This window comes from Labrus mixtus, chromosome 15, assembly GCF_963584025.1.
Source record: "Labrus mixtus chromosome 15, fLabMix1.1, whole genome shotgun sequence".
Taxonomy (NCBI): domain Eukaryota; kingdom Metazoa; phylum Chordata; class Actinopteri; order Labriformes; family Labridae; genus Labrus; species Labrus mixtus.
This window is the reverse complement of record NC_083626.1, coordinates 18,993,135-19,236,608: the sequence shown is the minus strand read 5'-3', so window position 1 is coordinate 19,236,608 and position 243,474 is coordinate 18,993,135. Positions and strand designations below refer to the sequence as shown.

General features: G+C 42.0%; 6 protein-coding genes across 12 annotated transcripts; 3 read left to right on the top strand and 3 right to left on the bottom strand.

Annotated features, from left to right (window-relative positions):
• Positions 1–5,417: 5,417 nt before the first annotated feature.
• zbtb46 (zinc finger and BTB domain containing 46) lies at positions 5,418–66,377 on the top strand. Of its 4 annotated transcripts, XM_061057151.1 has the most exons (9): positions 5,418–5,811; positions 26,362–26,585; positions 26,747–27,674; positions 49,779–50,060; positions 54,576–54,907; positions 56,650–56,692; positions 56,801–56,926; positions 60,919–61,094; positions 61,969–66,377. In XM_061057151.1, exons 2-9 carry the CDS (start codon positions 26,400–26,402, stop codon positions 62,419–62,421), a joined length of 2,526 nt encoding a protein of 841 aa, XP_060913134.1. In that variant the 5' UTR covers positions 5,418–5,811; positions 26,362–26,399; the 3' UTR covers positions 62,422–66,377. The 4 variants fall into 4 exon arrangements, with proteins under 4 accessions (XP_060913134.1, XP_060913132.1, XP_060913131.1 ...); XM_061057149.1 differs by lacking the exons at positions 60,919–61,094; positions 61,969–66,377 and having other exon boundaries at positions 26,365–26,585; positions 56,801–58,581; XM_061057148.1 differs by lacking the exons at positions 60,919–61,094; positions 61,969–66,377 and having other exon boundaries at positions 5,419–5,811; positions 56,801–58,581.
• A 246-nt stretch (positions 66,378–66,623) lies between these two features.
• On the bottom strand, positions 66,624–103,874 carry slc2a4rg (SLC2A4 regulator). Its single transcript, XM_061057153.1, has 8 exons — positions 103,387–103,874; positions 101,794–102,029; positions 81,846–81,946; positions 79,996–80,234; positions 77,482–77,582; positions 75,720–75,993; positions 73,419–73,546; positions 66,624–72,266 (listed from the first exon to the last, which is right to left on the bottom strand). The coding sequence occupies exons 1-8, from the start codon at positions 103,654–103,656 to the stop codon at positions 72,155–72,157; spliced, it is 1,461 nt and encodes a 486-aa protein (XP_060913136.1). The 5' UTR covers positions 103,657–103,874; the 3' UTR covers positions 66,624–72,154.
• Positions 103,875–104,941: 1,067 nt separating this feature from the next.
• Positions 104,942–146,542, bottom strand: LOC132989479 (WAS/WASL-interacting protein family member 1). 2 transcript variants are annotated; one of them, XM_061057142.1, is made up of 9 exons: positions 146,195–146,542; positions 118,316–118,524; positions 116,574–116,628; positions 116,342–116,432; positions 115,795–116,228; positions 115,265–115,429; positions 114,249–114,410; positions 111,894–112,028; positions 104,942–108,763 (listed from the first exon to the last, which is right to left on the bottom strand). In XM_061057142.1, the coding sequence occupies exons 2-9, from the start codon at positions 118,441–118,443 to the stop codon at positions 108,215–108,217; spliced, it is 1,719 nt and encodes a 572-aa protein (XP_060913125.1). In that variant the 5' UTR covers positions 118,444–118,524; positions 146,195–146,542; the 3' UTR covers positions 104,942–108,214. The 2 variants fall into 2 exon arrangements, with proteins under 2 accessions (XP_060913125.1, XP_060913126.1); XM_061057143.1 differs by having other exon boundaries at positions 116,342–116,429; positions 146,195–146,541.
• Positions 146,543–151,034: 4,492 nt separating this feature from the next.
• Positions 151,035–192,254, top strand: nkain4 (sodium/potassium transporting ATPase interacting 4). Of its 2 annotated transcripts, XM_061057225.1 has the most exons (7): positions 151,036–151,298; positions 167,145–167,282; positions 168,515–168,595; positions 173,442–173,642; positions 182,421–182,481; positions 190,096–190,180; positions 191,479–192,254. In XM_061057225.1, exons 1-7 carry the CDS (start codon positions 151,245–151,247, stop codon positions 191,486–191,488), a joined length of 630 nt encoding a protein of 209 aa, XP_060913208.1. In that variant the 5' UTR covers positions 151,036–151,244; the 3' UTR covers positions 191,489–192,254. The 2 variants fall into 2 exon arrangements, with proteins under 2 accessions (XP_060913209.1, XP_060913208.1); XM_061057226.1 differs by lacking the exon at positions 190,096–190,180 and having other exon boundaries at positions 151,035–151,298.
• A 1,578-nt stretch (positions 192,255–193,832) lies between these two features.
• On the bottom strand, positions 193,833–197,820 carry birc7 (baculoviral IAP repeat containing 7). Of its 2 annotated transcripts, XM_061057222.1 has the most exons (7): positions 196,832–197,801; positions 196,008–196,107; positions 195,774–195,855; positions 195,584–195,629; positions 194,712–194,921; positions 194,554–194,619; positions 193,833–194,418 (listed from the first exon to the last, which is right to left on the bottom strand). In XM_061057222.1, exons 1-7 carry the CDS (start codon positions 197,370–197,372, stop codon positions 194,219–194,221), a joined length of 1,245 nt encoding a protein of 414 aa, XP_060913205.1. In that variant the 5' UTR covers positions 197,373–197,801; the 3' UTR covers positions 193,833–194,218. The 2 variants fall into 2 exon arrangements, with proteins under 2 accessions (XP_060913205.1, XP_060913206.1); XM_061057223.1 differs by lacking the exon at positions 194,712–194,921 and having other exon boundaries at positions 196,832–197,820.
• Positions 197,821–200,345: 2,525 nt separating this feature from the next.
• Positions 200,346–206,573, top strand: LOC132989472 (YTH domain-containing family protein 1-like). The gene is made up of 6 exons (XM_061057130.1): positions 200,346–200,724; positions 201,503–201,527; positions 202,668–202,747; positions 203,040–204,686; positions 204,847–204,891; positions 205,153–206,573. Exons 1-6 carry the CDS (start codon positions 200,698–200,700, stop codon positions 205,177–205,179), a joined length of 1,851 nt encoding a protein of 616 aa, XP_060913113.1. The 5' UTR covers positions 200,346–200,697; the 3' UTR covers positions 205,180–206,573.
• The last annotated feature ends 36,901 nt before the right edge of the window (positions 206,574–243,474 follow it).

The following is a 243,474-nucleotide window of genomic DNA, read 5'->3' as shown; positions in this document are numbered from 1 at the left end:
TTCCAGATTAAACAATGACTGCTGATTTGGTTGAAAAGGAGGGAAGAGAGAGTGAACTCAAGCAGTAACATTGAAGTTCAGACACCTAGCTAACCATTAGCTTAAACTCAGAATGAAGCTCCAAAAGCTGAGTGGAGCAAGGAAATGTGTTAATAATAAAATAAAAACCTCCCGGTTGATCAATTTGTTCATGAATTATAGTTTGATACATTTAACTGTATGAAACTGTTATTTTTGAATAGGTCTAATTTTGGTGGGTGTTGGATGATGGATGGATGGATGGATGGATGGATGGATAGATAGATAGATAGATGGATGGATGGATGGATGGATGGATGGATAGATAGATAGATAAATAGATAGATAGATAGATAAATAGATAGATAAATAGATAGATAGATAGATAGATAGATAGATAGATAGATAGATAAATAGATAGATAAATAGATAGATAGATAAATAGATAAATAGATAGCTAGATAGATAGATAGATAGATAGATAGATAGATAGATAAATAGATAAATAGATAGATAGATAAATAGATAGATAGATAGATAGATAAATAGATAGATAAATAGATAGATAGATAGATAGATAGATAGATAAATAGATAAATAGATAGATAGATAGATAGATAGATAAATAGATAGATAGATAGATAGATAGACAGATAGATAGATAAATAGATAGATAGATAGATAGATAGATAGATAGATAGATAGATAGATAGATAGATAAATAGATAGATAGATAGATAGATAGATAGATAGATAGATAGATAGATAAATAGATAGATAGATAGATAGATAGATAGATAAATAGATAGATAGATAGATAGATAGATAGATAGATAGATAGATAGATAGACAGATAGATAGATAAATAGATAGATAAATAGATAGATAGATAGATAGATAGATAGATAGATAGATAGATAGATAGATAGACAGATAGATAGATAAATAGATAGATAGATAGATAGATAGACAGACAGATAGATAGCATACATAATAATTACACACAAATGGTTACTATAAAAATACGATCCGAACCCATCCATAAGGGTCAAACATAATTTGTTGTATTGTGGAATGGGGTCATGACCCCTCACGGTCAGGGGGGTCAAATCAAACACCGAGCACAAAAAGGTCATTAAAGACACAGAGAGTCCTGATGTTGGGGGAGCTGAACGGGGAGCGCTGTTAACCCCTTCCCCTGCCTCTGTGCACAAAATGAGAGGAAGCAATGAGAGAGGAAATGTAGTGGAGGAGAAGAGATGAGAGGTCATATTATTGTAGCATAGCAACCCAGGTTTCAGTGTGGGTTGAGGCGAGCAATAATATATAATATTGCTGAGAGGTTAGACAGCTTAGAAGAACCTTTCAAGATGGATGTGGAAAGAGAGGTGCACTTTCTGCACAAGAGAGGGGGAGGGACGGCATGAGAGGGGGTGGGGGTGAACAGAGTCGTAGAAAAAAAAAATAGCCCAATCCTCCCATCTCCATCCACTCCCTTCTTCTCTCTCTCTCTCTTTCTTTCCCTCCCTCTCTCTCTCCGCTCTGTGCATCATTAAAACAAGCAGAGTAGTGTTCAGAGTGTGGGGCTGCGCTGAGACGGTGACCTCCACAATAAGAAGATGTTCTTGCTTCAGGGAAGAGAAGGTTGTTTTGTACTCCTCTCTCTCTCTCTCTCTCTCTCCCTCTCTCTTTCTCCTACTACTACCAATGGAGTAAATGAGATTTGGAGGGGATGGGGATGGGGGGGGGGGGCTCAGGAAAGAAGAGGAAGGGATCAAGAGGGCAGACATGCAGGAAAAGAGACGGAGATAGCGAGAGAGGGCAGTTTAATGTAGGATTCATAACACAGGGAGCTCAGATATGATAAACAGGGGAAGATCTGAATTGCCCTAAAGTAAAGTAGCTTGAAGGGTCAGAGTGAGGCAGACGAGGGCTGAAACCTCACAAAATCCAGGCCACGAAAAGCCTGAATAAGAGGCTGCCTATTTTTCCATGGCAAGGACGATTCCATGTGCCCTGAACTTGGGGGAAATACATGTGTTTTCTCATCGCACATAGACGGACACAGCGAGGTCAGCCAGACGTCGTCCTTATCAAGAAAAACCATAACTTGAGGGACAGCGAGTGCGCTATCTGCATCCTTGTCCAGACGCATCGCTCCATCATATACATACAATAGGCACACAAAGGCCTGCCTCTGTGGAGAGCACAGGAAGTCCTATGGGTGACACAAGGACACACAGCGGTGTGAATACCCTGAGCACCCCCATGTACACGGGAATAAAAATGTGTGGGCAGCGAGCACAAACACATCCTCTGTATCCTCCAGATGATTTTACATCCTCTAAATCCAATCACCCCGATTCATTCTGCTTCTCCTGGTGTCATTCTTCATTGGAATTCATTCATTAACACTTTCTTTGAGAAATCCGCTCACTCTATGGCTTCCTTTACTCCTGTCTTACTTCTTTCCCTCCCTTCTTTCCTCTTTGCCCTCAAACCTTTCCATCCTCCATCATACTTTCCCCATACTCTTTATTTGCTATTTCTCTCCGAGGGAGGACTGTTTTTAAAAAGGTCTTGTCGGTTCCCAATACTGATTTGAGTATCACTAAGCTGCACCTTCACACATATTGTTGCCTCACACCTTGTGCCAAATATTCCTTTGTATATCCTTCCCCCATCCCCTGCCTGCACCTGGTAGAGATAGTGTTCTTTCAGCTACAGGCGCTGCTTTCTATACAAGCCGGGCTAGGATGGCACAGGCAGCACACAGCTGTTCCCCTTGGTAAATTGATAGTGAAGGGTAGTGGATGGGGCTTTGAAAGCACCTTGTGCTATTTTTATGACAGTTGTAGATTTTTCTTTTTTTTTTTTTTTTTGCTGTTTAATTCAATGTGACCAATTACGCCGCTGCGTTCCTCGGCAGGGGGGAGGCTCTGGGAGAGCAAATTATTCTTTGACTTGAAGAAGTTTTCCTAAAGTGCGGTAACATATCATGTTCTTTTGTTATGGTTCAAACGCAAGCTGTCACAAACAGAATCCTGGTCTCACTCTCTGTACTGAGCAAAATGTCTCTCTTTTTTCCCCTGGTTTTTTTTTGTTGTTGTTGTTGTTGTTGTGATTTCTCCCCGGCCTCGGTGACAAACTTTAAAGTGAAAACAGCATTCCTACATTCATTTTCCAAAAGTTAAATAGGAGGGGCAAAAGCAGAATAGAGAAGAAGAGTGAGTGTCCCAATGGGTAAGCAGCAATTCACTCTCATGCACTGACCCCCTCCTCAATGCAAACACACAACACACTCATCACCTTGTGTTTCAAGGACTCTTTAGGAACACAAGTGCCACACACAAACACACACACAGAGGCACAAAACCACCGTCACACAGAATCCTCGATTTCCCCCTCACAGAGCTAGCCTCCCTCCTGAGTGAATTGCTGTGATGAGTGTTCCTGGGGCTGAATACATGTGTAAGTGGCCTAATGATGCCTAAACCTATCCATGACCAAAACCGAGGAGGAGAGGGAGAGGGGGAGAAGAGGGGAGAGGTGGTGTGAGGAGGTGGCGGGAGGAGAGGGGGGCCCTGGGTCATGCTTGTCGTGTCAGGCGGATTGGAAGGCCACATTGGCGTGTGGGAGCACAGCTTTGAGTAAAGCAGCTTGTTTCAGGCAGGGATTGTGTTTGCGGTCTCTACTCTGAGAGAGGCAGTGTGAGAGAGCGTGTGTGTGCGGCAGAGAGAGAGAGGGAGAGGGAGAGAGACAGAGAGAAAGATAGAGAGAGAGCGAGGAGAGATTCTGCGCCTGGGCATTACAGACATACAGCCTTAATCCACATGGCCTGACATTCTCTGTTATCCGGCCCTCAGCAGCCAACTACCCAGACTGATGGAGGCACAGAGCTCCCCCCCCCCCCACTGTGTCAGGCCACACAGCGCCCTCCCTTCATACACATACAATCACACATACTACATGTTTCACTGTGCCTTACAGCTCTCTTCCCCATAAACTTCTCCCACTTCCTCAAACCTGCAACAATTCCTGTTCACCGGATTGATACTTTCATTTCCTAAGAAACGTTCACACACGGAGCAGGACTACATCAGCTAACACATTTACGCAATAACATTTTGTGTCACTTTAGAAATTGATGCTCATAATTGTACATTGCATGAACAAATTATTGGTTTACACAGGCCTACAGTTCTAGACTGGGAGAAAATTAATTATCTAATAATGCACGTATAAGAGAGGTTTTTAGTACTTTCTCTGCTAAATGTCACAAGGAAAACATTTACTTATTTACTTATTACACTTATAGAGACTGAAAAAAATGTTTTTGAAATATTTTTGTTGAATGTTAAAAAAGAACGTTTTTTTTCTTTCTTGCCCTATAATATTGTCACAACCCTTCAGAATCATCATCTGACCATGTAGAGCAGCCTAACACTGGCATATATTGAAAACTAGCCTGAACAATGTTGGAAAAAATAATTAGAAACGAGCTACAAAACTGTCGTTAAAACATCTGCAAAAAAAGCAAGTCAACATACTAATGGTGTCATATACAAACGGAGACCCCTTTCCCCTTAAGAAGAAGAAGACTTTAAAAGAAGGATCTTAAAGTATATGCTGCTGATTATACTTTAAATGATGGCTGCAGGGCTTTTATTTGTACATTTTAAAAGTTGAAAATAATGTTATGCAAGAGTACTTCTTCTAACTGAGAATTCAGCTAAAAATGTTGATCCTGGTTCTTATTCTAAACCGGAATACATTAACTCCAGAAAGCTGCATTGTACCATTATCTATATGACACACCACTTCCCACTTTTTTTCTTACCTTTTGTCCCTCGTGGGCATTTAAAGTTTCTCATTCTTATTATAAAAAAAACCCTCCCTGATATGAGAAAGGGAGAGGTCAGGCTTTGGTGGAATTACCCCAGAATTTTTGACAAAAAAAACTGCCCTGCATTCTGCAACATCACATGGATGTCAAGGGTGTTTTCCAGCCACAGAGTGTCAAACTGTGAATGTCAGACTTCTTTTACGTGTGTGTCACTGTTTGGTGTTTTCCTGATGTTGCCACAAGAGGGGGTAAGTTACAGTAAACCCCTGGTCCTTACTGGGCCCTATGGCAACAGACGCACAATCCAGAAGCCCCATAAACCACACAGAGCCCCCATGGCCCTCCAGCTTAAATCAGGACAGTAGTCATTATTTCATATTCCCATATCTTATAAATATAATTATTATACCAACTATTATAAATTGTTCCATGCAAAATTTTCCAGAGTGTTTCTGATAAGGGCTGGACTCGTCCATATGAGATGGATACGCACGGTGTGTGCGTTCACGTTGTCTCATTTCCTGACTCTGCCCGTAGAGAGTGAGTGAGAGAGAGAGAGAGAGAGAGAGAGAGAGAGGAGATACGGGGACACGGAGCGAGAGAGTGTGTAGGGGGAGAGTGAGATAGAGAGAGACGAAGAGAGAGAGAGACATAGACATGCACAGTGGAGGAGGAGGACGAGGAGGAGGGGGAGGCTCCTGATACCAAGACACGGAAAAGCAGGGGAGGGAAAGAGAGAAAGAAAAAAGGGGCTGTTGGAGGAAGAAGAGGAGCGGGGAGTGGGAGAAAACAGGGGGAAAAAACACTTAAAGAAAGCATAGAGAAGAGAAGAAGGACAGTACCTGGTGCTTTGGACATCCCCCTCCTTTCTTCACTTGGGCTGTCACAAGCAGATTGGACTCCGAAGGACCGACACCGCGTCCACCCCAGACCCCATGGGGTAACAGGTAGGCTATGTCTGACTTCCTTGTGTTATCAGCGTTTAGCCCCGCTTCCACGCGAACAGGGTTTCATTCAGGAGCGGCGGTGTATCGCACGGTTTCCACGCGTTTATATCATGACAACAATTAGTTTGGATGCCTCGCGGAGCCATTAGTTGGTGTTCGCACAGGTTGGGAGACATATCACAAAGCAACTCGTGCCACTATTATTTATGTCCATTGGTAAAGCTACTGTATACAGGCCTGTCTGTCTGTTTAATTTGTAAATCCTGGTCTATTGGCATCATGTTAGCCACGGCGTGACTGTATTTTGACAGCTAAATAGCCGAGCGAGTGAGCAGGCGACAGTCTCAAAGTCCGCCTACCTGTTCCATACGTGACAGCCAGCTGTCTGTTGCGCGTGCTGATCTTGGGAGAAGCTGTCATTCGCACGTTGTATATTTCACACATTATAGAGCACAGACACTTGTCTTATAATGAAGAAAATGCTACTTTCTACTATGTGTCAGTGCATGTGTTTAAAAACACGCAACCAAAGTGCCCTAAAATTGAAATAATTTCACATTTATGGGACTAAATACTTTTTAAATTTGCCGTGAACAGCGCCGAAGTCTGCAGACTACTAATAAAAAAAAATGTCTCTTCACAATTTTAGAAATTGCCCATCTATTAAAATAAGCCACGGTATTAAGACAATTAAGGTTTCACTCAAGTGACACAGTTGAAAGAAAACAAGTTCATCCTAGTAAATTCTGCAAAGTTTTGAACAGCATGACAACCTTATTGCCACATCTGCTGCTGTGTGTGTGTGTGTGTGTGTGGGGGGGGGGGAATCATGCACAGACAGATATCGTGCCACTTAAAACACGAGTAATGCTCTTCCGTGCAGCCGTCTGGAGGGGATTCAAAATGAAAGCGCTCACAGCCTTCAAGACCAGTGCTTAAACCCCCACCTCCTCCTCCTTCTCCCCTCGATTAACCTCAAAAAGGGGGATTTCTCCAGCTGGAAAATTCTGCTGCGTCAACACCCAACCCTAGAGTACCACCACCAGAGAAGAAGACAAGAGCTGGGGGGTGTGGGGTGGGGGGTGGGGGTGGGGGGGAGGTTTGGTTTACAGATGGGGCTCTAGGGTGATTTTTGTCGCCGCTGATCATCATTGAGAGTTAACAAGTGTGGCGTCAAGTGTTCGCTGTTTATTGGCGACTGAAGCTGGAAGCGTCTACTCTTCTTCGCCTTCTCTGTCTATCTCCTGTAGAGCTGCTTGTGTCTGTGTGTGCGTGTGTGTGTGTGTGTGCGCGTGTGTGTGTCTACTGTCTGTGTCTGCCCTCTGAAACCGGTCAGTTCCGTCTTCCTCCATTTTCTACCCACTTCATACCCTATAGGCTATCTGTATGGAGACATCAGCTTTGTGTCGCCTGCAGCCAGGTGTGTAAGCAGAGATGTTAAAGTGACAGAGATTTGACTGGTGTCAGACTGAATCTTGATGATGTTTACCCACATCCTTCCAAACTTTTAGATATGAGACAAACTTTTTTTGTTTGTTTTTAAAGCTTATTAAGAGACACACTCTGCCACATGATGCTGATCATTTATTTAGCTGCCAAAATGTTTAAGCTTACAGTTGATATTCTGTCAAAGTAAGTTTGTGTGTAAGAATTTTAGTTTTAATTTGAGATAACCTACTTAACAACACCAACAAGCCATGTTTGCCTCTGCTTCAAAGCACCCTCTTGGTTTTTGTATAGTTACATCCAATTAGGTCACAGTATTTCCCTGTGTTTGACAATGGCTAACTGGATCTCTAGGATTAAGAGCCCATACTGATTTTTCCAAATTGTCTTAGGCCTCCCTGGATTTGTGTAGTTCTTTTGACCTTGCTAGTAGCAATGGAGTTAAGGGTTGGCTCTTGATGATAAGCCCTCCAAAGTCTTTTATTCAGTTATTCAATTACTGCAGATCGGTGTGCATGTGGATCCTTCTGTACACATTATGTCATCCCGGGCATAAGATAGCATTTCTTTTTTTTTTCTTTTTTTTTTAGCTTTAAAACTATAATTAACTTTCTTTCAACACCTTGACGTCATGGTGTGGTTTATTTCCCAGAATTCTTTGTGTCTGAGCTGAGGGATGCTTATTGCCTGATTGGGGTTGCTTATAGGGGCTATGTAGGTAAAACCATTACTGTAGAGAAGCAGTGGACATTAGTGTGTTTGTGTGTGTGTGTGTGTGTGTGTGTGTGTGTGTGTGTGTGTGTGTGTGTGTGTGTGTGTGTGTGTGTGTGTGTGTGTGCGTGCGCGCATGTGCATCTTCTCCATCTGTGTGTTCCACGGGGAAAATAAAATACAGACCAAGACAACAGCTACGAGGATGAGTGGAGGAGTAGTGTAGGCGAAGATGTCCGATAGTTGGAAAAATATTAGTAGCATGTGTGCTTGTGAGGATTTAAAGCCCTTGTGCACTTGTGTTCCCTCTCATGAATGGACTTTGATTAAACACAAACAGAGAGTTTAATTCATCTTTCTGTTTTGAAGCTAAGTTGTGTTTTTGTTAAAGGAGGTCACTAAAAATTAACCACAGGCAGTTGCAGGGTTTAAAGATGTCATACTAAAGGTGTGTCAGGGTATGAATAGAGGGGGAGAAAACAAGACTTAGAGGTTTGGTTTGGTCAGTAGTCAGGTTTGAAGCTTGTGACACTTGCGTTTTAGCTTTGTGTGTGTGTGTGTGTGTGTGTGTGTGTGGGTGTGTACGTGTGTGTTAGCCTGCTGGTATGTAGGTGGCGATCGGTGCGCCCATGCAGGTTGTGGGCTGAACTGTGTGGTCGAAGTTTAGTCTGTTTCAGCTGAGCACACCCAGGAGAAGTAGCACACAACCCCCTCAAAAACATATACGTGTTTGTTTGTGTTTTTAAGACAACATAATCAATGAAAAAAGGCAAGCCTGCGCGCTTACTCCATGCCGCAGAAAAATATCAATTCAGCTTGGATCTTTGTCAGATGATTGTTTCAAAAGTTGAGATGGATAAACTTTGTTATAGAAGCTAGAGACACGATCTCGGTACATAAATGTATATTCTTCCTCTTTCTGTCCTTTTTGCTCTGTTTGAGGTGATGAAGATTGCTAGATGCATTTTTATACAATGTCTTAACTTATAGTGTCGATGAATGGCTTTTGTGATGCTGTTCACATTGATGGGTTTAAATCAGGGTTCAGGGTATTAAAAACCTCAAGCCAGCTCTTCAGTCATTTATAATAAATTACAAATACATAGGTAAAAATGAAATACTTAACTTAAACAAACATTTTCCTTACAAATATAGCACAGACATGCCTTTTTTTTTTTTTTTTTTAGGTCAGGCTCTTTAAGCAGCGACCTTAAGTTCATACAGGAGAGTAAAACTGAATGAAAAAAAATATTTTATACGCAACATTGTGTTTATTACAACACATACCTTGTCTTTTAGGATTAAAAGGCACATATTTCACTTATTTAATCCTTCGCCTGATAGGACATAAATGGAAAACCCCTTGGCACCTCTATTTTTTATATCCCAACAGGTATGGTGTTTGTGCGCAACATGTTCAAAAATTGGTGTACTTTCCCTTTTTTCCAAAACTTTATATGGAGAGGATTCAAAATTATTTAAAAAACAAACACATATATTATTCCCCTCGGCCGGTACTGATGAGATGTGCAAATAATAACTCTACTTAAAAAATGGAGACAACCTTACAATAAACTGTACTCTACCCTCACCTAATCTTGTGTACTTTCCAGAAATGGATAAAAGAGGTTGCTAGTGGCCTTGTACTCCATTCATCTCTGTGTGTGTGTCTCTCTCTCTCCCTGCCAGTTTCCTCGTTCTGATCCCCCCTCAGAGCTCACTTGTTAATGGGAACACCTGTTTGGCTAACACGCTGCAAAATGAACCATTTACACTCACATGTACACATCTCACATGACATCTCTCTCCGGAGTTTTCTGACAACTCTGTCTTCACATCTTGAATATTATCATTCTCACGTCTGACTCTATGACAACACACTTTATCATCCACACACATTAACCCCCCGCATCTAAAACCGCCCCCATCCCCCCATCGTCTCCCATCCCCTAATAACTCCCAAGGCCTTTAAGCCTAACTGCTTCTATAGCTCATTGTGCAGCGCTGAATACAGGTGTTCTTAATCCTCATGGGGTTACACGGATGCTGTGGGGGATGTGTGTGTGTGTTGGTGTGTTTGTGTGTAACAGCTGTCTTCCCTATCCACCTATCTGCTCATCCTTCCCCCAGCACAGAGAACAGGTGAGCTAAGGCCATCCCAACTCTACAAAAACACACACAGCCCCGCTTGTCTTTTCACATAGGTGTTAATATTTGATAGTGTTGTGTATTTGTGTGTGTGGGAGTGTGTGCGCTATATAGGATGCCAATGAAAGCAATGAGCTCTCCTGTTCTCTTCTTTTGTTCCTTACTCCCTGAATTCAAAATTCAGGAGTCAGTTTGCAGCTTTATCTCTAATTTTTGTAAACAAGGAGTAAAAAACTGAAAGACCAGATGCTAAAAATTATCTTTGTATTGCTGCTAAAAATAAATGTGAAAAAAAAGGGGGGCTGGGGGGGGGGGGGCTTGCGCACCAAAAATAGCAATATGTCAGAGTTTTTCTTTGGAGTTGTTGTTATTGCAAAACACCTTTTGGATCACACATTCCTGAGCAAACAGATGAGGGATCTCAGTTTGTGTGTTCTCATCAGGGTGTGTTTTTCCTTTTATTTAGGAATGCGAAGCAGATCGGCTCCTTCCAAGCAAAGCCTCATGACCACACAATGCTTATCAGCATCGTGAGATATTTGCAGGAATATTTGTCATTCTCTGACATCATTTATCAATTTCATCAATGTCACCAAAGTCAGGGCCGGTTAGAATAAATCCTCCTTCCCTTCTTCTTTTATTCAGTCGTAACTGTTGGCTTCGTGCGCTGAATGTTTTCACCAGTTGTCAAAACAAACAGTGCAACAAGTGAATTCATGATGGAAGTTTTTGTTTTAGGTCACGTAACACGCCAGATATAAAAACATGCACATGTGATATATCTAATAATATTTTTTTTCTGTCTGGTGTGGAAAAAAACAAAGAAAGAGATAGAAATAATATTGTTTGACTAATCAAATGCCAACTCCAAACCATAAATCACCTTAGAGTCTAGGATATTCTGAGTGAACCTTTTATATATGTAAACTAAATATAACGAAGAATTCACATTGTTAAAGTTGTTAAAAAAATCTTGTTGTCAGTTTGTCTAATCAATTATAAGCTAATGATTCACACACAAACATCAACCACCGATATCTTCTCTCCCTCATAATCCGCTGACAGAAGACTGATTGTTGTTCACATGATTTGCATCCTTTTACCAGACGCTGACTAAATACTGTGTCTTCCCGAACTCTCTGACTTATTCTGAAATTATTCACTGTTTTCTAAATCTTAAGCAAATTGTTTTTCTTGTCTTTAAAGGACAGTTTACTTTTTTTTTTTTAGGCTTTGTGATGGAGCTGTGCAGTTCTGGCATCCTTAATGCAACATAATTACCTAGCAGAGCAGGACGGCTGAACCAGTGGTAGAGAACTGTTTACATAAACACACACACTCCAAGTGTTCTATTGACAAGTGAGTGTCCTCACCTCTCCACTTGGCACAATGTCACCATCTTTTTTGGCACATTTTTATAAGCTGTTAAGAACTTAGAGGTTTGGTTGTAGAAAAAAAAAAACCTCTTTGTTGAATTTTGGTGTTTGCAGACTCCTGAAAGCCTGGTACAAGTACGCAGTTGTTAGTTGTTATTTTCCCAGTGAAAGAGTTTGTCTTTCATACACACAGTGTGAGTATTTGATGAGAAATTGAGCGGCTTTGAGCAAATACATCTTTAGAAACAGCCCAGTAGCCTCGGGCTGTGGCTGGTGAGAGATTTCCATATCAAAGCTCAGGTGAGAGAGGGAGAGAGAGAGAGAGAGAACGTGAAGGAGCGAGAGAACAGGGAGGAGGAGAAGGGGGTGATGAAACAGACATCCACTCCGAAAGAGTTCTAGCCCTTGTTATTCTGTCGCCTTCTTTTTGTGTGTGCAGCACAGTTTAGTCTGTGTGTGTCAGTGCTGGCTGTCTCAATCTAAACTCTCTGTAAAAAAAAAAAACACACACTCACACAGAGGGAAGGTCGGAAAGACTCGAATACAAAGCGACACCTTTTCTTTTCTCAAAACCACACAGTGTCTGTCTCTCCAAAACCTTATGCTGACTAGTGCTGACCGCAGGAACAGAAAAATGTTTTTTCTCCCACCAATACTGCATAACATCTGACCTGTGAGCCTCTGCCAATATTTGGATCCCTGTTTAATATTATTACTGAGGCATAAAACCATCATTTTCCCTGGAAATATTTCTCTTCTTTAGCTATAAGTATCACACCTGACCCTGTGGAATTGATGGCGACACTCTAATTAATGGATAGAGTTTTCGTTGGCCACTTTCAAAGTTGTGTGCGCGCGGCTCTTTTAGTGTGTGTGTTGTGCGAAAAAAAATGATCCCTCTTTGTGGAGTTTTGTAATCCAGCCATGGACTCTGGCTAGAGTGCTAAAGTGCTGCTAACAAGGCCTGTTTAACATTCTCTCCCCTGCTCAACATACAATTATTCCACTTCGCTGCCATTAACATGTACAGTAGGACTGGGCTTTTAATTGGCCTGATATGACTAATGCCAGATCAACTTGGATTTGCTAATTAGTTTTTGCTTTAAAAGTGCCATCAGGACATGAAATATTCATTGATGTGAGGTGGAGCGCGGACTGTGGGTGGTATTAGTGGGATATTAGTGCTATAGGCAGGCTGTGGAGAAGAGATTGAACCTACATTGGCCTGTTGTGGTCGCTTATTCATACTTTGGGTTGAGGTGTTAGTTTTTCGTCATAATTTTAGACACCCACACGCACAGAAAGAAACACACACGTACATTCATACACCACCTCCATTCTCAGCATCACAAGGCCACCTCTTCTTCTCAAGCCCCCACCTCCTCTTTCTCTCTCTCTCTCTCTCCCTCTCTTCCGCTCTTACCTCCCCCTCTGCCCTCCTCCCATTCCCATTATTACATCTCTTTTTTTTTTTTCTTCCTCACTCCTTGTCTCACTTCCCTTTTTCCCGTTCTTTCACCCTGTCCTCCCCGTGCCCTCTGCTCTGTCCCAGCTGCCATCTCTCCCTTTTTTTGCCTCCTCCACCAACTCCTTTTCTTTTCCCCTCCCACTCCTTAATCTTCCACCTCTCCTCCTCCTCCTCCTCTTCCTCCTCCACCACCCCCTCCTCTGCTGTAAGTGGGCCAGGTGCCTCCTGTGGCCTCCCCTACTCCATTTCTCATTTTTACCCTTCCTCTACTCCCTTTCTCCTTTTTTTAACCCTCTCCTTGTTCTCTTTCTCATTTTTATCCTTCCCCCTGACCCTCGCTCATATTTAAACACTCCTTTAATTCAACAGTTACTTTCAACGAATACCAGGTCCAGTTTTCAACTGCAACACAAACAAACTGCAAACGTGAGCCAAACAAGTTAGAATAACTTCTCTCTTTAGGTTAGAAGATGACGTCTTAAGGAGGAACTGGGGTCCAGTATTGATTTATAATGTTATCAGCAGCAGAAAACAGAAGCTTTTTGTATCATTATGGTAACTCTTTGAGGAAAGTGGACATTTTATGAGCTCTCCTGTGTCAGTACACTTCCCTTTTTATACAAACAAGGTGAACAGAAGTGAGTAGGTTCACATCCCCTTTTCAGTGGCGAGGGGCTAACCCCCCCAACGGCCCTCTGACATCATTTTCCAACATTGCATTCACCCAAGCCAAAACATGTGTTTACGTGGAAGTCTCATTGTTGGGGTCTTTTTGTTTCTTACTCTGTGAATGCCCACGGTACGCTCACAGTGCTCGTCTCATCCTCTCTATTTGCTCATTGTTGTTCTCTCTGCCTTTGTCTCTCCTGGCTCTTTCTCTTTCCCTCTCCTTTTTTTTTTCTTTTTTTTTTTACTCTCACTTTCTCACCCCCACACCCATCCCTCTGTCCTGTCTTCTATCTCACCTCCCCTCCTCCCGCGCGGTTGTTTTGGTGTGTGTGCGCTGGGTTGTCACGAAGAGGAGGGGTGGTGGTTGATTGGTGGGTTGTTGGTTTGGACAGGACACCTGATACTGGCACTGCCTCACAAAGTGGGAATGTGTAACTTATTCAAAATTAGGTGGGTGTTGTCCTTAGCGATGATCATAAGAGTTTACACAGTGATCCTTTTGTCTCCCCCTCTCTCTCTCTATCTGTTTGTCTCTTGTGTCTGGCTATGACTCTTATGTACATGCATTGGCATCCCTTTGCGTCGCTGTCTTGTAGGAGAACAAAGCAGCAATACCTCCAAAAGCCTGCAAGCCACACCGGTCGTTCATGTTAGGCAACAGGTGACAGTCAAACGTCAAACCCAATCGGAGTAAACACGCGGTGAGTGAAAAGACAGACAGATCAGGAGGGAGGGGGGTGAGGGTGGGGAGGGTGACAGAAGCAGAAAGGACAGGAGGATCCAGGTGAGGCATTTGTCTGGTCAAACTTCGCTCTTCGTCAATCATGGTGGACATCGTGGCCTCAAGCGACTTCACATCTATTCAAAACTCCATAAGAAAACTTTCTGTTTGTAATTTCATTACATTTCAGGTGAAGAAAGTTGTTTTTTTTTTGTAGGGAGGGGTTGTCAGATGCTTTGGGACATGCAACAATGAACAGCCAATCAGGAAACATCACAGAGTAAAAAAAGGGAAAAAAAAACATGTGAATAATTTTGGTATTTATACTTGTAACTTTAAGAATTTACTCAGCAGACGGCTGCAGCCTGCCTGTGTAGAAAAAATAGATCGCTGAAGGGGCAGAGCCTCTGCATCGACACATCGTATTGACAAATGTCTGTAGTGATACACTGAGAGGTGTATTGAGCTCTCAAGTCTCACAGGCAAAATTGAGTGTCCTCAAAGTCCAGTTCTCCTGGAGTCCACTCCAAGCAACCCTACAGTAGATGAGACACATAGTAGCCCTGTAGGGTGAGCTTCTGCAAACATCGACTGAGCCACACTGATGCTCTTTATCCTCAACTCTACTTTTCCACTATCTCTACCCCTTTCTTATTTTCTCCCCATCTTTTGCTTCTCCTCCCTTTTTTTTCCTTCCTTTTGCATTGCCTGTCTCCCTCCCCTTTCCCTTCCCTTCACTGTCTCTTTTCTGACTCCAAAATGTGAGTCTCTCTATATTTAGCCGGTCCTCTCCTCTCCCCTTGATTCCTCTCCCTTTATCTCACCTCCTTTTTTCCTTCGACTGTTGAAGGACAGATTTGCAAAGGCGCTCCGAGATACATCAGTGTTGTATAGTAGCTGCCTTTTGATCAGCTTGATGAGTGTCAACGCAGCCTCGGGCTATTATACACAAATGTGTTTTTATAAACACTTCTCTATCTAAATGTAAATCACTGGGCTGCTCAGTTCTTGTACGGGGCGGCTATGGGAACGTTGGCTAGAAATTTCTAAGTGAATGTTGCATGTTGAGGGCTAAGTTAATATAGTAAAATGATGTGTTTTCCTTGTTTGCGTGTGCTCTGGAGTGTTTGTGAATTAGATTAGCCGGGAGTGAAGTCTCTTTTAATATTTGCTCAGGGGGGATGGAGGGCGTGCCTGTTGTCCTTGTGAGTACACACTTAATCTGCAGCCTTTTTTGCTCCCTTCTTTGCATGAGCTCATTGTAAGCTGCGGCCCAGTGTGGATTTAAGAAAGATGCCTCTGTTTGCATTCTGACAGAGCGACAGTAGCACCAAGTTACCCATCCACACACACACACACACACACACACACACACACACACACACACACACACACACACACACACACACACACACACACACACACACACACACACACACACACACACACACTCTTTCTCTGGACACCCGCCTCGGCACCAGATACTGACTGGCCACCAGCAATGAGTCACCAGCATTCAGTCATTCAAAAACCACACATTTTAACAAACAACAATTAGATTTCAGTCCTCAGACATTTCAGAAATGTATTCCTTTAGGCATGTTATTATTGTACCATATGTTCATTTTTTACATTTTCTTCCTCCAAGTAACACTTTGTTTTGTCTCACCATACTGTTCACTTATATATATATATGTGTGTGTGTGTGTGTGTGTGTGTGTGTGTGTGTGTGTGTGTGTTCTTGTCTGAGACCTTTGTAGCTGGTGGCTGTGGTGACTCTTTTAACAGCTCGGGAACAGACTGCCTGCGTTCTGTGTGGTACACTCATGTACAGTCGTGTCTAGCTGAGTCGTGACAGGTTTTTTTTTTTTTTATTTGTTCTGCGACAGGTTTTTGTGTTAAGACCTATGGAAGGGTCTGGACCACGACACGCCATTACACAAACACAGACACGCTCTGGGAAAATCACTGGCAGAGTGGCAGATCAGGGTGGGTGTTAAATGGGACTTTTGAGATGCTTCATAGTCTTTCATTGTCATCATCACTATTTTCCACAAAGCCATTCCGTGCTTTTCAAAACAGAAGGGGTTGCCAAATAACTACAATGTTTGCACTCTAGAGGAGAAGAAAGAAAGAAATTTAAAAGTCAGAATTAGAAGACAATTTAATTTCATGGTGTCCATCCGTCTATTATTTGTACTGCTTATCCCAGGCGTTGTTGCAGGGGTCTGGAACTGATCCCAGCTATCAATGGGCGAGAAGCAGGGTTCACCCTGAACTGTGCGCCAGTCAGTCAAAGGGCTGACACAGAAGAGTCAACAAACATTCAAGCCCACATGGCATCCATGGGCTGTTCAGAATCATCAATTAACCTAACGAGCATGGCTTTGGACTTTTGGTAGCCAGAGAGAACCCACACATGCATGCAGAGAATATGCCAACTCTGTACAGAAAGTCTCTGTCCGACAGGGGATTCAAACCAGGAGCCTTCTTGCTGTGGGGCAACAACGCTAACCACTGCACCACCGCGCCGTGCTCTTTTTTGTGTTGTGTCTTAGTGAAACAAATGAACAAACAGTAGATCTCGCAGGTTGGAGGGAAAACATGGTGCACCTAGAATTTCACAGGACTGTAAGTGAAGATCCCTTAGGGCATACAAAAATGGATTGACTCAGTTTCCCAATATGGCCAAAGGAAGTGGACAGCAGCCCTGTATCCATATTTTAGGCTGTAATTGTACATATGTCTATGGGATATCATGGTAAGGTCTCTTTAGTCCAGTTTTCTCAAAGGAAAAGTGAGCGACTATGTGGAAACAATATTAAACATTAAAGATGTGTCTTTTGTTGTTCTTAAAGACATAGAAAATACGTTGGTGCGGCAGAACTTGATTGGCCTTCACAGAGGCCTCAGTCAACTCAATCGAAGACATTAGGGATGAACTGAAACAGTGGCTGCCAGATATTGTGTTGTTAAGTTTTGTGAAAACTTTCCACTGAAGAACAGACTGTTTTAGCAGCGTAATAGTGACCCTGGCTTTGGAATGAGATGTTCACCGTTACAGAGGCATGTAATGTTTAGGGTTCCTTACACTTTGTTTGGGTGTCTGTCCACATACTTGGGTGTTTGTAGCGTTAGTTAAAAAATGAAAACCAGAAGGTCGGTCTGGCATATTGACTTGATGTTTACAGTTCAAATAAGTTGAGTTCGGTAATATTTTGTGGCTTTTTCCCCCCCCCCAACCTGTGTGATCATCTGATCTCTTTTGTTTGTTTCCCTCTGGAATGACTAGAATTTCATTTTTGAAAAACGTATACTCAAATTCCATTTTAATAAAAATGTACAGGGTAAGTACAGTTTTTATTTCACTAACCCTGGTTCAAAAAGCAAAAGGACAAATGTATGATGCATCAGTGACAAGTTATGGCCCACCTTAAAGCTCCACCTTCCGTTAGTTCCCTCATGATATCAGGGGTTTGTAAATCAGCAGATGAGTTTTTCAAGTGTATCTGTGAAGAAATAACACCAGGAGTCCATACAAGGTAATTTTTTCATTGTCATGTGACACTCCTACACTAACTTCTTCTTCCATCAATCTCCACACATCTGCAATCCCAGAGAAAGCTTCCCGTTTTCACTTCCCTCTACCACACCAGAATTGTTTTTTTACAAAGAAGTAGACCATTTCCCGTCCTGAAATCATACTTTTCGCTTAGTTATCATGGGAAAGTACAGTGAATTTTTCTCTAGCCAGTGTAGGTCTGATGTGATTACGGACAATATGCCTTCATTAGGCATAATACATGATGCTCACATACAATGACAACATGCTCCTGTTTTCCTAATTTTTTAAGCTTCTACATTACTTGTGTTTGCCTTGCAGCTTCAGAGGTAATCTGCTGACTGATAGTTTGTTTTGATATTAATCTTTAGTATGGCGTACATAAGTGGAAGATTCCAGCACTAGTTGTTTGACATTTGAATGACAAACGCTAACTCACTTCTCAGCTAATCAGCGCTCCACCTCTGTTTGCATAGGTTGCCAAACCTTCCTATGCTCCATGTTAGCGGCAACACATGTCAAACAAAAGACTTACTGTGTGGCTATCTTTCCCATCCCTTCACTTCTCCTCCCCCCTATCTCCCTGACTTTCACATCCTCCCTTTCCCTTTCTCTTCTCTTCTCCTATCGCCTCTTCCTCTCGCTCTACTCCTTTATTTCCGACTCACCTTTCCTCCTCTTCCTCCCTCATGAACAGCCCTCTTTCTCCTGGCCTCCTCATCTGCCCCCTCTCTCCTCTCCCCCCTCCTGTCACTTTGGGTTCTCCGACAGTGGTAATGAGATGTTTCATTATTTGCATTTCACAGCTTTTAATAGAGAGAGAATTTAGGCTAAGCCCCGGGTCGTCAGTCAGGGAGTTACCACGGGAGACGTAGCAGGCTTAGGGGCCTAGAGAGAAAGATAGCCCAGAAACTACACACACATGAGCACACCAACAAAGGACGTAGAAACAGAAAAAAGAGACAAACATATTTCGATAGATGGTGCAAATATAGCAAATGTCCACCCCTTTTCTGAGGTCTTGATGCTTCGAATAGTGTCAGTGACACTTTGTAGGCCATCGGACAAACTTGAGGTGATACTCTGCCAAAAATGTCACATTTGTTTTCGGGTTACTCCTGGATGATCCTCATCCATCCTTACTTTGGCTGGATTTCCATAAGATCACTCTGGGCTTAACACCTGTTTGGCTAGGTGTGAGGACAAGATGGCCGAGAAGGTCGAAGGTGTTGAACTGTGCTCATTTGAGTGCTATAAGCTGGATGTGAGGCTTATAGCGAAGGGCGAACATTTTGGCAGGTTTACTGGATGTAAACAAACAGCATGATGTGCAGCATGTGGGCGTCCGGGTGTCGATGTGGAGGGTCCAGGTATTGTTTTCAGGTGTTATGTGTCGGAGGAGACAAAGAAAGGGGGGAGCAAAGGGACAAAGGGAGTAATGCTAAGTCTCCCTAAGCCTCCTGGATCCTCTTTGGTCCCTCTCCACATGACATGGCTATCCTTCTTTGAGTCAATCTCTTCCTCCACCTTGACTCCTTGGATGCCCGCCAAAGAAACAGAGAGCGTCCAGAGAAAGGGAGAGCGAGGTGGAGGTGCAAAATGTGGCATAGTCTGAGCTGGTGGGGAAGGTGGAAAAAAATAAAGGTGGACAGATGGAGGGTATGTGATAAAAGAAAGGAGGGAAATGGCAACAGGAACACACGCAGAGAGATATAAAGAAGACAGAGACGGAAAGAAAACAAGAGAAAAAAGGGATGAAGAATTGTGTTGGATTTTATTTGTAATTGTAGCTTGCATGCACGTCCCTGTCATGTCCATGTGTGTGTGTGTGTTATTTTTGTCCATGCCTGTCTTGTTGATGGGCTGCCACCCTGGCTTGTCCCGGAAGGCTGCCAGCTCCGTAGGATTGGGGATTAACCCCAGGATAATGGCCTTGATGCCCAGTTGAGTGGAAGCAAAGCTGTTTAAAAAATATTGGCTGCCTGAGTCACTCTGCCCTCTCTTCCTGTCTCCCCCTCTCTCTATCTTCCATCGCTGTCTTTCTAGCCCCGCTGTCTCAAAGAGATGGATTTCTTCAGTGACTTCATTGTTCAACAAAATATCATTGTAATTCCACTTATGTATGCTCTAATTTCCCCCAATTTTCTCTTATTGTTTGAAAAAAGAAAAGTCCACATCCAAGCACACAAGTACCTTTTGAGCATATCATACAAATATAATTATAAAGTTGGAGATTCTCTAAATATCCTTGAGGCTTAAATTGTTTATTGCAAATAGTTTCGATAATATGTAATCTCGTGCAGACCTGCCAAGTGATTTGCCTTTTCCAGAGGACCTTCCTGCTCTGGAATGGTAGGCTATATTGTGTTGCAAGTCGCTATAATAGAAAATATGCAAAAAGGGAACGAGTTGTTGTTTTAACTTAGCTGATATCATTTTGTGGCCGAGGCGTGAGGCAGGGTTGGTTGGATCAATGCAAACTCTTGCCTACTGAATTCTATCTTCGTATCTCCTCCTTCTGCTTAATTGCATTTACTTCTTCAGCCCAGTTTCGACTGCATCCTCCCTGCTGATTTTCAAAGACAGAGCCCATATAAAAGTGGAAATGTGGAAAGGAAGGACTTAACTGCTAATAGAGGGTCCTTAAAGGCAGAAATAAAACTAACCCATAATATGTTGGAACATAAGATAAAGAGATTTAGAGTCTCTGTGCTTGGATGAGTCATTCTTTGCACAACAGTATCTTCACATATCAACATATACTGTAGAGTAAAAATGTGTCGTGTGTATTGAGCCCTTTGTGTTGGCCTTATAATTCCACAAATCATACACAATCATCAAGTTGACAGTGCAAATGTTGTCCCTCTTTTACACATCAAGCCAATATTGAACATTTGCATTCACATGGAGTCATTTTTGATGACCAAACGATGCATGTAATACTTTATTAACTCACCTTGTTGCTCTCTCTTTTGGTCTCTTTTGAGGAAAGTCATCTGCCGTTTTCCCTGTTAATCCTTATTTATCCTCCCTTATTTACAGTTGGCTAGTCTCAGAATGTGCCTGTCTGCGGTTGATGCCGAGCAGCTCAGATTCTCCTTTTTTTCGCAGTGAAACAGCAGCACAGCAGAAAACCAAAACAACTTATGAGCCAGAGCCTATACGAAAAACAATGAGCTGAAAAATGCTCAAACATCAATTACACTATAGAACATAGAAAAGGTAATAATAACCTGTGATTTGTTAGATTAAAGTTGATCAATTTATCTAACTAGGGGCTGCCAAGGGCTCAGTAATCTTAGATTTTTCACAAAAACACGTATGCATTGGTATTGGCCATTGCAAATGAGTATGAGCAGAAACCATTTTAATCCGTTTTTAAAAAAAAATTGATTTCATTCATATATTTATTTAATTAACTACCCACATCAGTGGCTCTGTGTTCACTCAGTTTGTCACGCTCATCCAACCAAAGTCACTTTATCAAATAATGAGCTGGACTGTTACATTTGTTAAGCAGAGGGCCACAATTTGAATGAAGAGCGATTAGCTGAGGGTGGCAATTTTGTAAGCAGCACACGATAATTTACCCTGACCAACTCTAAGTCCCTTACTTCAAAATAAAAGTATATATTTTTAAACATATCTTCATATTTATGAAACTGCCTGGATGGTTTCAAATACAAGGAAGGTACCTGCAGCTAGTACCTGCAGGGTTGACAGGTTTTATAGATCAAATGTGGTTGAGATGGTTCTATTCCCCAAAATATGTAGTGTACTCTGCATGATGTCTGAATTCAGCATTAGCACTCTGCGAAAGCTCTCTCTATTAAACCTCCACAGAACATAAAGTGTGGCTCTGTCTTTGATCCAGAAGGACCTTGCGCTCTGTCTCCCCACGGTCCTGTGCGGTCAAGGAGGCAGAGAAGTGGCTCGGAGGGACAGGCTGCATTAGGAGAAACACAAGAAGGAGGAAGCCCCATTCTCTCACTCCATCACACGTCTCATCTCTTTAGTCGTCTGGCTGGGGCCTAAAGTGACTTTGCTTTGATGTGACCAGGACAAACCAGCTGTGACGCCATGACGGCTCTGCTAAGTGTGTGAACGTGTGTGTTTTTAGTTCTCGCGTGTGTTTGTGTATTTAGGGGCAGGGGGCTGAATAAATGTGTGTGGAGGGGGGCGTTATGGAGGACATTCACTTTAGATTTGGGCTCAGAAGGGTGACAGGGACTTGGAGCTCTGGTGGCATGCTTTACTGAAACAATCCTCTCTGACCACATATAAGCGATCACAGTCTGTCAGCCTGCCTCCCGACGACTTTTTTCCATGCTTTCATTTTTTTTTCTGTGAATTTTTCATTGAGGGATGAAAAGCTTTTTTCTGCTCGGTGACATCCTGAAAGCAAGCTTTAGTTTATGTAGCCTTGGTGAGACTGCTAATGCTTTGGATGACACACAAAAGTCTCTGCCTCTCTCTCTCTTCACTTGATTGTCTGACAAGTTCATTTAATCGTACTTTCCCATCTTGTGTCAAGTGTATATTTGGAAAAAAAAAGTGCACTATAAATCAAGGCCGTTCTCTCACAGCTATTGCGAGATTTTGGTCCTGTTGATGGTCTAGAGATGGAGTAGCTCTCTAAGGAAATGAAAAGCTAGAATGAACACTGAAGAGGTTTTTGTGGGTGTTTATATGCTGTTAGGGGGGTACGTTTGGATTGGCTCCACTGGAGAAAAGGGGTCTTTGACTGGAGGGATTTGGACATGCTGAAATTAAACAAGCCAATTAGGCGAGCAGAGAGTTTAGAGGTCAAAGCGCTCTCCATTAAAGTTCCTCTTCTCGGCCGATATACTAACTCAGTCTGTCTCCGAGTCTATTGAAGCAATAAATCTGATTAGACTTCTCCCTCTCTCTCTCTCTCTCTCTCTTTCAGTCCGTCGCCGTTGTTTTACCCTTCACTGATCATTGTTTTTGTTAAATTTGAGGCACCATTTAACACGACTTTGGGTAACATGCTGGCCGCACATACACACAAACTTACTCTCGAGCGTTTGCCGAAAATGTCCCTTGGAAACATGGCGTCCTGTGTCAGAGTGCAGCACCGCACTGCCATTAAAAGTAGCTCTTTGGACATGCTTTACCACAGTGCATGTTACTCTACCCACACTCACTGGGTTGCTAAGTAGATCTTTTAAAATCACCAACATTTTCAAGGTTTGTGCTTCACTGAGTGAATACAAAAAAATAAATTAATGGAATAATGTTTTTCTGACTAACCTGACCTCAAGTGCTATCCTGCCTCGCAGACAATTTTAGTTTCATTCATTCACATTTTAACCTCCAACAGAACACAATACAGGTCAATAGCATTTAGTTTGGATCTACTTTTTAGCCCAAAAAGTTTATGTGCTTCTCCTGATTAGAGGTGCAGCGCTTTCATTTTTCAAAATACGTTTTCATTGACTTGATCAACCAAAGTAAATCACACTTACCTCGTATTTATCAAAGTTCATGCAGATACCTAATAGACAATTTGAGTGAACATACTCTATAATTATACCTGTGTTGTGCTAAGCAGAGTGGCTGTGGCTATCATTGGCATGTTGTCTCCGGAAGTGCTTGCCGTTGAAGTTCTTTAATTATTTGGACTTTAAGAAATTATGAGGGACATTACAGTTAAGATGTGGAGGACCCTGCTTCTCTCTTATTCCAGCTGTGGAATTGGTAAAGTTGCTTTTCTTTCCACTGCACCCTGAGAGGAACCAATAGAAATGTGTTTTGTCTTGCACAATGACCTTGTAGATCATCGTCCATTGAAGGGATGTGACACAGAAAAAACAGTGTATTGAGGTGCTTCTCTGTGGATAAATGCCTTCTTCTGTGTTGCATGTGGCTCTGCGCAGCATTCTTACTTATAGATGGCTCTATATAGCTGAATGTCTGAGTGTCCCTGAGAGAAGAAGAGGGAGGAGGAGGAGAGGGGGAGCTGCTGTGTCTTTATAGCCGTTCATTTTGTCTGCTAAGGTGAGAGGTGAAGACTCTCCATACTTCCATCAGGGCACTGCAGAAAGGAAAGAATATTTCAAGGTTAGAACGCCATTAGATTTTTCAAAGAAGTGTGTGAGCCGGAGGATAAAAACAGTGTCGTCAAAAGTTGCTTTTTGAGCCTCTGAGGCTCACTGTTATTCTCCATTCATTTCCAAGTTTCTTCCTCCTCACCATTCTGTCTTTGTCTGACTTACAGAAACACAAGTCAGTGTGAAAGATTGTGAGCCAGGCATTGATCAGACCAAGAAAGAGAGGCTGTCACCATCACTCCATCTGCCCGTCCACCTCTGTTCATAGGAGGTGTGTTTGTCCGAGTGGACGTGGGAGACACTGGGGATTTATCTGATCTTACAAGCCATCAGGTTGAGCAGAGCTTTGCTAAACATGACCTGAAGTGTGCCGGCCCCCGAGCAAACGCTGCTGTCACCTCGGCCAACCCGAGCTGTCATCTCTCAGGATGGCCCACGAGAGCTGACAGCTGTGGCGTTCCCAAAACAAATCACTGCTGCGTTTGGTAACACTCTGCGTCCTGGCGATTTAGCCCTCACCAAGACAAGAGCGGGAGCGGCGGCTGCTAATGCTCCAGCTAATGCACTGCCTGGCTGTGTGTGTGTGTGTGTGTGTGTGTGTGTGTGTGTGTGTGTGTGTGTGTGTGTGTGTGTGTGTGTGTGTGTGTGTGTGTGTGTGCGCGCGCGTGTGTGTGCGTGTTCTTCTTCTTTTTCCTGTTTTTGTTACTCTTTTTAAAGACACCTTGTTGAATGGTTCAACATCTTAACGCACACACATTCCTTTGTCTCCTGCTTTCCTCTCTCTCTGTGGTCTTCCCTGAATGTGTGAGTGATCAAAATGCCTCTTGTATTTAATTGAAAACAAAGAAGATACGATAGAGCAGAACACCTTGGATCATTATTTGTAAAAATCAAAATGTAGAAGTTGAGTTTTGGGTTAATATAATGTAAACTTTTGGAAGACACATAATAAAGTATGCTTGTATCTCTGTCGAGAAGCCGTGAATCCTGTCAATTAGTACTGAAAAGCTGAAATTTCATTCACTGACAGCTGAGCAGCTCCACAAATTGTCATTAAGGGTCTTTTCTCTGTAGTTTTTCAGAACAACTTTACGCTCACAACCTAGACTGAACCGTGGAAGATCAGAAACACTGAGGTCAAGGTTCAAGAGTGAGTTTTCGTCTTAACTAGACAGTTGATTGAATATTCACGGTCGCAGGGGAGATGTGAAAAAACCAACAAAGGAAATGAAGACGTGTTTATTGATAAATTTAATGGTAAAGTAGTTTGTACTAAATGAGGTGGTTTTTTTTTTTCTCCCTCTCACTATTTTGTGACAGTGTTCCGCTTTTTAACTGACATTTTTAATGAGCTTTAAAACACACACTCTCTCTCACACACATACACACAAATGAACCTGTCAGACACGGTTTAAGCAGAGATTTTTGACTATTTGTAACTGGGCTGTTTTTAGACATCAAACTACAGCAGTTGAGATGTGGTTTCTATTGATGTCATTGTTTTTATGTCACAGTCATTACTGAGATATCCTTACCTTGGCTCATCTTTAAAGTAGTGGTACGGTTAAATTTGCTTCTTATCCCCCCCCCCCCCCCCCCCCCCCCCCCCCCTTAGATGAAAATGAAACCATCATTCTGTGGAAAGGGTTTGAATTTAGCCAAAGCTATCAACCTCATATATTTGGACTTAGAGGAGAAATACCTGAACGTGTTGCCTTCACACCTTTTGTTCTTGAAATGTACGAAAATGGCTTGGATTTGATCACTTTAGTGCTGTAAAATGATGCTGCTGGATTGTATTCCTGCACAATATGAGAAAAATACACAATGTGCTGTGGTGTTGTTTAAGATGGCAATAACGAGCTTTAACTCACAGTCTTTCATCCCTCTCTTTTATGTTTTATACACTATACCTATTTTAACAACATGTTTCTCCTGAATCCAAAATAAATCCAAGTGGCAGTTCCTTTTTTTCTGAGGTAAAGTTTTATATCTAGCCTTAACTTCATAATACTCAAGCCTCAATTTAAAATATTTTATCATCAAAAAAAAAATCGGATTTATTGGGTGATGATGGCCAAGTGGTTACGCCCCGGGGTTGAAATCCAGCCTGCAGCTCCTTTCCTAAATGTCATTTTTAAAACTCCTATTCAAATAAAGGCAAAAGACAAAAAAAAAAAAAAAAAAACTTTACTTGATTACTGACTTTTGCGATGCGATTATTCCAAATACTCGTGCACTTATTTGTTCAGCCCTACTGGACAGTCAAATTTCTATACTGTAAAATTAACAGTACAACATACTGTCTCCTTAATCCTTTATATTTTGCTGCATTTCAATTTTTTTCTTCTTCTGTGTCTTTCCTCGTTTCCCAGCAGACGTTTGGAGGAGAGGCTTTTGTTCAGCTACACAGATGAACAACAGGAAGGAGGACATGGAGATCTCCTCTCACTATCGTCAGCTCCTCAGAGAGCTCAACGAGCAGAGGCAACACGGCATCCTCTGCGACGCCTGTGTCATTGTGGACGGAAAGATCTTCAAAGCCCATAAGAATGTCCTCCTGGGCTCCTCGCGCTACTTCAAGACTCTTTACTGCCAGGTAAGAGACTGATACACTTGGGAAAGAAGGGTCTTTGGTTTTTCCTCTCTGGTCATTGTCGTTTTGTTTCGTTGTTTTCCTACAAGTAAAAAAAATGTCAAATGTCATAAACAAAACAAAAAAAAACAAAAAGAAATTGAACACTTCTTCTCACTCTTCAGGTAAAAAAAGGTTCAGAGCCTCACCACCAGACTACTGTCACTCACCTCGACATCGTCACAGCAACAGGCTTCAAAGCGATCCTGGACTTTATGTACTCGGCACACCTCGCCCTCACCAGTAAGAACGTAATTGAGGTGATGTCAGCCGCTAGCTACCTGCAGATGACCGACATCGTTCAGGCGTGCCACAGCTTCATCAAGGCTGCGTTGGACATCAGCATCCGCTCCGAGATGGCGGACGAACTGGCCGACTTTGAGATGGGAGCTGTTGCCGCAGCCAGTATAGGTGGAGGTGGAGGAAGTGCAGGGGGTCCGGTTTTAGCAGGAGCTGGAGGGGTTGTGGGGGCAGGTTTAGGAGGAGGAGGTGGGATAGTGGGAATGGCGTCCGAAGCTCTGGCCTCCATCATGTCCGGTCGCAGCACCTCTCCTTGGCTGGCTCGTCGCACCAGCCCAGCCAACTCCTCCGGGGACTCGGCCATCGCCAGCTGCCACGAGGGAGGTAGCACGTACGGCAAGGAGGACCAAGAGCCCCCCAAGAGCCACGAGAGCCAGGAGGAAGCCTGCCATGACTCCCAGCCCGCCTGGCCGCACGACTACAGACCGGTCACCGTCAAAGAGGAACAGGTGTCCCCTGCCTCTTCTTCCCATCCCAGGGACACTCCCAGGGGGGCAGCACAGAGCCAGGGGGAGCAAGGTGCTGGAGGGGCTGCTGGAGGAGGAGTAGATGGGTCCTGGCAACCACTGTCAGGCTCAGGTCGGAGGAAGAACCGAAAGAACAAGGACACGGTCAGACATATTACCCAGCAGTCTGAGAGGAACTGGGACAGAGAGCGGGACAGGGAGAGAGAGCGGGACAGTAGGCCTGGCTCACCTTTGCCCTCCATGCTGGCTGTGGCTGGATGGAACTACAACGGGCAGGAAATCACAGGTAAGGCAGACACTCCTGCTTCATTAAATGAACTATCTACGTTCTTTGCAACATGCAAAACTGACTGCAGAATTGGGTCATCACTTGGCAATGGGGAAAGCAATCCGTGTGTTTTCAAGATTGAAGTCCTATTTCTATAGTGGATTTGTGGGTTTGATAATGAGTTTAGCGGCAAAACAACAGGTGGATTTAACTTGGACAGGCTCTTAGGTTAGCATGCTGGACACGGGCCAATAAGAATCAGACCTGCACTATATGGGAGGGCAGTCCACAGGGCTGATTTGATGACTTTAAGGCTTTAGAGTTTCCTGGAGTTGCTGTTGTTTCATAAGACTGGGACCTACTTAGAGAGTTTTCTTGTCTAGTCATTAGCGAATGACTGGTGAGATAATAAGATTAGATTAGATTAGATATTAGGTGAGACTATGGTCTCATCATTCGATGACAGTACAGTCTAGTTTATCTGTGCTTAAAAAAACAACTCTTTGTTGACTTTTGTGAACTCAAGTTCAACTTCTGTACGAGTGTGATGCTTCAGAGGACATGAGCACAAACAACTTTGAATATCTGCGTGGATATTTTAATGCATGTCAGCCATCCGCACAGTTCACTGTTTTAAACTGACCTAGTTTTCACCCCCAGGGTTGAGATTAGCGAGCTTCTACACTAACGTGTGAGGCCTAAGATGATTATCTCAAATCTTGTGTGAGGTGATGCCTGGGTAAATGGATAATACAATCCTCATATTACTTCACAGTTTGTACCACTAACTCCTACATAAACAAGAAAATAGAAACTCACAGGCACGCGTACTTGTTCAGAGAAAGTGTCTCTTGATCCTCAGCCCTGCAGAATAGTTTAGTGAATTCCTTTACACTAAAAAGTAATCTAGAAAACACTTAGCACTCTGTGTGTGTGTGTGTGTGTGTGTGGTTGTGTGTGGTTGTGTGTGTGTGTGTGTGTGTGTGCGCGCGCGGGCCCAAGGCGTCGATAGGTAGATCATTAAAAGTAAGAGAAGCTAATCCTGGGTGCATTAAGGGAGTTGGCTGTGAAATGGGCACACACGTCGCACAGCGAAAGAAAACAGGATAATTGAATTGACCTGGGTCACTGCACGGATTACCAGCACGTCCTCACCAACCCAGGCTCCTCCCCCTCTCTCTGGGGTTTAGGGAAGGACCTTCTGGAAAGGGCAAGAGGAGGGAAATGGTAGAGAAAGAGAGAGAGGGGTAATGAGAGTAAGAGAGAGAGAGAAGAGAAGCAGAGACAGAAAACGAAAGGCATGGGAGACCATCCGTACGAGCTTAGGTGGGTTTGTCCGCTTAGCCTTAAGTGTCCTTAGTCCCAGATTTTCTAACCTGCAGTCCGGCCTTTTTAAGCTGCATAAGTACATCTTGTCTTCAGCTTCAGAGTCAGAGAGTATTTCCATAAACACTCACAAAGCATATGGCTCCATTAAGCGCACCCATAAGTTTTGTGGATCTGTACTTTAGTAGAAGGTATAGTTTAAGTCTGGATGTGGTGAAGTAGCCATTATTGGGAGAGTTGTTTACTCACCTAAAGGTGACAGGAAGTCGTGTAGACTCAACTGGTGTAAGCCAAAAAACAACCATTCACCAGGCTTGTAATTGGGTTTGGAAACTGGGATCAAGGAGGATACAAGAGCTTTGGTATCACAAACGTATCAACTATTGGGTTCCTCCTTCAGAGTGCCGACCTCGCCATTAGCAGTGAAATATTGTGTTCCAAGTGAGGAAACATGACGTTGAACAGGGGTTGTGTTTGACAGTCAGGTTGTGTTTCATATTGTGTGTTCAGTCAGTTTGCAGGAGGTGGTTTCTGTGTGCTTAGCAAAGGTTTGGGGGATTGCCAAACAGGTTTAGTGAGGTCATTATTAGACCCTGAGAGTGGGGCAGTGTGATATTTCGCTTGCTGGGGAGCTCTTCCTCTACCATTATGACGCCCTTAATATAAAAACCTTTGAAGTAGGTGAGTTTTCTTTTGCCAAGTCAGAGTCAAAAATACACAGGATCTGGATTGGCTTTTGAGAGTTTGTCGACTTAAGTCTTAAGTCTCCTTAAGTCCCGATTTTCTCACCTGTGGTAGAAGATCCGAATCAGATGTACAAGCATATGGGAAGAATTAGAAAGTGATGTACAATTCTATTTAAAGTTTCTGGTAATAACTCAGTCCTTTACAGACGTTAAGAATGAAAGACAACAAAAAGACATGTCACACTCTGGATTATTGGCAAATGATGCAGGACCTTTTGTCTAGTGACTGAACACTACAAACACTAATTAACCCATTAAATAATGAATTTACCAATTATGTTCTTAACATTTTTGATAATTACACCATATGTTTTAAAATGATACAATTTCTGTTATTTTAGCAATCAACAGTATTGAATAGAATAGGAGCTGTAAAAAAAAAAAAAAAAACGGTTGCATTTTTAACAGAGCCAAAGACTGAATAAGCGCTGTCTAACTTAGACTTAGTGTGCAGTAGTTTGTGTGGTATTGAAACAGATATCAATATCATTTGAGTTTTTTTAAGAATCTTACAAGAGTTTAAAATCTGGTGTCACGACAACCCTCATTTCTAATAAATAAAAAAATATTTTTTATTTTCTCAGAATTTGTGCTGTTAAATAAACTATTTCAGATAAAAACAACGAATATATTGCCCTGCTTATAGTATCACAACATATTGAACTGTATCCCCCAATACGTATCTTATGAGCAGATTCTCAATTTAATGTCCTGCAAACAAAAATCACTAAATAGAGAGGTTTTTTAAGAGGGCATGATTTTTATTTTTTTTGGTAAGGGGGGTTGAGTTATGCTGTGAAGTGTAGAGTCAATTTGGGAGCAGGATTATAATAAATAATAAATAATGAGTATTTTCTTCAGTTTCTGAAGGGTTAGGGAGCAAACATGTTTTACTCAGAGTGTGTGTGTGTTTGTGTGGTAGGGCAGAGTCCATGAAGTCCAGTTGTTGGTTTTCAAACAGGGATATGATATAAAGTAGAAAGGGCACCGTCAGTCTGAGATTAGCTTAATTGCTTCATTCTTTATTGATGAGAAGTGCCTTCACACGCACACGCACACACACACACTCTCTCTTTCTCATTCATATGTGATCTGTGTCCGTGCTTTACTATTAGAATTGCTTCTATTACACACGGCGTTGGGGCTGCTTGACTGAGGATTTGCCTGGATTACTGTGTAATATAAGGATAATATATGGCTGTGTAAAGGCTCAGTGTATTAGCGCGCAGCCGTTTGAAAATATATTTTTTATGAAAATGCCGTGTGCCCATGTTGACATAAACAGCTGCAGGAATTAGGATTTGTTTTCTTTAGATCCCCTTCCCCTGCAAACATCTGCTGTGTTTTTGAGGCCACTAACCGCTCAACTTCCTCCCCCCTCTCTCTCTAACGCTAACGCTTGATCTCACTCTTTCTTCCGCTCACCTTGTCTGCTGACACAAATATTTGAAATCGTATACATGAATTGGAAAGTAGAGAAATCCAGCAATGCCTGCTTTCCAGTGATCTGATGGTGTGCGTGGAGTTTTCTGCACAATACTATATTAAAGATGACATTCTGGAGGAGGGGGAGTTTTAAATAGTCTCAGCTTCTCCTGTCTGCTTATGCCTTTAAATAATTACCTGAAATTATTTTTAGTTTGGCCCCCGCTGCTTCTTCCAGACCCGGATTATAAAGCAACTGCAAATCAGAGACAGAGTGCTTTTTGAAAATCAAGCGTCAGGCTTGTTTTAACATTTCAGTATATTCTTCTTTGAAGCCTCATATCAGCCTCTGCTCCTGTAATTCATTAGTTCATCAACAGAGAAAAGGTGATTATGATCGGGTATCAAGCAAATACGTGAAACATTTGTTGTTTGTAGCTTTTCTAAAACGAACACATGCTGCTCTCTTTCTTTTGACTTGGAATGGAATATTCTGAGCTTTCATGCAGTTGAACACTAGTTTAGGAAAAACACTTTTTTTTTTACACTTTAAGCAAAGAATTGGTTGTATAGAAAAAATTACTTAAGATTAATAGTTAAACAAAATAAGGCAAGTTGCTCTCCTCATTGATGGCTTTCTGTTGTATTATGTGTTGTACCTAAAATAAACTACACCCATTTAACACTCCAGACAGGTTTCAAGACTTAAAACTGACATGCGCTAAATTTTCATGCGTCTTTTTTCTAAGTGCACCTCTCTACGACTCCAGAATAGGAAGGTCTCACATACAATTCATGGTTAAGTGTTTCTATTATACACAAAGTTTAGTCTGTAAATGCATCATTTTGTCACCTTAACCGTCTTCCTTTAAAATGTATTTAGTATTTTCATTACATTCAGGGCTGTTAAGTATTTAGAGTAGGTGCCACCTTTGTCATTTTTAGAGGTAGAGCTTGTTTACGTGTTGGCAGTTCAAGTGCAACGTAAAACAAAAAAAGAAGAAGTGAAAGCAGGAGTAAACGATTGATTTCTTTCTATATTCCTGTACACTTGGGGCAAACACCAGCTTGATCTCCATCCCACGTTATAACAGCCCTCGAAATACTTTTCATTTTTTTGTTGTCTTTTTTTCCCTGGTATTAAAATCTATCACACACACAGACACGCGCACACTCTCACACACACACACACACACACACACACACACAGACACGCGCACACTCTCACACACACACACACACACACACACACACACACACACACACACACACACACACACACACACACACACACACACACACACACACACACACATTGTGACCTTTAGTGGCAGCTTGGGGGATTTTGGCAATCCGGTACATGGCCGGTGTGATGTTCTCTCCCTCTCTCTCTAACACACACACACACACACACACACGCACACACACACACACACACACACACACAGCTTAGAGCATGTGATTATGTAGACATGAACGGTTCAATCACACGTGGGCTGTTCTTTCCATTTCCCTCTAGCTGTTGCACATTGATTACATCGAGAATCTTTGTAGAAATCCAACATCTTTATCTGCGTCTCTGCCTCCTCTCTCTGCAACCTCAGAGTTCCCCTTCTCAACTGCTAAGACACACAGACACACACACACACACACACGGTGACACACACTGACACACATATGGACGCACAGTTAAATTGAAATCATCTTTCCATAGAACCCTTTCCTGTTTATCCTGCGAGCGTTGGAGTGCTACAGTTTGAGCTGCATGTTTGGTCTTGTTCTAGCTCAGACCACCATCCTCTGGAGCTCTGCCCCCCTCCCCACCCCCCTCTCTTGGACTCACCTGTGTCCCAAAGACACACAGTCCTAAAGCTGCCCTCTAGTTTTCACTTCAGCACAAACTTTTTCTCTCGTTTTTTTTTTTTTCACTCTCTCCCTGTGCTCCTCTCCCCAAGTCTCTGCAGTCTAAAGGTGAACACTTGAAATAATGAATCGGATCCCCCTTTCGCCCCCTTCCTCTCTGTATTCCAGTTAAGACTCTCCCCATAGTATTTGCACTTCATTAAACTTGAAATAGGTTTAATATTTAAAACACCTGAACACATTTCAACCCCCCTCACCCCTTTGCACATCTCTCTCTACTTTTCTCTCCCTCTTTTCCTCGCCTCACAGTTTAATAATCTTCTCTCATTTTTCCTCCCTAATTCACTCCTCCTTCATTAAAAACCAAAATAGATTTAATATTTCAGACTGTGTGGACTTAATGTTTAACCCCTTACTCCCTGGCATGCTGCTTGACATGCTACAGCTTAAATAACTACATCATGTGTAGGCCTCTTTCTCTGTATTTTTTCCACTCTCACCAATGTCTTCTCCCTTTTTTTTTGCTACTCCTGGTTCATCTTTCTCACTTTTTCCAGAGTCAGTCTATTATCTCTTCTGTCTCTTACTGTCTTTGTGCTCGAGGCCTCTCTCTGTGTCTCTCCCACCCCCTATTTGCTCTCCCTCTTTGTCCTCTTTGACTGCGCAGATGATTTCAGTCCTTTCCTCCCACCCCATTGACTTTTGTGGCCTGCTCACCCCCCCTCCCTCAGTTTCCCCTTCTCCCTCCCTCCATCCTCTCCTTCCTCTTTTTTGTGCCCAGCCACACACGCACACAATCATTTGTCCCTTGAAATATGTCTTACAGGGTTTAGTTCTTTATTTTTTGTTCTTTTTGGGGCTAAATATCACTCTTTCAACCTCTCTCCATCTTTCCTGGAAGCCTTCTGGAGACCCCACTAAATTAAAGGAAAAGAAGTTTCCATTATCAAAGTGGTAACCAATCATTTCTCACTGCCCACCAGCCATCTTTGTCATATGACCTCACATCCTGCCGGACATTATGGGCAGTCCACCAGCTAAAAGCCCCTTCTTCTCCTACTCTTCATCACGCCATCACACCACACACACATTCACACAATTTTTCACACTCTTGCTGTCCGTCTTTTTCTCTCGCAGCGCTCTCCATCCTTCTCTCTCAGTTCTTGATACTGACACCTGCTCTATTTATAATTCTTTGGCTTTAAAAGAGCCATTTTGGACAGGAAACTGCCCCCTCCCAACTCCTCTGACCATGGCTTTTTTCCAAACCCCCCACTTCTCCACCTCCTGCCCCTGGAACAGGCTGGAGAAGAATTGTTGGGCGGAGAGGAGGAGAAGAAGGTGTGTGCGTGTTCATGTTTGTGTGTGTGTGTGTGTGTGTGAACGTGTGTGAGTCGAGGGGGGGTTAAAGATTAACCATCCCACCCTGAGTGCACCTGGGTTGGGTCCATGTGTGAACCTTTTTTCCCGTCATGGCCCCACACATACTGATCACAAATAAGCTTGCGCACAAGTACACACACAGACTCCTTCATAACACCTGAAAACATTCGGTAAAAAAGTGTCTGGGTTCTTTAAAACTTTAGCACATCTCCTGGCATTGATTGCTCAGGTTAAAGAATAAAACTACCCAGAATGCATCCTAACAGGATATCCTGTTGGCACGGTTCAGAGCTGGGTGGGTCAGGAGGTTTCTGTGGTTGAACATTCACAGCAGAAGTACCCCCTCCAGTGTTTCCCCTAGGTTTACAGCATTGGGGGGGGGGGGGGGGGGGGGGGACGGGACACACCGACACAAACACTTGAAGGAATCTTGGCGGGCCGCCCCCCTAACATAATGGTAGGGGAAACACAAGTCCCCACACTCTCTCATCAACACTCTCTCACACACACACACACAGACACACGTACACAAACCACACATGCGTAAAAAACTCAAATCATAACCCAAAATGTCTTTACATGAATTAATCAGTGGATGTGGTTAAAGTTAAAGTGAAAGCACACATACACACACACCCACGCACGCACACACAGACACAAACTTATCGCTTTTGCTTCAAGCCTAGCTGTTTATTCTGATGCTCAAAACAATCTTTAAAAGAACTCCTGAGAGGCTTTTGATTATTTCCCATCCATTATCTATACTGCTTGTCCTCTTCAGGGTGTCGAGAGGAGGGGTACACCTTGGACAAGTCACCAGTCTGACCTGTCCATTCAATCACAGGGCTGACATACTGTGTAGACACAAACAACCAGACACACACACACACACACACACACACACACTCGGCTTATCAGCAATTTAGACTCATCAATTTGACCTGAACTACCAACACTGTACTCAAAACAATATAAGTCAGATAAAAACAAGCCAGCAGTAAATGGATGAGATGCGAAAATGTGATCTCAAGTTGTCACACGAGTGTCCTGTTCACGTGTTAAATGAGTATCCTCTTGCCGTCTGATTTTGACGATGAGGCCTTAAACCCATTGAGGGGTGTTTCAAACAGATTTGATTCTATTTCTCATGAAAAATCTGTGCCTTCCAAGCGAGCCAGGCTTCCTCTTCGATGAGAGATCCGCGATGATGCTCCTCTCTTGGAGATGTGAGATAGAGATGTGATGTGATGTGAGCTGGGATGCCTCTCTCCTCTCCTGCAGTGATCTGATAGCCAGTAATGGGCCCTGTAGCTCTGAGCCTGGCAGCACTGCTCCACTGTGGCTTATGTGTCACACTGTCCCCGGCATTAAACGAGAGTCAACCAAACACGAGCAGTAGGAATACGATGACGGAAAAGGTGTGTGAGTGTGTGTGAGAAATAGAGGCAGGTAAACACACAGACTGACTGACAGGAAGAATCGGAAAAGTGTAACTTTCATGAAGAGTTTAACCTTTAAAAGAGCTTTACTGTAAGCCGCTGGCTGGATCTCTCTCTCATTTTCAGTCAACCTGAAGTTCCTCTTTCCCACTCTGTTTATTTTAGAAAGGTGGCTTTGTTCTATTTACCGTACCCACTCCCTCGGCGGCCTCTACCCTCGTCAGACCAGTTAGAAAAAGGGGAGAGACGAAGAGGAGGAGGGGGTGGAGGGGGTGCATGATGTTTGGACAAACGGACAACCCGAACAGGATATAGAGGTCTACAGCCTGTGGGTGTGTCGGTTTGGCCGAGGCTCAGCTCGACACACACACACACTCACACATACACACGTACACACATGTACACACAATCGTGGGAGTGTTCCTGCTGGAGGGCAAAGTCTCCCTTCCTCTTACACATTCATTCTCTCCTTCCATTCCCCCTTTCCGCCGTCACACCCCTCCACACCCCCTTCCTTTAGTCGTCTCTTTCTCCTTTCTCCTTCATCCCTTGTTCCTTCTCTTGTGACAACCTCTCCCCCCCCTCCTCTTCCTCCTCCTTTAGAAAAAAGAAAGTGTTAAAGATACAGAAGAGTTGGCCAACAGCAATGAGAATCTAGGAGGGAGAGGCCAAAATCACCACAGGGGACAATTATGGCTTGGGCTGTGTACATACAAGTGTGTGTGTGTGTGTGTGTGTGTGTGTGTGTGTGTGTGTGTGTGTGTGTGTGTGTGTGTGTGTGTGTGTGTGTGTGTGTGTGTGTGTGTGTGTGTGTGTGTGTGTGTGTGTGTGTGTGTGTGTGTGTGTGTGTGTGTGTGTGTGTGTGTGTGTGTGTGTGTGTGTTGTTGGATTTGATAGTTATAGAGGCGTTGAAAACAGTCCTGGAAGCCTCTATGTGTCCTTCACAACTCTCTGTCCCCTCCTTCTCTCCTCTATCCCTCCTTCCCTCTGTCTGTTTAAACCTTCCTTTCCATCCTGTAAAATTCACACTGTCACTTCTGTTTAAACTCACATTGTACACTGGAGCTACGGCTGCCGCCTGAGTACAGTGTGTGTGTGTGTGAGTGTGTTTGGTTTTTATTATTGAGTCCAGGGGCTTCAAATAGAGGCGGCCTGTGGGTAACATCCTCCTCATTATTAGGATCTGAGAGTTTCTGTATCTGTTGGCGTGTTTAACCAAAACTTCCAGGTTCTGTTAGCTGTGTGTAATAGGACAAAGTCAGAGAGAAACATCACTTAACTCTGCAGTGCTCCTCAGCTCCACAGAGTCGTTTTAGCATCTTTCAGCTTGTTGTGATGGTTTCTTGCCTGCGACACTTACTGTTAAGGTTTATACAATATCAAATCAGCTATTTGGAGAAAGGAAACGTAAAATCCCACATAACAATACCCACGTATCACTTAACCACTTAATTAAAGACAAATGTAGCATCTGGCCCCAGGTGAACAAAGCATGTCATTTTAGTATGTAATTTAATTTCTTAGGAGTTGTTAGAGACCGAAAATGGGGCTTAAATAAAAAAAAAATGCCAGGTTGCTGTATCTACTTGAAATAAAAACTAACAACATATTAACTCAACATATTAACTTCAACCCTATGGTCCGCATGGTGATGTTTGTCCTGCTTAAAAATGTACACTATAACAATATCAATAACTTTTTTAGTTTGTTGCCTCAAGGCAGCATTGTACCATAACCGAGTTGAAAGATTTTATATTTTCATGCAGGACAAAGAAATATATTTATTTAAAACATGAATTTCCTTAACCAAACACTTGTTGTATTACACATTTTCCTTACAAATAAGATATGCTTGTATTGCAACCTAGTGTAGCTGGTATCATTGCATATGGCTGTATGCAATTCCATTACAATACAATGTTGCCTTTGTAATTTCCCAAGATACATTTGATGATATGTCATTTCAATGTCTTTGAAAATAGTTCTGTAATTACCAGTGGAGGTGGTTTAGATTTGTTTGTGATTATCTGGATAAAAATGATTGAAAATGCACTTCTGAGAATAGAGTCAGAATTCTGACTTTAATCTCAGAATTCTGAGAAATTAGTCAGAACTGAAAAAAAAAAAAAAGTTCACCAGCCCTAATCCTCTTCTGAATCAAACAAACACTTTTTGGTGCTTGAATCGAGTAAAAGGAGTTTGTGGAAGAAGAGATAGCCATGAAGCTATCCCAGGACTTTTCGCCCTCTGCTCTTTGTCATTAGCCATGATGTAAGTTTTCACAAAACGAGGCCACACTCTCCATTGTTTCCCTCCATTCTCTCCCCCAAACCCTTTGCCCCCGGATCACCTGCATGTCTGCTTGTACTTCCTCATTGTTTCCACCACTCTTTCTCTCTTCGCGACTCTTTCCTCTCACTACCCTCATACACCATCAGCAGTGTGCAATGAATATCTCCATCTGCTCTATTTGATCTCCTCTCCACTTTGTCTATCCCTCTCTTTTCTGCCCCTATGATTCTACCTCAAAGTCAATATCTGTGTGTGAATCTAAAAAGGGGCTTGTTTCGGGGGGGGGGTATCATTTTAAACATACATTTCCCAGTTGAAATCACTTCTGACCTGAGTGTAAACACTTTGTAAAGTCTTGACTTAAAAAGAAAAAAGATACTTCAGGGTTGCAAGGTGACAACCATTGAGAGATAGAGGCAGAGACACAAAGTTTTTGTTTGCATATGTGACCCTGACAGATTTTTTTTTTTTTTTTCCATTTTGTGGTTGGACTGTTTGTCCTTCCCATGGCTCCTTCAGCTCCAATGCTGAGTGTGTGATTTTTTGTGTACAGGGCTGTTTGTGTGTGTTGTGTGTGTGTGTGTGTGTGTGTGTGTGTGTGTGTGTGTGCGTGCATGCGTGTGTGTGTGTGTGTGTGTGTGTGTGTGTTGTACAGGTGGGGATGAGAGGTGTATATGATAACGGGGGACACCCAGACCCCTTTTTCCCTCTCTCTCCCCCCCCCCCCCTCACCCTCAGTAACCCTTGCTTCATGCCTTGATAAGTGGAGCCGGAGGAGTCTGTCAGGGTTAGGGATTCCTGTCTGGTACAAACACACACATACACATAAGAAAAGCACACGGCACACACTGGGATCCGCCCGCTCTGCATTCCTGTGTCCGACTAAGGAAGCAGCCTAGCCGTCTTCCCCTCCACTCCCAAATTATCCCCTTCTCCTAAAGTCACTGCATACTTATCATACGCCTCTCTACCTCCCTCTACCAATCTGACTCATGCATACCTCCTCTATCTAAGTGTTTGTCGTCTTTGTTCTTCCACTGCAACTTCTGATCACCTTGGAGTGAATAGTTAATGTTCCGTTAGAGCAAGTGAAGAACATGAAGACATGATGTCGACTTGATGGGTACTATGTGGTGTTTTATGGCAATCTGATGATTGTCTGCATTGGATACGTTATTGATTGCTGCAATGTCATAGCAAAATATTCCTAAATAATTCAGGAAGATCAAAAACCCAAAAATATAACGTCAGATATGGTTGCTGCTTATCTTCCCCTTTATCCCTGAGTGGTTTACATTTTTTCATCTTACCATATTCCCTTCATTAAAAAATACCCCCCATTTCTCTTTCTGTTCCCTCTTTTATCTGCCTCTCCTTTCTCTTTCTGACTCTGTTTATTTATTTTACCATATCCCCTGCTTCCCTCCCTCCATCCTTTCTCTTCCCACTGTCCCGCCCTCGCTTTCAGGGGTGTGTTGTAGGGGTTAGAACGGGGTCATGTGGTCCTGCGCTGCCCTTTTCTCTAATGGCTTCTTAATGAGAGAGTGAGAAAGGGAGAGAGGAGCAGTTTTGAGATAACAGTAGTGCTGCTTGAGACTCAGTAGGGCACTGAGTCTCTCTGAGTGTGTGTGTGTGTGTGCGTGTGTGCGTGTGTGTGTGCGTGTGCATGCGTGTATGTGTGCATGCATGTGTGTCCAGAGTTTGCCTGACCCTTTGCTCCATTTTGGGCCCTCTCTGTGCTCCCTGCTCTTCTCCAGGGAAAGAGGAAATGACACGTTTGTAGGCTCGAATAAGCGCTGGGGCTTGTCACAGGCACTGTCCACTGGCTTGGGGGGTTGGTGGGTGGGTGAGTGGGAGACATTGTGGAGGTGAGGGAGGAGAGGAGGGGATGGGGGTGGGGACCGCTCTCTAATTTGCACAGCTTCTGCTGATTTGATCATAAGCAATTAATCTCAATGGCTTGGCTCGGCTGCAGTGGGGGAAGAGAAGATGAACACAGTCCTCTGTATGCATGCGTCCCTAACTCTGGTTTTCCCCTCTGTCCGCATAGTGTGATTTCTACTGCTCTTATTCTTACACAAAGAGGAAGCATGCTGTGGTCGTGTTGTCTCCCTTGTTCCCCTGCAGAAAAGCATGGTTTCTTAAGTTAGTTTTGTTTTTTGACACCTTCAAAGTCTCCACCTTTTAATACGCATATTTCAGTGTTAGAAATGTTTTAAAGAGTGCTGAGGTCATAAAACATATCAATCACACATTTAGGCTTTGGAAAGTTTAGGATTTAAAACAAAACTTGAAAAAGCAAACTTGGATTGACACAATCCTTGTGCCTTATCAGCTCGGTGTTGGCGGCGGATCAGGAACTCTGATTAGGGAATTAGATTTGCGTCAAACAGGGTGGCATCTTCACAGGCTTTGGACAGCTGAGAGGCGTGAGGTTCAGGGTCCAGATCTTTCCTGCTGTGGTCTTGAGATACATCCAACTTTTATCAGCTTAAGACTGACACAGATCTCCCAATGATCCACTAACACTAAGCCCGCAGCCTGCGCAGGTTTGGCTCCCTCATCCACGTCTCATCTGTCTCACTTCCTTCCCTCGATTTAACCCTGCGTGCTCTGTTTCCTTGTTGTGACCGGAAACTGGTCTCTGCCCCACAAAACGCCACTGCCTGTTCCTTCACTCCCTCTCTCTCTTTCTCTCTCTCTCTCTCTCTCTCTCTCTCTCTCTCTCTCTTCCTTGCCTTGCCTGCCAGTTTTCCATCTCCCACTATCTCCCTCGCCCTTTCTTTTTCCTCTCCATGGCACCACACTCCTCCCATGCTGAGGCCAGAGCTCTCTCCATTGTTGGAGGCAGGTTGCCAAGGATACAAGCACAGAGAGGCACAGTCTTAATGTTATAAGATGGGAGAGATGAGCAGAGAGAGAGAGAGGGGAGAGGGGCAATAGCTCTTGTACTCTGTGTTCACTGGGCGACCTGTCGGCACACTATAATGCTCCACAGAGGACACGCAACAGCCCCATAACCCCCCCACCTTCTGTGGATGGAGCACAGTGACACTGACTCTTTATGGAGGAACCTCTTATACAGCTCCTCTGCTCTTTGTTTGCCTGTTGTGGCTGTAGAGGTTTTGTACATTTGACAGGCAGTCACTTGAAGGGGGCTCTTGATGTCTACACAGAATTTTCTTCATTATCAAAAGTCTCAAAAGGTCAGACATTAAACAAGAAACAATCTCTGAGTCCACTAGTGTAATTAGAGATCTTGTTTTTTTGCTGCAGAGAAAAGTTTCTTGATTCTGTTATCTGATTCACAGTGAAATCTAGACATGTTGAATTTTAGCATGGCCCGTCATGGTGTTCTCTGAAGGCATACACAGCAGAGCCGTTGTTTTTCCAGGCATGAGCAGGTGGTTAAACTTAAGCTAGGAAAAGCGTTAAGATGAAGACAATCATTCCTCACCAGTGTCCAATTTAAATTTCGTATAAGGCACAATTTAAGTGCCTTATAAAGCACTATAAATGAGAACAGGAAAGTAAATGTTATAACATTTATTTCCCTGTTCTCATTAATAGTTATGCCATCCATTCCAGAATTTTCATCTGGAAATATATTGACCCTGCCAACTTTTTTTGGGTTGTCAAACTCTTGTATTTCCAGGCAGCAGTAAAGAAGTCATTATGACTAGTTAGTCGCCCCGAGCGTCTGAGCTGGTCAGAGAGTATTAACCCACACACCAATAACCCACAGGCTCTGTGCAGCATCCGCACCCAGAATCTTTTGTTGTTCTCCCTCCTCCACTTTCCATTATCTCCCTTCTCAACCTTTACCCCTCTCAGTCTCTCCCACCTCACCCTTCAAACACAACCCTGGACCAGGCTGGACGGGGCTTTTGGGCACAAGCCCGCTCACCAGTTCCTCCCCTGAGCGTGCATAAAGCCAAGACATAACCTCTCTTTTCTCAATCTCTCCATCTCCCTCTCTTTGCTTTTAGCACAAAGCCCTGCGTGTCTGCCTCCCTTCCCCACCCAGCATTCTTTCCCCATGCAGACCTCTCCCCCGCTCTCCCTCTCTCTCTCTCTCTCTCTCTCTGACTACTTCCCTCCTACCCGCCAACTCGCTCAGCCTCACCCTACCTTTCATTAGACCACTCTTTATCTCTCACACTCACTCGGCTTGCTCTCTCCCCTTCCACTCTGCTATCTGGCCAGCTTTTACACTCCCTCTACTCTTTCTTTTTTCCTCTCCCCCCCCCCCCCCCCCCCCCCCCCCCCAGTTGCTTCGGCTTTTGTTTCTGCTACATCTTCATTTGTTCCTCTCTCCTTCCCTTTCCCTGCTGACCCTATTATTTTATATTCTCTCTCCCTCTGCCATCACTCCTTCTCCCCCTTACTCTCTCTCTCTCTCTGTGTCTCTCTCTCTCTACCTCTCTACCTCCCTCCCACTCCTCTCAGTCCCTCTAAGCTGCATTAACTCCCCAGATTACCTTGAGCCCTGCAATCCTCCATCCCCCACGCACTCACTGCTACGTTGTTCCCTCTCTTCCTTCACTCGTTCACTTGCTCACTCAAACTATGTCCACACCGAGGCGGCTAATTTAAAAAAAACTGATTTACATTTTTTTTTCAAGGACTTTATGACCACTTGATCATTTTAGTGTTATGTTTGTAGATGTCTGTAGAGATCTCCATCCCCCCTCTTAATACTTCAATATTTTAGCTGTGCGTCACTGCCAACATCTGACGAGCAGTAGGACAGACAGCGACATTAAGCCCAGTCTGTCACATCCTACTCTCCATGATCACCTGTACTGTGTTTTAGTCGCCTACATTAGAACTACCTGTTTCTTTTGTCAGAAAACTGAATGAGCTTAAGATGACAATTTGATTACAAATCACCAAAGCCAACCTCATTTACTTCACTTTGGTGTCTGCGCTGAGATGTCATGGGATATCGCTAAAAATAATGATCAAAGAAGGGAAGAAGTCCAATTTTTTTCACCCTCCCTGTCAACTCTGCAGCAGTTTGCAGAGTTAAACAGAGTGGAGAGAGACAGGAGTCATTGGTAGCTCAAAAACTCATCTGAAGCATAGACTGTATAAACAGAAGGAAAATGTCCCTATATATAATATTAAAATGAAATAAAAATGATTCTAAAAAGACAGTGCTTGTTTAATCTTGGACATGGCTTGAATTAGAGCATGCCAACACTGATGCTATCCACCTTTATATCTGTTTTGTCTTTAATTTGTAATATCTGCTTATGTTGTTGAACTATATGTTGTGTTTTGTTCTAGTATTTAATGTATTAAGTAATGATACTTTTTTTTAAATTTGTTTGTTGGATTGAAGGCTGTGTAATCAGGCTTCACATAAGAAACAGGGACGGGTGCAGTAATGAAACTATCCTTTATATTAGCTAGTTCGGTTGTATCATTCAATGTCAAAAAATAAAGTTTCTTTAAAAAAATAAAAAAAAAGCTCTCAACAGTAAGTTTGCCACCCCAACTAGAACAAACCTGTCTTAACAGTTAGCTTAACAGTTACCCAATCTACTGCTACTTATTATTGAAAGAAAAGGAAATGGCAAAGTACAGACAAGAAAACAGCCAAGTTGATTATTAATACCGACTTGTGCTTTCAAGGTTCGCTAGCAGTTAACTTACTAGCACCAGTAGCAACAGTCTGCCTATATCCTGTGTGTTAATGGTTGCCACTTTAGCTGGAGTCTATGGGGACTTTCTACAATGGTCTGGCCTTTTAAAAAATGACATCAAAATAGGCATGAACTGAGGACCAGGATTTAAAACTAGCAAAACATACGAACAGGTTACGTTATTGTAAAGAGCTAACATTGGTTAAATAAGGCAGTAACATAAACACTTTACAGTATGTGCTGATTCTATGCCCCTAGTTTTTTTTTTTTTATCTTTCAGATGATACAGAACAATGATACAACCATTTCTTTTGAGCAAGCGTTTTAGGGTGGAATGTAAAAAAGTCACTCATATTGTGGACATTCAGGGCCAGAATGTAGACAGTGAATCTGCCAAATGCATTTTCTCAAATTTAGCTGCCTTACTCTAGATTCACGTTCATACACTTGCTTGCTCACCCCCACCGTCACGACCCACCCTCCCTCCTACACCCTCTGTAACCTCCCCCTCACCTCTCCTCACTCCCCCTTCACTCACCCACCTACCCACCCACACTCCATCACCCCACCTTCCACCTCTCACCCCACCACTCTTACAATCGCTGTGCTCCTCATCTCTTCTCTCCTCCCCTCCTCCCACACTCTCTCTTTTTCTCTGAGCCCCCAGCAGTACCACCATCACCACCAGCACCATCATCTCTCTCTGTCTCTCTCTCTCTTCCCTGTCTTTTACCACCCTCTTCCCTCTGTCCCTCCCTCCTCTAAAGCCTTCAGGCTGTGCTTGATTTATGCCTGCCCTGCCTTTCCACATACACCCCACCACCACCACCACCCAACACCCACCACCCACCCTTCCCTATCTTTCCTGGAGGTTGTGGCCCGGCTAGTCCCTAAAAACAACAGAGAGAGAGAGAGAGAGAGAGAGAGAGAGAGAGAGAGAATAACAACCTCTTTTGCTTTCCATCCTCCCTCCTTTTTAACCCAGCATTTTTTTCATTCCCCTCTCCCACACTGCTTTTTAAATTGCCTCTGAATTCTTGAGCTGTTTTAGTGCCTCACTCCCCCTTCTTGGCTGAAATTACTTTTTTACCCTCTCAAACTCTGGCATGCTGAGGAAGCAGGTTCCACCTTCCCCTCCCTGCTCTTTGTCCACTCGAGGACAAACACACGCTAATCACATGTACAGTCCGCCAAGCGAGCTTTTTGTTAGAGGAGGGTGAAAGAGAGGCTGGCGTTTTCTTTCTGTAATGTCATCCATAGACAAAACGGCGTGCGTTGGAGTCTTGTGACAACACGGCTCTTGTCCTTTTCAACCTCAGGCCGGCCGGGCCATTAACCAGGCCAACTTTGGGCAACTTTGGGCCTCTTTCTACTTTACACACACACACACACACACACACACACAAGGATTTACACAGTGTACGAGTCTTTCTCTTTTGTTTGCACTCCCATACTCAAACATGCACACAAGCTCTACTTTCTTCTCTGACAGCTCTCTTGTGGTCGACAAGCCTCAGTAACTCGTTGCTTAACCACCCTAGACTTTTTTCTCTCCATTGTGCTTGGCTACTGTCTGTGTTGAGTTGAAGGCGTGGTGTGTTTGTGTGTGTGTGTGTGTGTGTGTGTGTGTGAAGGAGGAGGTGTTAAAGGAGTGTGTCCATCAACATTCAGGCTGTATGATTTAACACAAGTAGCAGTTGTGTATCATTTTACGTTTAAGCGATCAATTTATCAAAAAATGTATTTTCAAAAAACTCAATCCGAGAAGAATTTGGCTTGGTTTAGAGGAGACGGAGGATCTTGTTGAGACACACACTTATACACACACCGACACACTCCCTGAGCACAATCAGAACACAAGCTCAGAGGTCAAATCAGGTCACATGACCCTTTCCTCCCTTTTCAGGCCTTCTCTCCCCTCTTCTTTACAGTGTTGAAGCATGCTTTCTACTAACAAAACTCCCCTTCTTAAACACACACACACACACACACACACAAATATGATATATACAGAACTTCACTCATATCTATAGTGCAGCCTCCAACCCCAGCACACAAGACTGTATCTTCTTTCCATTAGCTGTAACTCTTTCAATGGATGATAAATGCAGTATCCTTCACAACACATTTGAGGTATAGTTCAACACACACATCTTTTATTCCGAGGCAAGTCTTATTCCGCCTTTGCTTTTTCCCACTCAAGCCCCCACATAGCTTGCAGCATCGTCCACGCACACATACACACACACACATTGACACAAAGAGAACCACCATTTCCACATATTTGTCTCTCCTTTTAAAAGGGGGTTTTATTTAGCATAAATGTTGAAGCCAAGGGTGCCCGGCTACCATGGCAACCAAATTAAACGGAGGATCTCTTCAGAAAGCAGAAATCTAAATTATTCGGACTCTTTTATGAAGGGGAAAATGAAAATTCCCTTCACTGTACGGAGACCGCTGCACTGTAAAATCAGAAGAAAAGGAGGGGGACAAAAAAAGAGAAGATAATGCTATTGTTTTTTTGGATCTGACCATGCACTTCAAAGCCATATCCTATGCGATTGAAATTCATAGGTTGTCCTATGACAGCCAGCATGTTAACACTCAGCATATGTGCACAAAGGAATGATGTAACCACAGTGTCTCTGAAACTCCACATAAACCTATTGCCTCTGAAAAGACGCCACAATATGTGTGTCTGCAAATCCTCAGCAAAAGCCACCGCACGTATGATGAAATCCATAAGCTGCATGCACGGGATTAGGTGCAACTGTTTCTGGTGTGGTAAATGATTTTATCTGTCAGAACAGGATGAGGTTTAAGTAACACACCACCATCTACGCATGCAGCGCTTGATAAAGCTTACATAAGTGAAGGAGGATTAAGTGGTATATTCCGATTATTTGGCGCGGAAGCCTGTTTGTGGTCAGCTGAATACTAATTTCTAATATGTCAAGATAAGACCCGGAATTGTGGATAAATCCTCAGAAAGCAGGATGCTTTATGTTGTGGCGAAGTGTCTTAGCAGCACAGAGGGAGGCCTTTGCTAAAGTGTAAAACAGAGATATTATTTTCACACGTTTACAGAATTTTGACTGTCTCATGCGAGGAAATCAGGAAGCAAATGCCTCTCCATAACTCTGCCATCAAATCCTCTTTGTGTGACTGAAGGATTGTTACTGTATGACCAGGAGGAGAGCAGACATGTTCCATCTGTACATGCACACGTCCAGGGGATGCTGGGAAAAGTGGTCAGGGGTCATTCACTCGCCCAATGAACAGATGAGTGGAGGAAGATGGGGGTCAGAGGTGACCCTCTTTTCGCTCTCTCCCCTTTTGCTTCCCCTTCTTCGTTTGTCTGCCTCTCCTTTTTTCTCCATATATGTGTGTGTGTGTGTGTGTGTGTGTTTGTTGTTGGCCCACAGCAGATCTATGTTATTGATTGACTCCTGTGGCTGCTGGGCTGCCCACTGAAGGAGGGGGCAGAGCTCTAATGAATTCCTGCACCTCGTGCCCCCTTGCGCCAACCCCTACACCCCCTCCTTAATTAACTTTGTGTGTGCTTGTGGGGCGGGGGTGTGCGTGGATGTGTGTTTTGTGTGCATCTTCTGTGCTTCTTCCTCCACAGCTCTACACCCCCGCTTCTACACTCCCCTGCCTTTTCTTTCTTTCTTTCTCTCTCTCCATGTCCATGCCTCCTCTCCTCTGTCTTCATTCCTCCTACTTTATCTCCTTTTTTTTTTACATCTTCCTCTGCGTCTGCAAGGAGTTTGATGGCCGCTGATTACTTTGTATGTGTGTCACTCTTATCTGTCGCACCCCATCTCTTCCCCCCCCCCGCCCGTTCTGTATATCTCTCTCGTATCGCTACACCTTTCAGATCTATGCCTGTTTGTGCAACCGTGCATACCGAGCTTGTTTCCATCAATCTGATCGGGGATCATTTATCTATCCTTACAAGAAAAATTACGTGTGTGTGGGTGTCTGTGTGTGTGTGTGTGTGTGTGTGTGATATAGTGGTCAACATTGACCCAATAGGCTGTGAAGAGGCTGCAAACCCATCGGTATTCCAGACGTGGAGGCAAACTACTGTCTCTGTCACCTTGACTCCCCCTGCAGCAGATGAGCACTGGGCTGCACAGGAAACACTTAGCACTACCTGACTGTAGTTAAAATGGACAATAGAGCTATTCTGTTCTATCACTCACATTTCTTATTCTGCTGCACTCTTGTATCACCCTGTTTCTTTTAGCAGAGGAAACAATCCCCAAAAAAGGCTTAAGGTTGTGAGATTTCCCAAAAAGAACCATGTTTTTTTTCTTGAACTTAACATGTTACTTTATAAATTAGCATCTTTTTATCACAAGTATCTCTGGATATTAAGATCAGAATGTCCCCAAATCAGGAAGGATTCTTATAGTTGGTTATAATTATAGTTATTCACTCCAATGTAGAACAGATGTGATTCATTTATTTGTCCCTTTTTTAAAAGGTGCACACTTAACCACAGGAAACTTAATATTTTTTAAAGGGCAATGTATTAAAGTCAATCATTTTTAAAGTAGGGATACCTATCATGGAAGGATGTTGGTGATTTCTGCCAAATATTGTTTATTGTCTTAAAAGTGTGTTTTTAATTTTTAATTTTCACCACCTGATGTCACTTACCAGCACCAAACACGAATCTAGTAGAGCCTGCTTTTCAAATTGAAACATACAATCAAGCTATCTTTTATTATTTGTACATCGTCAAATCACAACAGAAGTTATCTCAGGACACTTCATTTAGAAAGAGCAGGTCTGAAATACTCCTTTAAATAGACCCAACTTATATCTATCATGAACAACAATAGTGGCAAACAAATCCTTTTGGCAGGCAAACAATTTGGGCTGAACCGGAGTCATTGTTTGATTCGCCAAATAAGATAAGGTCCTATTGGTGCAAATGTGTTTATTCTCCATGAAGGGTTAATTCACTGCAGGGGTTTTGTGGAATGTTAAACCAATACATGAGGATGTAAGACGTTTTCTGTCCAAAATAATCACAAGTAATTATGCACACACACTCGCTTGGAGTTCACTTGTGAGTCTGCATTAGCATTAAGAGGTCCGTGTGTGTGTGTGTGTGTGTGTGTGTGTGTGTGTGTGTGTGTGTGTGTGTGTGTGTGTGTGTGTTTGTTTTTAAAGTGTAGACAAGCAGTTCTTTCAAAGTCTGTGATGTGCGTGATGTGTATTTTTGTACAAGTCTTTGTTGAAGAAAGAAACCTGTCATCAGTTAAATGTCAATTAGGAGGCAATGAAAGTGTGTTTTCTTGTCTGAATTTGCCTGTGTGCGTATATGTGTGTGCGTTGAGAGGAGCTGTCGTCAGCAGTGTGGTCTGACAGTCTTGTAGATCTACAGTGGAACCTCCAGCGACATGTCTGCTGCTGACAGCTTCTCTACACACTCTGCTTTCAACGACACTGACGGCTAAGCAGACTCAAGCACACACACACACACACACACACACACACACTCTCAGTCAAACACACAAACACACACACACACACACACACCACGTCTCTCTCTCTCTCTCTCTCTCTCTCTCTCTCTCTCTCTGGCTGTCTCGGTATGATCTCCCTGTATTTTTGTTGACTGGTGATGATGAGGTATGTTAGGGAGTTGAGGAGAGTAAGAGATGATTCAGAGAGTGACGTGTTGGTAGCTGCTACTGAAAACACAGGGTGTAAGCGATGACTGGGCTGAGAGGTTTGAAAGGATTGGTTTAATATTGTGTATTTTTGTGTTGTGAAAAAGAGTTATATCTAGTAATCATGTCAGGGATTTTTTTTGTTTGATGAACTCCATTCATCCTCCTAAACAAAATCAGGCATGAAGTGGTGTCAAATGTTTCGAGTCCTATTCCTTTACAACCCATTTAAATATCCATGCTTTAGTTTGCCTTATTGATGTCAGTCTGAATCTCACACACCTCCTCTTACTTCATCTCTTTTCAGGTGCAGACGTGACCGAACCCAACAGCTCAGACAGCCGCGGTGAACGCCTCGACTTCTTCCTCAAACAGGAGGAGGCTCTGACCACGGAGCCCAGCTACCTTGGTCCCAACGAATCGGAGGAGGCCGGGGGAGGAGCAGGGGGTGGGACCATCTCATCCGTAGCCAATCTGAAGGCAGCGCTGCTGAGTAAGAACAGCCTGCTGTCGCTACGGGCTGAAATGATGGGAGATGATAACCCCTTACTGTACGAGTACCTGCCCAAAGGAGGACACTCCCTGTCTTGTAAGTCCACTATTTACTAAAACCAAGCTCTCACACACACACACAACCACACACACACACACAAGCCCACACACAACCACACACACACACACACACACACACACACACACACACACACAACCACACACACACACAACCACACACACACACAGACACACACACACACACACAACGACACACACACACACAAACACACAAACACACAACGACACACACACACACACAAACAAACAGACACACAACGACACACACACACACACACACACACACACACACACACACACACACACACTCAAGATAACGTGCAAACTGATTTTGAATCAACTAAAGCACCTGCTCATGTGGTCACCTGTGAGACATAAAGACATACAGACATGTCCACTTTGACATAAGTATCCTCTTCCTCAGCAACTATTTTAAGATAAATCTGATGCATAGGTGTGTGGAAGTGTGTGTATGCGTGAGTGTATGCGGTACCACTCCAGAAGTGTGTGACGAGTTTGTGTGGCAATGCAAATGATGACTAGTCAGCGGTGACTCAGTGAGAGAACATTTTGCTGAGATCGCTCTCGCTGTCGTGAGAAAATTTGTTTGGTTTTTATGTGACAGTTTTTTTGTGCATATCAGTGGGTCCACAACTGTGTTTCACAGCAGCAAAATAACACAACAGAAGAGTAGCAACTGTTGCCACATTACTTACTTTACTATTATTTCAGCAAAAAAAAAAACTCAACTGCAGCAGAAACCTCTACATCCTATGAAACAAAACTTAAATACAGACTATTAATTATAACTTATTTATTCCTAAAAGTAAGAACATTTGAAATTAAAAAAAAATCAAGATAGCTTTAATAAGTTATGATTGACAAATGTGAGGAGAATTGATACCAAAAAATCACAACAGAACTCAATGATAGTTTGTTAAAGTATTTTTTTTTTGTTTTTGTGAAAAGGTAACTGATGGTTATTGTTAGCTTGCAACATTTATATAAGTTTCTGAATTTCACTGTAATATGAGGTAGCGTTATTCACTTAACGCCTTCCCTTACTTAGGAAAAAACTCTTTCTAAAATCACATCAATATACGATCGATAAACAGCCTTATTCGTGTTCGATGAGCCCACACTAACCAGAGATTTTTTTTCTTCCTAGTTTTCTTTCCCTCCAGCGAGGGTGTTAAACTGTCAGTGTGTCTGTGTGTGTGTGTGTGTGTATCAGCACGAGTGTATATTTGTTGAGTCTATGTCCGCGTGGGCACATTCTGTGTGTTAGTGTGTGTGTGTGTGTGTGTGTGTGTGTACACAACTCTTGTGTTTGTGTTTCTTTTTGCTTCTACTGGCTAGTAATTGGATCTTTTGTCCTGAGTTCTGCTGGCTTTGTGAGCAGAAGAAAAGCAAAGGAAGGGTACAACTCAGAGCATAGCCATGCCTGTTTGAGCTGAGCCCCACTCACCTTCAAAATAAAAGTCAGGGCTGTGACTGAATAGGCCAAGACGCACGTTTGCAGTCTCACATTTGCACTCGCAACGCGCACGCACATCACATCACATCACCCCTTTTGTGCGAGAGTTAAGTGTGTGGGATTGAGATGTTTCTGTTGGCTTAAAGAGCAGAATCAGATGCTGTCACATCATAGATAGACAGCCTCCAGAAAAGGGAAGAAGAAGAGGTTTTTGTAGACACACTTACTCTCTACAGATACACCCAGCCTTGACTTAATGAATAGGAGATTCAGAGAATTTAGAGAATGTTAATCATTTGCTCCCTGCATTGGAAATAAAAACATGTTAAAGAGTCTTAAAGCTGTATTTCATTTGTCACCAAAGAACCCTCGGGGAGGTTTTTGGTTAGCCGAACCCTATTTTGAATTCCCAACACAATAGCTGTTGGGGAAATGGGCTTGTCGAGGTGGCCAACAACCTCCCCTCCCTCCCTCCCCGAGTCTGTCCCTGTGTCTAAATGAGGACAGAAAATAAACAAACACTGTACCTCAGATTACTGGGCGGAGGAGAAGTCTGCCTGCTTTGACAGATTGCTGCTCCCTGCCTCCCTCCTTCCATTCAACCTCATTTCCCCCCCCTCCTGTTCTCCTCCCTGTTTCTCCTTCACCCCTGCTTAACATCCTTCCTGTCCTTTTCTCCCTCCTATACCCCCCCCTCCCTCCCTCCCTCCCTCCCTCCCTCCCTCCTTTCCTCCCATCTATTTCTCCTTCACCCCTCCTTAACACCCAGTCCTCACTTTCTCCCTCCCCTCTCCGGCCGGCCCCTGCAGTTCCTCCGTATTTGTCTCACTCCTGCATCTTTCCCCCACTTTTACTTCAGCCGTGGAGCATCAAAGTATGTCAGTTTGAAATCCTGGGAAAGTATTGATCTTCGCAGTGAGGAGGTAGAGCAAGGTCACTTGGTCTGATTCGAGTGAGACCTGTGAATATGAGCAAAAAGGCCCTGACTTAGATTCTGTCTCCCCCTCTCCCGTCTTCCTCTTACTCTCATTCTCTCTTCTGACTCCTCAAGAAAACATGTTCCGACTAAAGATTCTAACATCCAAAAACACTGAATCAATGTTGAGTTTCAACACTAGAAACGTGTCTGTTAAATGTAACATTTTAAAAGATCTGACCACCAACCCTCCTTGAGATTTAAATGCACGTCTCCTGTCTTTGCAGTCTTTTGCATGGGTCACGGACTATTTCCTCCCACCAGTCAGAATGCTAAAATCCTTTTGTAACCCGTCTGTTTGTCAATCAGCTGTCTGAATCCAATTAAGATCATTAGGATTTTGCCCCCGTCATACCTTTTTGTGTGTTAAACAGTCAGTGCCAGACATTGGATTTTGCTGGACTATCCCTGTGCTCCTGTCCACAGTGCCACTGTGTACCGGCGAAGGAGAACATCCAATTAACCAAAGGGATCATACTGACATTATCGAACTTTTCTCTCTTACACTTCACAACTACTTTTGAAAATGGACTCACACTGTACAGTAGCTCCCAGTGGCTGTAGCTGCTCCAATGGAGACTTTATAATTTTCTTATAAATGATTTGAACACTATATTTGATCTCCATAAGGAAGGGCTCTAAGGGTGGGTTTTTCCACTAAAGGTAAACTACTAATATGGCAGTGATCTACTGTAGGGCTGCGCATTTAATTGCAATTTAACCGATTCATATCGCACGTCATTTCATTATCACAAATAATGTTACTACGCATTGCATATTTTTCTCATATCGTGCAGACCTATTATACAGTCATCCTTGTCCGGTCTTTAAGTAATTCAGTTACTCTGCATTCTCAGATTTTTCCTCGTTGTGTACTTTTTTTATTCTCTTGTCACTGCGCAGTGAGTCAACCTGCTGTTATTTGTATTCTTTACAGCATGCCAGACACGACTGCAATATTAAACTCAGTGAGACAAGATTGCAAAATGTACAGTCGTATGTTCAAATTCTGCAAGAGCTTCGAACCAGGACTGCTCAGTTTATCTTGCATATTTATTCCGTGGTATTCTAGTCCTTTCCTTAGAAACATACACCATTTGTTAATGAGCCGCTACCTCTCACCTGTAGATCATCCCTCTCTATTTTCTCCTTAATGTTCTTCCTCCCTCACGTCTCTTTAGGGGGGGGGTGGGAAAGAACAGGAGATAGGGAGTTGGACATTTGTGTGTGTTTTCAGTAAGTGGGAGTGGGGAGTGTCGGGCGCGGTAGTTTAACATTCCAGGAATCCGTCCATGGTCGAGTCTCATGGTTGTGTGATTCTGTCCGTTGTGCAGAGGAGGGCGATGAATGGCTAACCCACTGCATAACTCTGGAGACATTCCCCAAAACACTGCCCACACATGCACATACTCATACGCACACACATTATCCAGAATAACCTGCACTGTATACTTTGATTCATTAAAAGAGAAACGGATGCTGCTAATGGTGATATTAATGTAGCAGAAAAAGCTCTGAGTGAATAGTTACGGAGTGCTAAAGGGTCTGTAAGAAATTTAAAATTCCTCATCCAGCGGGCCTTAACTTGTTGCTGGTAAACATCTTGCACGGTCCGTGTAGCCGTCCTTTTACCCTGCGTGTACAAAAAGTCTTCACTTGAGCTGCAAGATGGCTTCTTTCCAAAACAGTCTCCCTCTATGCTACACAGGATCCTCAAGCCCTCTTCCTTATATGCATTTCTCTCGCTCACACAACAACATGCACACACTCACACAAAACACACATGCTGCCATCCTCTGCGCACGCATGTGGGTGGAAGGAGATGGAGAGCAGAGGAGCAAAAGAAAAAGAGAGAGAAAGAGAGAAGAGAAGCCCTAACCCTTTCCCCTCGGCTGGTGGAAAGTGAAACTTCAGAGTTTTTCTTCCTCCCCCTCTCCGTAGTGTTTGATAGCGTAGCACTGGCAGCCTCTGTGTGCCCCCCTGCCCACTCTCTCCCGCTGTGTTCTGGTGGCCAGCTGCTAGCAGACTTGCAGTTGTACGTGAGTGGGTGGGTGAGACTCGTTTCCTGTGCTCCTCAGGGCTTCGCTCCAACAACTGCAGCACACTCCGGCCAGGGGCCACGGGGGCCACTATTCATAACAAACAGGGGGCTGGCTCCTCTCCTCCTCCTCTTCCTCTTCTTCCTCCTCATCTTCCACCATCACCACCACCACCACCACTACTGCCATCATCTTCATCTTCAACATCAGCATACTGCCCGCCCACTCCACCCACGCCACTGCACCCCTCTGAGCCTCGGCCCCTGGAGGCCCCCGGTCTGCGGGCTGGGGCGACCCCGCTGCGTTCAGAAGAATTGGACATGGAAGTGGAAGAGGACCCCGAGGGCTCGGAGCCCTCCACCTTGCCTGAGGTAAGCGCACACAGAACCTGGCTCTTCTCCAGGGTGCAGGCTGTTCTCTGGTTATTGCTCCGCCAGTCAGATAAAAGTTTGTGAGTGGAGTTAGCATCCAGGGGCAGCTTCACCCTATTTCTGCACCCACACACACACACACACACACCAAGAGGGGGGTTGAGCTGATGGAGAACAGGAAGTTACTGACAACATAGTGGGACTATGGGTTTACATCAGCAGGGACATCTCCAGGATGTGACCTCTGTCGGGGTAGGCCCCAAAAATTTGTTGGCCACTATAAGATTTAGTCAAATCAGAGGCAGGAAGTAAGTTTTTGTTTGTACTTTTTGTAGCAAAATCCTTTTTAACCTGGAAAGAATTTAGCATGCAAGGTTCATGTTGGCACTGTATTTTGTTTTGTTATTAAATTAAAACCTCTACACAGGATTTTACCAACTATATGATACCTTTATGGTGTCAGAAAGTGAATGTAGATGTAATAAATAGAGACTGATATGGTTAATAAATGATATTAGGACATGTGTGGGCTCAGCTCTGTCAAACAATTAAGACACTTGCCCCAGCTCATGAAGAGCAGTGAAGGTCTAAGAGGTTATTTTCACCGTTAAAGAAGAATAATTTCTCAACCCCTGTCTGTATCTCACTCTCTGTGTGGAATCTAACATATTTTCTTCCAGAAGAAACGCTGTTGTGTGTCTTTCTTTTCTCTGTGTTTTGTTTGCTTTCTCTTTCTTTCAGATTTTCCAATTCTTCGCGCTTGTCTCCTTTTTTTTTTTTTTTTCCATGTAATCTCCTTTAATATTGCTAGACCCGCTCTCACCGTCAGAGCCAGGAGTCTTTGCTCAGCATTAGCGTTGATGTAGTTCATAGCGGTTACATTAGAGATGACACATCCAGTCACAATGGCGGCGTGTGCTCAGAGATGGCAGATAACGGGCAAGGTGGTGAGATGAGACTGAGTAGAATCAATACAAGTAGACAATGAGAGGTTTGCTCTCGCAGCCCAGGAAATTGTTTGTTCTGTTGTGTGTCTGTGTTCATGTGTGTGTGTGTGTGTGTGTGTGTGTGTGTGTGTGAGAGAGAAAGAGAGAGAGTGTGTGGGCGTGTGTGTGAGCATGGCAGGATGAGCATGAATTTGTGCCAGTCTGTGTGTACGTGTGTGTTTGTGAGTGTTTGTTTGTGTGTGCGCGTGTGAGCATTTAGGAGCAGCATTTGATTTCAGCAGACCTGCCTCCCAACAAGCCTTCCTATCTCTGCGGACAAGCCATCTGTTTGCCCAGTGCATGGTGTTCTGTTCTTAGAGAGGAGGTGGAGGAGGAGGAGGAGGAGGAGGTGGTGGTGGTGGTGGAGTGTAGGGACGGAAGGATATGGGTAAGGGTGAAGGAATGGCAGGGACATGGAGTAGATGGGATGTAGATGAGAGAAACGGGAGGGGACAGGTGTTCGGTGCACCTTTCTGACGGAGTCTATGCTTTTCATTTAATCGTTTCTTTGTTTCTTAATCATTCAGAAAAATGTCTGTGTCTATAAATCATTCTGATCTGTGCTTTTTCTGTTTTTCTCCTTCTTTTTTTTTTCATGATTCCATGTGTTTGTTTTTTTTTTCTGTTTTCCCCACATGTGCTAATAAAGGTTGTCTTTATAGCTTGTGTCACCTGCCTGCCACCTGCATGCCCAGACAATTTCATACAGTTTGTGTAAATGTGCGAGTGTGTGACATGATGTTTTGTTGCTTACAGGAAGGTGTGAAAGACAAGGAAAACATGAAAGAAAACAGCACAGGTATGGCTTAAAAGGTTTGGATTCATGAGTATGTCATCTCTATATAAGTTAAGAGATTTTTCTTATGCACTTGTTGAGTATTCATTTCTTTCCTTTTCGCTCTCTCAGCCTCGGAGGGTAACCAGTATCCTATCGGGAATGGTCAGATGGGCGAGGAGAGCTGCACTGGGGGCTCCACAGTTCCTGAGTCAGTGTTGATGGCTGGCAGAAGGTCTAAAGGGCTGATGGTGCTGGGCGAAGAGAAAAGAATCCTGCCAGAGTCCAGTGCCTGGCCCTCTCAGGGGTTCCCTTGCTCCCTGTGCAAACGGCTGTTCAGCAGCCTGCAGCATCTCAGGGAACATGAGTACCGCCACACCATGTCCCTCATGGCCTTGTCCCTAGACTGGCAGAGCATGCAGGTTCCGCACCACCAACCCACCCAGTCCCTCCACCAGCCGCAGTCCCAGCCCCTTCACCTGCACCAGTCTCTCTACCGCCCATCAGCTACCGAGCCCGCGCCCGCCCGCTACCTCTGCTCACAGTGTCCGGCCAGCTTCACACTCAAATCCAACGCGGACCGGCATGAGAAGACGATCCACTTCAAGAAGAAACTGATGCAGTGTGTGTACTGTATGAAGCACTTCAGAGACCGCACAGACCTGCACAGGCACCTGTCCTCTGTGCACTCCAAAGAGAGGGGACACACCTGCCCGGCATGCGCCAAGGCTTTTAGCACCCAGAAGAACCTGGCCACACATGTTAAAGTGTGCTGCCAGATGGGGTCAGGGTCAGGAGGCATGCTGGGAGGAAGCGGCGGGATGGAAATGTATCAGGGTGGGGGGGTTATTGATTCACTGTGGAGGCTTTCTCAAGAGATGAAAGTTGATAATCTCAGTATTAATGTGGAAAATTGAGACTTCATTCAGAGTCTGCAGGCTTGTGTACACACTTGAAAACCAAGTGGCAACCTCCAGTATTGAAAAAAGAAGCCGATGCGGAAGTGCAAATTCCCGCTGTTCATCAAGTGTCCACCTAGGCTGGCTGAAGAAGCACCAGAGGTCACATACATACCCATTAAAAAAAAGCCCATGTTTACAGCCTGTTTCCTAATACGAAACAGGTCTGATTAGCCCATGTCTTGTTCGGCACACATTGTACGAAGGGTGAATTTTGAGAGTTTTGATTTGATGAAGGATAAGCTGATAGCTGACCTGATTGACAGGTGGGCGCCATAGAACGGTTTGTCAAGAGGCTTTAAACTGTCCTCAGCTCCACGTCTTAGTCAGCTCGAGACAGTGTTTTCAGCATGGCGACCGCCATCGATGAGCTTCCAAAGCCCCCTGAAGTAACAAACGACTGACGTCACTCAGGCAACACCCATTAATATTCACAGTCTATGATTAAAACCCATTAACCAGCAGCGTATCCTCATGTGTTATACGCTTGCTCATGCCAAAAAAATGCTCTGTGGTGTCATTGCACTGAAAAAGAAAGAAATGCTCTTAAAATTAAGTGACTCTTGGCATAATTCTAAATATTTATAGAGTCTTTTTGTCAAACCCATTGTCAAATTTGACTTCATATTATTTTCTAACAGGTGATTTAACACCGATTGACAGCTAAATGTCAACAATGCACAACTGCTATGCAAAGCTGCTCTTTTTGAAGAACTTGAATTGTATGTAGGTCTGTTTTTAAGATAATCTGTAATCGTGTGTATAGTTTGAGTGTGCACTGTTTTACCACTAACAGGTGAATTACTTAATGTTTTGGTGCTGGCTGAGTGGTGAGACAAAGAGGACATCTTTCTGCCTCCCAGACCTAAACCACTCATCATGTTCTCTGTCGCCACTCACCAGCCTGACTAAACTCTCCTCTCCTTTTTTAGGCAGAGAGATCTTTATCTTTGTGTGCAGCCCTGTATTACCACATGCACAAAGACTCTTAGAAACAATTCCTATCTGCCAGGCTTTACACACACAACCACACCCCCTGCAGGATATCGGTAGAACTGCAGGATGAGAGCAGCGTAAAGACCAAAATCAGAATATTTCTACTGCAAGTTTTAGAGCAAAAAAAAAAAAAAAAGAAAAACACAACTCACTTTTCTTTAAATTGTTCCTCAAATGAAATAAAAGGGCAGTTCTTTGACCTTCACTCAAGCATAGAAAGCGTGTCCTCAGTATTTTTACCTTTGGTCAGTTCTGTCAGATCAGTGCAGATGGAGGGGATGCACCGAACAAAACAAAGCCTGCAAAAACAATACAGCAGTAGCAGCTCAGATGGGGGTTGGGTGGTGTCATTTTCTCTCTCCCTCTTTCTGTGTCTATCTCCTCCGTCCCAGATATGTAAGTCTTGGAGTGGCTGGAGCTGGACAGTAATTGGTCCTTCATGGCTCCTGCCCTTCTTAACCCCTGACCTTTCCTCAGAAGAGGAAGTCGGGGCTGGGGGGGGGGGAGGGGGGGGGGTGTTTTAAACTAGATGAGCTTAGTGATGTCACTGCTGCAAGCAGATAATAATATGGATGTAAACGGGGGATCAAGTGGGAGAATGCAGGAGAGGAATAAGGGTAATGGTGGAGACAGAATTACATGGAGGGTGTGTTAGAGCTGGAATTTTATTGAATCAGGGTAACACTGGCCTCAAAATCATAACTAACGTAAATTCACACCATTTTCTGCCTAAAGAGTTACCTTTTGAGTTTACAGCAGGTCTTTACCCTGCAGCTATAAAACCCAAGATATGTGCTTGATAAAGCTCAGCTATCAATGTTTATCGTGTATACCCATACTGTGAAACATCCACATGTGTTTCTCTCTATTATGCCACACTTAATCTAAGATATGGAACTCAAATTTGTAGGTGCTCCTTAAAAGCAGAACTGGTGTCTTTTGGTAACATTTCCCCTCGCTGTCGTGTATATACCCAGGGAACTCCCAAATGCCAAATCCTTTTCTGATATAGAATCCCATGTCTCAGGTAGCAGTCTGAGTCCTGCCCAGCAGCTGAAACGGAGACTGGCAGGCTCAGAGAAGTCAGGAACTCATACGTAAGGAACTCTGCAGCGTCAACCATGGCGAGGGGTTGAACGTACCCCTCTGTGTGGCTTTTGAGGGTATTTTTGAGTTTGACTACGTGTTGTTGTAAATATTAAACAATGTGTCAGCCTAGGTTATACTTTTTCTCATTGAAAAAAAGCATGTACTTTACACAGATACGTATGCGCTTTTACTTAACAGAATGATATTCTGCTTGTAGTTTTTATGCTGGAATTAAAATGTGATTGACATTACGAACATTTCTCTGCCGTGTCTGTGGTTATTTATAGACACCCATCTTCACCAAATCACATGTTTGTTTGTTTTTTTGCACATGACAGATATGAATAAGATGTTAAAGTCTGTTTTGCATTATACACCTACTTGCATGTTTTTGTGAGTGTGTATTCAGATCAGAAGCCGATGTGCAGATCGAGGTAATTATCTTGTATCACTTACAGATTTGAACCCTTAAATGTGTTTTGGACCCTTTTCTCCATGAACACTAGATGTGTGTTTGTACCGTAGTGTGTGCTGTTTTTGTGTCCTTACAAATCCATCCCTGATCTCTCATGGTCTTATACTGTATGCCCTTACTGTTTAGATTCTCACACACACACACACACACACACACACACACACAGACACAAACATCACGCACACACAATCTGTTTACTTGGATGCCCTTCACCTGGCTTAACAACCATTTAAGTCCAGACCTTCAGATAATTGGCTTAAGGGACCTCTACACAAGATTGGGACATGGTATTTAAATTATTTGTTTATGGGTTTTTTTGTACTGAAGCCTACCTTTGTGTGTGTGATTTTATTCCCCGGCCCTCAGTCTCCTTGCTGTCTGTGTTTGTCTCTCTGTCTGTGTTTTTGCGGTTCATAGCAGAGACCTTCAAGAGTAAACCAAGGCAGACTGACTGTTGTGTTGTGTTTATAGTATCTCTTTGCCTTTATTGCTTTAGTATGTAGGAAGAGCTGTTGCCAGGGCAACTGGCGCTTTGACTGGGATTGGGGTGGCCATGGGAATTGATGGTACATTTCTAGACCATGCTGCTAATTAAATGTAATAACTGAAAAGTGACGTCTCGGTTTACTTAAACAAGACTCATTCAACACTCTTCTTTTTTCCCTTCCCTCTCTCTCTTTCTTATTTTCTCTCTCTCTCTCTCTCTCTCTCTCTCCTTTCTGTCTCTACAGTGAATGACTTCACGGTGATCCGGAAAAAGTTCAAGTGCCCCTACTGCAGTTTCTCTGCTATGCACCAGTGCATCCTAAAGAGGCACATGCGCTCCCACACTGGTGAGAGGCCCTACCCCTGTGAAATCTGCGGCAAGAAGTTCACCAGGAGGGAGCACATGAAGAGGCACACACTGGTAAGTGCCGCTCTTTCACCAATAGAGGGCAGTGAGTGGCTCTGTGAATCACTGAGCGTTTTAACGAGAGGACGTAGCCGCCGCCACCACCACCATCACCCATTGCTTTGTCAAGCTTCTTTTATTAAAGCCTTGTAATTCTGCATTTGGCCAACCATGCTAAAAAAATCTCTTAAATGCACCAAAAAAAAAAACACGAACATGTCACAGGATCAGTAACCAATCAGCTGAGGTGACATAGCTGTAAGCTAGCAGCACTTGACTGATTTTTCTCAGCTTTAAAGATTGATATGGAGTTGGAGTTTTATTAAAAATTCGACTTTGTACAGTTCACATTCATAGAAAAGTTATCCTCAAAGACCCAAACTGTTTTTTGAACCAGGAAGTAAACAAGTGGAGCTTTTTAATAATGGCTTAATGAGGAATGGCTCACTCTAGAAGCCAGCTTCAAGTGGCCACTTAAGGAACTGCAGTTTTGGCACTTCTATTTTTTAGTTTTTTTATTTAACCAGGAAAGAAACTCGTTGAGATTAAAAATCTGTGTCCTGGCCAAGACAGGCAGCAGCACAGTTCATAGAGTTTGACACAAACAAGCGATCAGCCAAGCATATACAAAAAAAAACACATTTAAAGACGCATTTAAACAGCAAATGTTTGTCAAGATCATCCACAAACACACCAAGGAGAACATTTACAGCCAGATGTGTACCCCTCCAAGTCTTTTAACATCCTCTTAAAATCATCCAACGAGAGCAGCTCTTTAAATCTCAGCTCTTTTTGTAACTCCTTCCAGGTAAAGGGAGCAGTATTGGCTTTGTTTCTGAGCCCTGGTGGTTTGCAGCTGTGTTTAATTTTGAAATAACTTCTCCAACAGGTCCACAGCAAGGACAAGAAGTACGTGTGTAAAGTGTGCAGCCGTGTCTTCATGTCAGCCGCCAGCGTGGGAATCAAACATGGCTCGAGGCGCCACGGCGTTTGCGCCGATTGCTCCGGCCGGGGCATGGCTGCGCTGCTGGACCACAACGGGGAAGTGGGAGGAGACATCTCCCCGGAGGAGGAGCTGTATCCTGGCGACCGTTTCCACGATGACCAAGCAGAGTGCGATGGCGACGGAGAGGGGGAGGAGGAGATGATGGTGGAGGGGGACGGGGAGATGATGGGTGAGGGAGAGGAGGATGGAGGAGGAGGGGGGGGGAAGTGGAAGGACTCAGGGATGAGCACTGAGGCACACAGAGCACTGGACAATGAGAAGGAGGAGAGTGACTCCTCGGCACAGGAGGGGGAGCAGCAGAATGGGAGTGAGAGGGACTTCACTTGGATCTCCTAGAATCAACCCCGCTCCTGTTAGCGGCTCCTTCGACCAATCTCTAAAGATCTCTTGCGATCTTTTGGGCAGAATCCTCTGCTCCTTTTACCCATTCGTCCCAGCGTGGGCAGGCCTTCCTTTGTATGGAAAGCTGGAGGGTGATGCGCGACAATGATCTCAAACACACTCATACACACACAAACACACACACCAGACATACACACACACACACAAACACACACACACACACACACACTTAGGCCATTCTCTGCCATAGTCGAAGAAGAAGTGGTGATGAGATGGTTCCAGTGTAAGGCTTTTTCCGCTTACCTCCTTTACTTCTGATGCAGTGTTTTTGTGTTTCTTTTTCTCGAGAGTTCAGGCCAGAGTCCAGTAGTTTTCTACTCTGTCACAACAGGAATCAACGAGGACGCTGCCAAGGACGCTAAGGCTGCAACTTTGTATGTTTGCCATCACAATCACCATGGAAACCAAGGATCACTAACTGACTGTGTAGGGAAATAGCCAGAAAGGGAAGTGAAGGCTGTAAAAGTCTCTCTGCAAGTAAAGGGAGAGAGAGTCTAAAATCTATTGCAATGCTACATGTGTCAGAGGAGCGGGCAGCCCCACGGCACACTGTTGATGCAGAGTCCTACTGCCACAGACTTGCACTTTATCGACAACTGACTTGTATCAAAGCCCTGAACCCGTGGTTTACATTTTTGATCTGATCTTTGCTTACCTAAAACAACTCGGTGACCGCACCTACCTTTAAGGATATACTCTATGTCCTCTTGACTGTTATCACGATATAGAAATCACTGAATCTTTGTGCAGATTGCTGTTTATAGAGCCTATGCCTTTCAGTGGGGTCCTTAATCTTTTCTTCGTTTACCACACAGTTTCTATAAATCCATTCCAACAAGATGAGACTAATGTACATACAGTTTTTGGGATTCTGGGGCGAGAGGTGTGTGTGAGGCCGAGAGAGACAGAAAGAGACTTTGACAGTGTATGGACGAGTTTTTAATCTCTTTATACACAAAGTGGACTTACATTTTTGTTCCTGTTTGGAAAATTAACTCAAGCACACATTAAATCCACATGACCTACTGTACACGATTAACTCTTTCTGTCCCTCTGGGCGTCTCTGGTGCAGTTTGTCTCACAGCAGAGGTTGTGATGATTGGACCTAAGGATGATCAGCCTTTGTCAAATTAAAAAAAAAAAAAAACATTTTTCTTTTTTCTGTTTCTTTTCTTCTTGGTCAGTCATGTAACTCCAGTTTCTCAGTACAGAATATGCAGACTCTTTCTATGGTTTCTCTTTCTTTGGGTGGTATATTTTCTCTGGCTTTGTAAGGTTCAAAGAAGAGGATCAAAAATTGTGCTTGAACTTCGTAGAGTGTAATATTTGTTTTGTTTTTAACAGCTATTTATTATTAAAAAAAACCTGTTTGTGGATGCCTACAATTTTTTTTGGAGAAGTAATTCTCTCTCTTTCTTTCTTGTGTGTCTTGTGTGTGTGTGTGTGTGTGTGTGTGTGTGTGTGTGTGTGTGTGTGTGTGTGTGTGTGTGTGTGTGTGTGTGTGTGTGTGTGTGTGTGTGTGTGTGTGTGTGTGTGTGTGTGTGTTCGAAGGGACAAGATGGATGTTTGTATGCAAGAATGTGTGAGTGTCCAGTGTCCAAAAAAAGAGTCTATCTTGATTTCTTATGATTTTTTTCCTTGTTTTCTGGGATGTGATTGACAATTCAAGTGAGGCAGATGACATGTCTTATTATTATTATTATTATGAGTATCAGAACTTTGGTTATTGTTGTTGATGTTCCTATTATTATTAATTATTATTATTATTAAGTGCTGGATGCTAAGCTTTATTGTGTGCTCTTTTTTGATATTTTATATCTTGTATAAGAAAAAAAAAGCTTTTATACTTTGCCTTGTTGTGGACAGCAAGCCATGGGGCTTTTATTGACCTTTTATTGTGCCAGTTTACGCTTTTTCTGTCGTATTTGCTTTTTTTACAAAGTGGAAAAACAACTTCACTGTCAAACCTCTCTGTTAGATATTGATTGAAACATATATTCCGCACACGCTTTTTTTTTTTTTTTTGCATCACCAATGTACACTAATTGATGAATATGGAACCAAAAACAATCTCGTACCTTGTATACATGAAGTGCTTTTGTTTCACGGTCTGTGTGCAGGTGATTTTTTGGATTTCTTGCTGTGGTTAACCAGTTTTGTTGTTGAGTTGTTTTTATTTTTTGAACCTGTCACTACTTGTCAGTTATTAAAAAGTGCACATGTTATGGTGTCGTAAATATGACGGGCTATGTAAAAGAAACTGCGAGATTAAGAAGACAGTTTCTTTAATTTTATTTTCTACTGTCTCACGCCTTGCATGAAACACAATCAAGCAGAAAGGCAGCATGCAGATAAAACACTGGTGTGTGGAGTCTACATGCTGTATTTCTATCCGCTGGTCATTTACTGGCTTGACTCTCGATCATTTCCACAGCGGGAATGTGAGCTCTGCAGCAGTTAACTCTGGGAAACATTTTGTTACCAGTTCTGGTTGCACACATCAGCTGCCATGGACTGCACTTCCCATCATGCCCCACTCGGAAACTCTCAGTACAATCTGATTTCTTCATCTCGAGCAACTGTCTTTATTTTATTTGTATTATTTACTCAGTTTTGTTTGACCCATTAATCAAATAGGTGTAATTTTTAGGGTAAAAAAAGACAGTGGGGTTGGATTTTTTATTGAATGTCAATGTTAGGTGTGGAAGGAGCCCATGATCGGTGACAAATCTCTGTCCTGTGGTGCTGTTACAGTCACTGAGAGACATGTGGATGAATGTGTGACTCCCCGACCCTGCGCTCTTCTTAAGACCTGTACTGTACGTCTTCTTCCTCATACTGGGTTGTAACTTCAGGAAAAAAACATCCGCCATCGAACCCTCAATATGTGCCTCAATAACATTTCACCTTGCGTGCTTGTGGGTGTGTGTTTGTTCCTGACTGGTGTGTTTGTGCCAATGGATAGAGATTTTACTTTTTGAAAAAAAAAGAGAGCAACTGATCAGATTAGAGGTGCAAAAAGTTTTTTGAGGATAAAACTTCAACGAGACAAATCATGATGGGCGACTCCATTCTCCTTCCCACCGTGTGTTTGATGACCTTTTGTGCCCCGATTCTGTGGTCTTAACTGCATGCCTGTGCTCATTTTGTCATACCAAAGCGATGTCATCTGCACACAACTGTCTCATTCCACATGATGCAAAACTGGAACTGGTTTTTATCTCCTGCAGATGATTATGGGTATTCTTATACGTGTACAAATTGCAATCCTCATTTAGCCTGTATAGCTTGATTCACACGTGCAAATCATGAAGCCATAGATATGGGTATATCTATATTATACTATATTTCAAAATTGGCGCTTTTTACTTTAGATTTTGTTCTTCTACTAAGAGTGATGTGTGTATACCTTCATATATATGAATTTATATTACTATTATATATTATTTATTTCTCTCAAGTTTCAGAGGGACTTTGATTTGTAAAAGGTCACACTTGAAGCTTGAGGTTTGTTTATTTTCATTGGGAATATTGTTCAATATGATACTGACTTTATATTGATGATTATCATAAACCTGTGTTTGTAACAAAATGTGTTAAATAATCAAAAGAACCCTGTCCTGTTTCTACACCTGTTTTGTTTTTGGGCAGATTTAAGTGCTCTTGTGCAGATTTTTTTTTTTCTTTTTTTTTTCTTTTCAGTTGATAGTACTGATCACAAAAACATTTTACAGCCAACCATGAGCCTCCTGTTTTTGATGTTTGGGCCTGCCCGGCGGCCGTGCAAGCCTCTTTCTAACTTCATGTTCAATGGAAGAATTAGCTTGACTATTATTTGCAAAAACCAATCAGTCTCAATAAATTTTGAAATTGCTGCTGTAAAGAAGTGACCAACATGTGTGCTGTGCGTTCTTTTTTTTTTTTTTCTTTCTGATGCCTTTCACTACCCGCTGCTGTCCACAAGGGGGCAGAATAGACATGTCAATGAAAGTAGACACAAAGGAGGGAATCCTGTCTGGGGATCGCTCACTTCCTTCTTTGAATGATTGGCCATTACAAACATCCTGCTCTCATTTAGCCACAAAGATTTTACTTGATGAATTTATGGAAGGTAAATGAACAACCTGATGTCAGTCTTCTTCTTCCATTCAGGTTTATTTTCTTTCCATCACATTACATCACATAGATCACATTGTCAGCATCAAACATGGTCATCCTTTTCGTGCACTAGCTATAGGCTTGACATTCACACAAATACTCCTTGAGTGCACCACTCCTCACAAAGTGCTTTCTCCGTGTGTGTGGGACTGCAGATGAAGAGCGGAGGCAGAGCCCACACACGGGAGAAAATCTTGCCCTCCAGTGAAGACCCAAGGCTGACGTCACGTTACCTTCCAACACGCCTTTCGCTCTGTGTGTTTTTTTTAAGGCTGCGATGAGCATTTTCTTTAACAATTAAAGAGGACTACAAACATCAGCCTTGAGTTATCAGATACTGAAGAGGGAAATCTAATACACAAAACCCTTCAGTGTTTATCTCCTATTACAAAAAAAAAAAAGAACAGGGGGAAAAATGAGCGATGATAGACACGCAAAACAACCTCAAATTCAATCAATCAATCAATCAATCAATCAACCAATGAGAAAACAAGAAGAAAAACAAGCAAAAGTCAGTTTTCACACCAGCCAGTGTAAGGCTCAGTAAAATCACAACACGGAGGAAAAATGGTCATCAAATAGGAGATATGACAGCCTGGGCTAACATAAAGCACAGAAGAAGAAGCGGAGGATTGAGTGGAGCTGCCATTGCAATGCATTACATTACATTTGATTTGGAAGGAGATCTATTGGCTTTGCTGCGGCTGGTTTACACACTAAAGAAAACTGACATTCAAGAAAGCAATACGAACATTTTGACATGTGGAGAAAAAAAATATATATGAAGGCTTTTTTTTTATGCACATTTCAAGGGTTAAGTTTAGCTTAATATACTGAGTAAAGGCTTAGGTGGGACAACGGTAAAGCTGGAGAGCACAAGAAGAGGAAACGGGAAAGGACAAAGTGATCAGAGAAGAATCCCTGTAATGAGAAAGGGAAACAGGAAGGACAGGTCTATTAGGAAACAAGCGGAAGCCACTAGAAAGTGTGCTGTCTGTTGGAATGTGCAGGGCAGGATAAAGAATTCCCCACAAAGTGAATATTTCATCATGGTTATCCTGCCAAATAAGAACTAAACATCACAACCACAAACGACAACCACACATATTCAGAAAAAACAACAACAGACTATTTGGCAGAGAGAAAGACAAACATCGAGAGTGTGAGCAAGAAGCCCGGATGTAACCGAAAGCTCATGTTAGTTCTTGTTCCACTATAGAGCATCTCATTGCACAAAGTCAAAGTAAAGCAATACTGCATGGTTGTGTTATTTGATATGACTTAGCAGTGTGGCGACAGATGTCTGTGGGTTGGATACCGAAATCATTACGCGCTACAGGTTCACTACAAACAAGCCAGAAACCAAAACAACAACAAAAAACTATAAAAAATTGTTTCTTTTACATTCAACAGGTTTTGTTTTTCTCCCCTTTGCCTCAAAGCTACAATATACAATGAATCTTTACATGTTATGTTCACTATAGCTTCTCAATTGACTTGTTTTTAAAGAAAGAAATATTCTGAGCAACTATACTGTAAAAAAAAACTTTTCATATAACAAGAGAACAACAACAAAGTAAAACAATATATGAAAAAAAAAAGCCGCACGGTTTTCTTTATGTTGCATATGTACAAGAAAGCCCTGAATCCTCAAATCCATCGTCACTGCGTGTCTCGTCTCTGCGTGTCTCGTCTCTGCGTGTCTCGTCTCTGCTGTAAATATCCACAGATTTCCCCAAACAGCCGTTCAAACTCAGCTTCATTTTCCATCTGTAATTTGTCTAGGTGAAAGTTGTTCACTTTCAGAAATTCCCCTATTAAGGTCTCTTAGCTGAGATCTGTGCGCAAGACTTCCTCTGTACCCACAGTTCCTTCTGGCCATGACGACCAACATACCAGCTGCACTCACTTAGTCAAGCTTTTGGTGATACGACTTGAGCCTTGATAGTGACAGGCCAGTTTTAGTGCAACATTAAAAAAAGGGTGGAAAACACAGGAACCTGTAAGCAGAATGTGTTACCATCATATAGCATTGTCCTCTGAGCCTGCAGGTAAAAATCTAAGTGCTTAAAGTGAGGATGGAGAGACCTGATGGGCTGCAAGTGACACTCAATCAATGACCAAAAGCAGAATGAAAAGTGGTATCCAGCACTAATACAGTTACTACCTCAGCTCAGTCAAATGTAAAAAAAGCAGGAACCTGTTTTTGTGTAAGAAAAAGAAGCGCAAAGATGAGATTTATGAGTAAAAAAACGTGTGTGTCCAGATAATAATCGGTGTAAAAGCATGTGAAACGCATGGCCACTAGCTGAGACTGGTGTTTTTCCATCACTGACACGAGGCAGGTTCCTCCAAGGAAAGGCAAAGTGACTGACTACTTAAGTACCACACTGTACTTCTCAGTACCACACCTCTGAAACAGCCAGCACCACAATGTTTATAGTAAAAATCAATCTGACCGAGAGCGAGTCATTATCTGTCAAGATCACTTGCTAACAATGGGGGGGGGGGGGGGGGGGGACCCCAAAGGTACAGAACCTCCATCCCTGACACCCCCTTGATTCCAATCAGGCAGTGACGACACCCTGGGAAAGAACAGGAAACCCTCTCTCTCTAAAAGTGTGTGTATATAAAACATCCACGTATAAAAAAAAAACATCTTTGTGCAGTGCATCGTAGTGCAATTTCATCAGGTCAGTACGACTTTTCCTTTTTATGTTCTTTTCATTGGCACTTTGTGAAGTTTCTGACCGGAAGCGGCCCGCCGAGAGACCTAGCTTATCTGGAATAAAACGATTTACAGGCAGGATCAATCTTTTTTAACAAGATCTGAGTGACAACCCCTCACCACATAACAGCTAACATGTGTGCTTAACATTTTTCATCCATTAACTTGAAGCCACCAATTAACACTAAAAGAGTGTGTTCCCCACCTTCATGGAGAAGTGATAACTGGGCGCCTATCAGCCGCCAGCAGACAGCATAAGTGACCCTGTGGCGACTGAGGACAGCACAGGTGTTTCTATGGCGACAGAGGTCTGAAGGCGCACTGTACGTCATTCAAGGAGTCTGCTCAAATGCTTCACAGCCTGCTTATGTAGGAGAGGAAAGGCACTGTGTGTGTCTGAGTGTTAGTGTGTGTGTGTGTATGGCGGTTAAGTTCAGGTCAGTGTCAGGAGAACTTCAGAGAGCAGAGGACAAACAGCAAAACTTACATGAAAGAGCTGAAAAAAAAAAAGAAACGCACAGGATGAAACTTGTAAAAAAAAAAAATGTACATCTACTTTCATGCCTCACCTCTGAGAACAGAATAAAATACCCGTCTTTTTTTTTTTCTTATATGTTTGGATTTTCTATGATCCAAATCAAGGATCTTAGGATAGAAGGCTTCACATGCTGTGATACAGACTGTGAAAACCTTTGGGGGGGGGGGGGGGGAATTTGTGACTTTGGGCAACATATCAATAAATGGACTTGTCTATAGTTAATGTGAAGCAGGTCATCGTGTAGAAAAAAATCTGTATTCTCTAAGTGAAAGTAATTTGGATCTAAACATTAACAGAGTGAACTAAGAGCAAGAGAAGTTCAACTCTTCTGGGTTCACTGAATGCAGGAAATTAACCTAATAAATGTCTCTTTTTGAGGCTATTTGTAGTTTTGATTTCTAGTTTTCTATTTCTACTTCACCATGAAGGACTCAATAATAAGTTGTCCCTCCATGTCATTATGTCCCATATGTGAATGTATATTATTAAAACTTCACCCTGCAGGTTCAAGATTTAAGACTGGTCAATACTGTATATATATAATTTTTTTTAAACTTTTTCTTTAATGTTTGTGAGGTTATCTCTGTGTATGCTTGTTTTTCTTTTCTCGTCATATCTTGAGAAGAAATTCAAACTAAGGGACCAAATGGACTTTAAAATTTAAAGGAGGGCTATTTTCTTTATGCCAAGGGATGAAAGGTATGTTTCTAAAAGTACAGTTTCTAACTCTCTAAAAATGGACCACCTATGTTTCATGTAAAGCTTCGTAAAGCAGGCCTGTCATTTGGTATAACAGGTCTTTACAAAATCTAAACTCCACTTTGGTTGAATATTTTTAAACTTTTGTTCATGCACGTTCGCACGACACGAGTGGATTCACTTTTTTTCTCTCTATTTTCATGATCAATGTTGAATCCTTCATAAAAGACGAGTCTTCTGTCAAGTCAGATCTGGTCTCTATCATTATCTGTGCTCATGCTGGTTTGTGATTTGTTTGTTTTTTTAAGACTAAAGATTGTGTAACCTCTCCATTTTGAAATGCCTGAATTATAATCAGGTAATGTTTGTTGGGTTAAAATCTCCGTTAATTAGCTTCAAAATGCCAATGACATAAATCAGAGTGTGAGTTCAGGTTTCAAAGGGCTGTATCAGTCATCGTGGTAAACAATCTCTTGAAGCACATCAGCTGTCAAAGAGAAAAACGGAGCCTGGACTCACCTTAATACAATGACAACCACAAAGCAAGAAATACAAAATCAAATGCTGTAGTTCTGCTGATTGCACAGTGCAACTGCTAGTTGCCTCAGCATGTAGCTGCTGAAATAAAGTCTATATAAGAATTACAGATCCACTCTCTCTGACATACGCTGTGGTTACAGTGATTCTCTAAAGGAACGGTTCTCTTCAAGGTGCATATCTTTAGGGTACAAGTATAGAGAAGAAGAGAGGGAGAGATATATGTCGCGTATATTTGGGGAAACTTTTTGTACCACGTTTTGTGCATCTTTGCAATATACTTGAAGAGTAACTGGCTGTGGTGAGTTGGCTTCATGAACAGGTAGAAGACACAGTGCAGTATGTCCTCAGACATACTGTCCATATCCAGGAAGGCTGCAGAACAAAGTGATGCTAACTGTAGGATTCTTATACTGTTGGTTGTAAGTGAACAGGCTCTGAACCTTAAGGACGGGAGGTTTCAAGTCCCTTAAACAGTGACAATTAAAAACGGATATGCTACAGAGGTCTTACCAAGCAAATCTGGTGTTAACCCTTGAACTTCCAAAAAGAGTCATGATCCAGCCAATAAACAGCAGATTACACGATGATCCTATAATGAAGAGAGTATACCAAAAGCTTATCTGTAGTCTTTCTTTAAACAAAGCCTCGAGTTGAGGCTGTGAAAAATGGCAAGTGAAGAACAAAATAATCAGTATCCAAATTCTTTAGTTGTTCCAGTCTTAGAAAAAGTCTCCAAACCTGCACAAAAGTTCCTTTTTCTTGCTGATTTTCTTTTTGTGTTTTTTTTTTTTTTTTTTTTTTTTTACCAACCGGTTTTATTTTCTCTTTGTGTTTGAAAAAGGAAAATAGAGAAGGCAAAAACCCCCCTCACTGGGTTGTAGGAAGCAGCAGTGAGAGCTCCATTACGATGAAAACTCTCCTTGGTTTCCTGGGTGGAAGAGTCCACCTGGCTGTTGCTCCCGGTGAGGAAAAGCTCATCTTAAGGTCGCTGGAAAGGGACTGGATTAGTCGGTGAATCTCTGACAGGCTTTTTTCCAGCGACAGGCTGTGCACCACATGTCTCTCTTCTCCATGCCGTACACCTTTCGGCACTTCTTTGCCTCCCCACGGGGTTTCCTTGGTAACAGCAGATGTGACAGCATAAGGACATGCACACACAGACATCCAGACGCCCACATGGGTATTAAAACACATATATGTGGAGTGGCGCTCAAAGGCAGATAAATGTGTTTATGGTCTTGTAGAGACAAGATAAGGTCACAGGAACACGCTGACTCTTTCCTCATAACGAATCATTATCAATGTAATGTGAAGCCATCTTAAAGGCTGGGTTGGTAATTTTCTCCAGATCCACTTTTAAAGATTTTGGTTGAAAATGTCTTTAGGTTCTGACAGAAATTAATCATTCACGTGCTCTGAAAAAGGAACTAAGAAAATCCGTCATCTGTAGCAGTTGTAAGCCTGTAAAAACTTTGACCAATGTCTGCACGAGGTGCAATTTTTATGAACCAATCATGCCTCCCTGTCTACCATGCTCGTTCTCTACCCCATGCATGCACGAGCCCACACTCAAAGCAATGAGCTGAAGTCCGCTTCTGGACCAATGGTGCTCGTGCATCTAAGTGAGGGGCGTGGCTTTTGAGGGAGCACAGAGGGAGGAGGACTTTTGCGTCACTTTCTTTGACGCAATTATAAGAACTAAATCCGTGTATGTTTTATATCAGACATGATCTAAAGCACCATGAAGAGTCTGTCAGGGTTTTAAAAATGCATAGCATCCTTGTTGTGACTCCTTCCTGCTGATATTAATCAAACTTCAATTTTAGCAAGAGAGAAGGTCTTCATGTCTTCATTTTACATTCCATAGTAAAAGATTGCCCTCAACAGTTTCTCTGAACCCTATGTCTACATGAGCAATGAAACGTTTAGTCTAGATAAATTATAGTGATAAATTATTGTCTTACTGAAGAAAGAAATGCAGTGAATCTTCAGTTCTGAAGTTAAAAAAAGTGATGTACATCGTCAAAATAGTTACTGGAGAATTTTGTGTTGGTCAATCAGTTAGTGAATAGTTTGAGTCCTAGAGGGCTAGAGTTTCATTGCAATTAAATGTCTGTAATTCATCATGAACTCCACAACAACAACACAACAGTCACAAAGGGAAGAGGAGAATTAAGATAATCATTCTTTATCTTAAACCAGTCCTATAATTGTGAATCAGTGGGCATCATTGAAGCACACACAGGCATATTGCATGCTGCAGCATACCTGGTTCCTGGTGCCGCTTTAGGAGCCTGTGTTGTTACCGCATGGTTCTTGTTGACAGTGGTGTGTGTGACAGGTGCCGGCTGTCTCTTCTCACCGATACTGACTGTCCGCACATGAGTCACAGGACCCTAAGAGGTGGGAAAACATCTTAATGGTTTCGATATCATACTGACACTCAACTCTACAACATAGTCAAACAACAGCTGACATACAGGACACAACTTGAACTCTGTCTCTGTCTTAATAAAGTGCAATTTTTTACTTACCAAAATTGGCACACCAAAAACTTGGCTCAATAATTAAACACATGAATATACATAAATGTGCAGCTGATTTTCTTTTACTGTTATACACGATCAATGTTGTGTATTTGGATAAATACATATCACAAAGCCTGTCTCAACCCAAAAATAGTTACAGAAATGCTGCTTCCCGCCCGGCTAGGCCCAATGCAGAGGGATCAGTCTGAACCTTCAACACTATGTTGCTACACTAATTGATGAAATAATTTCTCTTCTGCCAAAACAAACAAAGCCAAAGTTCAAAATCCCTTCCCTTTAAATTCATCCGTACATGTTTTTCAACAACAACTAGAGCTCTTGTTTTTGTGTCCCTGCATTGGTTGGCTGCCAGTTTTATTATTGATTTGAAGATCCTTTTATTGGTTTGTAAATCTTTAAACAGTTCTGTGCCTACAGACGTTTGTTGTGCTATTAAGATCCAATATGGGCCTCTTGGATCCCTTACGTCCTCTGACTGTCTCCTGGTCGTCCCATGAGCCCACACTAACTCTCAACAAAACGCTCCCTCCAGCCGTTGAAGCCTCTTCCTTTTTTTAAACCTGTGTTTTTGTTACAGCTTTTTTTTGTTTAGTTTGGATCCTGATTCTTTACTTCAGGTTTTATTTATTTTTTGTTGCATAAAAATTACGTAACAGTAAAGAGAAACTTACATAACCACATTTTAATGTCGTCTACATTTTTAATGTTGCACCTGCCTGCACATTAGGTTTTATTTGTTTTTACCCAGACCATATAGCACAAACTTTCAGTAGCATCTTTGTACACATTTTGCTAAATAAAGAAACGTTAGTGCCTGTCGATAAAAAAAGATGATTAAGCAGGGGAGTGAAAACCACAGAGAAAGAAGCTGAGAAAAAAGGGACAAGGAGAAACAGCAGGATTAAAGAGTGGATTAAGAAAAGAGGGGTGAGACAAAGCCTCACTCACCAGAGCGCCTTTGAAAATGACAGGAGGGGACTGCCACGACACACTGATGCCATTCCCAATCCCAATTCCAGGCCCGGTCCCATTACCATTGCCTAAATCAGCCAATTCAGGACCCACTGGGATACTCACTGGAGCAGTGGCCTGGAATATGGACAAGCACCCCGCAGAAGCCAGGAGAGAACGAGACAGAGAGGAGGAGGGAGAGAAAAGGAGCCGATAGAAAAGGAGAGGAGAAAAGATGAAAATAAAAATATTATGTTCTGAGTGGGGAAATCAGTTCAGTCCTTCAACACGAGAAATAGTCCTTAATATCAGCTCTGATCAAGTTAAGAAGAGTATGCTTTAAAGAGAAGGGTTTTGTATACAAAGAAAATGTCAATCAGAGACTTTGGATCAAAAGAGTTTACAGAACAACAGGGAGAGCATAAAGAAAGTACTGAATCACCGAGGAACACTGAGAAAATAAATCAAAAGCAGTTATTGCTGTTTCAACCTATATGAATACTAAAAGTCTGTTTTATTATTTAAGTTTATTATTAAATCAAATGTGTTGAAAATGAGGTTGAAAAATACTTTTTTATTATTATTTCCAAGTGAGGACCGGCATGAATTTGTGCAGTTAGGTGAAGAAAACGGAGAAAGCGGACAAGGGAAAATGAGGGAGGAGGCATGGGTATTCAAAGCTGCTACAAAGACGTTTCAATAAAAAGCTGCAAGCAGGAATTTAAGAATGATTAAATCTGAAGTTGAACTTGTTTGACTAAAAAAAAATATATTAAGACTTCATTCTTCATGTGACCTTGTGTTAGTACTTTGAAGAAAGTTTGGTTTTCTTTCCCTCCCTCACATAAACTCCCACACTGGTGTAGGAGTTAAGTAATGCAGCCTGACCTCCGAGCTTTTTTCCCACAGTGATCTCACCAACTGCCTCTGAAAACTCAACATGATCGAAAAATCTGAAACCTTGCGGCTTGGCAACACACCAACTAATGTTCGGCTTGTTTTTGTTATTGAAGAGGCATCAGTTTTTTTGGAAATGTTTGTGTGTCTTGTGGCGAGGTGTGTGTGTTACCTGGTAGGCGTGGTCAGTGCGGATGTGGCAGAGCGTGGAGGGAGCTGACTGGCTGAGCAGTGATGGGGCGTGGCTCTGTGAGCCGTTCATGTTGATGTGTTCTGAGTGAGGGAGATCGGTGAGCGGTGGAGGGAAGACGGGCGGAGGACCACACGTGGTGGGGGAGGTGGGTGTGAGGCTGGACAAGCCCTCTGTCAGGCTGTCCATGTTGACCTCGATCTCTGAGTAATAGAAGTCCTCCTCTCCATCACTGTAGTCTGAGTCGCTGTTTCGCCTGCAGGAGAGGAAAACCAGTCAAGTCAAGGGAAACTTTATGAATGGACATTATTACTCTTTGCCATACATGCTCTTATAATAAGTATTTACTGTCCTATTTCAAACTAGGACTTCTTCTGGTGTACTCTAAAGTGTAATTAAGGGGTGCCAGAAATGCTTTTGACACGTTTTGAAATAGATTTTGATCACTTGTCGCTCATCCCTAACCTGTTTTAACATACACTACTATAGGTAAGATTTTGTTTAGGTAAATATTATCATACTATCAATTCTGAGAAAAGTGACAATAAAATCTACCAAGTTTCTTTTTACAGAAGTATGTAGACATTAAACAGCTGTTTGTCAGCTGAAAAAAACGTAATATTATACAGGGTGCTGTTCCTCTTCTCAGCAGCAGGGGGCAGTAAAAGCCAGTGTGCCGCAGAGGTCCTCAAACAGACAAGCTGTTGATGAAATGTCAATAACTGTGAGGACACAGTTTAGAGGATGAGTCTTCACTCCAAACTGAGATTAAACATATGCACAGTGTAAAAGTTGAGCCAGCTCTCTCTCTCCCTCCCTCCCTCTCTCTTTCTCTCTTTCTGAATGAAGATAACTACATGTTATCATAATTATAGTATCTTTTTAATCTGTCGGACTACAAATCTGCTTTGTATTACAAAGGTGTCAAGCATAATATTCAGAACTATTTAATAATAAGTGTTCATGCTGAATTGGGTAAATAATAATAATTTTTCGTAAATTATTTTTTTTCACAAACACATTAGACTAATTTTTCCTTACATTTTGTGTTGTAGGAATGATTGAAGAAATCTAACTAGTTGAGTTTTCTTCATTGACATTATCTCTATATCCACGGATGCAAATGTGCTTAGAAGCAATAAATCACAGTTTCTGTAAGTGGGATGTAAAAGCAGGCATGTAGACAGCATCCAGGTTTGTCTTACCACATTATTCAAATCAAAGTTTAACGCTACTACTCTGAAGATGGAGATGAAGATTACTTCAGAGACTCCTACACAGTGAAAGTCTTCTTAGAGTGTAAAACAAAGCCTGCAGTTTTATAAAACAAATGCATGTCATCGGTATCGACGTCTGTATTAACAGAAAGCAACAATATGAAAACAAATAGAGACAAACTTACAACAAGCTAAACTACATCACTCTCACAATGAAGATCATCAGTGTGACTAGCCCTGGCAGTATGATGATCTGTTAGTAACAGATCATCATACTGCCTTACGGCAACTTGTGTGGGTGTGTGTAGTGGTTCAGTAAAGATGTCTAGATGCGTAATGAACAACCAGGCAATAAGAAGGACGTTATGGAAAAGAAAAATCTGAGAACTAAGGATGAAAACTTTTAATGTCCTGACTTCAAAATATTTCTTGAACATTTTACAGCACATCAGCAAGAGATGAGAGGATAGCAAATAGTTGTTCATTATACCCAGAAGACAGTCCTCCTCTAATGATCAGAAACTCACCCCAGGTGGACAGTGCGGACGTGTCGCTGGATCCCTGAGGAAGTGCTGAGGACCTTTTCACAGTTCTTCCACAAGCACTTGAACATCACCTTCATGGAGTTCTGAAAAAAAACACATTCACCACAAAAGCAGTGTGGATTAGACAACAGCTGATTTGCTCAACCTGACTGTCCCAATAAATATAACGTGTCACAGAAATGGTAACATCAGACATATTAAATTGCAAGGTGATGGATGTATGAGGTGACTTTTGATATCTGTGTATTGAAGTCTTTTGCTACAAGGAAGAAAATAAGAGCTGTCGGCGATGATAAACCAAACATAATCTGAGTATTTCATGGGAAATAAAGGTTAATGTTCCCCTTTTTAAATCTCATTGGCAGCCTAAATAGAAAAGCCTTCATGGGGGATTGAGTGCCACTCTACAAGGGGCCAAACTCTACACCTCATTAGAGCGCTATTAGAGCACCAAGCATATAAAAATAGAAACTAGATATGTGACATGTTCAGACACAGATGAGGTAAAAGAAAAAGAGGGAAACAGAAAGGATAAAGATGAAATTGCACGATGTCCTGTCAGTGCTTTTGTTATCAATGACAGATTGATGAGCGGAGTAGATATTTTATTTGAATCTCTACCTCCTGTCTGTTCAGGCTGTGAGCTGAAGCAATAATCTTTCTAACCGGAAATAGGTTATGTAATGCTGCAGCCTGGGGGTGCCCCTAATGCTTAACGCAACATTCTGTCAGTCTGTCAAAAATGTATCCGTACATGTCAACCAGTCTGACCTCCTTTTCACCTCCCATCTAAAAAGTAGTATCTGAAATGCATATTTTCTCTGATCCTACTCAAATCTGATTTCACATTAAGCCCAAGTTAACTCTATGATATTTATTTAAGCAAGCTGCGAGGAGATGGAGAGATAGGTGGAGTGGGTGTTCAAAGTTATCATTTATGTTTTTTCATCACAGGGGCTGGCAGCTGTCCATTGAGCAGGCAGGAACCTGCATCAGCAATAATCAGTTGAGACAGTTGGTGTGTACTCCCATAACCTGCCAATAGTGTCTGGAGAAAGAAGGGCAAGAAAAGAGAGGGAGGGACCAGGAGAGACCTTAAGAGGGAACCCGTGCCAAAGACATCAGTGCAGAAAATGTTTTTATCAATGGTTAACTCTACCTCTCTTTGACTGTCCCTCACTTCAAAAGCCACATGCTGTTAAACAGCTCCACTTATGCTGGGTTTAGGCTTGCTCCTCCCTGCCATGCTGTTGAAAACAACCCTCCGAATAAAATGATACAGCAAAGCTAGTCATTAATCCCACAAACAATCACTTAATTCCCTAAGCGTTTTTCTTACATCTTAACACTGTTACAGTAAGGCTGGTGACTGCCATGTTTTAATAATCCTCTTAACCCACTGCCTGCAGAAAAATCAAACAGCCGTCAATCCAAGGGGCAGCTACTCATAGATGGCTTAGACCTCTGGGGTTTGCATCAGCTATATTGCAACACAAAGTTAGCTCACATTTGAGCACTCTTCCACACAACTTGTGTGTGTGTGTCTGTGAGTGTTCCCCCAAGCGTCATCCTCCTTAATTTCCTGTCTGCTTATCTATGGTATGGCATTGGTCTCTGGCAGCATCGTCCTTAGAGTCTTTCTAGTTTTATATATTTGGCAGCTCAATAGTCTTCACTGCAGCCCCACTCAAGGGAGATTGAATAGCAAATGCCCACATATTTTAAACTCCTCTGTCCCTGCATGAAATATCGATATGCACTTGCTGTTTTGTGTCAATTCCCCGTTCCTACTCTACACCCCAGAGCGTTACTGTCCTAATTTGTATGCATCCTTTGAACCTTTTGATACCTCCTACTGTTCCCTTTTCTCTCTTCATTCTTATTAAATCTCCCCACCTCTCCCATGAATAAAGAGGGAAGAGGGAAGGAAAATAATCTTTACAAGTAAAGCATTTTACATGCTAGACTGTTTCTATATAGGAAGAAGAGGAATAAAAGAAGAAACATAATCCATCACCCACATAAGCTTAAAAGGACAGACCTTATATCAGAGCATTTTTACTGCATGGTGCTTACACTTTCTGAATTACTCTGGTGGGTTTCAGAGGTCTCTCCCTTCAGTGATAACAAAAGCACCTCAGAGATATTTATCTACGTAAAGTATGCCCCTGAAGTATAACTCAGTCTGAGCTCAGTTTTCGGTTTAAGTTAAAAGTGTAGTGGGCAGTGTGTGTGGCTACTGAGAAATCCACAAAAACACAGCTGTGTCAAGCATTGACAAGAGTCACAAAGGGTGTAATGTTTGTCTTATTGCAAAGTTGATAATGTGTCTTAAAGTTATAGATTAAATATTGTTTTCTTCATTTGACCAATAGCATGTTGAATGTACAATAAAAAGGAGCTAACCCAAATTAGCTTTCTTATATGACAATCTGTCAGTTAAATATACAACTGACCTCATTATGTTAAGCACATGAACTCTTATCGCTTCTCTACCTTTCGCTTCCGAGGTATGGGGTCCTCAAACATGAAATGCGTGCTCTCTGTCACATCCTCACTGACATCATCACACTGGGACGAAAGAAGGAAGTTCTTGTTGGCATCGTTGGAAAGAGGTGGGGACGGCGTGGAGGGCACTGACTGGTCGCTGGCATCCCAGCTCCAGTTGCCACTAGTTGAACTGCTGTAGCTGGCTGACAGCATCTCCTTCCAGGCCCTGCTGGCTGGCTCTGGAACTGCAGATACAAGAATTCACAGTAAAAGAAAGAGTAAAAAGGTATGAAATGCTATTGTTTTCATCAAAATTTTAACTTCTGATTTATAGCAAGACATAATAGAATGGCAAAAAAGAATGCTAAGACGAGTGATATTGTGTACTACTGTACAAGGCAAGAGATACAAACAAAATTGGCAACATAACGTGGGGACAGTATGAATAACAATCCTGACCCAAATCCTCACTCTGTTAGGAAAATGAAAATGTAAAACCTTTCAAAAGCCCTAAACCATGACAGCCTGTTTGTTACATTAACTTTTTCTAATATCTTTAATATCATATCTGGAGTAGATACTTTACTGTCCTAACATTTTCATTTGGTTATACTGAGGGCTGAGCCTTAAGCCAAACACAACTTTAATTTCCTGAACAAGGTACTATATTTTTTCTCTCCAAGTCTTAGCCGTCAAACCCCTTCTCTACATTTCGGCCTTTTGACCAATCCAATGATGCTTAACCTATAAGACTCAATAATCGCAACGGCTTGATCGGACCTTTAATGTGGCAAAACATAGTAAGAAATAAAAATGAAACCCTAACATGGAGCAAAGCCTAATATCATGTATGTTAGAGATTATAGTATACCAACCTATAACTGTCTCCTATAGGGTGAGGGTTAGAGAAATGTCAGAGGGTGAATCCCAGGTCATATGACATTTAGCATGGATCAATTTGTTAGGATTACTGTGCTATTTTACAGAATTACTTCAGCTCTGCAGTGGGCCATGCTTCACCCATAAAAGAGAAAAACAAAGTATGGTCAGCCCTGTTTCATCTTCTAAAAGATACAATATAGGAAATTGTGTACCATCACAAAAAATATTGAAAATCAAGCTACATTAATCATACAAAATAATTGATGATTTTAATCTTAAAGCAAGCAGAGTAAGGGGTTTAGGGGGAGGTGAGCTGGACTCCATCATCTAACAAAAACTCCCTACTTTATTCAGGTAGAGACATTTTTATGAGCTTTGACCAAACTGTGATGAATAAAATATAAATCAAAATCCCTTTTCTTGTAACACTGTGTGTAGAGTATACTCTTTATCAAGCTAAGCTCCTCCCAAACCCACAGCGTCCTCCGTCAAGATCTAAAGACTTCTGACTGCTGATCTAAGATCTAAATAAAATGTGTGTTGCTATAGATTTCTTTCTACTATGCCATTATGTAAGATGAGTGTCAAACAGGGTGATAGTGGTGATAGTGGATTCTTGTTATCATTACTGAGAGCAACAATAGTAGCCTTGGTTTGGGAAAAAAATTAATAAGTGGGACTTTGACCGTCTGGCAGTGTTGGCATGGTGATGGCTAGAGTAGTGAAAACAGGGAATGTAGCTGTGATGACAGGGTCAAGGCTGAGCTGTTAGCAGTTGGGTAGGGCTTGGGTAAGCATGTATACAAAGATATGGGAATAGAGCGAAGTAAAACTTTTAGACTCTTCTGTTCGATGCATAGATGTTGATCTAGTATATTCAGAGGGGCTTTGATTGTTCAGATCAATGGATGAGTCTGTATTTGATCCAATTGCAGGTATATTAAAAGGTAGAATGCAGCTGGCAGTGGTGGTACCTGTGGGTGCAGAAGAAGGGTTGAGCACCAAAGGGGATGTGGACAGTGAGGTTAGGACGGTGGCAGCCATCACCTCCTTATCAGCATGACCTGAGGGCTTCCTGCAAAACACAGAAGTTTATATTTACCAGCCTGCGTAAAGCAAATCAAACGTGACCGTCAGACATTCTTGGTAAAAGAAACATTTTCTGAAATAAAAAACTTGTCCCCAGAAAAAGAAAACGATAAATCACTGTAGCAACCAAAAATATGTACTTTGCAGTTTAGATGATGCAACAATGTAGCCAACAAAAGAAGTGGCTCGGGAACAAAATAATACATCATCATATGCACAATACATTGTTGGTAACTTGCTGTTGGTGTGTGTCTATGCTTATGTGCATGTGTGTGTTCATGAAGATGTAATGGAACTTCTAGAGTGAAAGGGTTTTGCGGTGTGTTTTTGCACAGCTTGTGCAACCTTGCTAAGAGGGGGAAGAGAGAGAGATGCTTGTTCTTCCCTTCCTGCTCTGTGCACCCCATGCTGAGCAGTCCACCCTCAGCTTAAACTTTATTAATACTGCCCACAGGAACTAGAAGCAAATACATACACGCAAACACGTTCATAGTGAGCCCAGTGAGTGCTTTGGCATCCGGCATTCTAATAAACAGGTGACCAAGCAGCAACAATTAAAAAGCAACAACATTTGTCAACCAAGCACACACCTCTGTACTTCATACTTATTCTGTTGCCTTTGCACTCTTCACCTCTGTTCTTGCTGCCCTTAAAAACAAAATGCAAGGAAAATGATTCAAGGCCAACATTCGCCCACACACTTTTGCACACTTGCAAACACACATTGATGCACACATAATGTAAAATCCTGGAAAAGTTGTCTGTCAGAGCCTATGCCATGAGGTGATCCAAATGTTGTATAATATTCATATATGAGCACATACACTGACAAAGATGGACTAACTCAAAACAGACAGAGACTCAGAGATACACAGAGGCACATATCCACATGGTCTGCCGCTTTAAGAGATCTGTGTCCCGCCCCCAGACTTCTCCACTACACAACCAGAGTAAACTGGTTTGAGTTGTTCTCTCAGCCAAGCCCTAAGCTCTGGCAGAGATCCACTGGGTCTCAGTACACTTACTCAAACTCAACGCAAAAACTTCTCTCTTCACTCTGAAGCACATACAAAGGAAAATCGAAAAGTAAATATAAATCTGCAAGGATAAGTGCATCTGCATCACGTAAACTAAAACAAAGGTTCAAATTGGCAAGATTTAAAAAAAACAAAACAACAACAACATTTTTCTTATGGCAGAAAAAAAAGCAAGAAACTGTCTAAGCTCCTACACTGAAGAGAATGTGTAGAGGAATGTAATAGATATATATAGAAAACTATAGATGACAGTCTGAACCCTTCACAGTGATCGTCTTACAAAAGTCAGTTTATTTTTCTCAAAACCTTCTGGATCTGTGTTTGAATGTTTTTGCATAAAAACAAAGCAGGCATTTGGCAAAACAGTTTTTTACAATTAAAGAAAACTGCATGGAGCGATTCACTGTATGCAAAAAACAATAATATAAACACCACAGCTGAAACAGAATACATAGCCAGAGGATCGGCAGATAATATACATGTCCACAACATACACATACATATGAATACACACAAAAAAACACAGTCTGGACGAGAGATAAAGAGATAACAAGATAACAAGATTAGTCGTGTCCTGTTTCAGTCATTTTCAGCGCTAAACAGGGCCAACAAGGGACACGCTCATGATTTATGGGCCTCTTTCTCTTCCTTAAAAACATTTCTGCACTGTTTTTGCCAATGTGGACGACTTATTTTCAGTATGACTGTGGAGTTCAAGAAACGGTGCATTCAGTTTTATAAAATGTGAGTTTTGAGACCTGGTAGAATCTTAGTGGGCTTGCCTAAAGTGGTATACTTAAGGCACACCACTGAAAGTCATGCATGTCTGCTTTGCGTTGTTGTGTGTCTGTGTGTGTGTGAGTGTGTGTGTGTGTGTGTGTGTGTGTGTGTGTGTGTGTGTGTGTGTGTGTGTGTGTGTGTGTAGGTGTGTTTATAGTCTTTGTATAGTCTGTGGTTGTGTCTTAACAGATTAGAAAAACACAAACAGCAACTGACAGCTAGTTGATTCCAGAGCTAATTCAAACATTGATATCCTTTTTACTCTCTCTCTCTCTCTCTCGCTCTCTCTCCAAACACACACACACACACACACACACCATGGAATACCAAGACACACCAGACCCCATTATTATTAACTCTCCACCCCCAACCCACTGTGATTTCCTGACATTGAGATTTTTCCTTCCTCCACTTCCCGGCAGAACCAAGATACCCCACAGCAGTTTCATTACATCTGGTGCAAGTGTTTGCGTGTGTGTCTCTGTGTGTGTGTGTGTGTGTGTGTGTGTGTGTGTGTGTGTCACCCAATAAACAACACAAATGACATGATTTAGTCGCCTTTTTTGTGTCACCACTGCAGAAAAAACTATTTTGCATGCTGCCCATGGTGCTGCTAGTTAGTCAGACTGTCTTGGATATGACTGCCACATACTACCATCATAAAAGGAACTGCTACAGATAGCAGCCACACCATTCCTTTTCATTGCTTACTCTGTTGAACAATATTAAATTACACATTTAAGTTCTCTTTCTGTAACTTTCTCGCCTGTCTGTGAAAATACTACGGAGTTGTTAAACTCCCGTACACAAGAGGACAGGACTTAAGAGCGACTGCTCTGACGCAACAGTAAATCTGTCTGCATCGTCCCGTGAGAGGCTTTATTTTGGAATGAGTTAAATAGGGGAAATCTTTATTTAGTGCCCAGAAGACGTTGATTGGAGAGCAGAGATTGCTGTCAACAATATGGGCTGTGTGTGGTGTAGCTATATGCGTATTCGTGTGTTTGGAGGAGTGGGTGTTTTTGGTGTTTGTGGTTTTTATAAGTATCCAAATCTGGATGTTTACAGGAACCTCTCAGTCCATGCGGTACATATATGGTGATGGCTGTAAATTTAATGATGACATGATAAACATAAAATTCCTCCCCCGTACGCTGATGAACATGTGTAGGCACATCCACACACTTTGTGGTAACAGAGGTATTTTAATGTTGTGTAACGACACTTCAAAGAGTGAGCTGTCAATTTTCATGCGTCTTAATGGGGAGGTCTGAACCCCTTTTACTGTACCTTTATCCATACCTATGGTGGGAGCATTTGGCACACTTTAACTCATGCAAAAACACAACAATACACGCACTCTCTCACAACCGCACACAAAACTCTCAAACTACACAAACTCTTCCCCTCTTTCCCTCCCTGTATTGGCTTTGGCTGGGCCAAGAACCACCCCCTCTGGCAGCAGCACAACGCATAGACCGGCTAGAGTCAACAAGCCAGGCAGTGAAACACACAGATATAGAGTAAGAAAAAGAAAGAGAGAGAGTCTACCACTTTAAGCACAGGCATAAGAAGCAACAACAAGTTTGAGGTGCAAAAGGGGGAGAATAACATGTCTCCTTGCATGTTATATCTGTGTCACTTACCACTAACAAATAGAGATTCTGTTTTGTTTATAATCAAACATTATAATGCAAGCATGCTGAACATTGTGCCAGTCTGGTTCTCAAGATTAACTTTTTATCAGTTGGCTAAAGATGGCAGAACACTCAAAACAGTAAATTTCCACACTAACTCATACCAGGGGTGTTTGGACTTTGATACTGCAAATAGTGAAAGAGCCATGTTGGAACCACCCCACCCCAACCTAACCCACCCTGATCCTCCACTACAGTGGGTTTCTCTGCTGTTGTTGGGGAGACGACTGGGCCTTCCCTCTATATTTATCACAGCACTTTTACTCCAGTTATCAGTTACAATCTGCCTATGTTTAAAGCACACATTGGACTTGGAAAAATACAATTTAAAAGACTAGTAAGTCAGATTTAAAGGAAGGATCTTTTGCTATAATCACTTTAAAAAAATGTCCCCATTACCTTAAAACTTAGAAGGAGTACTAAATCCACTGACGGGGATCTTTCTCCCATTAATTTTGCCATGTTTCAATGCCATGTTGCTGCTTTATAAAATGGTTAGCCAACACTAGCTGTAGTCGCTAAGGTGGCCCAGAATGGACAAACTCTAAATAAGGCTATACCAAGTTTTGTAACTATGGTAGGGACTCCAACACAATTGGAAAGGGTTGGGGGGAAATGCTGTTGGTGGTGGTGGTGGTGGTGTGTGTGTGTGTGTGTGTGTGTGTGTGTGTGTGTGTGTGTGTGTGTGTGTGTGTGTGTGTGTGTGTGTGTGTGTGTGTGTGTGTGTGTGTGTGTGTGTGTGTGTGTGTCTGTATGTGGAAGGGGGAGGTTGGTTTGACTCACAGCTAGATGCCACTTTATCCTACACACCACTCGTTTGAGGGCCAATCCATTTGCCAAAATGCACACAACAACCGGTAGAAAACACATCAGCATCCCCCAAACCCCACATCAATTTGTTGTGTTTATCTGCGCTGTATAGACCTTCTTGAGTGGAATTTTTCTGCACAAGCTAATCTGATCTCTCCCCCACCCTGCATGTGTTTCGCACCTGTTTGGCAAAGCAATGTCTCAGTTTAGCAGAACACAAGTATTACACAGCGTTTTCTGACTGTGAACGAACAAACTATGAACATTTTATAGCAATCTTCGAAGTCTACAACACACAGGGCTCATCACTGTATCATTCTCAAAAAACTCAATAGCAAGTTAAGCCATTGACAACCCACAAACATTCTATCTCGTTTACGAGGAAAAATACAGCGTTTTACAGAGTACTTGGAAGAAACCAGCTTTTAAAGGTCAAGAGGAAGACAGAGTGGAAGGGGCTGGCTGGGCAGTATCAGTGGATTTCATTGTTTTTGAGTTGGCTGACCACAAAGCTTATCAAATTTTTATCCGGATGACTCAAAATAGAGTTTGGTATGGTACAGTAGGTCTAGTTTTGTCTGTTGTTGTACACCGCCAACAAAACTCTCTGATCTCCCTTTCAGGCCCAATGCTAGTTGCTTTAAATAGTACATGATCTTCATTATCACCAAAAAAGGCATCCGGATGTGTTTGTGTGTCTGTATGTACTGTATGCAGTGTTTCCCCTACCATTATATTGGGGGGGCAGCCCAATTTTTTTTTTTTTTTTTAAAGATTTATTTTTGGGCTTTTTGTGCCTTTATTGTAGAGATGGGATAGTGGATAGAGTCGGATATCAGGGAAAGAAGTCATTTAAGGATACCTTTCCGATAGAAAAGGACAGCTGTCATTAAAAGTAACGCATGAACACCAAGATTCCTTCAAGTGTTTGTGTCGTCGTCTCGGCATGTCGGCTTGTCCACACCCCCCCAATGCTGTAAACGTAGGGGAAACACTGGTATGTGTATGCATACAGCCTCCGATTGGCCTGACTGGTGTGTGAACTTGGCAATTAAGAGTTTTTAAAAAAGCCGTCACCCAAACACATGTAAAAAAATGTAATTTTCAAACACTACTTCGGCTCAAGTTCGGAACACATTAAGTACACACTGATGTTGTTATTATATTGCTTTTTTTCCTGGCTGTTCTTCTCTTTATTTCTCTCACACATAAACAGATGCAAATTTGCACCGCAGTAAAGATATGCACGCCAAAAATAAGAGTGATGTTTTTTTCCCTGAGGCAAAGCTTTTCAGTTATTCATCTCCAAAACATATGTTTGAAACACTCCTCCTTACAGAGGGAGCGAGTGTGAAGGAGGCTGACAGAGAAACTGATGGAAACCACAAAACCACAAGAGCATTGTCAACCATAGTGTATGGTGTTCTGATAAGCATCCATCTCTCCTTACTCTTCAAGCTTGTTTGAAGCTCAAGGGATCCTGATCTGGCTCTGAAGGGAATTTAGACTATGCACTGTTTGTCTAGATTAACCTGTGTGTTATCCTTAAGCATAAGAAATCATCCATGTAGATGTAGATGAAGAATTTTGAAAAAGTGACTTAATACTGCACAAATATAAAGAAACGGTATGTTGTAGTTAAACTGGTATATCATGTCTAATGAGATAGCAAAGTGACAACTGAGGCTGTTTACAGACCAGGCTGGTGTTGATGATGTATTCCCCGCTGTGCAACCCCCACAGCTGCCCCATCCATATACACTCTATTAATAGAACACCCACCACTGCTCTCCATCCTGCAATCCCTCCATCCTATCATCCTGCCTTGACTCGACTGGATTACGTAATGCCTGTCGTCTCACTCTCAGTCATGATTGGCAGTAAACAGTCATTTCTGTAATTTCTTTATGGCAGCATGTTCTCTAAATAGACCAAAAAACAACATATATATTTCTATAAATGTGGCTAAGCGTCTTCTTTATTCAGCCATGATAGCGCAGTCTGTACACATGTTGCCCCTTACGTAAATCCCCAGGCTCTGAACCCCCTGTAGAGGGAGAGGCTGTTAGGCAGGAGCTGTGTCTCTTTAATGTGGGATGTGAATGTAATGGCTATTCAGTGCAGGGACAAAAAGCCCTCTCTCTCTGTCTCTTGATCCTCAAATGCAATCTGTAGCCTTAGGCCAACGCAAAAAACAATGGATAGCTTTGTCCTGACAAAATAATAGAGGACAGACATGAAGCAAAAGGTATGATTCCCTCTGTAGTATCTGACTTCTTGTATGAGCCCTTATATTAAACTACAAAAACAGGATCATACACACACACACACACACACAACACTTTAAAGAGCAAAGGGGTTGATTCATGTGTAGCAACCTGTGTGGATATCCTCCCTGAAGATCAGAGTCTTGTTAGAAACACACAATCCTCAGAGAGAAAATGTTGACACAGCACAAGCAATTAACTACCTGATGACAGAGTTGATCTTGACGCACAACCTTGCTTGCATTCCATGCCAGCCTCTTGTGGAAACAGCATGATTGAAATATTGTGGCACATTACTTTTGCAAAATGAGGCTCACACAAGTATGGAGTGACGTCGAAACCCAATCTTAACATATTAGAAAGGTGAAGGTAAAATCCTTCAGCAAGTCCTTAACAAGTTGAATAGAGTAAGGCCTTATTTTACTTTTTCTACTCACTCTACCCCACTGTGGTTCTTAATTTCTTCATTCCATATTAACAGGTATACTTCACCCATTTGCATTAAGCTTTGTATCATTAGAAACTTGATAGTATTTTTGAATGGTCGTGCGTCCCGCCCTCATTTTCCCCTGAGATGGGAAATCTTCGTATTTCTAAATCTGAAAAGGAGCTTCCGATGATGCAAAAATCGTCATTTTGCGTCACTGGAAGCTGTTGGTTAGTGAGGTGAAACTACAACGCTAGTTCGTCATATTTTCGACCACTGAAGCTACAGACCAATCACAGATCAGTGGGTGGGAACTCACTCCCAGAATCGAAACTTAACGTCCGCCATATTGCTTGGAAGCTAAGAGGCTCTATGGACTGGTAGTGTCGGTGCTCTCACTGTTTGCCTGTGGACACAGACGTAGAGTCTGTTTTCTGCCAGGAATTTCCAAGATACCAATTCCTTTTGGAAGAAATCTCGGAATCAGTTGAGGAAACGGCCTTATGTGTTGAAGTAAATATGTCTGTAAACCTGACCTTAATGGGAGTGGCCTGTGGTGCTGTGCATTCTGGGATTTGGTGTCTTTCATCCACATAAGCCAAAAAGACACTTTCTGCCTTTTCTCGGCCAAGAAGGCACCAACTTCAAAATTTATTTCACATTTCTACTACATATATGACCCAATGTCAATACAGATTCATGTTTCAACGGGGGAAGTATCCCTTTAAACAAGACTGTATGACAATATGGGTAATCTGTAAATGGAGAAATCTCCATATGTTATGCTAATATACAACAACTCTAATGTTCATGTCTCAGAGAAAAAGTTGCAAACCACCAGCTGAACCACACGTTATTGCCCCACTGTTGCTTCAGGCCACACAACAAGATTAACTTGTAGCTATAGCAACGTCCCTCAACTTCTGTCAGTCCCCTCCAATAACAATCTTGTTGCTAGGGGAATGCGGTGCAGTCTCTCCTGAATACTGGTGGCCTTTTTTTACCCTCTTCTGCAAGAGGAAGCAAACAAGATAGACTCCTCTGCCTGAAACACTGCTTATCAAAATGCTTGTCGTTTTTCATTTGAGTCACGAGTTGAAGTAGTGTGCCAGCGGAGACAACCCCAAAGTTACTTGTTTGTTTTTTCATTCTCTCTGAAAAAGCACTTTTATTCCTGTCCGACATCCGTTCAAACTCTATTTTCATAGACCTCAATAATCCAAATCACTCTGGGCTAGACTGAACTTTTGCTTCTCCGAAATCACAAAGACAAGTCATCTCCTGAGCCTCGACAACAATCTGGCTGCCTCGCTGTTTGTTCTGTGGATGTAAAAGGAAACCAGAGCAAATTAAGTAAGAGGAGTTCAGTCTTTGTGTAACCAAGTCTGCCTCCCTCTGACTTGACTAAGAGAAGGGAGGAGAAGCTGGGGACCAAGTCAAAGAATAGCAACGAATAGACCTTGATTTGCAATGTAAAACATATCAAGAAAATAAAAGAAAGGAGTCAAAGAAATCACAGAAATCTCTCAAATCAAAATGGCGTAGAACGTGTAAATAGCAGTCAGTCCTCTTTCTGCAGTGATCATACTCTTATTTTGTTCCTCATTCTTCACTCCCCACTCCCTCTCACTCCAGTTCTCAAGATTTGCCCTTCTGCCATCACAAGCCAGAGCAGGCCTTTGCCTAGTTTCCTGTGTTTTGCGAAAGCAAACCAATGCTGTTCATACACCACTCTGCTGTACTTATTCCCATGAAGCCAAATATCTGCCGGGCAGCTGCTGACAAAGACTTCAGTCAGTAAAACAAACTGATCAGTATCCTTTTTTCTAGAAAGAGAAAGTGAGAGAGCTGGATCTCGTAACATAAAAGAGCCTCTAACAGAAAAACTTAGAGAGAGGAGGCTGCAGATTTTGGGGGAGTGTGATGAGACATGTCACAGTGACATGTCGGTATGAAGTTAAAGTAAATATTTATAATGCCTTTACTTGTGTTTTAATTGTGAAGGAGTATGAGAGAGAGACAAAACCTTTAGTCCTTATGTGTCTTTTTATGTAGTAAAAAAGCTGAAAAGAGTTGTGTTAGCCTAGCGCAGAGGCTATAGTCCTCGTCACAGCAGCTGTGGGTTCGAATCTGACCTCTGCCCTTTGCTGCATGCCCTCACGCTCTCATCCCAACATTTCCTGTCTCTCTTCAGCTCTCCTGTCCAATAAAGTCAAAAAGGCCCAAAAAGAAAAGGCATTCAGTGGATCTTTCAAACCCTTAAATTGTTTTATCTGTGTTTCCCTGTCTACAAAAGGGAGTAGAAATAAAAGGGTACAAGCATGTTTTTAACCATAGCTTGGTGTGACTGACTCTAGCAGTAAGTCAAAAATAAATAATAATAAAATATTGAAAGCATAAATGTATTTTTGTGTAATATAATAATAATAATACACAGATACTAAACATTTTTACAACAGGTTCTTTTTTGTGTTTTACAATTTCTTGGTTGGTGTCAGTTTGCCTTCATGATTTTTCATTTCATGAACTAGCTCTGTCCCTTAGTTGCTGAATAGTCGTGGTGAATCACCCCATCCTTGGCCCCCACTGGCCTCTTCAGACTTAATTCTGACTAATACAGCAAAAAATGTAGATCTCTCAGTGGATACTCTGTGCCTGTTAAAGTCCGTCACTTTACTCATATTATCAGTGTTTCCACATCCTACAGGAGGAGGCTCTGACACACTTGGGGATAAAAAAGGAAAATGGCCCCATTATCAACCATGCAATGGCAGACATGGGATAATTTATGAGATGAATAGAGGCAGTTAAAGCACATCATGGAAACTCTAAAGAGATCATGAGGATAAAACTGAACGTTTACCTAAAGACAGCTGTGGTGAGGAGGAGAGCTGCTCATCCATGAGACGTCTGAGAGGATATTAAACCCTGAACCTGTTCCAGACTGCTAGTTCTTTAGAGTTTACAAACATGTTGAAATATGGTGGCTATGTTTCACAAAAATGGAAGAGAATACATGCCAGTTGGATGCAACTGGTTGAACTCCCTGTGTGAGTTGTGCACGTCTTTTTTTATCAGGGCAAAACCCAGGCAATGGTCAAATTAGGGCAGACTCTCTCTGCACAGACAGACAGACAGACAGACAGACAGAGAGACAGCCCTGGCCCGTTGAAAGTCATGCCTTGTGAGACTCAAGTGTTTTTCTGTAACAGTCAGGCCTCTCCACAGCCAAGACTCTTCACTCTCAGAGCTAGGACACACACAACCACACAGACGGATTTACTTATTATTACAGAATCTTAAAACTGTTGACTTAGGAAGGTTACATAAATGCAGATAGTGTTTGGGTATTAATGGCAGAAATTGCAGCATTTTAGCATGAGTGAAACACATTTACAGCTCCATCTGCATGCATTTGAGGAAATTCCATTTTGCTGTTAGGGTCATGTGATCTAGTCAAAAATCTTGCTTCCTACTCGCCTGTTCCAAAAGTCTTCAATAACTATCTAATGAAGTTTCTAAATGTTATGCAATACATTTTCAGATAATGTAGGATCTAGATCTTTATTAATCATTGATTAAGAACAGCTTGAGTAATACTGACAGGAGCACCATGCTAAGCTGATGAGGCATCAGAGGCTTACAACTCATCAAGCTTCAGAAATACAAACATATGACAGCATACCTTGCATTCACTCACAAAACACTCGCATCCTCAAGTCCCCGTTGGTCTACATTTTCTTGTAAATCTGGTCAAATGTGAGGGAGCAGACCTAAGGAGGGCTGAAGTGAAACCGTAGACAGAAACAGCTGCTCAGCAGGCCTATCAAGCTATAAAATGTGTAACACTCCCTAGCCTCCCTCCCTACACTCACATAGGTGCAGAGATCCCCGTTTAACTCCCCCCTTGTTCTCTGACTTAATCTGACAGCTTTAGTGGACAATATTGTTTTCACTCAATTAAAGCCCCTTCACTCAAACCAACATCTCGTGTACATTTCCTGCAATTCTATAATGCATACCATATGTGTACAGAAAAAAAGACATCCGTTTTTAAATTAAATCTTAAAGTAAAAATGTTTAAAAGGGAATTTGCTCTAGTTTCTGGTTTCAAAGTGATGAATTGATGGAAAAACACTGAACTGAAGATATAAACATTATTTCTGATTAATCCAGATTAATTTGCATGTTTTTAGTCACGGACTTTCTACTTTAATTTTTTTTTAATTGTACAAGGTAAAAGAAGACTCTTCATGAAGTAGTAACTTGTAACTTGAAGTAGTAACTTGATATGCTTTTTCTATTCTCATTCTCTCTGTCCCCTCTGTCCCATCTTTCCACATTTTCCACATGTTGTAATTATTAAACAAAACACAGTGTAAAAACAAGCAAGTGTGGTAAGGCAAAAGACTGGCGATCCGCCTTGCCTTCTGAATAAATCACAAACACAAACCTTGCAAAATATGTCTAACTTGAAGGGATAAAAATACACCAATATGTATTTTATATCAGCCAAACAACACTTACAATTAGCAAATGTTCATCTTTGGATGTGGGTGAAAATGCAGCTGATCAGAGAAGAGTAATACTTCTTTGTTGAATGTACGCCGTAGTGACCAATGTCGTTGTTAGCAGTACATGTGTGTTTGTGTGTCTGCTTAGCTCTGCATTACTCTGCCTAAATACGTTAGATGGCAGTCCGATTCGGTCACATTTTCTGATTGTTTATGAACAGGAAGTCATGGCAACTGAAACAGAGCATCTTATATTGAAGTTGGAGCTGATAAACACTGAGCAGAAATGTATTAAAACGACAAATCTACATGTGCCCAACGCAAAATGTGTTTTACTAATAGTCCGCTGCACAATCTCAACACGGACATGAAGAATGACATAAATATAAACAAACATAACATTAACATTATTTTAATGCAACATAAATTATATCAATATAAACGATATTGTCTTTCCCTATATTTTGTTTGAAAATATATCGATATATCTTAAAAACTCGATATATCTCCCAGCCCTACTTACACCACAATCCACCATCTTGCTTCTTAAACTTTCACTCAGAAGCAAAAATCAGCATACATTTGAAAGAAACAATGAGTTGACATTTATGTGATATCGACATAGACTGATATGAAATTTGTTATCGTGCTAACATTTTTAGTCATGTTGCCAAGCCCTACATCTAGCATTCTTCCTTTTGCAGAATTTTAAAAAGGGTGGCCATACCAGAAATGTTGTAAATTCAGGAAATAAAATCCAACCCAGCAGTCCAATCACAGCACCTGCATAGTAACAGTGCACATCAGGATCTTATCCATAGGTACAGGCCAGGGCTACGCAATCCTATGGCATATGCTATGGCATAGATTAGACGCAGAAGTATAAATAAGGCTTAAGAATAACTCCACTGTGATAATCTCTCAGTGTCCACATGGCCAGGAGAGGCCAAGAGAGTTTCTGGTGCAGCGATCAGTGTTACTGGACAGCCTCATACACTCAATGCTTTGTGCAGTCGGATGTTGGTGCTGGAAGTCGCCACCACTAACATTAAGCTGGGATACTTTCTAACTTCCCTCTAGGCCGGAAATCTCCACGTTATCTTGGCAGCTGTCAAAAGAGTCCAGGGGTGTGTTACTGCTCCTGTTTAAAGAGACTTTTAGGCTCAAAATTCTCAAGCCTGAAATAAAGTTAAGTAACTTTTACAGACGTCCTATTACATAATTTAACTTACTCCTTAGCCTTTTGAGGACCAGTAGATACTCTGGTAGATGTTAGACAACAGGATTTTTTAGGTTTAGAATGTCGTAAGATAGACGCTATGTTGAAAATCTAGCTTTATCTTTTAAAACAAGTTTATAGCTGCAGGGAGACCACAGACCCAAAGCTAATGTTTGGAAAAACAAACATTGTGCACATAAAGCAAGAAGCTGTCAACCTCTTCCCTCTCCTCTCCTCTGTGCTTATCCACAATATACTGTATATGTACATTATATGAAGCCATGCATATGAGAAGTCGGAAAATGGAGATGCAAAGACATTTTTGTGAACATGTGCTAAATATTGATAGCTGAATCTGTGGGCATAGCATAAACTCCAATGCAAGTGACAGGATAACAGCATTATTAGATGTTTCTTGTTCAATGAAGCCTGACTATAACACTACGGATACAGAATTAAAAGTGTGAGAGTTTTAATGTGAGGAGGTGAGAGAGAAAAGGGAATTTGGGCATTAAATACACACACACATGGGCTCAGTTGCAGAGCTACTTGATCAAATGTATTGTCTAACAACACAAGACTTTTTTAGGCACAAGGATAAATCATTACACTAGCACAGTGAGCCCACACAGCTGTATTGTTAAGGACACACATGTTGACATTGTTAAGGACACACACTCCAAAGGGGGTTACTAGGAGCTTATGAGGAACTGGGAACACTGGATTTTACAAGCCTGGGTGTGTCATGCTATTTTTAAGTTGGACTGTACCATATTCAAGGTAGATTTTGAAATGTATTAAAGTTGTTGCTAGCTGTATATTGGCTATTTAATCTATATAGTGCTCTGGGCTTTTAATTCAGGCTTTGATTCACTAAATCCCTCACAGGCGCAGACATTTTGGAAGGTCAATGGTTATATTACTTAACCGTGTGAACACAAAATCAATTGAAGTGTCAGAAATTCAGTACATCTCTCCTCAACAACTTAAACTACGGGCACACTTACATACCGTGCTAAAGCATGATTGTCCCCCCCCCCCTCACCAGTCCCCGGTGGTAACTGTCAATAGTGGCCATAGACTAGCGGTCCGGTGAAATTTCTCTGTTCTAACAACAGAGAACAACATAGAGAAACATGACTGCAACTTTACTGACTTTACTGAGTCTTTGCAGTCAGATCTAGCCCTTACACTCCTGGATCTTTTGATTATGTATCTGATCGACTCGACGTCATGCTCACATGCTTGTGCATGAGCGTCCATACCATGCAGAATCCCACCTCTTCCAAATGGGCCAGGGCCAAGGAAGTGTACCATGCTTAAGCACTAGACAAACTAACTGGACTTTGAGGGGTCAAACATGCTTGGGCACGTTACAGATTGCCAAGTATGCCATTTGACAGGACAGCCTTAAAGAGACAGGCAATGTGGGGAGAGAGAGTGGGTGGTGACATGCACTAAATAGTGTCAGTATTGGGAATCAATCCTGCGGTCAGTGAGTCATGGACTATAGCATATACCGGAGCTGGACACTTGCTCTACCAACTGAGCTAAAACCGGTGCCCAGAAGGTTTTTACATACGGTAATGGAAAATGTAAAACAAGTTAACAGCAGAATTCCAATAAACTGATAATATAAGTATAATCTTCAGAAGAAAAAAAGTTTCCACACTGAGTAAAAGAAGAGAAAACTTTCCACTACATGCATGGCGCTAATTAAAAAACAAAAACAATCAAACAGCTGTAAGCCATTCAACTCTGCACAGTACAAAGTGTTAGGCTTCTCAGACTCGTCTCTGTTTGCAGTCTGGACTGAATTTCACTGCTTGTCATCAGCGGCCTGGGATGACTTATGAAAGGGTTACGCAAGACTGTGTGTGTGTGTGTGTGTGTGTGTGTGTGTGTGTGTGTGTGTGTGTGTCTGTGTGTGTCTGTGTCGTGTGTGTGAGGATATTTGAGAGTAGGAGAAAGCAAACCAAGGAAACTACGAGCTTACAGAACATTTTGAAAACGGTTACTGCTGACTTAAATAGGATTATTCTCAGGATCAGGTTTCACAGGAGCATTAGAGAATACATTAAAATTTTCCCCCCAAGTTGTTATGTTGAATTAACCTGCCTTATTGAGACATAATGAAACTGGAAATATTTTATTTTATTTTCATAATCTACAGTTCAATGTATTATAACACAATCAGACTGTGTTAAATTGAAGCTTTGAACTCGCTAAACAGTGGAGATTTGAGAGACTTTCAAAGCTAAAAACCAAACCCTGGATTGTGAGATTAAATCAAACATAAATAAATCTTATTAAATAAACATTATTGATATCACAGTTATCAATTTGCTCTTATTCATCTTCCTGATAAATGAGTACAGACACCAAGAAACCTGACTGCTACTGACATGTGTTTAAGAAAAAAACAACATGAGGGATGGATTACAACTGAAAGTATATTAAGAAGTGCAGAATAATCTTTCTTGGCACCAGAGAGACTGCATTGTCCAGAGTGCTTCATCTTCCTCTGGATCTGAATAGGATTTAGCCAGTCATCCCTCAAACAAAGGGCAAGAGGGCAAAGGGCCAAGAGAAACGGAAAAAAGGATGTGTGGAATAAATAAAACAGATTAAATAGGGGGGCAGAGATATTAAACAAAGCAGAAAAAGGTGGCAATTTATCACGAAGAAATCTTCTAACCATGGAGCAACCTTTGTCTTATACTCTACATACTATTGTACCAATGTTCATGCTGAAAGTAATATGTGTATATGAGTACAGTGTTACTACAGAGACTGCTTTATACATTTGGCTGCAAAGTCAACTCTGAGTTCACCAAGAGGAATTGTTTGGCACTTCAATGCGTCTATCAATGACTTAAAGACAGAGTACAAATGTATCAAGGGCGTAATAAAAGTTCTCTCAAAGATCAAGAAACGTGGGAGGGATCTGATGAAAGACGAGAAAGGTGGACAGAAGGGAGCGCCTTAGAGCAGCTGCTGGCTGGTATGAAGACTGTGGTAGAGAGACATAAGGACTGGTTGAAGAAGGGAGAGGGAAGACAGTTGACTGTGCCATCTCTAAATGCTACAGAGGCAGAACAGGAGGCCTTATGTAAGTGCCTATTGGTGTGGGTGAGCAAGCAATAAAGCATTTTACTGCAGCGGTGCCAGAGCTGTGCAACAAGTTTCCTTTCCTCCCGATAACAGTTTCTTTCTCTCCTCAAGGCATCCTGCCAGAGGACAGCTGTACAGTATACAACTAATATATACACTACTAGAGGCAAAAAAAAATATTTCTAATTGAATGCATAATTGGCAAATAATACTTTGGAGCCACTTGAAACTTTGCCTTTGTAATGTTTATTTTGCAACAGAGCAGACTGTTTGCACAAAAACATTTCTTCATGCCTCCTACTCTCCTCCTAGTTATGCAATTGATTTTTTCTCCTTTTCACTGCAGAACAGGACATAATTAATGTCTCATTAGGGCACTGTGCACGTATACACAAACGCATACACACACGCACATATTTCGCCCATTAGCCAGAGTGTCTTCCAGAGGCCCTCATTAGCGTTAAAAAAATGAATGATTCAGTGCCAGCAGTGCTGCACCCTAAAAAAACAGATAAGATGTACTTTTTTTCCCTTGCTTCTTCAATTTTGCTCCTCCACACACCCCTTTGTCAGAAGACGGTAAAGCTAAGAAGTGAGCTGTCTGCTACATTCTTTAGTGGAAATCGTCTATGCAGCACATAACTCAGATCCTGAAGCTGAACAAGCGGACATGCCAGATGCCTGCTTCTGTCCTGATATGACTCGCTCTTCTCCCATGACTCCATTCATTGAGGCTGACCTTTCAACCCTGCCGGTGTCAGTGTGAGAGCTTTAACCTCTTGTGGTCTGAAGGGGGGAAGGGGGCTACAAATTCAGAAGGAATTTTACAACGTATGATCATGCTAACATAATGAATGCAAAATGAAGACAAATATGGTTCATATGGAAATATATAACACCTGAGGAGGGGCACGGTTCTCCTCTCGGCATGCCATGTCAGCAGTCTGGATGTGGGTAAGACATCCCAGACTAGAGCGGGGGCGGGTAACGGTTCCTCTGACTCTGACCTTCAACAACCAGCTGTAATGTCTTCTTTGGGAGCAGGGGATTGGACGTGGGTTCGTCTTAGGGGGATGGAAAGGTGGAGGACCCACCTCTAGTCTGCCTACATGCCTAGCCTAAACCTTTCTGGTGAGTCTAAGTAGATTGAGTCAAAGGCCGGTCAGTAATTATATTACACCCTCCCCAACAGCAGTTGGTTGCTCTGGTGTCTCGGTTATGTGTACTTGGTGTTTTCTATTCATGTAAACCTACTGTGGTGACAGTGTACCTGGCCAAGGACAGATAAGAAAAAAAGCTTTTCAAATGAAAACAAATTCCCCCCTACCCTCTTCATGTTGTAAGACCTCTTTTTTGGTTCATTCAAACTGCTCTTTGTTCTGTTATCAGTGTGCTGGATCCAAGGCTGATGAGTATTGACAGGTAAAACAAGCTCTGCTTTAGGGAGTGAGAGACTAATCAAAGTCAGCACAAGGATAAGAGAGAAAATATTATAGATTACATATAAGCAAAATAGACTGTTTGGAGTATAAAAGCGTAGGTTTGACAACGTTTTGTTTAATATTAACATGTGTGAGCAAGTGAACGCATCGGTTCCTCCTCTTTCTTCCCACAAAATCTTTGCCCAGGCTTGTCTAAAGCGCTGTGACCTACTTTGCAGCATTTGCAAACTGACAAGGCAAGGTGTGAAAAGCACTACATTGTATATGAGAAACAATACACAATAGATACAACAGTCAATGTAAAACACATAGTTCCCCAGCTTTATAGCTAAAGTATCTTTAAACATGTAATCCTGCAACACAACAGAAGATTACCTGAACTTGTTGGGAACAGATAAACTAAAATGGTTTGTAGATTAAATCCAAAGTATCCAAAGTAGCGGCAAATGCCGTATGGGTCAAATCCATGTTCCACCAAATAGTAGTAACACACTAAGATGTCAAGTATTAACTTTTCACTGTGACCATCACCTGGAGAAAACCTGCCTCACAATGTAGTCCAAAACTAGTTGTTGTTAATTCCAAATGACCATAAGCATGTCTAAATGTCAACTACAGTCCATTTTTAAAATGCTCAGAGAAAATTGAGATGAATGCACATTCCTTATGCTAACAAGTGGAGCTAGAGTGATCTAAATGTAATGTTTTATATGGATACTTCAAACAGGCATAGAATGACAGCTAGTAAAGCATGGTGTTTAATGGTCAGAGAGGAGACCCTCCCGTCACAGACTGCAGAACAAAAGCCAATTCAAGCAAGGTAAAGACTGGGATTATTCTGTAAGGTCAATAGAACAAACCACAAGCCTGACTAATAGTACCACACCGTTATATAATACTGTGTACTCTTTAAGAGGCTGTGTAGTGTGTGTTGTCAAATCAGATGGGTTTTTTATGGTAACATTGCTGGGGAAAAAAGCAAGGTTTCGAGTCTTTTTGAGAAGGCCAGGATGGAAAAGTGAGAGCAGAAGCTTTGTTGTCTGTAGTGGGCATACACACTTCAACAAATACTCAAAAAGAGGCAGGCAAAAAAACCTCACTCTGGTTTAAAACATGTTCAGTCTTGCATGCTCCCTGTAGACACACCCTCATATTAATACATGACCAGCAGCATGTGAAATTCACGTGATGATGACAGAAGGAAGGAAAGAAGAAAGTGTGGTTTAAACCCCCCCAACACATTCCTGTCATGTCACTCTCAGCAGCTGAAACCATGAAACCTTAAAAGTTTCTAATCTGTTTAAATTTTGAATATCCTAACCTTGCCTACATTTTTTAACAGCAGCTCGAAAACACGGCATGATTCCATGAATATTTAATTAAGAGCTGCTCAGTGTAAGAATGTACTATACTGTACTGCCAGCAGGCATGTTGTTAATGTGTAAATGCTGTCTGATAGTCAGACATTGTCTTGACACAGGCAGTAACCAATCAGCTGTGTTGTGATGATGAAAAAAATGCTTAGGCACAGCCTACAGCCTCTCCCAGTCTTTGTGTTACATAATCATTTATCAGTGCACTACCCTTGTCCCTGGATGCATTTTCTGCTTCTTCTGTGGGAAACGGTCTGTTTGTGCAAGCAGATTGTCTAAGGACTATCAAAGAATGCCATGGGATAAATGTGCATGTGTCCATGTTTGAAAACAGGTGTAACAATGTGAGTTTAAGTTCACTGAACTGCAAATGTGACAGAAAAAGAAAATACTTCATACAACGATACACTAGCATGGCCTTTCACAGGGATAGTATTAAACTTAGCATTCAAGCAAAACATTAAGGCCCTCTTTAAAAAAAAAATAGTTTGTTATTGAACAAAAAGTTCGAACACACTGTAACTGGTTCACTCCTTCACCCTCTTCTCCTTCTGTTAAGTGATTGAGTAATGCCGGCCTCATCTTTGGCTATCTTAGTGCAGATTTCAAAACTATGCTGGATGGAACACTAAACATGTAGTCGGTTGACCAGTACGCCTCCACATCATTCATGCCCAAACCACTGTACAGTTGTAGCCAGAGGGAAAATTCTTCTTCTTGTTATTCATTTGTTTATTTTGACAGTGCACAACTGCTTAGCTCTATCAGAGTTACCTGTGAGCTAATTTACATCTGTAGTCCCTGGGCTGGAGACAGAGACAACGTCTCAGTTCTAGTTAAGATTCTGTTTGGAGAGGGATAAGAGAACTGCCTATGTTGATTATTTTTATCAACAAAAATTCAGAATTTAATGAGCTGTACAGAAAAAAAGGAGCCATGCAAACAAAGTAGGTCAAACAGTTAGCTTTGTACTCCAGAATAGTCTGGGGATGATTATGTATCTGCCTAAAGTCATTTTTTAGATGTCATACCACAGTTTTAATCACGTTGAATGACGCCATTTCTTTGAGGCAATGCTTTGTACTTCTATGAAACACAAAAAATGAAGATACCGCAGGGGTTGTGACAGTGGAGTTCATCAGCTTCTCCATACCTGTTTCTGGGCACGGGGATGTGGTTGGAGGAGAGTGGTTGTCTCTCTGTCAGCGATACGCTCCGCCCCTGTGTTGCCCTGAAGTTGTTGGCCAGCTCTGCCTGTATCCCAGGGTTCCTGATGTCCGAGTAAGTGCAGCCACCTGGCAGCTGCCCGTTTGTGCCTGGGCAGTGAGTAGGACTGGCCCTCTTCAGAATCCCAGTAGAACCAGTGTCTCTTTGGTCCCCCATGTCAGTCTAGAGACACATTGAAATAAATGCATGATTTTTAAGCAAATAATTAGCTTGCTTGTATCTTAAGTACTGTGTGCTCTCCTTTACAAGTGTAAAAGATGACGTTGCATATGATTGATAAGACAAACCCTTATGGGCAGTCTTCACATGACAAAAAAATCACATTTTTCTTTTTTTTTTATCCCAGTTTAAAGCTTGTTTCTTATTCTGCTATATAAAACAACTAATATATACACTATATATATATATATACGTATGGCGTATATATAAAAATATATATACCATAAGGGATAGAGGTAGGGGAGCTCACTGTTATTTTAATCTGAATGAAAGAAAGACTCGCTTGGTATCTAAAACTCTTTAATATCCCAAAATGGAAAAACACCTTTTAAAAAAAGGGGAAGAAATTCGACGAGAAATTCTTTTTTTATTTTTTTTTATTTATATATAATTGATTTGGAAGTTATTTAGATAATAATTGGTTACATTGTGTCAAATAAAACATTTCAATTGATGAAGAAGGGATTTACAACAAATTTTCTTGTTTTTTCTAGTTTGCAAATTTATTTTAATTTACTGTCAAATGAAGAAAAAGTGGACTTATCCCTATCTTGACTAGTTAGGCTATTTGAGAAAAAACAACACTTTAAAAAGGGTTCAGGTGTAGGGTTAGGGTATGCTCATTATATAAAGAAGTGACAACTTGTTATCAATGCATATTTGATGTTGCAAGGTCAATTTAATAACTGTGACATGAAATGCAGAAACACATGCAGGGCAATACACGATGTGTGGTGTGCTGAAAAAACCCCAACAAATATTTAGCACTTCGACACAAACTAATGTGACTGTTTAAGTGTGTGTGAAGCCGGGTCGTGCAGCCCAGGAAGCCCTCTCAATAGCTCCACCCTGAAGTAATGGGGGGGGGGGGGGGGTCTGGCTAGTAGTTTGAAGTCCCTGCCCCACTTTTCTGTAAACTTTGCACACAAAATCAGCCGCCATTAAATTCGGTTTTGATACGACGTTATTACCGTCGAACAAGCGCGTGGCAGCAGCTGGTTAAATAACTGGCACTTTAAAAAAAATGAGGTAAAGAGTTGAAAGGCGGTCACGCTGTCCGACACACAGAAACTGTTACAGTTGTTGCGTTCGTGTGTAAACGTCACAGTCGCATTTTTTTTTACAACCCTTTAACTTCACCAGTTATCGTAAATAACAGCTTATTATAGTGGTGTAAGCTGCCAGAGGACTTATCACGCAGTCTAATGACAGGTTATCGTTGTATTGTTGCTCTATGTTGGCTTTTAAGTTGAGTGTACAGACGCTTAACCGGCTAATTACTGCACTTAACGGCACTTACTTTTTCCACTTCGTGCAATATTCGTCCACCTGGAGAAAGTCCGCTCGCATTAGAAGAGATTCCCTCGCTTTTGACCTCCGCTGCCGAGCCGCCGTCCATTACAAATTTGTAGAGGACGGGCCCGTTTGTGTACGCCGGCATGGGACTGTTTTTCTCAACCGGAGGGACTCGTATGTTGCGGAGCACAGAGAGTCCTGCCCGGTAGTTGAAATCCGAACCACCGACCCTTGTTCCGACCGACGACTTTTCCATAATATATCTTGAATCCATATTTAGACAGGGCGAGTGGAGACTAAAGAAAGAAACCCAGCTTTCTATAGGTTTTAGTGCAAATTGCCGGACTTAGATACATTTATCAAGATTGTCGCGAATGATAGGTGTCTGTCTGTGTGTTAACTTCTATCTAATCTACATGTAAGTTTTCCTCTACCCCCGCCGCCGCTACCACCACTACCCAGTATATCCAAAAAGCCGCCCGGTCAGAGGGATAAAAGATTGTTTTGCCTCTTTCCTCCAAAAGAACGACACGCCCCCTCCACTTCATCCCTATTGGTCAGATACGTACATAAACATTACACTTTGGCACGCGTCCATTCTACGGCGGTCTCTGATTGGCTAGTTTTACTGTGTCACTCTTTTTTTTTTTCGCGATCCAAGTAATGTGGGTGGAAGATGGTAGGGGTGTGTCCTACAGTTTACCGGCCGGTGTCTGTCGAGGACGAAGAGCCGGCGAGGCAGAGCAGAGGAAAAACAGCCTGCAGGCCTCAGCCACACACTACGCATTTAGATTTTTGTGTGGTGCACGAATCTTACTTAACGAGGGGCTTTAATCGAGGAAATGAACTTCTTTAGTTAAATCATTTCCTCCCTTTAAGTTATGAATGCCAGTATTTGCTATTTTTATGTAGTAGTTGTTTACATGCAATAGTTGTTTTATTATATAATAGATTTAAAAATGAACATAATAGCATAAGCCATGCAAGGTGTAGTTTCACAACACTTAACAGAGTACTGTTGATTTAAATGTCTGATAGTGTAATGTTTTGGTCAATTATTATGGTTACTTTTTTTGCATAACAGAATGGACACAATAGAGACTCATTGCTTTTTTTTTTTACTTGAATTGCACCACAAGATCCACAGTGGGTTTTTTTTGCCAGTAGCCAGTTAATAAAATATCCTAAAGGTTTAAGGCATAGTGTTAAATATTTTAGTAACCAAACCATATATTGTTTACTAAGCATCAGAGTGCTTTTTGGTAATGTGGACTTTGTACACGCGATCAAAAAGCTGCTATAAATAAGTGATATATTTACTTTTGTTTTCTGTTTATTTTAGGATACTTTAGATACTGGAATGTCTCTTTATCCAACTTGTTTTAAAATGCCTGCAGGCCCCAGAAAGTGTGGTCTTCTGTTTAATTCGACACAGCCTTATTGTTTTATTAGAAGCTGCATTTATTGCAAGCTACTTATTACAGTTATTACCCCGAGGCTTCTGTGATACCTAGTTTGATACTCTGAACAAAACAATAAGACTGCAGGCAAATGACAAACACGTTATAATGTGCCACTTTATTAGAAAAGTAAAAACTCACTTTAATATTTTATGAAGGTTAATATAAAACATTACAATCTTTTGCATATCTGCACTGTCACACTATATGTATATATATATTTTTTTAACTAAACCCTGTGCTTTAGAACATACAACATTGGCTACAGCTGTCACAGCAATTGGCCCATGGTTATATCTGAAGACAATTAACAAACAGCATCTGTATCTGCATGGAAAGCATGGAACAATTTGCATCCACAAAGTACAATGTGTCTGTGATAACCATCTTTTTTTCAACAAATATACTGTATACTGTATGTTACATTGGAACAACATCAGAACAGCAACAGATTATTTTACACATTTACATTGCCATACCGTATTCGTTTGTGCAATGAACATCTGTCTCAATCAGTGTATGACAGTGTTCAAAAAATATATATATCAGATCAGTGCTTTCTCTCAGGATAAACAAAATGTGACACGTGATGTGACAGCCAGAGAAAAAGGATTAAGTTTGATAGCGATTTGCAGCCAGCATTGTCTAAGGCAAGCTTCAACAGAGCTTGTTAAGCGTCTCAGCTGTTCACCATTTCTCATATCAGGCAGTTGTTGAGCCGTTGGTGCATTGTTGATATCAGACAGGGGCTGGTCTTACCCACAGCTTCTGCCCCTCCCCAACCACCCCTCAACCCTCATATAACTCCCTGAGTCCCTCAGACTGGACATCAAAGTCCCCTCCCCTGCACAGTGAGGGAGAGAGGGGAGGCAGAGAAAAGAGAGAGAGGTCTGTGTCTGTTATTGGGGGATGAACACAGCTGGGGGGGGGGGAGAATCTGCAAGATCTGACTGAGTGAAATGTGTTCCCCTTCCTCAACTGGCTGGAAACACACATAGCTCATTTTGCAGTGTGTGCATGTGCGAGCCAGTGTGTGTGTGTGCATTTGTGCATGTGGGCAAGCACGCAAACATGTATTGGAAGGAGGAGGGTCCTTGGAGTCTTTGACCATTTGCAGTGATCTTCATCCAGCTTTATTCTAGCTGTTCTTCTTCCCCCTCCTCACCTCTATCCCTCCTTTTTACTCCCCCCAGAGCGGAGGATAAACAAAGCTCTGTCCTAAACTCCCAGTGGCTTCCCTCAAAATGTTCTATTCTCCCACTTCCTTCTCCAAGTTGTAGCTCTGAAAACAAAACTGAATGCTGCTTTTTGCATCACATGTAAAAAAAAGAAAAAGAAAAAAGCAAGACTGAAAATATTAACAGACAAGAGATCAATTAAGTACCACAATATCTGTTTTCATCTCCATATATCAAAGCATGCACTTTTTTGATCAAGCAAGAAAAGATTGCACCAACAACAGAAACATATTGTTTTCATGGCAGTGGCATGAGCTATTCAACCAATGGTATTGTCAGTAGGTAAGAAAAAAAATAAACAGTGCATTAAAATACAGAGTGCATTTTGTTTTTACATACTTCATGACACAGTAGCATTTATTGATTTATTTTTCTTACTTTTCTAAACCCGTCTTCTCCTTGCATGGTTGTCTCACAGTGAGATCATTATGATGCATCTCTTAGCCTATGAGCAGTGTGCATCCCTCTCCCCCTCTTTTCTTTATACCCATTTACCAAACCTCTAATTATTTGTTTCCTTCCTCTGTTCTTTTTTTATGTTTCCATAAGCTAAACGGGATAGCCATTGTTTATTATGGAAGAGAATTCAGTGCAGAGGCTGGAGATGAGGATGGGGAAAGGCGAGGGGCAAACTTCCAAAGGACACTGGCTTGTAATTTACATGTCCGACTCTTTATTTTCTTTGGAGCCAAAACCTTGTGCTGCTATTTCAACCACCAGACTTAAGTCTGGTGAGCTACAGGGAGCTCTGGCTTTTACTTAGACCAGAGAGCAAATTTGAAGTGTGCTGGGGAATGCCCTCTATAGCATATTAATGCACAATTAAACAGGTCCTACAGCTGTACAGTGCAAATTCTAATGGTCATTACACCAGATGTTTGCAGCACCCATCGGACATGGAATATTAAAAACACAGGATGACGCCTCCAGATGCTCTTTCACTTCCTTAATTTTTTAAATATTGTTCTCTCATTTCTATATTTATATTAATATTCTTATATCGTAATAAACTAAAGGTCTCACATTGTGAAATCTCTCACCGGCATCACTCTGTGATATTCTTGCACAACCCACTCACTGCCCCTGACCTGGTCGCTTTTCCCTGCATGACTCTTCTAAGTATGTGTGTGTGTGTGTGTGTGTGTGTGTGTGTGTGTGTGTGTGTGTGTGTGTGTGTGGGAGTGCTGGGGTGTGTCATCATGCCTCTGGCTACAGATGTTCGTCAAATCTGAACAAGGATTGTTAACTAATCTCATAATTTATGAGAAGTTTAGAACATTGATCTAACCTCGGTCTTCATTGGGGCTGTTATTGATGACTGCTAATAAGTTTGGTGCACATTGATGATTATTTCTGAAATAGGAACTTTAGCCTCTGATTACTTCTGAGTTTAAGCAGACCTACATATTCTCGGCCCAATGTTTGAACAAAGCACCACAATGCAGTCTGCCAGGCAACAGGCGAGTGCGCACAGAGAACCTGTTTCAGATGTTTGCCTAGGGAAAGCTAAGCACCGCAAATCTCTGTGACATCCATCTGCTTATATTACATAAGTACCCCAAAGATGAGGCATATATGTGTGAGTGTGTGTGCAAATGTGTGTGCGAATGTGTGTGTGTGTGTATATGGGTGACAAAAGCTGTGTGCCTCATACTCTTCACATACCCAGGATCCTTGCTACTTCAGTTTTTTTTTTTCAGGTGTATGTTAGCACAATGCATGCACATTTCATCTTTTAAATATATATGAAAGATTGTGAGTTACACCACATACTCTACAAAGAGTACAGTGTTCATATAAAAATAAAGATATTGTGGAAAATGATGCACAAACAGGTGAGTATTGTCAGTGACACAGTAGGTTGCACTGCTTATTCCAGTTTTCTTCTTTTTTTAATTTCAAAGATACTTGGTCCAAATTTGGGCTGGACTAGACTTAGGCTGGTTCTGAAGTACAGACCAATGAAGGGAAGTCTGAACCTGGATTAAGACCCTGTTAGTACCTGATGTCATCACAAAGTGGATCCCCATGTTGTTTGTCTATGGAGGGTCTGGTAATTATGTACAGCACCCTGTTGGCTTGTTAACAGGAGGGTCCCTTTCATGACTCTGTACCAGTTGGCCCTCTGAGCCAGCTACAGGCCAGTGACGTACATCTCCATCCCGTCATTGAAGGTGAATATGGTGGTGGTGCTGGAGCTGTTGGCCCCTTGTTTCATGTCGCTGATGGTCTCATAGAAGTTTTCCCCACCGGGCAGGCCTTTCACAGGCGGGGCTGGGGGTCCTGAGCCCTGAGGTGCCGCTGGTGCCGCCTGCTGCTGCTGCTGCTGCTGCTGCTGCGGCAGTGGCGGTGGCTGCGGTGGCTGCGGTGGTGTCTGCTTCTTCCTCTTCAGTGTGGCATTACCCCCAGTCGTGCTGTTATTGGTTCCCGCCTGCTCACGTTTCCGGTGGGGGTCGATTGTTGAGTATGCAGGGTCAGACTCAGCCATCGCACACGTGGACCAGGACCTGTCTCCTACGGGCTCATAGCAGGGCTCCTCCTGGGACCGCGCCTGGCTCTGGACTCCTCGGCCTCGGCCGCGGGAACCTCCACCAAAGGAGCGGGGGAGGGTCTTTGCTCCATTGTTTTCCATTGGAGGTTTTTTCTTCTGCGATTTACACACGATGGAGTAGGTGTCTGCAATCTGAGAACACACAGGAGGAGAGTTGGTGTTAAAGTTAATGACACTGAACTATAGTCAAACTCTATCCAACAGTCTATGGATGACAGCCACTAAAAAGGCACAACTGATTTATAACATACACACACTGCACTGCACACACTCACTAAACAGTCCCTGTATCACTCGTTTCCTACTTCTACAGTGACTCCAAAATTAGCTACAATTTATACACAGACTTCCTTGATTTGTATGTATATTTATCTTCCGTATATATGTACCTGGCATTAAGGTACATTATAATTTTGTGTTTGCAAACAAATATATGTGAGCTGGGATCGTGTGGGTGTGTGCACCATACTTTGCAAGCGTGTTGACAGAGCGTGCTCTGTGCTGTAACCTGACCTATTTCGACGAGGTAGGATAAGACAGAGTAAACTGTGTTATCAGTCTGTTGAGGTCTACGCAGAGTGACAGAGTTAGTGCTGCAGGGGATGGACCTGTTAAAATTTCACCACAACTGCTTTGGCAACAGAACAGTGGGGTATGGAGTGAAAGATCTGGACGACAGCCAACTGGCTTTACAGAAAGAAAAAAAAAACTGCTAAGTGGAGTTCATGGACTTTGCTCTCATATTTGTTTTTGCTTTGAATAAGGCGTGTTTACATGTTTCTTTATGATAGCATTAACTGAAAGTGCATTCATGTGTCTAAATTTAAAACATTTACATGCTTACTGTATTTGTGTTCCTGCAATGAATCATGAAGGACATGATATCACCGCTGAAAGGTATGTGTGAGGTCTTATGGGGAATTTGGACGAACCGGTGCTGTGACCTTTGGCATTTCTGTGTCAAAATTCCTGAAGAGGAGTGCAAGAGAAGAGGATTGTGGGACATGGTCATGTTTACCTTCCGTGTTCACACCCAGAACAGCAGCTCTGCTCCAGTGGCCCTGAGAAACACTGGCTGTGCAAACTTTCTCTCTCTCTCTCTCTCTCTCCTGCACACACACTCACAGCTTAGCCATGTTGTTCTTCTGCTTTCAAAAAACTGAAACCTGAGAGCACAGAGGCAACCGGCCATACCGTTTTTTTGGTTTGTGCAGCTACTCCGCTTTTTTTTTTTTTTTTTTTTACGTTAACTTCACCGAATAAATATAACATTCCTTCAAAACGGGGAAACATAAATCAAGCAAAAGAAACACCATGACTTTTTTTTATTTTTTCAGTCCTTGACAAACTATATATATCCTGCCCCCACAAATATCTAGTGTGACCTTTTTGGAGAAGACCCCAGCCTATGCTACAAGTGTGTGCACACATAGTGCACATTTTGTGAGTGTGCATTTGTGCACACAGAGACTCTGCAGCTCTGTGCAGCAGAGGAAGGAAGTCACAAGATGATGGGGATTTCAAAACTGGGCTGCAGCTGTTGAGGAAGCTTGTGTATTGTACGTTTTCTTTTCCCCTCCCCTCTGCCTGTACTCCACTCTGTTATGTCTCCTCTGATTCGGCTTTAGCGCTCTGCCCAGGCCGAGCCTTTGTGGAGTCACTTTTATTTTCAGCACCTACTGATAATTCATGGAAAAAAACAACAGTATGCATGACTGATGCATCTGTGTGTGATCAACTTTATGAATAGCCAATATGGCACAGATTTCCAAGCGGTCTGCTACAAGTCAATATTCATCTGGTAAGAAAATGCTTTGTGCAACGTGATTGGTTGGAGAAGGCAGCGCCTCTTTAAAGCCACAAAGGGAGTGGAGCTGAAGGAGAGAGCGCCAGAGGAGAGGAGGAAATTTAGGTGGGTGGGGGAACTCAACACCTCCTGATGGCTGGCTGCAACTGACAAACTCCAGAGGATACAAAGTATAGGGGCATGTCAGGGCAACAACAAACTCTCGAATGGAAAAACACAGCAGTTAGGGGAGAGAAAAAGTTTGGAAAAACAGGACAGAAAGTTTGAAGAAAGAAAAAGAAATTGACAGGGAGAGATTGCAGGAGACATTCAAGGCCAGTTGAGCCGTGTGCCAGTTTGATTTGCAGAGGAGGAGTTTAACTCATGAGCCAAACAGCAGAGACTTAACCCTTTAATCCCTGCATACAACATCCAAACTCTTGGCTCAACACTGGTTTATACAAGGATCTTACCAGTGGATTAAACCTTGTCAAGGCTGCTAGTTCACTCTCTTACATGTCTCCCAGAATAAAAAAGCCTTTCATTCAATTGTCTCCTCATCTGGGTTATAGTCAAATTATTCCTGTGAACTAAATGTTTATCCTCCAAGCTACTCCCCACAAGCTGCATGAACATTTATGTTTCTGTTTCTAAATCCAGAATTACTTTTCAGTCAGAAACAAGATCTGTGGACTTGATAGAGAATAAGAGAAGCCTGACACGTTTCCAAACTGCTTGTAGCTCTCTGCATCCAGTGGAGAAAAGGGGGAATGAAAGGGGGGGGAGAACTGGGGGAGGAGAGGGAAGAGATTTGGTGTGGAGTTGCTGCATGTGGACGCTCCTGTGGTGGGGTGTGTGACGTGACTCATGAGAGCAAGAACAGACATACTCTACCATATAAACACAAATGTATTTATACATGTAAATAAATGGGTGTGTTTATTTTTGCGTGCACATGTGTATGTGTTTACTCGTATATATAGGTCAGTTTGTAGCCACGATCCAAGTCAGAGCTTCTCATCTTCTCTCCATGTCAGCTGATTGAACACAACAGTTAACCTTTAACAAACATCTCTTTGAATGCAAAGTGATACTTAATTACTCTGCAGCAGGTGATACTGGTGTCCAGTGGTGTCTGCTGATATGAGCGTTGGCGACAGACTCCGGGAGCAGGGAGGCAGGGGCATTTGGGTCAGGGTTCAGGTAAGGGGGTTGGGGGTGCTGCGTCCATGTAACGTAACCTCTGGCTGTAAGCAGAAACCTGGTATGACAGGCAGGTCACAGGGCAGCGTTGTTATGACGGTGCACCCAATCAAATGGGCGCCCCGATGAGTAAACACAGCAGTCACAAATCAGTGACATGTCCGTCTGTCTGCCCGTCCCCTTTGGAGAGATTCTCCTCCTCCCAACCATCACACACACACACACACACGCACACACAGAAACACACACACACAAATATATAAATGTGTTTACCTCCTTTGCAGTTGGGGGTGAAGGGTGCCCCTGTCCGTTCTCTCCCCGAAGCGGAGGTGGGTGCAGGGTGATGATGTCATCTTCCTCTGGAGGCTTCCAGATATACTGCTCCCCGTTGCCCATGAACACTGCCTCCTGATAAAAAATACAATCAATTGAGCAGGTCAAACAATGTATTTCAAAATGATCCAGAAGTTTTGGGAAAATGTAACCACATAATGTAAAGCAACATTTTTACATTAGTGGAAAACGGCTTTGTGCTGTTCCAGGCTGTGACGTGTGTGTGTGTGTGTGTGTGTGTGTGTGTGTGTGTGTGTGTGTGCGTGTGCGTGTTGGTCCATGTTTGTCCTGAGATTGGGCCATTTTCACTAGGTAAACAGTTACCATGCTCCTCAGTGTGGGCAAAAGTGTTTGTGTGCCCATGAAGGTCATGGGTGTATGACACACTTGCAGTGTGGATCAATGCGGACAGCTTTTCTCAAATGTGGTCAGTCCTGTGGTCATGAAAATCATCCTGCAAAGAGGGTTATGGCCGTAAAAAAAAAAATTATCTCCCCAAGCTTTTCCAGAAATATGTTTCTTTTCTAAAATATCCACTCATGTTACATCAGGTTATCCACTTCCCTTCATGAATCAAACACACAAATCAGCTAGTGATTCTATAAAAAAGTGAGTGTTGGACATGATCCCTGAGTTGGAATCTTTTAAACACAACTATACTGCAAAAAAGCCAAACGTACAACACTACCTCAAAGTAATGCTCGCTCAGTTTTTTTTAATTTTCAGCAGCAGTTAATCAGTTCCAACTGCGCACTGTAACCAACAGTTCCACAAGGTTTTATGCAAATCTATTTGGTTAAAAATACCCATATGACAGACCGAGAGACTGCACCAGTGACACACAGAGAAGGCTGCTCAGCACAACATGCATCTTATTGTATCAAAGTTCTAGTTGAGAAAATATGTTTCTCTGTTTCTGTCGCCTGCTCAGACTAGAATTGGTTTGTTTGAAAAATACTTCATGGATGATTACAATTTACTCTATAATGTATTTGCATTGTATATCTTCTAAGTAGCAGATACTGTATGTGGAAAATAAGGGCAGTCTAAAACAGAAACTGACTTCATATTAAAAAATTACCAAAGAAGTTACTGATCTAAATATTTATCACCCCTGTAGATCTAAAGCAATTAGACACTATTTAGAAACCAATTAAAAAGAAACTATGTTGTGGTGTGTGCACATGCGACCGAGGATGATTAAACTTTTATGTTCTCCTCCTGTGCAGTGAGAGAGAGTAATAGAAGCCGGGGCAGAGTAAATGGCTTCACTATGGGAACATTATTTATCCCCACTCTGGCTGCTGGCTACCTGTTAGCCATTTCTACCTAGACTTGATAACAGATTACACACACACACACACACACACACACATACATACACACACACACACACACACACACTACACACACACACACACACTACACACACAGGCAGCCAGCCAAACTCTTACATAATCCAATCCTTCCACTCTTCACCCTGGCCACTCTAATGCTGCACAGTGCAAAGGGTGGAAAGAACGCACACACACACACGCACACGCACACACGCACACGCACACGCACACACACACACACACACACACACACACACACACACACACACACGCACACGCACACACACACACACACACACACACACACACACACACATAACCAAGGATTTAGCAGCAAAGATTAAAAGTGCAAGCCAACAACCGGGCAGACATCCACAGCTAATACAAAACTGTTAATACAACATTATCAATCTTCTTAAATCACAAACACAAAGTCACCTGTTTTATGCACAGCCAAAGACCCACCCACCCACACACACGCACACACACACACACACACAAATACAGCAAACCCATGGGAAAGGCTGATCACCATCCGATCATTGTCGGTCTGCTTCCCTCTCAGGACTGCCCTGATCTGTGGCCTTGACTGTTTAAAACACTTCCTGGCCAACAAATACGCCTCGATCATGAGTTAAAAACACTCCTATACAAGACAAACTCTTGAAAACACAACGATGGTAAGGCCCTACATTTGTGAATCAATCATTTCTATGTTTAAATATTGCTTCAAACACACAAACAAAAAGCTCACACGTACTGTATGCTGACAATAACTAATTATTACAAAGTACAAGTGTGCTGTAATATCTAAAAGAAGAAATTGAATAAAATCAATCCTGGCATTTGAGAGTCTTCAAAGCTGTTTGTTTGTGGACAGTGCCCTCTGGTGGTAAACATACAGAGTTACAGCCTGCTGGGATTAATCAAGAGCATATTGATCCAATGATTCTTGTACCTTCGGGAAGGAGTGAAGGTGAAACGGCTCCAGAGGTTTCCGTGGAAACTCCTGACTGCGGTGCAGCGGAGGAGGACCAGCAGAGGGTGAATCACTCACGCTCGATTGGCTGTCTGACTGGCTGTCGGCCCCGTTATTCTCCTTCCTGTTTGTCTTCTCAACCTTGAGGCATCGAGTCAGACGTGAAAACATTACACACAACGTATTCAGTCAAGAACAAAGGGAAAAGTCTGAATATTTATGTTTACCTGCACTTCTCATGCATGGCAGAGAAGTTTGTTACGGATGTTATGAGTTGATATTTATTTCATATTCAATACATTTTTCAAGAATTCACCTAACAGTAAATATCAAACAATTCGTGGTGCAATTTCTTTGTGAATTTCTAAAAGCCAGAGAAAAATAATGTTTTTTCATGTCTCTTTGAAGGTTTTATAAAAACTAAACAGATCTACCTAAATGTAAAACATTCCCCTTCTCTTAATCGACCTTCCTAAGATATAATTAATCTAAAAAATAAGAAAGTCCGAACAGATACATATCCTTTAAACTTAATTACACCATCATTTTTTTACTTTATTACTTTATTTTGTTATATCTGCTTGCTTTTAAATGACCTTTGAAAAATGGTGTTGCAATATTTTCCATTTTAACCACAGCTCATTTTCAGATTGATATAAAGCACAGCACCTGCTTTACTGTAAGCACCATGGAAACTGTCACATGACATGAGAGATAACCATCGCCAGTCACCTTAGCCCAAGCTCTGGCAATTTAATCTGTCATTTTCTGTTTAATTATGTCATGTGACAGCATACCTGTGGAGGACATTCACTTTTCTTTTTTTTGTAATAACGCACATAAACACTTGGCTTGACAACAGTCACATGAAGTCTTGGAATTGGTCCAAGGCTGGCTTAGTAAGAAACCCAAACACTCACTCAGGTGAATCAGAAAGAGGAGCATCACTGGGCTTTGATACATTTCATTTGATACATTTGTCTGTGCACTTTTACCTTTCTGAACTTCCGTATGGAGGCGTACTCAGCTGCAGTCGGCTCGTGGCTGGTCAGAGAGTTCACCGAAGACATAGGGGACCTGTTGACCCCGCTCACGCCGTTGCTTCTTCCCGTCATCGGTCCATTTATGGTTCCATTGCCTCTGCCGTTCCCTCTGCCACCCTTTAAGGAGAATAAACAAAGTAAAGCACATCTGTACATACCGCCTGAGATGCGAGCTACAAAATAAAGAGTTATAATCCAGAATCATTTTGATGCAAAGCCACTCATCAAAACACAATCAAAGAAATAACTTTTCAATAACTTCTTGCAGAGTGTTAAAATGTTTGTATTATTTACACTTCTTTATCGGCCCATCTTAAATGCTGTACATTTATTTTCTTTGGTCAGCGCTGTTTAGCATCGGTAGGACTTATGTGACCCATTCAGAACACGTCTGTTTGAAAACACTTATCTCCGGGTGGCAAGTCAATCCATGTGTGTGCTCTACTTTCACCAAATCAAAATCTGTGTTTGCATGCACTTACATTCCCATGCCCATTCCCATTGCGAGCGCCGTTGGCCTGAGCTGGGGGGCTTTGGGCAGCTCTGACTGAAGCCGGGGTGCTGTTGCAGGATGTGGATGGCGGGGCAGAGGGAACCTTAGGGCCTGTGTCACCTTCCCGGACCCCTACACTTTCATACAGGCCGTCATCCAGGAGGTGGGTGGGTGTAGGGTTGTTCCGTATGCCCACCTCAGTGTAGGTGTGGTCTCTAGCCTCCCCTCCTCCTCCTCCACCTCCTCCTCCTCCTCCTCCCCCCCCATCGCCTGCTGACTCCCCTCCTCCCCCCTGGCCAGACCCCTGGGGACTGGTTGGGATCTGGGGAAGCTGGCGCCCATGGGAGGGCCTCAGGTCTGTCTGGGAGCGTCGACTGTGGAGAAGCAGGAGGTCCATGCTGGCTGGGCGGCTTTTGCTAACAGCTGTACATAGAGAAGGGGAGGGCAGCAGTGGGGGTGAGAACTGACATAGTGCGGCAGCTCAGCGTTGTGTAACATCAAACGTCACCTACAAACAAACGTCACTCATCACTTACAGTTTCCATTGCAGGGAAAGCGATTGATCTCATGCAGCCTGGTGTCAGATTTGCTCATGGAGTTCAGTTTTGGATGTCGAAGGGTGCCCTGCTGTCACAGAAGGAGAGGTTAGTATGAGCAGTAAACATGCAAAGACATGTACCTGCATCTGTGTATGGAATTATGGAGTTCCGGGGGGACATGAGCAGATAAGATGGAGACGGGAGGGAGTAAAATGGAAGCATGTCTCACCATATTTACAGATGTCCCTTTCTCTCCGGCTGGGGGGTGCTTGCTCTTGCTTTTTCTGACACAACATCAAAGAGAGGAAGGTCAACATGAGCCGGTGGATACAGAGAAAAAACGTACACACACACACTCAGTGCAGAGAGATGCTATCAGCGTCCAACTCTTGCTAGGGCATAAAAGTCCTTGGTTAGTAACAACAGCACAGTCAAACAGTGAGTGCAGCGTGACTCAGGTTTTATGCCAAAGCGCAGGCTGTCCTTCAATGAGAAACATTTCTTTTGCTGGTTCTTTTTCCCAACAAAACCAAGTATTTTTCTTTTCTTAAAGCCAATTCCCGTTGCCATCTAACTTCACCACCCTCTGGTATTAATCTTGTGCAACAAATGTATACAGAGTAGTGTTACGCTTCCATCGTGGATCCCTGGAGATGGTAGCTATAGGAAACTGTTGACACGGTAAAAGGAGAGAGAGCGAGGAGATGAAATAAGAAGACAAAAGCTCCTGGGTGCAGGTGTGAATGCGAGAACTCTTCTACCCCCATCCCTTTTTTTTTTTTCTCACCTCCTAGGATGAGGATCTGCATCTAATTTGATGTGAGATCTTACTGCTGCATTGCAAAACACAAAGAGTGCAAAAAATAGCATTTTCTAGCTGGCAAAGTGGTGCAGGAATCCTTTCTGTATCATCTAATTTGACAAAGTGCTAGCAGTATGGCTAAACATAAAAAGGTACCACAGTCAGTCCTGTCAGAGCCATGTTACTGGAGCAACGTATTGCATCCCCCAGTAAGCTACAACTCAATCCTGTTCCTACAAACATATGGCCAGCGTAACCCAAAGGGACTAAGAGAAGGTGACGATATCTCCCCTTGGAGTTGACGTAATAACATGGAACAAGAAGGCTTTAGTGTAGAAATGTCATGAAGGCTTAAAGACGTAAAAAGAATGACTTATTATTTGGCAAGTTTCAGATTAAGATTTTATAATCTACTACCGTAAACCTTAGAATACAAAAGAGGCAGAGCAGGATTGATTTATCTTCAGGTCAATAAAAAGAAAAAATCAATATTGCTAGGTCTCTCTTTTCCAGGGTGCCTTGTATTTGTACATGACAAAGTGAATTAGAACAACTGAACCCTGAGGAGCATATATTTCATCTCTAGATCTTAACAAAGCGACGTTGTATGAGCTGCTGTGACATTTCTCTACATCCTTATCTGTGTGTCCCATGGCAACAAAAGCCACAGTGCAGCCTCTGATTGGTCCCTGAGGATTTTGAAAGAAAAAAAAAAGAAAAAAAAAAGAATGCTGCTCCATTGCTCTCGCCTGGCTCAGAGTCTGATCCTCTTTAAACCGCAGGGTGCTCGGTTGCTTTTGCCTTTTCCCGAGGAAGTCCGCTACAGAGGGGGAATGACGTGAGGCTGCTCTGACTCTGGCCTGTCTCCTCTATGTCCCGTGAACATCATTTCATCTGATCTGACACTCAAAGCCATTAACATTCATTACTGCCACTCTACTCGGGGCAGGGGATAAAAGAGACGGAGAGGACGGGACAGAGGGACGGAGGGATGTAAGGAAGGAGGAGAAGAGTTCAGAGGAAGTAGGGGCACATAAAAGGAGGAGTTGATGATGAGAGTGATCTGAGAGGGCATGAAAGTCTGCTTAATTTGGTTGTCTCTTTCTTTTTTTTTGTAGCCCCCCCCCCCTTTTTCCCCCCACAATCAAGTCATGTGACCGTCCTCTTACCTTTGGCAGCCAACACAGACGAGGACGATCAGGATGGTGACCACGAAGGCGGATGCTGCCGCGATGGCGCCCAAGAGCAGCAGGTTTTGGTAGGTAGGGTCGACATCTGTCCCTTGACCGAGATCCATGACACCCGCTCCCTCTCGCTCACTCACTCACTGCCACACGAGCTCAAACTCCGCCACACAGACCGTCTCGCACAGAAAAACCTGCAGAGACACAAGAGGAGGTAAAATGAAAACAACAAAAAAAGACACATGAGTGACATGAGATATAAGAAGAAACCAACCAAAATGCTGCAGAAAGTGGGATGAGTTTTAGTGTGTGTTTGTGTGCGTAGTTAGTTTGCCTCTGGCTTTTTGTCAGCTTCTCGTTCTGACATATCGGTTTCTATTTTTGACTCATTAGAAGCAGAATAATGCACGGAAAATAGAACACCTTGCAAGGCAGCCGGTACGAGCGTGCCAAAAGAGAAGGTTTCATCACGCTCGTTCTTTTTGTTGTTAAAAAAAGATCAAATGATACCGGAACATTCACATTGACTAGCCAGAGAGACTCTTGTGTTAGTGTAACTGGAAGAACCAACTGAGCTCCCCAGAGTAGTGTCTGACTGACGGAGAGACCAGATCATCCACTGTCACACTTCATTTCCTGGCAGAGCACGTTCGTTTTTCTCTGATCAGCAGGGGCTCAAACACTCTCAACAAGGTTTTCAAGTTTTTTTAAACAGTGGTGTATATTATCGTTGGTGTTTTTTTTTTTTTTAACCTTTTTCCAGTCTTAAGTTCTGCTACAGTCTCTCTCACATATCTCTGATACATGGAGGCTTACTAACCCTCAACAACCACCCACTGCATACACATGCACACGCTGAGTCCATGCCAGACCAAAATCATCTCTGAGGAGAAAGTATCTACACTGCTGGATTAGTTTAGACGGAATCATTTAAAGTTTTTTCTTTCTTTGGCTCAGTTTGAAATCATTGTGATAACAAAAATTGCGCAAGGTTCTGCGAAAACCCTGTAGGCTGTTATGATGAGTCGGTGCCAGGGGTGTAAGAATAACTGAGTATATAAAACATGAAACTGTTCCTTAATACAACTTGAGAGTATTGTGTGTTTTTCACTGAGTACTTTTCTCTCCCCTACATACCAGACAGGGGGGAAAAAGTACGTACACACTCAAGTACAATGAGGAAAATAAGGTTTATTGTGCAACATATTCTTTGATTTTTCTAAATTTAGTTTGACTTTCTTTCACAAAGTAAAATGAGTTTCTTTTTCATTGTTTGAACTGTGTACCTCATTGGCTTCTTTATGTGTACTATTGTTTTGGCTGGCTCAAACCCAATGACAAATAACAGGAGGAAACACGGAGTTACAGCCAAAATATAACCCCCCCCTTTTTTTTTTTACATTAAAACATAAATAATTGTGACAAGTATTAAAGGTCACATATTATACTCCCTTTTCAACACGTTTTCACAAGTCTCAGAGCTCCCAAAAACATGTGTGTGAAGTTTCCTGCTCAGAATCCACTCCGGTCCTGTATTTGATCATGCCTATAAACACCTCTATTTCAGCCCTGTTCAGAACAGGCTGTTTCTGTGTCTGTACCTTTAAATGCAAATGAGCTGTTTGGCCACGCCCCTCTCTGGAGGGGGACGTGGCTCGGGCTTTCTTGCACCGTGCCCGATTGTTTATGGTGGAAAGGCAGATTCAGAGGGCAGAACAAACATCTAGCTGTGGGAGTGTCACCCACCTGGGGGGAGGGGTTACTGCCCTTGACTGTGATGTCACAAAGGGAAAATCTCCAATCTGCCTGTTTGAGCACACGTCTTCTGAAAAGTGGAGCAGGCAAAAGACGGAGAGAATTAACTTGAGAAAACTAGGGACACATTAGTGTTTGACAAACATTTCAAAGTGTATTTTGCATAACATGTGACCGTTTAGAGGTGTGAAAGTCAGTAAGTTAGTTGTGGAGGGGGAGTTATGTAATTAAAAAACACAAATCCTTTATATATGAAGCCCTGATTTTGTTATATTTCTATAGGCATAGAAAGGAGCAGAATGAGTGTTACACATGCGGTTGATATAAATGATGAGAAATATATGATTCAACTAACTAACCCATGCTTGTCAGATGAGCTCACACACTACTGTTTGTATATTTTTTTCTTCAGCTCATTTGTGATCAGATACTTTGTGCCAAGGTCCTTGTTGAGTTCAATCTAAACCGACTGTATGTGTTTTATAAAGGTGGTATTATTCAAGTCAGTTAACCTAGTTTAGCAAGCTGGAGTTTGACCTGGGTGAACATATTTAGTAACAATGACTCTCCATATAAGAACTAGCTGTGTGGTGCAACCTCTTTTAATTTACTGATGCAAAAATCTCATCATACAGTATTCATATGAAGACACCCACATTTTCTGTAGGCTGTGAGACTGAACTTACCAAAAAGCTGGTGCAACTGACTCCTGAGACTGGCCTCAGGGGAAACGTTGCTTAATCGAACAATAGGTTCAGTTTAAGGTTAAAACATTTCCAACTGTAATTGTGTTATCATCGCGAGACATTCTGGAGCATCGGTGAATGCCTTCGCGCACCGCCCTGCACATTCCCCTGGCACACAGCAACAAGCACACTAATGCAGACTCTACATATGCCGTACATTCCTCTATAAGCAGAGACAATGTGGATAAAGTATTCAAAAAGACGGGAAGCTGAAAATCGCAGATCCAAATGACAAAGCGAGCACTGAGCAGAAGGAGGTCATGGCAAGCGCCTGTGTATGTTGTGTGTGCGTGAGAGTGAGAGATTGTGGAATACACCACCACAGGATCTGGCTCTGGCTTTCTGTTTCTTGGAGATAAAACAGCATCTTTCTTTTTTTTTTTCTTTCTTCTATGTCCTCTTTTTTTCTAGGTCCCTCTCCCTCTCTCTTCCTCCAGATCTCCCCTGCTCCTCCTCCTCTCTCCTCCTCTCTTTCCTTCCTCGCTCTCACTCTTTCTTGCTGTCTGTCTGCCTGACCCTGCAGATATGTGAGGCAATGCACAGCGAATGAATTAGCAGAGCAGAGGCCTCAGACAGCAGGCAGCGAGGCAGGCGGGAAAAAAAGCGCGAGAGAGAGTGAGAGAGAGGATGAATGAAAGGGTGAGGTAAGAGAAAGGTGATGAGACACGGGAGCAAATGAGTGGGATAAAAGGACAGACAGGTGGGTGGAAGATGCAAGGAACTCGGGGTGGGAGGGGGGACAAAAGAGGGGGTGCACACGTATAATATGAAGTAGGAACGTGAAGGAGAGGGTGTTATAAACAGTGGGGGAAGGAAGGAAGAGAGAGGAGAGTGATGAGACGGGGAAGATGAAGACAGTGAGAGAAATAGCGGGGAAGCCTGGCAGAATTTGCGATGAGCAGAGAAAGAGCGAGAGAAAGAGGAAGGAAAAAGAGGAGGCGATGAGAAGGAGGTCATCAGCAGTCTGTTTCTGCCTGCATTTTGTCAGCCCTCTTCTGAAATATTCAGAGGAGAAACACATACAAGGGGGTGCGTTTGTGGACGCAACACAATGGCAGGATGCGAGCACATGTCTCGCAGTGTATTTAACAGTAATGTGAAGCGCACAAGTGGCAGACGAGACCCGGGAGGAGGAGAGGCAGTTTCTGTGCGACGCCCCTGCAGCAGGCTCGCTCAACGGCGCACAAAAGAAGAAGTACTCCTGCATCTGTCTTCATTCCATGAGTAAAAATGATGACAGAGATAATAATAACCGCGTACTGAGAACGATAACGATGGTTGTGATAGCCCCATTCATGGACGCTGCTGGTGATGACTGTCTTGAAGACGTAGGCGGTGATGATGATGACGAAGGGTGCAGAGGCTAATATGGATGGTAATGATGGTGGTAATGAGGTCAAACTGAGAGCTGCAAAGACGCGTCGAGGGGCGGATGCAAAGAGCCGAGCTGGCAGAGGCAGCGAGCAGGATGCAGCGGTGCAGCGTGACCACAGGGTGGAAGGTTTCCTCTGTGTCTCTGAGATCACACACACACACACACACACACACACACACACACACACACACACACACACACACAGCTCCAAAGAGCAAAACATAGGCGCACACACACCAGCAGAAAAAAAAAAAAAAAAGATTGTAGCGCACCAAATCTAACTTCAGTCGCTTTGCACATTTCCTTTTTCTTTAAGTGATGTTCTGTTTAACCTTAAGATGTGAAACTGGGGTCTAACAGTTTCTGCAGCCTCTTTGTTACACAGTATGAACTCAACAAAGGCTAATTGTACTTTCCACTCTGAATTCTGCTTAAAATAGACTGTGGCAAAGAAAATCAGCTACATTTTCATGTGCCCTAAAAACAGTTTTTCCAGCCACTAAGAGGTTTATGTGCTTAATTTCAAGCTCTTGGCTTAAACAGACCCCATTTCATATTCATTCTGTGTGCCTTTAACTATTTTTAAAGATTGTATGTATCACTCACAATAAAAGAAAAATGGAAACAATTGTCTGTTGACTGCGTTTATCAGACCCTGATAACGTAAAGCTGCTCCTCTTGTGCACATGGATGAATGTAGCCGTGTTTTTTATGTGCGTTTTAAGGTGTCATCTGTTTAATTAGATATTTAAATGAGTAATTAATTACCAAGAGGCTTCTTAGTGCACAGCGCTTTTCTCCGTGAAAACACCTTCTCCCTTTTGCGCTCTTGGATCCCAGCTCTACCTCAAAAGTGGGGCACTTTTCTTCGGTTTAAAAATAAGCGTAACCTGATTTCAGTTACAATTCAGGGCTGACGTTTACATTTACAGTTACATTCTGAATTACATCACGAGTCGTTATAAATTATTAATGCCTTCAGTAGACGGGGAGATGTTGGTTCAGCTTTCTGTGCAGGATGGCTTTTCACTGAGAGAGCAGAATGACTCGATAGAAGCGACTTCAATAAACAACAGAGCCAAACACAGAGCACAGCACAGACTGGACAGCTTTCAGGAGGCCGAGTACATAAAGTATATTAAGGTTAACCTCAGCGTTTCTCAGGTGATTCCCTACAGTCATCTAAAATTAAAGAAATCTGTCCGGCTCATAGGTTCAGCCGCTGTTCACAGTCTTGTTCGCTTAAAGGCCTTTCTCTCTCTTACAGCAATCCACCGCTGATCGACAAACTGCTACTCAGAGCTTTGGAAAATCCAGTGCATGGTTGTTACCGCACTGAAGCATAAAAAAGTCAAATAAGAGGTAATCAGGGGCAGTAAATAAGTGTTAATCCATCTAATTGAATAATCATCGACATCGAGTAATTCATCATTAGTACCTGTTACCTTTTAAAGACTGAAAGCTTTAAGCAGATTATTTACTCAGGACAAAGTACGGACAACAAACCATGAAAACATCCAACATCCTCTACTCAAAGCGTCAACGAGGGAAAGTGTGTAAGTATCACCATTAAAACTTACCTATATAATCTAAAGCAAAAGTAAAAAAAGACTCATTTTCAAGAAGAGGTGGTGAGGCCACATTATAACACATATACACTGTAAGGCTGTAAAAACGTCCTCTTTTCATGAGCGAAGAAAAACAGCCCTGTCTCAAATTGTTCAAAAACAGTTTAATGGGGGCGCCGGTAGCATAGTGGTTATTGCGCGCGCCCCAAGAAGAAGAAGAAGAAGGAGAAGAAGAAGGAGAAGATGCATGGATGCCTCAGCGCAGAAAGAACTACAAATGTGAAAATTGTAACTGAACATTGAACCAAAGCTTTTCCGACAACTGTGGCGGTGCAAAAAGTGCCTGATTTGCTTCCGAGATGCCATTGAGTGGATTATGCAGTATTGAGATGTTTAAAATTAAAATACTTGAAAATGAAGTACACAACGTGAGTTAAAGCTCCACAGTTATATGAAGTGCTGTTCTGAAGCTTGGAGCATGATAGTGCCCATGTAGCGCAGAGCAGGCAGGGTCGTTGACATCTGCAGCCAAACATAACTGCTGGTGTGTGTGTGCCCCCTGAATTCTGTTTACGCTATTGGCTTATTGTGTCAGGTGATGTAAAAAGAATTACAAACAGGATTCTCTGTCATTGCATATCTTGTTATCTCTTACAGAACAATGAGAGGTCGGAAAATAGCAGAGAATTTGGGGCAACACCAACGAAAGTGAACAGCAATTTCATTTCATGATGTACAGTATAAGACTGAACATAGGCCGAGGAAATACTGCGAGGTACTGCAGCACCCCCAAAACATTCAAACTCATGTTGATCCCTGTAATGGGATATGTATAAGAAGTGTACCAATACATGTTAGAGTTATTTTTTTCTGTTCACTATAGTAGTTTGTCATTTCTTTATAAACGTACAGCAGAGTGATACATGATACATATTTACATACTGGTTTGATTTTTTTCCTGCTGTACTGTCATTTTTTTCTTTTCTTTTTTTATCAGAATCTCTCATAACCTATATTTTTTTGCTGACATAAGCTAATATTGTATCACTGTATATGTCAGATGAGATGTGACAGAACTGTAAACCAGCAATGGCTGTATGCGCTACCCTCTCTTACTGTTTCTTAATGGAGACATTTCAACTACATATTGAAAAGACTTACATTCAAATAACGTGTTTGTTTTGTGCTTAAAGGTAAATGAATCACTGCCTGAAGCGTCTATTAAAAAGAACTTTGAAAACTCTCACATATCACCTAACAGGTTACATATTGATTGGAGCGTAGTTCTGTTATGTTGTCCTCAAGGTTTCTCTTGATAAATGATTTTGGAGTTTAGTTTTGTTGTATTCTTTTGTGATGATATGGTATATGATCATATACAGCAATAGTTGCAGTGGGCTTCTTTTTGGTCATTTATTAGTACTTATACTTTAGATGTAACGAATGTTCCTGATTAAACTTGGATTCTTTTACTCAAGTGACTCTCACCTCATTATTTTAACAGTGTATTAGAACTTTTACTTTGGATTTTGTCGCCCACCTCTATGGAGTATTATACTGCATATACAAGTGCCTTTATACACACACACGTCAGCTGTTGGAACATAACTCATAAGACCTTGTGCGCTTCCTCACCTGAGAACATTAAACTCCCTCTCATTCAGTTTCTCACTGAGCCGCTCACTGATTCATGTTTCTCCCAGCCAAAGCTGCCTGCACTTATTACATAAAAAACAAAAAAAAACAAAAAAAAAGCCTCCTTCCCCTCAGTTTCCCACATTGAATTAATAGAGCCAGCATCCATCCAATTTTCCTAATTGTAGCAAGAGATTCACAAGGGCGATACAGCGACGTCATGTTCCTGAACGCAGCTTTCAGTCCCTGTCATCACATTAGGACAAATCCAACTAAGTGATTATTATCAAGGGCAACAAAAGAGTAGACCCCCGGAGATGTTAGGACGTGAGGGTGCGGGTGTGTGTGTGTGTGTGTGTGTGTGTGTGTGTGTGTGTGTGCATGTGTGTGAGGGAGAATAAAGCACTTCTATTGCCTGATTAGTTTAACTAAGCACATGCCACTTTGTAGGTTTAACTCAGCCTATGTAGCATTTACAGGCTAATAATGCTAATCAGGCAGTGTGAAAAATTCTAAATTACATCACCTGTTTAACACCGACCTGTTACTGGGTATCCACCTGTAAAGCAGCCTGCCCTCTACATACCCCACCTCTAAATCAATCTACCAAGCCATCTGAAGATCAGGCATCGATGCAAACGTAATCTGTGATGGACAGAAAAACATGGCGATGATAGGACGACAATAAGGGAGCGTATACAGAGGACAGCACGACTTCCAAACAGTGCAAGTTCATCAGAGGCCCGGACTACAGCATATTACATCTGAGAGGAGACGAGAAATCACATCATGTCCACGGCAATCTGCAGCCCCGCGGGACACCGCTGCACTGTGCATAACAACATGGAGTGATGGGGAGACAGAGAGGGGGAAAAGGGCGAGCGAGGCAGGCAGAGAGACAGTGAGGCCAGCAGTGGGAGAGGAGGGAGAGAGGAAAGGGAGAGAGGTGGGGGGGGGGGGGGTTATGGATTAACCCGCTGACATTTTTTGCCATCAGCTGCAATAGCTATCTCTAAGCCTCACACACACACACACACACATATCCAGCGAGGACTCGGGCCATGCAGCGGCACTTGGAAAATTTCGGCTGAAAATTTTAGTGCCTATCCCAAAGTGACCCGTTACAAGTGGTCACGTAACAGATCCAAAAAATCCTGAGCTATTTGTCCTGGAGTTGGATACTAATCTGATAAGCAAAATCAAATATGATTTAGAGGCTGCAAAGCTTTGGCAACATCTGTCTCTTAATGAGTTAATGCATTAAGTGACAAAAGTGGGGTTATCTTGAAACGAGAGATGAACATGACGATGGCTTCTGAGGCCTTGTTATCATATAAACATCTTATTAATGATCAGGTTGGTCATACTGTACATCGTTTAACCAACAATAAACCTGCCAGGATAAGGATTATTCCTCCACTGTTGACCAAAAATACATCAGAGAATCCCAATTTTGCACACGACGACACATTCCTTCATTACGATTATGATTATGATCAGCTCTGTTTATTTTGAATCCATCCCACTGACAGCATCCTGCTGGAGTTAATACTCACTAAAGCACTAAATATTTGTTCAAATTCAACATTGAAAAAAGGTCACAACAAAATCTTTAATTAGCACTTTAAAGAAACTGCCTTGTAAAACTGCTTTAAGAAATATTGTGATATTATGTAATATGTATAAAACTAATCAACAGGTTCTGTTAAATATACGGCCGCACATTGACCTGATGAGATTGTGACGCTATTTTTAACTAATGCAAAATCCTTCTTCTGTTAATCTGTTGCGTCTTCCATGACAATAAGGGAGGTAAAAATCACATCTCTGATCTGAAAATGTTAAACACATAAACATTTGTAAAAATCTACTCCCCTCTATTCTCAGAAGAGGACAGTTGGCAGCTCCGCTCTGGTTGCTGTTGGGTATAAAGCACTGTTTGTTTTATCTGTTCCACACCCGGTCGTGTGCCTCTGATGTGCTCAAATGGCAAACCCTTGTGTTGTGTTATTTTTAGAGTTACACAGGATTTTTTTTTTTTTTTTTGACATTTCACTCGTTTGCCTCATCCTGTGTAGCATGGCGAAATCTTTCCACCAGAAAAACAACAAAAGAAAAAAATCCCAAAGGTTGGCTCGACAGATTTCTTTGTTGCTCTGAGTTTCAGGTTGTGTTTTAACAGCAGGATGTGCTAAGCAAAAAAAAAAAAAAAATGCCCCTAATGTGGGCTAAATGATAAAGAGTTATAAATAAAACGATGCATCCGTTGACACACAATGCTGAATGGAAGAGTTTTCTTTCAGTCTGCATGTAAATTTAAAACCAGAGGGGAAGTGAGTGCGAGTCGTTTCCATGTGTGAAGAAGCGGCGCGGGTCAAGCTCATAAAAAATAGGAGGAATAGTCTGGATACAGTTTGTTCTATCTGTGCTTTCTGAGTGCACAGAGGACAGTTCCAGTGAGAGACTTCATAAGCCGCACATACAGTACAGTGCTGATCCTACACACTCAGCCAAGGCAAGACCCCATTTTCCTCTCACTTGACTCGACTTAATTAACCAGAATGAGTCAGAAGCAACATTCAGGATTTAAGATTTATCCTTATGGGATTGGGGATCTCTCTCTCTCTCTCTCGCCCCTCTTTCCTGCTGTCTCTCTCTCTGTTTCTCTGTTTATGGTTGACTTCAGTGCTAACTTTCTGCTCATTACTTTAATGATGGTGCTACTGCAAGCTTATGCTCACGAGTGCAGTTTGCTTTTTAACACAGCAGTTTGGGAATAGCGAGAAATAGCAAGACACACACACACGCATGCACAAACTCATGCATACAGAGAATCAAATGAAATCAAAATCCCATACATGCATTATGTATGTTGTGTCTTAGCAAAAAAAAACAACCAGCAGCCTTGTCGGGGAAAAACTTTCAAAAAAATTGGAGCATGTAGCACAGCATGTAAGCTGCATGACACGCACAGGGGCTGTGTGACCACGCATGCACACAATCACAGGCACTGAGAATTAATGACAGAGAGGAGAGCAAATGGGACACCGGGTGAAAAAGCGACAAACATCTTTTTTCTCCTCAGAAGTATCAGCCTAACTCCCAACATAACTGTAATACAGAGAAAGAGTGTGACAGACAGATATATCCAACCCCAGCTCTCTGCTTTTGCTTTAGATGCATTATTCATCTGTGTGCCAATTTGGAGGAACCCTCCCAATCCCCCAGCATGCACCAAAAAGAGGAGAAGCAAGAGAGAGAGAGAGAGAGAGAGAGAGACAGGCCGACTAGAGAGAACGAAGTCACAGCTAAGAATGTCAGAAAAGGAGAAAGAAGAAGAAAAAGGAAGGGAGGAGAGGGAGAGCAAAACACCAGAACAAAAGAAGAAGCGAGACAGACGCAGGGAAAAAAAAAACGGGAGCAGGATCGGCTCAATCTCTCAGCTGCAATGTGGTGAAACATCCAAACAGGATTTCAAATGATCCAGGGAGACTTCTTCTCCCTATATGTTTTTTTTGATATTCCCAGCTCTGCCTGACTTGTCTGCGGCAGAGGAGATTAATGACGATTTCCATGTTAAAGACTTTTAACCCCGCTGAAAACACAGAGGGAGCAAAGACCTCGGGCCTGAGCCTCGATGCTTTCCGCCTCGAAACTGAACACACTGCACACTTTTGCTTAATCTCACCCGCCGCAGTATAAACGCAAAAGCAAGCAGTGCTGTCAAACACATGCAAACTCTTTATTAACTGCGCGGAGGACGCTGAATCTTGTTCAAAGCATGCTTTAGTCATCATCTTTTAATACCTCACAAGTCTTGATAATGTCAGTATCATAACAGGATCACTGCGTCCGTGCTGGCAGCTGTTGAATCTGTCCATCCTGGGACAGCCTGCCCCAGATTTAGCCCCACACAGTGTCATCATCGCCCCCCTGTTTCTAGGTTTGTTACCTATTATGGCAGCGGCCTGTCACAAGCACAGCTCCTCTTTAGCATCATGGTTCAGCAGTAGAGAGAGTGGTCACTCATAGACAGCAGCACCTCTTCACCATGACGGATGTGTGTGTGTGTGTGTGTGTGTGTGTGTGTGTGTGCGAGGGGGAAGGGGTGTGGGGAGGATAAGTGTGTGGGCTGGATCAGTCAGATTGCTGTTTAATCTGCCACTGTCTCCCCACAACGGAGTGCGGAGCTTTTAGACCAAACAGCTGGTTGTGTCTCCCCCCCCTCCAGGCCCGAGCTCCTGCAGTACATAGCAGGCTAGCTTTGACAGTGGACCTGCCTCTACACTAATGCTGTACAGAAGTTTCCATCTGTATCACATCTGACATGTGACGCTGGCTTCATTATTTCATGTAGCCTTGCTCCTGTGTGATCATCCCTACTGTAGAGTTATGAAATAGCATTAATGAATGCTGCTGCTGCTGCTGCTGCTGTGGAGGGCGTTGGCTCTCGCGCTCCCTCCGCTGAGGGATCTGTCAAACTCCGAAGCTGCTCTGAGGATTCGCCTGTCAGATTTGGCCTTATTTGTCAGTTTGCTGTGATTCTGCTCCCTCAGCTTTGTCATGTCACCGTTCAGATTGCTTTGGAGGGCTAACCATGAGTCGAGCACATGGAGGGTGTATGCCAGGACTCGGTGCTGATTTACATCAGGTCAGTCTTTTACAGAGACGGACGGGAACGCCGAGGCGCCCACCAGCAACACTAGTTATGAGGATTTAAGCTGCCGCGATAATCTCAGGAGGCGCTGTCAACAGACTCAAAGTGTGCTGTAAAAATAGGTCTCACTCTTCAAATAGCATTGACAATTTATTTAGTGTTGAGGATGCACTACACGCAGAAAAACTGCGTCGCAGAAGAAACGTTTTTAAAGATTTTCTTATACATTTATTCTTTCCAATACAGGTTATGATACCGACATTAGACCTACAGTGTCGTATGTTACCCCTCTGATACCACTGCCAATACAAACATACAGTATATTATATTGGCAGGAAAATACTAATTGCTTACATATTTCTTGCCTGACTATTTAAACGCTGTTCAAACTGTTGTGGCGTGTTCTTGCCATTTCATTAATTCACTGAAAACCACAGAACTGTCTGTGTATTGATTGGTATTAATACTGACACACAAAACGTGTCTTGTATGATAATAAACAAATTCCTAAGTGTTTTCTTTTACTTCTTAATTAATTGTATGATTATAAGCAAACTTACTGTCTCTTAAACCTGAAAAAGCTTATTCCATGTGAACAGAGATGGGCAAAGTATTAAAAACACTTTCAATACAACACCTCCACTAACTATTGTGTCAAAAATGTAAACATTATTTACTAGAGCCCGACTGATTAATCTGCCAGCCGATAATACCGGCCAATATCAGCATATCAAGTGAATATCAGTATCGGCTAATTTCAGTGCAGATATGCTCCGATATCACAAGATTTTTTTCACCAGTCAAATAGCATTTCCTTTGAGTTTCGTTGTATTAGACTAACATTTCTCTTTCTGGTAGACACCTGCAGAGTGTGCTACATGGATTACAAAAAAAACACTCTGACCATCGTCACTTCTTTATCTTTTCCACAAATGTTTGATAACTGGATTTAAAGGATCAAAGCTATAAAAGTTTATATTTATCAGTCTTTACAGATCGACGATAGATCTAAGAAAGTTATCGGGCCGATATATCGGTATCAGATTTTTCTCTTCCTAGTATTCCTGATACTATGGGCCCGAAAAATCCCAAATCAGCTGGCCCTATTGTTGACACACCACAAATACAACACTGTCAAAAAGTACATTGAAAGTATCAAAATGAAAGATTGTTTGATGATTTGATATGAAAGATGCTTGTAGGCTAATACTTTCCAATCTTTAGACTGTGTGTGAAATAGTTTTAAATGTATGTCTCCTGCGCAAGCTGGACTCAAAAGCATCTCGGAGTCACATGCTCAAACGAATCCTTGATGTCCGCCTACAGGGATCACCAGCATAATTTGACACAACGAAAGAAATCTGCAACAGGATAATGGGAAAGGCTCGGTTTGTGTTTGCTCATTTTAAATTTGTAAATATTTAGATTTTTTTTTCCCGTTTCCGGGGGGCTTTTTTTTTTGCTTCATGGCCTCATTTTTCAAAGTCACAAAGTCAGAGCAACATCTTGCAAATTATGAATTACAACCCTTCTTAGATGTTCACAAGAACCATAAGCACAGAAGTCAGACAAGCATGAGTGCAAGCCCACACACAAACACACACAAACACACACACACACACACACAAACACACACACACACACACATGCACGTGCAGACCAACATGACAGCGCTCGTTCGCAGGTCTCGGGTGGCGAGTGATGTTTTCACACTTGTGTGGGGAGATTGCTATTTCTGCGCGGAGCCAGATAACTCAATTATTCATGGCAGATGCTGGTGCACTCACTTTACCTCTATGAGGGAAGGAGGGCGTGTGTGCGCGTGTCTACGTATACGCTTCAGAGTGTGCGCGCGCGCGTGCGTGAGAGAAGACCTCCAACAGACGATGAACCGCTGACATGCCACACCACACAGAAGGAGAGGAAAGAGGCAAGAGCAGAAAAAAGGCAAAGGAACTGTCATAAACATGGCAATCAAAGAGATATGAAGCGCGAGGTGAGGATCAAAGAGCAGGAGAAGAAGAAGAGGGGAGGAATTAGTTCCCTTATCTTTTCTCTAAGCCAACTGTGCACCTTCCAATCCTCTCTGGCGCAATGAACGGTTACAAAGAAAAAATACTTTTTGAATTAGCTGCAAAACTGAAACTCGGCTAACCTTTCTCCACAAGAGGGGTTTTTTTTGCACCTTGTACAGTCCTGCTCCTCTAGTCTGAAACGAAAGCAGAACATTCTGAGTCAGTTGTTTAAGCCACAGCAGACTTATTATTCTTCCAACTCATTATTTGATTCATTACCTTTTTGCAAGTCATTGTATCACTAGCATGAAAGACATAAATCACCCAGGTTGGTTTTGTACCCACAGCTTAGTGAACACAGTATGTGGTGTGTTTGCAGGTAGGTGTCCACTTGGCCTCAGACCTTTTACACATCGGAGTGTACAGGCCGTGGCTCAGTGTGCTCTGCCACGAGTCCTTAAACAGACGCTGAGTGCTGCCCCTAGAGCACATTCATCACCCCTGACACCATATGGAGTCCTGAGAGGTCTTGAATAAACAGACAGACGCAGCCCAAAGACACAAAAACACGCGCACATATAAACACTCAATGTGTGCCTGTAAAATAAAGACAAGTACACGCAGAACATTAAAACGTTCAAACCTAGTTACCTGCAGATTCAAGAAAAGATGTTCTGAAAACAAACAAACTGAATGAATATGAATGATGTTTGTCTTTGTTTATGTTTGTATGCATTTATGGATTCACTATATAATATCACACTACAAGAAACATGATGTCATTTTAACAATAATCATAACTACTTTTATTTCAAAAATATATATATAGTTTTTAAATGCAATCCCCAAACACTTCCCTGGATGTAAAACCAGTGCAAATACTCAATACAGATAAATATATCTGTCACCAGTACAATTGTCCAAACATGAGTACATTTTGAAAAAATTATATACACAAAATTATATATCTTAATTCCTAATTTTTTATTAATTTTTTCAATATAACTCCGCTCCAGGACTTACCTTTTATCATCAATAAGTCACTGAGCTGTTTTTTTTTAAGTTTAATTTTGGGCTTTGCCTTGATGTTAGAGACAGGACAGTGGAAAGAGCCAGAAATGAAGGAGAGATAGAGAGAGAGAGAGTGGGGAAACGACATGCGGAAAAGAAGTCACAGGTCGGATTCGAACCCATGCAGCCTTCGCATGCGGGGCACGTGCACCAACCACAAGGCCACCCTAAAATCACTGTATTGTTGTTTGTAGTCTTTTTTTGAGTTTTGTTCTTTTTTTGCTATTCACCAGTAAAAATAAAATAAAATCCTTATTTTATATGAATGCTTCCTTTATATAGAATAGAATAGAATTACTTTATTGATCCCAAACTGGGAAATTGCGGTAAATGTCAGCACTTTTTGCCTATTTGTTGCGTCTCTTGACATCAATCTTTGATTTAAAACAAGTGACAGCGTGCACATACAGGACACACACATAACTCACTGTCAGTGGCCGCCCTATCTCAGCTTGTGCTGCTCTCCTTATTTCCCCGAGGACAACTCCAGAGAGCCAATTGAAGCAGTTACACATGCCGACACTTCCATGCAACCATTTACCACGGCACACCCGCCCAGTGGCTCTTTTCATTAGCTTTACAGTCCGTAAACTCGCAGACAGACACATGCACTGGACACAAACACTGTAAATTCACACACAAGGACATTCACTCACACTCACACACGCACGCACACAAACTTAGCTGTCTCATTTTACACATGTTTTCCCACACACTTTCCCTCCACTTTAATCAGGCTGAATCTACGAGTGATATGTTTTCAACCATTCCCCGAGGGGTTTTACGGGACTCAACTAGGGCTCAATCTGATCACAGCGCTTGCTCTTCTGTGTCAGCACTTTATGAATCCTCCCCTTCAGCCCAGTCTGTCTGGGTCTGCATGTGTGTTTGCAAGCAAGCTAATGAGGGATGGGGGAGAGAGGATGATAGAAAGAGGATATGCTGAGAGAGAGAGAGAGAGAGAGAGAGAGAGAGAGGGGAGGGGGCGGTGGGCAGAGGAAGATGAACTGGTGCTGTGATGAGTGTATACTGTAACTTAGCACACTTTCTGAAGCACACACCCCCGTGGTTTTGGGTGAGTCACTCTCTGCACTTGCAAGCTTGCATCAAATCTTACATGCTTCAATATGCAACACAGTTTCTATTTGTGTGTGTAATTTTAATTTTTTTGCAAATCTCAAAGAAAGCACAACATGAAACTCATTTGCTCTGTGAAAAAAAAAAAAAAAAAAGCTAAGCTCCAGCACAACAAAGCCAAAGGCGCGACACACCCCTAAACCGTTACGCTTGCATCTCCCATTCACATCCCAGTACAATCCAGATGACTGTGTCTAATTTGCACTGGATATTCCATTTCCATTTGAAAGGTGGTTAGTGCCCATTGAGCAGTGTTATCGTGGCTGTGCAGACAGAGAGAGGCTTCCCCGCTCCTCCCAGCCTTAGACGGAGAAGCCATCGATTTAATTCAGCCTTTAAAAGCCGGGTCAGCCTCAACAATGGCGGGCTCATGGAAAAACCATTACCCCAGGTGAATCGTGAAATGTTAACCTACATACATGTTTGCCGTCGCTCTCCGTCTCGGTCTCCTCTCATGTTGCCCTGCACAGCGCCACAGATGGCGAGGAGACAAGAGAGAGAGAGAGGGAGAGATCTGTGGGCTGCTTCTCAATGGAGTACGCCGGCTCCTCTCTAGGTGAGTCATGCTGCCTTTCTTTACACTTCCAGTCCGAGGCCACCTACCTTACACCTCCTCTCCAGCACAACTCCTGCCAAGTTACTACGCCTGCTCATCCATTACACTTCTCACCTCCTCTGACACTGAACAAAAGTCACAGATGTCTCATTTGATCTCACGTAAGTGCTTGCTGTTACACTGAAAATTAAAGCTAAGCTATAATTCATACCATGTTACACCATGTTTATTGCCAGGTGATAAGAATTGCATGCATTCTCTTGTTAGACACACTTTCGCTATAGGACCACCCCACAAACCAGATTCACCAAGCAGAGGGATACTCTTTTTCCTCCATTGTATGCAATCATCTGCTGATGGATAATTGGAGATTTCCAGAATAAAAGAAATTGGCTTTCAATCTTCTTCGTTTCAGCTTGATTATCTGAACTCTTTGTGGGTTAAGTATCGTTCATCCGACGCCTGTAGGTTGTTCAGAACACTGCTGCTCGCCTCCTGACTGGACAGAAAACGAGTGACCACATTACACCTGTGTTGCTCTCCCCTTCATCAGCTTCCTGTCCGTTACAGGATCGATTTTAAAATGTGACTTTCAAAGCTCCAAATGGATCGGTACCGCCTTACTTAACTGAAATTCTCAGAGTTTATACTTCAGCTATAGCACGGTGGTCTACTATCATATCAGCTGCTCCAAGGATGTGACAAAAAGTAGGCTTGAAACCAGGGGCCGACGGAGCCTTTGCAGCATCCGCCCCGAACCTTTGGAACATCTTACCACTTCAAATAAGATCTGCCCACACTCTTGAATGTTTCAGATGTCTGCTGAAGACATATTCCCTTCTCTTGGGCTTTCCTTTAAAGATGAGAATGTTTCATCCCAACAGATTGAACTATCATTTGAATTTCCTTTTATGATATTTTTTTTTTTCATAGTCTTTGGTCAGCCTCAGTTTGTTTTTAAATGTTCAATATATTAAGTTGACTTATGTTCATGTTGTGTAATTCATTTTCATCATACAGTTTTGATCTAATTTTATTAATTTGTTATACATTAAGGTATTGATATTCATCTTTTAAAAACAGTACCCTATATACCCTTGATTTATTGTTTTAATGTCTCCATCTATTTTCCCTATTGTCAAGATTATTATCTTGTATGAAAGGTGCAATACAAATAAAAGTCTATTATTGTGTTTTTTTATTTTATTTTATTTTTTTTAAGTATTTTTGGGACATGAAGATGCGAACAGTTTATGTTCACATCGTCATCTCCTGTCTTCTTTTCGTAAAAAAAACTTAGATTTAGTGTTATGTTTTACAGTTTTACAGTTTACTTCTTGGTAAACTGTAAAACATTTACAGTTTACCAAGAAGTAAATCATTAAATCCTAACACCAGAGAACCTAAAACTGATTTTTTTTTTGCTGACAAAGAAATTAAAAATGTGTATAAAAATGATCAAAGTATGTCTATCTGTGAGTAGAACCAGGGTACAGTAGGTTCGGATAAGCATGAGGTTATGAGTAAAACATAAAAGGAACAAAAATAACACCACATTAATATTTTAGGGGAGTTGCAGCACAGAAAGAAGCAAATCATGTGTTTACCTGGCCTGGGAGGTTTGATGCTACCGAGATGCATGTGTGTGACAGCGCAGGGTGTATTAGGTTAATATAGTGCAGAGGTCCTGCTAATTGGGTTACAGAACAATTTGGTTAATTGGGTTAGCAGTGATCCAATGACAGCAAGCATGCTGGCAGAACCAGCTAGCTATCGATCAGATGGGTGAGTGAAGGGCACAAACACAGCAGGTGCTGTCATTAAACAAGCACAAACACAAGCAAACATAATGAACTGCACTCACACGCGTTATGTGTCAGATTCAGACGGAAGTTACTGAGGGAGGTGATCTTATCAGAAAATCATAGAAAATGTCTCAATAAACACAGACTTTGTGTGTGGGTGTGCATGAAAGAGGAGTAGAGTGTGAGACAGAGACAGAGACAGAGACAGAGACCACTTGGGACCTCAGCTCTCTTTCAAGTGGAGGTGAATACATAAATAATAAAATTAAATCATCAAAAAACATCCCAAAATAGTCCAAGCTGCTCTCTCTTTAATATCCACACAGAAAGAATCTTATGTTACACATTCTTCAAAGTTATGTTAGTTGCTCAGCGTCTTCAAATTCAATAATGTACATATGAGAACATCAATATGAAGACAAAAACAATTTTTTTTCGTGCCAGAAACGCAAGGATTAAAGTGACCTATAGAAACAAAAGGAGGTCCAATTCACAAATGTCGTTGTATTATAAAAAGCAACAGAGTCATTTTCAGATGTGTGGCTGTACATCTTCATGGTCTGATGTGCTGCTTCCGTATGTGGCAACCCATTATCTGATGGGAGCTAGGTGCAATCTGCAAGGCGTCTAGGGAGCAGAGTACTAAATAAAGATATTTTTCAAGGTTTTCAGGCAAGAGCAAATCTCAACCCCGGTTGTGTCACTTCACTTCCTTCGCTTAACACAATCTGCTGCCTCCTAAAATAGCTCAGCGTTTCTCTGAAGCCGCGACTTAACACCAAGATAGACGGATAGGGTGCGTGCAGCGAAAAAGAGACTGTCAGTGCAAAAAAAAAAAAAAAAACCCACATAAACCATGCTGCGACAAGTGCACTGACGCACTATAAGATCTGTAGATTTGCTTTGTGTGATCCTGCTACGTGTGTGTGATAGGTACATGCAGAGTCTCCGCTGCGTAGCTTCAGATACAGGAAGATCACACACCTGTGAAGAAATGGTCCATGCACTAAACTTTACAACCTTTTAACACTTTTTTAAAAAACCTTAAATTACAGCTGACCTCATTGAAAAAGTATCACGCATACTTGTAAAGTTATATTTCAGCATCTCTAAAGTTATCGAGAGCAGACGACCATGATCTAAAACGATTATCCTCGTCTCTGGCTTATGTTTTGATATTTGCCGTGAACTATACTCTAAAGGCAAAGACAGCCTCTGGAGTGGAGTTCAGCTGATGCGATCTCTCTTTCCACAAGCCACTCTTATTAAGAAGCACCACTAAAAGCCGGAGGATTCTCTTACTAAACCAATCAATATAGGATCTGCCTCGCCACGGTCCCTAGGGCCCTCGACTCCACCCTTCATTCTTCCCTTCCTCCAGCTCTCCACTGTCCCTGCAGTCTCACTCATTCATGGTAGGCAAGAGGGGTGGATGCTGCTGTGTATATATATGTGTGTGTGTGTGTGTGTGTGCTTTCTTCTGTGATCCTGCACACTCAAGACAGATCGGATACCAAATGCAGCGCTATCTCAAACCTTCGGGAGGTGAAACAGGTGAAAACGGTCCTGGGAGGCAGAGCTGAGGAGCAAACCCGCCTGTTAATGAATAAATAAACACGGCAGTCAGCATGAACGCCCCGCTGTCCTCGTGCTCTCGGAGTGAAGAGGCTGATCCTCCATCGCTAACACCTGTGTGACTGTCAGAGGAATCAATAAACAGCTACTTTAGCAAAAGGTTAACTCCCGCACCAGCGTGCACACTGACGGCTGTCTGCCTCTCAAACAGGAAGAGGAATTTATGGCACAGAAAAGACACCTTACATGTTTACACTATAACTGTGTTGTCAATTAGCGGGAAAAGATATTCAAACATATGCACTCTGTTGATATTCAAACACAGACAGATGGCTTAGGGAGGTGTGGAAACACAAAGAAATGCTCACACAAATGCATAACATCCTCTTATTTATATTATTCTTCAACCAGCCAGTTTTAATCAATTCATCACTATCGTCAAGATATTTTTCAGTTATAAAAATTTGCCTTATGACAGTCACCCCTGGCAAAAGCCTTCAAGACACCTAGGGGTGTATATTGAAACGCAAATATATCGTTCTCCTGCCTCGTGTTGGAATCGCTGGAGTCAAGTATTGATAGGTTTATAAAAAAGGGTCTAAGCAAACTTCCCTGCCAATTTGAACCAATGCATCACTATCGTGACTCCTCATTCAAGAAAGGAACCGAAATTGATTGGCCAAAGAAGAAGTTGACAGAGGGATAGAAGAAGAAGACGACGACAGCGGGGTGATGTTGGACAGCTGCGAGAAAGAGTTAAAGGCCGACGCACGATAAAAGAAGAAACTGACACCAAATTGAAGTTGAGAAAAACATTCTTCCTACACTATAGTTGAACTTTTTCTTCAGTTGATCAGTTTGCTTGATGTATCGTCATTGATTGTCTTGCAATAAACAATTTGTCGCCCATTGGCAAATTACACACCAAAAATGAAATAACTCTTCCCCTGCAGTTACTTTTCTATGAATATGTTTTTTTCTCCTTTTGTACTAGTTCCTCCTGGATATGTGCCTGTATCTTTTTTTTTCTCTGCGCTGCTCCATGTGGTTGTTGGTAGTTTCATGAAGGTCCTGTATGGAGGGACAGAGATCGCAGGCCGGGTCGCTGATTTCATGCTTCTCAACAGTGCATTGATTTATCTAGCTTAATGCTCTGTGACATACACAGATCAACTTGTTTATCAAGTTTTACGACTGGAATCTGCACACTTTATGCACTTCCACACTTTCGCCCATGGACCATGCGTTCGCATTTTTCATGTTTCATTTTCATGTCTTTGCTTTGCCAAGTATGTGACTCTCCCTGCAACCAAATTTACCTACGGGTACAAATAAAGAAACCTTAAATGCTCATCTATTCACTTCGGAAAGTGCTGCAAATACATCTGCTGCACATGATGGTATCAGAAAACCTGAACTGATGCAACGGGCCCATCACTAACTGTAAGCTTCTTCATTAGGTGTTAAGATTGAATCTGTTTTTATATTTGCTTGATAGAAGTGTCAAGCAAAGTGTGAGGAAACACACCTTTGGCCTGAAAGTTCCAGGTGCTGAAGCTCCCCTATATCAGAGCATTAAAAGGTGGTTACATAACCCTCTCCCCTTCCTTAAAGCGAGAGCAGGCAATATGTTTATGCACAAGTATGCCGATCTAAAAGCATAAAAGACCCAGCCAAAGTGCCATAGAGAGGAGCATCCTGTCTCCGCTAATGAGACCCAGATGATTCGCTGTGTATGTGCAGATTAAACGATTGTTGGTATAAACACTTCTCCACCCACAAAGAAGTGACAAACTCAAACTTTAAGGAAGAAAAACAGAAGTGGCTCTTTTTTTTTTTTTTTCCAGCACAGACACAGAGTACCCTGCTGTACTGCAACTGGGAGGTTTACGCAGAGTGGCACTGACAGTGAGTGGGACATTGAGGTCAAAGTGTTTTGTATTCACAGAGCTGAACGAGGTCATGCTACTGTAAGTCACATTTTACAAGGTCAATACACGCTAAAGGATTGATCTGACAGCACCTAAATGGGTGCCTTTGCACGGTTATCAAAAGTGGAACTCTTTCCCGAGAAGGATAGGAAGCTGCACTCGTGGTGGGGACAGTTTATAACCATTAAAAAAATATAAAAATCTGTCACAATATGAAAATTAATTTGAACCTGTTTTCTAAGATGCAACTCCATTTCCTGTATTTGAGAGGAACAAACTGGGGCTGGGACTCCTGCACATGCTCCCACGTTCAAAAGGGATGTAGCATCGTTGACGAGTGGCTGTGATCAGGGATAACTAAAAAGCCAAATACACATATATGCATGTATGCATGTATTAAAGAGGCTTTTTATACAACAGAGAAAGAAGGCCAAAAAATCAAAGAGCGTGGTAACACTGAATATAAGCTGAACGTTGAAGGACTGTTTTCTTAGTGGAGAATGAATTCTGAATTTCTTCTCAAGCTTCACCTGCTGCTATGACCTTGGAAGGCTTGAAAGGCTTTGAAAACCAGACAGTTTAAAGTTCTGCTCCTGTGCTGATACACCCTGTAGCATCACATCACATGCAATTTGTTGTACAATTCCTGCTACATAAAGCACGAAAAAGCTGGAACAACTTTCAGGCCAGTTCATGTTGTAGGCTGCTAAATGGGAGCAGAAAAGGGGAGCACATTATCAACATCATATAATGGACTGTGCACAACATGTGCACAAGCATATTATTGCATGCTGTTGTGATTGTACCAGATTAGACATAATGGGCAGTTGATAGCATAGCATCAGTGTAAATCACTGCTCTTTCTTTGCTGCTTTATTTATTGTGCTTTCTCCTGTATACAGTCTTGTTCAGGGACATTATGCTGTAATGCTGCTCGAACATGAATCAATATTTATGAATTACAGAGCTCCTGCTCTAATGGCAAGTTACTGCAATGCTGTACCAAGGAACAAATGTATTTAGTGCATATAGAGATGACAGATAACAAACTACCCAAGAATCTAGAAATTCATCATTTGTAGGGTTCTGTACAATTCTATGTTAAATGTACGAATTAAAAAATCTGGACTTTTGACACGATAACTCGGGTGAATTCTGAGAAAAGAGGGTGAAGGTCTTTTGGTGTCTCTAAGAGAAGAGTAACTGGAGCATCAACAAGGAGCTGTACTGTCACTTTCTTGACTTCTGGTTACCATGGTGATCTTTAAAAAAAAAAAAGAAGAAAAAAAAAGTAATCATGTTAAACATCAATCCTCTATTGGGTGACCCTGAAGTAAAAAGAAATCTATTCAAAAAATACACTTCACAGTCATCAGTCATCTACTTCTTCGTATCACTCCTTGTTGACTCGTCCCCACTTCTTTCTTTCCTTCTTCAGTACGCATTTCCTTGTTCCCTCCCTGTTCGCCCATGTGTTGCCCTATACACAGCATTAATAATTAAGAGCATTTTATGCAGACAGTGAGTTTCGGTGCCCTGAGCTCTTCAGGATCATGGATCCATGGCAGTAAAGCTGGGTGGCAGGCAGGCCAGTTAGAGCCCCCCCACCCCCCACCCCCCACCCCTGTACTCCAAGTCCAGGCCAGGGCACATCTGTCTGGCTGACTGGCCAATTCATGGCCCCTGGATCCCTGAGCTATTATGCACACAGCTGACATGCACACACACACACACACACACACACACACACACACACACACACACACACACACACACACACACACACACACACACACACATACACTTGTGCACAGACAAACTTGCAGGATTCATGCACCATTTGCTCAGTTATCTGTCAAGCTCACATCACACTTTTGCACCTTTTACCTACAAGCAAAGGCCACAGACAAAGAGTGACACCTACAAAAGCCTAAATAACAGTGAGCCGCCGTGTCCTCTCTTCTAACACTGTAATTCTCACTCACAAAACACAGCATCATATTCTCTCTCAATACAATGTTTATGAGATGGGATGGTAGTTTGTGTAAGAAAGAATGACAGTGTTTCAAAGAGAATAATGGTATTTTAGACAGCGGTGGTGTGTGTGTGTAAAAGACTATAATTATATGTGAGAAAGAGCGATAACCTCCATGAGAGAAATAAAACACATTGTGTTTGAAAGAACAATGACTGTTTAGGAAGTTTCTTGAAACAGCCTGCTACCTCCTGAGCAGCTTTCCTCGCTGTGTTCTGGATTGAAGGTTGAATTTAATATCAAGCTGCAGAACAATTTTAAGGACGACTTCAAAATTCACAGAGCTTTGTTGGAACAACAACAAGGTCACCAGCAACTTGATTTTTTTTCTTCTTCCTGATGATTTCTCTTCTGCACTCCATGGTTTTAAGCACAGTGGGAGAACATCAACTGGAAATGTTTCAATGGAAGTCTCTTAACGAACACCAGTACTCTATGAAACATACGCTGTGTAAGGTACTATCATTCTGTTTCTGCACAAACTACTAATGCTATTTGAAGCTCCTAGTGTTGCTTATGTTCTGTTTCTGTGTAAAGCACTTTGAATTGCTCTATGTATGAATGGTGCTTTATAAATACACTCCCCTTGCTTTGCCTTCCTATTCTCAATCCAACACACCTACTCCTAACAGCAGTCTCACTGCTTCATTCAACAAATGTACTCCCTATGTTTGTGTTGTCTGTTTACTTGCCCAAAACAGCCCGCGTGTGCAGCGTCTGTACATTTGCTAACCAGCAGCTGTGCGTGGACTGTGTGTGCACTGAGTGAGCTAACATGTTACGTTTGTGTGACAACGCTGAATTGTACTGACCTCAAAATGATATCCTGCAAGAAACAACAACCCCTCTATTATTTACTGTGGGTTGTTTTTACCCTCACATTTCCTCTTGTTTCTGCAGAGGAATCACTGAGTCCAAAATGTGCGTCCATTTACTTTCTCCTTCTACAACACATCTTTGCATTGATATGGTATGCCTTTAAAATGTGTCTCAAAGTGAAATGTCACCCGACAGCTGATGTGTAACAGAAATGAGTGCTGTGCGCAGGACATTGCAGAAGTGTGTGAAAATTCACTCAGTGTCCACTCTATTAAGTATACAGCTGTGCATGAACCAAACACAACAGCTATGACAAAGATACGGTGTGTGTTTCCTCTGACATAAGAGTGAAAGGTCGTGTTGTAGTGGACATCGCATTGAAGTGTTTATCTTTTTCTCTCTGTTAACAAACATGAAGTGGGCAGAATAATAGAAACACCTCTCAATATACTACTTTCCACAGTAACATCATTACTAAGTAACCAAACACTTCATGGGAAATTATGATTTTACTAAAAAAAAATAACTTAACGGGCTTTAACACAATAGTCTTAGATGCCTATGTGTACTTATCATATGGTGACAACTGAGTGTCTGTGTGTTGGAGAGTAATGGGTGTAGATTATGATAGTGGGAATAAAATCATGATTGAGGATTTAAGAAGGTTGGCTAATGTGTAAGGAAAGGTTGTGGTGCTATGTGTGAAATAAGGTTTGTTTGTGACCTAAACAACGGCTCATAAGTATTAGTCCAGGCATATGTCCATGTGTGTTTAGAGAGACCACATATATTTTATATATGTATTTATATTAGAGCTGTTAGCATTAATCACAGTTAATTAAGGCCAGATAATAATGCATTAATTGTTTTTAATTGCGATTTAGCACATGCTATTTTGTCCCTTCAGGCGCACCGTAGACAAGCCTCTGCAGTGTCTTCCAGTAGTCACAGTGATGGAAAAGAACGACACCGCTGCACCTTTGAATGTCTCATTTCACTGTAAAAAAAAAAAACTCTTAACAGCTCAGTTGACGAGTCAGAAGGAATATCCACGTCGTGATATCAATGATTTCTCTTTTTTATCGTTCCTTTGAGCTGTTTTCATTTAGTTTTTGATCCATAACGACTATCCTTTTCCTGTGGTTAAGTTAATGTTGTAACCTCTGATCTACCAGAAAGTCTTTACATTATTTCAAAACTCTCAACCTAAGACAGTACACAAATTCAAAATAAAAGCCTCACAATGTTTATGTTTAAATGAGAAATAATGGAATATCAAACATGCGATCAAAGATGTGATTTATCACGATCAAATATTAAAATTTTGCGATCAATCGGGATTAGAAAATGTTTATGGTTTGACAGCCCTAATGCGTGCACAGGAGAAAAAAAAAGGATACAGATAGATATCAGAATCTGCCGTGCAGGTGTGCAACTGAACCAGAGAGAGCTTGTTTATTTCCATGACATGAAGGTAGGGAGGGATGATGGGATTGAGGGGTGGATGAGTCGGAAGGGAGGAGGAAGGAGCGCTCCAGTCCTGTCGCCTTGGGTGCATCAGCAGCAGGAATTGTTCTGTGCCCTGTGGGGGCCATCTGACTGTTCTGTCACCCTCCACAGAAGGCTGACTGTGCCTTAAAGTGCTCGGCCCCGTGCCTCTCGTTCGACATGCTTGATGTTTAATACATACACAGGGAGAATATTGAGAACGCCTCAGGAGGATGCCGTACACACAATGTAAGGGGAGACAGCTTTTTTTTGTCAGTTTGTAGAACAACTAAGAATAGAGGAGCTCATGTACAAAGTGTGCGTGGGCCGGCTGTGAACATAATTGCCCAGAATTCGAACCATAGCTGGAGCTTCATCACAAATTTCAAATATAGGCGAACCGGGAGTTAAGCACCTCTCAACAAAACGCACTCATTGTGAGTGGCGGGCAGTTTCATACTGGTGAGTGTACAATGCACTGACTTGTCTATGCCAGGAAACACATCACATTCACACATGATGTCTCAGTCAAAATAACAGTCATTAACAGAGCTGATATGCCTCTCCCAATGTGCAGCTGCACGTCAAGTGGTGATGTAATTCAGGGCACCTCTCCTCAATAAGGCAAAGGAACGGGCCTCAGGGGTGACCCTCCTGCTTAAGTCAACACAATGAGTGTAATGAGGTGAGATAGACACACACACACTTTGGCACACAGGCACAAACACACACTGGAGGTGGGAACCCTTGCTGCATAGTAAGTGGGTTTTCATTCATCGACATGCACCGAGCCTGCTGTAGAAGTTCTACTCACACCCACACATTCAGCTGCACAGCGAGGATCTCACACCGCAGCTTATTACAGGTGAGGGCATCATTACACACTGGTTTAGATATACAGGCAAGGATTTCAATAGAGAGAAATCACACCATTCCAAGGTAGACTGACTCAAATTAACCAACCATGTATCTTAACTGACAGACGACCCATTTTGGTGGGGGAAACACATCCTCAGTGTCGCCGATCACTGGGGAGAATAAAACACAATATAGGTATTAAAGGCCATTTCTCCCGCTTGACATGTCTGTTTCTCCTCTCTTGCACCCAACAGTCTCTAAGTTCATCAAACCTGACTCCATAATTAATCGTCCCTGCTGTGTAAGTACTAGGACTGCTGCATTTCTCTTATCATCACGTACTGTACAGCTACCCACGCCCTCCCGGCCATGAGTGGATTAATGATGAGTGGCTGTGATAGGAGAGCCCCTTACAAAGACTTTATCAATTAGCCTGGCACTGTCACTGCGGTCGCAGCGTGCAACACATGTTCCCCCTAATCCAAACTTTAAAGGGACACGATCACCCTCCCAATCACCCTCCACATACAATACACCGCATGGCATTAAACCTTGATGCGTGCATGCATTAAGTTACAGATATGTGAAAGGGGGGGGGGGGGGGGGGGGGGAAGTGCACCATTTACAAACGAGCAAGGAAACTTTCACACATCGCTAACCAACCGGTTATGCTGCACTTCACTAGGAAACCTATGAATGATTGATCAGACAGGTGGGATGGAGAATAATTCAGAGGCGAAAAAGAGGGGAGGACACGCTGAGCGGTCCAAACCTGTGCAGATGTCACCAAAGTGAAAGCGGGAACGAGAGAGACAGAGATCGGATGGATTGTACTCACTAGCCCCCAGGTGCGTTAGAGGAGCATCCCGGTCCCTCAGGGCCAGCTCTTCAGATGAGTTCTCCCGGGACAGCGCGCCTTGGTCCTCACTATCATTCTTTGCAGAGCTGCAGCCTCCTCACAGCCTCACCTCACCTCTTCTTCTTTGACATCACATGAAAAAAAAAAAAAGGGTAGCAGCGTGCCGGATGAAATCGCCTCTAATTATTATTTCGGGGTTGTAGTCGTCCGTCTGTGTTTGTGGAGCACAAGTGACAGCAGCGGATTGCTATTTGAGGGGATGCTGACGCGCAACCGGAGGGGCTCGCCTCCTGCCTTTCTCAACTGGCTCCATCAGCTCTCGGTTAGACAGCAGCACCATGTGACTGAAGCCAACGTCAAAACAGACACACCACCAACATGATTTCCGGTGAAAGCTTTCAAAACAAAAGGCTCCATTGACAAACGGGGAAAGACGGCCTAGCTTACATATCTAGGTAAAACACCGAGATAAAAAATAAGTCATAAGAGGTCGAAAAAAAATGAATTAACAAATGAGGAAATGCGGCACAAACTATAAATTCAAGTTTAGCCTACCATAGCTCCTAATAATGTCTTAGTCTTTTACAAAAAAAAGTATTGTTGTATCTGTTGCAAGTTTGAAACCTGAAACCTATATCCTATGTGCAGCCTACTAAAGAATTTAAGTGTTAAGTAGGCATGTTTCTAATTCTTCAATCAATGTAGGGTAAAATAGGGCTGATAATAAATTAAGTGTTATAATACTAATGCAACATTTCACTTTCACAATGTCAATAGCCTATATTATGCTGCCTTCCTTCACACTCAGTAAATTAAAAGTCAAACCAGAAAGTATGGCTACCATAATATCGGTAGGTAGTATCAAGCTTCGTCGACCAAACCGGCTAAAATACTTTAATACATTTATTTGACATTTCAAGAGAAAGGGGACCCAACGGTATACTTGTGTTTTTTCTATTTCTGCTAATGTTTATGTAGTCTACTATCTAGGCCTATGTTAAGATTGGAGGCGCTGTCTAGTTGTTTGCACACTTTCAATAGTTAAGCGAAGATACATTTAGTTTATATGTTATCATGAGGCAAAGAGCATTTTTAAAACGGCATATGAAAAATGAAAGGAAAATAAATACAACATATCTTAACTCAAGGTGTGAAGTGGATATTGAACTAATAAAGATTACCTTGGTGAAAAACGTGTTTTATTAAGCTAAAGTGAAGTCTGCTCGTGTTATCTCAAAGTAATATTGTTATGTGACTGTTTTTGACAAGAAATTTACAGCTGTGCATTTGTTGTCCAGTTGGCGTCCAAAAAGTAACATAGGTCTACCTTTATTCTGAAGGATGCCGACGTGATGTCCTGTATATGCCCAGTTTCTGTCTGACTTGATGCATCAGTGAAAGCAATTCAATTAAAATCGACCTCACCGACGAGTGCCTCCAAGTGGCCAACGTTAAAACAGCATCAGAAATGATTCTATGGACCATAATGTTTTCACCAAAGCATAATCCCATAATAAATTATTGACATGCTGCTCATAATAGCCTCTGTATATTGTTCATTGAGTCTTCAAGTGTCTTCGTGGCAAAATAGTGAAGAAAAATGCAAAATGACTGTGGCTTCATGGGCACATGCATAATGTTAAATTTTTATGAGCATGGGCCTAAATAAAGAAAGCATCCAGGAGCTTGTCAGACAGCCAGTGGTGGCTGTAATTTGCAGCTATGTAGGGCAGTTTGTGTTGATAAATGTCATAGAGTGAAAGACTGCTGCTTACTTTGCTGATTTAAGGTTAGTCTGGTTATGATGTATTATGATGTAGCACAGCATGCGGTGGTTTCACTAATGCAAAAATAGTAAAAGGTGGTCCCGTTATTCACAGTATCTCCCCGGGTGACATGAAGTATTTCAGACTGAATAATGGAATCTTTTAGTAAAAAAGAAAAAGAAAAAACCTTTTATTTCACCACTACCAGTCAGTGAAATCAAATATTTTAGGATGTTGTGAGTTTAAATAAGGACACAAATATGTTTAGCTCTGTCTGTTTGAGCACAAAAAAATTTGTGACAAAGTAACAGGGAAAGAAAAGAGGGAGCAGGGAAGCGTGGGCCAAAGCCTGAGATGCTTTCGACGAGAGAAAAGGCCTTGTCCTTTTGAGTCTTTTTGCTATTGTTGTCCACTGTGAGCCAGACTCTCGGGTCTCCTCCACAAAGCAGGTCCTCTCAGAGCAGCGCACCACTGGCTGTGCTGTCACTTCACATTAGTGTCCTGGTGGAGAACAGCAGCCCCTGAGGGCTCGGACACACTTGTCATGAAAGAAATTTTCAAGACACAAATGCACACACACACACACACACACACACACACACACACCACAGAGTGAGTCGATAAGAAGGTGTTGGTTAAAATGGGCAAAAAGGGAACACAAGGAGAACCTCCATAAAAGCCTCTAATAGAACAGTGACCCTGTTTTAGCCTTGCTTCTCCTCTTTCTGTCTCACTCACTATCATATCCAACACACATGCACACACACACATTTCTGTGGCACACATTCAGAAAGTATGTTCTCATAAGAAATGCAGTGGTGAATGGGCGAAAAATCATGCATGGAAGAAGGGCACGGCAGTAATGTATTCTACTATAGTCCCTTGCACTTACCCTGACGTGTAACTGTAAAACATGACAGACATTATGAACACATTTGTTAATGCCACTGACTGCACACACACACACAAAATTGTTCCTACATAATAACATTTAACACCCCTGACCGCTCACTCGTTTCTCACTCAGGGTGCCAAGCTTTTTTTGGAACCCACACTTCTTTAATTTATATGAACAACAGTCAAAATGTTCAAAGAATAGCAACTATGCAAGCCTGAAATTGCTGTTTAATGTGTATGAACAATGACAAACCATCAACATCTTTTCCATCTGATGTCATACTGTAGCCATAAAAACATAATTCTACTGACAACAATTCAAGGTCCACTTAGGAGCTATTCCTGGAGCTTTTAACCACATTACACAGTCTTCGTCATCATTTTTGGCATGCAAGCTCAGTCGTTTTATGACTTCATCCACTGCATTTTAAAAAAAACGTCTCGTCTTTGTCGTTCACAGGTAGCAAGTTGACCTTGAGACAACTGAGCAAATTGCTGCTGCTGCTGATGAAGAAGATGATGTGATGAGGTTACAACTTCAGGAAAGGCCAGTATGTGGACTTTGAGAGAGAATTGTTTCGTCAAATACAGCAAAGTTAGGGCTCATGTGTGTCAGAAAGCACACTTGAGTTTTAGCTTTAAATTCAACACAGTCTGAGACAAGACTAGAATATGATTAAAATCAAACGAATGGGCTACTTAGAGTCTACCATCAGCAGAGTTCAACCTAAAAACAGGTGGATGGGAGATGGGCTATGTGTGATGCAGGAGCTGCTGTGAATTGATAACGATGTTTGTTTGGTTTTTTTAATGATGAAAAAGACGTTTTTTTATTTGTTGGAGAGAAAAAAAAACTCAATTCGTGCCTTCAAGCTCGCCTCCATAAATACCCTAAGGTTATTTTGGCGGTGGGGGAGGAGCTCCACCTTGGCCCGGGGCTGGATGCAGGTGGGCTGGGCGGCGTGGGACGGCGAAGAATCAGAGAAAGAGAGAGAGAGAAGAGGAGAAGAGAGGAACTTTAAAGAAGCAGAGCGGAGGAGGAGAGTGTGTGATGAAATGAGATGTGAAGTGTTCCCTCACTCAGCCCGCAGACGCGTAAAAGATTCATCAAGCTGGTGGAGGAGAGAGGTGGGACCGAGAGAGAGAGAGGAGGAGGAGGAGGAGGAGGAGGAGGCTGACTGAGAGTTGCTTTTCAGATCCTTTCTATTATAAATTATATCAAGCAGTAGCTTCCCAGAGGGCAAAATGCAGATCTAAACAAAAGGCCTGTGGCGAAAGGGAGGTAGGGGAGGGGTGGGATGGTCGAAAGATAGGCCTAGGGTAGATATGTAACCTAGAGAAAGTCGCCATACAAAGTTTGAAACTATTAGGATACTTAAAGCGGGAAAAGTGCCTCATTGGGACTAAGTTCTGTTGGCCTACAATTTTTGTTTTAAACTCCAATTCCCCTAAAACCCAGCCTCGACATGTGAGAGAATAACAAAAATAGTGAAAACAAGAACCCTATTTTTTGGTTTAAATGTACAATTACGACCGGACCGGGGTTTTTTTGTTTTAAATAAAGTAGCCTACCCTTTTTTTTTTTACCTTCCTTGTGCGTCGTCATTTAGTCACAAGATGGCGCCTTTTCTCCACCAGTGGGTTAACATTAACGGCACCGCTCCACCTCTGTAACCCTACCCCGGTGCCCTCATGTAGCCTAGGCATAGCTCAGAATCCCAAAATGATATGCTGACTTTTGTTTTAATACAGTAGTCTGGACGTGTAAACATCTCACCACACCATGCAGCCTAAAAATTAACCAAATACATTTTCGTCTCATCTGTCGCTGTTAATGCTCCTAAAGCGTAAATATTGATTGAGTTGAGATGCATTTCAGGTCGAGGTACTTCTAATTATGACAACAAATTGTTTTCACCCCTAACAGTTTGAAATAATAACACTTTTTCGGCTGCTCCACCACAAACAGCTTCCTAAAAACCAGTTCACGCCCTCAGTTAGCCACCACCCATCCCCTCAGACTGCCCCACCACCACCACCACCACCTATCAGCCCTCCCCCACCCCCTCTTCTCTTTTACACACCGGCTCGCAAACCAACCAACCACCCAACTAGCCACCCAGCCAGTCCCCTCAAGTGCTACCGTCAGCCGGCTGCAGCGGAGTCACACACAGAGAGCAGCCAGGGGCTACCACTCCACGCCGCGTGTTTTTTTGGCTCTGCATAGAGAGAAAGGAGCAAGAGAGAAGAATGAGACGCCGGTTTTTGGATTAGGACTGAGTCTGGTCGGCACGTTTTAGAGCTCTTCTAGCCCATTTACAAGTCCTTTTCTCCCGGCGCAGAGTCACGTTTTCGCCTCTGACACAATGGGCTGCTGCAGCGGACGATGCACTCTCATCTTTATTTGCACTTTACAGCTGGTGAGTTGAGCCACATTTTTTTTTTTTTTTACTTGTTGTTAAGTTTTAAGTGTTGCCGATATATTTCTCGAGTGGTGTTTCCTACCTGGGAAATGCAAACTTTGAGTCACAGGCTGGTTATCACAGTGAAAGTGTTGACATACAGTATGTGTTGGCTGCATTAAGAAAGTTCTTACTGTGAGTAGGTAGATTCTCTATTGGCACACTACAAACAGGTCTTCGTATTTCTCCCACTCTCGCTGGTTGATATTTGCAGTAAATGTTTTATTAAATCATGACCCATGAATTATATAATTCCCAGCTTGTGAATATTTTTAAGTAGCCTGTAAGTGTTGTTCATTTCTATTCCCCAGCAGTGAGGAAATGCTCTGTTGTGACAGGAAACATATGGTACTGTTGGTGTTAGGAAGTCAGCTCTTTCAGCACTAACGCCTCAAGTAGTGGCACAATGATGGGCAAATGTGGCTAAATATGCTGTGTGGTGCATGATTAAAGTGCATCAACAAATAAGTGGATTTGCTCTTTTGAATATTGTAATTGTGCCTTTTAATGTATACTTAAAAACAGAGTTTAAAATAACACCTCAATGGATGTTCTTGCTGCTCTTTTTCAAAGCCTCTGAATTATTACCAAGTATCGCTGGCGCCTTGTAATGTTAAATACCTTCTGATATGGACATTTCGTATCTGATTTATCAGCACAATACATGATAAATAACTTCACAAAGATGAAGAGGTTCCATTTTGGGACGCTTTCATCCACAAATCACAGCTTTTGTAACAGCTTATTATAGCTTGTTGAAGCGTTTCAGCCTCTGATAGGTAAACTTGACATTTTACAGATGGTATCCGTTCAGTCTCAGATGATGCAGACGAGCTTGCCTTTGCCACTATCCCTGAGTGGAGTTTACTTGACAGGGTGTGACTCGGTTATTTATGGCTGCATTAAAACCAAGCTTGCTCACACCGAACGCCCTCGAGTAAATGTCACTTTTAACAGCCAAGGGAGCAGAAACTCTTTCCCAGACAAAGAGTGAAATGGGAAAGTTTTGATAGATTGTATCACGCACGCACAAAGAAACATGGAACAAAAAGAAAAGCATAAAACGGTCATAACGCTGGTTGAAAAGAATGCAAGTTAACTCTTAACAATTAACACTCAACCCTTTTATTTAACATGTAGCCTACTTTTAGACCCCTTTGGAGTTTGCGCAGAGCTACAGGTTTCTTCCTTCTGTTGAGGTAGTTTCACAGAATCTGAAGTTTATGCTTTAAAGTATAGGAAATTGCTAATATAGGTTCAAAATGAAATTGGGTCTTGTTCTCGACAGACACACAAATGGTTATGAACCCGCACCTTTGGGGACACACCTGTTTTCCCTTTGCAGTTTTCGGACTTCTTTACCTCATTAGAGAGGAGGAGGAGGTCGGCCATTTGTTAAGAGGTTTATAAAGCTGTCAGTGGGCTGCCTAAAAAAGTCCCTGAAGACTCCTGGAAGCAGCTTTATTTCCCCCCCAGCACTATTTCTGGAGGACCTGACACTTCCTGTCTGCAGCCAAACACACCTGCACACTTCTGACGACTTTAACCTGCAAAGAGGGGTCCCATTAAACTCTGTGTAACCTTTTCTAAAGGTCATCCGGTGGTAGGCGTGTGTGAACGCACACGTGAATTTGCATGTGCCAATGTGTGGAGCAACACAAGGGGCCCCAGTCCCCTCCTGGCTAAAACCTATGCATTGACAATGAGCCAGGTTATTCCCAGTCCATTACGGGGTAAAACTACCATTAACAAAACAACCTACCGTGCTCCTCTGATGTAAAAAAATAACCCCTGTGAACCATCGTGTGTGCTAATTAGCCCGGCAGAGTGCTTTGATCAAACCTCTTTTGGCATCTCGGCCATCCCCTAATTGAATTGTGGTGCGCTTTCCTCATCAACAGGCCGAGCGTAGGGACTCATCTCTCTGGGACAGAAGGCAACAGATAATGAGGATGTATTGATCGGAACGCCTTGGTTCCCTCTTCCCTCAGCAGACTAACTATTCCAGACAGAGAGGCTGGATCGTTGTCAGAACCCCGATCAGCCCCAGAGAATGGCGAGCATTGGCAGGGAGCCCTGTCTGTCGAATGATTTGTTTGTACTCCTAGACACAGGCAAGCTCGTTTGTGTCTCTACGGGTTGGTTGTTTGAGGTGTTGACCCAAAGTTGACCCCGGCGTGGAAGTGTTTGGATTGGTGGGATATTGTCAGACATATTGCGAACGTCAGCGACTGGCCATGAGGAGGGACGTTGTGCTGAATAGAGTTGATGGTTAATGCGTGGTGGTGGACACTGGGTGATTGATGAAGGAGGCCTCTTTGTTGGTCATGGTGGTTTTCAGGGCAAGGGCGGACGGGGAGACACGCAGATAATCACAGTGAAGAAGGGTAATGAGCTCAGAACTGAACATTGACCCTGAAAATGCCGGGCCATAACTGCGCATTGAGAACTGAGGGACGCAACCTCACGAGACGCGGACACTATTTCATGCTCGGACACACCCACAAACACAGCTGTGCCCTCTGAACTGTGAGTTATTGGTTAGAAGTAGTTCTTGTGTTGAGTTAAGATTGCAGCCTTTATGTGAGGGGAGGACAGACGGCAAGATGAGAGAAATGGAGGAAAGAGCTCGTAGGAGTTTCATTTGATCACTAGTCATCAGAAGAAAAATCTGTCCATGTTGTCAGAGTGAATGGCTTCATTTGTTCTCATGTAGAACAAAGTGCTCTTATAGATAAGTGACTCACAGAGGCAGCTGAGATCTGCAAGTTTTACCTCCTCTTCCCCCTCTAAAGCTACAGTCAGACTACCCAGAAGTGTGTGTGTGTGTGTAATGTCTTGCATCACACTGCCCACTTTGCCTCTACTCTTTTGATGACATGGCAACAGAAATACTAACTTTGTAGTGCAGGCTTCACAGGAGAAGACTGGGTTCAACCAAAGTGCTTCCAAGAAAGTTTGAGTGGAGAAAAAGAGCGACTCCTCCTGAGGAGCGTTATCTCTAAAGGCATGACATTATCCCTTGGCAGGCATCACGTCATCTCCCACACATTACAAAGGATTTAGGCTGGGATTTTTCATTCATTTTCCACTGCTTACTCATTTGCTTTATGGAAGCACTAACGTTCAGATGTCTCGTTGAATATTCATGAGCTTAGAGATTTTCGACGTCTATCAAATTACAGTCTCTCTCACCTCACTGATGTACACATGCTTAACACACAAGGTCCTCACCCACAGCTTTGACATTCATGCACCAAATAGCTGTAATTAAGAATAATTATTGCAGCTGGGGCAAATTGCATGGTGATAAAACATTGGATCAAGCCAGCAGACCTGGGTGTTAGAGTTAGATCTACTGTATAATCGGGTTCTGCATTGGCTGTTCCCACTAGAGATGATATATCAAAACGCAGTAAATATTGGACATGAAAGCTGTTTTGGGTAATTTTATTCCGCTACAGCTGCTACAGATATCAGTTTTGGGTATCTCTTTCGGTTTCTGTTTTGTAGAGAGAGTGTGTAACTTCTTTATAGCGTGAGTGTGGAGTTGAGTGTGATCAATGATAATGAACTGTATTTCCTTGGCAGTGCCAGGTTGATGGAGCTGATAGGCCAGTGGGGATAGAGTGGATGGTCGCAGCTCTTTTATCCCCTTTCCCCCCCCCCCCCCCCCGCCCCTCTCTTTCTTGGCCTCTCTAGGTCTGCTATTAAGTCATGTTGAAGCTTCTCTGGATTCTGATTCATATCAATGTGAGCAGAACACATTACTTTCTGTTACTATTTAGGCTTTCACAGATGGCTGCAGAATATCACTTCTGAATTATCCATTCAGATGTGAACCATAGTGTCTTTGTGTGTGTGTTATACAGTCTGCTTTACAGGAAACTAAGGATAACGTGCCAAATGCTACAGAAGCCAGAAGCAAAATATTAACTGGCTAATTTGAGAAATATGATTTTAAGGGGACTCTTATTTGACTACCTGGATCAAAACAATGCTGCTGCTGTTGAATCGCAATTTGTAAAGGACTTACAGCATGCTAACCAAGTTTCACTGTTCCATGCCTTTGTACTTTCATCCTACAATAGTTCAAAACTGGTGCTCCCGGGTGCCGGTAGCCTACTGGTTATGACGCTTGCCCCATGTACAGATGCTAAAGTCCTTGTAGCAGCGACCGGGGGTTCGAATCCGACCTCGGTCCTTTGCTCCATATCACCCACCACTCTCTCTTCCCAACATTTTGCTGTTATGTCCTGTCCATTCTAAGATTTTTAAGTGATTATTTTGCGTTTATGTTACACCTTTGTTACTTTACATGCCTTCATGACATTTATATTCAGTACCTTTTACATTTGCTTACTTTTTGTCCAAATGCAATGGGCACTATCCCTCTAGCTTATAGTGATATACGAAGGCAGACGACAATGCCACTTCTGCTATGCTACGCTTTGATGCTTTTGGACTCCAGGGTCAAGGTCTCGCATGGGAACTGGGGAGCTTGCACAGTCTGGTTGAGACGTATCCATTGCAAGAGTAAATTGATTCCCAACCGCCGTATGTAGGTGGGTGTAAGTCTGACCTCAAGTAATTCAACTTGGTACGATTTCAGTATGATCTTCAGACAAACATGAACATGCTTTTGAAAGCCCAGTTTAAGTCAGACTGACACAATAAATTGACTTTTTCTATCTGCATGTAAGGGCTCACTCACAGTAGGCAATCCGTACTGTGCCGAAGCACGTTTGACCCCCAAAGACTGGTTTGTTTGACTAGTGTGAGTGCTCCGTACAATGCTGAAGCATGGCACACTTACTTTGACCGGTCAGTCTGAAGTGTGCACAAGCATGGGAATGCAACGTGGACATGACATATATTCTAATCAATGCAACTGTTCCTCTTGACAATCATTTTAAACAACAGCAACAAAGGGTTCCCATTGGTCTGTTTTCAACCAGAGATGTTGTGAAAGTAGGAAGTGACAAGCAGAAAACTAACAGTATGTTATGGCGGGCAACCTAGATCCAGAGGTTCAAGTGATTTTAGACACGGTGGTCTTAACCCCCCTTTTTTATTTTTAAGGTCAACCAGTAAAGTATGTGTGTGTGTGAGTGCGAGAGCAGTGCTTGTGCTGTCAAATGGACCCCCGGTGTTCAGTGCTGATTGCGGTCTTGACCCAGGTTGTGCTGATTGTGATTCCTGAACAGCCCTCATCCACAGTAGAGCAGACCCTGACACGTCCTGTCTGGCCTTAGCTGCAAATATGAGCCCCATCAAAAAAAGTAGATTAAACAACAGTCTGAAGTGTGCGAGGAAATGTGTGTGTGTGTGGTAGGTCGTGAAGCAAGGTGACTGCATAATAAATTTACACTCACACCCCAGACTTTTGGAGCTCTCTTGTGTGTGCCATCATCTCACCTGAGAGTCTAACACAAACCTAGGCGTATGAGAAACATTGCCTGAATGTGTAATCAGGTGTTTAAGCTCCTCCCCTAACGTGTATTCTTTGTTAAATCACAACAAGGCTTTGTGTCAAATCCCTTTCCCCCCCAATTATTTTTTCCCATTTTCTCCCTGTGCTGTGAATATGTTTGAATTATTGATCAGCATGTGATTTATCAGCAGAGCCAGAGTCACTGGAGATTTGGGAAAGATGCACACTCAAAGGTGAAGAGAAACAGAGAGAGAAAGGGGGGAAGGGTGATTGCTCGACCCCTCACTCTGGGCCAATTACTTGCATGACCCTTGAGACGTGAGATCTCTGTTTAGCTCCCCCCCCCCCCCCCCCCCCCCCCCCCCCCCATCTCTCTTTCGTTGTCTTTTCAGTTCCCTCCCCTATCCTCTCTCTGCTTCTCTGTTACCACAGAGACCCTTTTGTACAAAACAAGATGCAGAGAAGAGCCTGCAGGAATTAAAAAAACAAACCTGTCAAGGGGAGACATGGGAATGATGCAAATCTGAAGGAGCATCTTGTGGAGAGAGATGAGTGCTGGTGGACCAGCTGGAGGGGGGACTGGCTGCATAGGATGAGACGGGAAACATACCCTGTTTTTAGGACAACCGTCACTCAGATAGCTCTATTTATAGCCGTAAACCTTACCACAAAAAAGACCCACCCATAATGCAACATCACAGATACAGCAGAGTGGTTCGCTTTGGACTGTGTGTCGGAAATGTGCTTATTTCTCATGTTTGTCTGTGCTTGCTTGTTAAACACAGATAAAGCAGCAGAGTTATATGCTAATTGAGAGGAGGTGCTGACCTTGCTCTTGTTTTCCAACCTTCCCTGGAGTTTGGAGTCACCGCCCTTGCTAGCTGCATGTTGGTTTATAATAATATGTGTGTTCTAGGAAAAACCATCCACTCTTTGTCCCTGGTGGCCCCTTTTTACAACTGTTAGCCAATTTAGTGTCTTCAATTTAACACACCATTAATTATGTGGTCATAGAGAAAACCTTGGGCGAATGTGAGCGTGTTCGGGCATGTACCCATTCACGCAGAGTGTGTGAGTGTGTCTGTGTGTTCCACATCAGTGACAATGCATATTAAGCTATAATGGAGATAAAAGTAGAACTATTTGCGAGCCCATTTCTCTCTTTCCATTCCAACGGTTCCAGCGGTGTCATTTGTTATAGTGTGGCATTGAATAAATTGCTTTGGGAGCACCACAGCTGGGATGACTATCTTGACAGATCATACACTCAGCTGAAAGTCTGCAAAGGATATTTGTCTCACTATAACCCCCCCACCCTGTTTAAGGCATTCAGTGCTTGTTTTACAAGCGGCTGATGACTTCACAGATGTTTTTGCTATGATTGTCTTGTGTGATCACACAGTTGGACAGCAGGGGTGTGCATGGCGTAACTTCCTGTGCTGGTGGATGAGAGATTAAGAGTGATGGTATTATGATGAAAAGAGCAACATTACTGACTCAATTATAGAAAGTCTAGCTGGAGGGTACAAACTGCTGACAGCTGTTTGCCGTTCCTGACTGCGTGTTCTTGATGAGAATTTCCTCTGTCATGGCTTAATTGCCTACTTGTTAATTGGGGCGAAACCTGAACAGTTTTTGTCGGATCTGGGACATGGGGAGCCAGAAAGGGAGAGGGGATTGGCTGGTTTAAGCTGCTCTCATTTCGTCACATTCCCCATCCATCCTGTCCATTGTTAGTTGGTTTGGGTTTTATCCATTTGTGTATTCTTGTCCTTTTTTTCTTCCATCAGCTCCTCTGAGAAATCAAAGTAAGTCTGCTGCAGTCTGCTGTCTCATCTCTCATTTTCCATAGGACACCCACACAACAAACAGCAAAATTTGGAGGCACAAGAAAAGGAGACAAAACCTCACAAGTGACAGTAATCCCTTGGGTTGAGGCAGAAATCAGAACAACCCGTGCTGCTGCATGCCTCTTCAAGTTTATGCAGCAAAGTCTAAATTAGCCTCTAATAATCCAAACATTGCTGCAACCTTTGCAGATAAACCTGAGAGAAATGTTGGCTGACGGCAAAGGGGAGGAAGAGAGATAAAGGGAGGAAGGGGAGACAGGGCGAGATAAGCGTTTCACAAGAGACACCAGACTATGAGGAAGGATGTTTTCTGTTGCAGTGCAAGAATTTGGGTCATTTTTGCGATGAACTTTCTTCATCATCACATCAGCTGGTTATTTTTTGTGTTCGAAACCTTTTAATGCTGTCTTGTAAGTTTTGAACAGGCCTTTGATATTGAGAAGGTGAGCATGGGTGAGTTAAACACAGCATTTTTGGATTCACAGGTTTACTGTTGAAATGAGTATCCCTTCTAGGATGAGAAAAACTGTAGAAATATGTTTCTTCTACATTAAAGGGATACTTCATCCGTTGAAACATGAATCTGTATTGACATTGGGTCATATATGTAGTAGAAATGTGAAATAAACTTTGAAGTTTGTGCCTTCTTGGCCGTGAAAAGGCAGAAAGTGAAAGCGTCCTTGAAAGACACCAAATCCCAGAATGCACAGCACCACAGGCCACTCCCACTAAGGTCCTTGATTTCAGAATCAGAAATACTTTATTAATCCCAGAGGGAAATTCGATCGTTACAGTTTCTCCAAAATATACAATATAGCAGTAGAAATATAGTAATAAAAACATTTACAGACATATTTACTTCAACACATAAGGCCATTTCCTCAACGATATTTGCGTCACTGGAAGCTCCTTTTCAGACTTAGAAATACAGAACTTTCCAGTCTCAGGGGGAAATGAGGGCTGGATGCACGACCATTCAAAAATACTACCAGTTTACTACTGATACAATGCTTAATGCAAATGGGTGAAGTATCCCTTTAAGTAATTTTACTCGTCTTTGTCTTTTGATCAAATGTGTAAACACAGGCATGTCTTACATGGGCGTCATAGCTGAAGTCATTGAGCTAGCAAAAAGGAAGTGTCAGTCATATTTACAGAAACATAAAATAATATTATTGTATCACTAGGATTATTTAATTTTCATTATATAGATTTGTATTCTTCAATAAAATATATTAAAACTGAGTCTGATTTGATATGTGTACAGATAAAATATGGGAAAAGTATTCTTTTATAGTGTTCTATTACTCTGACATTGAACGTGCACAATACGCAGAAAGTACAAGTAAGTGATCTAAATGAAATTAGTTATTCTTTTGTTTAGTATTTTCATGCTTTGCTTTTCCTGCTGCGACATGTCTCAGCTAATATACTTATCTCTCAAAGATGAAACCGTTTAAAACGCTAGTTCAAGCAGAGACTCTTGCATGTGCATTATATTTATTTTGTGGGGGTTTTTTTGGAGCCTTTTTGCCTTTATTATTGGATTGGACAGCTGAAGAGTGCAGGAAACATTGGGAGGATTGAGTGGACCAATGTCACTGCGATGAGGACTACAGCCTCTACAAGGGGCACACAACATAACATAACTTCCCGACGCCCCCGTGCATGTGCATTATATCTCACTTAAGAGCTAATTGCAAAACCTAATTAGTGCCAACCGTGACATATTTCATCATGTTGACTCGTTTAAATGCACTTTTATGTTAAATTATTGTGCAATATTAGTGAAATATTGAATTTTGCATTTCAAGCCATGATTCTTCTCTATTCTAGCTTTACTTTCACAAGGTAGATGGTTAATAGGTTGATAGAAGATCAGGTTGTCGTCAATGACTAACTGGGCTCACTAGCCAAGGGACTAGAAAACTCCCAGTTTGTCTTAAGAAGCTCTGTATAAAGAGGAGCAAGGGCTTAGTTCAAGCAAACTGAACACAGCTGCCTTCGTTGAAATGAACTTAAAATGCTTTTGGAGTCCAGACCCGACTGTGTTGCTAGTCCTCTCTCAAAGTCATCCACACTAACAGTTACCAGTGCAACACAACAGACCAAATAAGTTGAAAGTAGTTTGCCAGAATCTGGAGGGAGTTTCAGTTCAAAGCAGAGGCATTTTATTATGTTTCTTTCATTGGGATGGATTTATGTGTTGTGTGTTCCCAATAGCACTGAAAGATTAGCATGTTATTAGCACCAAGAGCACTGGAGGTTTAGCATATTTAATCTTAAATAAAGGGCTCTTTTCATTCATAGGCTCTCAATGGTCACTTTCCAAAAAAAACAGAACTGCATGGTGCACTCCAGTTCATGTCTGCTTAGCACCATACCTAAAACAAGTGGTACTTAGTGAGCTACAAAGGGAGTAGCCGTTTTATTTCACCGCGTGGCCCATATTTCAAACAGCGAAGAAGAAAGTGGCTTATAGAGGCACCCTACCTCTTAATCCCTGTCCCAGCTCCGTGAGACCAGGCACCACCAAGGGCCATCTATCTATCCAAACCTCCATGTACCAGATGAAAGCCACACATATACACACACACATACCGAGATTGGCACCATTAGTTACGCAAGGACCGGGCAGGCACCAGAGTATAATGACTTTACCCGGGCGAGAGGTGAAAAATTGGATTGGAGAAAGTTTTTGAGAAGTACTTTACTGCCTGCTGGGAGTCACAGAGTACAGACAAGCCAGGGCAAAGCGTTGGGAACATAAAAAATAAAAAAGTGCCTGGCTGCCTTTGGCTTGTTTTTGTGACTGTCTTTCTCTCAATTTCGATTTTGAATAGAGCAGCTGTTTTGAGCTCTCTTTGGATAGTTGTTATTTGCTGATTGAATCAGTTATGTGAGTACAGACACTTTGAGCCTCTTGTACTAAAAATTGCAAAGGAGGTGAGCAAAAACTTATCCTCTAAAAGTAAAGATTCTATGCTTACAAGGCAGGGAAAAATACCATATAGCTGACCAAACAGTCTAAGGATATACAAGGGATGGGTTTTTTTTAATGTCGTTTTAATATCAATGAACACCCCCCCCTCCCTTCTAAAAATAGTGAGGCATTTAATAGCACAAATCTTTTTCATTCATTCTAAAATATTAGTTTTTGCTGTGATTATAATCCACCACGTGATCAAATCTCATAAAAGGTACACTCAGGTCCTATTGGGTCCAATCTGGTATCAGACATATCAACACGAATACTTTTAAACCAAGGTATTAAACCCTGAGTGACCTGATTAGACCAACTGTAATTTGATTTTGTACCCAGGCTGTCAGACCTGAAGTTAAGGTCAAGTCTTGGCTCCTCAGTACTGAGGAACCCTTTGAAACTCTTCCTTTTTTTCTCTGAATCATGCTCAAGTTCATCCAATGACTAATTCTCTCCTTCCGTGTTTGTTATCTTAAATGTGTTTACAGCCCTGAAGAGGTTCATTTATCAAATATTTTGCAAGAAAAATGCAAAGATATTGTAAGCAATTAAGTAATCTTGTGTAGCAGAGATGCTTCTTGTGATTTTCTATCCTGTTAACCATCTCCAGACCCCTCAGATGCAGGTTTGTTGCCCTTTGGGAGGATCTCAAGAGCAAAATGTAAAAACCACTCATTTCACGGTTCATGCAAGTAGTCATAGACCCGGAGCTTCTCTTAGATGGTTCTAACATTCATGAGGGAAATCCAAACGAGTGTTTTATTTCAAACTATATGAAGGGGTAAGCAATGATCAGAGGCTGGCTTTAGACACTGTGCCATGTTTTGCCTTGGCAGTCACTCCCAGTGACACACAGCAGGTATAGCATAATGCTTCTGCCAGATAGAGTATGAAACACATGTGGAACCAAGCTGATAATTAGGATATCGCACTAAAACTGCACTTCAGATTCATATCGTGTTATCCGGCTTCGCTTCATTGGCTAATCTGTATGTCTAAATTGAAAACAGCCCATCAGCGAAGCCACTGAGCTAAAAAAAAACAAAAAAAAAACAGGAGATGGCTTGTTAGAAGGAATCATAATTCACCTCTGCTCTTCCGTCCTCCTGCCCGGTTGTGAGTCAGAGTGATATGCTTGAACACGGAGGAGACTGCCTCATGCAGCCTAAAGTCATACAGAATGAGCACACACACACAGACAGACAGACAGACAGGCCAGCTCTTCAAAGCTAGAGATCCTGATGACACATTGGGTAACATGTTATCAGAGGGCATTTCACTGAGGATGTACAGAGAGCGAGAACCACTGATCTGATTTATAGTATCTGCAGGCTAAAGTGGGAATCAGAGTTTCACCAGTCACCTCAGTCCTCTTGCTGCACGGGTCATCATCAGGTCCTCCTTCACACCTAATCAGAAATGATCCTACTACTGCAGATCACTAATTTTGACAGCACAGATAAGCCTTTCATCATTGAATAACTCATCAAGCCACCGTAATGTTTTCTATTTCCGAATCCTGGTTGGCTGCTTCACTAAAGCAAACGTGTTTTTTTTTTTAATGTAACTTGAGCACACATGCACATCTCAATTAGCTTTCAAATTATGTGGATCAAACCGTTTTCCTTCCTCAGATAAGTTTGATCCTTCATCACTCTTATGTGTAGCTTACTTTCCTTTTCATTTCTCCTTTAAGGCATGTTACAGACGTTGGTGAGCCATTGGACATTTTTTGCATTTTGAGATCCCTGAATTCCTGTGTCGGAAGGAGGGATTATGAGAGACATTTTCAGAAAGCTTTTTTTCTTCCTGATACCAATTCTATATAATTAGTTTTAGTATATAAGTATTGGCCGATACAGAGCCCCCCTCTGATATCAGTGCAATAAAAAAGATATGTAATATTGGAGGAAAAAACCACAGCTGTTTTGTTATAGCTACCTGAAACCATTCTTTTAATTTTTTTTAGGCAGGGACCAGCATTGGAACAATTGTAATTATAGCCCCAGATTGTGTCCACTTGTGTGTTTAGTCCTTTTTGTGCACACCTCTCCTCAAAACTGAGATGATCTGCATAGGCTAACACCTTCTGATGGAAGCAGCAGGATTGAGTTCTAGTGTCCTTCCAGAATCACATGGGTAAGGAGGGGATAATTGATGGTTTTGAAGAGATGGGGGGAAAAAAACAACCAGTGTGAAAAGAGAGTGAGATGGAGGACGGGGGGAGAGGGCTTGTTGCATCCTGCTGCCATTCCCACCCCTTAATTGCTTAGTATTTATGGTGGGAGGAGTGGTATGTGTGGGCAACATATACACACCCAAAACCAAAATACACACTAAGAGATCCCGTCACCCTGGAGGGAGTCATTTGTGCTTGCAGGAGGTCGGTGTGAGGCTTTTACGAGCCGTTATGTAGCCCGCTCGCTATTCCTGGAAGAGCGTTGGTATCTTTTGATCAAATTCTGCCCCACTCTCCAGTAACCGGCTTCCTATGAATTGTGGGCTAATTGTGCCATATGGGTTTGGATAATAGTGTGTGTGTGTGTCTGCGTGTGTGTTTCTGGATAGGCCGAGGCATCTCTATCCTTGATTGATTGTTGTCATTTTGGCAGATTATTGAGTTAGCAGGGAACATGATAGCCTTACTACAGCATCTCAGAGGAGAGAAGAGACACACACACACACACACACACACACACACACACACACACACACACACACACACACACACACACACACACACACACACACACACACACACACACACACACACACACCCCTCATGCCTTTACACTCTTTAATTCAATGACCAGTGGAAATATTTCAGGGAAAGGGTCCATGGCTGTATGTGTGTTGGATGGAGGAAGGTTCATGTTCATTAGCATCACTATTGCTTTTTACTTGCCCCAGACATGTATGTGTACAGTGTATGTGTGCATTGTGAGTTACAGTGATGAAGCCAAACGTTTAAACATATCAAAATAATCTTAAATCTATACTTTATTTGTGGAAACATTAAAATCTCAAATCACTATTCATGCAAGTATATTTAACAGTTAGATAAATAATTATGTCAGTTTGTATTATGCTGATTAGAGGAGGAAAATATGTAAATGGGCTTAAATGTCTTCATTCATTTAGACTATTCATAAGTGCAATTAAAAAGAAATGGGACCAACTACATCCAGATATCTTCCCAAGGCTGTTTGCATTCATCAAGCCAAATAGAATAAAAGCTGTTTAACAGATTTTGTAAAGCCTTTGGATCTCTTTTTTTTTTTTTTCCATCAGGATTACCAGAGGACATTCTGTGAGCTCAGCTTTACTATCTTCACTTCAACATGGAAGATAAAACACCCCATTTTCTGTCTGGTATCAAGTGGAGGGAGCTACACTAACTGAGCGTGACTCGACAAACTGTCATAGCGGGTCATGCAAACTGAATGCCTTGTGTGATTTACATCCTTTGCGTTGCTGTTTTTAATTTCTCAGTGCGTAGGCCGTGATTGGCTCTCGTGCCCCCCTGTACATTGCACGACGATGCAGGATGTTGAAGTGGGGCTGAAATTCAGAGCCCCACTTCCACAATAGTAGTGCAACTCAAAAAGCAGGTCAAGATCACCCTGAAATCACAGTCAAATATTCAAGTACAAATATTCTTTCTCACAACTGTCCTTCTTTAAAATCATCTGGGGCAGTTTATTGTTGTTGATTCTTATGAATACAATGTATGTATCATGAATCCTATCTTTATAAATCCTTTGGTATTATTCCTGATGTTTATCCAGAGATGCATCGATAAAACAAAGGCTGGTGAATAATCCCACAAGTGTTATCTATTCAAAGGGGTCAGTGTAAGCTCTGTCAGCTCTAAAACTAACTGCAGCTTATCCGCCGCTCATCTCTACTGATGTGACTTTTATTGAGCTCTATGAGCGCGGCCAGGAGCTGACCAGAAGATGTTTATCTGCTTTGACTTTATTCATTTCCTTTTTCCAGAAGGATAGACGGAGGTTATTAAGAGGGAGGGAGCTCAGTCTTTTAATGTTAGCATATGTCGTGTGTGATTTCCTCTGCATTTCCTTTATCTCTTATTTATCTGTTTTGTTATCTTTTCTTCATAAAATTGTCCCCATCCATCTCTATTTTGATCCCAGCTATTAATCATTCTGTTTCTCATGTTTAATATTGCAGATATTTTGTTGACTTTGTTGCACTAACACTTGGCACAGGTCAAAGTTAATTCATCTTTTTTGGGGGTTTTGACCCTCGATCCAAAGCAGTGTTCATTTTAATGATCTGTCCTTATTTGATCATCTCCCTCCCCTGCCTGTCACAAAGTCTCATCGGGTTGCTAGTAACATTTCCATTACATTAGGGAGAGCAGCCATAGCTGTGTGTCGAGTGTGTGATGTGTGTGTGTGTGTGTGTGTGTGTGTGTGTCTGTGTACTTTTGCATGAATGTGCTCAGTGGTGCGTTCCTATCATTTCGGCAGAGACGAGATTCCCTCCTCGCATCCTCTCCCATCCTCATCCATCTTCAAGCGCTTGGCTGGAAATGACATGTCGACACACAAGGAAACACATCGTTGCCTTGGACACACACACACACGCACACACACATACACACACACCGGGAATTGAATTGTATTGGCAATGGAATTCTAATTAAATGCTTCACACTCTCTCCCTATTCCCTCCCAAATGGCACGCTAATTGAGTTGATGTAAATAGGAACTTGCGGTCTTTAAGGGCTCGTATTGCTTTGTTCTGTTTTTGCCGTTGCACAGAAATCTTGCATGCAAAGAGCACAGGTATTTGGAAGGAATAAAACAAAGGACATCATGAATAAATCAATCTTCGTATACAGAATTGCCCCGAAACCACTGTTTTTACGAAGGAGAGGAAAGGAGGAGCCAGCATTGAGACAACAGTAGAATTCCTCATTTTATTGTAGAGGCTTTAACTTAGCTTATGCACGCACATGTGCATATATACACATTGTTTGTGAGTGCATACTTTAATAAGCACCTAAGCTCACTGCATTGGGGTTTATTAAGGAAGGTCCATGCCTCCCGTAAAGTTCCCAGAGATTTTTTTCTCCTTCCTGGAGGCCATTGGCAGGCTGGTTGGAAAGAGTGAGCTCGTCTTTTGCTTAGAAGGGGTAAAATCGATAAACCTGTCATTGTTTATTCTATTAAACTTCCAGTGTTCACCTTGGGGTGCTCCCACAGTCGGGAGCTAAACACTCAGGCTGTTCATGTGGGCCAGGTCAATACAGGTAAGTTGGCCTGTTGCTGAGAAGTAAATATATATGTTGTCCTCAATAATCTGAGAAGTATATGAGCAAATTGCTAGTGTGTGAATGAAAGCTGACATTTATCTTGGGCTGTTTTTTTTTTTTTAGCTTTTACAAACCCTGACCTTCAGGGTTTTTTTTGTTGAAGTATGATATGGACCTATGGGTCTGAAACAAAGTAAAGTATGCGTTGTGATCTTTGAACCTGAACATTTCTCTTCATCTTTACCCCCTCTAGGTCTTGGCTTTAGAGAGACAGGTCTTTGACTTCCTGGGTTACCAATGGGCCCCAATCCTGGCCAACTTCTTCCACATCATCATCGTCATCCTCGGCCTCTTCGGCACCATTCAGTACAGGCCGCGCTACATTATTGTGGTGAGTACACGTAAATGAAGACTGGAAGTTCACGTGAGGCTCTGAACAGCCTGTCCCATAATCCAATTCCTCACGGTTTCTGTTAAGCAGTGTCCTATCACTTTGCATTAGTCGGACATGTTGCTGCCTTTCCTGTTTAACTGTGAAGTGTGCCTCACTCTCTTGTGCATCGTGCGACACCCTTAAATCACAGTAATCCCTGGGTAATTAGGGCTAATTAAACAGGATGGGGGGTGTTGTGTGGGGGGACTAAGGAGCTCATCAGATTTATACCCTGTGCAGAGTTTTCTGGACAGAGAAGGTCATTCTTTGAAACACAATGCAAAGCATGTGCAGGGTTCGGTTTACTCCTCCTGTTTAAAAATGCCATTATGCAGCTTAAAATGTGCGAATGTGTTCCGTTTTGCACGTCAGTTTGTATATGAAACCATAACGTTTATCTTGGAGATAAAATGCCTGTTTTTAGCAGCACTAGTGAAGGGACAGATGGTGATGTTGATGACAGGAAAAGATGGGGGGTGAGGGGGTGAGGGAGTGAGATTGAAACAGAGGAGACGAGAGTAAATAAAGACAGACAGGGGGATGTAGGAGGATAGGCAGGAGGCTCAAAGGACAAAATGAAGAAACAGGAAGGGCGGAGAGGAAGGAGGGAGAGTGAAGCTTTTGTCTCACTACAAGTGGAAAGCTAAGGAGTTTCATGATTCAACATGTTTTTTTTTTTGTTTTTTTTACATAAGCAGTGTTTTGCCTTCCGCTCTTCCTCTGACACCTCTGACATTTCAAACCTATAATTCATCATGAGTCAGAAGATTTCACAACCTTCCTTTACAATGATGCCTCTCTATCTTTCTGTCAGTAAATACTTCTCTGTGTCTGTCAACAGGCTGCTGTCTGACTGTACAATTTTATAAACGGTTCAGGTCGTGAGCGGGTTTAAAAAGCTTCAGCTCCCTCAGGGCCTTTATGACTTGCTGAACCTACAAGCACCTTGAAAAGAGGAGAGGTCCTCCATACCAATTTCTTTTGTGTAGTGTGTCAATTTATATAACACATAGGTGTGTATGACACAATATCTGTGCATGGGAGTGTATCCATGAGCACACCATCCACTACTGACTTCCCCCTCTCAGGAGCTTATAGATTCAACCTGCTTTTTTTTTTTTTTACTGTCATACCCTGTTCTGTTCGTCTAGTTGCCATGGCACTAATCTGCCCGTGTCTTTGCCCTTCAGTATACAGTGTGGGCCGCTCTGTGGGTGGCCTGGAACGTCTTCATCATCTGCTTCTACCTGGACGTAGGCGGACTCTCCAAGGTGAGACTTTAGAAATGTTCAGTCGGCTGCATTTTTTTGACCAAATCTCTCTTTGTTCATCTGTCGCGCAGGTCGGATGGCTTTGTCTGCGCTGATGAATGTTCGTTTCCCTCTGATGTCATGCTTGCAGTCAGATGAGGAAGTGAAGTCTGATTAATATTCCCCTGTCTGAGAGATGAACCACCTACACTGCAGGTGTCTTCTTAGGCATACTGAAAGGCTTTTACTGCTTATAAACTCTTGTACCACAGCCATAGAAAAGTACTTTTCTTGATTAACCGGCTGTTCTTTTGTTAAGAATATGCATAAAACACCGTGATGTATGTAAACTATTTTGTTCGTTTTGCCCTTTAACCAAATTTTTAGTTCAGAAACTAAATAATTTCTACATTCCCTTAAGTCATCTTTATCTGTAAGTTATGATTGCATGCCCTAGAAAATACAAGACCAGCGTGTGGATGAATCTTTAAAAGGAAGCTGTAAACAATTTTGCACAAGTCAACAAGATAAACAGTGCTTATGTCCACTTATCAAAAACTGGAGTGTTTCATGTAGTTACGTCTTGGTTCAGGAATGTCTCACAGGTAACAACAGCAAGAAAAGTTAAAAAAATGGATGTTGTTTTAGAACACACTTTTTTTTTTTCTGTTAGTTTTAGTGGCCATGGCGTAAGCATGTTAGTATACACTGAGCTGTCACGAGACCGAAGAACAAACAACTCAGCCGAGTATACTTTCTGAATTCTCTCTGCTGCCAGGAAAAAGCCTCAAGTCTGAGCTTGTTTGTTTTTCTCCTGAAAAATATTCAGATTTATTTCTTACCTAGTGCCAATGTTTATTTTTATTATTATTTTTCTTTACAACAGGCAATGCTGCTCCTAGATTTTATATTGTAAAATATAAAAGTATAATCGAGCCTTCTTGAGCTTTAGCAGCAGTGAAGATATACATTAGCTTTAATTAGATGTGATGCACTGCTGCAGGCTGTTTTTAGCATATGTCAAGCCGGATTGGCCCGGCGTAACAAATACTGCCCAATAAACACCATCAGTTTGAGTATACAATAAATGAACTTTGCAACACAGTAATATAGTATGAATCCTATACCGTACAATAAATCACTCTCCAACCTTTAAGAGTCTACATAGTACACACTGCAACTGCCACAACTCAACACAGATGTTTAATTTGAACTTGAAGAATGTCTTTAAGCTCTAAATTGTTTGTTTGTTGCATCTCTGCTAAACTGTGGGGGCAGTCACCTTCATGTAGTGTCAAATGGAAGCTTACAACTCAATAGATAAATTATACGTCTATAAAAAACCGCCTTGTACACTCAAACATTGAAATGTGAATGTTTTTCAAATTTACCCAACCTCTACATTTTAACCACCCTCTCTCAATGCACTTTCTCTCCCTTATTTAACTTCACTCACTGCCCCTTTGATCTTTTAAAATGTGATTTACATAATTCAAACTCATATCTCTTCTTTTTTTTAAATCATCCTCTCTTATCCTCTCCCTTTCTCTCCTCCCCTTTTAATAGCTATCTTGCCCAATTGCCCACCTGACCATCAGGAATAATGAGTTCATGTAGGCAACATTCATCTCATACCAGTTCAGACGGCCAAAAATTAATTTCAGCATCACCTGCCCAAGCTCTGGCGACTTTGTCATTGTGTGATAGACCATGGCTCCATCAAGTGTGTCTGCCTGTCACTGCATATGTGTGTGTGTGTTTGTGTGTTTCTGCATGTTTCCTGCTAGAATAATGAGGCTTGTAGGGGCCAGCTGCTTGGGGCTGGGGCTGGGCATTAACCCGACAGATGGAGCCAGCCTGGGCTCCCAGCTCTGCATATGGTAGCCAGGAGGAGAGCTGGCTAATGGAGCACACACACACACACACACACACACACACACACACACACACACACACACACACCCTGTGTGAACATGCACGACCAAACATGGCACACTGAGGGGTCCTCAACACATTTTATCATAAAACGGGCAGGTCAGTCTGTCTGATTTGCCTTGACTGCTTTTGACAGGACTGTTCCTAAGGATGTGTTTGTATTTTTGTCTGTCTTTGTGTGTGTGTGTGTGTGTGTGGGTGAGTTGGGTGTGAAGGGTGGCAGGGCCCTAAAGTGAGGGGGCAGGTTGTAGGAGTCATATGCCACATGCTCTGTCACCTCCTATTGATCCCTTATCCCCTCCCCCATGGTGATAGACAGACCCCTGCTACTCTACAAACACCTCCTTTTTAAACAGTCCAAAGTCTTTCAATGCCATCACTTTGCCTGCTTAAATACAGACTTTGGACATGTTAAGTCTGCATGCAACTGTCTGAATATGAAAAGTCTTCATTCTCTCCTTATTTGGGTCATTTGGCTCCTCAGTATCTGAGCTCTCCAAAATATTTTAGATTTGATAATGAATAAGTTTGGTGCAGGTTTTACCAAATACTGTATAGAATATTGATTCATTCTCAAATGGAACTGTGTGCAACACTGAGAGCAACTTAAATCCAGAGTAACCGTGATGATCAGTGTTTTGACCTCTTAATGTAAGTCTGTTAAAAGTCGAACCATTCACATTGTCACTTGACATTTGTTGACAGCTGCTCCCTCCCTCTCGGCCACATTATACAAAGACACAACATTCGGTTTCACTGCTGCGCTGATGACACACAGCTGTATCTACCAAATGAACAAAGGGCTTCTCCAAACCTCTCAGACATCAGTAATTGTTTTACATGCAGTACATTAGGAAATAGAAGTTAGCAAATTCTCTCAAATTAAACGCTGATAAAACTGAGATTTAAGTCATTGGACCTGATAAGTTGCACTCTTGGTAAATCTTTCACTGTGAAGACTTTAAACAGAAACTTAGAGGAGAGAACATATTGCTCCTGTTTTAACGACCTTACACTGACTGTCCCTTTTCTTTTAGGATTGATTTTTTGGGTTTACTCATTACTTTTAAAGCACTTCACGGTCTGGACCCAGAATATATAACTGAACTGCTGTCCCCTATTCATCCAGTGTGCAGCCTGAGATCCTCAGGCACATTTAATTAGACTCAATAAAATGCTTCATGACCAATATGCTGCTCATGACAGGGGATTCATTTAATTAGAAAATACTGCTGCTTCTGTCTGTCAACACAACTACTGGAGATGTTTACAATTTTATGTATTTATATTTATTTTGCTTGACAACTTTGTTAGCATAAGGGAGTGATCTGAAGGAGGGATCTGAAGGATAGTTCAGCGTGACGGCTCATTAACTCAGTCAATTCCCTGGGTGTAAAGATACTGTTGTTATTCTTTATTATAGAAGAATATGTCTATGAAAATGATAGCAGAACACCTTTGATATTGTTACTTCTTTATAAAACGAAGAAAAAACAATGTCACACTCATTAGAGCCAGTGGAGGACATATAGGAAGGGATTACACTAACACTTATTCTGTTCTCTATATTTCAGACACAATAAATCAGGAGAAAAAATCTCTTCTCAATTACAAATGTGTATTAAGTTTTGTTCAGGAAAACGGTTTGATCAGTAAGCGGACTATTCTTGAATCTATGATATGATTCTGTTCTTCAGGTTGATTGGGAGCATAACAACTACACTCCTGACAGTAAGTTGCCAAAAGCGTCTTCTATTGACCGCTGACGTACTGCAGTCATGTCTGCGGCTACGGCTCGGATAGAGACGGGTTCCCTAGCTTGCGGCCTCAATCAATGGCATCTGTCAAGTCATTAGTCTGCACAAGCCAACATATTGACCTTCAGCTTTCCTTGACTGAGAGGACAACAGAATGACAGAGGGAGATGATACATGATCAACACTTAGAAAGAGATTAGAATCTGTAAATATTGTTCATGACTCCTGTTGCACTCATCTTCAGTGACTGCTCATGTCTGCTGCTGTTTCGTGTTGGCCATGTGTACATGTAAGTGTGAGTGGGGGATGATAGGAATCAGAGATGTTGGCTCTGTTAATAATGTATGTCTTGTCACTTGAGGGGGCAGATGCGGGGTTAGATTGCTGTATTGGGGTATTGATTGGTGTGAGTGTCTGTGCATCTGTATGTGTGGGCTCATATGGCTGTGTGCAAATTGAACATCGACTGGCTGTGAAAGAGCTACATGTAAAAAGTGCTGCTCTTACTCAAAGTTGCAAAACTGAATCTAAAAACTTGACTCAAAAACAGAAAGTCTGTTGGCTCAGACTGATGAAAGTTCTCAGAAACTTTGTAAACATAAAGCTCAAGGGGGTTGTAAGAACAAATAAATAACTGGTTTATTCAAAAAAAAATCCATTTAATTATCATTTCCAATTCCTTTATTGATTTTGCCCTGGTTTTGAGATATTTGTCTCCATCAAATCATTCGGACATCACCATATCTTTCCTTGAACAATGTCCCAGTTACAAAACTCAGTGCTGGCTGCTTTTAAAAGGATTTGTTTGTTTACCAGAATGTAGCTCAGGATAATCCACAAAATTCACAGTCACTGGTTTTCTTCAGAGAGAAACAAACACTTTGCTGTTCCAAATGAAAATCATTTTTCCAACACGTCAAACTCCCCAAACACGGCTAGCTTTACCTCAACTTCATAAGGGTTAAAGCAGAACTCCTTAAGAACAATTATCTCTAAAACTTGCAAGTTATAATGAAACTAATTCCTGATTCTTTTGCTCCTTGGCTCCATCTGCAGAATGTTTCCAGAGAAAGCCCCCTGCCTCCTTAATAACATCACCTGTGGTCCATCTCTGGTTTCCCTATAGATTATTAGTATGCAAGCATAAAGACGCTTATGTTTTCTTCCCCTTTCAGGACAGCGACCTGCTGACATTCAACATCTCAGCTCATCACTCTTGGTGGAGCGAGCATGGGCCGGGCTGTGTGAGGAGAGAGATGCCACAGGCTCCGGGGGTCCGTACCACAGAGAGCCACTCCTACATCACCGTCATGGGCTGCCTCATGGACTACCAGTACATCGAGGTGGTGCATAGCAGCGCGCAGATTCTTGTTGCAGTAAGTACAAGTTGTTTATGCCAACGGGACTCTACTGACACACATGAAACTATTCACATGTCACAGGAACTCCTTATGTTACATACTTAACTGGAGCACATCTCACCCATTCACTGCAGGGTGTTGGCTAAAGTGTGGAAAGAAGGTGACTTTTTGTTTCCCTTCTCAATAAACCTGTTATCTTTAAATCTATAAATCAACAGCCCTCTGATATTTTATCTATCGCGGCCTCCCTTCCTCTGACCCGGTCGCTGAATGAAAAATTGATCCGTTGTTTAGTCTGGCAGAGAATCCAACCTGCCAGCTGCTAACAGGTTACTCAAACACTGGAGGGACTGTTATTGTCCTCTTTATACAGCTCTGTATGAATGCTCACATCCTGCCAGCTTGCACACTTGCACACACTCATGTTCGACTCACTCACCTCTCATTGGACAGGGGCCAGGACGCTCTCTCAGCTGCCAGAACAGCAGGTACTTGGGTTCAGACATTCACAGTAACATTCAATTACACTCATTTTGTCTCTGTTGCAGAGTGTGTAGAACGTTTTTTTTAAACTTATTGTCACTTTGAAAAAAGGATTTAATGGTGAGAGCAGCTTCATCATTCACCCTTTGGTGTGCTTCAGAGTCATGTTAGTTTTCATTTTTTACACCTAATCCTGAGCAAATCTACATCTGGGGGAGCACAGTGAATGTAGATTATCTGGTAGATTAGAGAAGTAGCAAGATGGAGAAGCGCTGGATTGAACCATTCATCCCATCACCCCCGTGGAGAAGGGTAATAAAGTGACTGACCTCACTTAATAGCCCCAATTCTCTGACTGAACCTCATCAGCCTCTCCACTACAGGCAGTACAGTTGTGTATTCCTCACCTGAAATGGACTTTCACTCCTCCAAATGAGATGTAAACAATTGTCCTGCACTTTTAAACATGCTGTTGTCGAAGCAGATCCCCGTGTAGGAAAGTGGAAAGATGCCCACTCTCATTTTGCTTTGTCCTTTTTTTTTCCTCTGCCAGACTGAAAAGAGTGAGTTGAAGGAATTAATGAAAAGAAAAGACAGAAAGTGAGTCCCTTTGTCTCTGTTAAAGAGGGTTTCAAGGTCGATGTGAGAGGCCATTAAATATTTAGTTTGGGCTTCAAGGAGCATGTTTCATTAAGATGAAAAATGGGGATCCATTGGCTGGGCATCATTGTCATCTGTCTGCTCAGATTCATCATGAGCTGAAAAGGGATCAGAGCAGAAGTGAAGCTTTAGATTCGGTAACGTTAGCCTCGTGTTGCTGATATTGCCGCTACAGGCAACATGCAGTCAAAAAAGTAACTCCAAGGTTTAACAGATGAGCTTGAAGAGGAGCAAACCTTTTCAAACTGGGGTCATGTATTATTCATTGATCCATCACTAAGGGGAATATTTTGCTCAATGTCTGCCCTTATACTTTTCTTCGCTGCCTTCACTGAAACCCATCTCAGCCACCCATCCGACAATACAGATCGTGGCTTTAGTTTTCTGCTGCTGTCATAAAAAGAACTGATTCCTCTGTAAGTGGAGTCTGCAAAAAAAGAAATCCACTCTTTTCCCCCTCTTTTTATCCTCCCATCATCCTGCCTGCTCTTTTATTTCAACTGTGCGCTGTCTTAGCTGCTAAATAAAACAGTGAAGTCTGAGAAAACATCTCCAGTGAGACGGCAGGTAGTTAGAAAGAAAGGAGAGAAAGAGAAGATGAGATATTCAGTTTACATCTGTAGACATAACTCTTACACGCTTGCTGGAGCTGCCCGAGCTGTTAGAGGGTTGTCAGAGCTACCTATAAAACAGGCTAAGACAGTGCTCAAACACACACACACACACACACACACACACACACACACACACACACACACACACACACACACACACACACACACACACACACAGACATCATATCATTTAGTGGAGGTTATTGCTGCCACAGGCAATGCTTTCTTCTGCTGCCTCTCTATTCCCTGGTTAACCTGCACTTGGGGGGATTGTGTGGAAGTTGATATTAGGGGAAAAAGAACAGCCTGCGTCATTCTCTTGTCCCATCACTCATTTCCTCTTTTTTTCATCTATTTTCCCCATTTCACAATCTCTCATCTCTGCCTCTCTTCCTGTCTCCTTTTCCTGCCTGGATTTCACCTTGTTTGACCTCAATGTCGATCAAACTCTCAGCAAGTTTTGTGACAAAGATGGTTACACACACTTCTCTCTCCCTCTTTCTCTCTGCATTTCTCATTCACTGTCATTTTTGCTTTCGTCTGGTAAGACAGCTCTGTCATGTTAACTGTTTGTGTTAGAGTCAGTGCAGCTTGTTTAGCTTAAATCAGATCTAAGGATACCACGGGGGGACACAGATTTAACAGCCCTGGGTTGATTAGAGAGGTCCCCTCTGTTTTCCCACATACAGTCCTGAATTAGTTTTATAAGATTTCAGGCAGCCTGCCTCTAAAGTCTCCCAGAGGTGCTTGTTCTGAAGTGTCCTTATCAGCAGCATGTTATCCCTGTCAGGCAGGGAGTGGGGGTCTCATTAGGTGAGCCTTGGTAAAAAAAAAAAGTCTGACGCTATAATGACAGTTTTTGCCTTTTCCTCAATGCCACGTGTTATTGGACCTAAACGTTTGTAGTCTGCGCACAAGAGTGAGGAAGAACATACTGGCAAGCCCACCCACTAAACCACTGTGAATTTCCCTGGATGTTACCTGCTGTGTTCACACATCAGCTCTCCCCAGCTCTTCCAGAAGCTTTACTAGGGGGACGGCAGGAGAAAATCTGGATAAGTGTTGTGCGTGTGTGTGAATAGGGATTAATATTGGGGCTTGGGGCTGTGTTCACCTCTAGGGTCTGGTTCAGGTTTTGTGGCACATCAGGTTCACTCAGTTCAGCTGCATGAAAACAGAAAGGCCACACCTCACCCATACTACCCCCTCACTTATCCAAAAGGTCAGGGTGCTCGCTTTGATAAGTCCATGTTGTTGTTTTTTTCAGACTACCAGAGCCAGCATTGATAGTAATTGATGTTTTCTTCTGTTTGTATGTTTCTCATGGGGAGCCAACTGCAGGAACCTTTGATGTTTTCATATTTGAAGTCCATCAGTTTCTCCAGAATCTTTCAAATGGCCATGTATTTTCTAAAAGCCATTCTGCAATATGTCAGCACTGACACTGCTGTGTAACTGCTCTGTAAGTTTTACAGCATCTGCTTGAAGGGATTATAAAGATCCCTGGATTAAAAGACTTTGCGATGCAGTAGTGAGCAGTTATTAGGCCTGCTGGTTTCTGCCAAAGAACACATAAGAGGGGGGAGAGAAAAACCCAAAGTCCAGAGGAGAGAATTAGTCTCCAGCAGGCCACTGAATATTGTGTCAGGCTACTCGCCGCATATCATAAAAACATGAACACTCCACATTTAACTTCAAAGGATGTCTGCCAAGAGCTTTAATTGTTAAACTGTTTTGCAGAGAAATGGATTTTGCCGAGATTAATTTAACTCTAATATTTGGTCTTTTAAAAGTTCTGAGAGTTGGAGAGTAAAGGAAGAGAATACCAAGGCGAGCTAAGACATGGCAAACAAGTTATATTAGAAGAATAGTAAACCTTCTAGCATACTTGCTTGTGGAGTGTGCCCTGGTTGTTTTATTTACCTTCCTGTTTCACCCTCTGCCCCTTTATTTGTTAATCCAGAGAGCACTGTTTCCCCTTTCACAAAGTCAGACCTTGTGTATAATCTTCTGTATGTAATAAACAAGCATGTTTTTGTATTCACATCGTTCATATTTCTGCATGATTTGCCTCTAGTGTCTTTATGTCCAGTTTTTTTTCGGACATCAGCATTTTGTAATTTGGTTTTGGAAAGTGCAAATCAGCACCATAGATACTTGAACAACCCCATGTGGTCTTATTAAAGCTGTATAGATCTGTGTGTGCAAGTGTTGGTGTGTGTGCATGCTCCTGTTTGGAGGAGGGGGGCTGGTGGAGAAAAACAGGTGGATGTGGTCTCTGCAGACCCTATCTCATCATGTTTTGTCATTAAAACATGCAGCTGCCCGCACACACAAACACACACATCTCATTTTGTGCAGAGAAGCCTTTGCCATGTTGACAGGCAGAGTGTCCTGTGTAATTAACCTACACGACACCTGCACCAACCCCCTCTTCCTGCTCTCCCATGTGACGTACTTAACCCACCGATTCCTTTCATTTTAGTACACTTAGTGAATTTTCTCCCGACACTGAGCCACGATCGATAGTGTGTTAATGAGCTCGTAGATCGACTAAGATGTCCATCACTGCACACAACTGAAGTGGACAGGAAAAGTCTGTAAATTTGTATAAATGATTTTTTAAAAACAGGCAGACATAAACTATAATTAACGGTTATTGAATTACAGATGAATCTGTTAGTTACTTATTAACGATTAGTATCAAATTAAATGTCAGAAATCAATACATTTCCCACACCCAAGGAGGCATCTTGCATGCAAAAATATTCCTTTTACTACAATATAAATCAAAGTAAACCAGCAGGTATAACAAGTGTTTTACATGAAGACTGTGTCAGTCTGAGATTGGGTCAGTTAGTCTGATACATATAGAAATATCTCATCAAAATATTTTGTTTGCTATTGTTGTTTTTGTTTTTTTAACAGACGTTCATGTTCCTCAGAAGATGAATCCTAGTGACCACACTCATCCTGTAAAATATCTCAAGATCCGTCCATTGTTGTACATTTTCATGCAGACAGTCACATTTCCCAGATTTCGTTCCTAAAAAACGACTTTCGTGATCACCTTGAGTTTGATTCACAAGTCACTAGAAGGACCTTGTTTGTGGTTGAAGTGATTTTGTTTTTGGAGATCAATTTGGAGATCCTCTTTAAGATTAAATGTAGTCCAATGTATCATCATGAGGTAAACATTTCCAAAATGTGATGAATAAGCTTTTGAATGCAGATAAAGGTGAACCTTGTATCTGCTCTGCCTCACCATATGAGCAGAACGTAGCCTGTTAACACGCACACTTCAGAATCTTAAGGACTCAAAGAGCTTTTAGGTCTCAGTCTTTTTACCAGAGGAACAGCTACAACAAATCTTTGCTGGAAACTGTTGATAACATCTTCTGACCATTGACTGATAAGTAGATTAACTTGATATTTTAGACAAAAAATAAATATTTTTCACCATGAGGATGAAGTTGTTCATAAATATTTATTGGATATAAACCTGACTTTTTGTAATTGTATTTGAGAAGAATGGCACTTTGTAATCATCGAATACAGTCAAGTATAATTGACCACTGCTTGTGGCGCTGCTGCGTTGTCAGAGGTGTTTGTGTGTCTTTCTGGACTGGCACATTCACTACCACCCTGACCTTCATTAGCCTATGCTAATACGAGCAACCTTCTCTTCTAGCTCTGCAGCTGGCCATTTTCTCACTCGCTCACTCACATACATGAACACACTGAGCCTTGAACTACTTTACGCCCTCATTATCTGAGAGGGAAAAAAAAGCCCAGATAATGCTGAACTATCACAAATAGCCCCATTTAGTTTCCTGTACATCAGACTAAATAGTAAATGAAGGCCCACTAGAGGCACACTTTGCTTTTGATGTTTTTGCACATCCAGCTCTGAACTTTTTATGCCCGACTTTTTGCCTTCCTGCTTCCTTATCAGTTGTCCAGATAACTGTTTGACAACCTGCAGAAAAAGACAATCAGCAGACAGCTAGGAGGGCAGCACATACAGTTAAACCTGCACCAAAGAAGGGTGAATAGTGAGATGTAGAGAAAAAGTAAAAAAAAAGTGAGAAAAAGTGTTGATTGCAGCAAATGACTGGCAGCTAAATGAGTTAGCTAAAGTGTTGCACGTCGTCACAGACAGTCTGAGATCGAGCCTCTAAGGACAGGCGGGGGCTTTATGAGCTTAATTAATTTGACATTAGGCTCTAAAATGATCCCTACACTCCTGAAGTGACAGGAGGAAGTCAGAGAAGAAAGCAGAGTTACTCGGTGTGTGTGTGTGTGTGTGTGTGTGGATTAATGAACGTGATTTAAGAGCATTTAATATGCATGGATGTGTAAGCAGAGTTGTCACTTTTTATTGAGAACACTGACCTATATTGGCTAAGGACAGAAATGCCTCCAGCAAGAAGCCGGCAAGTGATCACTTCTCCGCTCTTATCAACTCGCTGTACATCACATTAAATGTACTGGAGCCATAGAAAAAGAAAACCGGAAAGTAATCGGTTGAAGATCAGCCTGTGGTGGGACTTAAATGCAAACATGAACAGAAATAAATATTCATAAGAATAATGATTTCACATTACAATGCTTTGATAGGAGAAACACAAAGGTTCTGATTTACATTGCTGTTATGTTTTATTCCTTTTCTGCTGCTGTGATAGAATGTATAATAATAATAATAATGATAATAAAAAAAGCTTTATTTTGTTCCTGTCTTTGGAAACTCAATGGTATCACTCAATAGCCTCTGCTGTGACATATTAACTGTACTGTTCTACTCAGTCCCAGACCCCAGCATTCAGAGCCCATTATGAAAATGAAACGTTCACTCATGCATCAATATTAACTCCTGTGCAGATGCTTTGTGCACACGTTTACAGGGGGAAACCCACATGGACACAATTCAGTTGCAATCGCGTTGTGCCCCCTGCTGTTAGCACCGTCTTGTGTTTGACTCTGGCTTTTTGCATATGCTAATTCATCCCTATTTTGACGCTGCAGTAATGGACAGGGTGAGTGCAGCAATTAGATACTGGAGAGAGAGAGAGAGAGAGAGAGAAATGGAGTGAGAGAGAAAATGAGAAAGCGTTATGGATCTTATCTAGGCCACACAGCCGCAGACCCATTCCTTTTTCTACCAGACACCTGAGTTTCATAAATAAAACATTTAATCTACATCTGGATGAACTTCAATACAGACTGAATGTATTTTACATATAGAAAAATACAATAAACCCCAGATGATAGAGATGAGAGTGTGACAAACTGCACGTCGTCTTTAATGCTCTAATGATTTAAGTTAAAGGTGGAGTGTATGTTGTGTGAAAAGCCACCGCCACACAGAGACAGTCACCCCCCTGGGTTTTGTGTTTGTGTACCCAGTGTGCGAATAGGGCAATGGGCCCGACGCTGCTTTAATTGGCATGGCAAAGTGCCAACTGATGGATGGATGGCTGGCTGGCTGGGTGGAGATACTGTCTCTCAGTGTCTGTCTCTGAGTCGATGACAGCCATCTGCCAGTTCCACAGGCTATTCTCAGCACTGAGTGTCGGTGTACACTGACTTATGTACTCGCAGTGTGAGATTGTGGTGTTTTTGTGCATATGAGGTACATTCTAACCCTGTCAACATTGAAAACACTTGCCACGCAGATATTATCATTAAACACAGAAGAGGTGTGAACACAATACTGACACCTTTGCAGTTGACAAGGCTGACTTTTAAGCAAACACTTCTGTATTTACACAATCATTTTTTTTCTCTAGCATCTTTGTTTCCAGACGCCTGATATTTAAGTTTCAATATTCATTCTCCATCTGGCTTTGATTTTGGTCTCCACCAACGCCTGAGGGGATTTACGGTCCCACTTTGTTCGGGTGGTTGTTCATAACTTGGTGTGTCTGCTGTTTGGTGTAAGGCAGGTAATATAGTGTTTTTTAGAAGATTCCTCCTGTGGCTGAAAATGATGCTGAAGAATGGTGAGATTAAACAAAATAAGTAAAGGTGCAGGCTGGAAAGCTAGAAATCCATCCATTGCTGTTGTATAGTAACTTGCCTGCTGCCTGTCTTGTATTGCATCTTTTCAATCTCCCCCATTTGTTGCTTAAAGGAGCTCTAATATACTCACTTTCACCATTAATTATATCAGTCTGCTAAACATATTGAGTAACTTTGCAAGATGTGTTGCTCAAAAACCTCCTGATTTATCTGATACTGGCTTCAGTAAAATCCCTCATTACAGCCTCTTCCTAAAACGGTTCATTTCAGCTGTCTCTTTAAGCCCCCCCCCCCCATGTTCCCACTTCCTCTCATTGGCCTTCTCACAGGGTTATTTAAGTGTCCTGCACCTTTGCTCCATGCTTTGCTCAAATATGCCGGCAGAACATGACGTCAAAGTTCTCGTAACAATCTCGTTCAGAGCAGCACATTTAATGGTGGTTCAATCAGTTCTTTTGTGCACTACTGCCTACCCCCACACACACACACACACACACACACACTCTTTTAGACGTATTCTTTATATGACTGCATGCACCTAACTGTGACAACTGTACCGTGACTGAGCTGCTTTAAGACAGCTTTTTTGTTCAATTGGTTAATTGGTTGCACTATTGAATGTTGTAAAATGACTTCCCCGATACATGTTGAGATCTTTTTATTGCTTGTTTTGGCCAGATCTTAATGATATTCAATTCTCTTTTTGTCAAATAGAGAAATATTTACATTTGAAAAGCCGATAAATGGCTGAAATTATATCCTGATTATTTAAATTGTTAGTGGCAAAATTTCTCTCAAATAATCAGCTAATGGCTCCAGCTCTCAGAGTGGTGTTCTTTTCACAGTGTTTCTTCATTCACACATCCACCAGCTCTCAATTGGAGTGTTTGTGGCTCTTTTCCAGATGTTCTGTGTGATCTGTTTCTCCATCAAAGCAAATACACAGCTGTTTATCACACCGCACACTGTCGGCTATGTAGAGTCTAACCTTTCCTGTTTGCTTGTGTGTTCACAGCTCCTGGGCTTCGTGTACGCCTGTTATGTTGTCAGCGCTATCACCGAGGAGGAGGACAGCTGTGAGTCATTTAACCTCACCCTTACACTCTCACACACACACACACACACACACACACACACACACACACACACACACACACACACACACACAATGATTCCTGAAAAACAGTCTAGCAACCATTCAGGCCCATTCACACGGAGGGAAAAACTCCTGAATTGAAGAGAACAAGGCTGCGTCTTTCTTCATCTCCCTCTCCTCCTACCTCACCCCTCACTATCGCTGCTCCAACTCTCCCCTGTCTCCCTCCTCTCTCTCCTCCCCCACGCCAGCTGGGCCCCCTCTCACTCTCTGACTCCCTCCAGAACCAAAGGAGCCATGTGTTCCCTCTCCAGATCTCCTTCAGTCTATTCTTTCTTTTCTCTGTCAGGCATACTCTCCCGCCTTGTCTCCCTTCCTTGTCTCGTCTGTGTGGTCGTCCTCGCTGTTGTTGTAAACCTGTTACTCACCTCCTTCAATGCACTCTGGTTTTCACTTCTCTCACTTTCTTCTCTCCATGTGCCCCTTGTTTGTTGCTCCAGCTGTCTGCTGCCTTGCTGGGGTGTGTGCGTGTGTGTGTGTTTTTATGCAGCAGGATTTGACCTCCCCCGACTCTTTCACAAACACTCACCTTCCCTCATTTTGCATACATGTTCTTCTCCTGTGGTGGCTCCTAGCGTTTGATCTTAGTACTCCAGCTTCTGTATATTGGTCTGGGTTGAACCTTTAATATGGTGTCAAATGAGGGCATGAGTTAGCCTTGAAAGCAAGCCCATTATAAGGCAGACCGAAGGCTGTTACACACTTTCACGCTAATTCTCAGGACAGCCGGTCCCTTAAATCCTCCTATGTTCCTCGATCACACATGATCCTCACAGCTGGGGATTTCCAGGGAAAAGTCAGAATGTCAATTTTGTCTGTTTGCATTCACACATGCAGCTCACCCCAAAACAAAAACATTCGGGTAAGCAGACAAGTGTCTGAAGTAGCTTTGTTAGTTTGATCGCACTGGTTGCTTAATGGTGACATAATATAAATCATTTTTACAATTTCTCATTCACACATTTTTGTGTGTTTCTCGGAGTGCCGAGAAGACGATCAAACTTGACTACCTAGAGGAAGTAAAAGTCGTAACAAGGTTTCCGTAGGTGAACCTGCGGAAGGATCATTACCGGTAGATCCCTGCACCCGAGGCCGCGTGGCGTCCTCACTCTCCCACTCTTTTCCCACTCTTTTCTCACATTTTTGGGACATTATCAGGAGTTTTGTACGTGTGTGAAAAGACTAAGAGAGTGAGTCAAATGAGTGGAAGACGTGCCGGGGGACCTTGAAGTGGGTCATGGGAGAAGAAGGAGACACACTTGATAAATGAGTCAGCTGCTGTGACCTCATAGGCGGCAGGTCAGAGGCCATGCTGGAGGTTAGCCAATCAGAGGAAAGGAAACATTTGATCTAAGGAGTCAGTGGGAGTCATAAATATCTGATTGGCAGTGCAGTGACTCTCCAGCATGTGAAGTGATTTCCACATGCGGGAGAATTCAGACTGTTCACAGTTAGGCCTCGTAAACTCAAGCGTAATGAGCACGATCTCTCAGTGAGGATTAGCTAAGATTAAAATGAGTTTCTCAGGCATTCATACAGGCAGCATGTGCTTGTTGAAATGATAATTACGTAACCTTAGTGCAATCATTTAGTCCCTTACATACAAAACCAGAGCTCTAATTGGATTTAAAAACAAGAGCAATGAACAAAGCCCTCCATGCACTTATTCCACGTTAAACAAGCCCCTCGTGTAATTTTGGTGATTTGGTTTCTGTGCGTGTTCCTGCTCTAGAAGTCACAGCAGCTCTTTGCTGGTCACATACCAGAGATTCACTGACTGTGAGAGGCTAGAAACACCACCAAATACACCCCCCCCCCCCTTGTCCCTTGGTGCTGGGCAGTACCAGTTAATCACCATTCAGCATTAGTGGAGTCCAATAAACAAAGTATTCTTCCTCAATGATTTTTCCTTTGTTTTGAGTTAGTTTAAGCTCATAGTGAAAGGTAATCTGCACAACAAAACAAAGATAAAAACAACAAAGAAAGCTTTAAGGAAAGGTTGATGAAAGAGAACTTTGTGTGGAAAGGGAACATGTTAATTTTTATTGGTTTTAATTATCTGGTTGTTCTCTGATCCTCGCTGTGCTGGAAGAGAGCGCTGCTACATCCCTTCCAACTGCTAGCCCTTTGTTATTGTAATCAGCCCTTTGCCTGCACAAACACATACACGTGTATGTGGTCATGAAGGCACAGGTGCAGAGACACACACACACACACACACACACACACACACTGGTAGCAACACAAAAAGCAGTCAAGGCACTTTGCTGCTCTCATTTCCCCCCTCTCATTTGATGTGAAGATTAAAGCAGGTTTTTGAATCTGGCTCCCTGGCTGCCTCAGCATCTCTCCTCCTACTCTGAACTCTTCCCTCTTCTCTCGCAGGCTTTAGTTCTGTTCCCGTTTCTCCACATAGATGGGAAAACCATGTGTCAGAATCCAATTTCTGTGTGTTTAAGCAATCTCTCTGTCCCCTCTCCCAGCTCAGCTTTAATGAGGTGTGCTTGTAAAAAGTGAGAGGTCTCTGGTCACTCGTTGTGTCAGCCTCATTAAGCACGTGCTGGTCAATAACTTCCACAGTTGATTGAGTCTCGCCAAGAGAAGAAAGGTAGGATGAAACCTCGGGAGAGACTTATAGATGGGACATAGATGAGGGAAATTGGGAAGAAGGCGTTCGTCAGGAGGGAGGAAATGGGGCAAAAATGTCAGAACAAACAACACGAGACAAGATGGGCTTTAGACAAATATGGAGATAAGACAGGATTCCTCTCTCTCCAAGCCCTCTCTCCCTCTCAAGGGAGACGGATGAGTTAGATTTGAGTGCTCAAGCTTGCGTGAAGAATAGCTGAATGAAACACGTTCACACACACTCGTAAGAAGCAAAGAAGACAAAATGGACAGAATAACAAGCATCATATACTATCAGCTCAGTTTGACATGGCTTTCAGGCTTTGTGTGTGTGTGTGTGTGTGTGTGTGTGATTCCCTTCCTCATTCCTCAATTGTACTACTCTTAGCGTGTACATGCACTCCTGTCCCCACAAGGAGCAGCATGTAACAGTGTGTATTGGTGTTGTAGTGTGTACGTGTTTGTGTGTGTTAATTTGTTACACGGTTATCGGTGGTGAGCAGACACACCGACTGAGTGAGTGGTGGGGAAAATCCTCTTTGTAAAGTAGGTCATGGAGTTAGAAGCCTAGCGCCGGGATAAGCTCGCTTTAGCATGTCTGCTAATTATGCCGCCGCCCTCTGTGCTGAGTCACATCCCCAGAAAATCCTCCGCAGCAGACGGAGGGACTGGAGGCGCTGGTTAGATCTCTGGGTGGCAGTGTGTCTGCAGGTGGTAAAAAAATATGGGGGTGAAAGGTTAAAAAAAAAAAAACTAAATACTGTTCAGAATAATTTCAAACGTTGACTGTGAATGGGTCGTTTTTCTGGGACACATCATGACATGCAACTGAACAAAAAAAGCACAGGTGTGAATACAAGAATGAATGGTGGCTAAATTCCATTTAGCTGCTTAGACTTCAGGGCCCCTCTATTGTGCATGTTGGCTCACCGTCACACTGGCTGTGTCTCAGTTAAGGATCCTTCAAAGGCTGAATTTGAAAACTGAATGTGTTGCAGTGTTGTGTGTCGTCTCATTTCAAAGGCTTCTTCAACGGGGGCCAGGAAACGCAGCATTTTCTCCATATCTTGATGCGATATCATAGGGATATTTGTCTAGTGTTGTACACGTTTGGCTGCCTCCACAGTAGTGCAAACCCAATCAATCCACATGTAAACCAAGATGCACATACTCCCCAGGCTGGTCTACCCCAAGCCTTATGGAGCACCTGTACGATATTTAGATGATTGAATGTATCGGCTAGAAGCATCTTTTTTCCCTTGAATAAATATTTCCCTGAAATGTTGCTGTTAACATTCCAGCTGGCAACTTTTGTTTCATGTTGTAAGCTAACTACAGCTATCAGGGCTTTTTACAGCAGGGTAAATGCTGATGACAGAACACGAGTCCTCTGTATATCAGATTGTCAGATTTAACAACAGTCAGTTTGTCCTCAAGGGTCCAAATACTGAATCACAGTTACTACAATTGCCCAATGTGACACTTAAATAGAACTATGACAAGTTGTCTGCTTTTGAATAGGCCTTTTTTTCCAAATTATTTTTTCTTCTTGTAATAAAAAGGAAATCCACATAGTAAGGGGAAGATGGTTTTAAAATAATACCGTTTTTAAAATGAGCTAATCGAAAAATCTAAAAGAGGCAGACGTCACTTGGAAAAACACTGATTGTGTGACTTTTTACATCACAGTGTTTGTTGATAATTGTTTGTGTGAAAGTCTCTGACAAATCACCCACACAGGTGTTTTGACATGTGCTGCTTGATTAGCACCAGACTGTAGCTAGGATGACTGACAGCTTCCCGTCTCACCTGCTAGTTTTTCTTCTAACCAGCGTAAAAAAAACTGACGAAATGACGTCAGTTTTTGACGACGAAACACATTCCAAGCTTTGTTTTATTTATCATATAAATGATGGAGGAAGGACATTATGACTGGGTCAGTGCACGCATGCTTATACATGACATAGAATAAAAAGATGGGGGTTGCTGTTTGTCTTCTGTTTTTAAAGTAAAAAACAGCTGATGCTTTAACCAAAAGAATAATGACTTACACCAAATAAGAAAAAAATAAACCATATTTTCTAAATCTGTGTCCTAAAATAAACTCTACCCAGTCCCCTAGTCCACTCCGGAGCTGTTCTTTTTTTTTTTTTTTTTTTTTTAATGGATTATTAACTTTAACACACTCTCCGTCAAACACACCTGAAGTTTTCATATGCAAAATAACTGTGCATTAAATCAGCTGAAATAGTCTAGTAGCACATAAAGCTATGATGGCTGTGTAATGGTGTGTGAGGATGGAGATGCAGTGCTGCAGAGCGGAGCCAACTATGAAAAACTCCCTTACATATCCAGTGTGTGAGGCAGCGAGAGAGAGAGAGAGAGAGAGAGAGACCACAGCTTTGTATGGTTTCTTACCATTTGCAGCTTAACAGACAGGCTCTGAAGTCTTGAACTGTCTGCCCTTTATCTCTCCCTCTCTTTGTCTCTGCCCTGTCTCCCCTTGTTTTTCTCGATCTTCCTCACACTGTGCTCTTTTATTCTCACCCTGTGTTTCCCTCCTGGCTTTTATTTTTGCTTTTATCTCTGCGTCTGTGTTTCATGTCTCTGTCCACACCAACCCTTTCTCACACTCGCGCACACGCACACACACACACACACGCACGCGCGCGCTGGAAGATTCTGCTATATGTGAGTTTTTCTCTGGGTTCAACACAGGTCCTCTGATTTCACTCAGTTTCCACTTAACCTGAAACATTATCATATTGCATTACTCCTTGCTTGTTAAGGGGGCACCACATAAATGTCTCAAGTATTGACCTACATACCTTTCATTTCTTGAAAGTGTCCACACAAGTAAAAATCAGCACGTCTCCTCTGCCTGAAAGAAAACTGACCTCCCCCCTATTCAGTGTTACAGGATCACACACGCAGATCAACTGCCAATATCTGTTTCAAAAGGCACTAACCGTACCAGAGAGGACAAACTGAGTACACTGTTTTCATGCTGTAAGTTAAATTTTCACCGGGTATGAGCTTTTAAAAGAGTGCCAGCCACCATGAAAATGCCAAACATTAAGAGGAGTGCTTGGGCCATCTTCCAAGAATGAACAGGCCATTTGAGCCTGCAGCTTTCCAGCATTTCCTCTAAGCAGCTTTTAATATTCATTTTTTTCTATGTGATGTATGCTTTTAAAATTGAGCTTTAGAAAGTCTCAAACATTTTCAACCACATAACAACTAACATTAAACGTCACTTATTCTCCATTGAGACAATGGAGGATCAGTGTCAGAGTTAGACCGTTGCTTGTAAAGATTTTTAGGAGAGAGTTGAAAGTGTAAATTAACAGGCTGTCTTTAGAGTATGTAGGAGGGAAGGAGCACACGGTTATAAAAGTGAGCACCTTATAATAAGACGTTGTGCTCTCCTGTTGTAATTGCAAAATTCTGAAAATTGCTCTCCTTTGAGTGCTGCCCAAGAAGCACGAGGGACAGGAATTTGGCTTTTAATTTCAAGACGTCCTGTCAGAAATGGAAATTTTGACCTATTTTTGGTGCTAGCTTAAACCACCAGTCGATATATTTTCATACTCGAGAGATTCTGAAAATCTGTGCCACATTTCACATTGAACTGTGCAAAATTTGTCACAATACTTGACACTCCGAAACCAAAGTGTTTGGATTGACAGGCTGAAGGATGGACCGGTGCACCACACCGCCTTCCCCAGAGCTGCCAGTGTGTCTGAAAATGGCCGCCATCATAATCATCTGACTGTATTTATTAGCACAGTTTATCAGGGAGGGTGACTGGTCCCCACCTGCTTATAATAGGAACGCACTGGTACAGAACAGATCAGCAAATAAGGTCTTTGTGTGTGTGTGTGTGTGTGTGTGTGTGTGTGTGTGGAGATGAAATGGAGAATATCAGGAAACCAGGGCAGGGTCAAACACACACACACTCTCTGAACACCCTGTGGCTCTCTTCACTCATCCTGTCTACATATCAGTATTCAGCAGACCACCGCTGACTCCTCTTATCAGGATGGAACTGATTTGGCCTTACAGTAGTTTCCATGGCGGGCGTTTCTCTGTTTTCTCCCCAAAGTAACAGATCTGCCTATTTTTCCACTTTTTTCCATCCTCCTGAATGTTTATGTGGTTCCTTTTTCCCTTGAATCAGCTTCAATCTCAGCCTCACGTGATGTTTACAGATAGCTCCTGGGCATGCTGGCCTCTTTCACATGAGCCCCTGAAGCCTAATCTCTTTGGCCCCCTGTCAGTCAGACCGACAAGCATGACACACACACCCCCCCCTCTCCCCCCTCAGCCTTTGTGTTCTCTCGAGAGTCCCCCTTCATCTCCAAAAAAATCTAAATCTTTTTCAAAAATAGAAGCATCCCTTTGGTCGCCTCACTTTCTCCTCGTACATGACACCCTTTTGCTCATCTCCACCTCCCCAAGAGCCTGAACTCATGAGTGTGAAAGTAAACAGAGGGAGTAGGAGCGCGCTCTGCCCATGGCTGAAGGTCACCTCTGTTTCTGAGCGATAAAAAAAGGGCTTTGGCTATTTTGACAGCTGGCCAGCTTTCACCTGTTCCCCTCTGGCTGCAGGCGGATACACAGATGGGAAAAAAAAGTTTGAGCAGAGCTGTGTTTTTTTTTCTTCATCCTGTTTTTTTGTTTACCTTTCAAAGTTGAAACACAAAATAAAACACTTTTACTGTTCTTTGCAAGCTGCCTCCCTTTTAAAACCTCCAACATTACCTCTTCCACACTTCATCTGTTTTTCCATTTCATTTCTTATACAAGCTCATATTTATCATTTCATTGTTTACTTCAGTGTCTTATTTTGTTTTTGTCTTTTGATTTACTCCATAATTTATGTTTTGAATCCTTTTGTTTTCAGTTGATTTTATTGGTGGATTTGACCCATTCCCACTCTACCATGTCAATGAGAAACCATCTCATCTCCTCTTAAAGCCCATGTACCTGTAAGTATGAGTGTGCTGTCATACCACCATGTGTTCACAGGCACCTTTAAGAGCATATTCATGCACTGTACACATTTCATCCAAATATTCACGTTAATCACGTTTGATTTCAAGTTGTTGCTGTTTGTTCCCTGCATGTAATCGTTTCCTGTTCACAGTTAAACTCCTCAAACTGCAGACAAATAAAAACAAGGGAGAAACTAGTCAATACTCAAGGCCCACCTACTCTCTTGTCCCAGAGCTTTTGAGTTTTTTCAGTTTCCAGGAGGCCACAAAATAGGGATGCACAGATGTCCCTGTTGAACAACATTGGCGCCTCGGCAAAAAAAACGTGGCCTGCACCAAGTCAGAAGGCAACGTGTAACTGTTGAGTCGTGTAAATTCAGTGCTTGAAAGCTAGTTTACTTAACTGCTGATACAAAGATTTTTTTTTTTTGATTGAGCAGAGGAAGTCACCTGTCGGACAAACTCTGATTTGTTTTCATGGTTAACCGTGAAAGAAAATGTCGGCAGTGTGTGAGTCTTACGTCGTATCTGGGAACGATCAGTGATATGCTGCTTATAAGATATGTTCCAGTAGAATTTCAGGAGGAGGAACCGCCAACAACAACTAAAAACATATCAAATCACACGTCTCATTTAAAGAAACAGACACAAAGAGTTATGAAGAAGTAATGAGAAGACATTTGTATCTTAAGCAGCAGTCTGCTAAATTGTTATTTTAAACACAATTACCACATCGGTCCCAAGTTTTGTAAATCTGTGTGTTTATATTACAAAACTCAAACACAAACTATCAGACGTTTGGCTGACGCTTGCTGGCTCACCTTCAGGAGATTTGAGTCATGTCATGGGAGTAAACTTCTCTGAAACATGCTGCATCCTGTCGGAGAGCTTCAGGGAGAATATGCAGACCTTTTAATGACACTATTGTTTTTTTTTGTTTATGCTTGTAGTGTACATGTGGTTTCAAATACCCCAGGCAGCAACTGGTAGATTCACATGGAGAAAAACCTACAAAAAATCTGTCCAAAATTGGATTAATCTTTTAGGTTGTGGAGAGGACTTAATAACAATAAGCCCGTGAAGTCAGGTTATAATTCTCTGCCAACATGACATGAATATTTGATTAGCTCCTTGACAGTTTAATCAGCTCCCTCTCTAATGGGAGGGAGGACATTTTCCCCTCCCCAATCTAGTGGGAGTTATATCTTGGAGAAATCTATCCAGGGAGGTGTGTGTGTGTGTGTATTCCCTAAAAACCTCTAACTTTCTGTCCATGTTTCTGTTCTGTGCAGGTCTACGTAAATAGAAGAGAAGAGCGTCCAACGGGGAGGTGACACAGCAAGTTCCCACGGAGACAAAATGGCTGTTTTGACACAAACATCCCAGTGCACGGGGGGGGGGGGGCACTACAGACATTCCACCTCCTCTTGATTTCAGTCCTTTAAACATGTCATTTACTGGTGTGTGCCGAGAAAAAAAACCCAACAGCCCTCAGTGAGAGTCCATTGTTTTCCATAATGGGTTCAGGAATGAGGGGATTACAGTGAAACAAAGCCTCGTATTTTGTATTTAGGGAAGTATTACTCGTTTTCTTTGTATTGAGTTTCCATCGCTGTGACCTGCCTGCAATGATCTAAGTTTTCCCGAGAATATGACTGTATAGAACTTGTACAGTATATAAATACATAGTGTATGTAATCAGGGACTACCCAGCATTCCCGCTCTGTGGTGCTGCGTCTTAGAGGTCTCAGTGATTTAGCATGTTATTGCTGGTTTGGCTCAGATCTTGGCCGGAGGGCTGAATTACAGTGCAGTCTGCGGAATGAGCCATTGTGCGCTGCCTGTTTACTTTAGGCCAGGATCTGTGCGCATAAATACACCAGCAATGCAGGAAGAGGCAGGGGAGTGGAGAGGTAGAGGAGGGAAGGGGGCGGGGGGGGGACAAAAGCACCAAACCTACAGGGGGAAGGCATCAAAAATAGAAAATGTAAATAATGGAACAAGAGTGAAGGAGGACTGTTAGATTTAGAGTTGAAATGTGAACTATCATAAATGCAAAAGCGTGCAAGAGTTGTTAAAAAAAAAAAACAGGAACAGCATGTGAGTCTTAACTTTTTATTTCTGGAGTTTTTTGTTTTTTTATTGTGACTATTTTCACCACCAGTCAGTGTCTGTGAAGTGTCTGATGTTTCAGTAGAAGACGAGCTGAAAGCTTTGTTTCAACTTCAGCTCTTCTTCTGTAACTACTGACACACCGGGCTGCTGACAGAGGGTGATCATTACACACACACACACACACTCAAGCAAAAGATTACACAGCATATTTTTAACTTCAAGAAAATGATAGAAGTTTTTTTTTTGTTTGTTTTTCTATTCACATTGCACACAACAGTGTCGGGTTGTCTGGTCTTCTGTGTAGAAGTAGCATGGCTGTACCTGAGTGAACCAGAGCTGTGTCTCCTGTCTGTCTAGATTCTCAGTGGTGAAGAGTCTCAGTCGTGATTGTTTTATAGCATGTTTTTTACAGGGTTTGTATTGTAATTATGTGTATAACATATTAAGCAATGACTAAATAGCAAAACTGATGTCTGTATGTGAGCTGGTGAAAAAGTAGCTGAAAGTTGCTTACTCAAATCGATGTTATTCTGACCCCGGCAATGAAAAAACACATCTCTGTTTAGGGTGAGCTTTACAACATGTGGGTCATATCTCCTATACTGGTTGATACAGTAGCACTTTTTATGTACTTTTTAGTTTGTGTGAGATCTTTTAGACCTGAAGCCTGTTTAAATGTGTACCGTCGCCTTACTTACTTGTGTAAATCACTACTGCCCTCTGGTGCTCAGAGCGTTCATGCACAAGTGACAAGGCTTACACAGGTGTGCGTTTTTCATAAATCTTCCAAATTGTTCCTTATTTTTCTTTTTTGCCAGAAGAGTTTCACCGGATAGCCAGTCAGTTATTGTCTAAATTAAGAATAAGAGCTTTTTAAGCCACTACACATAAATCCAGGATGTTTAGTATGTTGCCTTTTACTAAAGTGCTAAATTTAAAAATGTATGCCTAGCTTCTTTCTTCTTTTTTTTTTTTTTTACTTTAATCAAAAGATTTGTGAACAAAAAAAAAAAAGATGCTTTCTGTTTATTCTTGTCCTGTTTGGTCAGTTTGTCAGAAACCTAAGAATACTCTGAAGAACGTTTGTTGCCTCTGTGATAGTAAAAGTTCTTCACTGCCACATAACAAGTATCAATCTGTCATGACTCTGAAAATCATCTCACCAATTTTGCTGGCTAATTTCAGAAATATGAGAGGGAAGTAGTTTTTGGTTTGATCACCTCTCTGTTGGCAAGATGCAATAATGAAAATGCCATAATTGTTTTTATAATTTAAAGTTTACACACTTCTTAAAGGCCTCATGGTGTGTGCGTTTCTGTAAACACAAAGCACCTCATATTGTAACTTTATCAGTATTAGTAGCAAATGCTACTAAAAATGTCATGTCAAAACAAGTCTTCCTCTCAGTGCAATACAGCCTCCTTCTAAAGCCCTGTAAACTGGAATTAGTTGAACCTGTTACACTTGTGTATATGTGTATGCTAGTCCCACTGAAAAATGTTCACCTGTTTGTGGATTCATTTAATTTGTATAGAATGTAGGAATAACTTTTTTTTCTTATTTCTTTTTTTTGTGTTTGTCACCCCAACTCCATGTGACCTGATTGTTTTATGCTATTTATCCAGAATTGTGCTTTGTGGTCATGTAAATAGGTGTTTGTTAATAAAAGAATGTGTGATCTTTCACTGATTGTGTGTCATTCAGTAGGACAAGTCATGTGTGCCAATTGTGAATTGCAAACAAATATTTTAAGCAAAACTCATTTTGAGTAGCTTTAAAAAAAACTATAAACTCCGACAAGACAAGCAACCAGCATGATTATTATTTTATTCAATAATAACATGGGTAAATAAGCATAGAGGGAAACGTAGTGTCACTCCTTCAACACCTGTCTGTCAGTTTCTTCTCACGTCAGCCTCAGGACATGAAAGCTCGCACACTGCCTCTGATCACAGCTCTGCAGATGGGGCAGTGACGCAGGCTGGCAGCACAGTCTCCACATACCACCAGATGTCCACAGGGGATGAAGACGATGGACACCAGTTTGTCCATGCATACCTTACATGTCCTCTCTTCCTGCAGCTGCCTGAGCAGCTCCTCTGGACTCGGGTCCTTTACTGATCAAGAAAACAAACACACACACAGAAAAGATGAACACACTGTTATTACGTATAAGCTTACCTATCTAGACAAGAAACCCATATATCAGCAGCTCTGGTTGATTTTAAAGGAAAAAAAAGCTTTTTCCTGACCTCGCTCTCTGATGGGGGTTTGTGTCCTCGTATTTCCTGCACTTGTACCCTGCCTTGTCTCAGGCTCTAAAGGAAACAAATGTGGAAAACATCAGTTCACATACTGCTAACACCATCTGTAAGTGAATTGTGACTACTGGGGACTTTGACAATGTGACCTCTGCTCTGTTGCCCCCTCTCTCCTTCCTCCTGCTCTGCATGCAGCACATCAGTGACCAGGTTAGATACAGAGGTGTAGTGCTGGCCTGTCAGAAGGTACTTGGTCTGGACCAAACTCTCCACCAGGCTGGCTTCAAAGCCCATCTGCAGCACTGTCTGCACCACAGGAGACAGCATGGCAGAGGAGGTTGCCAGACCTCCGACCATATCTGGGGGATGAGAGAAGGGAAGTTAGGAGACGAGCCCGGTGACCATTGAAGGAACTGACCATCAAAGAAAATACAATGAATATTAATAGAAGTTACATACACAAGGGGCTGCCTATTCATTGCTTGGGGGCATAAATGACAGAGCAATTATTTGTTGGATTATAAATGGATTGTAATTGTGATTCCTTCATTGTAAGGAGTAATTGCTCTCGCATGACTTCAGCCATGAACAGAAGCCTATAGCAAACACTAGCTCAGGTAATTGGGCATGTAGTCATTTCATTTTCTGCAGACTTGCAAAGAAAAGTGATGGACCTGCTTTATTCCAAAGAGTCGTATTACTTTGGAAATGTGTATTGTTATCAACTGAATTTTCCACTCAGGCATATCTAAGGATAATTGAATCAACCGGTTGCTACCTTAATTTCTCTGAATATATTACCTGCAATGCAACCAATAAGCTTTGCTCAACCTTTCCCTTTTTGTGTGATCAAAAGGGGTGAAAAGTGAATCATTGTGTTGCAGGATAAATAGAGATAATTCACAGAATCAAAGCATACTGATACATTGTTATCAAGGTCTACTTGGTATGAATTGAGTTGACTAAAGTTCCTGGTATGTGTGTATTATTCACTGCCTTGTTTCAGTTTTACGTGACTTACCATTTCTTGATCCAACATCTCTACCCATGGAGCTCTGGGATCCACCCTGAAATCAGATTTTATATTCACAGTGAAAGTCATGAGTGGTTTTGCATGCAGCAAAGTGTCAAAACTGTCATTTGTCAGCGTGCAATATAATGTGCCAAACAGATTCTATTCTGAGCAGATAAGAGGGATGAAAGGCTCTCACCACAGTCTCACCCAGGTGGAAGTGAGCATCCTGGATGTTGCTGATATAGTCCTGCCCTCTCGACTGGATTAAAAACTCACATCTGAGAAAGGGGGAGACATCGGTTTATGATCAGCTACAGCAAGAATGCAGAACACAGAATAACTTGACACTAAATGTAGTTTGTAAAAAATAGATATTTTCAATTATTTGCCCCAATGTCATTCTATGCCTAGTGACACTCTCTGCAGTTACCGTGGAAACCACTTGGCATGTTCCTGCCAGGGGTCGTCTCCCGGCTCCCAGTTCCTCAGCCCCCCATCACAGTAGAAGCACTTGACGTTGTCACCATGACCTGTCAGGATGAACAGGACTACAGTGAGAAACTACAGGTGCATCTGAACATCTTTACATCTGAGCACAGGGAAACTCGTTTAACTCATTTTATCCTTGACAGGGAAAATGGCTATTTGGGTGAATTTTAAAAGGTATTTATCTCAAACTTCACAGAAACTTAGCTCAATGTAGGGTTGGAAATAGGGAGCCTGGAATGCTTAGAAGTTGAAACAAAGTGTGTGAAGGTGCACTTTGGTTAAGAACACAGAAATTCAATTGGGGGGAAAAACTAGGGACTATTCTGGAAGTAGGAAAAAAAGCCTTTTTCAGGCGGCTATATGACAGTGGAAATGCTAAAAACATCGACAAAGTCATGTTGCTGAAAAGCCTCCTTCACCCTGAAACATCTGTTTTTGCTGCTAGTGTTCATTGTTCTTAGCTCTTTCTTTATGATGATGATTGGTCTATTGTTTAAGTATAGGAATTAATAATACTATGCATATAGCCTGTGTGTGTTGCCTGAAGCTGTGGATCCATACTTCTGTAGCAGCCCCAGCTTTGTCCAGGTTGTTCTGTCCACAACATCATGAGTCAGCAGTACAATTGAATCAGCCATGAACTCTCACAATGAGAGGTCACTCCAGTTGGGACTGGGTCAGTGCTGATTATTTTACTGAAATATGCTCAAATGTTGCTCAAAGCAAATTGTATTTTAAAAAACTTTACAGTGAGACTATAAGCACCTGTATAGAAAAATCCGGCTCTGACAAGGACATCTGGCTGGACTGAGGCCTCGGTGGGCCAGTTGTGGAAAGTAGTAAGCCGGGATTCTTCCGTGTCCATCTCTGGGTAAACAGCTTGTCCAGCTGTCCCCTGGTCGTCCATAGTCATCCTCTGGAGCTGACTCAACAGCTGTCCATCCACAGAATCTGAGGATCCCGTTTGAAGTGGAATATTTCCTACAGCTCGACCCAGGATAAAATGACAAGTGGGGAAATGCCTCTGGTGCTCGATGGCTGGGCTGTCCCCGTGCACCCAACATCTTAAAATCCCTCCACAGCAGAAACATTGGACTTTATCCCCAGAACCAAGGAAGAAGAAGCCTGCCTTGGCCAGCTCTCCAGATGTTACAGGAGCATCTGCTGGCCAGTTGTGAAAAGTTCGAATCCTCTCCCCTTCCCTCCTCATTTGAGGATCCTCGAGGATGTGCAGCACAGTACTCCTGTCATCCATCATTCTCTGGCATGTGGTTCTTCCTCTCCCTTCTTGTCCTGTTCCAGTCATCCCTTTTGCGGTCCATAGTGGAGCACACACTGAAGGTGAGTGCAACACACTGCTGAAATAATATGATCAGCTGCGGGGGGCCTGCACAGCGGCCTACAGGAGACTGCTTTCCAGAAAAGCCACCAAATGCCAGAATGTTTGCTCATTGATGCTTGAATGAATGAGAGCCTGAACATGCCATTTAGCTCCGCCTCTAACCATGTAATGCATTTAAGTAGAACCCTATGGCCAATCAACAAATATGACTGTTGAAGAGATATTGTAGGGATTTAAAAACTTCCATTAAGCACTGGGTAACTATTAAGCATAAACAAAAATAAAACAATTTAAACCTATATTATTTCAAGATTGCTGGAAACCCGTGTTGCTCTTTCTTATGTGAATTATTGGATTTCCACAAAAGCAAAGACTTAATGTCATATAACAAAGACATTTTGACCTTAAAAAGTACTATAAAAAGGTGTCTCTTTTGCTATCTTATTAGTGCTGACTCTTGTCATTCACTCTTTTGTGTGTTTTTATCCTCATGGGCCAAGTGGACCGTCCTAAGCGCTTGGATTTGTTTGATTAAGATGGAAGATGATTGTATTTAGTATTTAAATGTGTGAAATAATCCATCAAACAACAACCTTCAAAACTTGACGGTCCCCCCTTTAGTCTTCGTTTTTGTATGATTTTGTTTGCCTTTATTAAAAGCGTTATTGAAAGATAAAAATGTAACATTTTGCACATTATGACTGTAAACTCAAAATTCTGTCACGTCCCTCAACACAAATTGTAAAGTAATTTCTCTGTCCGGCTTGAGGATGAGAAAACGTGAAGCTATAAAGCCACAAGTACAAAAGTTGACCTTTGACAGAGTTTAGGGGAATTGTAAATGCATCTCTGCTGCCTCCACGTGGTAATAGAGAGTAATAACTGATGGATTATACTGAGATGTTATGTTTCAATCTATATTTTTCTACTTAGAAACTGTATACCTGAAATCACACAGTTAGCCCACGTGTCAACTTTACAATAGATGTCCTATAAAACATATAGGCTATTATTATTGACAATTTCACTGGCTATGTTTTAATTCCCGAAAAGAGCTGGATTCAAGAGGAACTTTAACAAAATGAAGGACATGACTGATGATATCAAAGTGTGCAAACTTTAATTTTAAGTAGTCATTTAACATCCATTAAGCAGCCTGTCACATGAGCACTGTCCATAGACTGTTGATATTAAGACACTGCCTCAAATAAAACAGAATCTGCTGACAGCCCTCTGGCGTTGTTTAATAACAATAATTCTTTCCAGTGTAGTTACTGTGTAATTTTCCATTAATGTATTTTTTTATTTAACTGATGTAAATATGTTTGATTGATTTTTAACTTCTATTTTTATTTTTAATTAATTACATTCCCGTCCCCTGTTTTCTTGAGCTGCTGTAATGCACAAATTAAAAAAAGTTTATCTTTATCTTTACTACCACAGAGATACCAAAAAACCCCACACATTTTTCAATTAGAGTAATAAGTAGGCTAGACATTTAAAGTCTCATGTATACATACATTTATCCACATACAGTTAGTGAACACAAATAATCCAGGCATTTGCAGCTGCTCCTATTAAACCCCATAATCATAAAGAGTGCTATGTGTCATTCCAATGAGTTATCCCAGTAACAGTAGTGAAATAGGCTATGAATGGAAACCACATTTTACTGAACTCAGCCTTTTCCCCCCTCATTGCATTTAATCTTTTCTAGTTTAGGATAGGATAGGATAGTACTTTATTGATCCCCAGAGGGGAAATTCGGGCGTTACAGCAGCACAGACAAGAAAGCTCAAAAATACACATTTAACATAAAAATAAAAATAAAAATAAAAATAAAAATAAAAATAAAAATAAAAATAAAAATAAAAATAAAAATAAAAATAAAAATAAAAATAAAAATAAAAATAAAAACAGGGGGTATATACAGTACAAAATGAATGATGAAGTTAACTGGGGGGAATTGAGAATTGAGACAGTATTTGCAGAGAATGACAAGATAAAGTGACAAGTGATTAAAGTGACTTGGTATGATAAATAGCAGCAAGTAATGTAAAGCAGAGAAGAGAGGCAGTGTTGTACCACAGTAATGCAGAGTGCAGTTATATAATATAATGTAGTATAATATAATATAATATAGTGCAATATGAACAATATAGTGTAATATAATGAAATGTTATATAATATAGACTAGTATAATAATATAATAAAAATATATAGAATGTACAGTATATATGTATATATATATATATATTGATGCTAAGTTTTAGATTGAACATGACTTCCTTCATCCACCTGGCATGGGAAGGAGGCTTAGGATCTTTCCAATGAAACAGTATCAGATGACGTGCTATAGCAAGCAGGTGTATTATCTTAACACATAGGACATATTCACTTGTAGACTAGACATTTAAAGTCTTGTGTATTTTTATTTTTATTTTCTTAACACATATCACATATTCACTTGGAGGCTAGACATTTAAAGTCTCTTGTATTTTTATTTGTATTTTCTTAAGACATATGACATATTCACTTGTAGACTAGACATTTAAAGTCTCTTGTATTTTTATTTGTATTTTCTTAAGACATATGACATATTCACTTGGAGGCTAGACATTTAAAGTCTCGTGTATTTTTATTTGTATTTTCTTAACACATATCACATATTCACTTGGAGGCTAGACATTTAAAGTCTCATGTATTTTTATTTGTATTTTCTCAACACATATCACATTATTCACTTACCGATGTTGTAAAACTTTCGCCACCCCGCGGTGAGGGAGGTGTACTGCAGCGGCGGCTCAAAGCCCGGATGGAGCAGCCATTGGGGAAGTGCACACAGGGCTTTAACGTAACTGAGGAGGGCTCTCTCTCTCTCTCTCTCTCTCTCTCTCTCTCTCTCTCTCTCTCTCTCTCTCTCTCTCTCTCTCTCTCTCTCTCTCTTCTCTGGAATAATTAAGACAAAGTAAAAGGCGACCAAAGGATAGAAACATTGAGAACACGAAAGGCCCTTCTCGACGACGCAAAAAGACTTGAAAAGCTCCACCAGGACTTGAGAGTCTCGTTTTTTTTTTTTGGGGGGGGGTGCACGGTATTCGAGGCGATAGACTTGAAAGTGTGGAAGTTGGGGAGGACGTGCACACAGCGGAAAATATACAGCTGAGCTACAACTACTAGCCACACACAGCTAAGCGGCACAACTAGCCACACAGCTAACTGAGCTTTCAAAATCACGGGGCTTGACATCCAGGCACTGCGAGGAATCCAGGGACTTACTTAATGAATTATGTCTGCCACAAGCATTGACCCTCAGGTAGGAAGGCCGCTGTGCATCTCCTGTAAAGAGCTCGCAAGCTAGCTGCTAATGTTAACGATTTACCGGGATGTGGCTATTCCTCGGAAGTGCTAACTAGCCTCTAACATTGGATTTAGCGAGCTTGCATTGAGTCAAACGAGTAAATGTGTGAAATGTATGTTACTGGAAAGGTGACATTTGTATCTTTGTTGTGTTTTTTTGCAACCAAAATAAACAGGAAAACTCAGCAACCATGGCTGAATACGTGAAAACCTAAATGTTAAAAGAATGAAATCGAGCTTAAAGCTAAACGTAACTCAGGCAGTGTGTCCTAACTTTTTATTGCATGTAGCAAAAATATTGCAGTGGTGCCCAAATTGTATTTAGTCTAAGTGTAAAACTTAAGTTATAATCTGCACTGGCGGCTGCTGGCAATGTCGAGGAAAAAAAAAAGCCATTTTAAGAGAGCTACGTTAGCTAGCCAACGTTAGCTGTTTTATAATTACCTCCTTGTACCATCTACTTTACAGACAAATACATGATTAAATGTTTTTATCAGAGTGTTGGTGTGAACAGGTTTAACTGTAGAGGAAGGTTAGGCAGGTGTTGTGCATTGCCTCTCTTCAGGAAGTAGTCTGTTGTGTTCAGCTTCTGAGACTAATTATTGTTAATATTTATAAGAGGCAATTTTCAGCCCCAACCCATGTGTGGAAAAAATATCTGATTTACTGAAGTTAACCATGTGGTCTACTTTTTTTTTTTTTTCTGTCTTTTACATGATCCACAATGGGAGCAGAGATCAAAGGGACAAGCATCTAAAGGTGAGTGGACGAATCAAAGAAAACTAAATATAATGCTTAAATATCTTTTCAAGCCTGGGCTGATGTTTTCCATCTGCAAAGTTTTACTTCATCACATACAGCCGGCTTAAATACAGTTTTATAAATACCCACTATCAGGAAATACAATAACACAAAAGAATGGGATACAAATCTACACATCCTGAACAAAAGATAGAAGCCCTTTAAAATTTCTGGGGATTTTATTTTGATTTTTACATTGATCACTTTTTCCATTTACATAACCATAGTGGGCTTTTATTGTGGTTATTGGTACATTATTTTTGCATTGGTCATAGGCCACCAGTAGCTTAGTTGTTTTAGCAAGGATTTAATTCTCAGTCTCTGTGAAATTAAGATTAAGATTAAGATAGAGGAAATATAAACGGGTTCCTCTTGTATATGGAAGAGGGGCTGTGTGGGGGTGGGGGAGGGGGGGGGGGGGGGGAATTTGAAACAAAAGCAGAGTCTTTTAGCCCTTGATTACCCCTAACCTCAGCAATACATTTAAAAAAAAGTTAAAGATAACACACGGATATAAGACAGATTTATTCAGTGGTAATCTTTTGTCAGTTTCTTTCTAACACTAGTGTTTGCAACTGTCTTTTTATGGCCTTGTTATTGTATTTCTATTGAGTTAAAGTCATCTTTGATTCACTGCAGTTACTGGAAGAGGCCAAGTGACAGTCGGGACTTGACTCATTTTAACCTTCAGGCCTGGCTGGCACCTGTCCACCGGCTGATTACTTTTCAGGATGAACACACAAGAGTATCTTGTTTATGTGTTGATCATATCCTCTTTTGTAAATGTTAATGTTGCACTAATATTATTGTGAAACAAAAATAAATTCTGTTTTGACTTAAATTATAAAAATATCTGATAGCAGTATGTTATTATAGTGTTACCTTAAGTCTTGCGTGTGCTGTGCTGGAGTTGACAAAATAAAAAAAAATGTTTTTCTATTTGTAGTGTAATGGCTTAAGCCTAGGTCGGACTGTTTCAAATACGATACAATTTGATAGCTTTAACAACTCTCATTATTGGTGTTATTTAAGATGGGAACCTTAACATCAATACATGGTTATTGAAATGTAAATTTGTGTAAATCTGTTTCTTTGTAGTGCAAAATGGTTCAATGCATCAGAAGGAGACTGTCCATGACAATGACTTTGAGCCATACCTCACTAGTCAGTCAACTCAGGTAAAGCTGCATCTAGATCTTAAATATTTGTTTCATTATTTCAATCAATAATGTTAATGAAGAGTGGATTCATTAAGACTATATCTCATTGTTGAAATTAAACTATATATTTGAAGTATATGTTTTTTCATCAGTTTTTGTATAGTGATCAAATCTCATTGAAGCATTGCAAGACCTTAGAGTACCAAACAGTTTTTGCATGTAGAAAATTCTAAGATAATTTAAGATTTATAGAACGGAAACTGTAACTCACCTGCTAACATGGTGGCTTTGTTGACCCTCATCCATCCAGAACAACAGCTACCAGTCCATCACCGATCCCTACCTGTCCAGCTACTACGCCCCTTCCATTGGGTTTCCGTACCCCCTCAGTGAGGCACCTTGGTCCACAGGTGGAGATCCGCCTATTCCATACCTGACCCCCTACGGAGCCTTGAGTAATGGAGACCATCACTTTATGCCAGACACGGTGTTTGGCCAGCCGGGGGGCCTGGGAAGCAGTATCTACCCCCACAGGTTTAACTTTTTCCCTGAAAACCCTGCCTTCTCTGCTTGGGGCACAAGTGGCTCCCAAGGCCAGCAGACTCAGAGTTCAGCCTATGGAGGCAGCTACAGCTACCCTCCTAGCTCCCTTGGGGGCACCCTGGTGCCTGATGGTCAGACAGGCTTTCATAGTGACACCCTCAACAAAGCACCAGGAATGAACAGTCTGGAGCAGGGTATGGTCGGTTTGAAGATCGGAGGGGATGTAACTGGTCAGGGGTCGGGAGTCAAGGCAGTGGGATCTGTCATTGGTGGTCCTGCTGTGGCGCCCACAGGGAATGGAGCTACACCTATTGGAATGCCTCCACCCAAACCCACCTCCTGGGCTGCCATTGCAAGCAAGCCCGCTAAGCCACAGCAGCTGAAAGCCAAGTTGAAACCAGGGATGCCCAATCCAGGAGGAGCTCTTCCTCCGCCACCCATCAAACACAACATGAACATTGGGACTTGGGACAAGGGCCCAGTGACTAAAGTAGCCACAGCTCCAATGCAGCAGCAGCCTCTTGGCCTGCCTCATGGATTGCAACCTCAACCCCCCATGCAGCAAGGCCCCATGCAGCACCCGCCTCCCCAATCTTTGGTGCAGCCCCAGATGCAGCCTATGGCCTTACAGCCCCACCCCTCTCATCACCAGCACCATCAGCCACCACCTCAAGCCTACCAAAACCACACCCAGCCCCCTCAACCCCAGACACGCTGGGTTGCCCCGCGCAACCGGAACCAAGGCTACGGGCAGGGTTGCCCTGGCCAAGATGGTGGTGGTGTGATGGGTATGGTTGGTGGTGGGAACAGTGGCCCCCAAACTTCTGCTAACCAGGGACCTGGTGCAGAGTCCCACCCAGTGCTTGACAAGCTGCGTGCCAACCATAGCTACAACCCCAAGGAATTTGAGTGGAACCTGAAGAATGGTCGTGTTTTCATCATTAAAAGCTACTCTGAGGACGATATCCATCGCTCTATCAAGTACTCCATCTGGTGCAGCACGGAGCATGGCAACAAGCGGCTGGACTCAGCCTTCCGGGCCATGAGCAGTAAGGGCCCCGTGTACCTGCTGTTCAGTGTCAACGGCAGCGGCCATTTCTGTGGTGTGGCAGAGATGCGTTCGCCAGTGGACTATGGTACCAGCGCTGGTGTTTGGGCGCAGGACAAGTGGAAGGGCAAGTTTGACGTGGACTGGTTGTTTGTTAAGGACGTGCCTAATAGCCAGCTGCGCCACATTCGCCTGGAGAACAATGACAACAAACCGGTGACCAACTCCCGTGACACCCAGGAGGTTCCTCTGGAGAAGGCCAAACAGGTGCTCAAAATCATCACCACCTACAAACACACCACCTCCATCTTTGATGATTTCTCCCATTATGAGAAGAGGCAGGAAGAAGAGGAGGAGGTGCGAAAGGTGGGCATGGTCATCCAAATAGTCTAAAGTGAATCAAAAATATGTTTTTGGCACCTATGATTAGAATTTAAATGTTTTCTTGGTCCTTGTTTCTAGATGGTTCTTGATGAGAGACTAATTCTTGTTTTGTTTTGTTTCCTTGTATTTTCTTCTTTAACAGACCTTTGAACCTCCTCAGATACAGAGCCGCTCTCGGTTGGATCAGGTAAATCCCTGTCATATTTTCTTGTTAGTGTCATTGAATGTCTCATGAGTATTTCAGGCATTTTTTGACAGCCAGTGATAATTATACTTGATTTTTATTTTCATTGACTGAAGATGAACTATTAGATAACTTAATATTTGATAACAGATTTAAATAGATCAATGCATTTCTCTGTTCATCAAACTGTTCTACACTTTACTCTGCTGTTACATCATTCTTGTGTGTTTAATGTCATTTTTTTTGTGTTCTTTTTCCTAACAGGAGCGTCAAAACAGGAATAAACAATAGAAGACATTTATCCTTGGCTTGATCAACAGTTACACTAGGACTTTTGATTTAAGAGACAGATGAATATGAAAATGCAACCAAGCCCTTCATTTTTTTCTATTTAATCCTGGTCAATCTCTGCCATTGTTGAAACTTGTGCTTTTTTGCTCCATGTACCACCCACTTCTTGTGCAGGGATAACAAGCTGATTTCATGTATTACGTAGCCGCTACCAACACACTCTTTAGTTCGGGGTCCTTTTTTAAAAGTATTTTTCCTCCCGTTCCATCTCGTGCTCTTCTCTCACCAGACTGGTTTCCCGTCCCCTACCCAAACCTCTTTCCAATTGAATCAGGGTTTGACTGCACCATGGAGAAAAATCTGCCACTTTATATTTCAGTACAATCAGGAACGGATGTGTCCTGCCCCTGTTTGTCCATTTGGGGGCAATATTGCCATGCTTCAGAGGTTTTAACTGTGCCAACAGGGTTGGAGGATCCCAAAGGCAATGTCGGACTTGGAGCTGTGCGATAATAAAACTTCACTGGTTTATCTATTTTTCATTCAGATCGACAAATCTCTATTTTTTGGCTTACTACTGACAATTTCATTTCAGAAACCTGTTTTCTGGAGCCTTAATGTTTTTTTTTTTTTTCTAATTATTGGTGACTCAAAGAACTGCTCAAACAGTGACACTGCTGGAGAAATCAGGGATAGTGTGAAGTCACACGGGACTCGAGACATTTCTGAGGAAGAAATGCAAAGGCCTCTGGGAAAGAAAAAAAAAACGGATGTGTCCTCCACAACCAGAACTCTCACCATTTTAAGTCAAAAATTGTACAATTGACTTCCCTTACACCCCTCTGCTTTGCTTTCTTTTGATGTTTGTCTTGAAGGGGTCTTTTGTATGTTTCATCGGGAGATTCTGATGTGTACGCAACCCAGTCTGAGAGAATTGTTGCATCTAACATTTTTAAATTGTTTTATAATCAGACATTATGTAATGATGTAACTACTACATTGAATGAATTGTTGCTTTTGTTCCACAGAAACGGGGGAGGGTTAATGTCTCTGTCCATTCACCATCATTCTGTCTTAATCCTCGTTTTTTTCTTGGTTGTTTTCCTTGAATTTTGTTTTGCTAAGTCTGTCATGTTGGTCGTAATGCTAAGCTTTAATGTAGGAGCCTATATATTCATGGAGAAAGCCTAAAAAATGTATAACCTAAAAATTAATGTAACTGATTTACTATCAAGTAAGAAAAAAATAAGAATGAAATGTGGTTTCTGTGTGTTTTTTGGTTGTTTCAAAAAATGATCTAGACTGAAACCATTGATTATGATTTAGAAAAGTACTTTGAGGTCTGTTTACGGGAAAAAAAACAAACATTGGATATTAAAACACAGTCACTCACAGGTGTGTGTGTGTGTACCCGTGCATGACAAGCTACAGTATAAGAAGTCTGCTGGGAATGTTCTACTGTTATCCATCCTGCAGCGTATCTGTTCTCATGTTATGTCAGAATGATCGAAGCCAGAATGCGGTTTATCTGTCCTTGGGCATTTTAGATCAGCAGGTTCTCTCTTCTCTCGATTATAAGAAACCATTTGACTCTTGTTGATAGTGAGCTCATCATTTTGAAGGGAACTGCTAGAAATCTGCTGTTTAATGTAGAGGAGTATTTTCTTCTTCTTGTGATTCTATGTAACCATTTAAATCTGAAGTAGATTCTTTGTCTTCAAAAATTCATATTTAAAACTGACCATTTAGTTTGAAGTAATTCACCTAATTCAAACAAAAGTGACAGTTGCAAATGTTTAAATTTATTCTGGCCTGAACTCTTGTTCAATAAGATGATTTCAGATTACAGTAGAGAGTTTATATGACATATGATGTGCTTTGATTCTGTCGGAACGTTTTGCCAGTGAGATGGCAGAAGTACTTCACTTTGCTGAGGTAATTTGAGTGAGTATGAACGCACACTTCAAAAGTTTCCAGTTTTGTGTGCTTTTTTTTGTTTGTTTTTTTACAGGCTAGTGAATCCATTGTAATCTAAAGAACTGACCTCTAACAGGATCCTTTCTCCTCCACCTATTCTCCTTGTATTACCTGCACTTACCAATAGCTAGGTTGATCCAAGCAATACGCTGAAGGCCCTTCACATGTTTGCCTTTACGGACGCCTCTCTCAGACCAGCGTAGTCGGAGGGAGTTGAGAAGCGTAAGGACCCGACAGAAGAAGAGCCTACTTTGCCTCAGGAAGCATGAGCTGGTTGTGATCATAGTACAGGGCTTAATGTACACACTCATAACCGTCAGATAATGTATGTTGCAATAGAGGGATGTCCAGTTAGACAGGAGAGTATATGTATCAACACTACATGAGGGTTAAGGACGTGAAGTATTCTACAGTGATTCGCTTTAGACCGCAGTAGTAGTTGAATTAACTTGTTTTAAAAAAACCGATCCTGGTTATTCTTTATAGAAGAAATCAAGCCTTAATAAACTCGTCATTCAGAAATTACTGTCTTGATCTCGTGTATTTTCTGTTTTTGAGTAATAGCCTCATGTAATGACCTTATACAAAGAGAGGGAGCTCTGCAGGACAGCCCGGTGCTTAAATGTCTCTGAAAATATATTTGTCTCTCCTCATGCTTCCAGAGTTTTCTAAACTGCATTTGGGAAATCAGACTTGTTTCCACAGGTTCAAGTGGTCCAATTTGATAAAGTGCTGAAACATGAATAAGGTTAATTAGCAATATGTAGCATTTCATTCGGCTATTTAACTTAGGATGCTGTAGGTTTCAAACCTTTTTGTCTTACTCCAGTCCTCTGTCCTGAGATGCCCTACACATTCTGTTTTAGTCAGATTTTTTTTGTCTCTCCCTCACAGGAGCTCTCCATGGTGCTGATGTCCTGATTAGGAGGAACTGCTGATGCGATGTTCACATAAAGACCGAAAGAACTTTATCTGGAGTTATTATACTGTAAGTTCTCTTTTCATAAATGAAGGTAGAGATTCTCTTAGATTTTTTAACTGTAAAATGTAATTATATTTTATTCCAAAAAAAACAACTTCTATTCTGACGAATTTTTCTACTGAAGGCAACTTTGTTGTATCTGGTACAAATCTTCCTCAAGAGACATCGAATGAACTTTCTCATTTTAAAACCATTCACATCAGATGTTAATCTGGGAATAATGGCTGCATTGTGTAGAGTAGACACGAGTGTCATGCACAGTTCTATATAAAAGAATCAAGAAAAGGCAGGAAACTCAGTACGGAACAGGCTTTATTTATAGTCACAGAATTACAAGGAATCCATCAAACAGACAAATCACACTTTAACTCTCTGATCTACAGGCTTTAACATCAGTGTGTCATAGATATAAAGCTAAATAATTGTAATGGGATTTTGCTCAATATTGAAAAATTAATGAAGTATCTATAATGTGAATGTTATTTAGTTTTAAATGTTGGCTGCATTCATGTTGCATATCATATTTGAACCAAAATGTTTAATGAAATGTGCAATTTATACCAAAATGTAAACCTATTTTTGTTACGTGGTGTGTTGAAGTCCTCTAATTGGTCTTTCAAATAATATTGCAAATAGCTGGATTTGGAATATCTTTTCTGCAATAATCTACAGAAGTGAAGTCAGCGAAAATCTATATAAAAACTCGAAATAGTAGTTCTTATTTAATGAATTATCTTAAGTATTTAGTCCCAAGGCGTTCACTGGGCTACAGCTTCAACCATGCGTTGACAGAAGGAAGCCTGTAGGTGGCATTGAATCACTTAAATGTCTATATGTTGACTCCATCATCCTGAACACTGCAGCCGCCGTCAGTGTGAGTCTCTTCAGTCTCTGCTGTAGGCCTGAGCTGTGAAGGTGTGGTGGGCTGGAACTGTTGGCCTAGTTTAGCTTGTGAAATAATTCATTACACACTCATTTGAAATGATGCTGAGACTGCAGCCCACAGTGCCTCTGGAACATTTTGTGAAAATAGTCAGACTGTCAGAATAAGTCTATAGAGTAAAGAGACAGCCGCGCAGGCTCCCAAAGATAAAGATGAAGCATAACAGCAGTGGATGATCCCATTTTTTTCGGACTCACAGCGCTCGGATGTTTCATCTGTAGGCAGGCTATAGGGCCCTCCAATCAGAAGCTGCTTTAAAGGTTTAGCCTACAATTCATTAATGAACATCTTAACAATGAGCTTCAATTAACAAAGCTCCTTTCCTTACATTAAATGGTGTTTGACTCTGAAGAGGTACAAATGCGAACTTAAAAAGAAGCAAGCATATCGCCAGGTCTTAACGTTCAGATGGAAGAATTAGTAAATAAAACAATCAATATAATCCTGAAGATGTTTTTTTTTTTGTTAAACGTAGATGTAGGCCAATGACCCCACTTGGCAAAAGTCCAAACGTTTTTCTGCGTCGTTTTCTGCGCGAGGCGTTGTACACTATTTGGAGAAGTGAGACAATTGATAGATTTAAACCAACATTTAGATTCTTGAAGAATTGTTCAAGCAAACCCGCGGTAACCTCATATCATGCGGTAATGGCAAATTAAAGTACGCATTGCGCTCAACCTGTCAAAGCAACACAAACACAATCATAGGCACGCATTCACATGCTTGCGCGTGCGCGTACACACACTCACATGCAGCTGAATGACAGTAATAGCAGCCAGCTTCAGCTAAGGCCTGTTTCACTAACATTTAGGGTCAAAGTAGTTAAAGCCCGGCCTGATGAAATAAAGGTGTAAAATGTAAAGCATGATGCCGTGCAGATTCCTCTCTTGGCATTCACCGCGTGCCTTAATTGTATGGACATTAAATCAAGGTCCGCTGTGAACACGCAGAGTGACAACCCTTCAAGAAGTCTTCCTCCCGCTGATGGGTGCACATTAAGTCAAGCCAGCATCCTCTCACCCTGACTGACTCCCACGCGCTCAAACCTTCAACAGCTGCCGCCAAGGAGGATGCAAGACTGCATGACTGCGATTTAAGTACAGCTCCCGTTCGTGCGCGCGCTCAGCCTTACACACACACACACACACACACGCACACACACACGCACACATACAGAGAGACAGACACACACGCACACACACTCGTACACATACACTCGAGAAATCTAAAGCCGATTTTGCAACACCATCATCAGCACACACACACACACACACACACACACACACACACACACACACACACACACACACACTCGCATGCATGCAGACACTCAAATCTAAAGCCGATTTATTGCCGACAGAAGCATTAACGCGCGCGGCCAAATTCCTCTCCTGCGTCTCTTTGGATTCCACGCACAGAAATATTGATATCACTGCGACAAAGCTCGGGATCAAACACTGTCAGCTCACGGCCCGCAATTCAGTTATCTCAAGCAAAAAATCTTGCATATTAAAAAGGTAAATATTACTTTTTGCTCGCACTTCTCTTCTTTATATCTGTGCGTATTTACGCAGCTCCTGCCAGGTTACCTCGCACCGAATGACAGCTGGCGCTGCACAGGCTCTCGCTTTGTCCTTTCCCAAACCACTCATTTTACAACATCAGCCTAGCCAAAAGCACAAAGAGAACAGTGCAAAGCAAAAGGAAACAACGATGCAGCACTTCACAATGCTATTAGTTTGAAGTCATACATCCCACTGCGAAGAGTGCTGTATTCTCCATTTAACTTGTCTTGAATGCAGTTCCCCGACTCGTCCACGATAAACGCCCACGGACAAAACGCGCGATGTTTCCTCTCTCCATGCAGCTGCCAAACTACAGAAGGCTAGTTTTACTTAAAGCAAATGCAAATCTGGAGGGAAGCGGTTTTTCTATGCGCCACAGAGCTCCCTATCGTATCACTAAAGCTCGTGCAGTCGGAAGGCTAAATCTCTCGAGGTGGGAAAATGGCTTCTTCGTCTGCAGAAAGGTCCTCTCTCCACCAAGAGTCAGCCGGTTCCTTTTGCTTCGTGTCTTTTTAATCTGACCCATTTCAGGCACAATCCAGCCGTGGATGCATGCCCCCCTCTCTCGCTCTCCTCTCTCTCTCTCTCTCTCTCCCTCCCTCTCTCTCGGGCTGTGTGATCCACTGTCTCCCGGATTAGAGCGCCCCTCTCTTCCCATCCTAGACAATTGCGACTCTCTGCTGATTGGGCTTCGGCGCAAGAGGATTACATGGGCGCACAATGACGTCATGGCCCGGGGCCCAAACCCCCCCCCCCCCCCCCCTCCCTTCTCCCTCCTTCTCACCTCCCCCATTATAACCAAATCCTCATCAGCTCCAAATGTCCTTGAAACCACCGGTCTGACTTTCTGCAGCGCCTCATGCATGCATGCATCGGGACAAGACTACACAGTTTTGCTAACAGGAAACAGTGATAGAATTTACAAACAAATGTAACATAGCACACAGAAGATGTAGGCTAACTGTGAGCACTTTTAAAGTAGCATCTTAATGTAGTTTTCATTAGCAGGTGCATGGTCAGCAAGTGACTGCTGCTACAAACCAAGCTACAGGCCTCTGGTAAAAAGGAGGCTAGCTTTAAAGGTGACTCGTTTTTGTTATCATTTTGATGAACACCTAATGTCCAAAAAGCAACAAATAAAGTTTCAGACATGTTAAACCCCCCCCACATAGCGTGTGACATCTGAGGTGAAATTATACCAAGCTGTTATGGCAGCTAAAAGGTGGATGAATTCTACATTGCATATTAAACAGGTTTTCGGATTAGCCTGTGAACGTGTTGACCCTGCACTAAATGTAAGGCTGCAGACAGGGCCATATCAGTGTGCCATTATTATCTTTTGGGCACCAATCACTTTATGAAACATACATATAAAACAAATCTTTTCCAAATGTGTTGGATTCATCCCACGGTTGCTCTTTAGGCCTTAAGCCTGTGTTCCCTGCTGGTGAACATGCTGCTGCAGCGTGCACCATCCATCATTTTGCGTTAAAGTTAAGGCTGGAAAATAGACCATTATCTATGGTGCATATCTTTTAATAACAGTACGTGTTAGTGTACATTTACGTGTAATGTAAAGTTGGCTATGCCACATTCATAGCACTATATGTGGGATGATATTTTTGTAATGTCTAGTTGATGATTTAAGTTATTTTGTATATTACAGTGCCCTGTCAGCTCTGACTATGGACTAAAACAATTTCCAAGGTGTTGTTTTTGTTAGTTACAGGTGCTGTGACCTATATTAGGCACTCATATTCATCAGCTCTTCTACAAAGCATTCATGTGCTTTTCTACTTCAAATTGGCTAGGTATTTTTTTTCCTACTGCTGCCATATCAAGGATTACATGTCCACTATCTATTTCAAGAATAATAGTGAAAAAAAAAAGAATCTTGATTTGACTGAAGTGTAAGTTAAGACATAATGGCCTATTTTTAAATTATCAAAATAATTGCTGGACGTTGACCCACATGTGGGCCTGCAGTGTGCTGCCATCTTGAAATACTGTAACTCAATTTATACATGGGCTATATTTAACCAAATAAATCATTTCAAAGTCCTTTTTAAAATGCTATAACTCTACGTGCGTCCATATTATGCATTTAAACACTACTCTTGTAAAATCCTGCAGGAATATCATATATTGATATCTGTCCCGGAAGAAAATGTCATTGGATTTTTTTCAAATATTTCTCCCTCCCTTCGTCGCTTGTGTCTACCTCCCACTGTTGGATGAACAAAGAGAATGAGAGGAGGACCCGTCAGCGCTGTTTAGGATGAAACCGCATCCACTCTCCATAACTGGGCCTATACAATCGCAAATGTACTCTTTGTCAAACTAATGCAATTATTATCTATTTTAATAGGCGTGCCTATTGTCTCATCTCAGCCTGCCTGGTAATCTACATCTCAAAACGAGCTTCCTGTATTTACATCAATGCAGGTCAATTTACTAATGCAAGTCATTTGTAAGCCTTACAGGTCTGTTGGTTCCCCGTTGTCAAAAATAGTAATTGTAATAACCCAGCCTGCAGAAGTAGAACCGGCCTCGGTCCAGTCATCGCCTGTAGTGATAAATCCACGCTGGCTTGGACTCACAATCCTTTGTTCGGTGTCATACTCTCGGCGTTGATTCCTCAATGCACCACACTAAAGCACCATTGCATCTTCTCTCCATTTTGTGCAACAGCAGGCCTTCGTGTGTGCAGAAAACGCACGCATACGCACCAGCAAAACGCCCATATATCAGAGTGAAGAACAGCCTCCGTCTCTCCTCCACATGCACGAGGAAGCAAAGAGAGATTCCGGATCGTGAATTGAATCGCAGCAGCTTTTTCTCCCCTCAACTCTCCCCGTGCAGAGCTGAGCGGCCTCCACATCTTAAGCTGAATGAAGGGGGAGTTGTCCCTGTGCATTACAATGACATTCAGGCCCCATTCATTCAGCCACTGTCTAACGGTCTTTGGACAGCAAATGCACCCCCATCGGGGGGTCGCAGCCCCCTCATTACACCCCCCAATCCCAACACGCAGCCCTCCACAATAGCCCCAACAAAAGAGAGAGGAGAGTCGGCCCCAGTTGTGTGAGCTGCGGCCCCTGGACTTTAGAGGTACGCTGGGAAATATTCCGATGCGTTTGAATTACATTAGAGAACGTGCCGTTGAGGAGTTTCACGTGGAGTTGTCAACAAAAAGCATTTCAAACAAATATGTACGGTATTTTATATTATCACCAGGTCTGCAGCAGGTGCAACTTGAGCCACCGTTTAAAAAAAAAAAAATGGTTCAAATAAGCTGATATAGCCTACAACCATGTCAGTGATCAGACAAATGCGTCAAGAGGCCTATCGCGTGATAGTTCGCAAAGTTGACGCAAGCAGATGTGTAAAATATGATGAAGCATTTTGCAGATGTGCAGAAAAAGTGGAGGAGCGGAAAGGTTAGACCAATTCTATTTTGGAAATGGGCTAAATCATAATCACAATGTAAATTCTAAATCATTCTAAATCAGTAGATGAGCCATTGAAGAATATGTGCTGTTTATCATTGAATTTGACCTACAGGCTATGGTCAAAAAATGAGATCAAAATATAAATAAAAAGAATCACGAAGAATTTCAATGTGTGTGTTAGACCATTGGGCTAAAGCATATTTTTTAAACTAGAAGCTTTGTACTGATCTGGTCACCTGTAAACTCCTGAGTTTTTTTTTTCTGAATCAATTTGAATTGTCTCCTTATTGTCTGAACGTATATCAACCTTTTTCAATGTGCATTTGTATAACTGATCACACACACACACTGGCCTACGTATGGGCTACAGCCATTGCTACTAAGGATTTTGATATTAATATAGGCTTCTGATTAGTGTAATGTAAAGCCGTGATCAAAGAAATTACATAAAAAAAAATAATAGTAAAGATTATAAGCGAAATAGATTTTCTAAGTTTAAAAACTGGGAATTGTTGGAAACATTGTCCCGGGTTGGAGAGCCAACTTTCCCAGGGAAATCATACCGATTTCCGAAATGCTGTTGAAGGCCCGAATAGGCACAGCTGGGCTTCTGCGTATGGGCCTATTCATGAGGAGGAGGAGGAGGAGGAGGAGGAGGAGGAGAGGTCAGCGCTGCGGCCCGCTGCAGCTCTGCACTATCAGCTCGTTATGCAGATATACACTTCGTAGTTTATAACATGAACCTCCTCTTGCACTTCTGAAAGTCAAAATAAATCACCTTCATCAGGTGATCAGAAACGTTTTTGGTGGAGTAGGCTAAAGCGTTAATTTCGGAGATTTATTTTTATTTTTAAATGATATTAAATTAAACATTTTGGACAACATTTTGAATTAGTTGATTTTTTTTCTATCTTTCTGTCTCTCCTATAAAATGTGTAACCATATGTGTCACATGTACTTATTTTCTATTTTTTAAAGTTTATTCGCAGCAAAGCTTGTCCAGCATTTCCGGATTGACGGACTCCAGGGGACAAACAAACAAACAAAAACAAAAAAAAAAACGTGTTGGTGAGCTATTCTTAGATGCAGGAAACGTCCTTTAAAACACTGACCAAAGTTTATCAAAGAGAAAAGAAACGAATCTCCGGTGCATTTTCCCCCTAAAACCTCCCACACTTTTATACTGGCACTGCTACTTGTTTTGAGAGGCATATTAAGAGGTGTAATTTTGCAAACATTTCTTAAGTGCAGAGAGCCAGAAGGACCCTCCAGTATTGTCCGAGGAGAGAAAGAGAAAAACGTTGACAAAGGAATCCATTGTTCCCTGCGAACAATTCAAGGGGCCTAGTAAGCTGTCCTCTACGATCAGGCAGCCGGCCGCTGATTTGAATGCAAGGGGCCCCTCCAAGGAGAAATGGTAATATATGGCAAGATATAACAAACACCAGCCTGCATTAAACTTTGCCACTAACAACTCCTGTACACATAGTACACGCAGAGACACATAGGCCATATGCAGAGAGAGAGAGAGAGAGAGAGAGAGAGAAGTTTGCAGCTGTAAGTCTGAGGAAATCTTTACTGTACAATGAATTACACCTGCTCTTAGGATAAACTTTATTTTTTTAGAGCTACAGTACGGATAATGTGGTCCACATGGTCACAGGTAAGCTTATATTGATGCAGAAATATTACTTCAAATTGTATATTTTAATTGTTACATTTTTTGCACCCATTTTTCTTTTCCTAAATTGATTGCAATCTTAATAAATTTTATATTGTTGAAGGACTTGAGCTGGTCACGTCCCCATGGTATCACACCTGCATGGCTATGAAATATGATAAAGTTAATACATTTAAGGCTTTCCTTGAAGTGCAAGGTCACTTTTATCATAAGCTTTATGGAAAAGTAATTATCTAAAAGAGTTTAGACTCTTAAATTAGTTTAATGTAAACTCTTTGTGCAGTTAGAAATTACAATTTATTCTATTTTATTTGAATTCATTCTCCTGGAAACAATCAATATAAAGAAATAACACATGAATTACCTTTTACAAACACATAAATAAAATTATACATTATTAGATCAAATGCAAGCGAGTAAAGACAGGTGTGTGTGTGTGTCATGTTTAAAGTAAAAAAAAAAAAAGTACACATTGAGGAGGAATTTCTGTTGAATTTTTGCCACAAAAGACATTGAAATTTCAACTGTTACTGTTCATCATCTCACAATATGTAAAATTGCTCTGACATGGTCGAGAGCCGGACTGTCACTTGTGTGTCTACGAACAGTAGCTCATCCCCACACACACACACACACACACACACGCCGACAGGTTGTAAACACCAAAAGCACATTTCCTGAAATAATAATTTCACCCACAGACTTCATTTCTGTCCAATCCTCATTTGTATGTGTTTATAAATGACTGAATGACATTTGTCCTTTGCTGTGTCGACTCCATATCAATAACGTAGAGCCACTTGAGCGGCGAGGTGAGTGTCAGAACTAATGTGGAGGTCCTTGACTCTGTCTGATAAATGTCATGAGCTGTTTCCATTGATCTGCTTGTGACAGAGACAGTAGAGAAGGATCATTATCCTGTTTGTTTCTGAATGTTTATTGTAATTTTCTGAGAGGCTTTTGAATCCCTGGTCTCCTCTGAACTTTCCACTAAGTGAGTTTGTTGCATTAACACATTTAAGTATGCATCTTAGTGTAGGTGCATGTGTGTTAACAAATCAATAACTCCCACGATGAATGCACACTGTTTGAAGATTTACATAAGATGCTGTCGCTGATACACCTTATATCCATGCATGTGTGAATCACTGGCACATATTGATATATAAGTGGTGCAAACTTCACCTGAGCGTTTCATACTGTTATCATTAGTCTGTGCATCACTGAATCTGCTGCTTAGTCATGTTCTCCTGTGTGAGCATGCAGTCAGAGGGCTGCAGAGGAAACAGGACACACTGACTCACCAGGAACATTAACTTCCTCCATAGATATTCATTACTGTACTGGTGCAAAACAAGTCAGATTCCAATGAGTGTGACATGTTAGCAGCATGACAATTCTTTTTTCTTAATTCCCCAGAAACAGAGAGCAGAGGTGACACTGCTGCTGAGGTGAGTTTTACACAAATCCTGCATGTCAGCCGTTCACATGAAAACAAAGGCGCACGTTTAACCTCCCTTCAAAGCGTTGCTCTTACTGATGCTCATTCATGCCCAGCCGATGCTGTGGAGGAACACAAAGACACACAAGTTCTCCTTTTTCTCCTGTCTGGCCCTGTCACACACACACACACACACACACACACACACACACACACACACACACACAAAGATACATGGACACAAACAGTCTGCAAAGCTTCAGAAATTCAATAAACTGATGCACAGCTATTCCTATCCATACACTATGACAAAACCTGGCTTTCATCTCATACTCGCAGAACACTGCTCCTCGACGCCATCAGTTAACCCTGCAATTAACCCGCACCTCAGCCAAACATCATTAGAGAGAGAGAGCAACAGACAGAGCGGAAGATGAAGAAAGACAGAAAGTTGGAGTAGAGAGTGAAATCTAAATTTAGTTATAGTAAATTTACAAAAAAGCAAGTATGTTTCCTTGTCCTAATTACTGTCTTTATTCATATTTTTCATTTGTTATATTTTAAAAAATACGACATTCCCTGTCTGACATAAAATTTCTGCTTTGCTGGATATGTGACATCATATGTATCTTCTTTAGATAAATTCATTGTGAATGATTAAGCTGCTCAGACCATATAGCTTCAACCCCAGTGACCTCTACCCTCCCCCACATTTTTCTTGCAGATTGGGTAGGCCCCAGTCGAGAGGTTTTTTGGGCGTTGGAGCATCAGAGAGGTTTTGCATACAGCTGTATGTAGGTCTCGACTGACAGACTGATGGAAGAGGAGTGTTTTGGAAATGCAGGGAAGTGTGACCAAACCCAACAACAATTTAATATAATTTAATACAGTGCTTTTTGTGTATGAATGTAGGTCAAAATAACAAAACAAAAAAAAAAATTAGATTGCTGCAACACTGAAATCCAGATGGTTGTTAGTGGGCGAGATGGTGGAAGCTAAATGCTAAAAGATGAGGGTGCTGACCTTTAATCCTCTCTGTGTTGTGTGTTATAGGAAAAAATAGTCGAGTGGAGTCCAGGAGATAAACATGTTTCTTTTCTTTAAGCTTCATCCCTGTAACCAGTTTAGCAATGGGAGGGATGCAGCCTTCAATAATGTGCGCTATAGAATAGAATGTAAATTTATTTTCATTGCTATGCAAACAACAAAAGATAGTTTAGCAGCTCTTGTCTGTGGCAGCACAGATAAAAACACAGAATTATTAAGACCGCATTAAAAGCACAGCATAAACACAATAGAGGAAAAAGGCACTGTAGTCTAAAAACTCTAAAGAGGAAAGTGCAAGATAGTGTAAAGCAGCGGTCATGTCAATACAATAAACAGTCGGACAGTAAGAAATATTAAAGTGCTGATGCTGCTGTTCTATCATTTCTGGTTTCAGTGAAGGGTAATTCTACAAGTCAACAATACATCTAAACAACACAAAACACCAATACGAATTTCAACAGATTTATTTGTGAAATGCTTTGCTTGTTTAGTTTGCTTAAAACATTATTTACAGGAATTTCATCTTCACAACTACATCACGTTACACCCAATATCAAAAAGGCCTTTTCTTTATATAAATGCTGCCTTAAATCGTTTAAAGCGTCTTTCATATTTAAAGAACTTTGTATTTTAAAGAGATAATCATGCAGCAGAAGATAACGCTGATGAGGCCGTACACCGAGGTTACGGTTCAGACATTACTTTCCTCCCCATCCGTACAGTCCGTGTATTAGTACAAGTGTGGTTGCACATTGTGTCTAGTGGGCATTGTGGAGTATCTGGGGGACCTGTTTAGTCCCCCATAAGAAGATTAGAGATGATTGGTTTTATTGACCGGCCTATGCTGCGGTTATCAGGGCCGACTCTCAGAGCACGGGAGCCACGCTTTTGTCTCTGGCCCTCATTGTTCCTCCCAGCCCAGGACCCAGCGCTGATATGAATTTGATATGACAGTAAAGTGCCAATTATGTACATACATGCAAGGCCCTGCTCCCTTTCAGCACGGCATCGAGTGAAAAGACGAGGAGGTGAGGAAAGATAAGGTGACAGAATATCTTGAAGGTTTAGTGAGCAGGACTTGAGGATAATTTGCTGCAAGAAAACAGGAGTCTATTATTTGCCTTATGCTTATATTGTCAATAAAACACAACGCCATTGAAACATCGATCAGTGATAAAGAGGTTACGTGGGTGTGTCTTTTCCTACGAGCTAGCCTGTCGTATCTTGTTAGCATCAGCTGATGGACTGGTTATTGTTGTCAATTCAAGGGTTAACAAAATACAGAAAATGTGAGTGTCACTTCGGTTTCTTTTTAGTGCAACGCATTTGATGTGATTTTATTGCACTTGTTAGTTTTCCTTTTTCTTCTGCAGCTTTCAACCACAGCAGCACCAGAGCGTTATTTGATAACAGAGTATATTCACATATGCTCGATCATGAATCTAAACTCAGTGAAGTTGACTTCACGTGCGCCACACACAGTTGGAACATCTACAGCTGCTTGTAACGTGCGTGTGTGTGTGTGTGTGTGTGTGTGTGAGTTTTCACATCTGCATTTGCCGTCTGTATTTGTGCAGTGTGTACTCAAATCAGCCTAACATTTGTCATCAAAGTCGGAAACGGTGTGTAAGTCCTTTTCTAATTCCCCTTTCTTCCCTTTCTCTCTCCTTTATGTACTCGTCTTGGAAAAAGGTGTTAAATCATCTAAATCATTCCCTGGCTATTATATCCAATTAATGCCTCCTCATGGTGTTTTATTGTGTTATAAACTGCTATTGCTTGTGGTTCAGTAGACAAACACAATGTGTGTCTGTGCCGCCTGCCACCGGGGCTGGCTGTGGCTGTGCTGGGGAGGGACTGAGGGGGAACTTGGCCACTGCCACGGGGGCCCTGGCCACTCTAAATCAGTTAGTTTTGGAGGAGATCCTAGTCGGCTTTTTAAGAGGGTCCATTATAGGCTTGTTAATGCCTCAGCCGAGGGGGAAACACTACTAACTGCACTCAATTCTCTATGCACTCAGTCTCCTTTTCGCACAAACACACCCACACACACACACCTAAGGACACCACACTCCCAGTTTCTTCTCCCTCATGCTCTCCCTTCGCTTGTGTGTTTCTCGAGATGTGTGTGAGTGACTGTGTGTTGTCTCTTCTGTGTACCGGGTGTGCTTGGTGTGCACACAACACACCCCTTTCTGCTTCTGTCTCCGCTGTATGAATTTCATGGGTTTCGGCCTTCAGTGAAAGCAACACGATATCACAGAGTCTACCCGTTCCTCGCATTGATCCGTGTGCTCTGGGTCTGAATGTGTTCTTTTGTGCACATGTGTGTGCGGCTAAAGTTATGCTTGAGTGTGTGCGGTGTGTAAAATGTGTAAAGCAGATTGAGGGTTTCTTTGAAGATGTATTTTGGAGCCTGGAGGGGTTTTCAGGAGTGTGTTATTGCATATTTAGGACAGTGTGTGAGGGTCTTTTGAGGGAGTATGTGTGTGTGAAATTTTAATTCACACTATAAGTGTGAAGCAGCTTAGTTCATTTATCACAGAGAGGAGATACCCAGAGTGCTGTTTCCTCTCCCAGTGGGTCCTCTGTCGCAACAAACTCTGGAGGATCTTAACTAGCTGCAAAACCAGAAACTACAAAGTTCATCGAGGAACAATTGCTTGTCAGTTATGTCAGTTCTCACATCATCTGCTGGTCCTTGTACGTGCAAGCTCTGCTGTCAGTTTTATTCAGATGTACTTCCTCACCGCTTTCTATCAAATGCCATGTTTCTCCTCTCTGTCAAAGTGGTCACGGCCACTTTGTTCTGCTCCTGTTTGAGCTATAGGCGCCAATATTTGCCACACCTGAGGTGCAAGCTAATGTCCTCGCATCACCGTGTTCTGAACAGTCGTCAAGGAAAAGGTGCCTCTCGGTTGCCCTGGAAACCCTGCCTCCCAGCATGCTTTGTGTGAGTGACAGGAGGAAGGTGTGACAGAGTGAGAGCTTTGTGTGAATGGACATCTTGCGAGCTGGACAAGCTTTAAAGCCTTTTCTGATCATCAAGTTAATGAACCACTCTTCATCACTGACATGCATTCTCACCCTAAAAAATATGTTTAATGAACATTATTAATAATTACAACATATATGACTTTTAATTTGTACAGTTGCTCCAACAAATAGAAATGGGAAGATTTAAAGATTTTCAGTAATTAATTACTTCTCACAAAATCTCTCCACAAAATGTGACCATCACAGGAGCTTCATCATTTTGCTGTTGAGAGGAACGCGCAGGGTAAGAGGCTGCCATGATGTTTTACAGTGTCAGCCTGTGTTCTTCTCCCCCCCCCCACCCCCCCGCGCTCTGTGCTCGCTCATGTGAGACGCTTCCAGAGTTTGTCCTCCTTGGAGAAGACATGCGTGTCCCTGTGTGTGCATCCAGAGAAGGTCAGTTTGCTTCCTCTTCTCTGAATAAATGCAGAACTTAAAGTTGTGTATTGTTTTTCTGTGCATCATTCACGTCAAAGACTTTAGATTAAACGTTTGGATTAAAAGGTAAGGGAGTTGACCTCTGCAGAGCGGTTTGCAGTCTGCGATAAATGCATGCATGAGTGCAAGTGTGCGTCAAGGTTTCTGTGCTGACATCAATACGATAAACTCCTAAAATTTAGATTGTAGTGTGTGTGTGTGTGTGTGTGTGTGTGTGTGTGTGTGTGTGTGTGTGTGTGTGTGTTTGGGTTTTGTGCAGGGTTCAATCTCAGAGGCAGCCTGAGATAGTGTGAAACCAATAACTGATAAAGTATCAGTCAGCAGGCAGTGCTGTCCAGCAGTGAACCTGGAGACAGACCTCTTCCTGAAGACTAATCAGATAAGCAAAATCAGAAATAGTTGACTCTGGGGAGCATCTGTCAGGTGGCGCAGATTTGCAGTTCAACTTTCATGTTGGTTTCCAACCCCCCCAAAAAAACGGGAATTTCTTGTTTTAAAAATAAAATAACAACTCAAGTTTGAATTATATTTCCATTTCTTGAAAGGAAATAGTTAAGTGTATAAGAGTAGAGACAATAGAGATAGAGAAAAAGTAAAGTGTGATAATAGTGATAGAAGTGATGATATACAGTAAGTAAAGAAGAGGGGACGAAGTCAGTGTTTCCCTTCTTTGGACAATATCACCAGGCTTCTCTTATTAGCATCATTTTTATCTCACCTGCGTCCCACTGTCACCCCAACATCTCTCACAGCTGTTGATCTCACTTGACTGCAAACTTTCACACCAAACACACATTTGAGATTTAAATTTAAAAATGCCCCATTACACACAACTGATGATGTGACTGTGAAATCCCCCCCCCCCCCAATCCTGACACCCACACACATTCCCAGCCCATTATCATCATCACCATGTTATCACCACGCTGTCATTAGCTGCATCAAACTGTCATGGTGTCTGCGTTGTTTTCCTGTGTTCCATTTTCTTCTAAATGTTTTCTGGTAGGGTTTGATCATGGCTTTAGGTGTCACTCTGCCACGCAAAAACAGACATGGAATATTTCAGGATGGGTTAATAGACTGTAAGCACACAGATCAACGATTTTAGGAATCTGTTAGGGAAAATATAATGCTGAACATACTTTTCTCTTTTCTTAATCGTTTCTTTTACTTTTGGGTTGACTCTATTTGTCCGACCAGTCAGGGGTTTTCCCCATCAGCCTTCTGACATCCAATTTTCATTCTTCATTCCTCCTTTTTTATTATCTTATAATCATGACTTTTTCATTCATTAACCTGGAAGCTTCTCCTCTCCTCTCCTCTCCTCTCCTCTCCTCTCCTCTCCTCTCCTCTCCTGCATGCCTCAGCAGCCTCTCCTTCCTGTCTATCTGTGTTGGCATGAGCCTCCCTGGCTCTGCCCCCGCCTGCCCGCACTTTATGCTGATTGGACCAGCTGTTCCACTTAAATTCACCATGGCAACCACAACCTGTCTCCTAGCAACCCTGCTCTTCTCCCCGATTCCTGCCAGTGTTCTCCACAGGCGAAGGGAGAGAGAAAGGGAGAAGAAGAGATTGAAAATTCCCTCAGATTTTTTTCCCTGTGCGTGTGTGTGTGTGTGTGTGTGTGTGTGTGTGTGTGTGTGTGTGTGTGTGTGTCTGTGTCTGTGTGTCTGTGCATGCGCAGACATGAGTATATTTGGCTCCCCTTCTGTGAGTCAGAAGGAAGTGTGTGGAGTGTGCTGATGAGATGGTTAAATGCAGACTGTGTTTGCATGTAGGCCAGAGGGACCTTCAGTTAGCTCAGAGTAGGATGGCAGGCGGGGATGTATGCATCAAAAGAAGGTGTGTGTGTGTGTGTGTGTGTGTGTGTGTGTGTGTGTGTCTCTCTCTCTCCACGTCTCCTGTTGACTGGACTTGTCCTCTCAGGCGTGATGAAAGCGAGGATACATGCTAGCTAATGCTAAAGAATTCATGGTGCTGCTGCTCTCTGAGGCCCCACTGTCAGTGTAGCCTCATGGCCCGAGCATACTAATCAGAGACACTGGATAGAAGGACACACACACACACACACACACACACACACACACACACACACACACACACACACTCACACACTACCCATCAGAAAACACATATAGACACATAAACATCAAAACAAGTTGAGTAGGCAGCCTGTTCTGGCATGTTTTGTCCGCCTATGTCAACCAGTAAAGATCAGCACATTACTAATAGACTTTCCCTCCAGGTAATCCACAGCTCATCCCTATAGGTGAACTCTTATCCCAGGAAGAGCAGCAGGAAGTGCTCCTCCACCTTTAATAATTGGATCTTACACAAGTCCAAAGTTGTTTTCTGGCCCTCTATTCATCTCTGCATCAAAGAAATGTTAAATGCCTGTTCCAAACTCCAGGTGTTCTGCGTCTGTGCAACATGTAATGAGTGGTGTAGGCATACAGTCCCAGAGAGTGTTTTTATAGTGATGACATAAACATAATTAATTCTGAGTTTATTTGAATCTGTGTTCAGATGCTTTCATCTTCTCTGGAGAATTAAGCTTGGCTTACTAATTATTAAGATGAGTAAACATACATCATAGTAATAAACAAGGTGCCAAAGAGCAGCTTAAATTCTCCAGTGATACTTCTTATTCAGGATGTTCCAAGGATAAGTTTTAGACTAAAATCAGTCTAATTTATCAGATTTAATCTCAGACTTTAAATAGTTGCGCAGCAAGGAAGTTTTAGTTTTATTTGCAGCGTGTAAGTTTAATATTTGAATCATGGTGTTGTGACTTTGAGATTGCAGTTCTGATGTGCAGCATGACTAGTGTGTAACAGGTACGTTTCTGATTTTAATCAGTATTTGCAGCAGTTTAAATTTTTTATTTAGCCTTGGCTTTGGCTAAAGAGGGGAAACCTATCTGATCAAGCTAGCACTTGATCAACCTCTAATGGGTCACCCGGGTGAGGGGGTCTGACGTAGGAAGACCTGAAACCCAGAGCATCTCTGATGTTACAATGCGTGGCATCTCAGAGATGTAACAGAATTACTGTTGGCAGTGCAAAAACCTGCAGTTCCTCAAGTGTCTACATGCTGCAAAAAACATTTTTACGGCTTGGTTAAAAAAATAATTTGGTCTTAATAGTTAATGTCTTTAATGGCACACTCTGAATGGGTGGTGATTTCTTTTTCTAACTCAACCGTTTCAATTGTGTAAAGGATAGGATTTATTCATAATAAGTTGCTAGGCAGGCCTAACTTACAGGCGGGCGTGGTGTAGCTGTATGTCAGGAGGCTTAAGGCCAGCCTCAGCTCCAGGTCTTTTTCTGGACCAAAAGTTAGGTTGAGTCAGCATTTCCAACATGGCAACATTGACGGGCAACACTGACGGGCTTCTAAAGCCCCTTTCAGTAACCAATGGGTGACATCACTGAGACTTTGTCCTATGTTTATAGCCAGTCTGTGGTACACATAATAAAGAAAACAATAGCTTCCAACAATGGCATCTAACAAAAACCTTCAGATTAAACTTGTAAATCTTCTCACCTACCTCCATCCTTTACATTTCCAAATTTGTGCAACACTTGTTTTGTTACCAAATAGGTCTAAAAGCTAAACAAGCATTTTCAACATTTAAGTGTTTGCTTGGTAAACTGCTAATTAGCATGCTAACACACTAAACTATGATGGTAAAAAGCAGACACTTTGAGTTGAAAATGCCAGTTTTCGGATTTTTTTATGTGTTTTTTTCTTTCCTAAATGTGTTTTTTTTTGCTCCCAAAATTATTAATGTTTCACCTTAAGTCCTGCACAAATGGAAACAGAGTGTTACCTTTTCCAGTGCTGCTATTTATAGAGGCTAAAGAGAGCCAGAACTGTTTCTCACAAGAACAAGCTGTTATAAAACATGGGGAGGCAGAGTGGAAGATCACACTGAGCGATGAGCAGACTTCCTGTACAAAACTACCCACCAAACCATTACACCCCAACACAAGCACTTCGCCAATTAATACTAAAGTACAACTTTTGCTTCCTCTTTAACTTTGAAATACCCACACTCACCTTCCTTGCAGATCGTCTCCTCTTTTGTTGCGTTCGCGCCATCTGGCACCTCAATCCCATCCTTCAAGACAAAAAAGGTATGACTCGTTCATGTGATGTCAACACATACCACCTCAGCAATGATGTATTTTTAAACTCTTTGTTTTCATCGACTTTCCCAAAACACCACAGCCACAGGGTCAAAGATGAACGGGGGGGTAATTGCTGCTATCTTTTATAGCAAGTTGTGCGCACACACCAAGACACACTTGTGTGTACAGGGAAACGCTTTCAAAAACAACAGCGCTAAAAAGAAAAGGACCTTGCGATAGGTCATTTGCATGAAATGGTATACATGCATAGTCCATTAAAGAATAGGATGAAGGGAAACAAGCCAAGGCTCTTATGGTAATTGTAATAGGTTTCCTGAGAGGCTGCCAGTTGGCCCACCAGGATTTGAAGCAATACTGAGGCCCCTCGTGTCAAACAGGGCCCCCAACACCAATCTGTCTGATTGGAAACCCCAAGTTAAAAACATGGAGGAACCGCCCTTGCACACAGGGAGCTGAGATCTGAGGGATCAGACTTTGACCTCCACAGCGTGCATGTTCCCTTCAGCTGCAACTTAAGCACAGTGCAGGGACTTGCTGGGTATTCAAAATTAGGCTATAGAAGGTCCTTAAAACTTGTTTTTTTTATAACAAGCATATTTTTTTTTAAAAGCAATGTTGTCTTGAACAACACAAAATATCCTGCATAACTCAAATCGCTGGAGTAGTGGAGCTTTCTGACCACAGCTGATCTGACACATTGCGTGGCATGCACAGGAATATGGAACTTAAAAACATAGTGCCACAGATATGGCTGTCTAATGATAAGGTTTCAAAATCTATCGTACATTTATACTTACAAAGACTTTTAAAACATTGGCCAAAATACATGTTGCTGCAAACGCTGTCCAGAGAGGTACGTATACATTTTATCTTCAGCATCCACAGAAAGTAAAACCCAGAAAATTAACAAGTACTGTACCTTATAAAACTGAACTTAAAACACAACAGCAACGACAACAACAACACATAAAATAACAAGCTACCCCTATAACTGTGACTTTTTTGTTGATATGAAGCCTTTCGTTTGAAGACCCAATTCATTTAATTTTCCTCATAATGTTTTGGAAGAACACAGAATCCTCCCTGTAATCATTACTGTGTCCTCTTTTTTTGCTCCTCTCTCTCTCTCTCTCTCTCTCTCTCTCTTTTCTTTTTTACTGTATTAAGAACTGATTTGCAAGGCCACTGGACCTTCGTGCCGGGGCAGCTTCCACAGCGAGGAACACAGAGATTACACAAGGATTAGACGTAGTAATCTCACATGTTGCTATGTGATGCTGTCCAAAAAAGGAAAAAGGGAGGCTTTTTTCTACCCAGTTTGAACACATACACAGAATGGATTTTACAAAGAATCTCCCGCATCATTTACATACTTCTCTTTACGCTGCTGAGACAATTTCCTTGAAAATAAATGAGCACTAAATACTCCAGCAAGTAAATTCAGACACAAAGAAGTCTGACAGTTCCTTACCGTCCTGTTTTCCTTTCAGATATTTTTTATAAAACCTGCAAAGTTTTTTAGATTCCTCCATCGATCGCTTTTTTTTGTCCATCCTTCTTTATCTTCTGTTGACAGATCGTTGACCTTCCTCATCTTTGCTTTTTTTTCCCTTTTCTCTGAGGGAGACATAGAGGAAGAGATGGGACTCTCTGATGGTTGACAGTGTTTGGGAGGATTGAGGATGATTATTTTGGGGAGGGGGAGAAGGCTCCTCGATGAAAACAGAGGTCCCTGCTCCGCTTTAAGATAGCCCTAAGTGATGCTTTGATTGCAGTGACAGTTGATCTTTATTATGAAATTCCATAATGGAAAAAATCGACCCAGTCCACTAAGACCTGGCCCTTATCTGTGGGAGTCTGCAGTGGATGGGAGCGTGTGCGCACAGCGGTGTGTTTGTGTGCATGTGTGCATGTGTGCGTTTACAGGAGCCATTCAAGAGATAAAAAGGGCAAAAACAAGTGCTGAAATCAAATCAGGGATATCAGATCTAACAAGACAAAAGTGACTTTAACTTTTGGCTTTCTTTTCATATGACTGCCGCTAAAAATGAACTACAATAAAAATAAAAAAAAAACAGGAATGATTTTTTTGGTCCCTGGGGTGAGCATGGTTTTTAAACATTATTGTTGTTAACCGGCTGCATCACTTCAGCAGGGCCCGATAATAAGGGGCCCTGCGTTCACCCACACACTTTGGGGACAATAGCAGGCAGGGGCCTCGCTGCCGTCTTGGCCGCCCGACTCTCTTTTGTCTGTGTGAAGCTCCAGTGACAGATGGCAGAGACATACTGCCATATTTGTTACCTTTCCGAGTGACGTGCAATATGTACTCTTTCCTGCAGACAACTGCGGAGAGCCAGCAGCTGTCCATCCCTCTCCTGCCCTGCATGCACTGAAAAACCAACAGCCAAATTCAGCTGACAATTTCCATGAAAATAGTCGGGCTGCAAAACTATCAGATAATGCAATCTTAAATCTAAATATATGAGACATTTTTCATGTTATGGCTGAGGACAAAAAAATCTCATCATAATGAAAAAGAGATTTTAGCCTATTCGTTGCAAATTACAGTGTTCTATTTGCAGCCAGTGTTATTTTTGGTTTCTGTCTAAATCATTCTTTGTAGATTAAGAAAAAAGGGATGCTGTATGCTTTTATATTTACATCAAATCCGTCCCCAGGGCTCCACTCTGCAGAATAATAATTTGAAATTGCATAACCTATGTCATCTTTATTCTGAAAGTATCCTCTCCTTTCCTCATCTCTCCACTCCTCTCTTTTCCTGTAACACGGCTACAAGTAATGTTAATTTCTTTCAGCCTCTAGACAGAATCAAATCTGTAATAAGCAGCCATGATGAAAATATGTATGAATCACCGAGGGCATGCCCGAGAAATTTAATTCTTTTAGTTTATATGGCTCACTGTAAAACACTACCAATAAAAGTGTCTGAATGTATGTGTGTGTGTGTGTGTGTGTGTGTGCGTGCGTGTGTGTTCGTGTGTGTATGTGTCTCCCCTTCCGCTGTACATGATTTATAATGGCATAGACCAAGCAAGGGCCTTTAGAGGCAGATCGAGGGGAATTGGTCTAATTTGCGTGAACTGCTGTTGATTTATAGCGCGGCCAGAGGTTAATGACAATGTCGCTCATTGCTGCTTGTTCTTTTCACTGTAATGTCGTTATAAGGAGGCAATGCCAGGACCCCACGGCTCTGTATCCATCGTTTTTAACCTACGGTGACCCCACACTCCTCCCTCTCTTTGCCACTCACCTCTGACGTCTCATCTCACTTACGCAGCTCCTCCAGTCACTCACCAGAGATGTGCTGGATGAAGTTCACTGTCTCCAGAAAGAGATTCTAGGATTCCACGCAGCCTCGTGGTTACAGACGGGGCTTGGTCCTTCCCCGGTGTCTCCTCCTGGAGTTGTAGCTGATCAGTCTTTATTCAGATCAACTGACTTCAAATATTAACTTCTTCAATTTGATGTTGTTACTTTTGGAAACAGAGTAAGTCTATTTTGATCTGCAGTAGTCTGCAGGTAACAAGATTCTCTGGGGATTCTGGTAAAATATCTTAAGAACAAAGGTAAGTGTTCTTCAACGATCTTACATAGTGGACACTTATTTCAGCTATGTAGTTAAGTAGCTGCGTAGGCCTACTGTGTTTTCCTCACTTTTTTGCGCAGTAGTGCATTGTTGTTTTCTAGAGCTTGAAACTACACAAGGTAAGGATGCCTGAAGATTTTGTGATGATTCTATTTCATTATCATCACAACAACAACTTCTTTCACGCCATCATATTGTTTTAACATTCACCCACAGGTTACCATTTCCCCCTAAGGTCAGCTATCATTTAACCGTGAAGACGGTATAAATGAAAATCCAGATCATCTGTCATATTCCGAGGTGAGAAAAATAATGAACGGCCTGCAAGCTACAATTAGCTAACGGTCAACAATGTCCTAGCTAGCAAACAGTTATGCTTGCAATGTAGTGAAAACCTGCTAATGGAAATGTTAGCTATTGACTGGTAGTGTTCTAGTAATTTGTTGAATGCTAACTGTCTCTGATGTGAATAAGATGTTGGTGCCGAATGAGTCTGAAATTAAATTATTTTAACATAAAATATTCCCAGACGCCCTCTGGATTTCCCATCATCAATTCTCATGTATTTGTATTTATTTAGGAGACGAGACGATAACGACTGCAATGGAATAGGAAGAAGAAGACTAGACTTCCTATAAGTAGCTCACAGGAATATAGCTTACAGTAAATTACCTATGTAAATGTGTTTTGTCACTGTTCAGCAATAACACGAGGACACACACACACACACACACACACACACACACCATGACATTGACTGAGACACTCTGTGGCTGCTGCTTCCAGACAGAGCTCATCTGTGCGTGTCTCCCGAATCGAGGAGGAGTGTTGGTAGCATCAACCCAGGAGAGGTTGTGTCTGTCTGGGCATGGATGCTGCCCTGTCACCCACCCCGCTGCTCTCACCACCAGCCCACCTCTGCTTCCCTGAGCAGCAGCAGCAGCAGCAGCAGCAGCAGCAGCATGGCATGAGGAACCCTGAGACAAAGTCTGCATACTGAGAAGAGAGAGAGAGAGGCTGGTAACTCAAATCACAAACACTAAGATGTGAGCAAGTTCACACCCCTGCTCGTCTTCACACTGCCTCCGTATCTTACGTCTTTATTCACTGAAAATATTAATTTGCGTATACATCCAGCATTTGTCAATGAATGCAAAATGAATCCACCCAGATAAACCATGAAAAATGTTTTCCGCTTGACCTGTGAAAGGGCTGCTTTTTGGAGTATTTGTCACAGCAGCAGCACAGTGTCAGGAGGCAGCCATGGTCTAATGTAGGGGGAGGAAAGTATTTACAAAACACCCATGACACGCGTCAAATCAGTGTTGCTGTGTCGTTTGTAGTCGGCTCTTGATGGTACCAAAGCGTTGCCAAAAGGAATTCTGTAACGCTGCAGCTCCTCAGCTGGGTTTTGCATTTTCTGCTTTTATGGAATGAAATCTGCGTGTGCATCTTTCCCAAGAAACACTCGTGAATTCCAAACTCGTTTGACAGATTTCAAGAATCGTGAACCAGTTTCTCTTTCAAGCTCCCCTCTCATCGCCCTCGTTCCCTTTTTTGTCATTTCAATCACATTTTCAATGAATCCACAAAGTTTGCTGAGATAACTTTGAAGCCCAGTCTGTTATGTGATCCTCGCAGGGGAAAGTGTTATGTTTCTTCCTTTAGTGGTTTCTATCTATCTATCTATCTATCTATCTATCTATCTATCTATCTATCCATCTATCCATCTATCCATCCTCCATCTTTTCTTTCACTCAATCACCTGTTTCTCTCTCAGTCTCTCTCCACGGACTCTTCATGAAAATGTCAAACCTCTTGTGCTATGATTTCTACCAGCCTAGTTAGGACAGTTATTAAATATCACTGAACAAGTGCCACAAAGGTTCAGACAATATCATTTTCATCACACACACACCGGGCTGCAGGGTCCATGACACTGACTGGTGTCTCTCAAAATATGTCGGCTGTTGATATCTGTGGTCCGGAGGGAGCACATGAAGAAAGAAATCATGTGATGTTGGTAGGTTCGTATAGAAAGTACAGTTATGTGTGCTAGGAAAAAAATGGGAATTACCTACCAAAAGGGTGGACATCAATGTAACGCAAGAGTTTAAACCCAACATTATTCATGACTTTGACAAGGTTGTTGTCGGACATACCACCAAATATGAACAGACAACACGTCTTTCTTTGCAATGCCGCACAAACCCACCTAACGTATAGCAATGTATAATGGTAATATTGCCAAAATGAATTCTGAGCTGACTTTTCACTATCAGAGGCAGAAAATACACGAGACACCTAAAAGTCAGAAGAAGAACATCTTAGATGGAAGGTGCTGTGTGGTTGGCCGGTAGCAGTTGGCATGAAGCGTCACAGAGCGACAAGGTGCTTCTGCCAGACTTTGTAGGGCGCACACACACACACACACACACACACACACACACACACACACACACACATACACACACACACACACACACACATACACACACACACCATCTGTTATAGACACACAAGGCTGTGCAAGACCAGACATGTACTTGACATGACTCAGAGACAGAAACACATCCAGATACCGTATGAAGTTAATATGCATGACACAGTTACATACTTGATAAATCCCCTTTACAAACAGACAACAAACCTGTATGATAAATCTCAGTTCTAAAATCAAGGGTGGAAAACACAGCGTATCTCTATTGAAAGTTTATCAAGGGGACCAGACCGCACATCTTTAAGTCAAGTTAGGGTTATGGTTAGACCCATTTCATCATCAGAAATGGGTTTTAGTTTTTTTGTGTAAAACTAACAGGGGACCCTGAAGTAGTTTTACGTATAAATTGATACATTTATACTAGCGCCTTTTGTAGTTTATTTTTCCAAAATATACTGTTCAGGAGGGTCTTCATGATACCAGATTTTTCTTTTAACTTTGATTAGATTCTAATAAAGTCAAATGATATCCATACCAGTTTCAACACCATAGCAACGAAACAACAAGTCATAATAACCCCATATTTGGTCATTTCATGTTTTTAATTACCAAAAAAAAGCTTGCAAACTTCTGCAGACATATTCCTGTCTTGTCAAAATACATTCATTGGCAACATACCGGTGCAATTTAGACAGTGTTCTCTCTCTTTCGCTTGTGACAGCTTTTTGTTTAAAATCTGAAGATCTCCAGTTTTTTATAAAGCTCTGGTACTTTTCAATACTATTACTCACTCAAATAACAGAGATTGCATTGTTTAAAAAACACATGGTATCGAAAAGTATGGAAATATATATTGTTTTGACAACCTTAGTTCAGGGCATTGGAAATGTTTGTTTTTTTTACAGATAAGCCACTGCAATTAATGCCTGTGAATGCATACCCTTTCACTACACCATATTTAGCTTTTTTCATAATAATAATAATAATAATAATAATAATAATTGTAATAATAGATTATATTTTGTTGCAAACCAAATGGAATCTTTGCATACAGATAAGTAAGGTTTTTATTAAAGTAGATTATCTGACACTTTTTCTATATGTAATTGTATTCATATGTTTTCTACTTCCATATCTTCTGAAGACCATATTGTCACAGTGCATGGCCCCAAATAACGTTTTCGTCATTAAACCATTAGTTAATATGATGATGTAATTTTATGCGAACTCAGCAGATTACTTTGCATTTTTTAAATCAAAAACTGAAAGACAGAAAAATGTAAATGTCTGATTTCAGTCCGTAAATAATGAGAAAACTGAGCCAATTAACATGATAATAACGGCTTCTCTTGAATATGTATGTTATTTGATGGTATTGGTTTTCTGCTGCTTTGATGGATGACTATGGCGTTTTTTTTCCTGCTTCATTGTCTACATTTCCTCAGCGTGTGTTGTTTACAGCGCAGGTTGTGTTTGGCTTCAGATAGAGTTTAGGGTCGGCACTGGAGGGTTGGAGGTCAGAGTTGAGCGCCAGCTTCAAGCTCTGCTGTGTCAACTGTCTTTGTTTGAGTAAATCAGTCGCCTTCTGCCAGGGTCAAGGTTTTGGTTAAGGTCAAAGGTCTCCAACAACAGCGGGTGTCTTATGAGACAAGGTGCTGCATGCGTCTGTTACGTCTGCTTAGTCTGCTGCGTCACAGACACAAAGATTTGGGGGGTCTTATCTGGCGGGGGCCGAGGTAACAGCCGGACGTCTCCCCCCCGATGTAATGCTCATGTTTAAACTGCTGCTTATTCAGTCTGATCTTCATATCTAATTGACAACCCCCCAACACATACACTCTGACCTAAACCCCCACTACACACACACACACACACACACACACACGCACACACACACACACACACACACACACACTTTTACCATTTTCCTCCCTGCCTCAGTCCCAATCTTTCTCACATTTTCCATCCTTCTTTTTTACAGTTCTCCTCAACTGCTCCATATTTGAGAAAAAAAACACATCCAAGAATTATTACTAAATAGTCTTCAAAGCATCATTGCCCCCCCCCCCCCTTCCCCTCTCCTCCCCTCCCCATCCATCAATCCTTCATATGTCCATGCATCTCTCCATCCTTCTCCCTGACTCCTCCTCCTCCTCCTCCTCAGTCACCAGCTGAGCTGGCTGTGTGGGGGTTGAGGTTTTAATTGTGGGTGAGGGGACGAAGCTGAGGGGTTTTGGGGGGTTGCTGGAGATGAATGAGGCCGTCTGAATGTGCGACACGTGCCGGGGTGACTGCGGCGGCTGCTGATTCATTAACCCCCCTTTTTAAAAACAACAAGCTGGCACACGCACATATACAACCACAAAAGTAGACACAATGAAACCTCAAGGCATTACCCTTTTATCTTAATCCATCTATTACAGAATTCGCTTGAGACAAACACTGTGTACAAACATGGCCGACTGCATGGAGAGATGTATGTACTTACACATACATACATGCACTTTGCATACCTGATTCTGATTGGATGAGCGCTGAAGAAGCAGGCAGGGGGGAATTAAGGTCACATGGTGTATGCTGCTGTAATCCTTTACTGCAACCAAGGACAGGTTGGCCTCCACCCGCAGCAGCAGCAGAAGTCACCCCATTCAGTAAAAGAAAGGGTGGTGCAGCTGGGTGGCACTTCATGATCATGTTTAAATAAAAAGACAATACATTTTTTTCGCCATGTCTGCTTAGAGCTAAAGACAATATGGAGAATGCTGTATATGTGGGCTTGTGTGTGTGTGAAGCAAGAGATTTGTGTGTATATTTGTGTGAATTTTGAGCGATAGCAAAGAGAGAAAGAGGGAGTACAGTAGTACAGTATCATGTGTTGTTTCTCTCGGGAGGCTGAAGGTGACAGACCAGTACGCCTCTCACTTCAGTGATTTCGCCTGCCGCCTGCTGCCTCATATACACACAGCTCTATGGTCAGTTGCCATGGCAACAAAAGGATAGGGTGTATATTTTTTGGTGAAATGTACATCGACGTGTTGAGGAGGATGGGGCTGAGGGGGGCAGGGTGGAGTAGCACTTAGTTATTTGACTTCTACATTTTTCTCTGCATATGCACGCGCACGTTTATGATTTGGTGTGTGTGTGTGTGTGTGTGTGTGTGTGTGTGTGCGCGCTGGTGTGTGTGTGTGTGTGTGTGTTGGTGTCATGTTGTCTGGCTTCCACTTGATGTTCTTCTTTTCCCGTCAGCTCACCTGAGGGATGCAGGATTAGGTGATTAGTGTGAGATTATCAGGAGGTGAATCCCTTGGTTCTGTTAACGAGTCAACAGTGGCTCACACTCATACTCACACAAATACACACACACACGCACTCGCATGGACACATAAAAAAGTATCCTGCTCTCATTTCCCAGCTCCATCAGCACCTTTTGTTCTATCACACTCACCAGCTAATTGAGAGGCCCGGTTTGGCTTTGATGTTGAAATGAAATGCTCAGGAGTGTGCGTGCATGTGCAGTATCTGGCCTTAACATGTGCATATTCATATTTGATATATAGATATATGTGTATGTATGCATGTGCGATGCAGGCTGAATTCCTGCACTTCACTGTTTGTATGTCATTTCCTCTAAATCAGCAGACTCGGGTAAACAGAAGCAGGACTAGTTTTAATTACAATGTTAATTGATAGGAAACAAAAAGGGCTTAATTAGGTGCAATGAGGCAATGTGCACAGTGGCACTGTGGACTTAATGATTCAATGCTCTCAGCCTGCCGATACACACACTCATCTGCACAAGCACACAAGCGCACACACACACACAGACACACTCACAAAATAGAGGGCACACTGAGTGAGATGCATTGGGGAAACCCTGAGCAGGGAGGCAGAAATCTCATGTTGTCATATTTTCTCGTTAACAATTTTACTGATTTGCTGTTGTTCCACATACTAATGTAGAGGAATCACCAGAGAGAGAGCAGAGGAGGAGCACTGAGAGGCAACAGAAAAAGAAATCAGTAGGGCTGCAGCGGAACATGTTGCACAATCCAATCAATATTTTCTAGTCACAGCCGGCATCAGTCTCAGAAATAAACCAAGCTTGATAAACCGCATAGAAAAATTACAGCCAAACTCAGATACAAGCGCAGGTACCTCTGAAAATTCCTTTCATTTTTGTTTTACATTCAGGTAATAGGATGTCATTCAATTTATTTATGTGTTCATACATTTTTGATGACTTTAATAGTTGAGCTTTATTTAGGAGCCTGCTGCCTCCTTCTACTACACCTCCTTCCTCCTTCCTTTTTTCTCCTCCCTTGTGCTGTTATTGCTGTGATATTTTTCTCTCCTCCATCCCAGAAGTAATTTGGCTTGTGAAATTGCACCTTTTTCCTCGACCCCCCACTTGGAGTGCTCCTCTTCGATTTCCTGTCTGGGTGGCTGCAATCACTCTCGCCTTGTCCTTGGTCCGCGACCTTGGCGGCCAACACCCCCCCTGCGATGATCCATCCTCGTGGAGATGACCCCCACATCTATCACCATGGAGACAACCTTTGCGAGGCCACACCCACCCTAAAGACTCAGCAGAATCCCTGTAAGCTAAACAAATGCAAGCACCCAAAACATTTTTTTGGGGAAGATATGGTTGCTTGTTTTGATTGCTTGGTATTCCTGTGAGCTGCCATCTCACTGTGAGAAGTCTTAAAGTCAGGAGAGAAACACATTCGTGGAAATCAAATAGAAATTTCTCGCAAAGTGAACAGCACGCAAATAGATCCCTTAGATGTATCAGTCACATTGATATGCTGTGATTAAAGAGGGCCGAGATAAGGCGAATGAAAGAGATGGAGATAGGAGAAATGTAGAGCGAGATAGGCACATAAAAGGACAGAGCGGTGGCCCTTCAGGCTGCATGATTAACTTCTCTGAATGCAGCACTCCTCGTTCTATTTTCAGATGTTAACACTGACAAAAAAGCCAAAACAAGAAATAAGCTTTATGGTGATTTTCTTCCTCATTCCTCACCTTCACAAGCAGCACTGTCCCATGATGTCCTGTTGACACATTAGATACCATCTTCTTGTCTTAATGTCGGACATCCTTTTACATCAACTTTTGTAACATCGTTAAATAGTGACCTTGCGACATATTTAATTAAAAATCATGTATTTCTACTCATGCAAGCAGTTCTTTTATTATCGCCTATCTGAACATTCAGGTGTGCCGCGCACCAAGGTGGATGTGATGTAGTAGTGGTGCTCCTTCTTCAATGCCATCGCCTCGCCTTGTGTTTCGTTTAACAGCTCTGCCAAATAGACTTCCTCCATCTCTATTGCTGAAAGCCCAGTTAGTCTCATGGCATGTGTGCATCTTTCATTACTCCCAATCCAACACTAAACCCCAGAGAAAAGACGAGTTGGCAGTTGTAGAGAAGAACAGAGAAGAGAGAGAGAGAGAGAGAGAGAGAGAGAGAGAGGAGAACAGTATGAAAGGAGGGAGAAAAGCGGGAGAACCAAAAATAACACATCACCCCCTCATTTACAGCCCCCATCCTCATCTATACCCCCCCCCCCCCCCCCTCACTTTCTCCCAGAAAGAGAGGGAAAAATATGCAGACCCCTGTTGGAATTGCCAGTCCCACTCAAGCGTTCTCTTATGCAAATTTTTGCTGTGTCCGTGTCAACGGTTGCCGTGTTAACAGGGGGAGCGGTGGTACACGGGCCCTCCTCGCTGCCACATCATTTGTTTAAGTCATCCAAACAAAAGCCAGGGGAGAGAGCCACATGATTGGTGAAATATGCTTGTGTGGGACCACTGCAGTGGAATAATGATTGCGGCATCACTCCTGCGTGTGCCAGGGGCTGTGTGGCCATTTCATGCCAGCGCTCAGTGAATGTAAGGGATGTTTATTCATGAGGGAGAGAGAGAGTAGGGAAAAAGGGGGTAATAAAGGATGGTGGGGAGGTGGGAAACACTGATATTACTCCTCTGTGAGCTACTTCTGTCTGCATGTGCTGAGACAGTAGACCAGCAGAGGGAGGAAGTGCAGAGGTGCAAAAAAAGCATAATTTTGTTGCATCCCATTTAGACAGAAAAACATTTTTTTAATGCAGGTCAATAGAATAATGTGTTAGTGAAAACATTCAAAGTCTGCACTGTGTGCTCCTTTTTATTCACAGCTCTCAGAGAGAAATGTGAGGCCTTGAGACATCCAACTTCTTTTTCGAAAACCTGTGACCTACTTGGCGGTAAGGGAAGACAGAGGCTGAACCTCCTTTAAATGCTTTTAATTTGAATTCAGTTTCTCCATCTACAGCAGTTCTGTGTGTGTCTGCTGCAAAGGCAGGTCAACACAATCATGGAACTGCGATGATGATGTGATGGGCTTCACATTTTTATGTTTCTGAGGTGGTTTATAGACTTAAAATGCGTAAATCCACATAAAACTGAAGTGGCTCAAATTCATTTTACAGTCAGTTTCTTCTCCTTTACAGACAATGCATTATATTGCATTGATCATAACTGAACTGGACTGCAAAAACGGTTTTAACCTTATACCACAAGAAATTGACAAATACGCTGTAATGTAAAGACAATATGTGAATTCTGTATAAAATTTTTTACCATCAAGCCAATCTTTACTTTGGTTGGTGATGTTTCTGAGTTATATAACATCAATTCTGTCAACTCAGAAGTCACATGCCAGGTTTTTGGTGACTATTCCCAGTTGTTCATGGCAAAGTAATATACAAAGGAAACTCATTGTGCTTTACACAAATGCAGATAAGATTTAAGAAAAAATAGAAAATAAAGGTTAAAAAGAAGGGGTCCAAGAACTGATCCTTATGGGATTTCACACATCAAAGCCCCTCTATCGGACTTAAAACTACTTCAAGTGACAAAATAAACAGGACCTTCCAAGTAAGACTTGAACCAAATAAGAGCTGTTCCTGTAAATCCAGCACAGTTTTCCAACCTGTCCAGTAGTAATCCATGATCTACCGCAGTGGTTTCTAGCCTTTTTCCTTGAGCACCCCCACCCACTTGTATCTAAGTGCGCACTCACACTGGGCAATCTGTACAATGCCCAAGCACGTTTGACCCCAAAAGTCCAGTTTGTTTGACTAGTGTGAGTGCTCTATTCTGTGCGCAGGCACACTTTGCCCTGGCAAGGATGGAAGAGGTGTTCTTCGGCACAGTACTGCTGCTCTGGAGATGAAGTATAATCAATCGATGCCTGTAAGCGTGTTATGATTGTTTTGGTAGATATGTGCAAATGTAATGTGTCTGACAACTTCAGAGCACACAGAGCCTTGCACGTGACACTGATATCCAATAAAACCAAAAACTGACACTCTCCCTGAATCAGTATTGAGTCCTATATAATTTAATACTTTTATAAGGACCATACTGTTGTTGGGTGGGAAACCTGATTACAATTTGTCAAAATTAGTGCTTAAAGTCAAGGAAGGTGTTGAGTTGATTAATTACCACTCCCTCAATAATCTAAGCTATCAAAAGTAAGTTAGAGACAGGTCTATAGTTGTTGAGCACAGAGGCATTTAGAGGTCTCTTTTTAGGAGTGACTGTAAAAATGCCCAATAGCAGTGAGCTGTTTACTATTTGTTTTAAGTCGGTTTGGAACACATTAACAATTGTTTTACAAATGTCAGATGGTAAGAAGACATGATGATGATTTAAGATGCCAAACCGTGTCTGCAGGAGTTTTTTTTTTTTAAACAATAGTACTAAGTATTAAATGAGAGTACTGGAGAGAGAGCAGAAAATATCAGAGAGTGTGACCCGGGGCCAATGGAGTGGATGCCATCATGTGTGAAGAAAGCTGGATGTTTCCAGAAGAGGTTAAAATGATTAATAATAGCAACACTGCAAGCTGCACAAATTCATTGAAGGCTAAATTGTCACACATAGGTTTTCTTGGTGGTTGTAGGGACCAAATTATTTTGTTGTTCGGCTGGCTGGTGGTTACGGTTTATCTAATATTTTCATTTTTTCCCTCAAAAAGAGAACAAATTCATTGCATTTTTCTGTTGACAGGAGTTCTGAAGCTATATCTTTTGAGGGTGTTGGAAGCTTGTCAACCATAGCAAATAGAGTGTGGCTATTGATGATGTTTCTGTTAATCATATTAGAAAAGTACATCTGTCTTTTCTTGTGTAACTCATTGTAAAAACAACACAGGCTTTGTTTATAGTGAATTTAGTGTTTAGTTCCCCTCCACTTTAGCTCAACCTTCCTGCATTCAATTCAATTCAATTCAAATGAGCTTTATTGGCATGACAGATCAACAATCCATGTTACCAAAGCAGTACAGAAAAAAATGTGATCAACAAATGATTACAATATATACAGTATACAAATATAACAAATATGAATAAAAAACATTAAGAATAATATGAATCATTTTTACAGTGTATTTCTAAGAAACATTCAGTGTATTTTGTCTTAGTATGTGGCAATCCTAAACATATTTAACAGCTCGTACTGCACACAGACTTTTCTCTCCACATAGATAGAGCAGCTTCTGAGGATCAGGGAGATGGATAAAGTCAGGATATTTATTATCAATGTAATTAAAGAGAGCCTCTCTTAAATCTTTATATGTGTCACAGTGTAGGAGGAAGTGAGATTCTGAGATTCATTCTCTTTTAAGAGTTGTTATCATTAAGGTATTTCTCCATGGAATTTTCTGTTACTCCAACATCCATGGCAATCAACTTTTTAAGGTTGAAATTCTTTGAATATTCTGAGTGATCAGGATATCAAAAAAACATTTAAAATTGATCAGAGAATGCCATGTCTTTAATCCTGACAGAAAATGTCAGGGTCCCAAAAAATAACCAGATCCAAAATATAAATTGAATGTAACTACTATAGCAGGGGATTCTGAATGCTTCACATAGTGTTCTTAGCAAGGCCCTGGAAGAGGGGAGAGCACTAGACTGGAGGGTAGAGGACATACTTGCATCCCTGACAGAGACGTCCTCTGAAGGCATTTGGCAGTGCATCCAGTGATGTTTTGATAAGGTATTAATGAGAGTACTGGAGAGAGAGCAGAAAATATCAGAGTGTGATCCTGGGCCAGTGGAGTGGATGCCATCATGTGTGAAGAAAGCTGGATGTTTCCAAAAGAGGTTAAAATTATTAATAATAGCAACACTGCAAGCTGCACAAATTCATTGAAGGCTAAATTGTCACACATAGGTTTTATTTGGGAGGATTGGCTTCCTGATAAAAAAAAAACATGCCTGCTCTAGTCAATACTGGAGTTCAACAGCTTATTAAAATCATGTTTAAAAGTGTTTAAAGATCAGAGGACTGGTTGGCGACGTCATTACAGCTAACATAGAATGACCAGAGTGCTGGGGATCCTCTCCATGATGTTGTTCTTACAACTTGAGTGAACCTTCAAATGAATTTCCCAGACGGAATCTAAATTTTCCCCATCCCACGTAAATGAAGGGAGAATCAGCAACAATAGCCAAGGAAAGACAGTCACGTTTCCTCAATGATAGCTGGCCACTTATTCAGACTGGTATTGATGGTTTAGCTTGATAGTTGCACTGCACTGATCATCGTTTGGTTTGCTGCTCGATGTCTCTTCTCTCTCATTTAAAACAAAGCTAATTACTGTAGAACATGATGAGAACAGTCTCACTCAGATGATCAAAGACAGACTTTTGTATGCATGCTCAATTCTTCAGGAGGGGAATGTAACACTGAAAGTAAACACACACAGACACACACTGTGAGGGCTTGTGATTGGCAGCAGAGCTCAATTAGAGTCCCGGCTTGCTTGTGCGCATCAAGAGAATCTTTCACAGAGAAGCTATCAGTCATGCACATGATGACATGCATATTTTAGGCTTCCATTCCTGCAACTCAACTCTGTCTCCTTACTCTTCTTCCTCCTCATTCTTCTTCTACATTTTCTTCCTTCATATTTCCTCCCTTCTCATTATCAGTGTGAGATATGACACGCTATCTGCCTTGTACTGTAACTATTCCTCAACCCTGAACTCATTTGCAAAACAGGTCACTGCCTCCTGCAATGAAGTATCCTTTGAAATATAGATAGTTGAGCATACGGGGGTAAAATCTTCCGTTCCCGTGCTCACCACAGATATGCACTTATTGATGTGTGCGCATCCATGCACGGGAATGTAAAACATTTTAAAAGACCCTCATTTTGCCCCCCGCTGTTATTGCATCTCGCTATTGGCTAGATGGGACTTTCGGCCGAATCTCAGCGGAAAGCGACATGGCATCAAAGAAATATGACAGCAAGATAAACAAGCCATTGTGGTTGCGTGTGACAGAGAGGCAGGAAGATTGCAGATATTAGTCACTGCAGGAGGTAACATTTCTGCAGCCTGTTTGTCCCACATGGTCTGCACAGAAAGGAGAAAGGTATGTATTTATAGCAATGAGCTTGACTGTTGGCTACTTATTTCAAAGATGCTATTTTCTGATGATCCGACTCTGCTCTTGTTTGAAAACGGGGGGCCAAAATGTCAAATGTACTAGAATGAGCAAAGGTCAGCTGGTAAAGAGTGAGCATGTGAGTATGTCTGCTGTTCACCCCTCAGCAGACACATCCAGACCCAGTGGCACATTTAACCAGCCAGGTGTGAAACATAAAGAAGGCCAGATGAGGAGAAAGCTCACATTTAAGTGGAGCAGAAATAACGCTGTGTCGCTTATTTGCATGGTTCTTCTTTTGCACAGGAACCCGGCGGCATCCCTTAGAACCACACTTGCTATTTTGCAATTTGCTATTTCTGTTGTTCTGAGTCTTTGATGTTGAAAATGCTTTGTGTGTCTCTTCCACCACATGGCGAACAAAAGCTAATGCTGACGACGCAAAGCTTGAATGCATATTCAAGTTGGTGTTGTGGAGTAATCCGGTAATCTGTATCTGCTCAACACAAGAGTTTGCAGGACTACTGGTGTGCGTGAGTGTGTGTGAGTGTGTGTGAGTGTGCGTGTGGATAATAGAATATAAGGGTGTGCCTTTGGACGTGTGTACATTATATGGAGCTCTCTAATGTGTATGGAGTGTGAATGTGTGTGTTTGTTGCTGTGAATATGTGTCAGGGCCTATACAGCATGACATATATTCAATTCAGATGAGAGGCCACACTAGTTATCAGTATTGAACACGTGCCGCTGTCGGTGCGCGAGCCTTTGTTTGGGGGCTGTGCTGTAGTAATGAGAGGGACTCTGTCGCCTCCGTGTGAGCTGTGGAGGGAGAGGAGAAGACAGACGCAGGAGTTCCACACACACACATACACACAGACACACACACACATCAACCCCTGTCTCTTTCAAATCATAAACTCAGCTTCCTTAACCGACCTCAGCAGTACATAAATCGTCAGGGACAGATGTAGAGCAGCGACCTTTTAAAGAGCAAATAGCAGTGGCTGTTGGCTGTTTTTCTCTATGTGAGATGCTGCCATATTAAAGATGTGTATTTTTTAAACAGCATATTTAAAAAAAAAA

Coding starts and splice junctions, on each gene's coding strand:
- LOC132989479 (XM_061057142.1), bottom strand. CDS start 118,443: ATGGATCTCGGTCAAGGGACAGATGTCGACCCTACCTACCAAAACCTG. Junction 116,433..116,573: donor AAGGGACATCTGTAAATATG/GTGAGACATGCT, acceptor CTTCTGTGACAG/CAGGGCACCCTTCGACATCC. Junction 116,229..116,341: donor CTTTCCCTGCAATGGAAACT/GTAAGTGATGAG, acceptor CTCTATGTACAG/CTGTTAGCAAAAGCCGCCCA.
- slc2a4rg (XM_061057153.1), bottom strand. CDS start 103,656: ATGGATTCAAGATATATTATGGAAAAGTCGTCGGTCGGAACAAGGGTC. Junction 80,235..81,845: donor CCCTTCTTCTGCACCCACAG/GTACCACCACTG, acceptor TTGTATCTGCAG/TTCCAGAGCCAGCCAGCAGG. Junction 75,994..77,481: donor GTCCGCACTGTCCACCTGGG/GTGAGTTTCTGA, acceptor CCTCTCCTGCAG/GCGAAACAGCGACTCAGACT.
- nkain4 (XM_061057225.1), top strand. CDS start 151,245: ATGGGCTGCTGCAGCGGACGATGCACTCTCATCTTTATTTGCACTTTA. Junction 167,283..168,514: donor GGCCGCGCTACATTATTGTG/GTGAGTACACGT, acceptor TTTGCCCTTCAG/TATACAGTGTGGGCCGCTCT. Junction 168,596..173,441: donor ACGTAGGCGGACTCTCCAAG/GTGAGACTTTAG, acceptor TTCCCCTTTCAG/GACAGCGACCTGCTGACATT.
- LOC132989472 (XM_061057130.1), top strand. CDS start 200,698: ATGTCTGCCACAAGCATTGACCCTCAG. Junction 201,528..202,667: donor AAAGGGACAAGCATCTAAAG/GTGAGTGGACGA, acceptor GTTTCTTTGTAG/TGCAAAATGGTTCAATGCAT. Junction 204,687..204,846: donor AAGAGGAGGAGGTGCGAAAG/GTGGGCATGGTC, acceptor CTTCTTTAACAG/ACCTTTGAACCTCCTCAGAT.
- zbtb46 (XM_061057149.1), top strand. CDS start 26,400: ATGAACAACAGGAAGGAGGACATGGAGATCTCCTCTCACTATCGTCAG. Junction 50,061..54,575: donor AGGAGGACACTCCCTGTCTT/GTAAGTCCACTA, acceptor TGTGCTCCTCAG/GGCTTCGCTCCAACAACTGC. Junction 56,693..56,800: donor CATGAAAGAAAACAGCACAG/GTATGGCTTAAA, acceptor TCGCTCTCTCAG/CCTCGGAGGGTAACCAGTAT.
- birc7 (XM_061057222.1), bottom strand. CDS start 197,372: ATGACTGGAACAGGACAAGAAGGGAGAGGAAGAACCACATGCCAGAGA. Junction 196,108..196,831: donor AGCCGGATTTTTCTATACAG/GTGCTTATAGTC, acceptor TCATCCTGACAG/GTCATGGTGACAACGTCAAG. Junction 194,922..195,583: donor AGATGTTGGATCAAGAAATG/GTAAGTCACGTA, acceptor CTCATCCCCCAG/ATATGGTCGGAGGTCTGGCA.